Source organism: Crocodylus siamensis, chromosome 3 (assembly GCF_052110815.1).
Source record: "Crocodylus siamensis isolate JL-2025a chromosome 3, ASM5211081v1, whole genome shotgun sequence".
In the NCBI taxonomy this organism is placed as follows: domain Eukaryota; kingdom Metazoa; phylum Chordata; order Crocodylia; family Crocodylidae; genus Crocodylus; species Crocodylus siamensis.
This window is the reverse complement of record NC_143397.1, coordinates 27,895,846-28,184,203: the sequence shown is the minus strand read 5'-3', so window position 1 is coordinate 28,184,203 and position 288,358 is coordinate 27,895,846. Positions and strand designations below refer to the sequence as shown.

General features: G+C 43.8%; 3 protein-coding genes and 1 pseudogene across 6 annotated transcripts; 1 reads left to right on the top strand and 3 right to left on the bottom strand.

Moving 5' to 3' along the window:
• Positions 1-81,054: 81,054 nt before the first annotated feature.
• On the bottom strand, positions 81,055-96,064 carry FBXO4 (F-box protein 4). Of its 3 annotated transcripts, none has more exons than XM_090038006.1 (7): positions 95,969-96,064; positions 93,972-94,207; positions 91,964-92,184; positions 90,338-90,413; positions 88,815-88,993; positions 86,924-87,099; positions 81,055-83,746 (listed from the first exon to the last, which is right to left on the bottom strand). In XM_090038006.1, exons 2-7 carry the CDS (start codon positions 94,184-94,186, stop codon positions 83,657-83,659), a joined length of 957 nt encoding a protein of 318 aa, XP_089894132.1. In that variant the 5' UTR covers positions 94,187-94,207; positions 95,969-96,064; the 3' UTR covers positions 81,055-83,656. The 3 variants fall into 3 exon arrangements, with proteins under 3 accessions (XP_089894132.1, XP_089894130.1, XP_089894131.1); XM_090038004.1 differs by lacking the exon at positions 95,969-96,064 and adding an exon at positions 95,610-95,943; XM_090038005.1 differs by lacking the exon at positions 95,969-96,064 and adding an exon at positions 94,529-95,578.
• Positions 96,065-96,662: 598 nt separating this feature from the next.
• On the bottom strand, positions 96,663-102,059 carry RIMOC1 (RAB7A interacting MON1-CCZ1 complex subunit 1). 2 transcript variants are annotated; one of them, XM_090038008.1, is made up of 6 exons: positions 101,947-102,059; positions 100,883-100,989; positions 100,299-100,445; positions 99,784-99,915; positions 98,636-98,750; positions 96,663-97,197 (listed from the first exon to the last, which is right to left on the bottom strand). In XM_090038008.1, exons 1-6 carry the CDS (start codon positions 101,984-101,986, stop codon positions 96,911-96,913), a joined length of 828 nt encoding a protein of 275 aa, XP_089894134.1. In that variant the 5' UTR covers positions 101,987-102,059; the 3' UTR covers positions 96,663-96,910. The 2 variants fall into 2 exon arrangements, with proteins under 2 accessions (XP_089894134.1, XP_089894133.1); XM_090038007.1 differs by lacking the exon at positions 101,947-102,059 and adding an exon at positions 101,762-101,927 and having other exon boundaries at positions 96,664-97,197.
• A 55,690-nt stretch (positions 102,060-157,749) lies between these two features.
• LOC149868116 (U2 spliceosomal RNA) lies at positions 157,750-157,867 on the bottom strand (annotated as a pseudogene).
• Positions 157,868-158,269: 402 nt separating this feature from the next.
• Positions 158,270-279,973, top strand: OXCT1 (3-oxoacid CoA-transferase 1). The gene is made up of 17 exons (XM_090038003.1): positions 158,270-158,499; positions 162,148-162,256; positions 164,965-165,055; positions 175,384-175,519; positions 181,132-181,281; positions 185,060-185,166; positions 195,289-195,349; positions 220,462-220,569; positions 226,062-226,176; positions 226,781-226,875; positions 227,801-227,849; positions 233,398-233,470; positions 234,256-234,331; positions 254,266-254,355; positions 266,896-266,976; positions 270,973-271,074; positions 276,413-279,973. The coding sequence occupies exons 1-17, from the start codon at positions 158,416-158,418 to the stop codon at positions 276,458-276,460; spliced, it is 1,575 nt and encodes a 524-aa protein (XP_089894129.1). The 5' UTR covers positions 158,270-158,415; the 3' UTR covers positions 276,461-279,973.
• Positions 279,974-288,358: the final 8,385 nt, after the last annotated feature.

Here is a 288,358-nt window from a genome sequence, read left to right as displayed (position 1 = left end):
TGACCTGATCAGCAAAAAAGTTATCTTTCTATACAAGACTGATACTACATTAAACCCCTTTTTCCCCAAGTTTTGAAATGCTACATGAGCCCCACACACTAAGTTTAGGGGCAGTGGCAGTTTTCAATAGGCTTTCTTGTTTCTGAAAGGGTCGACCTCAACTGATGTGTTAATTTGAGAAAAGCAAAATAACAAAGTTACAGGGCAATATTTTCAAAGCCCCTACATGACACAGGAGCCCAAGTCATATTGCAAGTACTTCTGTTGCTCTTGAAAATTTACCCATAATCCTTAATGGGATTGATTGTAAATCTGTTTGAGCAACAGCAAGACAGGGGTATGAAACTGATACTGCATGATGTTGTATTTCCATGTCTGCAATATCTTTAAGATTTATTTTGAACAGAGAATGTTTTCCAGCCCACAAAAGGACTGCATTTTGCTGTTCTTAAGAGAAATAGAAGTTAAACAAATGTATCTAAGCTGTTATAATCAACATATTAGTACCACAGCTGTCAGGAAAACAATAAAATAAAATAAAACTAGATATTGTAAAATGACTTTGAATCTGCCAATCTCTTCCATGTTGTAGCTTTTTTCCAGGAACAGATGCTATACATCTGAAAGGAACTGCCCATATTTTCTGAAGTCATTAGAGGATCAATCACATAGCAAGTAAAATACAAAATTAATCAGAAAATGTGTTGACATGTGCACCCCTCCTTGCAGAATTCAGTGTAAGAGCACATTAACAGAGCTAAGACCTCAGGTTTGGGTAAAGTTCCATGAACTGCAGTACAAGACTGAGAGTTTACACAATTACTGACCAACTGTGACTCTTAATTTCTAACAGTACAGTCACTGGACACAAAGAACTAGATCAAAGGATTGAAGCATTTAACTGGCACTTTAGGTGCCCATGTCCAAGATTTAAACCCTCAAAACCTCTACTTGCTACCAGCTAGAAGCAACTGCGACCAGAATTAAAGATAATAAAAAGTCCTTTTTTAAATATATAGGAAGTAAGAAGGAGGCACTGGGTAACGTGGGGCCCCTGCAAAATAGGCTTGGCAATCTGGTGATTGTGGCAAATGAAAAAGCTGACCTCTTTAACAAATTCTTTGCCTCCATATTCCTGAACAGGGACTAGGACACCTCCCCCACTAGAATTGCGGACGGACCCAGGGGAGGTACCACCATGTGTAGGGTCAGGGATGACCTACTTAGGGAACTTTTGGAGGGGCTGGACATGTTTAAATCAGTAGTTCCAGATGCTCTTCACCTGAGGGTGCTCAGGAAATTGGCGGAGGTCATAGCAGGGCCCCTGGCAAGGATCTATGAGCACACGTGGGGCACTGGCCAGGTCCCATAGGATTGGAAAAGGGCCAATGTGGTCCCCATTTACAAGAAGGGGAGAAAGGAGGACCCCAGCAATTATAGGCCAGTCAGTCTTACCTTGGTCCTTGGGAAGACCTTTGAGAAAATTATCAAGGAGCATATCTGAAAGGGCCCAGCAGGGGAGGTAATGCTCAGGGACAACTAACATGGGTTCATTGAGGGCATTGCCTGACTATCCCGGTTTCTTTTTATGATCAGGTCACAAAGTCCCTGGATGAGGGTGTCCAGGTAGATGTCGTCTTTCCGGACTTTAAGAAGGCCTTTGACTTGGTTTCTCACCACATTCTCTTTAAAAAATACTGGGTGACTGTGGCATTGATGCCTACATAGTCAAATGGGTGGCAAATTGGCTAGATGGTCACAACGAGAGAGTGGTGGTGGATGGGTTGTTTTTGACCTGGAGGGATGAGGGCATTGGAGTCCCCCAGGGGGCCTGTACTGTTCAAAATCTTTATCAGTGATCTGGATGTGGGTGTGGAATGCACACTGTCCAAATTCACTGACAACACCAAGTTGTGGGGTGAGGTGGGCATGCTGGAGGAGAGGGACAGAATCCAGCTAGATCTAGACAAATTACAGAGGTGGATGGATAATAGGATGGAATTCAACGTGGACAAGTGCAGGGTGCTGCACCTAGGGATAAGGAACCAGCAACACACCTATAGTCTGGAAAGCACCTTTCTTGTCAACACGGTGGTAGAAAAGGATCTTGGATTCATTGCTGACTCCAGGATGAACATGAGTTGCCAATGCGAGGAAGTGGTCAGTAAGGCTAACCGCACCTTGTTGTACATCTACAGATGCATCACAAGCAGGTCCAGGGAGGTGATCCTTCCCCTCTATGTGGCGTTGGTCAGACCACAGTTGGAGTACGGCATCCAGTTCTGGGCACCGCACTTCAGGAGGGATGTGGACAACATGGAGAGGGTCCAGAGGAGGGCCACTCACATGGTCAAGGGGCAGTGGGTCAGGCCCTATGAAAAGAGGCTAAAGGGCCTGAACCTATTTAGCCTCCACAAGAGAAAGCTGAGAGGGGATCTGGTGGCCATTTACAAACTCACCGGGGGGACCAGCGGGAATTGGGCGAGGCTGTGTTGCCCCGGGCACCACCCAGGGTTACTAGGAATAACGGCCACAAATTGTTAGAGAGAAGGTTCAGGCTGGACATCAGAAGATGTTACTTTACAGTCAGAGCTGCCAGGCTCTGGAATGGGTTCCCAAGGGAGGTAGTGCTCTCTCCTACCTTGGGGGCCTTCAAGAGGAGGCTGGACAGGTATTTGGCTGGGGTTATATGACCCTGGCACCCATTCCTGCCCAGGGCAGGGGGTCAGACCTGATGATCTGTTTAGGTCCCTTCTGACCCTAAGTGCTATGATACTATGAACTAAATTATTCAAGTTTGTATTGCAAAACTTGCAGACAATCACACAGTAAGGTGTCAATACCACCTTGGCACTAAAACAGGGCAGGATCTACAAACTAGACATTCCTCTTGTCTCAGTTGCTGAACCCAAATGTATTGGAGTACTAAGAACATACCTATGAGATCAACACTCATGGAACATAACTAGGGCAAGTGATACTCACCTGGAAGGAGAAAAAAAGGGTCAGGCCCCTCGGAGCTCAGAGTGAGTGAGCTCCAGGGCGGCAGCTCTGGAATTCTCTGGTCTTGCTGAAACAGGCAGAGCGGCTCCATGCTGAGAGCAGGGCTGTCAGGGCTAAAGTCTGATGGCCCTGCTCAAAGTGCAGGGCCACCATGTCAGCTTCAGCAAGACCACAGAGCCCAGGGAAGCTGTTTCCCTGCATCTTTTTGGTCTCACTGAATCTGACACCATGGTGGGCTTGGCCTTTGCCCAGCAGGAGCAGCTAGCAGGTCCGTCTCCTAGTCCTGCCCCTGCTCACCAAGCCAGTAGTGGCAAGTAACAGCTGTGCAGGTGAAGGAGAGTCAGAGATGGTTTTTCACTTTAAGGTGTGACTGTTCCACTAAGGAAAACAACACTAAATCAGTTACCATTTGTTCGGCTTATGGCATAAGGTTTAAAAAGGCCCTAACTCTCCTGAGATGTACTCTAGGATCATCGTCTAGTGAACATACTTGCTTAGCACAGGGATGGATTCTGCTTGGAGACAAGAAAAATAAAATAGGCTCAGAGTTGTAATGACTAAATCAATCCCATGTGCTGATCTAGCTTTCTGCAGCACTAGTTTATAACCAGCTGCTTGTGCTAAATTCTTTCAGTTCCCTTGTGACATGACCCCATCATCATTCTGTGCCTCATCTGGCTTGGTCAGGATGATGAGATAAAAGTAAATACAAGACCACTTTAAAAATGACATGAAGAGCAAGTCAGGCTGTTTTTAGGAGACATGCTTCCTCACCACTGACTGTCCTTCAGTCTTAATGAATGCAAACATTTAAAATCAGCCAGCTCTGTCTTCAGCTAACAAAGCCAAAACCTTTTACTGGGTCTTCTGGCATAACCTGGTATTGTTAGTTCTTCTCATTCATGTACGCTTGTGTTTATTGAACCTGGAAATCACTACAACAATAAAAAGCAACTTATTGTAAAGGATATAATACAGATCTGCAAATGAGGGTGTTCCAATTCTGAGCTGACACGTACTTAGAGGAAGACCTAAAATGGTTAAGTTCCAGGAATGCTCTTTCCTGCTTCACAGGGGTATTAATGATAAAAACTTACTGTGTGTCAAGTGCTTTGAGATCTTCAACTGAAAAGTATTCAAGTAATTGAAAGTAGCATTAGAAATTCCACACAAAGGAGACCCTGTGTGTTTGTATCTATAAACTAGATATGGCAGGGAGAAGCAAGGGAACATTTTTAGTTCTGTAGCAAAGGGTCAGATTCTGCTCAGCTGGAAAGAAGCATGAGACCAATGGTTTCATCCCTCACTTACACTAGACATGAAGCCAGGCACAAGCCAGAATAGTATTTGGCCCAGTTGGCTATCTGAAGTCATAAGGCTGTGCTTGATGTCAGGTTCTGCCTTAAGATGGAACATGACTCTACGAAATCTGACTATTTAGGAAAGTCTGAAAAAGACTGCGGCACAACCTCCTGATGCCTTTAGTTCAGTTCAAACCTAGCCCAGTTATGTTATAGCCTGCTTGAATAAGGGGTAATGCCCACTTCAGAAATTGAGAGGACTGGTAAAGGACTTTATTCCAACAATTTGATAAACCTTGTGTGGATTTTTTTTCATAATGACAGCATTGGGGTGTTAACTGCTGGCAGAATACTTAATCTGTGGGTCCTTAGAACCTGAAATGCAGTTACAGGTTTCCCTCAATTCATGCCGTACATACATTCCTGGAAAACAATGAATAACTTGAAGGAAAAAAAATGATGTATTACACTTTACAATGTAAAAATAGGAATACATCCCAAGACCTCAGTGGTGCTGACTCTCAGGCCCATTTCTACGATGTTTTTACAAGACAATTTTGGTACTCGCCAACAGCAGATAGTACACACAAGCATAGGGTGGGGGTGAATGTTACCATACTGGGGACGGCAACTACAGAAACACGTGTCGCAGACAACGAGTGAGGAGCACAGATCCACACAGGAGACTATACTTTGGTACATGTCACTCCTGCAATGCACTAACTGCAGGCTTCCACCACACTGATCGCATAAGAGTAAATTTACCTCACATATAACACATTTTTGGTATTAAAAGGGTCATTGCATAAGAGTGAATTCCCACATACAGAACCTGCATAGAGTGAGGGAAATCTGTATTAGTATATCCACTGAAGGTATATTCATTCAGGTAGCCATGAATCATCTAATGTATGTGGTTAGTGAGGCTGATTTAGCTGGGGTTTGAAAAGAAAATGCAAAATGTTTGAGAAAAGAAAAATTGCATCTGTATATTCATCCTAATTAAGTACCTTAAAGATATTTTGTAAGAGCAAATTTGGTACAGTGCCTAGTTCTAAAATCTTGAATTTGTTGGTGATCAAGAATGCCATTGAGTTAAACTTAAGGGTGTAGGTTGTAGCCATCTTGGTCTAAGGACAGGCAGACAAGGTTCTTTGGGTAAATCCAATATATTTTATTGGACCAACTAAAGGAAAAACTCTTCTTTGCAAGCTTTCAGGTACAAACCATCTTCATCAGGCAAGTTAAACTTACTTATTTGTGGCTGTGCCATATTCTCTAGGATAGAATGTTTTGGCATGAAAGTGGCAGTAGCTTTAACTACTATAGCTGATCAGGATTTCTTTTTTTTTGGTGAAATGATTTTCTTCAGAAAATTCCAATGTATCAGACCTAATATTTTTCATTAAAATGGACCAGATTAAAACAAACTTGTTATGGAAAGGTTTCTCAGATCCAGGATGAAATTTCTGGTTAGAGATAGCAACAATATCATCTCTTTCCCTTTCTGCTAAGAATGGTGTAGTCTTTTAAGCTTTGTTCCTTTGAGTTTTGTGATGGAAGAGCTATCAGCATTTGCAGTCTGGTTGGTTATCATCTGTCATCTTTACTGATGCAGTACTTAGGAATTTGCACTTGAATTCCCATACAAAAGGGGCCCTTAGTGGGGAAGCAGATATTATTGCATCACAGGGAATAAACTGCAGAAAGGAAAATTGAGGCTAGGGATTAGGAGGAACTTTCTGATTATGAGTGGTCAGGCATTGGAAGAGGCTACCTAGAAAAGCTGTGGAATCTCCATGCTTGGAAACTTTCAAAGCAGGTTAGACAGACACTTGGCTGGGGCGGTTTAGTCAGGGATGATCCTGCCTTGAGCAGGGGGCTGGACTAGATGACCTTCACTTTATGAGATCCCTTCCAGCCCTACTTCCCTGTGCTTCCCTGTGCTCCTCTAAACAACATCCTAATTAAAACAGGAAGGGGCTTTGCTTTACTTATTTTTTTAAGGAGCAAGACAAATTATTGGAGAATGTATAACCAGTACACTTCGCTGATTACTGTTTAGTAGGCCTGTGTGTCAGCAGTGATCCAATCCGGCTTCAGATCTGGCCGCTTCAGATGGTTACGATCTGATCTGGAGCTCTGGACCGGGTTTCCGCCTCGATCCGGCTGAAGCGGCTCTGAAGCTTTGGAGCCACCTCGGAGATCCAGCCATAGGGTATAATGGGGAATCAGTGAAATATTTATAACTTTGTTGTGTTTAGTCCAATTTGGATGAAACTTACAGAAATGGTAGTCTCTGCTGAGAGCATGAAATCTGTCAAGTTTCAAGAAGATCGGTGCAGGGGTTTGGGAGAAACTGTACCTCAAATTCGTGAAAGCCAAACTCATGTCACATCTATGTGTTACAACACGGGGGGTGGGGGGGTGGGGCAGTCAAAACCACAGAGCTGGTAGCTCTTACTGAGGCCACAAAGCCTGCCAAGTTTCAAGGAGATCAGAGCAGGGGTTTGGGAGGAACTGCACCTCAAGCAGCAGACAAGCAAACCTCATGACATGGGTGAGACTGCACGTGTTAAGGCGCAGCGGGATGACAGCTGCAGGGATGGTGGCCCCTGCTGAGGCCACGATGCCTGCCAGCTGTGGAGGAGATCAGTGCAGGGAATCTGGGGCCCTGCACCCCTAGCTGCTGAGAGACAAAACTCCCGCCAAGACTGTGTCTGTCTTGGGGCAGTTGATTGTCTGTATTGAGTCTTTCCCCTCCTTAGGCTGGTTTTGTAGGTGCTAATTGTTGCCCCTTAAGTCGCTATGTAGTAGCTAGGTCCTGTGTATTGAGTCCCAGGTCCCTGAGTGAATCACAGTTGATTGATTGGTAACTAGGAACACAGCAGTTTGGCAGCCGGGCCTGCAGCAGTGTCTCCCCTCCCCACCCCAAGCCAGACACAGTCAGTCCCACAGCACCCGTGGCACCAGTTTTGCTTTTCTGCAGCTTGAGGGGCAGTTCCCCCCAAACTTCCATACTGACCTTCTTGAAACTTGGCACGCTTTATGCTCTCTACAGAGTCTACCACCCCTGAAAATTTCATTCAAATCGGACAAAAAACAACAATGTTATAGATATTTTATTGTTTCCCCATTATACCCTATGGCCGGATCTCTGAGGCGGCTCCGAACTGCTTCAGGAAGCTGAACAAGGACGCGCTTCGACCCGGATGTGCTGCTTCGGACCCCGAAGCACCGGAAGCTTCTCTGGATCTGAAGCTCTGTCCAAAGCCTCGCACAGCCCTACTGTTTAGTCCAAACTGAACACAGGAATACACCATTTTGGTTGAGGTTATTGCAAAGCAAATGTTTGTGTTCTTCATCATGCAGTTGCAGTTAGCACTGAAGACATCGTTATGGAACAAAAAACAAATGTATGCAACTGTGATGGAATGGTGAGAATTAACCAACCAAACCCTGGGGGCCTATATACGTTTCTTTTTCAAGACATCTGTTTCTAATCGATTACATGCAGCTGTCTAAAAGATCCTCCTAGCCAAATGAAAGCTGAGGTATGCCTCCAAAGGTCTTGAAGGAAGTTAGGAAGGAAACGGTTTCTGTACAAAGGAGAAAGCTAAAATTAGTTTAAATACTTTTGCAGAGGATTTTTAAATAAAAATCAGGGCTCCTTCAACTGATATATTTGTAGGACATAGTAGTGTTACAGGTTTCTAGTACAGTCCCAAGCTGGTAGACACTGCTAGTATATAGCTCAAGGAGCCCTCAGAGACACACACTTTTCAGCTACAGCAGGTTTTGAATTGCAATGAGAATTTCCCAGCATCAGTAGATGGAAAGAGGGGTTTCCAAAAATAGCATGAATGAGAGACATATTTCCATTTTAACACTACATTTTGGCTTTTCTTTCAGCCAACAGACCAGTTAAACTATTACATGGCAATCAGGCCAATGCAGTAGCAGATCACAGCAGAAGAAACTATGCAATCAGCATGAAATATCTGAAACTGGGTAAAGGGAAAGATACATCTTTGTCTTGGATCAAGCCAGAATTCTTAACACAGTGAATTTAGCTTAGTGAATTTAGCCAGATTACAACACTGTTTCCTAGTGTACAGATTACATAGATTCCAACACAGTCCATATATTTAGTAGCAGCAAGACATAGACAATATCAGATGGTTTTTATATTTTCTGTGGAAACTTCCCACCAGTGGTGCTGCATCAACCAACAATATTGGGCTTCTTTGATATAAATTCTTAGTAGGTGGGAGGATGTTTTACATTCAAATTATCACTCAGTTTCTCTCCTAGTTGTGAATTACCCAATTTGCCTAATAGGGGGAAAGTAAGTTTAAAAAGTATTGCAATGTTTAAAAGCTCAAATAAGAGGAAAGAGAAACTTTTGTATTAAGTTTTTCAGGAATTCAAGCAGGGCAAAAAAGGCACATAAATCTGCTATGTTGGTCCACTTACATTACACCCCAAGGTTATATAGTTGGCCAATGGCAGAGAAATGATTAGATCTCAAGAGTCTGAGGCTCCCATTCCCAAATCCATTTGAATGTGCTTCTCTTTAAAAAAAAGCAGGGGGAACGTGATTAGTATTAAATAAATGGAATGCTAACCTGAACCATTGTCTCAGTCTGAAAACTACACTTATATACAGGCACTGGAAAGTTGTTAGCAGATTTTAGTTGCCCCACTTTTTTTTTAGCACCTCTTCAAAATGCTAGAGTAGAAGCAAATCTCGTAGTATTTCCATCCCATATTCATACAACAAATGACTGTGCCAAACAAAGCCTGTCCTTATGAGACTTTCTTCTGGGTTCCTATATCCAAGAACTTTAGGGAAAATTAAATAAGGGCCTTGTGGTCACTTGCAAGAGCTGCAAGTACTTGGGATGTTGTGGTGTACACAAGTTGATATGTGTGAAGGGTGATATCACATTTTTACTTGCAAATTATTGGGATGTAATGACTTTTTAAAATTAAGACACATTAGGGTGAGGTTACATGTGGTATAAGCAATCACACAATAAGGGTTAATTAAACTTTGTCAGCACATCTCTGACTTGCCACTAAATGGTTGGTGAGCAGGAGCAGGGCAAAGAGCCAGGACACCTGGGGCACTTTAACATGTGCTCTGGGGGCTAGGGGGAAGGGGGTGGTGCTTTAATTAGAGTGACTCTTGGAGCCCCTCAGATTAAAGTTGTAATTGCATTGTAATTGCCATTGCATGGTAATTGCCACACTCCAGCAGACTTGATTCCAGCACATCAGAACAGCCTCCCTACTCATGCATAGCCCCTCAGCTATATCCCTACTTGGGCGGGCGGGGGGTGGGGTAAGACTGGGATGCTGGATGACTGCAAACTGTTCATTTTATCTCTGTGGAACAGACTAAACTTATACAAAATAGGTAGTACAACATACAGTTAAACCTTGCCTGAAGTAGCATAACTTTGAGATACTCAGAGGTTACTTACCATGAGTTAACAAGCCTTCCTGTGTGGATGCTCACATTTGAAGTGCCCTTAGTATGGTCTATGTGTAATGTGTAAATTCACCCTTAAGGAGATAATCCTTGCCTGAAAGGAAACAACTTTGCAACACTAACAGGGCACTTAACACATATTAAGCTGCTTGAACATGTGGCTGCTTGTGTTTTAACTTAATTTATTGTTAGGTTGAACATGTAACACAACCCTAAGAAAGAAAACTAAACTTTCTAAGGATACCACACTGCAGGCATGTCTACATGTGATGCCTAAATGCAAATTAGCCTAAAATAATGCGCATTAAAGGTGTATATCTACACGTGCACATTGTTCATGTGCGTTAAACATGGCAAATTTAAGCTATTCACACCTAAATTTACTACCTGAAAATGCAAGTATCAAATTTAGACACAAATAGTTAAAGCACAGTAACACATGTGTAGATGTGTGTGTAGACTGATTTGGGACTAACTTTAATCCCAAGTCAGTCCACATGCAACATTAATACACTTTAACACCTGCACGTGTAGATGCCTGCCTAAACCCACTAAATACAAATTAAGCTAATAGGCATTAAATTTAGGTGCACTTAAATGCACATGTAGACAGGTCTCACATGTCTCACATGCTTCTTTGGACATACTATGATGTTTTACTAAAAAGAAACATGAAAAGTGGGTTGAGAGTAAATTTGGAACCATTTGGATAAATGTATATTTTATTAAATCAGTGATAATGATAAATTCACCTTTTTCTTATGGGGTTATGGGAGTTTATGGAGGTTTTTCTCTGTATGAAAACAAAAGAAAAATCCTTACAGTGTGCATCTCTGGTTAAAACGTCCAGTTACTGCAATGTTCTTTTTGTTCTTCATACAAGTGCTTTAAAAAACAAAAAAAACCAAACCCTTCAGTAGAGCTAAGATTTTAATGATCTCTATTTAAAAAACACTGAGATAATTACAGTCATTTAAGGCTAATGCACAGACTTGTCTTATTTTCCATGCTAAATTTATCATACCATGTGAGCTGATACTTCAAACCTTTTCTTTAAGATACTTTCATAGATTTCATAGACATTAGGGCTGGAGGGAACATCGCAAGATCATCGGTTCCAGCCCCCTGCCCAAGTGGCAGGAAGTCTGCTGGGGTCAAATGATCCTAGCAAGATAAGCATCCAAGTGCATTTTAAAGATGTCCAGAGTGGGTGCTTGCACCACTTCTGGGGGGAGTCTAGTTCAGACTCTTGGGACTCAGATGGTAAAGAAGTTTTTTCTTATGTCTAGCTTAAAACAGTCTTCCCAGAGTTTGTGACTGTTAGACCTTGTCTTCCCTTGGGGTGCCCTGGTTCTCCCAGTTCTTGGTGCACACCCCTAATATACTTATAGGCTGCCACCAAGTCTCGTCTGAGCCTTAACTTTTCCAGGCTGAAGAGTCCTATGCTTCTCAGCCTTTCCTCATAAGACTTATTCTCTTATCCTCTGATCATGGACACGGCTCTTCTCTGAATTCTCTCAAGCTTCTCCACATCCTTCTTAAAGTGTGGAGCCTAGAACTGGATGCAGCACTCCAGCTGCAGCCTCACCAAGGCTGCATACAGCAGGAGGATGACTTCCTGGGTCTTGCTTGAGATGCATTGATAGATACAAACCAAGGTTTTGTTTGCTTTGCTGGCTGTGGCATCGCACTGGTGGCTCATGTTCATCCTGTGGTCATTCATGACCCCCCAAGTCCCCTTTCAGTCATGGTGCTAGTGAGTGTAGAACTCCCGAGCCTATAAGTATGATGTGGATTCCCTGCCCTCCCCCTGCACATCACTGCGATGGAACATCTTGCATTTCTCAGTGTTGAACACCATCAGGTTATGAGCCACCCACCTTGCAAGCCTGTTCAGGTTGGCCTGAGTCACCAGCCTATTCTCTAGTGTGACTACACTTTCCCGTAGTTTGGTGTCATCAGTGAATTTAGCCAGTCCACTTCTGATATCTGAATCCAGATCATTTATAAATATGTTAAAAAGCACTGGTCCACATATGGAGCCCTGGGCGATGCCACTGGTCACCATGTTGACACAGTTCCATCAACTATTACTCTTCGGTTCTGACCATGGAGCCAGTTCCACAGCCATCAGTCTGTGAGGTTGTCAAGGCTGCAATTCCCCAGTTTAACCATGAGGACTTCATGGGAGACCAAGCCAAAGGCTTTTTTGAAGTCCAAGTAGATGATATCAACCTTTTCTTCTTTGTCCAACTGATGCGCCATCTGGTCATAGAAGGAAATGTAGTTGGTCAGGCAAGACCTACCCGCACTGAAGTCATGTTAGTTATTGTTCAGAATGTTGCATTCCATTAGCTTGTTGTTAACAGTTTCTTTGATGATTTTTTACAATATCTTCCCAGGGATTGAGGTCAAAATGATTGGCCTCTAGTTTCTTGGATCTTTCTTCCGCCCTTTCTTGAAGATGGGCAACACATTGGTCCTCTTCCCATCCTCAGAAACCTCACCCAAGCACCACAATTTCTCAGATATCCTTGCCACACTTCAAGAGGGATATCGACAGCATGGAGAGGGTTCAGAGGAGGGCCACTCGTATGATCAGGGGACAACAGGGCAGGCCCTATGAGGAGAGGCTACAGGACCTGAACCTGTTCAGCCTCCAAAAGAGAAGGCTGAGGGGGGATCTTGTGGCCTGTTATAAACTAGTCAGGGGGGATCAGCAGGCATTGGGGGAGTCACTGTTCCCCCAAGCACCGCCAGGAGTGACCAGGAATAACGGTCACAAGCTGGAAGAGGGTAGGTTTAGGTTAGATATCAGGAGGCGCTACTTCACTGTCAGGGCGGCTAGGGTCTGGAACCAGCTTCCAAGAGACATGGTGCTGGCTCCTACCTTGGGGGTGTTTAAGAGGAGGTTAGATGCACATCTTACCGGGGTCGTTTGACCCCAGTTTTCTTTCCTGCCATGGCAGGGGGTCGGACTAGATGATCTGCTCAGGTTCCTTCTGACCCTAGAAACTATGAAACTATGGAGCCGGGAGGCAGCCATGGCCAGTGAAGTATCTGGGACTGGCATGGCCAGGGCTGGTAGGCAGCTGGGGCCAGGGCGGGGGCTGGGGCTGGGGCTGGGGCCAGGGCTGGGGGTGGTGCAGTGCCAGGCAATGCCATTCCTCCCCTTAGCCCTTTCCCCTCCCCCTCATACTTTCCCATGGGGAGGGGTGTGCACATGCATGTGCACATGTACAATTAACCCCCATCATCCCATTTATTTTTTTCCCATCTATGCCCCTGTGTCTGGCCGCTCACTGCTGCTGGCTTCATGTCCAGCTGTTCACCACCCTCCACCCCCATGCCACTACCACTGCTGCCTGCTTCTTCAGGGCAGGGACCCCCAAAACTATTTCTTGCAGGAGGTCCCCAAAAATGGTGGGCCAGCCCTGCAACTCATGATCACTGTCTCCCAGCTTCCCTTCAATTCTCAGGTCGCTTACTAGATCTTTCCCTTTGGTCAGTACCAGATCCAGGAGTGCCTTACCTCTTGTTGGCCCATAGACTTCTTGAGACAAGTAGAGTTCATCAGTGCAGGTGAGAAAGCTACATGACCAATCAGATTTGGCAGAGTGCTCTTCCCATGAGATGTCAGGGTAGTTGACAACCATGCACTGAGAGTATGCAGCCTATGCCAGTTCCCTAGCAAATGCATGGTCAAGATATTCCTCTTGGTTAGGTCTGTAGTAGAGTCCTACCAATATATCCTCTTCACTATGTACCCCTGATAATCTGACCTGGAGGGTCTCGAGTCGCTCTTTTTGGGTGCCAAACTTCATTTGTAGGGGACTCTACTTCTCCTTCCCATAAAGAGCTACACCTCTATCCTTTCTAGCAGCATGATCCCTCCTGTACAAGGTATAGCCATCTATGCTTGTGGTCCAGTTATAGGTGGAGCCACACCAGGTCTCCATTATTCCTATCAGATCATATTGATTTTTATTGAACAGGAGGGTCAGTTCTTTCTGTTTATTCCCCAGGCTCCTGGCATTTGTGTACAGGTAAGTAAGCCTGCCATTAGAGGTCCTAGGCTTCCCAGCACTCCTAGAAGAGTCCCCATCCCTGAGCTGAGGTAGGAATAAGTTCTGTTGGTAATTCTCTTGTGTCCCCTGTCCTGTATGACTTACTAATTCTGCAGTTGTTGCTTGGTGGGCTTGCACTGGTAGTTGTCTGCCCATCCCCTGGTGAGCTTAAAATAAAGCCCTGTTGAGTAGGTCATCCATTCTGGCCGAGAAGAGCTTCTTCCCCTTTGGAGTGAGGTGGAAGCCATCCCTACCCAACAAACCTATGCCTCCACCCCTGAAGTGCAAGCTATGGTCAAAGAAGCCAAAGCCATCATGATGGCATGAGTGCCATAGTCTTCTCCTGACTTCATTGATTCATCTCTCCCTCCTGTGCCCATGATCTGTAACTGGGAGGATTGAGGAAAAAACTACCTGCACCCCTGATACCTTGAGCCTCGTCCCCAGAGCCCTATAGTCACTCATAGCCCAGCTGGGATTGCTCTGAGCTGTGTCATTTGTGACCACATGGATGAGGACTATGGGATAGTGATCAGAGGGCCGGACAAGTTTGGGGATTTTCTCAGCTACATCCCAGCTCCAGGACCCTAGGAAGCAGCAGACTTCATGGGACAAGGGGTCAGGGAGTAGAGATCACTCCTTCTGTCCCCCTCAAGGAGTTAATCCATGACAATCACTCTGTGTTTCTTCCTTGGGGTGCTTGCAAGTTGCCTTTCTCTAGTGAAGGAGCAGTTGGTACTAATGGTGATGCGAGGGGATCTGTTGTGTAGTTCCAGGGGGTGGTGACCCTGGTGCAGGGTGCCTTGGGGACAGAGATGACCTTTGTCCAAGTAACCCCTGGCTGGACTTCATGGGGACTCCTCCTACATGCCCTCATCCTGCTAGCCTTCCTTGCTTCTCCCTCCTCATTCTTCAGGCAAAGAGCCTGGTGGTAGGCATTAATCACATCTAAGTAGGCATCCCTGATGGCACGCAGCCTCTGCACCGTGGCTTGGAGCTCCTCTATATGGCATTCTCAGGACTCTAATGTGGAGCAAACCCCACAAGGGGAGGTGCCCTTGCTCCTGGTTCCAGATGCCTGCATATGTGCCAGGTAGCTCCCACAGCCAAGAGCCAGGGGCTCCATCTGGGTGAAGCCTGGAACCATGGGCTCCATCTGAGTAGAGGCCTCAGTGGTACCAGAGGGGGAGTCTTCAGATGGGGAGGAGGGGATGTTCAGGATGCAGCGTGTCACCACCATTGCACAGGTATCAGCCTGGGCTACTACTGTGCCACCCCATCTCTTCAGACTCATTGCCTAGAGCCTCATGCCCCTCCTGCTCATCTTCCTTCATGAACTCCCAGACTAACATGCATACCAGGCCCAGAGCATGCCTGTTTGCATATTGTTTTTGTGGAGCTCCCTAAAGTAGTGGTCTCCAAAGTGGGGTGTGCGCACCCCAGGGGGAGTGCAAGACAATCCATTGGGGTACAGGAAGAAAATATTAGAACTTCTATTTATATTTTTTTTTATCTAAAAAAATAAGAAAGAAATTAAGCTTTACTAATAACTAATATTTAATATACGGATTGACACTGCCACCCTCACTCGGTCTGTATGTCAGACGGTCACGTGTCATGTGCAGTATGCAAGGTATCCTGAGGGAAGAGTGGGAGTTCCACAATGCAGAGGGGTTGACAGTGGCACCCTCAATAAATATACATATATTGGGGGTGCGTGCTCAAAAATTTTTTAGTGATAGGGGTGCGCAATCAAAAAAGTTTGGAGACCACTGCCCTAGAGGATGGACTAAGTAGGATTTATGTGGGGTGTGACCTTCCTCAGATCCACTCAGCAGTCCCACTGCTAGTGCCCACCCACTGTGGGCTCCACTTGCCTCCCCAGTCGTGTTGGGGTCAGTTCTGGGGTCTGCCAAAGATTTGGGGCCTGAGCTCACAGAGGCATGATGGGCTTACACCTGTGTGTCTTGCTCTGGAGCTAGGTCCCAACAGAGGCTTTTTTCCTGTTGGTGTGGCCTTTAAAAAAAATTGAACTTCATAGAAAATTAATATTTGTGAATGAGATCATTTCTCCACTTTGGTTATCACCATCTCTGTGTCACTTTCTCTTGAGGACCCTTCCTGACCTGATTCACTAAGCCAACAGTATCTCCTTGTTTTAAATTCCTCCTGAAGACCCATTTCTTCTGTATCCACTGCAAACTAGAAATGTACCAATATATTGGTCATTGTACCAGCACTGGTAAAAGAAAAATTGACAATATCAGCAACTGGCTTTTTTTGGTCGGTGTAGCTGATAATGTCACTGGTAAATACTGCATGCATGTGTGCAGCCGTAACATGCGTACAGCCAGGAGTGCAGTCCAGCAGCTTGGAGAGCAGCATCTGACCAGTACCTCTGTGGGGAGGACAAAACAGGGAGGAGGGCAGATCAAGGGCCTCACAATGAGTGAGGAAGTGGGGCTGGAGCTGGGGCAGGGTCAGACACTGCCGAGACAGGGAGGGGCATGGGGCAGAATTTTAAGCAGCTCATGTGGGGAGAGTGGGGAGAATGTGGGAGATGGCTCCTGCCACTGCATGCCCCCCACATGGGGGCATGTGGCCATCCAGATTTGTGCATGGGGTGAGGGTAGGCCACCTGCTACATACTGGGACATTGGGCTATGCTGGCCTTCTTCTGGCAGGGTGGCTGGGCCAGGGCTGTACTCAGGGTGGGCAGCAGCAGTGCTGGGAGCAGGGCTATGAAAAATTTTGGGGTGGCTGTAGCCTACCCTGTAGCCCCCCTCCCAGCACCACAGCTGCCTGCCCCACCTCCGCCCATCCTGAGCTCAGCCCTGGCTCAGCCCCCCTGCCAGGAAGAGGCTGGCACAGGTCCCAGCCCAAGCCCACAGCAGGCAGCTTGCCCTCACCACATGTACAAATCTGGGGGGCACACCCTGCATGCCTCCCGTAAGGTGTGCACGCAGAGGTGGGAGTTGAACCCCTCCCTGTCACCCGCCACCCTCTGGATGAGCTGCCCACAGCTCTACCCCATGCCCTGCCCTGCCCCCACTGGGCAGTACCTGCCCCAGCCCTACTTCCTCACTCACAGTGGGGGCCCCGATATGCCTCTCATTCCCCTCCTCTCCCTCATGCCCCTTCCTTCCCACAGGCTTACTGGCCAGATGCTGCTCTCCAAGCTGCTGGGCTCTGTATCAGTAATCAGAATGATTTCAGCTAATATGGCTGGTATTGGCCAAAACATTTTTTATCGGTGCACCCCTACCAGAAACATCTAACAAGCTAATTAATCTACTTATTTTTCTCTTCGTTTTATGAATCAATTGATGTAAAAACAAAAAAAAAAACCCTCCCAAAACAGTACAAGTCTTGTGAACATCTACTTGAAATATATACTTAAATGATACTATGAGATCATGGAAACACTAAGTAAATAACCCAGTGTGCCCCTACTGAGTCAACAAGAGGCTTCAATACAGTTCTTGTGCAGATTAAATATCCTTAAATTGGTCAAGAGAATTATCACACCATGGTTTTGGCCCATTACCTTTACCTTTGAAAGTATTTCCAGTGACAAGTCTCCTACCTACTTACATGATAGGCTGGCACTATAGTTTTGTCACTCATCATTCATTCATTGGTAACATATTTCATGTAGTGGATGACTAGCACAGAAATAAGGAGAGTAATTCTTGCCACAAATTGGCAGCTCGCAGAACATGAACCTGCTCAGGTTGCATTGCCTTTGCAAGAATGATAAGTCAGCTATAAAGACATTCCAGTCTCCAAAGGGTGTAGAGATTAAGTGAAGTGATGTCATAGGACAAAGTAAAGCTTCCTTCAACTGAGGATAGGTCTCATATTTCAGTATTTGGGTTTGTCCCCTAGAACAGACTGTTCTCTCCTTAAAATGAGGACTTAGCAATGGCACTGTTTTTGTAATTAGAATATTTGAGTTGCATATACTAATTAGTTACTCATGTAGGTGCTGTAGTGGCTGCTGTCTTAAATAAAAGAGATGTGAATAGCACCAGTCATCAGTATGGTTTCCAGTCTTTTGAAACAATATTTGCAGTACCTTCTGACTTTATCTGTGCAGAACATGCCCTCCCCTTGACCTATGTCCAAACCTGTTTGTTGTTTCATTTCTGAGTGTCTCTCACACTCCAATCGTTATGTGTTCCTGCTGTTGCTAACATCATTAAGAAAACTAACTGTTTTCTATTGAAAACCACCCTTCCTGTCCCTGCAGGCTTTTTCCTTAGTAAAGAGACAAAGCTAAATGAGGTTTTCTTGTAAACTAATTCTAATAATAAATGCATGAACTGGGAGCAAGAAAGAAATGAGATGAGACACTGTAGTTTTTCCTGTTTTCAGGACCTTCCTTGCAAAACAACATGTTCTCTGTAGGCTCTTCATAATGTTATGAGTAGGTGAAAGGCTAATATGCTTTGGATTTTAATAGCAAGAAGTATTTGACAAAGCCAAATGCAGAAGCTATTTCTCTTCAGTTGAGATTCTGTAGGTCACAACCACAGTGTGATTTTCTTCATTGGATTATACTGAAATGGTAAATATAAGGGAGGAAATTGCACTAATGCACTTGAAAAGTAGATTCACAATTGTTCTTGTGACTCAGATCAAATATGATAAGACATTCAATTCCTGTTCATATCCTCCTCAACTTTCCCAGCACCACTATGCAACTGGTTATAGAAAAATAAGTGAAGCATAAGAGTGGATACATTATACTAGTGGTTGTCAACCAGGGGTAAGTGCACACCTAGGGGTACTTAAAATGGTCATAGTGGGTATGCAAACCTAATGTGGCCGATAAATGCCATATGCGTGCGCACAGCTGCAGTGCAGCACGCCGGCAGCCAGGACAGCAGCTGGGTCTGGCTGGTAAGTATGTTGTGAGGGAAGCAGCCGGGGGGAGGGGGCGGATCGAAGCCCCAGTAGTGGGGGAAAGAGTGGGGCTGGAACAGGGACAGGGGCTGCTCAGCCGGGGTGGGATGTTGGACCAAGCTGTGTGGAGGGCAGCTACTGCTGCTGTACGCACCCTGAGAAATCTATACCTATTTATGTGAATACTATTGTTAAAATGAGATCAGAGAAAAGTAAGTAAATAAAAGACCTCTTACAATAACATAACAGTTGTAAAACAGTAGCAGTGGTACCCAAACTGCTGACTGCTTCTAGCTGGAAATAGAAACAAGTGGCAATTTTTTTTTATTTCAGACCAATTTATTGTGGGGAATAAGAAACTGTAACTTAAATATTCTTGGAATCACGTTCTTACACGGAGGAAACTTTAATACAAAAAAATTAATGAAAATCAGTAGAATCTGGGCACCAATGTGTTCACCCTTAGCTGTATTCTTTCCGTTCTTGAGAGCCAGCACAAGCCTCTTTAAACCTAAAACAGGGCTGGCCAACTTCTAAGACCCCAAGGGCCATGCCATCAGTGGCCACATGATGCATGAGCTGGATCAATCGAGCCATAGGCTACCCAGCAGCTCTGTGTGCCCATGCAGACACTGCCTTCTTCAGCGCTGCACTGGGTGCCCCACCCATGCTACCCCCGCAAAACGTGTGGGCATTTAAACTTGATCTCCCCCGACCCCAACAGGCCATCATAGGCACCACAACACCACCACTTGTGCCCAGGCTGCCCCCCTCCATCAAATGGACATAATCCCCCATATAGAGCCCCATTCCCCTCCACCATGCATAGCCCCATAAGCACCCTCAGCTCCCTGCACTGCTTGCTGCACTGCCCCACACCCTGGGCAGAGGCAGGAAGCAGCACCTGGAGGAGGGGGTGGGAACCCAGAGATTCTGCCTGATGATGCAGCCAGAGCAACTGAGGTAGTAGTGGCTAAGTAGGAACCTGGGGGCTTCAGTTTAACTCCTCATAGGCCACATGTGGACCACAGACCACCAGTTGGATAGCCCTAACCTAGAGAATTGCCTTGGTTTCAAATATTTAATGTGGGGTAAGGAGTAGCTTATTATTAAAGGACAATCTGATCTCCCTAAATTGGGAGAAGAGAGGAGGACTTGTTGAATGAGATGCAGAAGGCAAAATCGGAGTACAGGAGAATAAGCCACTGAACCATCGTGCTGCCTAGCTCTCAAGAAGCTCATCAGGAAAGTCACCAGATTTTAGGGAGGACGGGATGCTGAGCTGCTTTTAGCATTCTCATAACTTCTTATAGAGCAGGGAGAGAGAAAACAAAGTCCTGCAGTTCATGAATTAAAACTACTTGAATGAAAACAAACAAAAAAAAAAAGAAGTGATTTCACAGAACTTCAAACATCAATCCTCCCTCTAAAATACTAATAGCAAGTTAGGGTATAGTATGGTTGCATGTGAACAGGCTGTTTTCATTAGATAGCAATACTAGCTAATATTAATAGGTATTTTTAATGGAAAGTACAAAAGGTTTGTGACAATATGCACATAAACCAAAAAAAGGAAGTGAGTAAATCTCTCTCAAATACTGACTCTCATTTCCCACTTCCAATATTGAACATAGTTATCTTCACTGTACCCCTGTAAAGTACAGAATTGCTATTACCCCCATTTAATGGATGGAGAACAGAAAGTTGAAGCCCAGATCAAAGTGCTTAGGTGCCTAATTCGTTTGTAGTTGGGTACCTCAGCCTAAGTGACTGACCTGAAGTCACAGATAAAGTTTGTATTGGAGCAGAACTTTAATACAGGTCTCCCTAGGCTAGTATGCTAAGACTGTTACCTCCTAATCATGAGATCGTGAACTACAATAAGTCTAGAGATCGGAGTCTGCCAAATTTTGGGACTACCGTTAAGTATACTTGTGACTTTTCAAGACTTTATTAACAGCACTCCTCCATAATACTCTACATGCCTCTGACTGCTAGTGAGAAGCAAATCATAACAGTTTAATTAGGATAATCAACGCCAGTTATGTAGAAGACTAGTTAAGCTGTTTAATCCATATTCCCTGCTTCCGCAGGATTACTCTCTACTGTACTTTTCTAGTGGTCTTCTGTTGGGCTGATTTTGATGTAGTAAATCATATGGTGTCCCTTGTCTGTTTATATTCCTATTGGCTAACAGATCAAGAGAAGCTTCAGCTAGGAAAACTGTGCATAGGTTTGGCTGTTGATTCATTTGGCTGCACAACTGAGCTGGAAATCTCACACCTACAGCCTTTGCTGCAGTATGTTGATGCTTGCACTCTGCATAAAAGGTAGAAGTACAGTAATTTTAAACAATGAAAAGAAAACCAAGGTAACCAGACTCTTCAAACTCCACTAAAGGCACATTCTAATGTGAATAAAGGTCCAAAGGCTTTTTCCATCACTTCTACCATTTTCCCTAGGCAGCATGTATATTTAAATAGGTTTTAGGTCAAGATGCATCTACTGCAAAGGGTGTCTTATGTCACAAGTAGCTTACATAATTTTCTAAGAGGAGGCCCTGGGGAGGTTAGGAGGTTCAAGCCAGATGGGTTTCTACTCTACCTTTTAACCTAGTGTTCAATTGACCAACGTATGGTGGAACAGCGAACGGAATGGGAAATACCAATGTCATTCTTTTCCCCTTACCTTTGCGGTCTCTTTCAGAGAAGTTGATGTAATTTGGCACTAGTAATTGCTCAGAGAACAAAAGGATTCTGAGGATGTCTAGATCTTACACATAGCAAAGGAGGAATGAACATTTTCTTATAGGCCTAATATAGTTACATAGAGCTACCCACATATTTGAATCTACCCAGGCATTTGCTAGATATGAATCCAATCATAAGTACCATTTAAATAAGTCTGTTGTGTAAGTTTTCTTCTCTCTCCAGAATCATCTTATTTCTGTTGGTGAACAAGCCAGCCAACTTGCTGAACAAACAAACCACTTCATATTATTTTTTCTGGTTGAATTAAATGTGTTTACTTGCATGAGGCTGAATATAAGCATTAAAGCTAAATGGATTCAAATTTGAGAACATCTTGTTCCCTTTGACTCACTGTAAGATTGCTGCAGAACTTTAAACAGTAAACAATAGTGTAGATCAGTAAATCATTTGCACAATTAAGGTAACTTTTGTCAAGTTGATTTTATCTGCAATATACCAGAATTCTTAAGGAATTAGACAGGATTTTCCTTTTTCACTTGCAAGTGAAGAGTTATGAAGGGAAAGGCATTTTTAGAGCAGTGGAACAAATGTAACTCAGGGACTCTTGATTCCCAATATCATCTCAAACCCGGCTCCTTCCAGTCACTTTGACCTTTCTGCCTTAAGTTCTCCCTCTGCAAAATGAAGATAATACTATACAAGTGAAGACTGATTAAAGCAATGCTTGTAAATTCCTAATAACTCATCCCAAAACAATTGGATTTAGCCTGTCTTAGACATACTGCCACCTCATAAAACACCTCATAAAAATTGCTGAACTATAATCAAATGCAGTGATTCTTAACCAGGGTGTTACTGCCACAAGATCCTTTTAAGGGTGCTGTGGGATGCTGCTAAATATTAGCACATGATTCTCACAAGATAAACCCAGCAATTTCAAATAAGATTACAGTGTCAAAAACATTCTGACCTCCTGTGGTTTTTCTAAGCTCTTTAGAACAGTAGAGTTGTCCTATTATTTTTCCATATTTAAAAATGAGTGAAAGTGAAAAGATGGATTTTTGAGGGGTGCTTTGAGTCTAAAAAGGTTGAGAACCACTGGTTTGATTATTACTATTTGTATGATAGTTGGATTTAGGGGCCTTGGCAAAGAGCCTGGCATCATTTATAGGCACTGTACTGATGGAAAGTCACACAGTCCCAGGCTCAAACTGCTGACAACTTGAACAGGCAGAGAATAGAAAGGAAAACAGAGGCACAAGGAAATAAGCTAGTTTTCTTCTAGAGTCACATATCGGGTAGTGACAAAAGCTGGGAGCAGAACCCAGTTCTTCTGACTCTTACTCCCATTAACCACAGTACATCTCATCTGAAATGCAGCACATGGTCCTTATAGGTGTGACTGCACTTTGCGTCTGCATATACACTATTGCTATATTAGTAACTTCAGTGTACAGGAGATCCCAGGCTCCTAAGCATTTGTACAATACTAGCCACACACATGAACTGTGCATGTCCCCCTTTCTATTTGTGATTGTATAATATCTATGTGACAAGTCCAACAAGAATTAACTTAGTAAAGTAATTCCAGACAAGCATTGATGTATTTTTGTTTAGACAAAGGAAATGTGATTTAACTGTCCTCTAATGCAGTTTAGAGGAGGTACAGCACCATATGAAATGCCAGCTCTCCCTGAATAACCAGTAGGTAGGGACCTATTCAAATCATGATTCTGTAGATTTTGCAGAAATCACGAAATTGAGCAACCTCTGTGAAATCCATGAAAAAAACCCTTACTAAACATAAAGTACCCTAAAAATAAAGTGCCTCAGAAGACAGAGAAGAGAGGAGGAACATGGAGATTCTGGCTGCAACTATTATAGGGAAGTAGTAGCTGGTACAAGTCCAGGGGCTGCAATGTAACTCCCATAGGTGGCATGCAGCCTGCAGGCTGGCATTTAGACAGCCCTGACATAGAAGAACAAGACCTTTCAAAAGAGAAAAGGATCATTATTACCTGTGGAATGCAGAAACGTTAGCAGGGAAAGTAAATAGACTGCAATGAGTCATAAAGCTATTGTATGTGTTTAGTTCATGATTTTTAGTGTTCAGTAAGGTTATGAATTTTTGTTTGTATGTTCATCTTTTGAAGGCATTTAGTAGATTTCCCCTGAATACAAACATTGTGAGGTTGAAAAGGAAGTGGTTGTTCTGGGAAAGGTGTTTTCCTACTGGTGATTTTGTGTCTCTGTCTTTTATCTTTTTCCTATGATCGTTTATTCTAAACTATGCTTTGTGCCCAAAAGTTTATCCAACATCTCTTCCGATTCTAGTAAAAGATCTCTCAGAAAAACCCTGACCAACTGTACAGTACTTGGACCATCATGGCTGACACAACACTGTATCAGCTTTATGTTGCTTTATACAGGACTTCAGCTTCAGAAATAAGGGGTAGAATACAAGAAGGATTTCTGCAAGGATTATCACTAACAATATGTGAGAAAAGTCCACCAATTCATCTTAAAAAAGTATGCCAACTGAAGCCTGTACACCCCTTGTCTCACTGATGAGTGAAATTCAGCTCAGAAATTCAAGCAGAGAGAGATGCCTGAAACTGTGAATAAAAAAATAATGATTAAGACTAGAAGTAACATCCTTATGTCAGCAACCTACCCAAACATCCTCATGGATTCCCATTTTGCTCCTACTTTGCTCAACTACCATACCCTAGTGTTTACCAGGTAACTCCTGTTCTGTCATGGACTACCTATTTATTCCCTGCTTGCTTCTCACATCCTATTCTTGCTCAAGTCCTCATCACCTACTAATTACACATGCACAGTTCAACTACACTTGCTTTCCCATTTAGCTTATTTTTATTCAGAATGCCAAGTGGGAAATTCATGAGTCTGTGCAGGACTGAGGTTTCTTTTTCAAAGCTGTCCTAGATTATTAGCACCAAATAACTTGCCAAAATGTGTAAGAGGTTAGTTTTCGACAAATACCATTTCCAAACAGTCCATCACAATCCAGAGTATATTTAGTAGTCATTTCCAAACTCAAAAGACATCCCTAATGGTCTGTCTTAAACTATTATCAGTTTCTACAGTTTCTTTGTTTCTCAAACAGTCTTACTTTTATTGACTGGCACTTATGTCTGCCTTACAAGAGTTCTTTCGAGAACATTTCCAGTCTTCACTGCTTACTCACTTTTCCTACATGTATCATAAAACTAGTATAACGTCATTTTGTGTTGGGGTCATTGTTTTAAACTTTAATCATACAGTAGTAAAGTTATGGATAGCAATGCAGCCAACAATACAATAGACAGTGCTGAGCATATCTCTAAATCACTTTGCTTAAGACCAATAAATCTAAGGAATAAATATTGCATACATTTGACTTAACACATCCAAAAATTATGAGTATATGGCAGAGCTCTTAATCACATACAAAGTGAGTGTATGGTCTTTCTTATGACACTGAACTTGGTCTCAGGAGCTCTGACTTCAGTTTCTACAATGTTGCAAACTTCCTAAATGACAGTGGGTAAATCACTGAATTTCTGGGTCTGTGACATTATGAAGCATTTTAAGACTATTCATACATTTTGTTTATTTTATTAGCAAAATAAAGAGTAAGGAGGATGAGAACTTTGTATAAATCAAGAACATGTAGAGCCTGTAGATACACACTTTTGGTCACTTTTTTTGTCTGTTTTGCCCCTTTAGCTTATAAATTCTTAGGGTCAGGGGCTGCCTAATATCTTGTACAAACAAGCTCTGATCTCATTTTGGGTCTCTGTGCTATTGAATTAGCCATACATGACAAGTGAAGTGACCGGAACCATGTGATGCTACACTTCGTTCTACTGCATTCATATGAATGTACTCCTTGAATTATTCCATGAAATCACTGGAAATGTTAAACAAGGTGAAGGTTAAATTTAGGCTTTTTGTAACACTGAGCGCATCTACATGTGCACTTTAATGTGCAGTAGTCTATTCTACTGTGCATTAAAGTGGCGTGTAAAAAAACATGCTAATACACTAACATGCACTAGTGCACTAGTGCACTAATGTGCAGTAGACTAGGTTATTGTGCATTAAGTGTCACTAAAAAAGCATGCACTTACGCTACTGTGCATTAGTACATCTTAAGGTGCATTAAATTCAGTACCTCATGTTGGAGATACTAAATTGCACACTAGTAAAAGTGCATTAATGCACCCACTGGGAGAGGGTGGTCTGGGAATGGTACCTGCACCTGACACCTTATGGCGTTAGGGGACTAAAATCTTCTCAGTAGGTACAGAGCTAGATCAGGTAGGATGATCTTAAAACGGTGACACGAGGGATAGGTGTTAAGATGCATATAAGATAACATTAATCTCAGTGTGGCCCAAAAACATTGCAGTAATATGGCAAAGAACATAAAGAGAAGAGACTAGTCAGTTGCTTGCACGCCAATCTTAAGCGTCTAAGAGCAATAGGAAGTGGAAGTTCTCATGGGTGAGAAGAAATGGGATATAATCAGCATTACAGAACCTGGTAAGGTGAGTTGGACTGACCAGCATTTTAAAATTCCCAATCATAAACATTTAAGAAACAGGAGGAGTGGGGCAAGCGAGAGGCAACACTGTGCATTTTAAATATGATTCTGAGTTGTTATCTCAGAACTTCAGGATCTTGAATGGACTTGGAATCCTCACAAGAAAGGATACTGGTTGGGGTCGTTCACAGAACAACAAATCAGACCAAAAGCCATGATGAGTTGTTCCTTAACCATTTGTTTGTAAGATGTGGAAAGAAACACCAGTGTCTGCCTTCCAAGGCAAGTAGCGGGAGCAAAAACCCTGAATTGCTTTAACATTGAACTCAATACATGTTTAGAAGGGATGGCATGATAGGAAAGGAAGTTCTTGGCTCCAATTTATAAAATTAACAGGTGCCAAAGACTCTTAAAAGAGGCGAGAGCTCAACCCTGCTGTTGTCCATTTTTAATAAAGGTTGGAATACCAGAAGTTAAGTACTGAAAGCTAGAAGTGTGAAGGTGTTGTGCAGGACAAGCAGGATGACATGGGTAACCTCTGGTCAGCTGGCTTGATAGCAACCCCATGAAAAATCTTGAAAAAGCTGATATTATATTCTATTAATAAATTACAGGATTGACTGACTATTGCCAGCCAATATGGCCTTATGATATATAGGTCTAATAAAAACATCTTTTTAGACCTATATTACAGAACAGTCTTTATTCCAAAACACAGCAGTCGGATCTCCTCCAGAATAGCCTCTAATCTATTCAGCCAATGTGGACAACGTCTGTTGGCAGGAATTTAACCTTGAGTTCCCACATCCTGTACGAGTCCTCAAGCCACCAAACCAATTTTGTATATAGAGGTAGTAGTATCACTGACTCCATGGTGATGATCTGAAAGGAACAACTCCAGCCTGTGAATCTGAATCTGGGACAGGCAGCCCTCTGCAGCCGAGAGTTAGTGCCTGCATGCCCAAGAGATGTAGAAATTCATATGGCCAGCTTAGGCAGCTCCCTGTTCAGAACTGTAGTAATTGTAAATCCCACTCCATTTTTCCACATGCACCTTGTCAGGAGCCTAGATGCTTAACTCAAAGGAGTTAATTTCACGGCACTAGCCAAGGATCTAAAACACCTCTTGTGGATTTAGCTCTAAATTGCTGTTTGTGAGGGTGAGATTACATGTTAGAGTTAGCAGGTGCTAATTGTAAAGAATGTTAGCCTGTTTTAAGGTTTATAAGTATTAGTGATCAGTCACACATTAAAGGTGACTCTAACATGCACTGCTCAGCCCTGCTGCTAGATGGCTGATGAGCATGACTGCGGCTAGAGGCTGACAGGATTGCCCAGGGCCTGTCCTATTGGTCAGCTCTCCAGCTGCGGTATAGGCTGGGGAGGAGGGGTGCAAGGGCCCCTTCTCCTCCAATTGGCCCCTCCACTCCCAGATCATTGCCATACTGCCCAATCAGCCCATTAGGGGCAGTGGCTGTGGTGGTAGCAGCAGGGGGTTACCTTCCCTCCCTACTGCAGCCCACACCACCCCCACACACCCAAATCCAACCATGCTCTGCAAGTGTCTTGCAGCTTCTTGCCTTCTCCACCTCCACTTCAGCCTCAGGGCCAACAGGGGCTGGATTTGGATGTGTAAAGGCAGTGCAGTCTGCAAGGAGCCTGAGAGCAGACAGATAGGGGAATCCCCCACTCCAGCACTCTTGGGCTGATGAAGGATGCAGGGTGGAAGTGGTGATTGGGGCAGCAGAGCAGCAATATGGATGGCAGGGGTAGGGAATTGGGGTGGCAGGGTGTGACAGGGGGATGCCTCAGGACCAGGTCTCATGTCAGTCTGCCCACCTTCCTAAGGCAGTCTGCCCCCTCTCTCCTGCCATGACTGGATGTCCTAATTGATGATATAAGCGTGAGGCTGTCCATTCACTGCCCTGATGCTAGAGGGTGCTATCCACAACTCTGAACCTCCCCTACACTGTGGCTCTTTGCCTCGCAGATGGCGTCCAGACTGGTATTGCTCCCTGGTCTGAGGCTGGGGCAAACTCAGACCTTCGATGGTCTCTTTCATACACACTCACATGCTGCCCGCCTCTCATAGAGGCCTCTAACATAACACCCATTACTGGACCACTCTCAATTGCCCTTGCTTCCCTTGAGTGACCCCTTTGGGCCTTCGGGTTTGACTACTCTCTCTCTCATACTACCAGGCAGCAACTTCAGTTCCCGCAAGTTCACCTACTCTGCATGGCATCACCTTGTGCTGACACTGGGCTGCTTCTGTCCTAAGCCCCTCACTGGGCAACTGGTTTCATACACACATGTGGGGTTGGCCCAGGTACCACCCTTCAAGCCACCCATGCACCCCTACTCAGTACACCCCTGGTGCAGCCCTTCAAGCTGCCCTTCAGGTGCCCCAGTTGCACCATACTGTGCACAGGCCCTCAAACTACGTAAGAGAAGCTACCCCCTCTGGGATCTCCAGGATCTCACACCTCTGCTGAACTCAGGTGCCTCCTAATGGGTGTGCCTGGCCCCACTGCTCCACTACTTTCTACACTACCCACCAGATGGTGGGGGCCAGGGTTAAGGCACCCCTACCTGCCTTTCACTGGGGGATTACCTGTACTGGTATTTCTTGGGGGCTGTACCACCACAGACAAATGTTACCTCCTCAGCTGCCAGAAGCAGACTGCTGCTCCAGCCTGTGTGTCTGGGCCGTAAAATGGCCACCTACTGGCTGCTTGCTCCCAGCCCTTAAAGTGGCAGGCACTAAAGGGAATGGAACTCCCACCAACTCTCCCCTCTCCTCCTGTCTCCCTCTCTCTTTCCCCCTTCACTCCTGCTCCCCCTTTACCCCTAGCCCCTCCCTCATCACTCACCTACTGACCACAGCTGTCAGTCCAGAGCCACAGAATCCTGGATGATAGTGAGAACACCTGGGAGCCATGCCCTTGGGATACTTGAGGACCACAGATTGATGGTTTTATTTCAGATGAACACCCGGAAGTTAGCTTAACTCAAGCTAGGTAGCACAATTCAAAGATAATCCTCACCCAAAGTAGCATAACTTTAAGATGCCTAGAGAGCATTTAACACTTGTTAATGAGTCTTAATGTGTGATCATTCAAGTTTCAAGTGTTCTTAACATGATCTATTTGTACTGTGTAATCTCAACCTGAGAGTGGGAGATTTATGGACTTGCCTTTTTTCTCCGTTTTTCCAGATTGATTAGAGACCTTAATGAAAATGCCTATTCTTTAAATGCTAAGTTAGAGGTCTTGTAGAGAACTCTGCTAGACCTCTCAATCACATGATATTAATGGATTCAATTTGAATATAGAAAAACTTTGCAACTTTTTATGTGAACATATTTGGAAATCATAAGACTGTAAAATTCTGCCTTCACTGAAGTCAGTAGCAAAATTCCCATTACTTTCCAAGGAATTAGAATTTTCTTCCAAATTAAAAACAGCTACCTGATAACAGGTGCAGATGTCTACAAACAGCAAAAATTTTGCAAATAGCATCTGTCAACATTTGATGTACAAAAATAAGTCCTCCTTAGCTAGTTATGAATGAAGTTCCAGTCTGAACCAAAAGAGATTTGATGCTGCTGCAGTTCTACAGTCTATCTAGATGTTTAAATTACTGATTATGAAAGATAAAGGACATTATACAGTAAGGATTACAAGCTGAAAGCTTTAATAAACTTGATTATGGTGGGAAAGTCCTACAGTTAGTGAATATGGTTGGACTCAGAAATGGGAGAAAATGTTTTAAAAGCTTCTTACCTGCCTTTTGCTTCTCTACACAAGAATAACTTAAGCAGATTTAATAGAAAAAAGCCAAGGAAAATAATGTCATATAAGCCTCTGTAGGCTGCATTATCATAATAAAACAAGCCAATAATTGTGTCCAGGAAGTTTATCTAACATATAGGATGCTAGTTATGAATGCCATTAGCATAAGGAGGAAAATATCTCTTCTCATTTCCTTTATTATTCAGTATGGTTATACACAGCTTATAAACACTTAGTCTATATGTTGCCTATTAAAAACATATGTCAAACAGTAATTACAGCATTTATTACCTAGCCAAATGTATGGCCATAGTCACTCCTGAAATAACTATGAATGAACAAAAACCAAAATGTTTTTATCAGCTAAATATGAGCAGACAGGTTGGTTTGTACAACAAACATTTGAACTTGCCAGCTGAGCAAAATTGGCCTCCATAGCAAAAATACTTCAGGGTCAAGGGGTACTCAGCATCAGTATTCAATATGGGTATCAGAAAAAAACCTTACTATTTGCTGGTGCTAAGAAAGTAAAAAAAACACTAAACTATTTTGTTCCACATTAAGCACCTCAGAAGAAATGGTATACTTCATAGCAGTTCATCACATTCTAATTCTGGATATTACTTTCTCAGATATTTTTACCATATAACTTTGTTACTTATAAATTCCTGCAATAGCAATGATTATAATAAAATACTAATCTCCTACTGATATTATGTCATGGTCAGAGGTCTAATAAGCAAAAGGTAGCATTGTTTTTACTGTGTCAAGACACTTTGTGACGGGAACCATAAATCTCCCAAATACAGCCTTTCCTACTATCCTCACAGCTCAAATGTTAGTCCAGATTCTTGTCATCAGATGTTTCAGTTACTGCAACAGCATTTTCCCCTGACCTCAGTAAATGGATTCCTGCCCTGCTGATATCCATACAGATATCCATATAGAATGCTGCTACAAAAACCTTTCCTAGCCTGTCCTTGTGACCACATCTCTCTACATGTCTGCACAGGCTCCCCTCTCCTCTATTATATCAAATATAAGCTACTCGTCTTCACTTCGAAGGACCTTCAAGAGCCGATCCACAATCTACCACCATCTTTTATGCTTATCTTGCTGGGATCCTATGACCCCAGCCGACTTCCTGCCCTTTGGGCAGGGGGCTGGACTCGATGATCTCCCGAGGTCCCTTCCAGCCCTAATGTCTATGAAATCTATGAAATTTATTTCCTACCAAACGGTTAACTCTTACCTTTGTCTGCATCTGTCACTCAAGTTTTCTAACAATCACCTTTCTCCTTTTTTGCATGCTACCCTCACCCTTGACACTGAGGGGACTGAACTAATTACTGTAATTCAAAATAAAGCCTCTATAACAGTGGTATAAAGGAGAAGTATTTTATGTGCTTAATACCATTGTAAATAAAGTCAATTAAAGAATCTATACAAAAACAGATGAATACAGGAGAAGTGTGGATAGATACAATCATACATTTTTAGAGAAGAATATTTTTGACAGCTAATAGATTTCTATAGAAGGCACTGAAAAATTAAAACTACTAGGACTCTTCTGAATAAATTAAACACATGAAAAAGGTGCAGTAAAAGAATAATAAAGGGGAAACATTAATATATGTCTGTGTGTGTGTGTGTGTGTGTGTGTGTGTGTTTGTGTGTGTGTAAGCATGCATTATATAATTATGTAGTATACGCAAATACATGTATATATGTATTAACAGATATCTATCTATCTATATATCTAAATCTAGATATATACCTAGATCTATGTATACCTAAATATATATTGATGAGGACTGGAAAAGTACTGAAAGAAGTGTATGTGTCAGGACAGGATAGTAGGTGTGGGTGAAGGCTGAGCGAAAACAACACAGCGGCCTTCAGGATAAGCTTATCAGGAGACAGCTTGACAAAAGCAGCCTGGTTCAGCAAGACACCAGGATGAGTTGCTGTCAGACTACCAAGAGTATGTTATGGGGCGGGCTGATCTGTATATGATTTATTAGTATATAAAGAAGTCTGTGCTTTGCTTTTGCTGCTCTCCCATGGCCATGCAAAATAAAGCGCTTCTGTTAGCCAAATAGTGATCCTGTCTAAATTTCCACATCTCTCTCTCTCTCTCTATATATATATATATAAAATCATGGGTATTTATGCAGTTAATACACTTCTAAATAAAAGAGAGGTAAACTACACACTTGGAGATAGTTAATAACAGATGAGTACTACTGCCCTTTAGTAATTTTTGAGAGAAGGAATTCCCATTTGTAACACTACATTACATTGGCTTAGCCAATCAAGGTTTTTGCTTATTCACACACTACCCTGAACTAGTCAGGAGAAATGTCAGGAACTGGATGGTGCCTATTGTGCATAGGCCCATTTTAAAATAGGATTGTGTTTGTTGAATCAGATTGATGTGGCCTACCACTGATTGAGTTGTTAGAAACATTCTAACCAACAGCCATGTGGCAGGTTTATGTGACACTGGGGGTGTGTCTACATGAGACACTTTACTGCACAACAGTCTAGTTTACTGCACAGTAAGTGTGCACATTTACACATGTGCATACTTACTGCACAGTAAATGATGCTACTCACAAGTGCATTTGGTACCTGCAAATGCAAATAGCAAACTTACTCATGCGTAGCTACTGCTCAGTAATGCATGTGTAGATGCCAACCAGGAGCAAGTCTACCCCCAGGCAGCCCTGCCATTAGGGGGCTGGTCCAAGGATAGCCCCAGGGCTGTGGGCTGGGAGCCTCTCCTGCCCCAGGGCTTGGCTACCTCTACGGCAGCCCCAGCCTGAGGCCCTTAAAAGCCTGCAGGCATTTTGAGCCCTGGGGCACATGCAAAGAGCCTGAGGCCACTCCAGGCCTGTGTCCCCCTGGGCAGGCTGCAGGTCAGCTGTACCAGCCTGCTTGCATTCTGATGCTGCTGCCTGGCACTGCAGTGCCACAGGGTTGCCAGTCCCATGCTGCTCAGGATAGCAGGGTGCTGCAGGCTCCTGCCAGGCCTGCCAGCACCCAGGCCTAGCTGCAGGCAGCTCTTGGGTGCCAGGGCCAGATCCAGCTGTCTGAAGACCACCCCAGCAGCCGGCCTGGAGCCTGCAGGTCCTGTGGGCATTGCCTCACCATGCGGCTGCCAGTCCTGCACCATGTCCCTGTGCTGGACATTGAAGGCAGCTGCCCAGGCCTGGCAGCAGAGGGACAGATGCCTGGAGACCTGGAGAGCCAGCATGGGAGCCCCTATGGTCTTTTCCTTGCCCACACCCATGCCTGCCACCCTTCGCCCCATCTGGTCCATGAAGAAGACTGGCAACCTTGTGGCACTGTGGTGTGAGGCAGAGGTGCTGTACCAGTTTGAGCAGGGTGGGCACTCCAATACCCATGTTTATAAGGGGCTGTCAGGCTGGATGTGGGAGTGCAGGCACAACTGGTCAGCGCAGCAGTGCTGCCTAAAAGTCAAGGCCTTGCAAGCACAGTGAGTCAGCATCACTAACCACAATTGCCAGTTGGAGAGTGTCTGTAAGTCCATGCCCTTTATGCACCCATAAGTCCATGACCTATATGACACTGATCCTCATGCCCCAGGACCCAGGCCACAGCCGTGCTGTATATAGCAGCACAAGCTACCTGCCTGAGCTCCCACCCTGGCCTGGCACCCACAATGATGAGTCACTTAGGGAGGGCCCCTTGGGCCTACAGCAGCCTATCCCACCAAGCTCCCCAGCCACAGGCTCCACCACTAGCTCAGGGAGACCAAGCCAGTAACTGCTGCAACAGATCCACAGCCCCAGCCATGAGGTGTGGCCAGTCATGTCACCACCAACTATCAGCAGTGCCCACTCATGCCAGGGGATGGCTCTGAGCTGGGCACCCTCAAGCTGCACCCCACCATCCCAGGACACTGCCTAGAGCCTCATGCCATTGCCAAAGGCCGGGACTGAGTGGAGCCACCAGCCATGCCAGCCCTAGCCATGTGATAAGCCTTGCACTGGGCAGAGGGCCCTCCTTGGCCTGGCTCCTGACCCCAGCCCCAGCCCATGCCCCTGCCCCCCCTCCCTACTCGGCCTGGCGACACTCCCCTGGCCCAGGTTCCACCCCCATAGGAAAGAATGGGAAACACTGTCACCAGAACAGCTAATAGACTCAGTGCCAAGGACTTACCTGGGATGTGGCCCTTGTGCCATTATGATAGTATTTATTTTTGTGATCACATGACATCCATAGGAACTTGGCCTGATTTAGTGCACAGAATGGAACCGAGACTGACCTAGGGGTGAATCAGGGGCACAGAGGAAAGAAGACTGTTGACTACAGCACCTCTGCTTCAGCTGTGGCAGAAATTCAAAGCTATGAAGCAAATGAGGCAAGAGATTACAGGCAAAGAAACAAAGGTCTCCTGGTTAAAATAGTCAAAAGCTGTTCTAGAGAATGAGCAGTCAGAGTGGCAGAAGTGATATCTTTTATTAGACCAAACAGCCAGTTGCAAAAATAATTTTCTTCAGTTGTGAGCTTTTGGGCACTCACACCCTTCCTCAGGCACAGATGAATGCAAAGTTTGTAAAGTTTCTCCCAGGTAGAAATGAAATTTTACAAGAGAGCTGGAGTGTGATATAAGTTATCCTTGCTGGAAAAGTTCATTTTATGCATAGAAGTTCATTCATTCTAGAAAATAGAATTCTGTTCCTGCCACTGCCACAGGTACTTTGTGTTGCTAGTGGAGTCCTTTAAAAGAACGCTTTCACAAGTAGTCACTAAGCATGCTTCCAGTCAAAGCCTTAAGACCTGATATGCAGTACTGCGCATTCACAGCTGCAACTGAATCAGTGGAAGTTTAAGTCTAAACATGAGAGTTCTACGTCTTCTGTAAATCAAACTGGACACCCACGTGTAATAAATGCTCTTGACCTTCATCTGCCTAAGCTTCTGGCCCCTCTCAGTAAAGTTGGGGTTATACTGGCCCCTTATCTCACAGAGGCTTTGTGAAAATAAATGTTAAGGCTTGTGGAACACACACACTATTAGTGATAAGCAACACAGAAAAGCCCATGGGGAAATTAACAATTCTGTCTTCAGAGCAGGGTCTGAATATCATGCAGTTAATAGAGCTGGAGGGCAGACATTGAACTAATTCAGTTCAATTCAATTTATTATTAAGGATTCTGGCTAAATGCCATGCTCCCAAAGACAACATAACACCCATACACACATAATATAAATACGTATGAACAAGGTAACTGAACCACAAATATTATACTAAAAATAGAGCTCACCAACATAAAAACATTATTAATATATAGTAGTAAATCAAGACATGAATCTATAATATTGTTGTACATAGACCTGGAATTGAAACAATAAAATCAAGTCTAATGTTAAAATGTATCACTCATATCAGTAATAAAGGATGTTTAACTCTAATCGCTTTGAAGAGAAGTGCTCTGAGCCTTGTAAGCAAACACTGCGAGAGGGTTTACTACATTTGGATCTGTTTGCTGTAAAAGCCAGATTCATTTCTCTCTGTTTGAGAAATGTATCAATTTCTTCAAGTACAGTAATAAATAGATTATCCTGGATAACTGAGTCTTCATTCACTTACAAATGCTCAGTACCTACATTCCCACTTTAATGGCTGTAACTACTTTCAGGAACTACAGAATTCACAGGCTAAAACAGGCTGATCAAATCATAAATGTCTCTGCCAACTGTGTTGATTTCATTGGGAAAGTCCCACATTGTACCTGGTAGGGCTCAAGTTCCTTTGCCATAAACACAAAATAATATAGCAGTAGCATTGCCTTTGGGTTCTAAAGATTTATTTCTTGAGCTGTCTCTGGTAGTGCCAGAACCACCTTCTTCTCTTGGGCTCTACCCTAGCTTTCACAGACAGATAGGCAGCCAACAGGATTAAGGTTACAATTTCCCAAGAGCTTAAGAGATAGATATGTCCAAATCCTTTTAACTCCAGACTAAAAGGTTCAGCTCAGTCCCATGAGAAATATTTGAAAAAAGCACTGACTGGGTTAAATAGAATGGAAAGAAAACTGGAGGGTGGGAAAACCAACTGGAAAGGGAGAGAGAGCATTCCATAAACCGTCCATGAAAAGCCTCCAGGGAATGACTAAACTCCATGAAGGAGAGAACAATTTGATACACAAAAAAGGAAGAATGGCTATTTATGTCACAGTAGCAGTGGTTCTTTAGGTTGCTATGAGTGTGCGTATGGTTCTGGTGCACATGATTATGAATCTTCTGAACACTGTGTACTGGGCTGCACCTGTGCTGTGAATATCTTAACAATCAATACACTCCATCTGAAGGCATACCAGGGAGAGTTCCCCAGTCATACATCCATTCTCTTGATAATAAGACCTCTCTTTAAAAGGAAGGCGGGAGTGCAGACAATGGAATCCAAACTGACATCATCATCACCATCGCCGTAATCATACTTACAATTAAGAGCTGTAGTTACTCATTCTTCTTTCAGTCTGTGTCTCTGTGGCTGCTACTGTAAGTGGTTGATAAGCAACATCCCATTTGCCATGCCAGAACTCCTCAGTCTCCCTGCAAATAAACAAACAGAAATTAGTGACAGTGTCCCAAAGCCATATAAGTCAGGGGGTTCCCCCCATGTAGCCATCTGGCAAAGGTCAGGTGTGGGATGTTTCTGAAGCCGGCAAGAGATGCAGTTTGCACCCTGGTATGGTGACCCTTAACATTAGAAAGAGGAGGTACATCAGCTGTTTGGTAGCAAGTTGGCAGGCAGTACATTATTTATTTTGATATCTTCTGGGACGAGAGAACTTAGCCATTTGAAACACTAGATGGGCAACAAAGAAACAGGACAATCTAGAAGACTGTCAAAGCGTGTCAAGGTAAAACATAAACCCTTGAAATGTCTTAAATAAGGAGTTCTTTTTTCCCAGTACAGAGTAAGTGTTAGGAAAGAAAACAATTAAATTGGTAACAAGAACCATGAAAATTTACTTGATTGAACTAGTTGAAAACTGTTTTGCAACTGGCTTGAAAGAGTCCCTAGGAGGTTTGCAAGAATTTTACTGAGGCCACTTGCAGGAAAGGGGTTTTCTTACTAGTAAGTAAGTACCTAATAATATGTTTAGTGACTTGGATAATTTAGGGATAGGAAAAAAACTGAGCAAGTGGGTGAAATGTAGAAAACACTTTAAGATGTATTTTGATGGAACTGAATTAAAATCTGCAGTATCAAATACAGGTTATAGCTGAGAATCCTTAGGAGATTTCATTTATTTTTAAATGGTGTTGAACCCAAACTGAGATATTTTTTCTATTGAATGGATTAGGTCCTCTTCAAGGTGTATGTATAATTCTTCTAGGAACAGTCACCAGTGATGCTCAACCATCCAGCATACAGGCTATCAGATGCATTGATTTCAGTTCTGATGTTGCCTCAGACACTGGTTTTGTGATTTTATGTCCAGAGGGTCTGGAAGTGGAATGGGAGCCTCCATAGCCATCTGGAGAAGGTGTGTCAGGTGGCTGTCAGAACTGTGGCTTTGTCTCACATGATCTTGCATGCCACCTTATGACTTAGTGGGGAAGCATCTACAAGACTTTGTTTCCACTGTCATGAAGGAAACTTTAGGGAAGAAAAGCCTGGACATTTGGTGACAAGTACATCTGTTTTGGGGTTTTACCACTGCTAAATTATTGAAACACTCTAGTAACTGTATGAAGTTAGTTATCTACTTGCAAGGTTGTTTTCTTTGAATGGCCTGAATTTAATTTACATGAAATAGAAGTCAACAAGGGTCAGAGAAGACAGCTCTAACACTGAAAATGAAGAAAATACTAAGGCCCCTGCCAGACATTCAGATAAAGACAAGAAGGATCTGATGCATGATCCCTGGCAGGAGGCATGATTGTGGGATCCAGAATCAGACCCAATCACACCTTATTGCCAGTGCAGGGGAAGCCCAGGATCACTGATCCCTCTGCAACAGCAAGTAGTAAACTCCTACAGATGGGAGGCTGCACTTACAGGGCTCACAGTTGTGGGGGCACCACACGAGCTACAGACTCCCAGCTGTAGGAAAGCATGGGACACTCCCATGGCTACAAGCCCTGGGGTCCCAGCCACAGGGGAGTATCCAACCACACATTCAATTAACAGTGCGATAGGAACCAGCCACAAAGTTATTACACATTCTCTGTGGAATAATGTAGCTTATTCTTCATTTTATCATGCCATTCTTTTATTGAACATGTGGCTGGGTCACAATTTAAGACGCGACTAGCTGGTTAATTATATCTTAAGTTGTCAGGTTCAGACAAGCTATAGGCAACCAGGCCTGTGGCTAGGCCCCTAGGAGTAGTTAGGGAGACAGCAAGATGGAAGTGCAGATTGTCAGAGCATCCGGCCAGGGTCTAGGTCTGAGGGGCCAAAAACACAAGGACTAAGTTGCAGGATGACCAAGAAGCATAATCTGAGAAGCAAGCTGAAATCAGAAACCAGGGGTAAGAATCAGTGCCTAGTTCCAGGATAGATCTGAGGTTAGAGTCTGGAAAAGTCAAAGCTGAGTCAAGAGCCAGGAGAATCGGAAGGAGCAGTGACCTGCTTGCCAAAACAGATACGTCTGCAGCCTGCCGCCTGAGCCTTCACATGCACCTAAAAGGAGTAAGTGGAGCTTTCAGCAGCCAGTTCAGCTGCTCGCCTCCGCAGAAGACTAGGACAATCTCATTATCCAGGGATCAGGGTAGATGTGATGCCTCAAGTGCTCAGCCCACTTGGGCATATTTTATCAGAGGCCCTGACATAAGTGTAACGTGTGTTAGGGGCCTAAGGGTAACAGGTGCTAGTTCTCTCAAGCTCCTACAGTCAGTGAGCATAAAGCTAAGGTCTGCTTGCAACCACTGGTTTTAGAGATGTGGCAGGAACCATGACTACATGCACAGTTGAGAGAGGCTCAGTGAAATTTACTTCTGAAAAAATTCTCATCTCATCTGCAGACACATGCACACCTAGAATATGATCCACATCGACATATGCTTAATGAAAAACTGCTTCTATCTGCTCTAATGTTTACAGGAATCTACATACCTTTCCTTAGGTCTAATTAGGCATGGTCATGTTAAAATGAATTTTGCATTAGTGGCTCTACTATTCAAAAGCCCGGAAGAAAATAAACTGAATTTGTTTTGAGACACACTTCAACATTTTTTCTTGATATGTGCAGTGAAATCATCCTTTAAGAACAGAGACAGAAAGAAAGCTCATGTTCAAGGTGTATCAAGCAAAAAAGGCCAAATAATTTGCTTACTCCAAATATAAATATAAGCTCTGCTTGCCCAAAAGGTTGGCTGTTCCAGAAAATCTTTACAGATAAACCAGAAACTTCCACATAGAGGGAATTCATAGTCTATTTAAAACAAAAAAATTAAAAAATGACTGTTTAGGAAAGTTTTAGATTTAAAAAAAAAACAAGATCAGGAATTATGAAAATATCAAATGGTGGGGCAAATTAAATGAGAAAAATCAAAACCATAGTCTGGAATTAATATTAAGAAAATGTCCTAAGAAATCCTTTCACTAAATACAAAAAATAACTTTGTGTACAGCTACAAAAACTGTCACCTCAGAGTTCAGCATCTGACTTAACTTTGACAGCATCTCTATTAGGGTCATGATATAAACTGCCTACCTAGAGACCTCATTCTGGTTTTACATTCTAACTCCCAAAAGGGTGTGTGACAGGGCCCTGCCCGACCTGCTGAGGGCTGGCACAAGCTCAGGGGAAAAGAAAAGCATGAAGCCCTGCTTGAGGGGACACATGCCCAGCTGGTCTGGGTCAGCCTGGGCCCAGGTGGCCGGGCTGCAGTCCAACTGGCCAGTGCCATGCTGACCAGGAGTAGTGCGCTGGTTGACCAGAGCAGCGCAGGTCAGGTGGGGAAGGGAGCGGGCAGTGCAGTGAAGTTGGGCAGGACAGCAAACGCAAGAGCTGTACAAAGACAGCTGGCTGACACTGTGTAACCAGCAGGGAAAACTACAGGTCAGGAGCACCCAGAGAGCAGCGAGCCAGAGTGTGGGATCTGTGTCGAGCAACCTCAGGCCAGCCTGAAGAGCACAGCACCCTGCAAGGGACACAAGTAAGGGGAGCTTGCAAACAGTGTAGCCTGCCAACAGATGCAGAGAGCCTGGACAAGGGCAGTTAGAAGTGGTGCCCCAAGGCACCTGGGGGCCCTGCTCCAGTAGGGAGGCCTAAATCAGCACTTTACCCAGCCAACTGGCCAGAGCAATTTAAGTTTGGTTACCTGTTTCTGCTGTAATCCTCTGAAGCAAAGGCACAGGCACCATCCTGAGCAGGTTTCAGCCACACATAGCACCTACAAGAAAAACCAAGTGGAGACTAGACTTACCATTGAGGACCAACAGCAACACCTGATTGGAAAGGAGTGAGATGTAGCAGAGGAGGAGTGTCACATAAGACCAATGCAGACTCAACTGTCCTAAGATCACCAAGTGACCACAGGTACCACCTGCCCATAAATAACCATTCATCTTATGTCATGGCAGGTGCTTCATGGGAGGAAGGTGCATCATGATCAAGTGAACAGGGCACATACACCGCCCATTGGTGGCTTCTCTGGGCATGTACCTGCCACAGGGTATTTCTTGGGAAATACTCAAAATGAACAGGTAAATATAGTAAAATAAACCCCTGATGTGGCTTTATGTCAGGTTATCAACAAGCACATTAATATATACAGGTACAACCCATTTACCACATGAAATGAATAACTACTTGTATTCTGCACATGAAAAGAGTGGTAGTTTTCTCTAAAATACTTGAGAGACTGCATGAATATACAATTCTTGTGAAATGAAGCAAAAATGGAATAGCACTTAACTTCAGGGGACAGCTTGTGCCATTCATACTACAGGTAAGAACTATACCTGCACCTTTATGGCTCAACATCTGAGAACACCAAATAAATCATTGCAATTCAGAAGCTTGTGTCTATCGAATGTGGTAAATTACATCAGATTGCAATGTTTAAGGTGAAGGAAGGCTTGGGACTCACTTTACAAGGTGCTGAACCAGCTTGTAGGGCCAATCTAGCACTTCAGAACATGCTTAAGTTTTAAGCAAGTAAGTTATCCCACTGAAGGCAAGGTGCTCATGTACTTAAGCGTAAGCAGCGACTGAGCTATTAAGCTAAAGTGATCAGCATCCGGCAGAACTGAACCCCATCAAGGGTGTAAGTAGTGCAAGCCACATGAAGGGAGGAGGAAATAAGGAAGTATGCTCCAGTTTTTCATAAATACCGCACCCAAAAATATTAAGGGCCCGATTCAGCCTGAGGTATAACAAGCAATTTCTGTGCCCTAGGTGGCAGGGGTGGCTGTAGTGGCTGTTGCTGTTCTTGCATCTGGACTGGTGCCCTAATAGCCCACCCTTAGTTATGCTACTACTGTTCACGTGCAGAGAAATGTCCCCACTGAGTTCTCTGGTGGTTATATCAGAGTCTATGGATAGATATGGATCAGAGTCCAGAAGAGGAGGGCCATGCAGTATGTGGCACTGCAAACACGTCTGCAGCACCACATACCAGACATTTAGATGCTCTACATGCTACAAGGGCGTGCTGCCCATGTGCACGCTGCTCCACTTTTTTTTTCCCCGTGGCTTTTTTTGACCCCTGGATATCCAGCAGAATCACCACAGAATCACCGCTGCTGCAGCCCCAGAGGCCCTTACAACCCCAGGTAAGGCTGCTGGGGCCAGCCTCCCTACCCCACCTAGGGTAACTTGCTGCATGCCAAAGCGTGTGTGGCACAAGTGTTCCCCAGGGACAGGTAGTGGTGCAAGTCGCACTGATGTTACTTGTCCCCGGGGAACCAAACGTCCACACTCATCTGGATGCACCCTGTGGGCACGTCCAGACATGGATGCGTGATCCTGTTGTGGCATCTCAAAGCAATTTGAGATGCCACAAGAAACATGCTGGGAACGAAAAAATGTGCCCCATGCTGCCTACTTGCAGTGCGGACTCTAAATCTGATACCAGGAAATCCCAATATAAACCCCCCCCCCCCACTGAAAATAAGCAGGCTGCAGCAGTGACCCAGACCCAGGTGCTGTCCCCAGTAAGTAGGGACAGGGAGGTGGGGGGTAGGGCTGTGAGGGAGGGATTGTGTGTGGGGGGGCACTGTGTGGGTGGGGGGACCATATGGGGGAGGGGGTGACTGCTTGGGAGGGGTGGGTCCCCTGCCTGCCCCCCTGCATGGCACAGAGCCCCCCTACAGCAGCAGCCATCAGGCACTCAGGGCCTGCTGCTGGCAAAGACCCCCCCATGGCACAGCATGGCCCTGGCTGCCTGAAACACGGTGCCACCTGTGCCACTTGGTGCTGGCCCAGCCTGATGCACAGCCCCTGTGGGTGGTGCCAGGCCCCCAGGTAACAGCCTGAGCAACCCGGAGCTGCCCTAAGATACATGGTCCTGGACTGGACCAGGCCTGTGACATGCAGTACAGGCAGTGCTGGGTGCCAGGTGGCCGGAGCCATGCCATGCCATGGGGAGAGGGACCTGAATGTCCCACGGCTGGTGTTGCTGTGCGGGGAGGAAGAGCGGGCTGGGCATCCTGCAAGGGACCCACACCCCCAGAGCAGCCCACCCCTACACAACCTCCCCACACCCACAGTCCCCCCAACCCACAGCTCCTCCACCTCCACATCCCTACGTACCAGGGATGGCGCCCGGATCCTGGTCACACCACAGCCTTGCTGCATTTCTGTTTACCCCAGTGTCACGGAGTGACGCAGGTGCCCCGTGACTGTGAGGGTGATTGGCAGAGCTGCCAATCACCCAGGCAGCTCAGGTGCCGGTTGCCAGGGTGACCAGCTGGGTCATGTGGCCAGAAGGGGGCAGGGCCCGGCCTTTATAAACAGCTTAGGCCAGAGCCTGCCTCACAGTTCCCTTCTGGCTGCCGCAGGAGCAGCCCGAGGCAAGTGTGGCAGCCTTACCAGATTAACCGGCTGCGATGATGCAGGGAACAAGATCACCTTCAAAGGCAAGTAGATTCGGAGGACCGGGTGAGGCCCCAGAGGGGGCGAGGCGCAAGGTGCGCGGTATTGGGCCCCAGAGGGGGCGAGGCGCAAGGTGCGCGGTATTGGGCCCCAGAGGGGGCGAGGCCCCAGAGGCGATAGTGCCGGCCCAATGGCGCCGAGACTAGGGCGGCGGTAAGGCTGGCCCAAGGGCGCCGAGAGTTGGGTGGCGGTGGCGCTATAGGCCCCGTGGGGCGCCAGGTGGCCGAGAGGCACCCGCAGTGATAGCGCCGGCCCAATGGCGCCGAGACGAGGGCGGCGGTAAGGCCGGCCCAATGGCGCCGAGAGTTGGGCGGCGGTGGCGCTATAGACCCTGTGGGGCGCCAGGTGGCCGAGAGGCACCCGACGGGCGAGGGACAAGACAAACGTCCCCCGGAACAGCTGCGAGGCTTGGGGCGTGCTAAAAGGGAGGTCTGGAGGCACGCGTAGCCCTTAAGGCAGGGCACAGATAGACACCCCATTGGGGAGCAGAGACAGGAACAACGATACCGTCCACCAGGGAAACAGGCAGCCTCCATACTATATATATTAGACATCAAAGTCGTGGCAGGCGAGATTCTGACGGTGCTACGTTCACCCTAACGTGACGGTGAGTGGCGCTAGGGAGTTTCACGGCCACCCTTAGCGCCCCTCCCTCACACCCAGCATGCTGAGACAGCATGCTGGGGGAAGCAGGAACACCATAGAGACGCTTTGGAGCATCTCTCTGGAGGACCCCACCTCCAGTTGCTTCAGGGCATGTTCCTGGACCATGCCTGATCCTGATTTTTCTCTGCAGGATTTTTTTTATTTTATACCTGATCATTTTTTGTCTGCATAATGCCTCTCACAGTGTCTTAAAGTAGTTTGAGACACCGCAACAGGCACGTGTGCACTCATCTGGATGCACCCTCTGAGGGCACGTAGACCTGAGCTGCTTGCCAGGGCAGTCTTTTATACTGCTAGGGCCAGCATAGGTGCTGGCTGAAGATCCAGGAGTAGCTGGGAAGGGTCAGTTTGCCCCAAGTAGCACAATTTGCCCAACACCAAAGTGCATGTTCAGATATGTGTGCTGAGGCACAAATCTCCGGCACAAATTTGTGCTGCTGTAAGTGCACATGCCTGCATGTGTAGATGCACCCCATGGATTCAAGAGAGTCTTAAACACTGTAGATGGAATTTTGAAACTTTTAAATTTGCTCCCTCCTCGCCAAGCAAAATGACCTGACTTAGGGGAAAGGGGGGGGGGAGGGAACACCTCATAAAATGGCTACTTTAATAATAATCAAAAAAAGGTTTATTAAAAAAACCCCAAACCTCCAAAGAGACTTAAAATGAGAGTGGAGAGTTTATTTTATCCCATTTAAAGTAGGAGAGCTGATCTATAAATTAATCAAGGGATTTACAGCAGAAACTACAGCAGCTATCCCTTCAACATGCCAGCAGGAAACCCTCTTTTCATGTAATCAATGGGCCAACTTGCTCACTGTTCTATAAACGCCATTTGTTTTCAAAAAATCATCACAGAGATGGAGCATGGAAGAAAAAAGAGCAAGAGGAAAGTTGATTCTCAAAGCAGAACTTACTTTTCACTGCTTTAGTTTACAGAAATCTGAGAGAGGAGGGTGAGAGGGGGAAAGCTTGAGTCCAGCTACAGCATTTTTGAGAGGTTCTTATCTGATGACTGAGCTCAACAATTACTGAGAAAATAACAGGTTCTGAAACTGAGTAGAATGGCAGCATTTTCCATCCTGCTTAGAGATGGATAAAGTTTTCACCTTCAGGATAAGAACCAAACCTGGGCAACTCGAGATCCCAATTGAAGTAACAAAAGGAATTATGAAAAAAGGAGAAACTTCATGTATATTTTTAACTCTTTCCGCACTTTGGAATCTTGGGTTGGCCAAGCTTTGGTCTTATTTTGAAAGCCCCGTCTCCCCTGTTGATGTCACTAATGTCCCTCTGTTCTGCAGTGACTAGAACTGCAGGTTCTCATAAGGTGCATCTGCACATGTACTTTACTGCAGAGGAGATTAATTAGCTGTGCATTAAAGTGTCACTGTCTACACGTGTACCAGTATTTGGGTGCAGAAAATTAATTAACTGTGCCATAAGATAGTACTGTCAGGGACAGTACTATCGTATGGCAGAGTAACTGTGGAAACACATGTGTAGACAGTGACAGGGGCTGGCTGGGGCATGAGGATGCTAAAATGCAGGGGCTGCCTGCTGCCTAGCCACACTACAACAAACTGCTCAGAGCCCAACTCACTTTCAGGAGATCATTAGCCTGGAAGTCTGTGGGTATGTCTTTACATTCACTGCTGTGACTGTAAAGAAGTGTGGATAGATCAAAAATTAACATTAAACTAGCTAGATTCGGTACTGGAAGATGCACGGGCATGTCAATATGGAAATGGGTCTGAGCCAATTTACCCAAATTAGGGTAGGCAGCACAAAAAAGTTATTGTGAAGCTAAGGTGTGAACTTACTGGGCATCAACTATCCACAGATACTGCCCATGCACACACTTTTACCTTGCAGCAAAAACAAGGAGCTGGACTGACAATGAAAGTATGGTAAACAATCTAACACTTAGCATGAGTTAAGATCATACAAACAGACAGATAACATGGAGTGCCTGACAAATCCACCCCGGCTTATTTCACCATAACTAGTTTGTGTATTTATAGCCTTCATATAAAGCTAGCTCAAGTAGGCTTATACGATATTGAAGTCACTGATGTGACTCCAGGGATGTCATACCTTCTATCCTTGCCAGGAAAGATTTCTTGTTTTTGTATACTGGAATTGCAAAACTGGATTAGATCAAGTCTAGCATCCTGTCTCCATTAGCAGCAAGCACCAGATGCTTCAGAGAAATATATAAGAACCCAGCAGTAGGCAATTGAAGCCTTCTGTATAAGCCTTATCCTTCTCTCTAACAGTTTGTCTTAAACCCTAAAGCCTGGGATTTAATATCCCTTCTAAGATGGTTGTTTTCAATTCTAACAGCTTTAGATAAGCTAACTACCCATTTAAATAGCAAATTCTTTTTTTGCATCTTATTGCGCGTGTCTACATGTGTGCCCCAGTGTGCAGTTGGTACAGCGCAGTCATTTGGTATTTGCTAGTACTGCACACTCCTGGCAGTGCACGGGTCATTTCCGACCCTACTGTGCAGTAGCTTAGTGCCTGCCAACTCTGTCATTGTAGCAACAAGCTACATCACTATAGCTCTTCGCCATGCCAGCATAGCGTCTTGTGTAGATGCGCCCACTATGTTTGTGAATTTAATGAGGTCCTGTGGCAATGAGTTCCACAGTTCCACATGGTAACATTTCAATATATTTTTTAAACATTGAAAAATACACCATCTACAGAAAAGAACATACAAAACTTCCCCAGGACATTTTGGACAAATTAAGTCCTATAGAAATTTTAATGCATCAGCAATATCCCAGAGTACTGCACTCTGGCATGTAAACCAAGAAGTAACCAGAGGTTTTGGCAAAAAATATGAAGAATAAAACTTGTTTTATGTTTATTTACATGCAAAATAAATCCAACAGCCCAATCTAAGAGCAGTCACTGCATATTTCTGTATGTGACAGAATTTTCCATTTTCCATGCAGGGTTGCCAATACATCATGAAAAACTTTTCATAAACCTCCAACAGATTCCCTCTCCATTATGAAACTTCATTTTTTATCAGAACTATTTACTTCCCATTTTCAAGACTAAACTGAAATTGTAGTATTTGTTCCACATGAAACATTTGAGAGAAGTGAAAAGATATATCCAAGTTATATAAAGTGCTTCAATTTTGTTATTATGTTGTTGATAAAATGAATACCTTATTAGATGCCATTTTCAAAATCACCATTAATTACATATTTCCAATAACCTGCTGTTAGCTTTCCTCCTCTGACTCTTTTTAAACAATGGGAAAATATGCCTGAATGAATTTCTTTGTACAAAAATATCTTATCTGACAGAAAAATCAGATTAATAGGACCTTGCAAAGAATAAATTCTGCACTTTCCTATGCTTATTTCCCCCTCTTTTTTGTTTGACTTCATCATTGCTGCTATTTATTCAGCAGTACTTACTGTACCAATTGTGGAATATAATAAAATGTACCTATGAAACAGGAGTTGCTCTTTAGACATCTCTTCATGAAAACAAAAGTAGTGGAGGGAGGGGAGATGGTCACAACCACTGATTTAATATGTGAGACAGCTGTAAAATACGTCTGGCCACTTCCTACACTTTGTTAAGCTAGTGTAACCAGAAAATGACTAATAAAGTCAAACTGACCTCAAGAGCAGAATCAGGCCCTTCCTCCCCACAGATCAGTCTATTCTCATATAAAAAAATCCTATTAAGTGCACATTTTTGGGGGGCAAATTCTGTCTGAACCCAAATTCGTTATGAAGCCAAGGGGTACAGGAACCATAGCTGCTTCACCTGCATCTGCAAGATCCAGTCATTCTATATCAGTCCCACAATGCTTTTCTTTCAGCATGGCATTCTGTCTACTGATAACCTTACTCCAAATACTGCCAATGTAATTTATACCAATTTTGTATGCCAGTGTAAATTACACCAAGATCAAGAATGGACAGATGTGCATCTGGCCCAGAGTAGCTCATGCATAGACAGCTATTATAGTACCTTTCTACTAGGTAGCTGAGGAGCAGGTCTGCCTTTAGCAAATGGATACCCCGAAATAAAAATGGACATGTCCTCTAAACTGGTATAATTTGCACCAGTAGGGTGCCTGCACACATCATGGGTTTAATTCTTATTAAATTAAATAGGTTTATAAAATTTAAAATAGTTTTAGAGTGTTGCATCAGTGTTTGCATGTATAGGCTTTAGAACAAATTAAGCATGGCCAGGGCATGAGTGGTGGGGTGTCTGTCTGCAGGTGTCTGTAAAGGAGAATGAACACTGATGCATGTTGGGCTGGATGGACCACTGCATCTGCCGTGCTATACCTGGTGTTTGGGGAAACACATTACACCTATTTATTGAAACAGGGCAGCTGCAATTCGGAGTGGCATCTAGTGGACAAAAGGGCTCATTACATGTCTTTGAGTCCCTTTGCGTTTGCACATAAGGGCACGATGCTTTAATTCATGGCGAGCAAAAATAAACTACATCCGAGGAGTTTTACTTTAATGCACCAGAAAGACTTTTAAAGCATCCAGTGGAAACAGCCATGCCGTTGGAGAGCTAAAAAGGGCAAAAAATGTGGCGTACAAAAGCCCACAGAGTTTTACCCTTAATTCTCCACTAATTGAGGTTTAGGAGTTTGTGTCACTTGTCCATTATTTTTCCATCATGTTGATGCTGATAATCAGTGTAAACATGGAGTTTATCTATGCTCTTAGTATCAGATGGACCTTTTTTGTCAGGAACAATTTGCCAAAGAAACCCATGGTCTAAGGCAACAGTTCCCAACCTTGGGTTGCAATCCAAATGAGAGTTCAAGGGGCAATGCCAACAGCACTGCACACAAAGGACAAGCTGCACCGTGTGCCAGGAGCTCCCCTGCCCCCGGGCCACTGCCACCACACTCCGCTTCCAGCAGCAGGTCACGGCAAAAACAGTTTGGGAACCACTGGTCTAAGGAATCTTTCAGAAGACACCAGAATTTTCTGTGTACAAGCTAGTAGATTTTAGATTACTTCTACCTTCAAAGGATGGGATGAGCTGGGAATGCAGAGAAAATAAAGTATGGTGGCAACATGGGTTTCATCCTTTTGAAGTTCATTATAATAGTTCCAGTGGTTTTGAACCTTTTTAGACTCAAATCACCCATTGTTAGATTCTGGGAACTCCTCAGAAAATGCTAGTTCATTGTTTTCATTCATGTTTTGGCTACAGTAATTTTTCTGTTGCAAAGACCTGAGAAAAATTACAAGTCTGAATGTTTCTGACACTCTGGATTCCTCTGAAATTTCTGGGTTTCTCTCATGAAACATGTGTACAGGTTTGCATACCTAATATTATTGTGTAGCAGTCTGGGGCACCTTTAAAAGGATCTCATGGCAACTTGGTTGAGAATCTCTGGCATATTCAATAAAATCTAACTGGAACAGACAGCTCATTTGCAAGGAAGTATGCTTGCAAAGTCTACTTGAAACAGAAAAGAAGTTTCTCACATTCTTATAGCAGTTTTGGACTAGGTCATACTGTAACAAGTATACCCAGATCCAAGGAGATCTGACCTTAGGGAAGATGTCATAAACTTGTAAAACTTGTATTTTGGTGCCCTGCCTCCTCCCCTGGCATTCTCCCCTCCCCCCCACCCCCTGCACAGCACTCCCCTCTCCCCAAGTCAGCAGTGCTGCTGCAGAGGCAGGCAGGCGGGCAGGGGCTGAGAGCACAGTCTGGTGGGGAGTCAGAGCAGCACAGTGTGCCAGGCAGGTGGCTAGGCAGGCACTGCTGTTGCCATCCACACTGCCCACTCTTGCTCTTTTTGATCAGCTACTGGAGGATAAGACAAGTTGGGCTAGGCACCACCCCTCCTGCCTGGGGTGGGGATAGCACTGCTGTGAGCTCAGGATGTGTGTGTGTGTGTGTGTGTGCGTGCGTGCATGCGCACACACATATGTGTGTGAGATGCCCCCTGACCACAGCACTCTGGGCAGTCATCCAAGTCACTGACCCCTAAAGCCAGCTCTGAGGAGAAGACTCCTCTTTGGTCACACACATGCAGAGAGGTAGTTAGCCATGTTAGTCTGAAGTCTGAAAGAAGCCAGGGCTGGCACCTTAGAGACTAAAATTCAGAGAGATGTGAGCTTTTGTAGGCAACACCTTCCTTTGTCAGCTGCTATGAAACTGACTGTTAGATTAAATCATAATTTTCCCATGGTGACAATTGAGGTTCTTGTGTGACACCACCAATTACATTATAGATATCCTATTACTTTGGCAATAGGCGTGGACATAAAGGGGTCCTGGAAAAAAAAGTCATTTTAAATACCCTGAAAAACCTGCTAGCTGGTTTTGGTTATGGAAGTTTTTACAGGGGTGCATCATGATAATAAAAGAACACATAGCTGGTATGAATAAATCTATACACGAGGCAAATGCTGAGTGCAAACTGCATATCCCCTCCTTTCTTCTGCTATTGAATTCTGGGGGGACAGGGAGGGAGGGAGAGGAAAGGCAAACAGTAGCAACATTCATCCCTTGGGCTCCAGAGCTGTGCAAAAGCAGGGTTTCTGACCAGCCCTTGTCCCAATCACCTGGTAAGCTCAAAGCTCACTGCTTATGGGGAGCTCTGGCTAGTGCCTGCACTGACCAATCTGTCAGCTCAGAGCTCACTGCACCTGCACAGCACAGCTAAAGTTGGGGGGCCACACTCCATTCCTGGATCCGCTACTGTTTATACTCTATAAGCATCATGGTGAGGATAGTTTCCTGGGATGTAACCCAGGCTGAAATATTCTCCCTGTCTGATTCAGAGCTGGAATTTGAACACAGATCTCCAAACAAAAAAAGCTCCAGTTAGGCTCCGGAGCGGTGAGAGATGTGCGGGTGAAAGCCTGCCAAACCCCTGCTCCCCCAAAGCCCCCCAGAGACCCCCCAGCAGCCACGGAGCCCCCTGCCAACCCCCAGCACTGCCGGAGGCAAGTGTGGCCTGTGGTGGGAGTGGGTTATCCCTTCACTGACTGGGAGGAGGTGGCTGAGTGGAGCCCGGCTGGGTCAAGCCACGTCCAGGCCCCTACTTGGCCCAGCCCCCCAGGGAGACAGAGAGGTAGGAGAAGGTACTCACCAGTCCACCTCCAGTAGGGCAGGGCCCCCCCTTCCCCCGAGAGCAGCGTTCCTTGATGGCAGGCCCACTGCGCATGTGTGCACTTTAAAAGGGCCTGCCAACAGCAAAAAAAGGCCTCAGTTAGGCTCCGGAGCAGCAAGAGATGTGCAGGTGAAAGGCTGCCATGCCCCCACTCCCCTGAAGCCCCCCAGAGACCGCCCAGCAGCCGTGGAGCCCCCTGCTGACCCCCCAGCACAGCTGGAGGCAAGCGGGGCCCGTGGTGGGAGGGGGTCAACTCCTCACTGAGTGGGAGGAGGTGGCTGAGTGGGAGCCAGGCGAGGTCTCACCTCAACCAGGCCCCTACTTCACCCAGCCCCCCAGGGAGCCACACGAACAGGCTGTGCAGACAGGCGCGCTTGTCTGCCAGTGTGTGAGTTCGCACAGGAGGGTGTGCGGGAGGCCCTGAGACCCTGCCTGCAAACCCCGCAGGGTAGACAGTCCCAGAGGCATGACTCAGGTTCTGCGGCCCCCCATTCTGGCACCTCAGAGACCACCACCCAGGCGGAGCCCATGGTTCCGGGCTCCACGCAGATGGAGCCCCTGGCTCTTGGCTGCAGGGGCTGCCTGTCCCTTTTTCAGGCTCTGGGGCCCGGAAGCATGGCCACCTCCCCGTGTGGGGCCTGCTCCCTTTTGGGGTCTCTGGCGCACCAGCTGGAGGAGCTCCAGGCCACAGTCCAGAGATTGCATGCAATCAGGGACTGTGAGCAGGAGATGGACTCCTACTGCCAGGCCCTTCTCCCCCAGGAACCAAAGAGTAGACCACGGTCTCCCACCAGGACAAAGAAGGACTCCGGGGCCTCCCACTCTGTTCAGTCAGGGGCATGGACCAAGGTGGTCAAGGGCCCTAAGGCCCGCCGCACCAAGGCCCCTGCCCTGCCGGAGTTTAGCAACAGGTACACACCTCTTGCTGCTCCAGCAGTGCCTGCTGAGTTCCCAGCTCCCGCAGGCAACATAGGTTCAACTCCAGCTACTGCTCCTGCTCACCCCAAGACAAAATGTAAGGTGCTTGTTGTGGGAGACTCCATCCTGAGGAGAACTGAGGGGACAATCTGCCGCTCTGACCCCTTAGCCTGGGAAGTCTGCTGCTTCCTGGGGGCCCGCATCTGGGACATTGCAGAGAGGATCCCTAAGTTCCTCCAACCCACAGACCACTATCCCATACTCCTTATTCATGTGGGCACCAATGTCATGGCTTGGAGCACTCCCAGCCGGGTCATGAGGTCCTACAGGGTTCTGGGAGCAGGGCTAAAGGGCCTGGGGGAACAGGTGGTGTTCTCGTCGATCCTCCCAGTCTTCGGCTATGGGCTGAGGAGGGAAAGGAGGATCCAGGCTTTGGCTTCCATGACCACAGCCTGCTCTTTGGCAAGAGAGGCAGCGAGCTGCTGGGAAGAGATGGCTTCCACCTCTCTCCCCTGGGGAGGAGCTCTTCTCAGCCAGACTGGCTGACCTGCTCCACCGAGCTTTAAATTAAGCCTGCTGGGGGACGGGGGGACTACCGCCACTGCTGGCCCACAGAGCAACCCTTGCAAAGCCAGCAGGCCAAGGCACTTAAGGGAGCCCACCCCTGCCCCAACCCTGGTACAATCTGTGGGCAAGGCAAGAGCCCCCAAGGGGACACTTGCCTGCCTGTACACAAATGCCAGGAGCTTGGGGAATAAGCAGACGGAGCTCGTCCTCCTGCTCAATGCAAATAATTATGACGTCATAGGGATAATGGAGACCTGGTGGGACTCCATCCATGACTGGACCTCGGGTATAGATGGCTATACCCTGTACAGGAGGGATTGTGTAGATAAAAGGGGCGGGGGTATAGCTCTCTATGTGAAGGAAAGCGACGCGTCCCTGCAAACTGATGTTGCCGACCAGGGTGGATGACTGGAGACCCTCTGAGTTAAAATCCGTGGGGAACATGGCACAGGGAACACAACGGTGGGAGTCTACTACAGACCTCCCACCCAAAATCAAGAGCTTCACAAGGTGCTTGCCTGGGAACTGGCTGAGGCAAAATATTCCAAGACCATGGTTGTCATGGGTGACTTCAATGGTCAATGTCCCAGGGGACATCTTGTGGGAGGATCACTCAGCAAAATCCAAGGAGTCGCAAAACTTCCTCTCGTGCGTGGATGACCTCTACCTGACTCAAGAAGTCTATGGGCTAATGAGAGGCAAAGCGCTGCTCAACCTGGTACTGGCTACTGGGGATGACCTAATCAATGACCTAGTGGTGGATGGGAAGCTGGGTGACAGTGACACGAGCTGATCACCTTCACCATCCGCCGTAAAGCTGGCAAGTCAGTCAGCAACATGGAAGTCCTTGACTTCAGGAAAGCTGACTTTGACAAGCTCAGGAGGCTGGTCAGTCAGGCCCTAAGGGACCATGACCCCTGGGAGAGGGGAGTCCAGGAAGAGTGGTTGCTCCTCAAGGGAGCGATCCTCAATGCACAAGCTAAGTCTATTCCATCTCGGAGGAAAGGCAGCAAGGGGGCACAGCAGCCCCCCTGGCTCTCCAGAGACCTAGCAGACATCTTGAGGCTAAAAAGAAAGGCCTACAAAGGATGGAGGATGGGATTCACCTCCAAGGAGGTTTATTCTGCATTGATCTGGTCCTGCAGGGAGCAAACCAGGAAAGTCAAAGCTTTTCAACTGAACTCCAACTAGCTTCGAGCATCAAGGACAATAAAAAGTCCTCATCAATAAAAAGTTGAACATCTTCATTAATGATGTGGACATTGGAGTCAGGAGCGGACTGGCCAAGTTCGCCAATGACACCAAACTTTGGAGCAAAGCATCCACACCAGAAGACAGGTGGGTGATCCAGGATGACCTGGACAGGCTCAGCAAATGGGCGGACAAGAACCTGATGGTGTTTAACACCGAAAAATGCAAGGTTCTCCATGTTGGGAGGAAAAACCTGCAGCATCTTTATAGGTTTGGCAGTGCTGTGCTGGCTAGCACTATGGAAGAAAGAGACTTGGGGATCATCGTTGACCACAAGATGAACACGAGCCTGCAATGCGATGCTGTGGCTACTAAAGCAACCAAAATGCTGGCGTGCATCCATAGATGCTTCTCGAGCAAATCCCGGGACGTCATTCTCCCCTTGTAGTCAGCCTTGGTGAAGCAGCAGCTAGAGCACTGCATCCAGTTTTGGGCTCCACAATTCAAAAAGGATGTGGAGAAGCTTGAGAGAGTCCAGAGAAGAGCCACACACATGATCAGAGGTCAGGAAAGCAGACCTTACGATGACAGGCTGAGAGCCATGACACTCTTTAGCCTGGAAAAGTGCAGGCTCAGGGGTGATCTGATGGCCACCTATAAGTTTATCAGGGGTGACCACCAGGATCTGGGGGAACATCTGTTCACCAGAGCGCCCCATGGGATGACGAGGTCGAACGGTCACAAACTCCTGCAAGACCGTTTCAGGCTGGACATAAGGAAGAATTTCTTTACTGTCCGATCCTTCAAGGTCTGGAACAGCCTGCTATCCGAGGTGGTTCAAGCACCTACATTGAACACTTCCAAGAGCAAATCGGATGCTTATCTTGCTGGGATCCTATGACCCCAGATGACTTCCTGCCCTTTGGGCAGGGGGCTGGACTTGATGATCTTCCAAGGTCCCTTCCAGCCCTAATATCTATGAAATCTATAAACGTGTTAGGTGAGCCTCTTACTGCTAGGTGTTCTGGAACACATCCATCTCAATCAGTTCTGTTAAAGCTGTTCCATTAGACTGCTCTATTAATGGGCGACTGGTGCCTCCAGAGTCAGGGGGAGCACTTGCCTCCCCAGAGGACAGTCAGCAACTTTGGTGGGGGTGTTCCCCCAGGGCCAATCTCGCCAACCTGCAAGTAGCAGCAGCACACTATTGGCACTTCCAGGTAAGCACGATTGGCTGCAGGGGGACAACTTCTCCTGGCGCTCCCACCCCCTGCTTTGCACTCTCAGGGGGGTCACCAGCATTCTTGCCTTCCCCCGCTGCCTGGGAACACTGGATGTCAGGGGGTGCACCAGTGTTCTCAGGGGGTGCACATGCACCCCTGTGCACCCTCTATGCATTGCCACTGCTTTATAACCTCACATTTAGGGTACTTTCTGAGGAGGGGAAACCTCAGTTTAAATTCCTGTTCTGAATTGGGCAAAAAGGAATTTGAACCTGGGTCTCACTCCATTGCAAATGAGCATGCTAATCACTGAACTAAATAGTACAAGAGGCAGCTCCACACTGCTTGCACCTCCTTCTGCTTATCTAAGTTTTCCCATGATTCTAACCTGAAAGACATGAATTGTTTTGTGTGTTGAAAATAGAGAAAAGCACTGGTTTGTCATTTCTGAATGTTTATTCTTCCTTTTCCTTTGGCCAAAGCTATCTACTGAATCGACATCACCAAAGCTGCTTTTTTGGTAAATAAAGTATTCACTGAAAAAAAGATAGTTCTGCCCTAGTAGCAAGCCTGCCCAAAACAGATTCGCATTAACATAAACCAACATCTTAATGTTTGCTATTATCAGTCAAGAATATCATAAAATCTACCTGACATCATTTTCAGCCCACATTGGCTTATGTGCCTTTTTTGCTGCATGAAGCATGGAATAAGCTATCTTAGGCTAGAAACTGACATTGCATTTGTTCTGGGACCAGTTGTGTCTGTATTTGTCCCAAAACTAAGAAGTCCTAGGACTGGGGAGTACACATATGACCCTTTCAATCAGAGTTTAGTGAAAGGAATGAACTTCCACTTTTCTCTCACTGCGACAGTCCTGAGACAACCATTCAGGTTCACTTCATGATGCCCTGAGACAAAGTGTTAGCACTTCTTATCCCATAAATCTTTTTTAGGGTTTGCCCCAGAACAACAGACATGAATGGCTAAATGATCACACTTTGTCCCAGGAGAAAATGGTTTCTCCTGAGATAAATGCAATATCTGTCTGTAGCCCTATGTGTATGTCACCACCATTACTGTAGTATCTGACTGCTTTGCAAAGTTTAACTCACCTATCATCACAACAGTACTGGAGAAGTAAAAGCTCTTATCCTTGTTTTACAGAGAGAATCAAGGCATAGAGAAACCAGGTTACATTTCCAAAGTTAAGCACATAGTTAAACAGAAAACTGAACCCTATAAGGATGGGTTTAGCTCCTCAATGGCAGTTTAAAATTATCAGCAGAAATGGTGCATCTAAATGTCAGCTATCATTAAGTTGTGCTTTGTGCATTATAATGACTCAAAACACTTGGAGACAATACTTGAAGCAAAAATATAAAGCAAAATGGTGAATTCATTTTCAGTTGGAAAAGTCAAAAAATAACAAAACTGGGTTTTTTAAAGTTGCAGTAAAAGCATAAATCGAGATGCCATGAACTGCATTTGAGATGTTCACATTATTCAGAGAATTGAACAGGACACCTGGTGCTCAGATTAGTAAAAAATGTGTGGCCAATCTTTGTCAGTTTAGAGATAGGGGGATTGGTTATATCTGAATAGTGCATTATGAGTCCAAATCTCTGCTGTCATCAAAGGTTTTTTTTTCCCCTTCAGTAGCACAGTCCTAAGTTGCTTCCATACCCATTTTTTCACCACCCTAATTAAACAGAAAGCTTAGTTCATATGATCCTCTATTTCACTCTCTCAAATGACAGGCCAAAATCAAACGAATACAGGGCAAGAGGCATAAAAAGAATTATTAAATAAATACCTGAGATCTTAAATAAATACCTGAGATCTACTTTGTTTTCTCTTGAGAAACAATTACATTAGAAGTTCCTGGAAAGTAAAGGAATGAATCAGTATTTTCATATTAAGGAGAGAAAGAGGCATACACTTAAGACAAACACTGAAGAGAGTCCAAAGAAATTGATGTCATTCCTACTTCTCAAGCAAATAGCCATGACTACCTCACTGACTACTGTCAAAAAATCAGCAGGAGTTAGTGGTATTCTGAGCGTAAGCAACACTTTTATAGATACAGTACTGTGTTGAAAAAATGAACAACATCTATTCTAAGAAGTGCTATTAGCAATTTAATTCTAATAGCCCTCTTTGCCTATGACATAGGAAAATGGAAGTATGATCCTCACTTGACTAGCCTTAAAAGCTAATACACTGTTTCCTAATCAGCCTCAAAAATCCAAATTCAGAAGGAGAAAAGGGTTACTGATTTCCTTTCAGTTTATCCATATCTCTCATACAGGGGCATGAAAACTGACTGAAGGCTTAGTGTTTATTGGTATCAAGACCCCTAACACCACTCTGACAATGCAGGGGGGTGTAAATGTAATTAAGTTCACTTTGAGATCCTTTCACTGCCAGGGTGGCATAACGGATCCTTACTGGCCCTGCTGCATAGGCCCATTTGAAATCTGTTCTTCCACCCCTGAGCTTTGGTACCCCATTGCAGGTTGGTGTGAAACATCCTAAAAGTTGCAGTCACATCTATATAACTGAAAGAGAAATGGCCTATTTAAAGGAAAAAGGATCCCTCACATGTAGCAATGCAGTGGCAGAGCAGCAAGGATGTCTTTGGCTCCACTGGTGTAAGCTTCAGTCTAGGCCTGGACTTGTGCTGAAGTCTGTCCCCAGTCAGTTCACTTGCAAAAATGTACTTGCTCATTTGGAATGGGGTGTCAGAGGTAGCCAGATATCATGCTACCTGATCCCTCCCTAGTATCCAATGGGAGCTGGCATACCATGATAGCCTGATGAACCTTCAGGCTCAGGTAAACCATGCCAGATGATATCATATATGATGCTTTCATATGCAGCCCCCAGCTTCTCTTTACACAAATCCTTTTGGGATCAATTATTTTCACCTTTCATATTAAAAGAGAACTATACCATTGTCCTGGGGCATATGGCAGTCTAATAGTGCTCCTAGAGCACTAGTCAGGGAACCACCACACTTCATGAAATGACATCAATTGTAATTGTGTCCAGTGTGTCAAAAAATTAAAATAAAACTAGATGGAGACTGTTGGAGTTATGCAGTTCTTAGAGTAGAACCCCATCATCCGTGCTATCAAACTGTTATTCTCAATTGAAAAAGCCATTATCTGGTCTGTTTCTCCAAATAATATATTTGTGTTACATTTTTATCCGCAGTTTGTGTTTCAGGTTTTTAGTAGATCCTATAATGCATGGTACATAGAAGCTATTTGGTGTGATGATCTCATATGTCTTGAAGCTAAAGCCCACCAGTTCAGTTCTTTATCAGAAAAGGCCCATAGAACTATATGGAAGTGATTATCTGCTAGTTTCCAGACTGTGGATTGAAACAGTATTTGAATTGTTCAAAGTACTATTAAGCTTGTCTGGTACTGTTGTACTTTAGGAGACCTGTGTGTGGATTTAAAAGCATTATTTGCTAGCCAAGTGGTCCATTACTGTGCTGGCATTCAATTATAGTCTGCTCGCTGTTGCTGTTTTATTATATAATGTGTCTACTGGCATGCTGGTTGTACTGCACTCAAGCAGAACATACAACAGGTACAGCAGTACTTAGACATAGGTGTGAGCTATCCCTTCAGCACCAGCACATTTACATCTATGATATAGCAGCCCCTTCCTATAGAGAGTTGGGCACATTAGCAAAGTACAGAAAAAGAAAATTTACATGTATAATAAAGTGGAATGAGCCCAATTTTATATGAAACAGGGTGTGTCTACATGAGACATTTACTGCAGAGCTGCCTAATTAGCTATGCAGTAAAGTCTCTGCATCTACATGTGCAGCCCTATTCGGCCATAGTAAACTAATAAATGCCACTGTAGGTTAGTACTTGCAAATACAAATGATATCCTGTGGCAATGTTATTTACTGTGTGGCAACACATATGTAGATGCTGATGGAGCTGCCTGGGGCACGAGGGTGCTAGTGTGGAAGCTGCCTGCCAGCTAGCCCTGAACTGAAGCATCTTTGTGCCCCAGCCAGCTGCTCCACAGCACATTGAGCCAGGTCAGAGCATCCCTGAGCTGGCCTACTGATCCCCTGGGTCACCTGCCAGCTGGGGATGCTCTGACCCAGCTCAGCATACTGTGGTCCCAGGCACATATGTAAACATGGCCTACAAAATCCATTTCTTGAAAAAAATGGGTCTTGTTACCTCCCCAAAGATGCATGATTCTAAAAGGTACCCATAAGGAACAGTAGTCAACAAGACCTTTACGTTTAGTTAGTGATAAATATGCCTTAATTTCAGACAAATTATCAATAAAGCAGCAAGAGAATGGCACAAAACTGTTCCCCCCCCAAATATCAATAGGAAAAGAAACCCAAGACAAGGAAAAGACCACCTCAGCTGGAATGTTCCTTGAGACAGACCTTGGAGAACTGAGAAGCTTAACTTTCCTACCTTCTATTTCCCATCTTCTTTGTCTTAATTCCTCCCTTCTTTAAATAGTTTCACCTGGTGTATTGACCCTCATATCTGAATATACAAACAAGAATAAAAATGATCATGTGTGGTATTTTTGTTATTTTTATATTGTGCTTTAAATGTCATGATGAACCCATCTCTACAAGTCTGTTTGTAGAGCACAGTCTTGTATTGCACAAAATAAGTGCAGCTAGTGTGAGTACTCCCTCCACTGATCCAAACTACTACACTGAACTAGTTACACACTGTGGTCATGATTTTCCAAGGATCAAGTGGACTTAGTAGGGGAGTGCTGATGGTGCTGCCATTGAGGGAAGCTGTATGAGAGGGTGCAAACATTTACTCTACCAGTAGTAAATACAAAATAATTATCCTATAGTGAGGAAAGGCCTGTTGTACACCCAATTCTGCCATTAGCAGCACTACAGCTGCATCTGTGTGGAAAGATCTAATGCTTTCAGTACAGTGGCACCCTCTGATGCTTCAGTTGTGTCAGCTTCAGCCCTCTAATTTTCCTTTCAGTGCAATATGAAAACCTCAGCAGTTTGTAGTGGGGTTCCAGGGCTGGTGATTTAATATTTTTGGTAATTATTGTGTTGCTAATAGCCCCAACTAAAGTGCTGGCCTGCTTTTGCAATGCATTCTGAACTACAAATGAAGTCCCCGCACCAACTTCTTAGCATTCTCTTTGCAACGTGGCTCTGTATCACAGCAGGACCTCTTGGCTAGCAGTTTTTTTGGTAGCTCTCAGCTACAGGTTCAACTAGCTGATCCCCCTAAGGTAAGTGGGGCAGAGGGACCGACGCAGCTGAGCCGGATCTGGAGGGGAAGCCCCCTGGATCCCTCTTAGCTGAGCCGGTAGGGAGCCGCGCTCCCAAGCCGCACGAACAGAGCATGCAAACAGGTGTGGTCTGTAAGAGCATGCTGGCGTTTGCACTGGAGGGGGAGCAGGAGGGACCCAGAGGCTGACTCATGTTAGTGCGGGCCAGAGGACCCGATCTCAGCTAGAAACTCAGCAACTCCTATGATGGTGTCGACACGGAGTGCTGCCAGGGCCCCTGCCGGGGGGGGCACGGCCTTCCTGGGGCTTGTCTGAGGCCTCCACCCAGATGGAGCCCATGGGGGGGGGCTGGCATCCCCCAACCCCCTGGCCTGCGGGAACTGCCCAGCAAGGCCTGGGGGGGGCAGGGACTGGAGACCCCCACACCTGTCCTGCAGGCGACCCGCCTTAGGGTCCTGGAGGCACGGGTGAGGGAGCTCCAGGAGGAGGTTAGCAGGCTGAGGGGAATCAGGGAGGCAGAGGAGGAAATTGACACATATTTTCTTTCCCTGCAGGGTTGTATGACCAAGGAGGATGCACCTCAAGATAAGCCCTCCACTGCTAAGTGGCAGACGGTCACCTCCCATGCCAGGGCTGCTCGAGACACGGCAGCACCAGTTCCTCCAGTCTGGCTGGAGAACAGGTACAAAGCCCTGGCAGCCCTGGAGGAGGAGGAAGGAGAGGATGAAACCGGGGAGGAGGTAACTCCACGCCCACCGCGTCCCGTGCAAACTGAAGGAGGCAAGAAGGCCAGGAGGAAGAAGCGTTGTGTGATCGTCATTGGTGACTCCATCCTGAGAGGTACGGAGGGCCCAATCTGTCACCGGGACCCCTCGGCACGTGAGGTCTACTGCCTACCTGGAGCGAGGATTCAGGACATGAAAGGGATGCTCCAGACTGTAATCCAGCCCACCGATTATTACCCCATGGTCCTAGTCCATGTGGGCACTAACGATGTGGCCAGGAGGAGCCTTGATCACCTGATGGAGGATTACCACGCTCTGGGGTGCGTGCTGAAGGAGATGGGCGCACAAGTGGTTTTCTCTTCTATCCTGCCAGTGAGTGGACCAGGTAGATGGCATGAAACGTGCATTGCGGAGACCAACTGGTGGCTACAGGAATGGTGCTTCGAGGAGAGCTTTGGCTTCCTCAGCCACGACCGGCACATCACGACAAGAGACATGCTGGGATGGGATGGGCTCCACTTTTCCCCTAAAGATAAGCATGTGTTCTCTTCTAGGTTGGCGGACCTCCTCCGGTGGGCTTTAAACTAGGCTCGTCGAGGGAAGGGGAAGATGAGGGCGGAGGAAACATCAGACTGCCAGACCAAACAGCACCCACAACTACAGCCCAGCCCAGCCCTGCCCATCGAGCAAAGCAAATAAACAGGTAAGAGATAGGGGCCAGGGTAACGCTGGGACTAGGGGGTCACTACACACACCCACAGGAGGCCTCAAATGCCTGTACACGAATGCTCGTAGTATGGGCAACAAGCAGGAGGAACTCACCCTCCTGCTAGCTGACACCAGCCCGGACATAGTGGGGATTATGGAAACATGGTGGGACGCAATGTATGATTGGGCGGTGAATGTCAAGGGCTATAGGCTGTACAGGAGGGACAGGATAGGAAAGAGAGGTGGGGGCACGGCGTTCTATATTAAGGAGGAATACACATCCTCGTTAATTAGCAAGGAGTCAGGGGAGAGGCACTCTGAAGTGCTTTGGGTTAGAGTACAAGGCAGTCGAGGGGAAAGAGACTTAATGGTGGGGGTCTACTACAGACCTCCCAACCAGGGAGAAGAGCTTGACCAGGAATTCTTGGGTCAGCTCACAGAGGTAGTGAAGGCTAAAGATGTGGTAGTCATGGGGGGCCTGAACTTCCCGGACATCTGCTGGGAGGAGCAGTCAGCCAGGTCTGAACGCTCACGTAGGTTCTTGGCCAGAGTGCAGGACCTCCATCTAACCCAGGAGGTGCACAGCCCCACCAGGGAAGATGCCTTGTTGGACCTAGTGCTGGCCACGGGTGATGACCTGGTGAGGGGGCTGCAGGTGCTCGACCACCTGGGGAACAGCAATCATGGCCTGCTGGAATTCATAATCCAGCGCAAGGTGGCAAAGGCATGTAGTAAGGCAGCGGCCCTAGATTTTAGGAGGGCAGACTTCAACGAGCTAAGGAGGATAGTTGGAGAAGCGCTGAGGTCCCGGAGGGGAGGGGAGCCAGGTGTCCAAGGAGAGTGGTCGCTCCTTAAGGAGACAATCCTCCAAGCCTAAAGGAAGGTAATCCCAATGAGGATCAAAGGGAGCAGGAGAGCACACAAGTCTCCATGGCTCACCAAAAGCATCTGGGAATGTCTCCTTGCTAAAAAGGAGGCTTACACCCAATGGAAAGAAGGGGTCATCACCAGGGAAGACTATTCTGTAGTTGCTCGGGGATGTAGTGGGGTAGGTAGGAAGGCCAAGGCAGAGATGGAACTGGGACTACCTTCCCAGATTAAGGACAACAAGAAGTCCTTTTTTTCTCTCTCAACACTATAAAGAAGAAATTATACAGGCAACATTTTGGTGAAGATTCCTGTTGAAAAACAGAGAACTGTAGCCAAAAAAATAAAAAGAAACAGAAATGTAATGCTCGCCTTAGTTCTTTGTTTCCTTATATAAAGGCATGTTTTAAATTGTCTTCATTAGCAGGTTTGTTACCGGGTGGGGGGTATAAATGCTGACTATAGCCTCTGATTCTGAATTTACTTTTTTCTACTGTAGATTGTTTAACACTTGTCTTTTCTGATTACCTTTGAAAACATCCTGCTTTCCTTAAGATCATCTTTAGACGCTACACAAAACGTTACCTCTTTCATTTCTACCTTGGATAAATTTTACAATCTTTGCATTCTCCTTTGCCTGAGGAAGTGTGTGAGAGCCTGAAATTTTGCAAATTTTTTTTGTGACTATCTAGTTTGTCTAATAAAAGAAATTGCCTCTACTACATTTGCTGAATGAGTCCTTCAGATCACCCCACACACAACCACAGGCAACAATGTCTGAAACATCAAGCATACCTTACAATGTGCCAAGGGTAAAAATGAGAAATAGGGGTTCTCCTGATTCCCTGCCACAACTGCAACAGGGAAATAGTTGGTTAATATATGTTCTAAAGATCCTAAGAAAAGGACCCACATATGACAGAGGAAGGCAAAAACCTGCACAGTCCATACCAACCTGACCTAGGCATGACAGAGACTTATTTGCAGTCTCTTCATTTTTAGTTTTAGCTTTGCTACTGAAAAACACAGGCTTAGCATGTAGAAGGCTTAACGTATCCAAAGTGCTTCCCAGGAGGGCACAAAATCAGAAACAGCAGAACTGAAATCTGAACGCATCTCTAGCACTGAAACACTGATGTGCACGAGGATGCTTTATACATATGGACAGAGAGGACAGAGATGGAATGAAGGAAAAGGCAGTAAAAATTGAACTCTGTCTAGATGCTCAGGTCCAGAGAGAAGGAAAAGAGAAAAACAACAGCCAGATTAGCAGGACTGAATGGCAGAGGAAATAGTGGCATTTTCCATAGCAACAGAGAAAGGGAGAATAGGAAAGGATGAAAATGATCCATTTTGGCACCATAAATTTAGTTGATCGTGATATATCAGATACCTCTACTCCACCAAAGATGCCAACCTCTACTGCCCATTTACTAAATTTTAAAGAAACAGCTTTTGCTTATTCCCTGCTACCTTCATGCATTGGGAAAATACCCCTTAGACTATTCCAGTGCCATCTCATTGTCATCTTTAAATTTCTCCTTACAGCTCACCTTTGTGTGTGAAACCTACCCAAATGTGACAACCAGCAGACAACTACTGGGCTGAAGACCACCATGTTTCAGGCTGACCAATGTTGTCTCTTTGTACCCCCTGCGCCATCTTTGTGTCTCCACCTATTGTCTTCTGTTTCATACTTAGATTGTAAACTCCTTGGAGCAGGCACCATCTTTGTCTACTGTGTTTGAACAGCACCTAGAAAGTGAGGTCCCCATTTATGACTTGGTCTCCCAGAGGCTGTAACAGTACACAGTAAGTATCAGACCCAGGGATCTGAGTCATCTGTACACAGATGATAACTGAAGCCACATAAGTTGCTGAGATCAGCTGCAGAATAGTAAAGGGCAAGAAGATGGAAGGTGCCCAAGACAAAACCTCATGAGACGCTTGTTGAAAAATGGACTGGGGAGGAGAACATTTAAAGAAACAGAAATGGAAAAGAGAGTCATGTAAGTCAAGTGATGACAAGATCCCTGAAAGAAAAGGGGAATCAAAAGTACATGGTGAATATGAGACCCTGCTAGACTAGAGTGGGTGGGAGAGGAAAGCAAACAAAGAATCTGAGTGTCAGTGACAAGAGAGCATCAAGAGAATGCAAGGACAGTCCCATTGAATGTCTTCCACCATCTTTTTTGAAAAGTCAGCAGTTTTTCTGCGTGAAGAGACAGGAGGGCACAAAATCAGAAACAGCAGAACTGAAATCTGAACACATCTCTAGCACTGAAACACTGATGGCATAGAGCAAAGATGTGTCAGTAACCCACTGAATGTCAGTGACCTGTAGGACAAATGACCATTGGCATTTTGTTCTGTAAGGAAGGAAAATCTGTCATTAGCCAGGATTCAGCAGACAACGACCCCTGCTCTATATACATGGGAACTGGCAAGCTTAAAACTAGATAAATTGCAGCCTTCCATTTGGCAGCAAAAGCTAATGGGAATTATGTCTGTGCAGTAAACAAGCTTGGACTTCAAAGTCAGCCCTATTAGAAATCAGACTGAAAATACTGCAAGTCAATGAGAAGAAAATTCTGAAACTTTTGGTTGATAATTTATAACTACATTCATTAGCATTTCTGGAGGAAAACCAAGACCCCAGTCTTACAAAAGAGCATGGCCTTAACCTTCTAGCACCAGAGCAATGCCCTTGATTTTGATTAGATTTTTTTGTAAGGATGCTGGTATTTGCCATTAAAGGGCCCATATTCCAACCAAGAACTCAGCAGGCTAAACAAGTGACAGCACTGAACTGGCCACTGTAATGGAGAAAATGTTCTCTGGAGTCTTCTCCTTTTCAAAAGATCTTGTCTATACAGAACACTGTTACTGCGTTCCACCCAGCAGGCAAGCTCATAACCCTCTGGAGGTGAAGTCACTATGACCTTCTCTGGGTCTGATATCCAAGACAGGATATTATGGGGCATCCAGACAAAAGCAGAATATTATGTTGTTAGGCATCCAATAATTTTTCTTTCCAAAGATAAAATGAAGAGAATTAAACATAGTAAAAACATGCAAGTAGCACTACTATTATAGGTTCAGTTATAAGTTGCCCACACAAATAAGCGATGTAGGCTTTTTTTTCTTAAATAAATATATCAAATCTCAGAGGATCTTGAGACTAGAGTTTGGCCTCAGCTTTTGCCACCACTAGAGACAATGGGAATCTATGCTGACAGTACATTTTGGATTATGCCCTTAGTTACTACAGCATGTCACAATGATGAGTAAGAAAAGAAAAGCTTCAAATACATTTCATTTCTAGCTCACGTAGACTACTGATGTGCCATATTTACTCAAATCCAAGACACAGGTTTTTTCCTCTTTTAACACTGGTGGGGGGGGGAAAGCCCCACATCTTGAATTTGAGGCAGGGGCATGGGGGGCAGACAGCTGCTGCAGCTCTGTCTCCAGCCCCAACCCAGGGTCAGGCTGAAGCTGTGATTCTACCTGCCCCCCCCCACCCCTCCCCATGGCCTCTGCCCTCCCACCTGCCCGTCCCCCCCACACTGTTTTTGCTTGCTCCGCTCTAGCAGGCTCTGGCCCAGTTCCAGCCTGGGGCATAGAGCATGGCCCCAGCCTAGCCTGGTAGTAGCAGCAGCAGCTCTGGCTGGGCCCCAGGGCAGTGGGGTAGGCAGGGGAACAAAGGCTGCCCCCCTCACCTCTTCCTCAGACTTCACCCCCCACTGCATGCCCCCCTTCCAGTGCTTTCTCTGCTGGAGCAGTGGGAGGGACAAATTTAAGATGACCCTCCCATAATTCAATTCTATATATAGAAACATCACAAATGTATAAACTTTCCATGTGTTGAATCTAATTGTTTGGGGGTCATCTTAAATTCAAGGTCATTTTGGATTTGATTAAATATGGTACATATAGGTTTGAAGGGTACAATATGTCTCAGGGGCCTTAACAAGCAGCCCAGCCAGTACTAATTGCCTAGCAGAGCCTAAGGCATATTTGGCCTAACTCAGCTGTTTTCAGCATTTTTAGGCTTGAGGCACCCCTGGTAGACTTGAGGCACCCCTTGGAAAATGCTAGCTTGTAGCTTTCACTTTTTTTTTTTTGACTACAGAAAAATAATAGAGTAGTGTTTCTGGTGCAGAGGACTCAGAAAGCCCAAAACTATGGATTTCTATTTGAAATCTGTGGTTTTATCTTGTGAATGATGTTTGCATGCCTAAGAGTACTAACTTTGTGTAGCACCCTGAGGCAACCATGAAAGGACCTCAAGTCACCCCAGGGTGCTGTGGCACACTAGTTGAGAATCACTGCTCTGACTGGCAGCCTCACCCCAGCTGATGAACCGGGTGACTACCGCTAAGGCCTCCCAATTGTTTGTTGGGGAATGCAACCTTCCCTTTCAAGTCTACCTGTAGCAGCAGACTTGAGGCCAGCCAGCAGCAAACCTGAGGCCTGCCTGAAGGTCTGCTGTGGTAAGCCTCTTGGGATCTTGCACTCTGGTTTTCTGGTTTCTGACCCTATTGGCTCTGCTTCTGGACTCTAGCTTTGAGAACTTAGCATGGCTTTGGTCACTTGTTTTCTGACTCCAGAATCTCAACTCAGCCTGTGACTTGGACCCTGCCTCTGGATTTCCCCCTTTGAATTTGGTAATTGGGTCCGACTCCAGAACCCGGACTTGGACTCTGCCTGTGACTTGTACACCACTATTCTCTCCTGGCCTCTCTGTTTCTCACCCATGGCCTAAACAATAAGCCAAACTGCCTACTACCTAGTCCTTACAATACTGATTTATCTTTTCCTTTACAGTTTGTTTAGAGATGGAATTATTCTAAAACAGCTATTCAGCCATACCTATGTGTTTATGTCCCTATTCCAGAAGAAGACTACGTGATTATGGTTTGGCTTAATCCATTTTGCAAGGGGATTAAATGGGACAAGGATGAGGCAGTGTCCACACATGAACAGAAATATTCATTACAATCTACTTCACACCATACCTTAATCCAAATAAATGTATGTGTGTCAAGAAGCCTCTGGAAGATTTCATAGGGTTGGGAGTTGTTCATTCTTGGTGGAGGAGATCTGATTATGGAACAAGCTTCCAGAGGAGAGTGAGCAAATATAGAGCATGAGTGTCTCTACGAAATGTTGCAAATGTTTCTTTCTACCACAGTGAGAATGATGCTTACATCATCAAGACCCAATCACCTATATCCAAAAAAAAGTTTTTAAAAAAATGATAACTGGAGCACAAGCAAATTAAGCTGTCAAAGCTGTACATTCTTCTCAAGTCACAAATCACGCTGTAAGCAAACAAAGGAAGGAATTACATGAAGTTCACAATGGACTTTGCCATCACTATTCACACCTGCAATGTGATGCTGCAGCTAGTAAAGTGACCAAAACGCTGGCTTGTATCCATAGATGCTTCTCAAGCAAATCCCGGGACGTCATTCTCCCCTTGTACTCAGCCTTGGTGAGGCCACAGCTGGAGTACTGCGTCCAGTTTTGGGCTCCACAATTCAAAAAGGATGTGGAGAAGCTTGAGAGAGTCCAGAGGAGAGCCACGCGCATGATCAGAGGTCAGGAAAACAGACCTTACGATGACAGGCTGAGAGCCATGGGGCTCTTTAGCTTGGAAAAGCGCAGGCTCAGGGGTGATCTGATGGCCACCTGTAAGTTTATCAGGGGTGACCACCAGGATCTGGGGGAACGTTTGTTCACCAGAGCGCCCCAAGGGGTGATGAGGTTGAATGGTCATAAACTCCTGTGAGACCATTTCAGGCTGGACCATTTCAGGCTGACAAGGAAGAATTTCTTTACTGTCCGAGCCCCCAAGGTCTGGAACAGTCTGCCAGCGGAGGTGGTTCAAGCACCTACACTGAACACCTTCAAGAGTAAATTGGATGCTTATCTTGCTGGGATCCTATGACCCCAGCTGACTTCCTGCCCTTTGGGCGGGGGGCTGGACTCGATGATCTCCCGAGGTCCCTTCCAGCCCTAATGTCTATGAAATCTATGAAATTTGTGAGGGAAAGTGCTCAAACACTGTGATGACAGAGGGCTTTATAAAACCCTCACAGAGAGAAGCAGGCATTGGAAAATATCTATATCACATTGTGAATGATGGACATTTTCCAGTGACTGGTCATTTAACTTGATTGTCAGTGTACAGGAGTTCAGCGCTTTCTGAAAAATCAGGTTCTTTAGGCACCTCAAACTGGGCACAAAGAACTGAGGAATGAAAATAATTTTTTAATATTTTGGCCCTGTAGATGCTTTAGTTTTTTACTTTTGAATTCACTTTGAAATCATTAATGATTTACAAACTTCTGCAATAACTTTCCCATATCTGGGCAAGATCTGCTTAGTTGCCTGTTTTTGCACCTTCACTTCCCACCACAGAAAAAAGAGACTTTTGAGGCTCTGAGCTTATTTGGATTCTCAAAGCATATGACTTGATACTGCAACAGGTCGACTGAATGTTCTGATATATGCAGAGATCCTGAGACACAGGACCCAAGGTATTTGCTGTTCTGGCCTCATCCTCCTTATATTGAAAAGGAATCCTTTTCCCCCAAAACTGATTTAACACCGGTTAAATCAAAAGTGGTACTAAAGACAAAACCAACATTGCCTATCAAGTCCTCAAGAGCTTTTCTGATGAAGCAGGAGGGACTTACTTAGATGCCTACTCCTGTTACACCTGGTACTCCATCCAGACCTGCACATCTCAATCTTGTCATCATAGGTCAGTGTTAAAAGGAACACAAATCCTACAATGTTAAAAGGAAAAAGAGGATTCACAATTCCACACAGGAAGAAAAACATATCAAATTCGTAGTTACTTTATCCCATAGCTTGTAACACAGCATCTACATGGGGCACTATCTGAAAAACTCAGTCAAGCTGATTTAACAAAGTAAAAGAACTTGCCAAATTATCTGAGGGTACCAGTTGCACATTTATTGTCAAGCATGTGTAACAATGATGCCATCTGGTGGCTGGCCAAGAAAGTCGCACAAATCATTTCTTCAAATAACATTTAAGATTGCAGAATTCCAGGCTTTATATTTCAGTTCTAAGTCTTTTGGTATAATGTCCACACCCACTCCAGTGAAAGGAAAGTATGCAACAACTGATAAACTATATAACCACTGTCATGCCAATATCTTCCTTAATCAGAAGCATTTTTGTTTGTTTTGTAATGCTTTGTTACGATTTACTGGAAACCTTTTATCAAATAATTTTCTTTTTGCCAGTTGCAAGGACTTAGCATTATAAATATTAATGTACTTACCTTTTATTGTTTACCAAAGGAGGGACTTGGTAAGTCATATATCTGATTTATACAGACCATTAGATACCTCTCTGGCAAGAGACTATGTCCTAGGGAACCAGGACGGGACTTACCCACGGCGGCGGTGGAGCCTGAGTGGAACATCTGCCGCTTGTTTACACCGACGCGACCAGAAGTCAGCGTCGGTGCCAGCAAACGGATGCCGGCGATAAAAGTGGCCGTGGAGAAAAGACAGCCAGGGGGAAGGAGCTGGGGGCCTCGCACCAGCCGAGGCAGAAGACCTCAGAGGGGAATGGGCCACGGACCCCTCAGTAGGAGGGTCAGGAAGCCCCCGAGCAGGACGAGCCGCCAACCGCTCAGCTCGAGGAGCAGAGAACTCCAGAGACAAGCAAACAGCTAACTCCCCAGAGGGAAGGACAGGGAACCTCAGCGGGGAGCCGCAGCTTACCCAGACGGAGGGGAGGATACCAGCTATGGCCAGCTGCAGGATGATGAGTGAGGAGCGGCAGACGAGTTTCAAGGACGAGGAATCCAGCAGTGGGTAATTTTGGGACTGCGAACCCGAGACACGTGGGACTTGCAGGTCCAGGGTTGGGGCGCGAGTGTGGGAACGCGATGCCTCCAGAGAGGGTCGGGACCCGGAAGAGCGCTGAGGAGGCGCAGTCAGGCGGAGGTCGCTGCCAGCCAGCTGTGGCCATAGACAAAGATAGGGGTTGCCCAGAGGGGACCTAGGAAGGTCCGGGTAAGAGGCCCAGCCAGTAGGGCTGTGGAGGCCTAGCTTTCAGTTCTTTTCAGGTTTGTTTTCCCATTAAAGGGATACCCCAGCTGAGGGGTATAGCTAGGGAGTTCGAGTCGGGGACCCCATAGTGAAACCTTGCCTTGGCCGTGACCCAGTCCCAGGTCAACCAGGATACGAGGAACCCGAAGACAAGGGTCGGTCAGACCGGTGAGGCAGTCGGCCCGTCTGTAGGGAGCCAGGTCCCACATTAGAGGGGAGCACCAGAGGAGGCGTAAGGCCGGGGTGCAGGGGTGGTGGAGCCCCGCAACGTGACCGCCTGGGCTGCGGAGTGCCCAGGAACCGTCCTAACTGAACCTAAACAACAAGTCGTGGCGGGTGAGAACTAGGGCGGGGAATGGACGTTATAACACCACTCCAAACCGGTAGCATTCCAGGGTGATCAGCGATGGTCCTCCTTCCACAGGTGACTACCCATGGGAAGGACGCCCCCCCCAGTCTGGCGGTCACAGACTGTATGACCAAATTCCAGTTCCCTCACATGTACTCATTCCATTATGTCAAAGTGAACCAGAGCAGATAAAAAGGTAGATTAAAAAAAAAAACTAAAAAAAATAAAATATTTAAAGTAAATGTAGCTCTATATAATTGTGTATAAAATTAAAGTTATTTAAAATTAAATTTCATAGATTTCAGAGAGAAGTAAGGCTGGAAGGGATCTCTCAAAATGTCTAGTCCAACTGGCTTTGGTTCAAATGGATTAAAATTGATTTAATAAGAACAGCATATCATAATTATTAAAATTTTGTAAAAAAAATAATAAAACAAAATTAATTTGATGAAATGATGAAGGGAATAAGGAAGCAAAACTGAAACTTCTACAGTGTTCACTTGATGAATCTGTAGCTAAACACTTCTGTACTTAAGGAATAAAGGGGGAATGTTGAAATCATATTATTACTCTGGAAATGGGTTTGCTTCAACTTAACTGAAGAGAAATTGACCATCAAAACTAATTCTCCCTCACTACATATGTTAGAATTCAGCAGCTGACTATTTGAAATCTCCACCAATTTATCCTGATGAGAGGCTGATCCAGGATTGACAGGCTCCGTTGCAACTTGGGCATGTGTTTCCATGCAGAGTGGCTGGCTCTCAATTCTTAATTCAGTCTGCAACATGCTGTTCCTGCTACTCCCACTTTTCTATCTCCTGTTGTCATTGTAAGGTTTCAGAATACTGAGATCCTTGCAGCAGACCCTTCCTTCATTTGGGACAGTCCTGGATGATAGCATCCCACACGTTGATGCTGAATTTTTTGAAGCTGGTCTTGAGGATGCTGATGTTGGTGCAGCTATTTTCCCACTGAATTCAAAGGATCTTCCACAGGCAGTGTTGATGGTGCTTCTCCAACGATTTGAGGCATCCCCTGTATGCTGTCAATGTCTCAGCTCCATACAGTAAGCTGAGAAACACAACTGCTTGGTAAACCATGAGCTTGGTTTCACATCTGATATTGCAATCTTGGAGCACCCATTATCTCAGGCATCTGAAGGCTGCACTTGCACATTTGAGGTGATGTATGTTTTCTTCATCAATGTCAGCCTTCTGGGAAAGATGGCTTCCAAGGTACAGGAAATACCGCAATGCTTCCCAGCACTTCCACGGCTGGTGGATAATGGAATGACCTTCAGGGAAGGTTAGCTGCAAAATAAGCAGGGGTAACTGTAGTGAACAAACTGTCATGGATCAAGCAGCAGCAGCACCACCACCAGCATGTGGTGAGGACAGCAGATGACTTTCCTTTCTGAAAGGCCACATATATCCCTCGATAATGCTGTAATATGGTGAGTACAGGTTGCCATTATAATAAGCCTGTCCAGCCCCAGCAATGGGTCTACAAGTCCTCAATGACGAAGCAGGCAGAAGACATTAGAAACTCAACAGCTGTGAAGGCAGACAAAGGGTGCAGCAGAACGAGATCTCCAATTGTCTTGGACTCCTTGCCATTGGATCAAGGTCCTATGCTGTCAAGAACTGTGTGGAAGCTAATGTGCAGCAGCTTCTCCGTGATAAATGAAATCACATACAGGTGTCTTCTATGAGAACAGCTTTTCCAACACATTTTTCAAGTCCTTTGGTGACTAGCTAGTGATGACAGGAGACGGACTATGAGGCCTGGACTGAACTGTCATGAACTGTCCTAGTCATGAACTGGCATGAAGGTGGCAATTACAAAAAGGTCACCTAGGATTTGGACAAGACAGGAGTGTGACTTGGCAATGGCAACTGAAACTGAGCAGCCTCTTCACACGGGGAGGGTGCTAGAAATTTGCCCTAAGCATAGTTTGTCTACCTTTTTCCTGACTGCATAACCACATCCAGTGGGATCACCTTTAATGTGGCTGAAATTAGGGGTGCACTAATAAAAATTTTTTGCTGATACCACTGGCCAATTTTTAACCAATGATATCAGCCAATGCTGATCCTGTTACTCAAATTGCCAATTGATCAAGTCACAAGTGAGACTCTATAAAGGGGGATAAGGCAAAGTGCCGCATTTATTGATTACCTGAGTTAGACTTAGAGGTTCAGACACACCATTCATACAAACACACACAAATCATCACAAACATCATTACACACAGGCATACACATACACAAAATAACCATTCCATCCACACATAATAGTTACCAGCAATAGTTGTTCAATATCAGCCCAGGATGGCCAACCTGGGCTTATTGAGTAGATGATGATGATTTGAAGATAGCAGATTTGAAGATAACAGCTGGACTAGGGTGAACAGATGCATCGGGGCTCCGATGAAACAGCAGTAGAGAAAAAGACTCACCCAACTTGGCATTTTGAAAGTGTTCTTTTATAGGGATTGGCATCCTTTGTTTCAGTGCTTTTGGGGTTTTTCCCCAGCTTCTGTTTTTGTGGTTGTTCTTCTTTGGTCTTCAGCTTATCTTAGCCTTGGAGTGTTCTTGCTGCCCATCTGGCAGGATGGGTGTGTAGCAGAAAGCCCCCTTTTCCTCTTTCCTGCATTTGCTTTCCCCTCTTTGGATATGTTTCTCCTCTTATACTGTTTCTTCCTTCCTCTTCCTTTCACTATAAGATAAGAAATTGTGTTTTAAAGTTTGTATGTGTGTATTTTGTATCTCCCCTTGTATTTTGGCATTTTTATCTATTTGTGTGCCATGGCATTACTTTTGTAGCTTATATTTTATACTCTTCACCTTTTAACTAAATGTGTTTTAGTTTTAGAAATAAGTTATACGCTGTACCAATGTTAACAAGGGTGGGAATCAAACCACCACTTCCCTGTATCAGGCGGGCTCCTAAAAGAGGGAGTGAATCAGTGATTGAATGCATAACACAGTAGCATGCTTCAGTAACAAGCGGCAATTAACACCTGCAGAAACCACAGATCAACCAAGGGAAGAAATCAATAGGAGACAATGTAGCAACCAGGAATTCTCTAAACTTCACTAGAAGCCCTAGTCTGAGTTAATCATTGCCAGGGACCAACTTTTGGGGCTGAATATCTCCAGATCGACCGCTCCCAGAGCCCTATTCATGACAGCAGTAAATTAATCAAAATTCATCAGTGGACTCCCAAACCTGCACATACATGCGGATGACCCCTGGGGCAGACAGATGCCATCCAGGAGCCACTGAGGGGGAAGTCCCATGAGGGTCAATGACCCCTGGATTGGGCAAACCTGAAAACTGGGGAGTCACCAAAATCTGCCAAGGACAGATAAAAAGCAGTGAAAAGTGACCCTCAGTGGCGTACTCTTGATCTCCAACTTGACCAGCACCCAACCTGTCCAGCCAGAAGGACCAGCTGGTGACCCCCTTCTAGAGGATAACACCACGCTGGAAGAAGCCTTGACTGGCCATCGACAGCAGACCCCAGCGCTTGTGGGATAGGTACTCTGGTGTTCTCCTCCAAACTTTCGTAGCTCGCTACTGTGTGTTTGGGGGGGACCAGCCCCAAGGTTTATGATTTGACTTCATTACAGTGTTTCAATCCACCTAATAAACCAGAATTTCAAGGATCCTGAGTGGGACATTTGTAACCAACAACTGCATTCCTTCTCCTCATTATCTTCTTTGTGCCCTAGGCCTAAAAGGGATTCTTCAGCCATTCATTAATTAGTTTACGGACTGGTAACTTACATTTGGCACCTTGTTGCTTACATAAACAGTTAAATCTTCTTCTCCCACCTCTATGCCATTCTCTCACCATTCACCCTTTTACACACACTCATACATAAAAGCTATGCAGAGTTCCTTTACTTATGTCAAGCAGGAGAACACAAAATGGAGTTTTCAAGTTGCTTACAGGACAAGACTAACGTGGCTATATTTCATTATTATTACACTCTATGTTAACATCAGCTACATTAGTTCAGTTCATACTACAATCCAACTGCCAATATGGAGCCCAGCAGCTTGGAGAGCAGCATCTGGCTGGTAAATCTGTAGGGGGAAGGAGCATGGGGGAGAGAAGGAACAAGGCAGGGCAGATGCAGGCCCCCCACAGCAAGGGAGGAAGTGGGACAAGTGGCTTATCCAGGAGATGGGGGTGGGGGGAAGCTCCTGCCATTGTGTGAATCCCTAAGGGAGACATGGGAGGGCATGTGCCCCTGGATCTGTGTGCGGGGTGAGAACAGGCTGCCTGCTGCAGGCTCAAGGTCAGAGGCTGTGCCGGCCTCTTCCTGGCAGGGGCCTGGGCTGGGGCTGCGCTCAGGGCAGGCAGGGGTGGCACTATGAGGGGAGCTACAAAGTAGGCTACAGCCACTCCCCTCTTCCAGTGCCTTTGCCCACCCCATGCACAGCCCCGAGCAAGCCCCCTTGCTGGGAAGAGGCCAGTGCAGTCCTTGACTCCAAGCCCACAGCAGGCAACCCACTGTCTCCCCACACACAAATAAGGGGGGCACATACCCCCCATGCCTCCCCCTATGGAGCACACACCAGCCAGGACCTGCCCACCCTCCCCATCCCCTAGATGAGCTGCTTGTGGCTCTAACCCACACCCTTCTTGCCCTGGCTGGGCAGGGGCTGCCCCTGCCCCAGCCCCATTCCCTCCCTCACCATGGGGTCCTTGATCTGCCCCCTCCCGCCTCCTTCCCCTTCATAGACTTACCAGCCACATGCTGGTCTCCAAGCTTTCAGGCTGCATTCCTGACTTTGTATGCTGTGGCTGTGTGCATGCACACGACATTTATCGCTGACATTATTGGCTACACCTGCCAAAAAAGCTGATTGCCAATGTCAATTTTCCTTTTATCAGTACCAGTATAATATGGATTAATATATCAGGGCACTCTAGTCAAAATCAACAAAAACACACAATCAGTTTTGGGATGTGGAACATCAGGACACTTATGAATAATTTTAATTGTGAACACTGTGAGTGCCACATTGTAATCGTGGCTTGAGAACGCACATGATACAATATTGATATCACTGCACTGAGCAAGATCCGGTGAATCGGTATTAGGGTGAAGAGAAATGTAGATGAGATGCTGCATCAACCTGAACACATTGCCTATTTTGTTGCTGGTGACATTTTAAGGATACTCTAAGAAGCACTGCAGAATGAAGTACCCACCCCACAACACTGCAATGAAGAAGTTAATGGATATGCTAAGGTCTTCTCTATACAGTACTCTCAACCCAAAATGCCAGAGTAGATACCTAATTGCTGTGTTGCAAGATTCAGCTATAAGACGGGTATCTAAATAATCACCCAGTCATCCCACGCATAATACTTTACAGAGCAGAAGGTGCCATTCAAGTAGTACACGTGCTGCCAGTATTTTGAAAAACATTTCAGGCCACTAAATTGAAGGAAGTAAGAGGATTAGCACCTGGAATGATAAGAGCTTGTTAAGTCCTAAAGCAGCTTTTGATGGCAGCTGTTTTTCTGCACATGAACAATTATTAGGACTAGTTCATCCAAGTTAAGAAAACAAAACAAAAAAAACAAATACCTGGTGGTTGGAAACACAGAAAGGATGATTTTCTTCTTCAATTTGTGGATAAAAATGAGATGAGAAAGGATGAGATCTGGTAGAACCTTGGAAAACACTGTGATCAGAAACAAATAATTTTTTAACTGTAGTTAATATTCCTTTTTTTAATACATCTGTTGGTTTTACATGCAAAATCTGTTTCATAATTTTTCCCCAAGCACTCAGTACAATAAAAGTACTTTTATTTAACTAATAAAACCAGTTTTAAAATGCTAGTTTTGTGCATTTAAATCAACTTCCAACTTCCATCCAAATGTAGCTTGACACAACTCACAAGTAGAAATTATTTTTCTAGTAAATAGAAATGTTTGATTTTACTATTTTTTAACATATTAAAGTAGTACATTTTAAGAATGACTAGATGCTTGCTCAACAAATAATTGCATTATTAAAACTGCGGGTATACAGAAAAATTGGGTAGACAAAAGAATTTCTCTAATGTTTTTGGCTACGGAAAAACATAAGTGAAAGTGAAGAGCTGGCATGTTCCAAGAGGGTGACTTAAGTCTGAACAAGTCGAGAACCACTGACCTAGCATATCGGGGTCCTGGTCCATGACTAAGGTTTCTAGGTGCTATGTGTGAGGGACTGAAGGGTATTCACCTAGGGTGCTCCCCCAGGCAGGAGCATGGACCCCACCAGAATAGGACCTCCACACTGCAGCAGGAGCTCCTGGTTTGCCCCAGCCCAGTTTTATCACCTCTGCGGGTGAGGCGGATGGGTGCAAATCCACGGCCAGGTCAATATCCGGGGGCTGTGGGCAGAGCCAAGGAGGAGAAGGTGAGTACGGTTAATCACAAACAAGATAGAGGCTGCGAGTGCTCAGCACAAGACTGATGCCCCGGGAGCAGGGTAAGCACCCTATTGAGCCTCAAAGGTGCAGAGAAACCCTTGCTAAAAGGGTGACAGAGAAGAGAAAGAGAAGAAAAAGAAAGTAAAAGGGGAGAGAAAAGTGACAGAGGTAAAGGGGCGGATGCTCCTGAGCCTCTGGTCCATTTTTCTTTTTGGGAACACTGATTAATCGCTGCGGGCCGCCAATTGAGACAGGCACGGCTGTGATAAGAAGAAGAAACAGAAGGAGAGGGAGAGAGTTGTTGGGGTTTTTTTTACAAAAAGGAAACAAAACCCCACTTCTCCAGGGGCACCGCAGCCCAGGGGCCAACAGAGAAGAAAGCCATGGCCGGCTAGAGAAGGAAAGCAGGAGAAACTCACTGTTTTTTTCCTTTTGTTTATGCTGGCTCGTTAACAGCTGTGCACTGCCAAATAAGCTGGGCACAGCCGCAATCAGCCTGGAGAAGAAAAAAGGGAACTCCTCATCTGCCGGCAGGCATGGGGAAATGGACGCCGGGGGGAAGCATCAAATAAATCCAAGGGACGTCCGGGAATCAACCCCTGGGGAATAAATCTGATGGACATTATAATAATAAAATTAAAAAAAAGAGGAAAGAATCTCTTCTGACTGGTCATTTAGCTGTCCCCTCTGTTCGTGGCCTTGGGGCAGGAACCAGCGGTCAGTTGTGGTGATGGCAGAGTAGTCACCACACCTCCCTTTCATTAACATCTCCAAAAAAGAAAATTTTTTTAAACATCGAAGTCATGGCAGGTGGGAAGAGAGAGTAAGAGCCCCACCTAGACTGACTGAGGGTTGCAGCACCCCGGAGAAGGCCGGTAAAGGTCAACCGGATGTAAGGCATGTGCCCGTATCCAGTGACTACCTGACACTATGACAATAACAATCCTTTTTAAGCTTTCCACATAATCATACCACCTTTTAGGACACTGTGGCAGGGCACTGTAGGTGCTTGCCTCTTTAAGGGCCTGAGCCAAGCTGCCAGCACGTGCCAGATTGCAGCAGCCATTTTAGATCCCTGGCTGCCTTTATAACCAGCTCAGTTCCCTGCTGGAAGGGGAGGCAGCAATATTGCCTGGCTGCAAGGCTGCTGGTATCATCCTGGAGGTAAGGGAGGAGTTGTAGGGGATGGTCAGGATGCTTCTGGTCCTGGGCATGACCTAAAACTGCACCCTGCTGGGACTAGGTGGCCTGGCGGGGCTCTCAGTGGTGTGGATGCCCCCGGGAAATGTCAGGCCAGTGATCACCCCGGTGAAAGGCGAGTAGGGGTGCCTTAACCCCAGTCCTTACCTTCAGGTGTTTTGAGAATAAGATCAGTAGCCAAGCACAATGACCTACTACTCCAGGGGGAGAGTGAGTTCCTGTGAGACCCTGGAGCACCAGTCATAGTGTGTGTGAAGGATAACTTCAAGGGAGGAGTAGAGGCCAGGTAAGCTTCTGGAAGCACCTGAGCCAGTTGGAGAGTGACTCCGCAGGGCCAGGCATGCTCCCAGGAGCACCTGAGCTGGGAATGGGAAAGACCAGGGGCCCACTGCCAGGGACACCCATGATGGGTGCAGAAGCTTAGGATCCCGACTGGGCCTGAGACGGGGCCAGGTCTTATGGAAGCCAAAGGTCCCCATAGTTGGGGGCCACAGCTAATGGATGAAGGCGAGGGTTCAGCTAACTGTCTGAGGTGCCATCTGCGAGACTTGGGCCACAGTGTGGGGGTGGTACGGCACCGCGGATACCCCCTAATATTGGGGTGCAACAATGGGCAGCTTCCTGCCTTAGTTAACAATTCTTATTAATTACCAACAAGGCGTGGTGGGCGAGACAGGCGGGCGGCGTCCCCAGAGGCAGGTGGAGAGCTAGCTGTGGCTAGCGAGGGTTGCCCACCTTGCCACAGACACCCATATGTACACCTTTGAAGTGTTCTGCTTTTATATATTTACAAAAGAATTACCCAATTGACAGTCCACAGATAAATCACTTCCCTCAATAAACCCAGCACAGAGCAGTTTTCCAAACTTCTTGGTTCTCCCTGGCAACCCTCCCTCCCTTTTTTCTCTCATGCTCCTAGTCTCATTACAGCAAGTGTTCAAGTAAACAGTTAGATAAGAATATTCTTTCAGAACGTATTTAGACTGGTCCAATCTCCAAGTTCTGTAAAGCTTGTAAACACTCCTCCAGGGCTTGATATAATAGCAACTAATGAAAAATGATAGACTGAAACTGTGGCGAGGAAGAGGGGGATATTTCTTCTCCACTGACTGAGGAATCTAACTTATTTCTGTGTACTACAACAGCTAGTAATTTAACCAGTTTTCCCATCTTTCAGATAAGATTTGAGAAAATGAAGCGTCAGCGTGTGCTTCAGAAGAGGGCTCTAAACAGTCATAAAGCAATTTAATTTACTGACCAACCTAAAATCCAGTCCAGACTACACAGTAGTTACTAGAGGACATAAGTAAGTAAGCATAGGATGAATGGTATTTAACTCTAATACAAGAATAGCACTGATCTTTCTATATACTTCTTTCAAAATATAGGCTTACTAAAGTTGTATGTATAATTGTGCATACTTTAAACCAGGGGTCAGCAACCCCCGGCACATTGACCATGGCATGCGAGGCCATTTTGCTCAGCACACCATTGCCAGCTCTGGCTCTGGGTAGCTGCTGCCAGTGACAGAGCCTGGGCTGCTCCCAGCAGGGCTTGCAGCATCTCGGCAGCCTGTTGAGAGCAGCCCTGGGCTTCAGCAGCTATCCAGAGCGGGGGTAGCTGCTGGCAGCCACAGAGCCTGGGCTGGGGGCCAGGGCTTTGGGTGGGGTGCACAGGGCAGCAGGGCTGGGGGGCAGGGGCTTTGGATGGGGGGCAAGGGACACAAACAGGGCATCCCACCATGTACCCCTTGCCTTCATTTTGTTTTTCTGGCATGCCAGCACCTTCCAAAGTAGGCATTGGGGTTCCTATCCCTGCTTTAAGCTCACAAGAAGGATATTTTTGTAGACTTTTTTTGTAGAAATCAAGATCAAAAGGGATAGAAAGACTCACTTATAGAATACAGGAAGAAAATCGGGTGTACTATATTTTCTCTCATAAAACACACACATTTTCCCCCAAAATCAGCTGGGTGACATGGGTGTGTACTTTGTGACAAGTACAGATCCAGAGATTTGGCAGTGGGGGAGTGGTAACAGTGTTAATTGCCATGGCTCCTACCACTCCCCTGCACCAAAAAAATCTCCAGCTCTTGAAGGGCCCTGCTGGTCAGCATGTGGGGTTGGTCAGTCCACAACTGAACCTGGTGTGAGGCCTCAGCCCTGACACACAGCCCCAAGTCCTGGCATGCTGGAGCAGACCACCGCACAGGGTCAGTCCACAGCAGTACCTAGTGTGTGGCCCCAGAGACTTCAGATTGCAGGTATTTAGCTGTATTCCAAGGCAGTATCTTTTTCCTTTGGGCCTTCCACAAGTAGAATGTGTGCTATATTCAGATGTATGCTATATGTGAGAAAATATGATAATTGTTCATCTTTTGTTTCAATGCAAACCTAAATTTGCACTAATGAACAGAACAGCACTATTTTGTCTTCAAAGATCAGCTTGTTTTCAAAGCATTGCCATTACTTGCAATCATAAGCAGTTACTGAAGCCTAAATATATCAGTAATAGTTTATATGCATTAAGTGTTTTTTATGCATTTTGTGCTCCAACATCTCGAAGATGGAAGCTGTTACTATGATACACCCTTAACTAAGAAAAAATATGCTGGAAAATATAAAGAACACTTTTCCAAGCTGTCTATCACTTTCTACTGCTCATAATACCTTCTGAAAAGCAAAAATAAACCTCTGCAGCATTTTTTTAAACCTATGCAAATAAGAGAAAGATCTAGAGATGTTGCCACCTTTAAAAATAATTTATTATCAATACATTTTGAGGGGGAAAAACATGAAAAATGCCTTTACAATAATTATTGCATAAACAGAACTTTAAAATCAGATGTAAAACTTGCCAATGAAGACACACAGGGGAAAAACCAGTCAGAAATGCCGTATCTTAGAACAAGCACAAGTTCCAGGGAAAGAGGTTGTGATTTAGGATCTCCAACAGCCTTAGAGGAGAATGAATCCTCCTGCCCAAACCACATTGTTGTAGTAGTGCAGAAGGATTAGAGAGTGATGTACATCCCCTCCACAGGACAGAATAAATCACTGCAGAATTATTATTGCTATTTACAACTGGCAGGAATTCAGTCTCATTACAAATTATACTTATTTGTATGTACTTTATCCTGAATAGCAACAGAATATTGTACCGGATACATTCCTATAAAGTATCTTATAGAAGAACCATATATACACAAAACAGCTCTTTCCCTTTGTTTCTCTCACCTATTCACCTCCATAGTGAGGCAAGTTTGCTCCAAATGGTCGATGCTTTGTTGCACTTCCTTGTCGCACTTCACAGCACCACTGAGGACAAGTGCTGGAGTGCTCAGTGCTGGAGTCTCCTAGGTATTAAAATTGCATTTCTTCAGATTGGCCTTCAAGGTCTCTTTGAATCTCTTTTGCCCACCTCTATAGTCATGACTATTAGCAAGTTGAGTATAGGACCTGTTCTCGGACTTGGTTGACAGGTATCTTTATGATCTGTCCTGTCCAACAGAGCTGGTACCATAAAACACGGCTTCAATGCTGGTGGTGCTTGCTTGGAACACTGGCATTCATTTGATATCCATTCCATCCTTCCAACTGATATGGAGGATTTTCTGAAGGCATTGCTGATGGTAATGTTCCAAGGCTTTCAGGTGTACCAATATGTTGTCCAGGTTTCACACCATACAACAGGGAAGGGATGACGAGAGCCTGGTGGTCAAGAAGTTTGCTTTGGGTCATGATGATGCCATCCAGTGATACAAAAAATAAGGGCTTCATCCCCTAGAGAAGGTATTTCAGAGATACTGCCCACGGGCCATATCTAGCTCTTGTCATTTGGTCTCAGTCTAAGCCCACACACTGTATGCACTATGCACCAAACCATCCCTGCACACTGGACAGAGATAGATCAGGCGAGCACACTGTACACAATGAGTGGGGGCAGTCTGGCACATGCACTGTACATAGGACCCATGCTGGAACAAACCTACATACTGGATTTACCATGCAGGTCCATGGGGCAGTTCCACCTGGCAGTAGCGGATGAACAACAACTTGGAGATTGATCTGTATGTTTTTTTGCATTTATCTAGGCTGTTGTTGCCACAAAGAACTGTCCCATGTCAGGAAGAACTTGGGTGGCCAGACTGGGAAGTGTTGTAGCACAAGCAGTCAGCTGCTTCCCAATCAGGCTCTACACTCAACCCGAGATGAGCATGGGACTTCACCTAGTGGCAGCAGCAGCACCTGAGCTGAGAAGCACTGAGATAAGCTGAATCAGTACAGCAGTGCTTCTCAAGTGGGATTCTGACAAATTCAGAAAAGTTATGGAGGGTACCTTGAATAAAAAGGTTGAGAAGCACAGGTCTAGACACTGCTCCTCCAAAGACTCCTTGTATTTATGGTATGTGGCACACTTCTGTTAACCATTTAAGGCATACACTATTGAAGAGTCAGGTGTCTGATTTCTGCTATCTCCAGTAAATACACTTAATTAATCTGATTACACTGACAAGGAGAGGGCTGTGCTGGAACCAAGCTAACAGTGGCTGAAATATCTACAAAATGGTTTAAACCAGAGGTGCTCAACCCCTGGCCTGCGGGCCAGATCCAACCCCTCGGGCTGTGCCGTCCAGCCTGCAGGACTCCCCGTTGATCCTGTGAGGAGCCCTGCAAGTTGTGGTCTTACACACTAGATCAGGCATGCAGGGCAGCAAAGGGTCCAATCCTGGCACATGGTGGGGTGGGCAGGGGCAGCATGATACCCTCCGAGCCCAATCCTGGCTGGGCAGAGGCAGCACGGAGCCTGGCTAGATAGGGATGGCATACAGCCCTGTACCGCCTCTACCTGGCCATAATCAGGCCCCAGGGCCCTGCACTATCCCCACCCAGCTAGGATCAAACTTTGGCCGAGTGAAGGCAGCTCGGAGCCCCAGAGCCTGATCCTGGCACATAGAGCCTGATCTGGCCTTCAGATCAGCCTTGCAGCATTCATCTGACCTGCAGGACCAAAACTGCAAGTACCACTGGTTTAAATTATAAAAGGTGCTGGGAAAGGAAGGCACTATAAAGAGTGCAATTTAAAACCAAATCCAATCTAACCCAACCCAAACCCAAGATATATATTTTTTAATCGAATACTGGCATTCAGCCATGCTTGCTTATGGTTGCAATTATCCAAATCTGTGTTACAAGAATGCTAACGTTTAAAATATATGCAAAAATGCAGGGCCTGCCTTTTAATTTTCTGATCAGATAGTGCAATGTCAGGGTGAGATTCTTCCTCCATGTGCTTTGCAAATACAAGTAAAACTTTCTAGTTTATACAGTATGGCAAAATAAGTTTGATCACTGTGCATTTTTATGTTCAACCTCTTCAAGTAACCACTCAACTCCATTTAGCAGTCCAGTTAAATTAGCAGCTACAGTATCCTGCACCTGTAGAAACAAGAAAGGCCAAAGTGTTAAAATGATATCAATACTGCACGTTACACAATATTAACACTGCAAGTTGGTTCTTAAAGTCAATAATACTCATGTCAATTCTGCTTGTTTTCACAGAACCAGAGAAAATTAGGGTTGAAAGTACCAAGAGCTCATCTAATGCAACCCCTTGCTCAAAGCAGGACCATCCACAGCCAGATCACTCCAGCCAGCGTTTTGTCTAGCTGAGTCTTAAAAACCTCCTAGGATGAAGATTCCATCACCTCTCTAAGTAACCCATTCCAGTACTTCACCACCCTCCTAGTGAGAGAGCTTTTCCTAATATCAAACCTAAACTTCTCTTGCTGCAACTTGACACCATTGCTCCTTGTTCTGTCACCTTCACCACTAGCTCCATCCTCTTCGGAACCACCCCGTGGATAGTTAAAGACTGCTGTCAAATCCCCCTTTAGTCTTCTATTCTGCAGACTAAACAAGCCCAATTCCCTCCACCTCTCCTCCTAAGTCATGTGCCCCAGCCCCCTAACGATTTTTGTTGCCTTCTTCTGGATTCTCTCCAATTTGTCCACATCCTTTCTGTAGTGGTGGACCCAAAACTGGACACAGTACTCCAGCTGTGCAGAATAGAAGGGAATAATTACTTCCCTTGGTCTGTTGCAATGCTGCTACTAATCCAGCCCAGTATGCTTTTTGCCTTCTTGGCAACAAAGCCACAATGTTGAATTTTATTCAGCTTTCTGTCCACTGTAACCCCCAGGTCCTTTTCTGTAGAGCTGCTACTTAGCCAGTTAGTCCCAAACCTGGGACTCTTCTGTCCTAAGCCCATGACTTTGTACTTGTCCTTGTTGAACCTCATGAGATTTCTTTTGGTCCAATCCTGCAATTTGTCTAGGTCACTCTGAATCCTATCCCTATCCCCTAGCATATCTACCCCCCAGCTTGGTGTCATCCGCGAACTTACTTAGGGTGCACTCCATCCCATCTTCTAAATCACTAATGAAGACATTGAACAAAACCATCCCCAGGACTAACCCCTGGGTATCAAGTGATACTGGCTGCCAACTAGATCTTGAGCCATTGATCACTACCCGTTGAGTCCAACAATCCAGCCACCTTTCTATCCATTCATCCAGCCCATACTTCCTTAGCTTGCTTGCAAGAATGCTGTGGAAGACGGTATGAAAGCCTTGCTAAAGTCAAGGTATCATATCCACTGCTTTCCCTGCATCCACAGAGCTAGTCATCTCATCACAGAAGACAAGCAGGTTGGTCAGGCATGATTTGCCCTTGGTGAATCCATGCTGATTGTTCCTGATCACTTTCTTCTCCAAGTGCTTAGAAATGGATTCCTTGAGGATCTGCTCCATGATTTTTCTGGGGACTGAGGTGAGGCTGACTAGTCTGTAGTGTCCTAGATCCTCCTTCTTCCCTTCCTTAAAGATGGGCACTATATTTGTCCTTTACCAATCGTCTGGGACCTCCGCCAATCGCCACGAGTTTTTAAAGCTACGTAATGGGCAGCAGTTCTGCAATCATGTTGGCCAACTCCTGCAGCACCCTTGGATGCACTGCATCTGGTCCCATGTACATGTCCAGCTCTTCTAAATTGTCCCTAACCTGTTCTTTCATCATGGACGGCTGCTCACCTTTTCCCCAAACTGTGCTGCCCAGTGCAGTAGTCTGGGAGCTGACCTTGTCTGTGAAGATCAAGGTAAAAAAGCCATGGAGTACTTCAGCCTTTTCCTTCTCATCTGTCACTAGGTTGCCTCCCCCATTCAGTATGGGATGCATACTTTCCCTTATCTTCCTCTTGTTCCTAATATACTTGTAGAAACCCTGCTTGTTACCCCTCACATCCCTTACTAGCTGCAACTCCAGTTGTGCTTTGGTCTTCCTGAGTCCATCCCCTGCATGCCCGAGCAATATTCTTATACCCCTCTCTAGTTATCTGTTCAAGCTTCCACTTCTTGTAAGCTTCCTTTTTGCATTTAATATGACTGAAGAGTTCTCTGCTAAGCCAAGCTGGTCGCCTGATACATTTGCTATTTTTCCTATACATTGGGATGGTTTGTTTCTGCATGCTAAGTAAGGGTTTTTTTTAAATACAAATCAGCTCTCCTGGATTCCTTTCCCCCTCAGACTGACCTCTCAGAGGATCCTGCTGCTTACATTGTAACACAGTTAGGTATTTATATATCTGGTAAGCAAATAAACTGCTTCAATTCATAGCATCGTTCAGCTCCAGCGTTTACTTTGTAAACTAACTGTGCTCTGCAGTTATCAAAGGGTTACTATGGGAGGCCTTAAAATTGATAGTTCTTTTCAGAATTGCTATCTCCCTTCATTTTCAAGACTTCTAATAAGCTGTGAGACTGACTAGCTCCCATCATTTTCAAAGAATCTGACAACAACCCTGAACCTTCATAACTGCTATGAGAATCTTTGGAAGTTTCAGGGATGCTAGTGCTACACACGGCACTGTGGACTTAATGATCATTACTTACATTAAGTTTGCATACGGGAGTATTCCAGGTAAGTGCATAGCCTTTTTTCAGTCCTGAGGCTGAATGCTTAATTGGAATATGGCATACTCACAAAACACTACTCTCCCCAAAACCTTACCACACTTGCACGTTTTGTGCAAGTCAAAGTGTTAAATAAGTTCAGGACCTCAAGTGCTGAATAAAGGCTGTGCACTGAAAAAGAGTAGAAGCAGCACAAGATACAGACAGGTACATGTAAGCCGACCAACTAATAAAATCCTGCAAATTACAAGAAAAAGAGGCTTGTGGTTAAGCTCCTGGGCTGGGATTAAGGAGATCTGGTCTGAAATCATTGGAAGTTTTGCTGCTGACTATAAAGACACGATTTTACCCCACATTCCATTCTGGCTCTGCCATAATCTTCATGTATGTCTTTAGGCAATTCACTTCATTTTTCTGTGCTTCAGTTTCTCATCTAAATAACTGGGAGCACAGAAGCATTGAGATACTAAATTCATGTTGTTTGTTCAGATTTATAATATATTCCTATTGTTTGTTCAGATATTAGAGTGTCAACAGCTATACTGGTAATTAAACAGTAGGAAAAAAGCATTTTGTGTCTCTTACTCAAAGAAAAAAAGTTATAAAGACGACTAACAAGAATAACAGAGATTAAAAATAGAAATACCATCCATGGCTGCCTTAGCTGGTTTAGTTGCAGCTGGTGTGCCATGTAAACGCATGGAATTCTTTTAACGTCCTCATAAGAGGTACAGGATAAAAACAGCACAGGTCTGTTTGGGGGCCCAAGAGCTGGATCAATCATTGCCAAAATATGGGCAAGTTCATCCTGACGATCGTGTACTAAGAAAAAGATTACAATGTGAATATTAAACTGTATGCAAAACCCACTTGTACAGTAAAGCTCAATTACAGGTTTATCTTTATTTTTAGAAAGATACCCATCATTGTAGTTTTATGCATACCTCCCAAGAGATAACCCAAGTCACAACAGCCCGTTTTAGAAATCTCTCTCATTTCCCACTGACGCAGTTTAGACAGCATGTTACTGTCCTCCACCACCTTCCTGTTCTCTTTCTATTCCCTCCTCTAGACAGTTCAGCACAGCTGAAGGATCAAACAAAATGTAAGTGCTCCAGTATTAAAAGACTAGCCAATTGCCTGTCAAGAAAGATGGGGTGTGGGAGGAGTGGATGCCACCCCCAGGTCTGGGCCCGCTCGCCCCTTCCCTCCTGCTGCTTGGGGTCTAGGCCCGCTCCCCTCTTCCCTGCCGCAGGAGTGGACAGAGAGGAGTGGGCCCGGGCCCCATGCGGAGGAGAACCGGGCCTTAGGGTGGGGAGAAGCTGGGCCGCCGAGGTTGAGAGGTGGGGAGCAGCAGGGCCGGGCCAACCCGACAGTGACACAGGAATGGGAAGAGTGGGCTTGGGGCCAACGCAAGGGGAGGACGGAGTGTGGGAGAAGTGGGCCCAGGCCCGAGAAGGAGAGGAGGCTTGCTCCCACCTCTCTGAGCTGCGTCGGCCCAGGCCCGCTGCTCCCTGCCCCACCGCAGCGGAAGGCCAGTTTCTCTCCCAACTCGGGCTCATTCCTTCTCCCACAGCCACTGCATCGGTCCTGCAGATGGCGACAATGGATGGGGGGAGCGAGGCCAGCTCCAGCGGCCTTGGCTCTCCCCTCCAGTCCGCTGTCACCAGCTGCAGGAAGCAGGGCAGGTTCTGTCCGCTCCGCTGCTGCTGCCTCCAGGGAGCAGGGCTCCCACCTCCATCCCGTGTCCCTGCTATCATGGCGGTATTCTGCTGCGCCACCACCTCCTGTCTGAATGCTTCTTTGCACTCTGATTGGCTGTTTGTCAGCCAATCAGAATGCGAATAAAGCATTATGGACATACAGGCAGATAGATTAAGGCTTTTATAATATTAGAATATTCAGGACACATGACTTCATTATAATTGTATGTCTTCTAAAAAGGAAATTAGCTGCTAGGAACAAACTGAAAGGTTCATATTAGAGAAACTCGTTAGATTAGACATCCCAAATCAAATGCACTGAATATCAACCTCCCTTTGATGAACTGGTAAATCAGAAATACAGAACTACTTAAGATTAGATCAGAGAATTAAATTGTATTCTTCTGTTGGGTAAGCAAACAGAAAAAAAAACCTCAGAATACTTCACCAAAACAAGATGCCAGCATACTGCCAGACAGTGAAAAATTAGATATTTAATAATTTCTTCTAATGTACATATTGAAACACAATTTTATCAAACATTACATAATGAACAGTGCCCTTAAAACAATGCTAGTTGGTCTAATGAAAGATATCACTCTAAGAAAATCCTTGCCTCTTACACAATTTCTAGGGGATCATGGCTGCAACCTCACTCTTATACTCCCTTAAAACAATCCATTAACAAACTCAATTCTTCAGACCATTAGTATAATCTGGTGCACTCCAAGTGAACAAAATTTCCAGAATCTAACTGTTCCGGTATAAATTCTCTTATACTAGTGGCATCTTAAACATTCACAAGAAAGTCGTGACAGTTAAATTTTTCCTTACTTTTATTAGCTTCTGCATTAGCAACGTAGATGAATCCATCAACTACTTCACACACCTTTTTAACTTGGGCAATTACATTATAATGAACTGCCTGATGATTCCCCTCAATGCTGCTCTCTTGGTAGAACATCTTATTGACTGTAACCGTTTGTTCTCTTCTTGCTCTTTTTCTTTCCACGCTGAAAGACAGAAAAACATCTAAACAAAGTGCCCAGTTTGCTTTGGAAGATCATTAGGAAGGCTGAAGCTTAGAGCATATAAAACACAATGAAGGGAGAGGGCAATAGCTAAAATATGCAGAGCAATTTCATCCTTAAAATTTGATTGCCAATTTTGCAAAACACATCCCTAGATGGGTTTGGAAAGAGTTTCAAAAAGGTGCTCACATTTAGCCTCACACATGACTCTGTTTACACTGGATTTATAACCCTTATAACCTATACTGCCAGACAATGAAAAATTGTCCAGGATGGACCCAAACCCTCAGACCCACCACAACTTCTCCATTCAATTAGAAGTGAATTTTATTGATACACAGTGATAGCAGATAAGAATAAAGCAGGCAAGGCAAACACAAATAACCCCCTGCTTTTGATTCTATATCCACCAGTCCTAGAGCTGTCACAGAGGGAAGGTAAATCTGGCAAGTATGTGAGCTTCACTCTGAGGTTCTCTCTTAAATGTCAGATGTCAGCAGCCTGGAGGTCCAGGGCTGAGGCCCCCCCAGCCAGTGGGGTGGGTGAGACAGGCTGTTTGTGTGCCCTTGGTCCTTGGTGGCCTTGGGTTCCCCTCTCAGGAACCCTCTGCTGTTCTGAAATCCCTCATTTTGTTTTCTCTCTCCTCTGATGACTCTTCATCTCTGAGCATCATGGATTGGTCTCCCTGTGTTCACCATACTGTCCACTTTCTGTCCTGCCAGCATATTCCTTTGTTTCACAAACCCATCATATGCACACAAATCTTAATTTAGTCATTTACTGGTCTTCTTTCACCAAAGCTGGGAATCCCAAGGACTCTACAGTTGGCACTGTGACCTAATGCCACCTTATCTCTTGTTATGGAACAGCGTGGTATGTCTTCAATTTTCAAGCCTATGTGTTTGCTGGCTTCAGACACAGTGGGCCTTGAAGGTAACTGTCACAAACAGGCTTTTGGAAATCAATTAACCCTTGCCATTGCTGTGGATCATTGTTCTAATGCAACATCTATTTTACCTACAAGCCAATTCCCAAAAGCAAACCTCTAAATATCATTTTCTAGCCATCAACTCATGAAGGCTCATAGTGACTGACACTTCTTTGGGCTAGGTTTAGAAAACAAGGCCTGACATTTTATACACACAGTTTTCAGGTAAGATGAATTTGATTGTGCAAATGCAGTTGATGTACTTTACCAAAGATGTTTCCATTACAAAAAGAATCTGGAATTTGGACATCCAAGCAACATCAATTGCTAAGATAAAGAGAAAAACCAGAAATACCTGAGAAAATTCAATGCTATTTTTTGTAAAGAACAAACCTTACCTGGTAGTTGAATACAATGTCAGAATGTTGAATTTCTGATTGTTATTAAAATAAAAACTGATTCCTGATCCAATCCCTAAGAGGGCAAAGATGAACATAAGGAATCAAAATATTCAGCTACAGACAGCAAAAGCCAAGGCTGAAAATTCTATCAGAGTTATAAATACATCTAAACATGTATGTATGTGTATTACAAGAAAATACATTTGCTACTTCAGAATAGAATTTTAAATATACACTAAGCTGATCATACAGAGTTGCTGATGTGAATTTAATTCAGTATTGAGGAAAGAGACTTAGTGACACTATCACCAATTTCTAATACACGAGGTAAATTGTCATTTGACTGCTTTATGGCAGTAGCACCACAAACTCCCCATCATGGTCAGGATCTGTTGCCTATTCTAAAAACATGCATGCCAAAAGGTCTCTGAAAAGCCTCTGTTTAAGGCAAGATGCAATCATCAAGACACAAGAAAGAGAGGAGGAGAACAGTACTATAAAAACATATTTGCATGCGTTATTTAAAAGTTTAGCTTAAACCCCAATTCAGTTAAGATTAAATAAATAACACTGGTTTCCAATCAAGTTATACTGTATTCTGATTTGGAATAAAGATAAATGAAAGATGTTTAAAGCAACTGCTTGTGAATTTTTGTCCTGTTTATTAATCATTGAATCGCTCTTCAGGCATTGCTCTTTTAAGGCTAATCTCATATCTCCTGTGTTTTGTGTAGCACAGTACAGCAGATAATCGGGTCCTTCATCCATGTAATTTTTTTTTTTTTGCACTCCTGCATTTTTGGTTTAAAAGCCATGTAGTCGATCACCTAACTATTCTCCAGACTGATCCATAATCTGGCATACTTGGGCATGTGTAGACAAAACGGGGGTCCTAAATTGAAGTGGTGGGTTTTTAAAAACACCACTTCAATTTAGGGCTGATTAAACCCCTGTGTCGTGCACATACTGACTTGCCTGCCTCTCTGGCGGCAGTCAGGGGAGGGCGAGCTTCCAGCAGGCAGAGTGGTCCCTGGGCTGCAGGGCAGGTGGTTTGTGCTTCCCTTTGTGGCAGCGGCAAGCCCCCCTGCCCTAGTGGCACCCGCCTGCAGGCACCCACCTCGGGCGGTCCCAGGGGGCACCACAGCAGGAAGCACCAGGTCCCCATGCAGCTCAGGCTGGTAGGCTCCAGTGCTGGGGGAGGAATCAGGCTCACTACTTTTTTTTTCTGTCCCCGCAGAGCCCTTGAGCTGCACAGAGCCCCCTGCTTCATTCCGCAGCTATAGGGCAACAAAATAAAATACCTCAGAGGAGTTTTAGTTTGCTGCGCCCCAAGTCATTTAAGGCACATTACGATGCTGAATTTCCTACAACAGCTGAAATCAATGCACAATATGCTGCCAAGGCATGCAAACACCAACACCATTAAAGCACTACAAAAATATTTAGCTCGCTGGCTTCAAAGTGCTGTGTGCACATGCCACTCATTTAATTCCTCCAAGAAGTCAATGAGAGAAAGCAATTCTGGTTTAACACAAATGCATTTAATTTTAAGGAGGACTATAAAACAGACCCCAAACACATCTTTACTTTTGTAGGAAAGGTTTTGAAGAAAAACAGCATTACCGTGAATTTGTCTCAGCGGCAAATCTGCTATTAGCAATGTCTCTGGGCAAGTCATCATCTTTACCACTAAGGATTCATCCAACTCCTCTAAACCTGGTCCAAACATGGCAAAGCGAGGCTCTGCCTGTGTGACGAGTGACTGCAAAAAGGAAGTCACAGCTCTATACCTGGGGCGGTTTGATTTCAGACTTCTCCTCTTCTGCTGACAGCTCTTTCTGTATCTGTGTAAAATAGATAGAACTAGAAATTAAACACAAAATACAGAAGAGATAGTAATCAAACGGTGACATCTGCTGGTTAACTCAAGCACAAGCCAGTACTGTCTGAGAGCAGTTAAAAAGCCACTGGTTACCTAGCAAGAGAATAAGAAGCCTCATTCAAGTAAGAAATGTTGGTGTTTAAGGATCTGGATAGTGATTCAGGAGAACTGGGAATGTAAGGCCCTGGAGGGGTAGAGTGGAGAGGGTGCAGAGCAGTAGGATAAAGGGAATCAATAGATCCAGATTTGAGAAGAGATGGAATATAAAGGCAGAAGGGAAAAAGGGCTGGGCCCAGGAGCTGGCTGACAGTTAAGGAGAAGAAAGGCTTTTTGCATGTTAGATCACAATCCCCATCAGAACTTAAAACCAAATCTTGCATTTTTCATTCTCCATATTCCTGTGTTTTTATTACATAGCTGCAAAACCCACAGACAAACCATACATCTCACTCCCGTCTAGTCTTTGATCCATCTGTTGAATTAACACTTGCTACTGCCACTAGTTAGTTTACTGGTCTATGCTAAAGATCCGGACCTGGATGATGCCATGTTTGGAATTAACACATACCTATGTGGTGGAATTTTTTTTCAACTTTTTTTTTTTATATTAACAGTTAGAAAAATACATCTAAAAGAAAAGGTTAAAACAATAAGGTTGCAACCAAGTTATATATCAGAATTAAGGTTAAGTAAACTGAGTGCCTTTGCATATTCATTATGATACTAACTGCATAAAAAACATGATACTTTTCTGTATAACACCTGCCTCATTTAGCCCATAGGATGGACCTGTTCTGGAGATCAACCAATGCTGTAAAGGAGCCTGGAGCTCATCAGGCAACAAACTTCATTTGCTGCAGAAATTGGAAGTACTGTATAGTAAATCAGAGGATTGCAGGAACTGATTAATTATCTTGTGGCAAAGGCAGCTACCATGACACCCTGGAGAACTGGATTCTATCCTTGCCTCTGCCACAGGTCTTCCACATGCTACACAAATCACTTGCACTTCATTTTTTATTACTAACTCCAAAACAAGGATATTGTCACACAGAAGAGGTATTGTGAAGATTAATTTATGTTTGTGAAGAATCTAGAGTCTGTGGGAAAAGCTCCACAAAAACAGCCAGGAGAAATAACTAATTTGTTACTCAACTCAGAGCCTGGATGCAGTAAGTTAGAAAAGGACATTGAATAAATAAAATTAAACAACATTTTAAAAGTAAAGCAAAGCCTAATGCCCCATTTTTGAGTACCTGACTTTATAATATTAATAACCTTTTCAAGTAGTTTTTGGCTATGTATGGACAGAAAGCCATACAATTTATTGTACTTGGGTTAAGTATGATAAATTGCATAAAAACTAAAGTTACATTTACCCTATGTTAAGGATCCCATAGTACTTTTGATAAAAGTAGTGGTTCGCGCCAGTCTTTTCCTCCCTCAACTTTTACTGGGTAGCACTGTTAAGGTGACACCATTTGTGTTGTATTTTATATGCAAGATTCACAAGCTTCTTTGAGACATTTTATAATGAACAGGGATGTAAAATATACATGCTTAGATACACTAGCTTAGAATGTGGACACTAACTTTCAAAAACAAAAATTAGATTTGATCCATAAAACCATTTCAAGATTCAAGCAATGTATTCTTGGGACTTAGCAGAGTTTTATTTGCCTGGTTATAAAATCGGAGTAATTTAGTTTTACGGTATTAAGACACATTCATTGAAACTATGACACTTACATTGCCATGTAGTCATAGAGTGTATTATCATTTATCTCAGAAAAGGCTCTATTAAAGATTTCCACATCTGGGAGTGACTTCCAGTCAACAGACGACCAAGATGGGAGATCCCTCAAGAGAAAATACCTCCATAGCAATGGATCTTGTACAGCTAGCCTCCAATATTGGTTTGTACTTCCCAAGTGGCACAGGTCTTGGGGTGAGAGAAAGGACATAATGTATAACTGTACATCAATCTGAAACAATAAAGAAAAATCATTTTTAATCTTCTAAGCCACAGCTGGTAAAAATATGAGATACAAAGAGTGAAAAAAAGCAAATACATTGATATAACACAACAGTTTAAACAGAAAAGAAATAAATTCATTGATTTTAAAGCCAAAGGGACTCTTTGATTGCTTAGTGTGACCATCTACACAACACAGGCCATATTATTACACTCATGGATCCCTCAGGAGCAGGCACTTATAGCTGAACGAACATTGGTTTCAGCAAGACATCCAGCTGTGACTTGAGGAATCCAAATGATCCTTTATACTCATGTTAAAGACATTCACCTGATTTCTAGACTGAAGTCTGTTGGCTTCAGCCATTGAACAGGTTATACCTCCAATCCCTAGATTATAGGTTCTCAGAAGCAGGGGGGGCAAGAGAAGGCTGGAAGCGCAGCTATGGGGCAAAGGGGTCGTAGTCCAAACATTCCCCCTTTCCACTCATGCTATTTCTGGCACAGGCAACAGCAAAGCAGCAGGTGAACTAATCTGTTAACTTTGCTCTGGGGGCCCCCCACGCTTTCCTTCCTGGGCTCCCTGGTGCAGTGCCAGTGAGGGTGTCCCTGCAGCGTGCTTGACCAGCGGACCCCAAAGAGCTAGGCTAGTGGTTCTCAACCTTGTTAGACTCAAGGCACCCCTCAGAAAATTCCACCTCCTAGTTTCCACTTGGTTTTTGACGGGGGGAAATTAATAGAGCCCTTCTGCTGCAAAGGACTCAGAAAGACCCCTCAGTTGGAAGGATTTCATGGACTCCTAGAACAGCCACCCTGGAAGGGGCCTTGAGGTCATCCGGTGCAGCACGCCTCAGCCTTTGTTGTACCAGGACAGGGCCGGTCCCCGACCAGCGTCCCTCAGTCCTGCCCCTGCCCCCGTGTGTGGGGAAGGGGGGGCCCAAGCAGCTCCCAGCAGGCTGCAACTCCGCCAGCCTGCAAGGGGAAATCCAGTGTTTTCCTCCTTTAAAGGAGCATCCAATTCTCAAGTTTGTCCATGATTTTTTCATATATTCTCGCAACCCGCTTTTGGGTCATTGAGAAACGCTGACTCGTGCAAGCCCTGCCTGAGGCAGGATCACCCCTATCCGGAGTGTCCCATCCCGCTGACCACCGCCAACCCCGATACAACAGAGACCAGGCGCCCTCAGGAACCAGGGCAGACAACGCCCCGCTTCTAGGAAAGCCTGTCAAGACGGCCGGCCCGGGAGACCCCCACAGGCCCGGCTACAGAGGAAGGCGGCTGCCCGGGCCGCTCCCATCTGACCGTGCGGTGAAACTCCTCCCTAACCCCAAATCGGGCGATGGCTCTGCTTGCAATCTGTGGGGCGGCACCCGCTAGAGAAGGGCCCGCCCCGGCGCGGCACCGCACCCACCGGCAGGCTCTGCAGGGCGCTGGCCGGGGCGGGGGCCGGGGTCGGGGTCGGGGTCGCCGCCTGCCCTGCGCCGCGCTGCCGCGGGCCGCGCCGCCACCTCTCCCGCAGGAGGCGCAGGCTGCCGCGCAGCGCCCACTCCAGGCGGCCGCAGTCCCCGGGGCCGCCCGCCGCCATCGCGCCGGCGCCAAGCGCTGCCGGGTCACGGCCTGCCCGCCCGCAGCTCGAGCCCGAGGCCGAGCACCGGCCCGAGGCCGCTCTGCCGCCTGTCGGGGCGGGGACACGGCCGGGGCACCCCGGAAACCCGCCCTGTGCCCGCCCCTGTGTCGGGAGAGCCGGTGCAAACTCCCAGCCCTCCGCACCGGTTCATCATCAGGCTTTGGGCGGTCCTGTCTCCCGGAACGGGTCCGAGCCCAGGGGTGCTCGGCCGGGAGAAGCGATGTTTCGCAGACCAGCCTTTCTCGACAAGGCCAGAAACTCCCGCCCCCGCCTGAACCTCAGACCCCCACAGGCGAGGACGAGCCTCGAAAATGGGCCCACCGCCGGCACCAGCTCCCCTGCTCGTGCCGCCAGCAGCCGGCTCGGGACTGAGGCTGGGCGCAGGGTCGGGCTGGGTGCGCTGTGCAGGACCCGCTCGGGGCTGCAGGGAGCAGTCAGGACACCCGTGTGCAGAGCCACAGCCAGCAGGACCAGCAGAGCTGCGACTGGGAGCCTAGCCGGACACTTGCGAAGCATTTTGTGGGACCAGAGCCTGGTTTGAACTGTCCCCCTCCCCAGCTGGAGGAGGGTTTGGGGCTTTTGAAGTACATGGATGGTGGTGCTGATATTCCCTTCCTATTATCTGGTGCCTGGTCTCAGAGAGTTTAATCGGTGTCATCACTTATTACCTAGACTCTCAGTGCATGTACCTTAGTGTTAGTGTTACTTATTAGTGCCTGGCTCTTTCCCCTTAGCCCACTGGCTTGTGACCCTAACCCTCAGCATCCCCTGCATAATGTAGGAACTTCATGTTTCAGCTCCCTGTGCTGACAAAGTTTATTACTTGATAGACTGTTTTAGGACCCCAAAGCACACTTTAATAATAGTTCTCCTCAGCCAACTTCAAGGCTACAACTGAATGAGGTTCCAGTAGTTATATTTTTAAAAAGGCATTCAAAAGTGTCATTGTTTCAACAACACAGCAGCATAATGAAAGATGTCAGAATACAGTTTTGGTAGTGTTCTTCGGACAACAGTGATCATCTCTTCCTATTTCAGTTCTTCACATTGTGACTTTTTTATTAGGGATAGATGATACGAATTAGTTACTTCGGCAAAGTCTTGAAGTAGTCCAAGATTTGTTTCGCAGTAGCTGTGTTCCATTTTTGTCCTTTTAAAGGGCCCTCACATACAGCAACATATGTCATCAGGATTTTTTCTCCTTGCTCTCGGAAATCCAGCACTGCGCTGTGGGAGCAGTAAAGTGATTCGCTATTAGATTCCAAATTTGTTTTGTGGCTTTCTTGCTTCCCTTCTTCACAATACTTCAGGCCCCAATAACACATTTCTCCACTGTACATCATGGCTAGCAAATGGGTATCACTAAATATACCTGCAAAAAGAATTGACATTTTGAACAACATGCTGTTAATTACTAGCAAAATTAGTACGTTTCAACAGGCCATAAGAATTTTCCCCAAAACATAATATCATTTTTTCTACATAACCCTCTGTAAAATGAAGAGGGAATGGTGAAGTAATCTGCCCTACCTAGATCATTCGTTAGGCCCACATTACCCATTTTTAGGTAAGGGTGCCATGGGACAAAAAGGTTGGGAAACCCTACATTAGGATATTGAGAGCGCTGAGGATACCGCTCCAATGAGAATCCTAGTTCATTTACTCTATCCACTCTCATTTCCAGTAAGTTAGAGGGTTTAATACCAAGCTTGCCACATACTGATATTATTTCAGAAAGGTTTGCTTACCTATTTTATAACTCATTGTAGTAAATTCAGAAAAAGTCACTTCAAAGGAAAACAATTTTGCATGTCCACAGCTCCCAGTTCAACTTTGTATTTAGCATTTGGACATAGGGCCCTATAGTTAGTATTCCTCAGCCTTTAGCACTTTAACAAAAACATGTTCACTAAATCAAGATAATATTTAAAATGAGAGATACACTCTATTAAGCTCAACCTCTTACATTTTAAAAAGAAATTGTTCTTGTGACAGGACTAAACTAAAAAGCCTGGATGACAGTCCTATTCTTCTCAACTCCACAACATACTTTCTATAACAATTTGCATGATTCATTGAACCAACCCATACAATCAGTTTCATCTCCAAGGTGAGCACACTCTCAAAAGGATCAGAGGAATAATGGTAATTGCCCACTATTTTTAACTTTAAATTAAAAAACAACACAAGGACAGAGGGATTATGAGGCTAAACTCAGCATTAAGAAGCTTTGAGCTCTCTAGATATGTGTACAATGCTTTCCAAGTTACACATCCACTGAATAGATACAGCACACACTGTAACAATAAAATTCTCCCAGCTCTGTCCAATCTGGAAGCAGCATTTCTAGCAGCATGCAAGTGGTAAATTCCCTACATCTATTTGATCCTAGACCTTTCCACTGAGATTCCTTAGCACCAATTGTAATCATGCTTGTACACTAAACATGATTACTGACAGATTTAAAAAATGCACATACGGTTATCAAGCAGTCTTCAGATGTGAATGCACCTAGACACTACTGGTCTGGATCAGAACTGAACCACTATGTTCAATGTGAAAGACTGTGTCTTTCAGCTATCGATTTTCCCAAGCTGAATTTATAGTTATGCTAGTTATCTTTTCTTCTCTCCCTTCCGCAGTTCAGAAGACACAAAAGGAACAATTTGTTGTACCTCACTGCCCTTGGGTGTTTCTGTTATTTTTTGTTCTTAAAAGGGGAGGCTATTTGCAACCAAGTAAAATTCTCCCTGCTTTAAAAAAGTATAGTAAAAGAGCTTATAGAAGGAACAAGGAAAAAAGGTATTTACCACCACTCAAAAGTCTTGCTGTGTCTGCATCATCAAATGAGACTTCTTCATTTAGCTGAATAGGGCATCTAAATCTAAGCATCTTTAGCAAATAATGGATTCCATCATTAAGACACTAAAATATGATACACAAAGAAAAATTAAAAGAAAGCATTCATTGCAAGTTAGATGAACTGTAATTCAATTGATTTTGGACAGAATTATTTTCTATTAAACATTTTGTATTAAATAGGAGGCATGTTTCCAAGGCAGAAGTCATATATTTTTTTAGAAGTTTATTAATCAGCATTCATAAATCCATGTAATTGATTCCCCCCCTTCTCCAGTACTCAGACACTTTACAATTATATTGCTTTATTTGTGACTTTAGAATGCTCAATTTTGCTAGTTTAAATTGCTATTTTTGAGAGATTATATCTTCAAGTTTTGCATGTGCTCAATTTAATATACAGGTTTATAACAAGAGGTATTTTCAGGTAGCCTTTTTATATAACTGCTGAAGAAAATTAAATATTCAACAAATAAATTGCACTGAGGCCCAGAGCTCAATTTTTCAGAAAGTGCTCCGGTGACTAAAATATTATTTCTGAATGTGATTTAATATACTGCCTGTAACGGAATCTTGGTGGGATTTAACAGTCTACAAGCTAATGTACATAGGTTGGCTGCATCAGTACAAACTACAGTGTAAATTAAGCTGCTATAGCTATGCTAGTGTAACTTGTCAGATACACACTTATTCCAATAAAATAATTTCTTTAATCAGTGTAGCTGACTACACATTGGAACAACAAACAGAAGTCTGCACTCTTGTTCCAGACTGAAGGTGACCAGGAAGGGCTTATTACCAGAAGAACTGCATTTGTTTAGCTGTGTGTATATATAAACCTGTTTTGGTTTATACTCGTCTCTCTCTCTCTCTCTCTCTCTCTCTCTATATACGCACAGAGAGAGGGGGAGAGAGAGAGAGAGAGAGAGCACAAAACAGGAAATCTTACACTAGTTTTAAAAAAAAAAATCTTTGCAGATATTGTGATTTTGTCAAGAGCTGGGATCTAACTCAAAATGAAGAGCTTGTCTGAAGATCATTGGACCAGTGACTCTGTTATGATTCCAAGAAGTTGGAAGTGGAACAGAAAAGGCTTTACCTTTTTAAACCATTCACCGTTTTCTGTTAGCCATTCTCCCCTTTCTTTCACAGCGTGACAGTACATGTAGAGTAGGGCTCCTTTTCTCCAGTATAAACATTCTAACAACTCTGTGCCAAGAACTTTCAGGGGCTGAAATAAAACCAAACGTTGCTAAGCCAAATGTAAACTTTTCAAGTCTTACAAGGAAAAATATAGAAAGACTTTGTTTTAGCCTCATGACAAAAACAAATGAACAAGTAAACAACTATACTGATGTTTACTGTTTGTATTTACATAGCTAAAAAAGCTGTCTGTGAATTCTGACTGGCCTAAATGGGAAAAGAACTGTAGGAAGCACCATTCACTTCCACAGAGCTGTTTCTAACAATGGGTTGTGGACCACTCTCTCATACACACATATACAAATCAAAACTTTCTTAAACTTTCAGACTTTGAGGTTTAACCATCAAACATTTTAAAAGTATGCTCTTTTTTTTTAGTTAGTGAATATACTTTCACAATTCAGTACTCACCTCCTGGTGCATACTGCTTTCCTTAATCACAATTTCTGGTTCTAAAAGAAGGCAGATTAGTTCTTTAACTTTCTGTAAAGAAGACTTTTCTGGAAAATCTTCATCCACAAGCTTGTTCTCTTCAAAATATGTGATGTCCAACACAGCCTAAAAAAGAAAACATACAAAATGCTATCAATAAGAATATTCAAATAGGTCATTACTCTTCATAAACAGTAAAATATGAGCCTGGATCAAATGTAGTGATTTTTAAAGTTAATTCTTTGTAGCAATATTTAGATTAGAAAAATCATACAGACTTGAAATATGTAAAACGTAATAGTTTAAATCAATATACACACTGTATCTGCGTGGCTATAGATAATGCTGGGGGTCAAGGGAGTTAAGTTCCATCTGTTGTGGCTGGTCTCCAACCCAGACCACAATACAGACCGGTGCTTTCTGAAAGTGCTCCAGACCACTGCACTATAACTGGAGGCATCTAAGTAATAGGAACATGAAAGAACCCCTTTCTGTCACAGCTCCTTTAATGAACTTAAAAATTGGGGATTCCTTAGAGCAACTCTCTTATTTAAATACAGTACCTGAGTATACAGCTGCAAGAGATATGAAGGATTGACATTTTCTTTATCTTCTCTGCAGAGGTCTTTCAATTTCTCCACTGTCATGGAGCCATTTACTAAGAAACTATCTGTAGAGGGGGGAGAAGAGAGAGAGGTTGGCCAGAGAAAGCCAGTTCTTAACCTTGAACTGCAGGTCCCACAAATGATCTGGTTTGTAACTGAGGAGCCTTTAGGGTGAATGTTGGTACTCGCAGAGTTTGGCTGTGGTGCACACTGCACGATCAGATGCCTACATGAATGCTGCATGCCCCATGCCCCCAGAGGCTGGCAGTGGTGGCAGTGTTGGCGCAGCAGTGGCAGTGAGCTCCCACAAGTAGCTGCAGCGGTGTTGGCAGGGGCAGGCTGAGCAAGGAGCTCCTGCAGGCAGCCACGGCAGTGAGGAAGAGGGGGGTGAGTACCAACCAGCCGTCAGCAATTACCCCCAGATGCCACTGGTGGTGTTGGTGGAGGCGAGCAGCAAATGCCAGCAGGGTCAATGGTGCTTTCTGTAAGGGGTGCACGGCCAAGCTTAGGGGGTGCATATGCACCCACCTGCACCCCCCTACAAGTTGTCAATGGTGCCTGAGGGCAAAGAGCCGATACTCCTGTGGCTCATGGGCTGGATGTGAGGGGACACAAGTCTGCAGGCCAAATTAGACCCACGGGCCAGTTCCTCAGGGACACAGCGCACAGGCAGGCTCCTATCAGCAGGATCCAGCACGTGGGGATGGTCCGCAGGATAGGCCCAAGCCCCCTGCCAGGGCGCGGGCAGGGGGGTTGTGCGGGCTGGATGCGGCCCGCGGGCCGTAGCTGCTCCGACCGCGCCCCCCGGACCCGGCACCAGGCTCCGCCCTCTCTCACCGCCGCTGCTCGCCGCGCTCAGGCCGAGCAGCCGCCGCCCAAGCGCCGCCAGCCGCGGGCGCAATGCTAGCCCTGCCGGGCCGGCCATGGGCAACCACCACAACCCCACGTGACGGCCCCGCCGCGCAAATCATGTGACTCCAATGCTCTCCAGTCACGTGACTGCTGTGCCGAGCCCCTCTTACACCGCGCAGGGAAGTGGGAAGACACTCCGACGCTGCGCATGCGCCTTGAGGCGGCGTGTCTCAGCACCGGCTGGCCACGTTGGCAAGCGCCAGGGCAATGTTGCGGGGCATGGCCACAGAGGGGCGGGGCCTCTCAGACTGTCTCCATTGGTGCTGTGCGGAGGCGGGTCCCCCCTCGGCGGCTCCCATTGGTGCTGGGTCAGGACAGCATGCTGAACGCTGAGAGGGAGGCGCGGGCTACTCCGAGGTGCTGCCAACTCTCGTGATTTTTGGCTTTGTTCTCAAAGTCTGCGCATCGGGAATATGAAAAACCTAGCTCTTTCATATAAATGCACACATGCGCGCGCGCGCACACACACATATATATAAAACTTTGTCACATTCCCAAAGTACAGACTTTAACAACAACTCCAAAAACTGTGAGCGTTGGCAATACTGACACTGGCACCTCACAGCCCAGCCCAGAGCTAAATGGCATCCTATCCGCTGCCCTTGTGACATGTCGTGTAAGAAGTAGTAGTAGAAGGGCGGGGGGAATCAGCATCCCAGAAGCAGCTGTTTTAGAAATACCAAAATCACCCTGACATCGTGACCCTGAGTCAAACCTGAGACTGGGGAAGCTTGTCTTGAATGCACCGTCGCCCCTTCCCCCGTCTCAGGTGTAACCGGCTGAGTCGGTGCAGAGAGCTCTTGATCTTTTCCTCGGTTGTTTATGCCCAAGATTGCTTTCTAAGCTCGGGTTATGCCTGTTTGACTTCCTTGCTGCTCCGCTTTATCTTCTCTGCAGAGAAGTGAAAAGCATTAAGTCTTAACAGTAACTTTAACCTTTCAAAGTACATGGCAACAGTAAGCAGTTACAGCCCACAGCCATGCCTGTCAGGTTTGTCTGACACAGGAAACTGTATTCCTGCCTTGCTGACAAGCCTGTCTTCTGGGAACCTTGGCAACCCCTCAGGGGCTGCTGCCTGCTTTTTGTGGCTTTTCTGAAACCTTGACTTTCACTATATTTAATGAAACACAATCAAGTGCTTCTAATTCTTTAAAAATAAATTAATCTTGAAAAGCCTCTCCAGAGACACAAAAACAACACTGGCTTTAATGGAACTGATCTAATGAGCACTTAATTGGAAAGAAGATTTAAAACAGTGATCCAAGGGGTTTCTGATTTAATTGTTTTTGCAGCGTCTTTTCATGCTGAACAATATTTTATCCATCCTCATCTCTTGGAAACCTGTGTGGATGAGTCGAAAACTGATGAGTAGATTGCAAAATAAATATAAAGAAAGTGACATCTTATTAACTGGAGAGGGAAGCCATTGTAATCAAACCACTGAAAGCTCTTTTATTTTGTCTGATTTTGCTCAAATCTATTTAGTTCAGATCATCTACAAATGTTTGGAAGAAGATATGCTAATTAAAGATCCATCAACTCTAACTATTCTTTCCAGACCTCGACAAAGTCACAATTGAAATATTTGTGTCCTATATTTGACACTTGAACCTCAATAAAACTAGAGAAAAATCAGACTGTTTCATGGCATTTGAGGATTTTTTGAGGCCAAAAAAACCACAATTCAAGTCTTTTTTTTACAAATTGTACATAAGCAAAAAGCAGCACTTAACCATTTTTTTCCTTTATGCAGAGCCCCTTCAAATTGTTTTCATAAGACAGGCCATTATTAAATAACAATTGTCTTATGTGAAGGTGTTACTGTTTGTATGAGTTTGCTGACAGTTACCTATCTAGTTCTTCCTGTTTACAGAACTAAAAGATAAATGAGGCAAGAAGCTAGAGTTGCTGTACATTTCTTTTTTAAGACAGGCTGTTTTTCTGAGTAGGTAAAAGAAAACAGGGGAAGAGAACTTGTCATAGTTCATAAATAGCTGTGGCTGAACACAGAGCCAAAAATGTGGTGTTGCTATAATTATATGTGCTGGTCTTACAAGCAGTATTTTTCCTAGTCTATTAGCTGAAAAACAATGCCATGAAATCATGCTTAAAGTACTAGGCTTTTAGACACCAGTTTTGAAGGGAAAAAGAGGTCAGTGTAAGTGGGTTAAGGAAGATGAATGAATGAGAAATACCCATGTTCAGAAGAGTGTACCTTTCTGCTTGTTTTTTACTTATACAAAAACAAGTAAAGAAGACATACAGCACATTTTGTATGGTTGTTTGTTTGTTGTATTTTAGGGGTTTTAATTCTTTTGTATGTGGAACAGGAAAAGGGAAGGCAAAAAAATATTTGGAAATCATTAATTTCACAATTGTAGTAATTCTGAATCATTTTAAGCTTCCTTGTGTGTCAACATATGCAACTAACATTCACTCTGAGAACTGAGTATGGTAGTAATGGAATTATAGTAGTTTCATGAGAAATTAGTATGATGTGTTTTAGCCCCCTGCTATACATTACATAATGTACTGGTTAATTGGACGATAAAATGTAGACTGGCCACATGTGGAAAGTAAGACCCGCTACAAGTGCAAGTAATTATCTCATAATTAACTGCCTAATTGTGCAATAAATTTAGACCAGCCATATATGCAAAGTAATTATCACATGATAAAAATGACTATCCAACTATAAAAAGAGCCAACCAGTTATAAAATTAGTGCTTGAAAATGTTTAACTCCCCCATTATCTGGTTGCAGTCCAGGTTTAATTTGAACAGGTGGCAGGACCCACAGTGTAGAAAAGAACTTTTGTCAGGTCCAAGCAGAGTGAAAATCATGTTATGCATTTATATCTTTTTCTTTTAAAAGTAAACGGAAGAGGGAAACTTAGTCTCTTCAGCAAATCACTGTTTTAGCTAAGAAATCAAAAAGTAGAACTAAAGGAGACAAGGTACTACAATTCATCAGTTTCATAGAAAAATAAGGCTGGAATGGGATCGAGGATATTAGCTAGGTCAGCCTTCTGCACAGCTTAGGAACATTTCTATATAAACTATAAATCACAGACAAAAGTATGCCTAACCAACTCTTAAAAAACTCTAATGATGGAGGTTCTGGAACAAACTCCCCCCAGAGGTGGTGCAAGTACCTACTCTGGATTCTTTCCAAAAAAACCATGTGGATATATTTCTTGCTGGGGTCACTTGATCCCAGCTGACTTCCCACCTATGGCAGGGTGTGGGGGCTGGACCCAATGATCTCGCAGTCCTTTCCAGCCCCTGATGTCTATGAAATCTATGAAAAATTCTGCAACCCTTGTAGCTCATTTGTTCCAGTATTTAACCATCCTTATAGTTAGAAATTTATTTTTCATTTCCTAGCAAAATATCCCTTGTTGTAATCTAAACCTATTGTTTCTTGCCCTGTCCCCTATAGACAATACATCTTTTTCAGGTATTAACTGGACCTTCAAAAAACAGTGGAGCCTCCTGCTGAATCAGTGGAGAGACGAGGTTGTAGGCAGCCTAGAACAGATCAACACAAGATAGACCGGGATGGAGCAGACCAGAATATACTAACTAAAGAAAAAAGACTTCAGGTAGGCTCTGGAGCGGTGAGAGACGCGCGGGTGAAGCCCGCTGCGCCCCCACTCACCCGAAGCCCCCCAGACACCCCCTCAGCAGCCGCCGAGCCCCCTGCCGACCCCCAGCACAGCCGGAGGTAAGCGGGCTCGTGGGGTTAACTCCTCGCTTGCTCGGAGGAGGCCGCTGCCTGGTGCCGGGCCGGGTCAAGCCCCCGCCCAGGCCCCTACTTGGCGCAGCCCCCCACGGAGCCCCGCGAACAGGCTGCGTAAACAGGTGCTTGAGTTAGCGCAGAGTTCGCGCAGGGGAGGGCACGAGACCCTGCCTGCGACCCCCCCCAGCCATAGCCAGCCCCAGCCGTAGCCAGCCTACCAGAGGCATGACACGGATGGGCACGCGCCGCACCCCGAGGGTCCCCTCGGGCTCTGCGGCCCCTCCACTGGGCACCTCAGAGACGGCCACCCAGACGGAGCCCATGGTTCCGGGCTCCACGCAGACGGAGCCCCCGGCTCTTGGCTGCGGGGGCTGCCTGTCCCTTTTTCAGGCTCTGGGGCCCGGGAGCATGGCCCCCTCCCCTTGCGGGGTCTGCTCCCTACTGGGGTCTCTGGCGCGCCAGCTGGAGGAGCTCCAGGCCACAGTCCAGAGACTGCGTGCCATCAGGGACTGCGAGCAGGAGATAGACTCCTACTGCCAGACCCTTCTCCCCCGGGAGCCGCAGGGGAGAGCTCCATCTCCCTCGGCGACGAAGGAGGACTCTGGGACCTCCCGCTCTGCCCAGTCAGGGGCATGGACCAAGGTGCTCAAGGGCCCCAAGGCCCGCTGCACCAAGGCCCCTGCCCCGCCGGAGCTTAGCAACAGGTTCGCACCTCTTGCAGCCCCAGCAGAGCCCACACAGTTGCCAGCTCCCGCAGGCAACCCAGGCTCAACCGCAGCTACCGGCCCCGCTCTCCCCAAGACAAAGCGTAAGGTGTTTGTTGTGGGAGACTCCATCCTGCGGGACACTGAGGGGGCAATCTGCCGCCCCGACCCCTTAGCCCGGGAAGTCTGCTGCTTCCCAGGGGCCCGCATCCGAGACATTGCGGAGAGGATCCCGCAGCTCCTCCGGCCTACAGACCACTACCCCATGCTCCTTATCCATGTGGGCACCAGTGACACGGCTCGGAGCACCCCCAGCCAGGTCATGAGGCGCTACAGGGAGTTGGGAGCGGGGCTTAGGGGTCTGGGAGCTCAGCTGGTGTTTTCGTCGATCCTCCCAGTCTCGGGCTATGGGCTGAGGAGGGAGAGGAGGATCCATGCGGTGAACCAAAGACTATGGCGCTGGTGTTATCGGGAAGGCTTTGGCTTCCATGACCACAGCCCGCTCTTTGGAGAGAGAGGCAGCGAGCTGCTGGGAAGAGATGGCCTCCACCTCTCTCCCCTGGGGAGGAGGCTCTTCTCAGCCAGGCTGGCTGACCTGCTCCACCGGGCTTTAAACTAAGCCCGCTGGGGGATGGGGGGACTACTGCCCCTGCTGGCCCGCTGAACGGCCCTTGCAAAGCCAGCGGACCAAGGCACTTCAAGGGGCACTTAAGGGAACCCGCCCCTGCCCCAGCCCTGGCACAATCTGTGGGCAAGGCAAGAGCCCCCAAGGGCACACTTGCCTGCCTGTACACTAATGCCAGGAGCCTGGGCAACAAGCAGGACGAGCTCGTCCTCCTGCTCAGTACAAAGAAATATGATGTCATTGGGATAACGGAGACCTGGTGGGACTCCACCCATGACTGGACCATGGGTATAGAGGGCTATACCCTGTACAGGAGGGATCGTGTTGACAAAAGGGGCGGGGGTGTAGCTCTCTATGTCAAGGAAAGCTACATGTCCCTGCAAGCTGATGTTGGCGACCGGCATGGACAGCTAGAGACCCTCTGGGTAAAAATTCGTGGGGAATTCGGCACAGGGGACACAATGGTGGGAGTCTACTACAGACCTCCCACTCAAAGTCCCGAGCTTGACCAGGAGTTCGCCCGGGAACTGACTGAGGCCGCTTGCTCCAGGACCTTGGTTGTCATGGGTGACTTCAATTACCCGGACATCTCGTGGGAAGATCACTCAGCTAAATCTGAGCGGGCGCAAAGCTTTCTCTCGTGCGTGGATGACCTCTACCTGACTCAAGAAGTCTATGGGCCAACGAGAGGCAAAGCGCTGCTTGACCTGGTACTGGCTACGGGGGACGACCTAATCGGCGCCCTAGTGATTGATGGGAAGTTGGGTGACAGCGACCACGAGCTGATCACCTTCACCATCCGCCGTAAAGCTGGCAAGTCAGTCAGCAACACAGAAGTCCTTGACTTCAGAAACGCCAACTTTGACAAGCTCAAGCGGCTAGTCAGTCAGGCCCTCAGGGACCATGACCACAGGGAGTTGGGAGTTCAAGAAGAGTGGTTGCTTCTCAAGGAAGCAATCCTCAGTTCACAAGCTAAATCTATTCCAACACGGAGGAAAGGCAGCAAGAAGGCACAGCAGCCCCCCTGGCTCTCCAGAGACCTAGTGGACCTACTGTGGCTAAAAAGGAAAGCCTACAAAGGATGGAGGACGGGATTCACCTCCAAGGAGGATTACTCCGCGCTGGTCCGGTCCTGCAGGGAGCAAACCAGGAAAGCCAAGGCTGCAACTGAACTCCAACTAGCTTCAGGCATCAAGGACAACAAAAAGTCCTTTTTCAGATATGTGGGGAGCCGGAGGAAAAGCAAGGGCAATGTTGGACCCCTGCTAAACCAGATGGGGCAACTGACAACTGACGCCCAGGAAAAAGCCAACCTATTAAATAGGTACTTTGCGTCAGTCTTTCATCAGTCACACGGGATGCCTATGCCTGCTATGGGACAGGGAAATCTGGGTGAGGGGGATCCCCTACCCTCCATCAATGCTGACCTCGTGAAGGAACACCTTGAGAAGCTGGATACCTTCAAGTCAGCTGTACCTGACAACCTGCACCCCAGGGTACTCAAGGAGCTGGCGAGCGTCATAGCCCAGCCCCTGGCACGGATCTTTGAAAACTCCTGGCACTCTGGTGTAGTGCCCGAAGACTGGAAGAAGGCCAATGTGGTGCCGATCTTCAAGAAAGGGAGGAGAGTGGATCCGGCTAACTACAGGCCTATTAGCCTGACTTCTATCCTGGGGAAGATCTTAGAAAAGTTTATTAAGGAGGCCATCCTTGAGGGACTGGCCCAGGCTAACATCCTAAGGGATAGCCAGCACGGCTTTGTTGCGGGTAGGTCTTGTTTGACCAATCTCATTTCCTTCTATGACCAGGTGACCTATCACCTGGACAAGGGAGAAGAGATTGATGTCATATATCTTGACTTCAAAAAAGCTTTTGATCTGGTATCCTATGATCACCTCTTGGCCAAACTGCCCAGTTGTGGCTTTAGCTCCACCACGATCCACTGGCTGGGAAATTTGCTTCGTGGTCGGACCCAGAGGGTTGTGATTGATGGCAGTCACTCATCATGGTGCCCTGTGACCAGTGGGGTCCCTCAAGGCTCTGTCCTGGGACCCATACTGTTCAACATCTTCATTAACGATGTGGACATTGGAGTTAGGAGTGGACTGGCCAAGTTCGCCGATGACACCAAACTTTGGGGCAAAGCATCCACGCCAGAAGATAGGTGGGTGATCCAGGCTGACCTGGACAAGCTCAGCAAATGGGCAGACGAGAACCTCATGGTGTTTAACACCGAAAAATGCAAGGTTCTCCACCTTGGGAGGAAAAACCTGCAGCATCCTTATTGGCTCGGCAGTGCTACGTTGGTTAGCACTACAGAAGAAAAAGACTTGGGGGTCATCATTGACCACAAGATGAACATGAGCCTGCAATGCGATGCTGCGGCTAGTAAAGCGACCAAAATGCTGGCGTGCATCCATAGATGCTTCTCGAGCAAATCCCGGGACATCATTCTCCCCTTGTACTCGGCCTTAGTGAGGCCGCAGCTGGAGTACTGCATCCAGTTTTGGGCTCCACAATTCAAAAAGGATGTGGAGAAGCTTGAGAGAGTCCAGAGAAGAGCCACGCTCATGATCAGAGGTCAGGAAAACAGATCTTACGATGACAGGCTGAGAGCCATGGGACTCTTTAGCCTGGAAAAGCGCAGGCTCAGGGGTGATCTGATGGCCACCTATAAGTTTATCAGGGGTGACCACCAGGATCTGGGGGAACATCTGTTCACCAGAGCGCCCCATGGGATGACGAGGTCGAACGGTCACAAACTCCTGCAAGACCGTTTCAGGCTGGACATAAGGAAGAATTTCTTTACTGTCCGAGCCCCCAAGGTCTGGAACAGTCTGCCAGAGGAGGTGGTTCAAGCGCCTACATTGAACACCTTCAAGAGTAAATTGGATGCTTATCTTGCTGGGATCCTATGACCCCAGCTGACTTCCTGCCCTTTGGCAGGGGGCTGGACTCGATGATCTCCCGAGGTCCCTTCCAGCCCTAATGTCTATGAAATCTATGAAATCTATTAGAGTGGTAGGAAAATGCTTGTTGAAATCAAAAGGAGTTACATCCACATACCATATTTTGGTGCATATAATCGGGTGACTACTTTTTCCTAAATGGAAAGGCAGGACACATGCCCACCTTCCCTGCCCCTCCCCACCACCATGGCATGGCCAGAGAAGCACCCCCAACCCCTGCCCCACTCCCTCCCTCACCATGGGGGCCTCAATCTTCAGCGGTTCAGAGCTGGAATGCCAGAAGTGCTGGGTTGGACTGGCTGCATGGAGTCCAGCTGCATACCAGCTCCACATGCCAACCCGATCTGGTGCATGCTTGGCAAAGTGAGCTCCCCTAGAGTCTGAAAATTTGTTGGCAGGAGGAGGGAGCAAGCACAGTGTTAATTGCTATGGCTCCCAGAGCTGTGACAATTAATTCTGCCACTGCTCTGCCTCCCTTCACAGCAAATTTCTAGACCTATGGGGATCCCTTTTCTTTGCATATAATGTTCACCCCAGTTTTCCCCAGCTGATTTTGGAGAAAAAGGTGCTGGTTATATAGGTGAGGAAAAGAAGATAGTTCAAATTTGGCTAGTATATTTAAATTCCTGCTTAAAGACCTGATTGCCCCATGTTTATACATTTTTCTCTTAAACTATCTTTAAAATTCTTCTTTGTATTTTGAAGCTAGCACTTTCTCCATACAAAATATATTTGAAGCCTGAAAAGGCTTCATTTTGCTCCTTAAGTCTGAGAAATTTGGCTCTTGCTTACCATTGATTTGCCACACTCATACTTACTACCCTTATTTATTAGGATTTAAGAGGCAGGATCTAAACTAATCAGGTGTTTTGAACACTGTTTTGTGTGGTCATGTCTACACTGTTACCACACCAAGCTGGGAATGCTGCCAAGGAGCATGCCCTACCCCCTTTCTTCCTCTCCACATGTGCCAAAGCCAGGAGCCTGAGGCTCTCTGTACTGACTTCTAGAGAGGCATCCTCAAGTGCACAGTGTTTTTCTGGGTGGATGCCTCCTAAACAAGAAGCAGTATAGCCTATCTGAAGCACTGTGTAGATGCAGCTAATTAGCATGGTTGGACCTTGTGACAGGAGTATCACTATCGGAGCCTTTCTAGGAGTGACTCTGTCCTCCTGTTATGGACTAACCACCTGCTTACTCGTCTGCAATGCCTTGATCTTAACTGATTTATGTAATTAGCGGGAGGCTGCCCATTTTATGTGCCCTGGTGCCAGGGAGCAGTACCTGCAGCTCCTTTTCCTCCCCTACACCACACCCCAAGCCTCGCATATGGTACTGACATGGTTTGACCTGGGCCCTGTTATGCCTTGGCCCTCTCCTTTACCTCCTTGAGGTTACTCACAGCCCCCCTTTTTGCTCTGGGGCTTCCCACTGCCCCCCTTTGCCCTGGGGCTAGGGTCAATGCACTCCACATGCTGTGCCTTCTCCGGCGCCAGGGTCCCCATGCTACCGTGGAGCTCCTGTGAGGCCTCCTTCAACCCCTAATAGCTTCACCCGGTCCTCTGGTGAAAACAGTAAACACAAGAACACAAAGCCCCTAGGCTACAACATAAAAGCTAGGCCGTCCAGTCAAACAACATTCAATCCCTACCAGAGAGAGCACTCCAACCCCAGCAGCGACCAGGGGATGCTCCCACCATCAGAGTTCTTCCCTCCATCTGGACTAGCCAGGCTCTTCTTCCCTCGGTCACTAGAGGGGAACTGCCCTCCTGGCCTCTTGCCTGGGCTTAAGAAGGGCTAAGCCCTGCCCCTTCCTGTTGGTTGGTTTCACTGGTTGCTCTAGCAACCAGCACCTGTGCTGCCCTGGTGACTGGCAGCTGAGCCTCCCCCTTCTTGTCACTAGGGGTCTCTCCTGAGCCGTTTCTGTTTTCAGGCACAGGGCACCTAAGTGCTCTGCGACAGACCTTAATGCCAGTTAGCCTGTCCTTACACCAATTACCTCATCTGCACAGAGTTTTCTAAACTGCTTTTGATGTAGTGGGGAATCCAGACAGCAGTGCAGCATGCTTCAGGGGCCTGATCAATTTACTGTGTCCACTGCCTGAAGGCTGCACATGCTCAAGGCTGCTCTAAACTGGCTATTCTGCCTAAATTCGAGTTTTGGCATATGCTGAGTGAGAGCAGTTGCACCCAGAAGGCTTCTGGGCAACAGTCCCTGCTCAGCCTGGAGTCAGTGTGAACAACCACTGCCAGTCACATTATACTGCCAGAAAAGCCATGACTGACCAAAGGCAGTCTCTCTCTTTTTCCTTCTGCACTTGTCCTGCTTCTTATTTTGTGCCCTTTATTGGCATTGCCGAGTCTGTGACCAAACATAGCAATTATCTAGAACAAATGAAAACGCCCAACGCTAAAATGTTCCAATCATAAAAAAACAAAGCTCCTATTTGTGCTTAATTCTGAAGTCACTGAACTTAATAAAAAGCAAGAAGAGCTACACTAGACTGCATTCCATTTAGTAAAATCAAAATTTCTAGCTTTCAGTGGGGTTTGTACTTCTAGAGTTTCCATGGCTCTGATTGAGTGCTTAGAGTATAATCTACTTATTGCTTTGCCTTCTTTGAATTGAGAAGTTCTTCTCATCTGGAAGAGAACTACTTCACTTTTCTTACAAACAAGAATACAGCGTATAATCATTTCAACTACCATATTTACTTGAATAGAAGACAACCCTAATTACAAAACCCCAAATTAGAATGTATATATGGAAAAATTATACATGTGTTTAATTTTTTAAGTATAGAATCTAATTATTGGAGGTTTGCCTTGGATTTGTCCCCCTCCCAATGGTATAGCTGGGAAAATAAATCTGGGGAGTCAGATAGCGTTTTGTTCTCTGTTCTCCCCCTCCCCCCCACAACTTTTTCACTTGGCAGCCCCTTCCTCCTCTTCTTACTATCAGACCCGGTTTCCTTGAGCGCACAGAAATGAGAAACACATTTGAAAACAATAACCTTGAAATTAAACACAGCTGTAACAATTTGCACATAGTACCCATAAACTTAAATCATCCAGAATTGATATATGTTATGGTTTTTGCAAACTACTGCAGGTTTTAGCATAGGTATTCCATAAACACACTTTCAAGCAGCACTTTGGCACCTATGCATGATGTTAGTCCAAAACCAAAGGCTCATGATTTACCACATAGTTCATTGGGCTGGGCCCCACCAGAATCAACAGCATTTCAAGCCACAGTGACCCACAGCTCAGCACTGCTCAGAATGTGTGTGTACACTGGTTTCCATTACTAAACAGATGCTGCTTTTGGCAGCAGTTTAATGTTAGACGGTGTATTTAGTGAGATTTTCTGTATGCGATTATAAGATGAGTGGTTTTTTCCCCCATGCCAAATGGGGGGAAGGGGAAATCCCATCTTGTATTCAAGTAATTAAAGTAATTTTGCCAAAGTGAAACACTACAGTTACCTTTATTCTCCTAAATCATCCATGTGAATTAGACTGAAATGCAGTATTACACTCTATCGTATTAACTCCCTGCAATTGCAAACAAAATATATCAGGAATTATGTCCAAAATATAACTTGCCAATATTAACCCTATTTCATTGCTTCTAAGTATGGTTCAGAATTATGAAATGGAGAAAAGATATGGGATTGGGGACTAATTTTCACTCCAGTTATGTGTCTGTTGGATTTCAGCAAAGATAATCAGTGTGTGTGCGCAAAACTGACACTTGTTTTATGAACAGTAAAATGCTATGGGGAAAAAAGCAAAAACTTTAATAAAAGAAGCCTTATTCTAGATCAGGGGTGTCCAACCTTTTTGAATGTGGGGCCGGATCACGAACTTTTTATCACCCAGTGGGCCGGCGAGCCATATTCAAAGACCTCACAGGAAGTGGTTTCACATCAGGAAGTGATGTCACATGACCTTTGACACCAATGAAGTTGCAGGAAGTGACAATGAAATGGGTCTGGAAATGTGCCTAGGGAAGTTGTGGTTTTCAGAAAGTATGTATGTTTGGTATGGCTTAGGAACAGGACATCATTTTTCTGTGCAGGTGGTTGGAATAGATGAAGGCTGCCTAGCTGACTACCTGCAGGCTACATGTGGCCCACAAAGGGCCAGGATGTTGTCCACAGTCTGCATGGGGTGCAATATATAGGGCATGGGCCTGGGCAGCCACCTCTCCCACAGCTGTGCAAGGGGGAAAGGCCTGTGGCGGGGAGGGGGGGAGGAGTTGTCCATGTCCTGCTAATGTAGCCTGCTTGAGAATGGGGGTCCGCATGCTGTTGGAGCAGCCCGTGCAGTGAGGGGATCCTAGGGGCCCACCCCCACAGCGTGCAGCCTGTGCAACACATGCTGGTGTCACCTAGGGCCCACAGCATCACCAGATCTGAACAGAAGGAGGCTCAAAAAGTAGATTCTGAATGTGGACAAATCCAATACTGCTAGGGACTCTGTAACCTAAGTTTAACTGTTTAAAGTCTATCTATTATGCTGCAGCCAAGCAATGTAAAGGGCACAAGGCAGGGACAACATGTATCAGGATAATCCAAATGGGTGACCAGTTTTACTTCAGAATTTTAAAGATGCTGGAAGTGATGTAGGAGCTCTACAAAGAACCGTTACAATATTTGACTCGTGGGTGAAGGCTGTTGTTGCAAGTTGAATAAATGGAGTTTGGAGATACTTACCCAGAGGTGGTATACTATGGCATTTTCAACTGGGCTGCCAAAATTAAAAAAGAAAAGAAAAGAAAAACATAGGTTTGGATGAAACTAAAACATTGGGGGTGGGGGGTAGATGAAATAGGAAAAAAGTTATTCTGCCTCAACTCAAAATGCCATGTTCAAAAATATTATTCAAAAATATATTCCTTGACCTTTTCCACCCTTTTTAGTTTTCAAACTGATATCTGTTTTGTAATGAAAACATTAAAGATTTTGTTGTCACAATGAAATGTTTTGACATTTCATCAATCTTCATTGCAATGGATACATTTGGGGGATAGAAGTACAAATGTATATCAACATTTTTGTATTCAAGCTGTTGCATGCATGAAAACTATGGGACCTTCACATGTATAAACATTTGCCTGTGGTTAAAGTGTTTCAAAAACAATTGTTACAACTGAGCCAAATTTGATTTAATCTAACAATGATTATTAGACTTCTTAGGTTATTAGACTTCTTAATAGGTTTAACAAGCAGATTTGCACTCTTGTAAACTTTAACTTTTGACGGCGTTAGAATTGTTAAATGCAACTTAAGCTTTTCTTGAGTTAGCAGAATCCACAAATTATTGGTATGAACAAGAAGATGTAGAAGATTGTACTATTCATCTTTTTCTTTATTCTAGAATGTTGGAAAAATTGATATTGTGTCATGTTATACATAATCAACATCACAATTTTAGTACCAAATTCAGCTGTCACGTATGTTGGTGCAAGTCCAGGGTAACTAATGGAACTTGTGATGATAAAAACTGGGTATTTGTGCTCAGGATAAATAAAATACTTTTATGTTGTGAGACACACAACATATTTCAGGATTGTGTTATAAAAAATAAATAATATGAATGTGTCTGTATTGTCCTTAAGATATGCATCTTTATGCATTTAAATGGATAGGATTTGGATAGGATGAAGTTTGAACAATTACTGGTAAATCCTAATAAAATAGCAGCATTTAATCATTGTTAATACAGGAAAAATGAGTAGAATATAGGGGTCTCTGTCTCAAATACTTCTTTATGCCTTCAAAACTATGCAAAATGGCCTTCAAAGGAGCAGTTCCGCCCCTCAGTCCTAGGCCTCAGAATTGTTAATGTTCTCTCTGTTAATTGCAATGTGTCAAATCTTATATAAAAATAATCTGAAGGAGAAGAAAAATTAATCTGTGAAAACATGCTGCAATATCTTTGGTTTCCTGCCTGCCTTGCGTCCTTGTATTCTTTGGTGCAAGTAAGCTTATGGCAAGAGTCAATTTTGAGGCTTAATTCACAGTAGTTAATAGTAAAGGTCCTGCAATATGCATTTAAATTTCATGTTAGTCCCATGAGCTGTGAGAGCAAATCGTTCGCGACCATCCATCCTGGAGGTTGTCATACATACACCATAATGGTGGCATCGATGTGCGAGGCACCAAGATGGTGAGCCCTGCCCTCCTTCCCGCAACCATCACAAGAGGGTGAAACAAATGCTGCCACACCACTACTTTCGTTATCGGAACACCATCAACATAGATGAGGTTGGCCGGTCTGCAACACCAAATAAGGCCCGAACACAAAACCCTGAAAGGTGATAGGTGAAAACAGCCAGTTCACCATTGAACGCATCACCCGAGTGATATAAGGGAGCGCACAGCTGCACCCAAGCGAGGTCATTCATCACCCACTTTGATTATCACAAGGGACGCTAGCCTGATCACCTAGTTTCTGCCTCCCATTCATGATTAGCAACCGCCGAACGCCGCCTCATCGCCGACCCCAACACAATTAGCAGTCTCCTTCTTTGCATCTCGTTTCTCTCCTCAATGCTCGCTGTGAGTAAATAAATCTCTACCTTCAACTACTCTCCATCTCTGTGACTATCGTCTCACCACCTCCTTTCGGGCGATGCAAGCTGGACTCGCGTTAACCGTCCCATAGAGCGCTAAATGATCCTTCTAACCCCGCCGTTCCATTCCCTTGCACTGCAATCAGACAGCAGCATGACAGAGGTCCCAAATCCAGAACGGTGCATCAGCCTTTGAATAGCAATGCACGGCAGAAGCAATGAAGAAATGCACGGCCAGGAAAACAAAAATCTCTTGTATTCAGTCCTCATTGTTCTCCTGCCCCGATGCAGTAGATTGTTCAAAGCAAAGATCAGACTTATAAGACACCTACATACTCACATAACCTAGCCTCCACCCTGCTTCATTCTCTTCCTTTCCCTTTTTTCTCCTTTTCGCCTTCCCTTTTTCTTTCCCACTTCTTTTCTCTCTTCTTCCCTCCCCTCCCCACACTGGATGTGGTCATCTTCCACCGTGAAGCATGAAAGTATATATAAGTATAAAGTAAGTATATGCATCTTCCTTATCATAGTCTGTAACCTCCTGTGTCTCTGTACTGGATGCCTTGCATCCAACTTCCACTCAAGCCTAGCCGTGACTTCTTCGCGATGAATGGGCCAGTCACCAGGCGACTTTAGGGTGATGCACCGGGCGCCTCACCTGCCACGTCTTTGATGATCAGGTTATTTAAATTGGGAGGATGATGTTTTGGTCCCGCTTCCCCTAGTGCTTCCCCCACCCCGGGTCACTTCCTTCACTGCTCTGTCTTGGGGGCCTTCCCTACACCCCGCCTACCGTCAACCATGATGGAATCATTCGTCATCGAGGATGGTTTTCTGCGTTCTCTCCATGCTTGATTCCACCGGGTCTGGTGACTATAGTGACGCCGCCCTTCTTCGTGGGCGTCTCTGGTGGCCCTTTCTTTGCCTATAAAGCATCCATGCTTGGCACCACCCTGCTTTCTGGTGCCTTGCCCCTCTTCTGGGGTTGTAGGCGGTTGTCTGTCAGCTGAGGCTGATCTGCCATGCCGCTGGGCCCCACCAGGCTCCAGCCTTCGTTGGAGGTCTCAGCTGTCCACAGTGGCTTCATGGACAATGCCTCCAATTGAGGCTGGTTGTATAGTCCTGGGGCGACCCCTTCCTGGGGTGCCCACCAGGGCTTCCCTTGAGAAACTTTCATGGGCTCTTGCCCTCCCTGCTACGCTGGTGGCTTCACTTCCAGTCCCTCTGGTTGTTGTTCCACCGGACTTTTTAGCCTGGCTCTAGGCACCTGGCCAGCCAAATCAGTCCTGGCATGCCTGTATAAAGTGCGTCCAAACCGATCCAGGAGCCGTTCCCAGCTCCCTCGAGCTTGTCTACTTTTTTTCTCTTTGAAGTGTAGCTGCAGTGGCTCCACCCACTGCAGTTTCACTTTTGCCAGTTCTGCTCCTCCATGCAGCATCCCGCCGCCTCCTGGCTTCACAAGGCAAGTCTTTTTCACATCGTCCATTATCAAAAATCTTTCAGTATAGTTCTATGCCACCAAGGGAGCTATGTGATAACTCTTCATATAAGTAATCTGCATATTACATTAGTAAAAACATTAAGTTACTAAGGAAAATGCACAGAGGTGAAGACAGTTAATTATCATCTGGAACACTTTTAAGGAAATGAGCAACATTTTATAATGAATGCCTGTATGTTGAGAGAGTTAATTTCTGTCAAGCTAATACAAAACAGCTAAGGAATCTCACTAATGTCACTGACTGTAACAGGAGACCTCTTCCTCTGTTACTAGGAAGGGGGAACATAGGTAAGGCAGCTTGTAGAAAGCCTAAATGCAAGGGGCACCTGTTGAAGTTGTGCTGCAGGATGCAGACTGCAATCCACACAATACAAGGCTGCTGATTAGGGAGACAGCAGCACCTGAACCCTGTTGGTAGCAGGCTGGGTCTTGAAGTGGGGCGCCCAGAACTGGACACAGTACTCCAACTGCAGTCTGACTAGTGTCGCATAGAGGGGGAGCATCATGTCCTTGTACCTGCTTGAGATGCATCTGTGGATGCATGACAAGGTGACAGGAAGGGGTGGGGTTTAGGTGCATGTAAGCCAAGCCTCTAGGCTTAGGCAGGAAAATTAGTCTTATCCATTGTAGGGGAAGAAGCTCTGAACACAGTTGGGTGCTGGAACACAGGTTGCAGGTCAACTGGAATATCTGGGGTGCTGGGAGAACAACCCAGCTCCCTAGGGTAGTAGTATGGTAGTAGGTAGAGACCCAAGGGGGAGTTTATATTTGAGCTGGCACCATTTGGTTAGCATTTTGTGTTCAAGCTTCACCAGAGGACTGCATTGTGACTACAGGCAGAGCTGACCCTAGGGGTGTGTGGGATCCAGGGCATTTCAGCCTGTGTGGAGCCTGTGGGGGGTGGTGAGTGGCCCTGAGCACAAAGCCAGCAGCACGCAGCGGCTGCATGGAGTGGTGGCACCCTCGGTACTTGCCAATGGCGAGGTTTACAGGACAGCACTGTTGGTGGGGCCCCCCAGAGTGTGGGGCCTGGGGTGGTCACCCCAATTTTGCCCCACTCTCCCTAAAGGATGGCTCTGACTAGTGGTGAGGTTTGGAGGCCACATAATGGGCACCAGGGAGTGCTATTCAGGTTGAGACTTCTTCTGGGCAGGAATGCGAAGGGCTGAGACTCAGGAGCCAAGATCTGGGGCAGTAGACCTGGACTGAGAGACTCAGCCAGAAAAAAAGGATTAAAGCTGGGGAAGCTAAAATATAGACAAGGGTTCTGCGGCTTAAGGAGGCTAAGTGTTGGTTTAGGGTCTCCTTCCAATTTGGGACCAAGTAATACCTGTGAGGTAAGGGGGTGGTTAAAAGCTACAATTATACTCCTAGGGACCAGTAGGCATGTTTAGGGTCTGCAAAACCATGTTTTAGTTTTGATAGGCAAAGAAACCCTGGGAGACTGCCTTAAAGGGTGAGCACCCCTGGAGAAGCATAGCAAGCCAGAAGTGAGTTTAGGGGAACGATGCCCCAAGGGTAGGGCCCAGAGGGCAAGCACCAAAGCAACAATTCCCGGCTTCTAGAAGCTGCCTTTCCAGTATGTTGTTGATAACATCAAATGCATTGCAGGTGAGAGAGAGAAGGTGAGACCAGGGAGTATGGCAAACAGGTCTGACCACCATGGGGTGGCAGATGCTGGGGTGGATCTCTGAGTTTTGTTACTGGTAGTGGGAAGTCTCAAGTTTGGAACATCCCTGTCCTGCAGCCATACCTGTTTCCCATCTGTCTCAAACCTACAGTAGGATATTGCTGCTTCAGCATATGACTCTGTAGTGTATTCAGATTGGAAAATATTAAGAACTAAATTCTTAGAACTCTTGAATATAATATTAGGGGATATGCATGCTTTCAAAAACAATTTTACTGTAGTTCAATTGGTAAGTGAGGTACTTATCCAAGCACTCACCCTGGAACAGTGCATGAGTGCTGACTATTAAATGACTTCCTAAGTCATGTCTTGTTGTTGATGTTGTCTAACTATGCACAAGTTTTTTCAAGGACATCTTCCTCCAAAAAGTACACGTAGGCTGTGCCCTACAAATAATAAAGTAGGGCTTTCTTCAGGATATATGCACCACGTGTGGGACAGAATGATATTTAACTTTCATTTAAATTAGGCTTGAATCCTTGGGTTGGGGTCATTGAAACCACAGGCAGAGCAGAGATCCAAGTCCCCGTGTGTTTGTTTTTAAATTGCATTATAGTTATATATTTCATGCAAACCTTCAATTTTGCTTCTGGCAATAAGTTTCTCTATCATTACAACTTTACAGTATTAACCTTTTTGAAATGCAGTAATTATAACCTATTAGCTGGCCTTGTCCTACTTACAATGTATCCTTTTATCACCATACACTGTTTCTTTGCTCCAGCTGAAATTCTGCTTACCAGATGTCATCAAAGTTAGTATAAGTTACCTTAGAGGGGAGAGGAATGGATGAGCAAATACTCCTAGCTCCTGGTTATGCTACAGCTAGCAGCAAGTAGGGAGCAGCAAGATGATACCAAAAAAACCCTTGCAATCAGTCTTAATCTTAAAAATTGATTTTGAATCCCTATGGCAACACTTCTGAGATTTGAAGCTATTTTAATTGGTGTTTGGGACATGCTGAAAACCATGTTGGTATCTAGGTATGAATTTCAACCTCCTCCCCACAAAAAAGCTTTTTAAGCTTCTGAATGCAAAATTAGATTCAGTATCATTTTGAAAGGGAACATGCTAGTGCTCCCCAAAATGAAAAAGAAAAGATTTCACCAGGTACACTGCAATGTAGCACCATCTCTGTTGAAAATGAAAGTTTTAGAGAAAATAACCACACCTTGCAAATTTGCTGCACTCTGCACTGTGGGGCATTACAACTTTCAGAATCTCAGAGTAACAGAAAATAAGGCTTGAAGGAACCTTGAGAGGTCATTTAGCCCATCCCCCCACACCAAAGCAGAAACAACTGTAGCTAACTTGCTCCTGATGCACTTATTTAACGTGTTCTTAAAGTTACAATAAAGATTATACAACTTTCCCAGTTAATCGATTCCAGCGCTTAAATATTTCTCCAGTTAGGAAGTTCTCTCTGGGAGCATCTGCACATTCATTAATGCACCATAATTATGATGCATTAAGTTTAGTACCTGTAATGACAGGTGCTAACTTAATGCGCTGTAATCGGTGCTACTGCGTATTAGCACAGATGAACAGTTCTTTAGTGATGCTACTGCACATTACACTTAATCTGTTGTGCATTAGCATAGGCTTTGCCTGCCATGCTAACGTGCAATAGAATTAGTCTTCTGCATATTAAGGGTCTTGTGTAGAGATGCCCTCTGAGTACTTAAATCTTCCGTGTTGCAATTTCAGCCCGTTGTTTCTTGTAAGTGACTCTAGTTCCAGCTTCACCTTTCAGTATCAGTATTAAATCATTTCTATAGATATATTTATTACTTCATCAGCTACTTGACGCTTATTTTTTCCTTTTTTTTAACTCAGCCAGACAGTTACATGTATCAGTGTTCAAAATGTAGGTCCATGGAGAATGTCTGGCAGTGCTTGAAAATTCTCCTTAGATTTCCTTAAAGTGCTTACGAGTATAAGTCGATATAGAACATCTGAAAAATATGTACAGCTCAGCAGTGTTTGCTGACAGCTAGCCAAAGAATGATGTGGCAAATCAATCTAAAGAGATTAGCACAGAGAAGCCTTCTTTTTTAACTTAGAAAGAAAAGCCCACTAAACCAAGTTTAAAAAGAAAATCAAGCATATAACTGTGTCTTGATTAAATACTCTTATAAATGCTAACAAACATAAGACTTGTTGAAGAACACTGTCTGCAATCACTTTGGATATCTGGCAAAAGTATATAGACGGTTGTTTCTGTTTTTCAATTTAATGCTTCACAGCAATAAGTGCATAGAAACAGCACCTGTCTTTTATACAGAAAAATAATATTTTGGGCAAAATTAAGTACAGTAAACTGTACTTAACTGCATGCTGACCTTCCTATATACATGTTGTAATTTCAGACACACACATGTTAAGTATGTGTACAAAACAAGTGTACACACATTTTTTAGTTATGAAAACTTGATCTAACCTAGTTCAGTCATAGACACCATCAGTATAATTGTGTAATTGTCAGTGGCTCTTGAAAAAGCAATGGCAACAAATATGGAAACATTTTATTTTAAAAGGAATTGTGTACATCAAAACCTGATTTGGTTGTTCTGTATTGTAGATATGAATTAATAAGATTGCATAAGAAATACACTTCCACTTTATTAGTGGGTCAAAAATATGTGTTTTTGATATAATAGATATATTCCATGATTATCCTTTCATTCAGATTAGTGTCAAGTCTTACTTGGATGTATGACTTCTGAGTATTCTCTTTTGAACATTTCTAAGTTGTAAATAAGACTCAGTAGTGATTCTATAGAATAATTAATGTCACAACATAATTTTCAACCTAAAGGACCCTAATAAAACCTTGTGTTTTGCAAACCAAGCTTTCAGTGACACTGAGATAAGGAATGGTCAGTAAGGAAAGACTTAAGGTTGCTAACCTGGATATTTCTGTAGTGGATAACTTGCGAGATGAATAAATTTCTGCAAATGTTTGTCCGTGATCACCAGGGATCCTGGGTTTTCTGTTCCCCTGGAACAGAGTAAAGAGCAGATTTTACCTTTTATGAGAGGCAATCCTGGATTTCTCATTTTTACTGGACAAACCCATGGATTTTGCAGTTTTGCAATGAGCTCCCTGCAGGCTGGTGAAGTTCCAGCCTGCAGGGAGCTGGGAGGGAGCGGGAGGAAGGTGGTAAAATAGGGGGCAACATGTGCATGTACATGCATGTGGCCCTAGGCAACCTAAAGAGCAGCTCCTGGAGGTGGCGGGGGTGGGGAAGCAGGAGGAGGATTGAGGTCCTGGGAGGGAGGGAACTGGGTGTGGCTGGGGCTGCAAAGCATGGTTGCAAGGCCCTAGCAGGGTGGGATGGAGCCATGGGTGGCTTGTCTGGGTGGGGCTGGCTCCCCACAGTAGCATGTACTCCTGAGTGGGGCTGGAGGGACCCACACCCCCCAGATCTGTGTGCGGGGTGGCTGTGGGCTTGGGCTCCCACCCTCTGCAGCCCACTGGGCACAACTTGGTGCAGCAAAGAACAGTAGAGCCATGCAGAGAAGCTGCCTGCCACTGCAAGCTCTGCACTGCCCTGGTGACATTCCTCCTGCATGCACAGCTGCAGTGAGGGCAGCAGTGCAGGGGTACACACCTCAAAGCAGGAATATGCAGGGGATGCAGTACCAGGGCAGCACAGAGCTTGCACTGGCAGGCAGCTTCTCTGCATGGCCCTGCTGTTCCTTGCTGTGCTGGGTTGCATCTGGGGCTGTGGAGGCCACGGGGGAGGGCAGCAGGGTAGGAGCCTGATCCTCATGCACAGATCTGGGGGGTATAGGCACCTCTGCCCGCATCTGAAGTTTGTTGCCCAGCATTGAACCAGCCCCAACCTGAGCCCACAGCAGAGGGGAGTGAGGGCAGGGTGCTGTGGACCCAGGTCTGTAGTCATGGCAGCTGGAGGCTCCCCTCTGGTAGGGCTGGGGGAGCAGGGGCTGTGGGTGGGGGGCAAGAGGCACCAGCAACGCTGTGAGGATTGGGGGTTGGGGGAAGGGGAGAGGCATGACCAGGGCAAGGGGGCTGTGGAATGCCTTTAATTTAAATTACAGATTTGGGGATTTTATCAGAGAATTTACTGTTGTTTTTTTTATCAGGGAAAACCAGGATCCCTGGTGACAACTTATCATTCAGGTGAGCTGTTAAGTATTGGCTGTGATTAGAAGTTTTGTGAATTTCTGGACAGCAATTATCACAATCAGCTTTGTGATAATTGCTGTCCAGCAGCATCTCAAATTACTGTTAGAATTCGCATTTATCAGGAGAATCCAAGTTCCCCCCTGCATCTCCAAGTATTGTCAAGGGATAAGGAGAATGGTAAAACTGGACTGTCACATTGTGAGCTAGATCTAAAGACTTGCAAAGTTGCTTGTTCTGAGCCATGTACAGCAACGGCATCCAAATTGAGCCCAGTGATTTTTCAGCCATAAGGCCTGATCCAAAATCAGCTGATTTCAATGGAAAGACTTCCATTGAGTCCAGTGGACTTCTGTCAGGCCCAAGACTAAGGAAGTTCAAGTGACTACCCTCTATGCCAAAGGCAGTAAAAGATGGATTGGTAGGGAGCTGCACAAAGAAGACGTGCTCTTGGAGATCAAAGTCCTCTCTTGTAGGATTTTTCATAGAACCTAAACGTCTCGGGGGATTTTGAAGTCTTGGTGCCAGCCCTGTGACCTGAATGTTAAAGGGGTTAGGCTGAAGTAGTTCATATCAACTAAGTGCTAAGAGGCCATTCATAAGGGGAGGGTTCTTTTTTTTTTTTTTTTGGCACCACTTATGTAGGTCAATGATCTGTACATTTTTTACTTTGTTCTCTGGCATGTGCCCAAAATGTGGTCAAGACAGACAGTTGCAGTCTTCTCAGTGTCTCAGACTTATAGTTTCATAGTTAGTAGGGTCGGAAGAGACCTGAGCAGATCATCAAGTCTGACCCCCTGCCATGGCAGGAAAGAGTACTGAGGTCAAATGACCCCAGCAAGGTGGTCATCCAGCCTCCTCTTAAAGACCCCCAGGGTAGGAGCCAGCACCACTTCTCTTGGAAGTTGGTTCCAGATCCTAGCCGCCCTGACCGTGAAGTAGCGCCTCCTGATATCTAGCCTAAATCTACCCTCTGCCAGCTTGTGACTGTTATTCCTAGTTACTCCTGGTAGTGCTTGGGGGAACAGGGACTCCCCCCAATGCCTGCTGATCCCCCCTGACTAGTTTGTAACAGGCCACTAGATCTCCCCTCAGCCTTCTCTTGTGGAGGCTGAATAGGTTCAGGTCCCGAAGCCTCTCCTCGTAGGGCCTGCCCTGCTGCCCACTGATCATGTGAGTGGCCCTCCTCTGGACCCTCTCCATGCTGTCCACATCCCTCCTGAAGTGCAGCGCCCAGAACTGGTCGCAGTACTCCAGCTGTGGCCTGACTAGTGCTGTATAGAGGGGGAGGATCACCTCCTTGGATCTGCTTGAGAAGCATCTGTGGATGCATGACAAGGTGTGATTGGCCTTCCTGACTGCATCCCCACACTGGGGGCCCACGTTCATCTTGGCATCAATGATAACTCCAAGATCCTTTTCTGCTTCTGCAGTGACGAGAAGGGAGTTCCCCAGCCTGTAGGTATGGTGCTGGTTCTTCCTCCCCAGATGGAAGACCTTGCACTTGTCAGTGCTGAATCCCATCCTATTCTCATCCGCCCACCCTGTAACCTGTCTAGGTCTGATTGTAGCCTATTCCTTCCTTCTAGCATGCCCACATCCCACCCCCCGCATCTTAGTGTCAGCAGCAAATTTGAACAGGGTGCTTTTTACCCTCTCATCGAAGTCACTGATTAAGATGTTGAACAGTGCAGGCCTGAGGACCGAGCCCTGTGGAACCCCCCCTGCCCACATCCCTCCAGGTCAAAAATGACCCATCCACCATGACTCTCTGAGTGCAGCCCTCCAGCCAGTTGGCGATCCATTTGAGTGTGTAGGTGTCGACACCACAGTCCCCCAGTTTTTTTAATGAGAACGGGGTGAGAGACAGTGTCCAAGGCCTTCCAAAAGTCCAGAAAGACTATGTCCACTGCTACCCCTGCATCTAAGGATTTGGTGACGTGGTCATAGAAGGCCACCAGGTTGGTCTGACAAGACCTGCCACTAATGAACCCGTGTTGGTTGCCCCTAAGCATAATCTCCCCTGCTGGCCCCTCATGGACATGTGCCAGAATAATTCTCTCAAAAAGCTTACCCAGGATTGAGGTAAGACTAACTGGCCTATAGTTTCCCGGGTCCTCCTTCCTCCCCTTTTTGAAGATGGGAACCACATTGGCCCTCTTCCAGTCCTCTGGCACTGCACCAGAGCACCACAAGTGCTCATAAAGCTGTGCCAGGGGTCCCGCAATGACCTCAGCTAATTCTCTCAGTACTCTAGGGAGGAGATCGTCTGGACCAGCTGATTTGAATACATCCAGTCCCTCCAGAAGTTCCCTAACTAGCTCCTCACTAACCCTTGGCCCAAGTGCGCCTCCCCTGGGTCTAAGGGGGACCCAGAGGCGGGGTGGCTGTTCTGGTCACTGCTCAGGAAAATGGAGGTAAAGAAGTCGTTAAATAGGTTAGCTTTGTTGTCTGGTGTGACGACCAAATTTCCTAGAGTGTCTTGCAGGGGCCCCAAGTTACCCAAAACCTTCTTTTTGCCCCCTATGTATTTAAAAAAGAACTTCCTGTTGTCCTTGATCCAGGAAGCTAGTCCCAGTTCCTTCTCCGCCTTGGCCTTCCTGACTGCCCCTCTGCATCCCCTAGCAACTGCAGTATAATCCTCCCTGGTGATGGCCTCTCCCTTCCATTGGGTATACGCCTCCCTTTTAGCTAGGAGACATTCCCAGATGCTTTTGGTGAGCCATGGGGGCTTTTGCGCCCTCCTGCCCCCTTTGATCTGTGTTGGGATTACTTCCCTCTGGGCTTGAAGGATCATCTCCTTAAGGAGTGACCACTCTTCTTGGACACCTGGCTTCCCTCCCCTCCGGGACCTCAGTGCTTCCCTGATTATTCTCCTTAGCTTATTGAAGTCTGCCCTCCTGAAATCTAGGGCTGCTCCCTTGCTACCTTGCACTGGATGGTGAATTCCAGCAGCCAATGATCACTGTTGCCCAGGTGGTCGAGCACCCGCAGCCCCCTCGCCAGGTCATCACCGGTGGCTAGCACCAGGTCCAACAAGGCATCTCCCTTGGTGGGGCTGTGCACCTCCTGGGTTAAATGGAGGTCCTGAATTCTGGCTAGGAGCCTACGTGAGTGGTCAGACCTGGCTGACTGCTCTTCCCAGCAGATGTCTTGAAAGTTCAGGTCACCCATGATGACCACATCCTTTGACCTAACTACCTCCATGAGCTGACTTAAGAATTCCTGATCTAGCTCTTCCCCTTGGTTGGGTGGTCTGTAGTAGACCCGTTAAGTCTCTTTCCCTTCGACTGCCTTGTATTCTAACCCAGAGCACTTCCACGTGCCCCTCCTCTGACTCTGTGCTACTTGATAAGGATGTGTATTCCTCCTTAATGTAGAGCACCACACCCCCGCCTTTCCTCCCTGTCCTGTCCCTTTTGTACAGCCTACAGCCCTTGATATTCACCACCCAGTCATGCGTTGGGTCCCACCACATTTCAGTGAGCCCCACTATGTCTGGGTTAGTGTCTGCTAGCAGGAGGTAAGTTCCTCTTGCTTGTTTCCCATACTACAAGCATTTGTGTAGAGGCATTTGAGGCCTCCTGTGGATGTGCGCACTGGCCCCCTACTCTCAGAATTTCCCTGGCCCCTGTTGCTTACCTGTGTATATGTTCCACTTGTTAGTCTAGGCTGGGCTGTACTTGTGGGTGTTGCTTGGTTTGGCAGTCCAAGGCTACCTTTGCCTTTATCTTCCCCTTCCCCCAACAAGCCTAGTTTAAAGCCCACCAGAGGAGATCCGCCAACCTAGAAGAAAACACACGCTTACCTTTAGAGGAAAGGTGAAGCCCATCTGAGCATTTCTCTTGTCGTGATGTGTGGGGCGTTGTCAAGGAAGCCCAAGCTCGCCTCAAGACACCATTCCAGAAGCCGCTAGTTGGTCTCTGCGATGCACATCTCATGCTGTCTTCCACGTCCGCTCACTGGTAGGACAGAAGAGAAAACCACCTGTGCACCTACCTCCTTCAGCACGCCCCCAGAGCGTGGTTGTCCGCCATCGGATGATCAGGGTTTCTCCTGGCCGCATTATTAGTTCCCACATGGATTAGGACCATCAGTGGGCTGGATCATGGCCTGGATCTTCCCCTTCACGTCCTGAATCTTTGTTCTGGGTAGGCAGTAGACCTCACATGTCAAGGGGTCCTGGCGACAAATGCGGCCCTCTGTACCTCTCAGGATGGAGTCACCTATGACGATCATGCAATGCTTTTTCCTCCGGGACTGCTTAGCTCCTTCGGCCTGCTTGGAGTGTGGAGAGTGTGGAGTTGCCTCCTTTCCGGTTGCCTCCTCTCCTTCCTTTTCCTCCAGAGTTGCCAGAGTTGCCAGGGCCTCGTACCTGTTCTCCAGCCAGACTGGTGGAAGTGGTACTCATTTGACTGTGTCAGTTACAGCTGACTTTTTGAAGCACTGTTGGATTCTATATCCCGTAGCTAGGGCAATCAGGATCCCCCATGAGAATTCCAGTGCTGCTGTGGTACATGGCAACTCAAGCACTGAGCGGTTTCCTGTGACTACAGGCACACTGGACGGTGACATCTTGGCCCCATATCTGTCCTGATCATGGACCATATATTCAGACAAATGGGTGGTTCAGTCTCGTTCCAAACAGACTTCTTTCCCCATGTTCTACAAAGTCAGTGCTTGCCAGTGGTGCTGTTCTATTTGAATCTGATCATAGCTTTACACAGATAATACTTAAATGATTTGATGAAATCAGTGCACAACGTAGCCCCTGAAAGCAAACCTGGCCAAAATGAAAGTCATAGCCTTGGGCAAGCAGGAACAATCAGTTTTGAAGGAAAGATGTTACAATCTGTTATGAAGTTTCTAAGACAGTCAACGCTGAAACTGATGTTCAGCATTGAAAAACCTTGGTTTTCTATTGTCATAGCTCCATGAAAAAAATTGAACGAGTAAAGATATTTCTTACGCAACTAAATTAAGACTTTCCAGCACCTCCAGCTAGGCTATTTTCTATCGGTCCCAAACCCAGCTTTTCTCAGCCAAAATCTGGCTATCATCTTTGCTTTTAGCTATACTTAACTTCACTCTATTGTATGGTGCTGAGTCATGAGTCTTGTATCACCACCATGTATACTTCCTTGAGCACTTTAATCAGCCCTGCTTGAGCTGATTTAAAAGCAACCTGCCTACCAATGCTGCTGAACTCTTGGAATGACAAGGGGTCAGTGAGCTCTATGGGGCAAATTCTTTCCTTATTTACACAGTTGCAGCTCAGCTGAAGTCAATGTGATGTCTGTTGATTAGGTGCAATGGAAAAGAACAGGAAGTTACCAACGTCTTACAAATATTTGTCTGTCTACCAGAAAAATAAATTGTAAATGTGCAAATCTGCCCATAAGCTGTTACTTGATGCAAAATGACTATCGTGTTTGTCCAAACACTCATGATACTGTCCCTCTGTAAGGTAAAGGGCTTGGTGTATACAGAGCAGTAAGAATGCATGCCAAAAACTCAAACTTGAAGTGTATAATAAGCCCCAGTTTTGTACCTTTCCTGCCAAGGCATGTTTGAGTACCCCTGCCTAGCTATTTAAAGCAACATTATGAGTCTAGAAAGGCCTGTTCCAATAGCTCTGTGAGGCATGATCGGACTTGCTGCATGTTCATTAGGTTTTTCTGTTTGAAATAGTGTTTGAAATTTGGCTTCTCCCAAGTTTCTCCTAATGCATCTGTTAACATTCTCCTGCAACAATCAATAAAATACTGTTCATACACTCTGTGTTTGACAAAGCAAAAATCAGGCTCTCCTGTTTTATGCTATTCCATGGCATTTGGCCGGAATTAGGGTGTGAGGGAGAGTGTTTTTTCCTCTCAGAGTAAAGAGAAGTCTCTCTAAGTTTTAATGACACAATGCTGTAGCATTGCAGCAGCTGGTGTGTGTGTGAAAGTCTGAGTGTGCCTTTTGTTTCCTTAAGGGAACATTTCTTCTGCATGGGAATTGTAAACCTTGCTTAGCTTTGTTCCAAGAATAAGGGAGGTGGTCAGAAAGTCTGTTAGAGGTGCCTAATTTCCATCTACACAGGGGAGGAGGCTCTTCTCAGCCAGACTGGCTGACCTGCTCCACTGGGCTTTAAACTAAGCCCGCTGGGGGATGGGGGGGACTACCGCCACTGCTGGCCCACTGAGCAACCCTTGCAAAGCCAGCAGGCCAAGGCACTTAAGGGAGCCCACCCCTGCCCCAGCCCTGGTACAATCTGTAGGCAAGGCCAGAGCCCCCAAGGGGACACTTGCCTGCCTGTACACAAATGCCAGGAGCCTGGGGAATAAGCAGGAGGAACTCATCCTCCTGCATAATACAAATAATTATGACGTCATAGGGATAACAGAGACCTGGTGGGACTCCATCCATGACTGGACCTCGGGTATAGATGGCTATACCCTGTACAGGAGGGATCGTGTAGATAAAAGGGGCAGGGGTATAGCTCTCTATGTGAAGGAAAGCAACGCGTCCCTGCAAGCTGATGTTGCCGACCAGGGTGGATGACTGGAGACCCTCTGGGTTAAAATCCGTGGGGAACATGGCATAGGGAACACAACGGTGGGAGTCTACTACTGACCTCCTACCCAAAGTCAAGAGCTTCACAAGGAGTTTGCCCGGGAACTGGCTGAGGCAAAATGCTCTAGGACCATGGTTGTCATGGGTGACTTCAATTACCTGGACATCTCATGGGAGGATCACTCAGCAAAATCTGAGCAGTCGCAAAGCTTCTTATTATGCGTGGATGACCTCTACCTGACTCAAGAAGTCTACGGGCCAAGGAGAGGTAAGTGCTGCTCGAGCTGGTACTGACTACTGGGGATGACCTAATCGGCGACCTAGTGATCGAGGGGAAGCTGGGTGACAGCGACCACGAGCTAATCACCTTCACCATCTGCCGTAAAGCTGGCAAGTCAGTCAGCAACACAGAAGTCCTTGACTTCAGGAAAGCTGACTTTGACAAGCTAGGGAAGCTTGTCAGTGAGGCCCTAAGGGACCACAACCCCAGGGGGAAGGGAGTCCAGGAAGAGTGGTTGTTTCTCAAGGGAGTGATCCTCAATGCACAAGCTAATTCTATTCCATCTCGGAGGAAAGGCAGCAAGAGGGCACAGCAGCTCCCCTGGCTCTCCAGGGACCTAGGAGACATCCTGAGGCTAAAAAGAAAGGCCTACAAAGGATGGAGGATGGGATACACCTCCAAGGAGGAATATTCTGCACTGCTCTGGTCCTGCAGGGAGCAAACCAGGAAAGCCAAGGCTGCAACTGAACTCCAACTAGCTTTGAGCATCAAGGACAATAAAAGGTCCTTTTTCAGATATGTGGGGAGCTGGAGGAAAAGCAAGGGCAACGTTGGACCCCTGCTGAACGAGATGGGGCAACTGACGCCCAGGAAAAAGCCAACCTATTAAAGGGGTACTTTGCCTCGGTCTTTCATCAGTCCCATTGGACGCCTATGCCTGCTACTGGACAGTGGGGTCCGGGTAAGGGAGATCCCCTGCCCTCCATTAATGCTGACCTTGTGAAGGAACACCTTGAGAGGCCGGCTACCTTCAAGTCAGCTGGTCCTGACAATCTACACCCCAGGGTACTCAAGGAGCTGGCGAGCATCATAGCCCAGCCTCTGACATGGATCTTTGAAAACTCCTGGTACTCTGGTGAAGTGCCTGAAGATTGGAAGAAGGCCAATGTGGTGCCCATCTTCAAGAAAGGGAGGAAAGTGGATCCAGCTAACTATAGGCCCATCAGCCTGACTTCTGTCCCAGGAAAGGTCTCAGAAAAGTTTATTAAAGAGGCCATCCTTAATGGACCGGCTGGTGCCAACATCCGAAGGGATAGCCAGCATGGGTTTGTTGCGGGTAGGTCTTGCTTGACCAATCTCATTTCCTTCTAAGACTAGGTGACCTACCACCTGGACAAGGGGGGAGAGATTGATGTCATATATCTTGACTTCAAAAAAGCCTTCGATCTGGTATCCCATGATCACCTCTTGGTGAAACTGGCCAATTGTGGCCTTGGGTCCATCACGATTCGCTGGCTGGGAAATTGGCTCCATGGTCAGACCCAGAGGGTAGTAATTGATGGAAGGCTCTGTCCTTGGACCCATATTGTTCAACATCTTCATTAATGATGTGGACACTGGAGTTAGAAGTGGACTGGCCAAGTTCACTGATGACACCAAACTTTGGGGCAAAGCATCCATACCTGAAGACAGGATGGCGATCAAGGCTGACCTGGACAGGCTCAGCAAATGGGCAGACGAGAACCTGATGGTGTTTAACATTGAAAAATGCAAGGTTCTCCACCTTGGGAGGAAAAACTTGCAGCACCCTTATAGGCTTAGCAGTGCTACATTGGCCAGCACTATGGAAGAAAGAGACTTGGGGGTCAGGATTGACCACAAGATGAAGCCTGCAATGTGATGCTGCGGCTAGTAAAGCAACCAAAATGCTGGCTTGCATTCATAGGTGCTTCTTGAGCAAATCCCAGGACGTCATTCTCCCCTTGTACTCGGCCTGAGTGAGGCTGCAACTGGAGTACTGCGTCCTTTTTTGGGTTCGGCAATTCAAAAAGTATGTGGAGAAGCTTGACAGTCCAGAGAAGAGCCACACGCATGATCAGAGGTCAGGAAAACAGACCTTATGACAACAGGCGGCGATCCATGGGGCTCTTTAGCCTGCAAAAGCGCAGGCTCTGGGGTGATCTGATGGCCACCTATAAGTTTATCAGGGTGACCACCAGGATCTGGGGAAACATTTGTTCACCAGAGCGCCCCAAAGGATGACAAGGTCAAACGGCCATAAACTCCTGCAAGACCGTTTCAGGCTGGACATAAGGAAGAATTTCTTTACTGTCCGATCCTTCAAGGTCTGGAACAGCCTGCTATCCGAGGTGGTTCAAGCACCTACATTGAACACTTCCAAGAGCAAATCGGATGCTTATCTTGCTGGGATCCTATGACCCTAGCTGACCTCCTGCCCTTCGGGTGGAGGGGCTGGACTTGATGATCTTCCAAGGTCCCTTCCAGCCCTAAGGTCTATGAAATCTATGATACTACATTCAACCAAGTTTATCGTAAACCAGTTGAAGCCATTTTGAACTGGTTTACATGCATTGAGTTTCTGTTCCATTACACTAAGTACAGACAGTCAAAAAGCCCAAGGCTGAATCGATTCAGTTGTTGCAGGTTATTTTAAACTGCACAGATATGATGGCCAGAACCAGAGAAATTAATAAGCAATAAATGTGTGCTTCATGGAACTGACTGGGCCTCATAGGCAAAGCTGTATCTGCAAGATTAGCTGACCTAATGGTTTTTTACCCAGGGTTCAGCCTTGACGATAAAAACTGGATCCAACCACCTGGCACACCTAACACATTGCAGGAAAGCACATCCCAAGAAAGCATATTCAAAGAAACCTAAAAGGGGTCGGGCTTAGGCGGAGCAATGTCAATTTCAAACCTAAAAGGTGCTGCATTGTAATTTGCTTATTGGATAAACCCAAGTCTGGGTAGTAACCTTTTATGGTAATTTTTAACACCTTTCAATCCCAGACGGTAACAGCTATAGGGCAAGATTGAGTGGCTCTGAAGCCAACAGATTAGCATAAGGCTAGTTATAAAAAGCACGTGCATCAGGTGACTAGCAGGAAGGAGGGAACAGGACAGTAATTACTTTTTCAAGCCTGGACCCGGACTCCTGATGTGAGTTAGGAGCAGATCCTGATCAAGGGAGCTTCCCCAGTAATCCCTCTAACAGCATTGATCGGGGATGCCTGACTTCACTGGAATCACCTGATGCGCACTTGGCATTGAGGGATTATTGATAAATTGCTAGCCCATGTCTGTTTATCTGTTGTTTTAAACAGCCCAGGGGCTGATACCCTCGCAGTGCCCAGCTAGCCTGTGATAGATTGATCTATTTATCTGTTGTTATTATTTACTGTTAGCTCTTTAATACTGCATTATCTGCTTATTGCATTTATCTTTCTGTTAACTGTTTTGTGCGTGTAAGCTATAATAAATTTGCCATTGCTTCACTCCCAACTCTGCCTCCTCATAGGCAAAGCTGCTCCACTCCCAACTCTGCAGAATTGCAGCACCCAGTCAGCCTGCAACTGAATTAATACGCTCACAGTGCCCAGCTGGCCTGTGACACACAGATTAAATTGAAACAGAAGTGAACAGACATTTACCTTTGATTTAGTGGATTAGGCCAGAAGCCAGGGCTATTAGAGCACAGCTATCCGCCACATAGTCAGTATGAGCCGTTTGTTCACTTCCTCTTCCTGCGGCCCCTGAGGTCTCTGGGATTTGCAGCCCAGAATTACAGCATCAGGACTCTGCAGGATTGCTCATCACTTCTTCCTGCTTCTAGCTGCCTCTTGGATTTGTAGTCCACACTTGCAGCCAGTCATAAGTTTGAGCAGGGGAAGGGGTGTTTAACCTCCCTCCCTGGCCCCAGACCTCGGCCGGGGTTTTCCGGGGGGGGGGGCAGACCCCTTGTAGACTGGGCTGCATCCCCTGCCAGGCTTGCCCCCACCCCTTGTCATTCAGCCCCATGAACACTGCATACTCTTTGAGGCTGGGGGCATGCAGCAAGCTTCCGCAGGTACTGGTGGTGCTGTTGATGGCAGGAGCATGGCAGTGGCAAGCAGTGAGCTCCCACACGTGGCCATGGTGCTGTTGGCAGCAGGTGGGATGGGGGGGCAAGCACCAACCACTGGTTGGTGACCACTCGCAGTCACCATCAGCAGCGGCCAGTGGTGATCAGGGCGGGGGGGGGGAGCGAGTGGCAAGAGATGGCAGCACCTTTTTGCAGGGGTGCACCACCAAGCTCAGGGAGTGCACATGTACCCATGTGCACCCCCTATTCATTGCCAATGGCCAGCCCTCACTGCTCCAGCTAGGGAGCAGAGGGACAGGGCTAGCCCTGCTCTCTGGAGCAGACAGCACAACCCAGCCCAGGGCTGAAAAGCATGCCTGCTGCTGAGATGGTGGCGGGGCTGTGATTGAACACGAACCAGGAAGGGGTCTGAGACAGAAGTTTCATAAATCAGTTTGACCCAAATCAGTTAAGTCTGATACTACGTTCAACCAGGCTTATCTTAAACCAGTTTCAGCTATTTTGAAACTGGTTTATGTGCACTGAGCTTCTGTTCTGTTACAGGTTTAAACCAGTTTCTGGTCTACGTGAAACTTCTGTCCCTAGCCTAGAAGTTTGTATGTGGGATCTGCAACACTTGGCAAAATGGTTCCTTGTGTTCCAATTAAAACCAAACTTTCCGCATGCAGTAACATACTGATTGATATTTTGTTTTGTTATGTCTTTGCATTTAAACCTGTATCTTTCAAGAGTCCTATTCTCTTTTGGCATGTAATAATCCTTAAATTTGGATAGCGTTTTACTTAATTTCATAATTTGAACATTTGCAAAGGTTGAGGTGTTGTAAAGAGCCAGGGCTTCCTCCCCAACAATGTGCAGGAAGATAGAGGATTTTACTTAGTCATTTTTCTCTTCTGCCCTTGTGACTGTTAGGCATCAGTCAAACTTTGTCCAAATGTCTTCCACTTCTGTGCCATATTGCTTGCTTTCAGGTTCCAGCTTCTTTAGGTTGGATCTCAAAAGTCTTTCAAGGTTGGTCTCATTTCCACTTCTGATGCCATATAATGACCGTTTGGTTCAATAAGTACAGACATGCAATGACTAAGGAGAACTAAAAGACAAACTTTATTTGCAGAGCAGTTGGCAACTTCTTCTGACCTTTGGTCTCTAACTAACAGCTACCAGTACCTGACCATCTCCCAATACTCTAACTTTTCTAAATTAAGGAGTGTCTCTACTTCATCACTTTTATCACTGCACCTTCCAGCCCTACTTCTTATAAACTAGATTCTTCTTCTATTATCTGGACTATCTTTTATAACTCATATGTCTGTCAGTGGGTTAGCTGCTTTGTCTATCCCTTTTGATCTCTTCAATCCATCTTTGCCTCTCTCAGCAGTGCCCCCTTCTTTCCTCTCCCTTCGCTTTCTATTTAAATGACTTTATTCCTTTCTACTTCATACCCCTGTTCTCTGAAAGTTTATTCATAGCATCTGACAAGGAAGCTGTAGCATGCAAAAGCTCATGCATCTCTGAATTAGTTTTTAAGGTGCCATCCTGCATTACCTTCTGCAGTGGTCATAGGATATATTTGACAGTGTTGAGGGTACTATTAGCAACTCTCAAACTGACTAGTTTCTATTGTTTTCAAAACTTCTAATAGTCAATTTAATGGTAAATGTTAGACGCCTTGAAAATGACAGGAGCAGGTCAGTTTCAGGGGTGCTGTTAGATACCTGTTGTGACACCGTCCAGCTCCCATCATTCTGATAGCAGCACTTTGGCAGCTGCTTCCCTTTTGCTGTTTCTGAATTTAGCCAGTAACAAAGTAGACCAGTGCTGGAACAGAACCACTGAGCACTTGAGGCAGCAGCAATGCACAGCAGCAGTGGTGACTTTCTGCTGCCAGTGCTGCAGGTGTGGCTGCAACAGCAATTGGGCAGCAGCTCTCCCCTTTTCCTTCCCTCACATAAATCAGCACCCAGGGCTACTGTCCCAGTTGCCCTGTCTTAGTTATACTACTGGTAAACTAGTTAGTAAGTAGAGAGTGGGTCTGAAAGATGGTAAGCCATTTTAAAGTGGAATAAATTATATAGACATTTTATATTGGTTTTATCGTTATGCAGAAAACTTTTATTTTTCTTGCTTTATAGGAGACAAACCAGTTAAAAGAAAGTAGAATTTGCCAAATACATCTGTGGTGTATTTCCAGTGACAGTGATAGATATGCAGAGTTGAATTTCCTCAGTCTGGAGTTTTCAATTATTGTTTTTTAAAAATGATGTTTATTGAAATGTCCATTATGAAAATATCGCTCTTTATTTATGATATTTATTTATGATGAACTGAGTAAAGTCCATCTGTTTGTAACAAGTAAAGAAAGTCTATGTCTAGGTTTATCTTTGGTCTATTATGTTCTCTTGATTCCTTTGATTAAATGATATTTTGTACTTACTAGCTGTACTCCAATGACACTGTATGGGTGAATATGGCTGTCTTAAGTTTCTGTTTAAAAGGATCATTACCTTAACTAGTGAAGATAAAAGGTCCTAAAATTAAAGAACGGGTGCTTAAGTTCCTGAGCAAGTTCAGGAACAGAGAAATTTTTTTACAACAAAAATAAACCAATAAAAATGATGTACCTTGCTTCACTGATTATATTCATACTAAAAGCCAAGTAGCAATTCTAAGTGGTTTGGTGTGTGTCCAGCTCTCAGCTGTTTCTAGTGTTATTTATTGGGATCACTAAGATCTGAACTGCATGAGAAGGCAGATTCTAGTAGTCAATGAACATTCAGTACAAAATCACATGAGCTATACTTGTGTATCTCTATCTTTTGTCTGAGTGAATTACTAATGGTTGGGGTTTCAGACTTCACAGGTATCAGTCAAAACTGTAATGCCAGTTCTTCATAGGATTTGCACTGGGATATATGATGCTGCACTTAGGCCCAGTTTCTCACTTATGTCTCTCCTTCAGCATGTGAAAGGGAGACATGGTAGTAGCATGATTTTGAGGCTGGCTCTAACAGCTCCAGTTTAGAGGCATGCCTCTAAGCTGTGAATTCTGACCACTTCCCTCTGAACCCTCTCTATTCCTAACATGCCTGTTTATTTGGAAAGTTCCCAGTGTGCAGAACACATGGGCTGGTCATTGCATCTTCATACCACTAAAATAACTCAAAGAGGAAAGCAGCAGCCAGACATTTCCTTTTGAATGTGACTGCTCTAATTCATAGTTTTTTCCCCATAAAATCTGAAATTCAGACTACGTAAAACATCCTGCATCTTTTCCCCTCCATTCTCATTTTCCAGGTTAAATACTTTATCAAATGTGTAAGAATGTATATATAAATGTGTATATCTAGTTGTTTCCAAGTCAAACATAAAAGCTGCTTAACTGATTCAGTAATAAACTTCTATGAACCTGAGAAGTTAAACCAATATTTTATTAGTGCATAGGACCTACCAAAACACTGGATTTGCACAAAAAGCTAAGAATAATATGGAGGCTAGAGGTTACTGCTTGTTTCTCATAGTCTAGTGCTTATTTTTTATATTCTCATTCAAATGTGTTGGCTTTATGCTGTGTTACCTGTCAGCTCCATGTTCTTGGGGAACCCTGACACAGAACACAGACTGTCTGACTCACAAAGAATCGCACCCCCACCCCCCATACAGAAGCTGATTCAGATACAGTGACAGACATACCTAAAACCCTCCAGATAAGGGTGACAAAAGTGAAACAACTGCCTTAGGTCTTATTTGCATCTGAGATGGGAACAGATGACCATTCATTTACATGAGAGATGGAGAACGGAAAGCCTGAAGCAGAGACTGCAGTGAATTCTGGGATCAGCAAAGCAGGGGAGCACTGCATGATGGGGAAGCTGTGCTCCAAATGCTAATCAACCCTCACACCCAGCTCAGCACTTATCAGACCAGTTCTAATCTGGCTTTACAAAGGACTTTTCCTCCCCCCCTCCCCCCAACACCTCTAAGCAAAGGTAAGTTTACTAGGCATCTTGGGCCATACGTTCCCTGGTCCCACTATGGGAGGCCTCTGTAAACTTAATTGGCTAAAACTCGGTTGCCGGGTTAGGGAATGCTGAGGCAATAGACCGAGTCAGAGGGGGTATGGGCAACATTTGAACAATGATACAGGGTTCATCACAGCGTCCAGCCCGTTGGAGCCCTGTCCACAAGTGTTGTCATACTTTTCCCGAGATGACTGGTGGAAGTCCTCTCCACAACAGGTTATGAATACTCCAATAAGTGCCTTAAGTCTGTTAAAAGACTATAGTAAGATCTGGAAAAGTCATGCTAAGCTGAGGCTTGTTTACAGCAAGTAAAAATCCAAAACCCTGATGCTGCAATCTATTGTTTCTGAAGACACCAGGAGATATCCCATCAAGTATACCTGCTATCCATAGGAATGTCAAGCTGGCTCCCAAGTAGGTCTTTTCTGAGTATCAATCAAGTTCCTGAGATGTTCCAATCAGATAACCCCTTGTCAATAAAAAAGACAATTTGATTTACACTATTGAGAATGCTTGAAAGAAGCTGAACTGGGGGTATAAAAATCTGTAAAAGAAGCAGCAGTGTGTGCTGACACCACTCACTTTCTTCTGGAGAGGCTGCAGGAGGAAGATCATCTCCCTTCAAGGATCGTGCTGAGAACTTTGACCTGTCAGCTCTGCAACCCGAGTGCCTTGGACTGGTGAGATCCCAGCTCTCTCTCTCTTTTCTCTTTTCTCTCTCTCTCTAAGCATAAATTTGTGAACTTGAACTGTATTAGTTAAGCTTGAGCTAAGTTTCCCCAAATACTTAGTGAAACCAGGGTATACCGTGACTGTTTGTGTTTGTTTTTCCTTTGCATGTCTATTACTACCAGTGTCAATATATATTTCATCTACTTAGCAATAAATAACTTTTATAGTCAAACTGGTGGTAATTGGGTATATTTTGCCTTCTTTACTTCTCTTTTCCCCACTTGCTCTGCAGCAACGCCCCTCTTACCCTAAGCTAAAGATCCCTGTAAAGCCCAGAAATACTGTGGGGTCTGCTCATCAAGAGGCTAAAAGATTGGGACATGCTGAGTCTGAAACACATGAGGGGATCAGCTTGTACAGGCTGATTGACCCAGTTTGGCTCAGACGTGCCCTAATGAACTGAACGCTGGCCCATGAGGGTGTCATTTGGACACCCAGCCAGATTCAGAGGTATTCTGTTTAACTGCATGGTTGTGTCTGACTGTAGTTTATTGTTGCTCTGATGAACTGATTCTTGGCATATGAGGATCTCAGCCTGTCCATGCTGATCAACCCGGCCAGGTCAGGCATGTCACGTTAATCTGTGTGTGTTTGTGTGTATGACTGATCTGGGGACTGGAGGAATCCAGTCCCACTGAACTGAGTCCTGCAAGATAGTTCCATTGCAGAAGGGAGAGATACAGCTCCGTATAGAAACACAAGTAACACAAGCAGCACATTGATAGAATTACCAAGACCCTAGCCCTAATAAATGAGCATACCCCAAAGTAGCGGGCAAATCTGGTAACAGCTGATCCTGTACTTCTAGCCTTAAGGGCTAAGTACAGACAGTCAAAAAGCCCAAGGCTGAATTGACTTAATCTTCATAGGTTAGTCTAAACTGATAAGCAAGTGAGCAGACATTCATTTTTGATTCCAGAAATACAGCCACATGCCTGTAGTAGCCCAAGCTGGGAGCACTAAAGCATGCCTCACTGCTCAGCTAGAGCAGACGGCTAAGGCCAAGACTAGCCTGCCCACCCTACAAGGGGGCAGTTATGGGAGAGGTGCACAGCACCCTGGGATGCAGAAAGACTATGAGTTAACTTGATTCTGGAAGAGATCTGGGACAGAACTTCAGTAAACTGATTTAACCTAAATCAGTCAAGTCTGATCCACCCAGGTTTATCTTAAGCCAATTTTGGCCATTTTGAAGATGGCTTATGTGCACTGAACTTCTGTTGTATTACAGATTTGAACCAGCTTCCAATCACTTACGCAGGTTTGGGTGTTACTTTTGTCCCTAGCCAAGGTGACTAGGCTGCTAAACAAAACAGATGTCATTTGTATTTGCTAACATTATTTTCAGCTTGTTTCTCCAGCCTAATAAGACTGCACACACATCACTTTTACAGGGCAAACCATACTCTAGGGTTTGCCTTAACACCTCCATGATGAGCCCAGAATTATCAGAGAAGCACATTCTGTCCCATTATTCCCATTCAACTTGCATCAAATCCCAAAGTGATTCAGTTACACTGAGCATAGGCCTATAGGCAGAGCCAGATGCACTTGTATACTTTCACCACGCCTCATTGATTCCTGTACCACCCAAAGCTTAAAACCAACTGTCTGGCAGTGGCAACAGCATTTTTATTCAGTCAGTGCTGAGGCAGTCAGTTGACTTAATGGTTCATTATAATCTACTTGATCCCTTCTAAATTCTTCATTGAACAGGTATTAAATGGTTGTGATGTTCTGCCAATCAAGCTATCCTTTGTTCTGTAATTCTCCTGTTAGTTAGCTATTCCCAGTAATGCAGCTTGTATTTCAAAGCCCTGCAGACTGTTTTTAAACTTATCCAAATAAAGTTATATTTGTTTTTGCTTCAATTGTAAACTGATTAATATAACCCTGGGCCCCTGGAGTATGAGTAGTATTTCTATTTTACTTATAATTGTAGAAAAAATGTAGGGTTTTTTATACTTAATGATGGACTTCACCATCAGCACCCTTTTCAAAATTGTAGATCTGCCTATGCCTATAATCATGCTTTAGACAGCACTGAGGAACCAAGCTGTGTGCATGCACTCTCTAGGTAAGGCTGTCTCATTGCATGGATTTGGTGCATATGAACCAGGAACCATTGAGCTTTTTATGGTGGTTTTGGACTCTGCACGATAGTGTAGACAAGACTATCAAGACACCATTCACTATGCTGCCTGGGGCAGGGGTTGGACCTGATGATCCATATAGGTCCCTTCTGACCTTACATACTATGAAACTATCCTTATCCACCCAGCGAGGGAAGTTCTAGAAGCACTGACCAGATCTTCAGATATCCACCACCTTCTTTCTTAAAAAGAATACTCCCACCTTGCTTACTCACTAAGTTCTTTTTTTCTGGGAGCTTGTAGCAGTGGCTAAACTACTTAAAACCAGCTTTTGCAAAGCAAGGATTTCTCCCCCAACCACACAAATCAGAGAAAGGGATAAAGGAAAAAAATAAAAGCACTTATTACCCCCCCCAAACTTGGATACAGTAGGACCAAGATCCTTTACAAAGTGAGATTCTTCATCCCTGCTGCAAGAATGCAGGTTTATAAAGTATGTGAGAGTGTATACAGCACTACAATAAAAAGCTGTGCCAGTCTCTTGTGGTTCTCCATCTAGTTACTATGATTTTCATTTCACAAGAGGCTGTTTCACCAAGCACCTGCTTGGGATCACTGATGACCTCCAGAGCTGATTGGAAAAGCAGCACTCTGAAGTGAAAGGTGCAGCAACCAGCTGAGTCACCCAGGTTTAATTTGGCAACCTGTTACAAATTTAGCAGTATGAAAAACCCACTTTCTATTGTATTCCCATGTAGGCTTTGGTGAGTTCCATTTTGCTTAATTACCTCCATCAGTAGGTTGGAAGAAGCAGATTTACTGCTGTAGTATACACTTCCTGTTAGAGACTCCTTTAACACTGTTGATCCCACTCACTCTTTCCAGATGCAGAGTCCTTTAATAGTAATCAGTTGAAGGTTGGGTTTAATTTTCCATAGAGAGGGTGAGTACAGTCAGAGATGACCAGAGTACGGTGCAGGGCCCAGGGCAAATCAGCCTGTGTGGGGCCCCACTCCCGAATGCAAAGAAGCTGGAGGTGGATTTGGTGGTGGGGTGCCAAGCAGCGAAATGTGAAGCCAGTGGCAGGATGGAGTTGCCACAGCTGCTCTGCCCTGCTCCACAGGGCTTGGGGCGGTTGCCCTGATTCACCCCTCTCCTCTAGGGATGGCCCTGAGTACAGTTACCCTGAAATAGCTGGTACACTAAAAAATCCTGCTTTTGTTTACCTTATTGTAACTTGTTTATATTTTTAGTTTTCTTAGGGCAAGACAAAATGTTGTATTTCTCTAGGATAAAGTAGCTTTTTCCCTCAGATTTTTTCCCTTCACCTGCAACATAAAGCAATGTGGAAAATGACAGTCTGTTTGTGTAACTAGCCCCCTTCCACTCTGTGATAGAAGGATTTGGGTGACTGCACTTTGACATACTGTTCTCTGCCAGTTTTCCTTTAATAGCATAACTAAGCCAGCTTTGTGTCATGCCATATAAACGCTTCAGTTAAGGTTTGATTGCACCAAGCATTGAATGTAATAATTAACCCATAGTGACTCTAAAACTGTAAGTTTATCCTCATTAACTTTAGTTAGTGACTTCTATTTGGCATGGGAGGTTCAAGATTCAGCTACTATTCACTCTGTGTTGTTAAAAGTAAACACAGTTTAAGTTCTTTGCTATTAATGTCAAAGTAACTGGTTATAACTTCTGAAAAGGAAAGTACAGTATATATTCCAGAGAATGACTTAGGATACATTCTAGCAGGGCTTTGATTTTGCCAGGGGATCTTTCCACACTGGCTGGCTTGCACCAGAATTCACTGTATAAAGAGCTTTGCAAAACTCTCCCCTGAGGCAATTAAGTTGTATTTATATTACACCAGTGGGAAACTGATGCACAGCATGTTGAGTAACTTGTTCAGGGCCACAAAGCAAGGCACCTAGCAAACTGCAGTTAAACTGGGACTTCTATTTGGCTTTTTTGTGCATAATTCACTAGACCAATAATGTATGTTATGCTAAGCAATTTACAGATTCCAGCATGCCCCACATGCCTATGTAGTGCTAGGAAAACCTTGATGATTAGTATATATGGTAGTCTGCGAGACATTTTGAGGGCTGAAAATGATGTATTCCAAGAAGTTTAGGAACCTCTGTGCTAGACCAGGGTACACCTCTGCAGTACTCCACAATGCTATGCCTGCTCTAAGTTCTGGTGCTTAGGATGAAGAAGGAAACACAAAGGAAACTGAAAAAAAAGGATATTAAACTGAGAAAAGAGGTTATTGACAAAGAGGACCCATTAATATAGATCCTTATATTAAATCCTACTGTGAGATCACTTGCTAGGGTAGGTTACAGTAGCAGATTCAGAGATGTATTTGGATTTACACACAAAGAGGATAATAGCCTCAATCTGTATTTGGTGTTCTGAGAGAAAATGGTGATCAAGGACAGGAGAAAGTAGTGAAAGAGTAAAATTGCTATAGATTAACTTCTGATGTATGTTTGTTGGGTGGGCAAGTAGAATTGAGAGGCTATTTATTTATATAGCACCAAAGGTATGTATAAACCTGCATGCCCCACTGGCTGGCAAGACCATTTATTATGGCAGGTAATAAGGGCCTTCTGTTTAAAGTTTGACTTTTCTAAGTCTGTAAAATCCTTGGGCGTGTTTGGATAGGTGCAATCTTTTCTGTACTCATGGGTGATCTAGATTGTGTTAGCATTTCAGCATTTGAGTAAGATATTGTTGAGAAGATCCAACTGTCTGAGAATATTTTATAAACCTATCGGATTGTTAACCTGCTGTTGTGCATAACCAGGGCTCAAACTACAGTTCTAACCATCTCCTAATCAATATTTTGATATCTATCTTGAAAAGTACAAGATAGCTACTGCCTTTTGAGAAGCAATGTTTAAGAAGTTATTTAAAGGAAGTTACCTCACTAGAATGGCATGTACAAAAACTCACCAGTCAAAGAGACTGAAAGGTGTATGTACAGTGTCATTGGCGATGTGTACAGGGTGCACATGGGTATATAGTTTCATAGTTCTTAGGGTCGGAAGGGACCTGAGCAGATCATCTAGTCCGACTCCCTGCCATGGCAGGAAAGAGTACTGGGGTCAAACGACCCCGGCAAGGTGTTCATCTAGCCTCCTCTTAAAAACCCCCAGGGTAGGAGCCTGCACCACTTCTCTTAGAAGCTGGTTCCAGACCCTAGCTGCCCTGACTGTGAAGTAGCGCCTCCTGATATCTAGCCTAAACCTACCCTCTGCCAGCTTGTGACCATTATTCCTGGTCACTCCTGGCGGTGCTCGGGGGAACAGTGACTCCCCCAATGCCTGCTGATCCCCCCGACTAGTTTATAACAGGCCACAAGATCCCCCCTCAGCCTTCTCTTTTGGAGGCTGAACAGGTTCAAGTCCCGTAGCCTCTCCTCATAGGGCCTGCCCTGTTGTCCCCTGATCATGTGAGTGGCCCTCCTCTGGGCCCTCTCCATGTTGTCCACATCCCTCTTGAAGTGTGGCGCCCAGAACTGGACGCAATACTCCATCTGTGGCCTGACCAGTGCCGCATAGAGGGGGAGGATCACCTCTTTGGACCTGCTCGAGATGCATCTGTGGATGCATGCCAAGGTACAGTTGGCCTTCCTAACTGCCTCTCCACACTGTCGGCCCATGTTCATCTTGGAGTCAATGATGAGCCCCAGATCCTTTTCCGCCTCCGTGCTGACAAGAGGGGAGTTGCCCAACCTGTAGGTATGGTGCCGGTTGTTCCTCCCGAGGTGCATCACCTTGCACTTGTCTGTGCTGAAACCCATCCTATTCCTGTCCGCCCACCCTTGTAACCTGTCTAGGTCTGATTGTAGCCTGTTGCATCCTTCCAGTGTGCCCACGTCCCCCCACATCTTAGTGTCAGCAGCAAATTTGAACAGAGTGCTTTTTACCCCCTTGTCCAAATCGCTGATGAAGATGTTGAACAGTGCGGGCCCGAGGACCGAGCCCTGCAGAACCCCACTGCCCAGGTCCTTCCAGGTTGAGAAGGACCCATCCACTACCACCCTCTGGGTGCGGCCCTCTAGCCAGTTGGCGACCCATTTGACTGTGTGGGTGTCAACACCACAGTCCCCCAGTTTTTTAATGAGAACGGGGTGAGAGACAGTGTCAAAAGCCTTCCGGAAGTCCAGGAAGATTATATCCACTGCTACCCCTGCATCTAATGATTTGGTGATCTGATCGTATAAGGCCACCAGGTTGGTCTGACAGGAGCTGCCATGATGAACCCGTGTTGGTTGCCCCGGAGCATGCAGTCCCCTGCTGGCCCCTCCTGGATGTGTGCCAGCATAATTTTCTTGAACAGCTTGCCTAGGATCAAGGTAAGACTAACTGGCCTATAGTTTCCCGGGTCCTCCTTCCTGCCTTTTTTAAAGATGGGGACCACGTTGGCCCTCTCCCAGTCCTCCGGTACCTCACCAGAGCACCACGAGTGCTCGTAAAGCTGTGCCAGGGGACTTGCAATGACCTCATCCAGTTACTTTAGAACTCTTATGTGTAATAAGAATATGTGTACCCCCTGAGATTGGCGGTGCACTCCCTGTGATTGGGCACTGCTGGCAGCTTCAGATGTTAAAACTGTCAGTGTTGGCCACATGCCACCCCCCAACTCCCTCTCCAGCTACACCACTGGCAGCGTCTGTGAGCAGTTGCCAGTTGCTGCTGGCCATCACCAACACTGCTGGCAGTGTCTGTGGGTGGTTGCCACCCCACTGCCAATGCTGTGGCCGCCTGTGGGAGCTCACCGCCGCCACACCCCCACTGCCTATGAGTGGTTACCATACCCACCCGTCCCCATTCTCCAGGAGCACACGTTCATATACAGAGTTATCTGACAGCCTGTTGTCAAACTGACAGGCTCAAGGGACCACTTCCCATATAGGGTACACACAGAAGTGCAGCTCCCAGCTCTAACTCAGAAGAATTTCTGCAAAGAGTTCTGAGTTGCGTTACCGCAGACCAAACAGAAGTTCACTGCTGGTTCCAGAGAGGAGAATGGGCTGGGAGGTTCCCACAGCAATGGCCAGAGCTCCTTTGCCAGTGCTCACTCTCTTCAGAATGGGAAGGGGAAAAGGCAGTGGAGGGAGCTTGTTTTTGGGGGTTTCCGAGTTGGTGCTGAAAGGTGGGGTGGGTGAACTGGAGCCCACCTCCTACCTCCAACCTCTAGGTGGGGCTGAAAAAAACCCAGACTGAACTCCCTCCGCTTCCTTCTTCCCCACCACTTCTGAAAACAGACAGGCTGGGAGGTCCCCAGGCATAAGTTACAGAAGATGCTACATTTTGAAACATCCCTCATTGCATGAGGGATCAGATTTTCACCCAGTCAACCATTTGTGAAGCTTTCTGCAGCCGTGCACTTGTGTTTGGTCACAGCTATAAACTGCTTTCTGGGGCCAGATTGGGCAAAAATCATAACTTCTGTCTGCACCCATAGTGGAGATATGACCTCTCAAGCTATCACCATAGTTTTCATCCAACCCTTGGCATTTTGCTACTATTTGCCTTTGTTAAGGCACAAGATTTTTAAATTTGGAAAATGGGCCATGCTAATTTAGAAGGTCTTATAGGCTCCTTGTAGACATTAAAAAACAACAACTGAGTTTGCTTTAAACTCAGTGGGTTCCTGGGCCAAGCTCAGCACATGCCCAGAAGAGGCATCATGATGGGCTCAGCTTGCACAACATCTGTATGGAGTGGGCAATGGGGGTGTGTTCAGCACTTTTATCTAATAACTAGCTGAATTAGCTTTAGATAAAAGGGCCCAAAAGCCCTGCTGAAGTGTCCAACAGGCTGCTGAGCCAGGTTGAAGTAATGCACTGCTTTTTCCAGGAAAGTGTGGTGGGGTTTTTTATTTATTGGGGGGTTTTTTTGGCGGGGGGGGGAAGGGGTTAAGGTGTGCAAGCAGTCATAATAGTGATTTACTGAAAGATGTTGAATTACATAGGCTCTCTGCAGACACATGAGAAGGATAGCTGGTGGTGTTGTTACTTTCCCATCTGCTGGATTATTATAGAATAACTCTAGAACAAATTAATCAATTAGCATTAGTTAAGAAGAAGGAAGTTGAAAGCTGGGATAATAGACAATGAAACTGACATAGTGTTGTTGTTGTAGCTGTGGTTGTCTAGGGAATATGCAAAAAGAAAGACTTGTAAAGGAGGTAGTGCTGTTTATTGAATACTTTTATAGTTGCAAGAGACATTAAACACCAATTTTAAAAATTACTTTCCTTTAATTTCATGATATTAATTAATTCAATAATTAAAATGGGCATTAAAGTTGAGGACCAAAGAACTTGAGAGGTATGTAGTTACAGAACAAGTAAAGAAGAGGTTCTTGGACACTTAAACCTGTAGTTAAAGCTCATTATGTAACAACAGGATCATTCAACAGGGAAGAGAGCTGTTATCACCTGTTAAGCAAAGACAGGTCAGCAGGGGTAGTGGGTAAATAATGAGCCATAAAACCATTGCCTACCTTAAGGCTATGGTTTCTGGTATTCTACAAAGGTAGAATTTTTTTTGTTTCCAAGCCTGTCTTCTGAAGATATTTTGTAGGTTTTACTTGAGGATGAAGACTGGAAGGTTAGAGATGGCATGGTTCTTGTGTGAAAAGTACTCCCACAGGTCATTGGGTATTTTTGTTCCTTATAATTTTTTATGAGAGTTTCCTCTGGAGAACAGCAGTTGTTTAATTTAATTCATACTGTTTCTGTGAGGTCATTTTATTTAGTTGATGTCATGTTTTGTGATCGGTCTGTATAGGATCCATGAATTTCAGTTGGTTTTGTTGGTTGTGTTGATCATGGATGTTTTGGCAGGTGTTACAGGTGTTACAACACTTGTTGTTGATGCAGGGTCTTCTTCTGCTTGGCATTTGTTGATCTGCAAAGTGTCTTTCAGATAATGAGTATTTTTTTTTCTTCTGTATAACTGCCGCACGGCACTCTCACATTTATGTAACCTTGAAGTCTTAACTTGTAAGCTAAATGAGCGCTTTGTATTTTTCTCTGTTGGCATTAAGCTACACATGCGCATTTTGTAGATTTTATTTCTTATCTAGAAGTGTTATTTTTGCAGAAATGAAACTTATGTAAAAAGTCTGCCTAGCAATTACTATGTAAAAGAAACTATCCTATCCCTGTATGCTCAGCTTATATCATAGTTAGTGTCACAGAGGCAGTCCAACCAACATCTATAAAGAGGCAAAGAAACAGAAAACAGCAGAGACGATGACTGGAAAACTCTATAGGCCCGATCACCCTGTAGACCGGTTCTCAGCCTCTCCGTCTGGGCGTACCCCAGCGAAGACAAAGGCCTCGAAAATCCGACAACTAACAACGATTCACCGTGTTACAGTTTTGTACTGTATATCCCACTCATGAGCTGTTGACCGGTTCTGGGGCTACGGAGCCGGCAGCCGCACCTAGCTTTGGACTAGCTCCACTGTTGAAACGCAAGGGCTGGCTCTGGAACCCCGTGAACCAACAGACCCCCTTTGTATCCAGCATACTGTAACTGAAGAAACATCGGAGACTCCACTCCTCGACTGCCTCTCATCGTAGCTTAGACAGCATATCTACGCTCGCTATACTTGTATTTACTGCAGCTTTGTTCCAACCGGCCTCCCCTCTTATTCGTAAGAGGGTGAGGCCAGGTGAGTGAATAAAATCTTTTTGTTTTATCCTATATCTACTCTGTAATAACTTCTATTACTAACATCCCATCTAAATGAGCCGTTAACCAGTTCTGGGACTACGGAGCCGGCAGCCGCACCTAGCTTCGGACTAATTCCACTGTTGGAGAGCAAGGGCTGGCTCTGAAACCTCGTGAACCAATGAACACCCTATAAATTAAGAAACTTTAACAACTTACTCTAAGTTGTCTACTTGTGCCAACTCGGCGAACCTCGAGGGCAGCTATAAAGCTATCTCCAATCCCGCCCCACAAGCCACGCGCTCGCACAGCTCCGCAAAGCCCACAGCTCCCCTAAGCGGTGCCAGAACCGCTAGCCCGGCATTCTGCCACAGGATCCATGAATTTCAGTTGGTTTTGTTGGTTGTGTTGATCATGGATGTTTTGGCAGGTGTTACAGGTGTTACAACACTTGTTGTTGATGCAGGGTCTTCTTCTGCTTGGCATTTGTTGATCTGCGAAGTGTCTTTCAGATAGTGAGTTTACCTGGGCTGGGTGGAAAACTTTTAACATCTTCAGGTATATGTTGTAATTGTTTAATGATCTTGTTTATAGGTTTTGAATAGAACTGCGTATTTATAGTTGAGGGTTGCAGCAAGAGGAGGGTAAATCTGGTGAGGGTGAGTCAGGATGGTGGTAGGGCAGGGTAAGGGGAGGATTGGCATAGAAGAGGAAGGGTGAGATACTAAGAGAGATATTGCTGATTGGCAGAGTGGCAGGCTTGTAGGGTTGGGAGCTGTCAGCCCCATATTCTGTCTTGGGTGTGTGTAGGAATGTGGAGGCCCCCAGTCTCCAGTGGGATCTGATCCCTCTCCCTGCCCCCATGAGTGCACTAGGCATTGGGGGGGGGGTCCCCTTTGCTGCTGTAATGCATCAGAGTCCATCCCCCTGGTCTCCTTCATGTGAACTGGGAGGCAGTCTGGAAGGGAGTTGAATTGGAAGCGCTATGCCTATGGCTGTGGAGGCCTGGACACAGTGTGGGCAAAAGACTTGGCTGATGGGGGTGGCGCAGATGGCCATAGGGCAGAGTTCAGGGTACCTTTTGGCCTACATAAATAAGTCTTTAAATAAAGCATTCTAACTAGGGGCTGAAAAATGCAGAGCATTTCTGCAAGACGTTTTTAACTCTTAACTCCTATGGACTGTAGTGGGAGTTGAGGGCATGCACCAACTGATGTATGGGCTCAGTTATGCCCTACAAGCCATTACCAATGTAAAGATCCAGCTGATCATGTGCCAAACTGTAGAATGTACTGCTTAGAGGGGGTATTGGGGTGGAGGAAAACGCTAAAATACCCCAAGAAGGGCACAGTATGCCCAGGAGCTTGTCTAGCATCTCTCCCAACTATAGAGTTCATCAAAAAATATAACTGCCTCCAGCCCCTCCCAAAATACTCAAACAAACCTTTCCTCTCATACATTTCCTGTACCCTCACATCTGCAGCATTGATCCAACCCTGTTAAAATGACTCCATCACTAGCATTTTTTCTAAAATGACCTTTCCCTTGTGTGCTTTTTTTAAAGATATCTCTCAAAGTGAGAGCTTGACACGTGGGCAAACATTTTTAGTTGAACAAGGTGGGTTACAATGTCAAGAATAGCAAAATCAATTATCTAACTTATGTAGGGTGAACCATTAAGTTGATGGTATGCCAAAGTTTTACCTTATTCTTATGTTCATGCTGGGTGATTTGCTCCTGTTCTTTAATGAACGTTGTTTTATGAATTAGATCAAAGTCTCAAAACATTTGAAAATAAATGGAAAGAGCAAGAAAATCTCATTGAAGTCAATGGGTAAACCAGAGACATTGGAGCAGACCTTTGTGCCAGATCCAGTAAGCACTTTGATGCCCAGATATAGTTTTTGTGGTGACTCTGAGAACTTACCGTCTGCTGCAGTCATGACAACAGCTTACTCTGACAAAGTTGGGATGTCAGTATAGCAAAACTATCCTGCTAGAGTTGTTCCAGGATAACAGTACTCAACAACATAGCTGAAGGAACAGACCTAGAATATGTCCAAGCCTAAAGGCATGTGGCTCTTGCATAACCCTAGAGGATTAATGTGACCCGAGAAAGTAGTGTCATGAGTGATCATTCTAGGAAAAATATAATCTCATTTCTCATTTAAAATTTATCATGGCTCAGGTAAGTTATAATTACTGTAAAAGTTTATTATGATTAATATTCCCAGCATAGCTCCTGACTGCAGTTAGGCCTTTTATTCCAGTCTTCACTCGGTCTCTTGTCTTCTGGAATTTCACACAATCCAACTTGTAGTTGGCTAACATTGTATTTTCTGTAACCTAGTTGTGTTCCCCTCCTCACCCCCATCCCTCTTATGCTAGTCCCTCGCTCAGGCGATCTGTATTTCCTTACTGGCTTTATCTTTTTGGATTCATAATTCTAAACATGTACTAATAAAATTCAGTTTATTCTCCCTAAGGAAGCAAACTGCTGACTTTGAGTTGGCTTAATTTCAGCTTTCTGAATGTGTTTGGACTTCACATAGGGCCTTTCCTTGCCATTGCTGACTGCACTAGAGGAGGTCAGCACTCACTTTGAGAAGCTAAACTTTCCTTAACTCATGATATTAAAAGTCTCAGCTTTCAAGACTATCTCTGACAGCTATGGGGTGTGCACAGCCAATATTGATATTAAACATTTTCCTTGATGTTTGGTGAATAATGACCATGAATATATTATACCTTCTGAAACAAAGCAAAAAAAATGGTGAGAACATTTCAGAAAAGATAAAATGAAGCTCTGAAGGCAAACCACAAATTGAGAAACTGGGAGTAAAAGTCATGTAGTGATAGACCATAAGGACTGTTGAAGCAGAAATGACTTTCAACATTTCTTTCTGGCCCTTTTGCCTTCTAGTGTGCTATAGCTGCTGATCTTCTAGAGTGGGGGCATCTCTGGGCTGTATTTCTTAAGACATGCAGCTGTTTTGGTACAATCAGTTCTTATAATTTCTTGTCTGCAACTTGTTACACTTGGTAACCCTTGTTCTGTTTAAATTTGCATTTCTTTCTCTTGTCACAGCTACATTTGTATGTGTATTTTTGTATCATGTCCTTGGCTGCCTACAGAAGTTTCAAAGCTTTTTTAGTGCTAATTTAAAAGATTGTAATGCAAAGTGTCCTAGATTTTGAATAGTTAATGTTTACACCTTCAGCATTCTGTGCACAGAACATGTGGTCTCTGCCAGGCACTTAGACTCTATGTTTGGGTAGGAAAACTTCACCCTGAAGAAGAGTGCCTGTTCAGATCATCACATGATGCAGTTGTTCTGCTACTGTGTTTCTGTCACAGCAAGAACGAAAATACAAAGCATGCTCTATCATTTCCATTTTCTAAAAATAACATTGTTCCTGCTCCAAGTGATGCCTGAAAAAGAAAGAAGGATTCAGTTCAGTCCTTCCCCCTGCCCCGAACCCCCCAAACACCAACAAGGTGTTGATGTCTGTTATATAAATACACAAAATGCTATCAATTCATGTATACAAGAAGGACAAACACTTGTAGAATCTGAACTAGGTCTAGGGGACATGCTTGTGGTAAGACAGACAACTCATAAACATCAAGGTCACACACACACAGTCCTCCTAACATCTTGTAACCTTTTGGACAGGAATGCTAGTGAGTTGATGCTTGTAGCAGGCACCCCAATCCCCTGCTACTTAGAAAGTGGGAAGCCAGAATCAAAGAGCCGTAAGTAGGGCCAGTTGCAGAGTAACATGCAGCCAGGGGAAACCACAAGGAGTTAAAGTGCAGCAGGAGAGAGAGCAGTGGCTGCCAACACATGAGGACAGATGGAGTACTGGACTAATTAAAAAACCCTGGCCAAGGAGAAGCCCATGTGATCAAACATGGTAAAGACCAGCCTGCTGAAAGCCTGGACCCTCAACCAGAGAGTTCAGTCTGGCCCTGACTGCTGCTGAGAACAGAATGCTTGTTGGCCTGGGCTATACCAGGGGAAACCTAGGCAATATAGGGACCTGGGGAAGCTGCAAGAACCAGCAGCTGCAGGACAGATGTTTGCTGGGACCCTGGGAGAGCCAGGACAGGCTTTGAGTGACTTCTAGCTGGCAGAACACTGGAGGACTGTGTGTGTCTGATGAGAATGGTATGGAGGCCATAGGTGAGGGTGCCTGAAAAGTACCCTGGAAGTAGGAGAAGCTAAAGCCTAAATAAGGAGTCCTTCTTGGTTCTGGGACCCAGTGTGCTGCATGCAGTTAAAACCAAACAGTTTACAGGCTGGAGGTAACAGTTCTGCAGAGTCAGGGACTCAGGGGGGCTCAGCCTAGTAAAGGGTGAGGGGCTGTCAAAAAAACAGAAGTAGTCTTGCCTGGGTCAGGGACCCCAGGGATCTAGTGCAGCATATGAAATGGGGCTAGGGGCCCAGAGAACAAGATAGGGAGGAGGTCCAGGGTAGTGGATCTGGGCTGAAGGGTGCAGCCAGAGAAAAAGGACTAAAGCAGGGAAAACTGAAGCCCGGACAAAGGTGTGGGGGCTAAAGGGTCCTCTCTAAATTTATATGGAGTCACACCTGTAAGGCCTGGGTGTGGCTATAGGCCACAAGATAGAGGCTATGATTTCAGTCTCATGTCCAGAGGTGTCAACCCCAGGCTGTGAGCAGTGGGGCTGGAACCCTGAATCATGTGGGCCAAGTTGAGCCCAAAGAAGAAGAGTACTTCTGAGAGCAGCCTCCCCACTTCATTGTACCATCAAGCCATGGCACAAGTGAGGTATCAGGGGAGACCCTGTGAAGCCCAAGTGGGCAAGCAGGGCAGGGTTAAGGCAGCAACAGGCTGGGGAGAGGGGGGTTTCATGGCTGCCCCTGGGGCCCATCCTGTTAGGTTGTTTTGTAAGTAATAAACCAGACTGACCCTTGTGGTCTGTTCTTTGTGTAACACTGACATCTCCAAGGATGAACTAGCACAAGCACCACTGTCAGCAGCGCAGACAAAACCTCAACAGTATGCTTTATTATACACAAAGAACTACATTGACCAAGAGAGAACACAGAGGAACAACCCTAGTGATCCCGATGTGAGTGAGTACATGGAGGAACAAAACTAAGTTGCTATACATAGTATGTTTCTTTGAATCTGTATTATTTCTGCCCTTTAAGATACCACTTAGAGCAGGAATAAGGTTATTTAAAAACTAAAAATGGTAAAAGGACTGCATCACAGGACCATTTGAATAAGCATTATTTTGTGCTAGTGACTTTTCTTACCTAAGCCTGTGGCAGAATCCACATGGTAAGTGCATAAAATACTGACCTTCTGACTCTTAACTATTCAAAATCCTGGGTACTTTGCACTAGTTTTGAAATTAGAACTGAAATGGACTTTGAAATGTTCTACACATGATGTAAATGCACATACATTAGTAATGGAGATGAGAAATAAGTATAAAATGAAACATAGCAAGTATTCTTGTTCTCAGTTTCAGATAAGAAATATAGCAGGACAAATGAGTTTAAGAGGGGTCTGCCTCTAGAATTTCAGCAACAGTGGCACACTGCATTGAAAAAAGCCAGACAGAAATGTTGAAAGTCAGTTCTGCTTTTACATTCCTTAGGAACGACAGCCTGTATTTCCAGTTGTCATTTTGTGGTTTGCCCTCAGCACTTTGTTGTGTGAATCAATCCCTTCCCAAAATGTTCTTTCACTTTTTGTTTTCTGACGTCGTTTCTGAAGGGGTAAAATATTCCCTGAACATCAAGAGAGGTATTTGATAGTAGCAGTGGTATGCCACAGGCGTTTAATTTAATAGTAGCAACCTATGGAAGGCTGCATGTCATATGGCTGTGACAGATGGTCTTGGAATCTGAGACTTACTGACATGAGTTAAGGAAAGTGGAACAGCAATGGTGGGGAACAGCACTATGGAGCCCAAGCACCATGAAGGCTATGGTTCAACTTGGGCCACAGTCAGCTGCTTTGTTGCCTCCAAGAGGAAGGATGGCCCAGTTGTGCTGAGCTAGCCTGTATTTTTAGGAGACAGTGGCCTTGTCTGCACGTTCCTGGTTCTGCAGTAGGCCCAGCTGCCATCCCCAAACTGCCAGTGTGCATGCCCTTCTGGGGACTCAGCCTGTCTCCAGAGCAGCAGTCCTCCTGGCAGAGCCCATGGCAGCCTGAGAAGGCAGCAGCTACTGGAAAGACTCCTCAAACTAGTGCTAGGCCCTAGAACTAGGGGTCATAAAATGAAATGAGTAGGTAGTAAGTTTAAAATGAACAAAAGGAAGTTCTTTTCACATAAATTTTTATTTTAATTATTTAGCATATGCAGTTGGTGAGGTCATCACCAGTGTGAAGAGCTTGAAGGCTAGCAGGTAACATAGTAAACGGACATGAGTCAACAATGTAGGCCATGGGCTGAACTTGTCATTGCGGAGGCCTCATTATAGTTTCATAGTTTCATAGTAGCTAGAGTCGGAAGGGACCTAGGTAGATCATCTAGTCCGACCCCCTGCCTTGGCAGGAAAGAGCACCGGGGTCAGATGACCCCGGCAAGGTGCTCATCTAACTTCCTTTTAAAAATCCCCAGGCTAGGAGCCTGCACCACTTCCCCTGGAAGCTGGTTCCAGGCCCTAGCCGCCCTGACTGTGAAGTAGCGCCTCCTAATATCTAATCTAAACTTACCCTCCGCCAGCTTGTGACCGTTATTCCTGGTCACTTCTGGCAGCGCACGGGGGAACAGGGACTCCCCCAATACCTGCTGATCCCCCCTGACCAGTTTGTAGCAGGCCACAAGGTCCCCCCTTAACCTTCTCTTGTGGAGGCTAAACAGGTTCAGGTCCCGTAGCCTCTCCTCATAAGGCCTGCCCTGCTGACCCTTGATCATACGAGTGGCCCTCCTCTGAACTCTTTCCATATTGTCCACGTCCCTCTTGAAGTGCGGCGCCCAGAACTGGATGCAATACTCCAGCTGTGGCCTGACCAGCGCCGCATAGAGGGGGAGGATCACCTCCCTGGACCTGCTCGAGATGCATCTGTGGATGCATGACAGGGTACGGTTGGCCTTCCTGACTGCCTCCCCACACTGCCGGCCCATGTTCATCGTGGAGTCAATGACGACTCCAAGATCCTTTTCCGTCTCCGTGCTGGCAAGAGGGGAGTTCCCCAACCTGTAAGTGTGGTGCCGGTTCTTCCTCCCCATGTGCAACACCTTGCACTTATCAGTGTTAAACCCCATCCTATTCTCATCCGCCCACCGTTGCAACCTGTCAAGGTCAGCTTGTAGCCTATTGCACCCTTCTAGTGCACCCACATCCCCCCACATCTTAGTGTCATCAGCAAACTTGAACAGGGTGCTTTCTACCCCCTCATCCAAGTCACTGATGAAGATGTTGAACAGTGCGGGCCCGAGGACCGAGCCCTGCGGAACCCCACTGCCCACATCCTTCCAGGTCGAGAAGAACCCATCCACTACCACCCTCTGGGTGCGGCCCTCCAACCAGCTGGCGACCCATTTGACCGTGTGGGCATCGACACCACAGTCTCCCAGCTTTTTGATGAGGACAGGGTGAGAGACAGTGTCGAAAGCCTTCCGGAAGTCCAGAAAGACTACATCCACAGCAACCCCTGCGTCTAATGATTTGGTGACCTGATCGTAAAAGGCCACCAGGTTGGTCTGACAAGACCTGCCACTGATGAACCCATGTTGGTTGCCCCTGAGCATGCATTCCCCCGCAAGGCCCTCCTGGATGTGTGCCAGGATAATTTTTTCAAAGAGCTTACCCGGGATTGAGGTAAGACTAACTGGCCAGTAATTTCCCTGTGAAACTATGAAACTACTATGAAACTATGAAATGTAGGCCATGGGCTGAACTTGTCATTGCGGAGGCCTCATTGGTATAGGTTTGAGGCATAGCGACCCTGTCCAGTTTGAAAATGGTTGAAAAGTGCCCAATAATGACATGGCCAGTTAAATCCTGGTTGACTGACTGGAGGGTCAGAGATGTGGTGATTGATTTGGTGCTTGTGCCAACCATTTGGTGTGCAATTAAATCATGGTACTTATTGCCACCAGCTGCTGTGGCCACTGACAGGTTTGCCAGTTTCAAAAAGGGATTAGACAAATTCTTGGAAGAAAAGTGCACTGGTAGTTGTTGAGTGAAGGGCACAGTCTCCGAATCTGAACTTCCTAGATCTTAAATGCTGGAGGCTGTAAGTGGAAGAGGGACAGGGGAAAAACGCTGGCCATACCTAGGCAGGCAAGGTTCTTTGAGTAGATGTGATATCTTTTATTAGGCCAACTCAGTAGTGGAAAAAAGTTCTTAGCAAGCTTTTGGGCACAATCACTCTTCTTCCAGCACAGGAAGTTTCTGCTGTCATATCCAGTTCATTCTCCCTTTCTGCATCTGCTCAGTGCCACAAGGCAAGATGGGGGCACTATGGTGTGACCCAGTAAATGGCAGTTGTCCTGCAGACACCGCTCTTTCAAAAGGCAGCGTTAGCAGAGGCTGTGTCGGGGAGCCGTAGCGCAGCTCTGCTGGCAGCAAGCAGGGAGCTTTACCAGTAGATACTCCTGCTGCCAGATGGCGTGCATCACTTTGTGCCTCACTTCCAGGGGTGGATGGGGGGTGCACACCCCTGCAGCTGCACCCCGCTGTGCTTCCTCCGGTGTAATCAGCACTATGGAACCCAACCACCATAAACTTTTGTGTTTTTTTTTCCTGTTTTTTTTGCACCGGTCCTGGAAGCACTGTAATACCAGGTCAATGCATGGAGTGGATGGAGCAAGCTCCGGTTCCACCACCCAACACCAACAAGAATCTGCTCAATATAGTATGGCTATCACTAGGGACAAAATTGCAAGTTTGCACAACTGTTCAACTTGAGCTACATTGTCAGCTACTTTGCTGCCTTCATGAGGAAGGCTGGCCCAGTGGTCTAGCCTGCATTTTTAGGAGATGGCGGCCTTGTCCGCGCTTCCCTGGTTCTGCAGTAGGCCCAGCTGCCGCTGTGCTTCCTGCTCCACCCAAAGTCTAAAACCAAGCGGTGGCAGCAGCATTTCTAGTCAGGCAGCAGTGCAGGAGTCGGCCCATCCCGATCCACCCAAGCCCTTCTGAGCAATCCCAGCCCAGGCAAAGCCCCTCTCTCCTTTGCAAGGACCTTGATGCTCCACGACTCCAGGCAGCCTGTGGCTGGGCGGCTCCTGCCAAGGCCGGTATCTCCCTGCCGACCCCAGCAAAGCGTCAGGGTCGTGACCGCGGGCCCCCGCCTGCCTCGGGGAGCTCGGCGGGGCCGGCGCAGCCAAGCCCCTGCCCCGCCTCCCGCATGTGACTGCGGCGCCCGCGGCTCCGGCTGCTGCTCCCCGGCCTCGCCCGCGCTGCACGGCCCGACATGGCGGCGGCCCGGCTCCTCGCGCGCCCCCGCAGCCTCCGCGCGCTGCTCCCGGCCCCGGCCCCGGCCCCGGCCCAGGCCCAGGTAAGGGCGGCCGCAGCCCGCGCCCTGCAGGCGCCAGCTCGGCTGCAGGCGGGCCCGGGAGGAAGCGCTCTGTCCCTGCTGGAGACGGGCCCGGCGGCCGCCGCTCGTCGGGAGCAGCCTCCGGGCATCCCCGGGCGTGAAGGGCAGAGGCCGGGGAGCCTGGCGCCCGCCCCATGGCGCCGGGGCCGCACGGGCTGACCTTGCTCTCCCTCCTGCGCACGCCTTTCTCTGCCCGTGTAGCCGCGTCCTGCGCCTGCGAGAGCCCGGCTGTAGGTTTCGGGTCGGCACAGCCGTGGGACTTTCACAGGAGGGGCAGGAAGGCACGGGAAGGGCCCGAGGCATCAGATCCTGGAGGAGCGGGGCTGAAGGGCGTGACGCAGGGTCGTCCCTCTCCAAACCCTCCCATCTCGTCCATCACCTAAACTCCTGCGTGAGACTGGGATTGGTGGGATGTAGTTGGCGATGGCCCTGCTTTGAGCACGGGGTTGGACTAGATGGGACCTCCTGAGGTCCCTTCCCGCCTTCGCTTTCTGTCATTGTGTGACGGCCCACAGTCATTCAGTGTTGCTGCTTGTCCTCGCAGGCAACCATGTTCTAAAAGCTCAATCCAGCTCTATTTTGAAACAAGCTTGGGTTGTGTGATCCCATTCCTCCGACAGCCGGCTGTTCCACAGCCTCACTGCTCTGAGCAAGCCATCTTTGATTATTTTTCTTTTTCAGTCTCCATTCATTCATTCTCTGTTTATATGTGCTTGTTCTTGAGCCAGCCAGCTGCTTCTCCCTCTTTTGATGGTTGTCCCCTAATGGCTGTAGAGAGAACAGCCAAATCCCCTCCCCAACTACACTCAGCTCTTCTGAACGATAGCCTCTCTGCGCTGCACATGGTGGCAGTATCCCTGCTCTGCACCTGTTCCGGTTTGAATTTCTTTCTTTGGATCCCAGCTGACCAGAAGTGTAGGCAGTATTGGACACCAGTAGCTGCTGCTTATTATAATCAGTTATTTAAGGACATAGTGATACAATGGAAATTATCAGTGATAGGCTCACAGTTCCAATGGAAGCAAAGGGCATTTAACAATGGGAATCTCAGTTTGTTTCATCTTGGTATGGTTCTGTAAGATAAGGATATGTACAGCTAAGGGAAATGATATGGATGATTACTTGAGTGAAACAAGAACCGTATTTTAGCCATGTGTGGAGCTGCAACATACAATTTTATTACTGGACACTTAAGAATTATACACATAAGTTAAAAGATCTGTATTTGCAGTCTGTTATTGGCGGGAATAAATATTAGTTTCAAAGCATGGCACCTCTGCACTGACACCATTTGTGTCAAAGCAACGCCACACACTAAGCTCTGTACAGAAGAACATCATTATTAGTCTGTCTCTAAGAGATCCTTTAGTGGTTGCTTAACAAAGGTTTTACCTTATGGTAAGCTATTATTGTTACCATTGCATATACATTTTAGCCAAATATGTTGTTGCCTGTAGACTTTTGTTGGGCATAAGTTCATAAAAAAGTCAAGATGTGTGATGACTTGTACATAATACTGCCAGCCATTGTAGTACCATTGTGCTCTAAATAAGTAACTGTAATGCAACATGACCTAACTGTATTTTTTTTTAGTCCAATGCTGTCTGGAGTTCAACAATTTAGTCAGTGTGCACAGAAAAAAATCTATGTTCTAATCCAGCGGAAGGGAGCTTCTGCACTCCCCTTGAGGTAGCATGACACATCCATCCTATCAGGATGCTTTCCCTGATATTTCATGTAAATACTACTGTTTTTATTTTCTGAAGTCTTAGAAGTAGGCCAAATACCACGATAGTGATTATAATTCAAATTGAACACAACTCATTAGGGAAGAAGTAAATCACTATCTTAAAATGTATATAAATAAGATTTTTCTCTTCCAAAATTCCCTTCCACAACAGTAACTCCACTTGTGGAAATACCTTTACCAATATTTTATTTGCCATGTATCCTGTAGCTCAGACTGTGTCAGTATGACAGGCTGGCTTAAATGTTGATTGCAGCTGGTGTCCTCGTACTCTATTTACATGCATGTTGGACACCTGCATAACTTGCTCAAATCAAAACAGGGTACTGGTCCCAGTTGTTTGGTTGTTGCTTACCTTGTACCAAATATCAGTTATCTGCCTGTAGTTTAACCCACTTAAGTGCTTAGGGAATTCTAATAATACTGTCTTCTATGGAGGTAGTTGTACGTCCATTAATTGACTAGAAGCCGTCTGTGTCAAGGTTGCTCAAGTAGCTTTGAACTGTGTGTTCCTGTTAGTTTTAGGATTGTGGATCAGGCACTGGGACAAACAAGAGGAGGAGCCTTAATGAGGCACTAAAAGCTTAGTTCAGGTTGTTCCTGTAGTTAATGAGCTTTGTTTACATTGCATTGCACTGAGATTAGGTGAATCCATACTTTGAGTAAGTGTATAGGCTCTTTGGCACCTGAGTCTGGGCACATAAATAGACTCCATTGCAGTACTACAGCCATTCAGTTATGTATATTTCCAGTTTTACATATCCAGTTTGCTTCATATAGAGGGGAAACACATTTAGAATATGTACAGCAAATCTCTTCATGCACATAACTTTCTGATGGAGAGGATTGTTTTGCCCTGTGTGAATCTCTGGCTAGTCTGCTCCCACCATAGTGGCTCTGAATCTTCCTTGGCCTCAGCTACAGGTATTCTGACTAGGTTAGTTTTAAGCTTAAAAAAATTCTGGCTACTTGAATAACCTTCAAGGCTACATGCAAGAAGTCCTTGGGTTGCTCTTGCTTATACCAAGGACCAGGCCAGTACTTTGTTAGTTCCAGAATCAGGTAGGATGCTGGTTCCCTGGAGTTGCTGGAGTCTCACCTAGATTCCCCTCCAAAAATAAAAAGACTTAGGGATAAAACTTATCCCATCTAGTGTGCCAAGATGGTTCATATACAGCAGTTTTGAGCACTTGCACAAAGTTTCAGATTCTGTTTTGCCCTCTGACGATATAGAATTGCCCTGTGGCATAGCTGGTGGCAGCGGTGCCAGTAGTGGTGAAAGAGGAAGGCACTTTCACGTTGTAGCTCAATAGTTTTGCTGCAGTTGGGACTTATCAAAGAGAGACCCAGATTCAAGGCCTTCCTTCACCCAGAGGGCTTTGAATAATGCCAGACTTCTGCCTTGGTGCTGGAAAGCAGGAGTTGCAAATTTAAAATCCCTCTAGTAGTCTATTAGGCTAAAACAGGGGAGGACCCTTCTCCCCTTCTGACCTACAGCAACCTCATGGGGTTTTGTTCTGGGTCTCCAGGGCCTTATGTGTGTACCTGAATGGAGGGGTGTGTTATTGCATACCTTCCTGGCCAGAGTTCAGTTCCACTGAGCATGTTCAGTGGGTATATACACCTGCTTTCCCAGAGTTGTACCAAAAACTGTAGTTACATGCCTGCATGTGCATCGCTGATATGAGTACATGGAACAGGATTTAGCCCTTAATCTGCACTTGGAGTAGTACAGTTAGTACTGGTAGTAGTCTAGTCGTATCCATTATCCCCCACTACACATTTTATAGGATGCTCTGTATAAGAGGAGCAATTCAAAATAGTCACGTGCTTCATGCTGGCTTCCTGTACTGGTTTTACAGAGCTGCAGCTGCTATTTTTCTACCAGCAATCAGCTGAACACCAAGTTCTATACTGATCCGGTAGAAGCAGTAAAAGACATACCTGATGGGGCCACACTACTTGTTGGTGGTAAGTATTAATCGCAAATAATTAATTTTATATTCCCTCATGGATGAAATTGCTTATCCTGTCAGTACTCTCAATTATTTTAATTGACTAATTTGAAAGATCCAATTTCTAATAGAGTACCTTTTTTTTAAGCATTGTACCTGACTTAATATGACCTTAAACAGATCATAAGACTCTCTGTGCCTGTTACCTAATGTGAACAATGTGGTACAGGTGTCAACTGATACCTGGATTTTTATCTTCAAACTTAAATTTTATTTACTTTCTGTGGGGCTTGGATGTTTTTCAAAACTTGAGTCTAAATGTTTATTTCTTTTTACCTTTGAAAGTCCACACTGTTATGAATATGGATACTGTTACTTATTAAGACTGATCTAGGTTTTATTAATGCTACAGTTTCTGTTTACTACCAGATTGGTGATGCTTTGTATCTTTGTATCATATTACAAGTGTACACGTTTATATGTACTTAGAGGCCAAAAATGCATACGTAATCTTGACAAAGTTTGTAAGTAGAAGACTGGGTAAAATTGTTTTTTAAGGAGTGCATGTAATAACTTCAGAAAAATAGATCCCATGAATTCATAACAGCTAAGTCAAAGGGGAATGCACATTTTATAAAAGGATTTATACTGTGCATAATGCCATAGTTCAGTGATTATGCCTAAGAAGATAATTTGTGGCTTTCAGAGTTTACAATCTCCAGTAAAGATAGAATGGGTAGTTGGCATTGTAGCTGGAAAGTTTCATGGAGGGGAGGAATGGCTTTTCACAAGGTGTTTGGGGTTTTTTGGGGGTGGAGGGGGGGTAAAAGGGTTTCTGACCAGAGTACAGAAATAATAGGCACCAAGATGAGAAACATGATGATCATCTGAAGTAACTGGGATCAGAATTTGCATCTTTGTAACAGACATCAGTCTGACACACAAAGAGTTTCCAGGAATGAAACCTGACTGGATTGGAAGTGTGTGTTTATGGGGGAAGGGAGAGGGGCAGGGCAGGGGAAGGAGGAAGAACTGTCTCTTGTTTGAAACTAACACAAAGTGTGACTGATGTTGCAGAAGAGGGGAAGCCACAGCAGAGATCAGGGAAGAGGCATTCTCATGGGCAGGGGAGTTGCATAGTTGAAGTCTTAGGACTGGATTCAATATAAAAAACTCAGACACTACAACATATGACTTTCTGGACCCACTCAGAGGAATCCAGAGCCCTTACACTGTGTGTGTGAGAATTGTGTAAATTAGCTGACAGGGAGCTACCACAGCTATGCTGCTTCTAGTCCTGAGCTAGCTCACTTGGAGTTAGCTTTGGATCTAGTGTGTGGTGTGGATGCACTCTCAGATCAGGATCCAAAACTGCCAGGACTGGCAGCAGGAAGCTGCTTATAACTAACAAGTAGGGAATCTCTCAGGACAGGAGTGAGTCCAAAACCTACACTCTCTGCATGGCATAGCCACCTAATTTAGAGGTGCAGCCAGGTACCATCTTCCACTCCAAGTCAAGACCTCAGGATCCTCCCTTGAAGGTAGCCACTAATAACTAATGTTATAACAACTAATATAATATCTAGATAAAGATAGATATCTATTATTGATATTTATAGATATATCTGTATGAGTAGGACTTGCTGTTTTCTTTTCAAGTGGTGGTGGGGATACTGCCTAAGCTTTATGCATTGGCTTGGTGGTTACACCACTCACCTAGGAAGATTCAATTCTCTCCTTACCTTTAGAAGTTTCAAACCAACATCTCCCACCCATATGCAGGGAGCCCTAAGACCCAGACTCTACACTTTTTGTTGAAGTTGGGCCACTGAGCAACACAGAATTCAAGGGATTTGGAGCTAGAAGAGGAAGCAAGAAGGAGCTGTATTGTATCTTAATGGGTAGAATCTCCTGGAAGGGGAGGGACCTGGAGTCTGGTTCCTGTTTTTGTCTTTCTCCTTTCCCTTTGCCTCCCAGCAAATCTTGAATTATGTGCTGCTACTTCAACAGGAAAGGTAGAGATGGTTCTATTTGACTTACATTGCCTGGTGGCTAGGATGCTTTCCAAGTAGCTTGGAAATGTGGGTTTAAACTCTCCAAGCCTCAGGCTTGGGGAGTTTCATAGGCTTTTCACTTCTTTGTATGGCAAATCTGTTATACCAGGTGAGAACCAGAACCCAGCCTCCTTGCCCAAAGCAAGCATTTTTGTAAGGAATTCCCTGTGTCTGCTCAGTATGGTGTGAGCTTGCCTACCAGACTGGCGCTCTTACGGGGCTTTGGCAGAAGAAAGCCTAGTTTTTGGATCTTTCTTGATCCGTGGGTATGTGCTGAGCTGCTCACGCTGGGAAAGTTCTGGGCATGCACCCAAGCAGCACGCTCAGCAGCTACAGTGATTTCAAGTCAAACAGGGAGGTGCCTTTGTAGTATATGTATAGCCTGCATTAGGCAGCCGACTGGAGGGCATGGGGTTTGGTTTATGCAGAATTGAGGTGCCCGAGTCCCTTATTGGAAAGAGCCTTTAACTTCTGTTCTGAATGACGTTTTCTGTAAGAATTAAACAGCTTGTTCACCTGGAAGCAGTTTTAGTCCCTTCAGGTCAGTCTGTGATGATTTTTTTGTGGTTTTCCCCCTCCAGCCTATATACTGCATATATTCACGTCTTAGGATGAATCTAATTGGGCCAGAATGGTTGTCACATCCCTTGTTTACTTGTATGTTGCCTAGGTTTTGGGCTGTGTGGAATTCCAGAGAACCTTATTGGGGGCTTATTGAAGACTGGAGTCAAAGGACTAACTGCAGTCAGTAATAATGCAGGGTAAGTGTTCATGTGTTCTTATACTATTAATTATAATTGTAAATCTGTTTATATGAATTATAGTTCTGTAGAATTATAAATGAGCTGTGATTAGTCTTATATTGGAAATAATGTTAATTTTATTTTGAAGGGATCACTTGTGAGTTCCTCAGGCTCACTCTTGTTTGAAACTGACACAAATCCCCCAAAGGTTACACAAGGTTCATGCACTTCAGGCTGGGTAAGGTCTTGTTTTACTGTGGACAATCCCCATGTCTTTTCCTTCAGCTATATTTGGTATTGCTATTTTGGAGCAATTTTGGAAGAACTTCCTAGCTTCACCACAGAACTGTTGTTACTACTGAAAATGTTTTTATACTATTGGATTTCCTTTTTTGTAAAGCAGTTAGCAGGGAATGTTTTAAACCTCAATCTGACACTTTTTTATTTTATTTACCTTGCTTATTTGAAAAGAAACTATCCATGATGATGATAAAACATTCCAAAGCACTTAACTTGCTTTACAAAGAAAAATGCTTATATACCCATGGAAGTGTAGCCACTTTTTGAATGGGACATAATAGTTGTTCAGTAGTATCCAGCAGCAGTGTTAGTTTGGTAAATAAAACTGCTGGGAAATATAATGTTAATTATATTTGAATATGGCTAAGCCATTGGCCTAAGACACAGTTGCAATGATGACATGACTCCTATCAAATGGTGCCTCCAGCAACATTGTATTCTTTCTGTAACAACATTGTTTTGTTACTGACTGGGACAGAATGTCCAATCCGTGATGCATCATTATATAGTGGGGGTTAGCAGACTATGGTGTGCAGACTAGATCTGGCCCACAAAGAGATCTGATCCAGCGTGGGAGCTCAGGACACAGAGCTGCACCATGCCACTCGTCCCCTCTGTTGTGCTCTCCTCCACTGTAGAGCGCAAACTCTGGCCTGTGCTGGGCAGCAGCATCCTTCTGCCCTGTTATATGTAGCATATGTATACCATATGTGTTCCTGGGAGTTTTGCTATCACTTGCCAATTTGTTTGAACCTTTCTTTTCCTGAAAATTCAAGATTACAGTCTAAAATGATACTGGTAATTATTGTTATGTAGATTTTTGTATATCTCCTCCCATCCTCTTTTGGAGGTATGGCTTCTAATGCAACCAGAGGTGGTTAATGAGAGTTAAGGGCAAAGATCATTCTAATTCTTTTCTGCAGGTGTGACATTTGTAGAAGGTGTTTCATGAATTGCTGCTCAGACTTTGAGGGTTTGTTATATGGACCTGATGATTTTGCGAGGTCCCTTGCAGCCCTAATGTCTGTGAAATCTGTATGCAGAATGAGGTAGTTAGCTGTGTTAGTCTGAAGCTGGGCAGATGGCAGAGTATAGTTGCACCTTTATAAACTAACTATTTTGGAGATGCATGAGTTTTCATAGGGTACCCCCTACTTTGCAGAGAACACAGGTAATGAATAAAATAAGATGCAGCTTTACCTTGCCTTTCACCTAATTTCAGACTAGTACAGCTAACTACCTCTCAATTTCTGCTCTCTACAATTCTTTTCATACTGTCTGACAAAGGCCTAATGCCTGGGCAGTCATTTAAAATTATTCTAATAAGATGGTGGTTGTGTGTTATTTGCTGTTTTTTGTAAGTATCTGAGTTGAACTACATAGTGATGTTGGATGTTTCCTTGATGTCCTGGGTTTTTGGTTGTAGCCATGTTGGGCTAAGGACATAGGTAGGCAAGGTTCTTTGGGTAGATATGATATCTTTTATTAGACCAACTGATAAGTTGATGGCCTGAAACACCAAATTCCAACATTTGCTCTAACTTTCTAAGTGCTGATTAAACATTGACACAGCTGCTCTCTTTAGGGACTCCTCTGTTGACAGTATGACTGAATGATAAGATAATGCTGATTTGTTCATGATTAAGGCACAATGCCTGTCTTCACCACTGCCAATTTGAGTGCAATTGACAAAAGTTTGACACTGCATAGATCTCTGTCAACAATTTGTCAGTCAGAAATATCATACTCTAATGTTTAGAAACCAGGTTTTCTCTTTTATTTTTTTGTGGTGATATCTTTTATTGGACCGACTGTGTAGTTGGTAGAGAGATATTCCACAAAGTGCCCTTCAGGTCTGGGGAAGGAGCAAGTGCAACCTAAGTAAATATCAGACAGCTCATGTTAATTCCATATGTGAAGGAAAACAAGCATTTAAAGAAGAGCTGTGAACTAGGAACAGAGAAGTAGCTTCAAAGTAAGGTAAGAACTGACTTGAGATAAACTAATTATGTAAAAGTATAAGACCACTCAGAAGGGAAAATATCTTTGTTGGCTGTGAAGCACTGAGAGGTTGAAGGAGAAGCTAGTTAGATTATGACTGAGTCATGAAACAACCATCTCTGTTTAGCCTATGGTGTTTAGTGTCCAATAGAGTTATGATTTTCACTTAGGCCATTTGTACTCTCATATCTAGGTAATACTGGAATGCTGTAGTTCCAGTTTAAGCAGGTAGTATGAAAATTCAGAATGCTTTTAGGTGCTACTACAATTAGGTTAATTGGACAAAGGCCATAGCCCTCCTGTTTCATCCACCATGAAGATCTGGGTTTCTGGTATGAGCCTTCTTGACTAACCTCAGGAGAGGGTATCTAATCAAATATCTTGCGTCTTTCTCTCTTCCTCCTGTTTAATTCCTTCTCAGGTATTTTCCTCTGTGTTCTCAGGCTTCTCTGTGCTGTCCTATCAGCCTCCTTCTGTCTGTCCTACGTCCTTTGTAATATACCACTGGACTGGCTTTATACACACTTACATGGCACATTGCCATTTGTAAAGTAGGGCTGGGTGAAACAGCACTGTTTTGTTTCGACTTCTGCTTTGAAGGGACAGTGCTTCATTTAGCTGTTTCAAAGCACTGTTATGTTTCGTTTTGTTAAAACTGTTTCGCTGTTTCAGCGCATTTCGAATTTTGCCCACAAGCTGTAATAGGGAATCATGAGTACTCCAGCTGCGGCCTCACCAAGGCCAAGTACAACAGGCGAATGACGTCCTGGGATTTGCTCAAGAAGCATTTCTGGATGCAAGCCAGCATTTTGCTAGCTTTACTAGCCGCAGCATCACGTTGAAGGCTTATGTTCATCCTGTGGTCAATCATGACCGCCCAAGTCCTTTTCATCCATAGTGCTAGCCAGCATAGCACTACCGAGCCTATAAGGATTCTGTAGGTTTTTCCTCCCAAGGTGGAGAACCTTGCATTTTTCAGTATTAAACACCGTCAGGTTCTCGTCCGCCTATTTCCTGAGCCTGTTCATCTTTGTATACTCAGTGCAGAACATGACACAGAGACTTAACCCTGGATAGTTAGAGCAGCTTGCTGATTAGGGCACTCGCTTGGGATGTGGAAGACCTAGGTTCATGATTCTGTTCCAGATCAGATAGTTGGGAATGTGGTAAACTCGGGCTCAGATGAATGTCCTAACTAGAAAGATATGCTGTCTATGTGAAGGTGAGATGTTGCCCTTAATTCTGTTTTTTTAAAAAACTCGTTTGGTCCTAATATGGACTGGGAATAATATGGAAATCTTAAAAATAGTTTCAGGACAGAGAAAATATTTTCTGAGCAATTCTGTCCCTCACTGTCTCTTGGTGTGTGTTCGTATGGTGTAATGTAGAGATGCCCAAGTTAGCTTTCCAGAAGTGTAGCATAACTGCATTAGTGTGACACTGGACCTAAACCGATTAGTTCTGCTTCTCTTTTAGAGCTTGTTTGCTTGAGTATCTCCATGCAGGACTGCACTGCACTTTACAGCCTACCCTTAACTTCAGGGATAGAGTTAGGATCTAAATCAGCATATTACATTGACATTCCTCCATGGATATAGTTTTCTTGCACTTGACTGATTTGTCACTTGACTAATTTCTAGAGTACCTTACACATGTTCTCTTCCTGGCACTTCACTTAGGGACCTTTCTCCTCTCTGGGATCTTTGTGCATTTCTAGCAGTCTTAATGAGAACCCATGTGAGCTCTTGCCTACTTTTCCTTCTTGTTCAAACACCACTCCTGGTGGAAACTGCATCCATCATAAGAACTAGAAATTACAGGTGCTTATGATAACACCTTCATATGTGAGTCGCTTGTCAAGGTATGGTCATCCTTAGGCTCTATCTCACATTTTTGCCTGAGGTAGTGAAAAGCAGTTAAACTTATGTCTCTGTGGACAGCTTAAAAGGTTAAGCTGCTTAAACCCAGACCCCCTTAAAGTATGTCTAGTTGCAGTAAATTGTTAGAAGCTAGTTGGCGTAGATCGACATTTACTCCACTAGGCCTGAGGCAGCACCTGGAACTTCCTTAAGAGGTATATCTATCTGAGATGTATTAAAGCTCTAACTTGGGTTTTTAAGCCCCACCTTGGAAAGCACTGTTCCCCAGTATTGAAATCGAATGCTTCTTTGGGAAAAGTTGTGCTGCAGTCTTCATGTAGGCATGCACATTCATCTGGTTATTGTTTGTAACTCTCCAGGAAAGGAATTTACATGAACACTTGCAGAAACATAATTAACCAATTGTTCTAGTTCTTTAAGATGTGCCATCCATATATAGTCCACCCTTGATACTCCTGCACTCTGTAGGCTCAAGTCTGGAATATTTTAGCTTAAAGCATCTGGTGAAGTCTAGTGTCCCTTTACAAAGGCATAAAGGGTAAAGTGGGCTGGTTCTTTGCTACCAGGCTCCATATTGGCAAAAGACCTCCATACCTGGGAGGAAGAAGGTTTGTTTGTGGAATATGGACAGATATTGCATCTTGAAGAGTCACACTTATGGGGCCTCACAATATAGTAAATAGAAGGACTCCCATGTTGGTGCAAGTGGACTGAACCCATCATGTTTTTCCAGTCCTTGTAGAAAAGACTACATTAGGCAGCTTTGCTGGGGGAGTCCTTTGAGTAGGGGGTTGGGAGTAGCTTAGATAGATGTAAGCATGGGCAGATGTAGGAATTTGAAGGGGAAGGGATGCAAAAGATGCCACTGGTGCCACAGGAGAGGTCCCCTCTCCCCTGCCTTCTAGGTGTTTGTGTTCCCTGCCTGCTCCCTGTGTGCCTCCCCCCCACAGTCTAAAAGCAGGTATTGGAGGAGGAGGATTGACACTGCCATCCTCCTCTGCCTGGCACTTCACATAGCTGTTCCCCGTGGCTGGAGCACCCAGGCCAGTGGGGGAACCATGATGGAGAGGGAAGAAGCAGAGACTCAACCCTGGCACTGCCCCAGCATCCTATACAGCCACCCCCCATAGTTGTCAGGTAGAGCAGGACAGGAGCAGTCCTGGGGTTTCCTTTGCCCTTGGGTCAGCTAGAGACAGCAGCACGTGGGTCCTCCTTCATCCTGCTTTGTCCTCCTCGTGTTCCATTCCTTCCTGGGGCTGGACACCTCAGGGGACTCAGTCATGGGGAAGTGGAGCTACTGGCATGTGACCTTCACTGTGAAAGTGGGGTGAAACTGCCTCTGCACCCCTCCTAGATATGCGCCTGTGTAAAGTTCCTCTGCTTTACAAACCCTCTCCAAAGCACATGAGGAAACTTTGTCTGTCCTATCCTCTATCTTCAGATGCTGAAATGATCCGTGCTATTACCCTGTGACAGGAGGAGCTCTGCTTTCAAGGAACTGATTCAACTGATAAATTGTGTTTTGGTGGAACATGTTAAGATGAAATTTTCTACCCATAAGAAGGTACAGAAGTATAATATAGGGAAGTGAAAAGTTATAATAATGAATGAATAGTAACAAAATAGTATAATAAAATCCTAAAAACGTTTTCCATCCAAAAATCTGTGTCCCTATGTTTTAGGATAGGTGCTTCAATTAGCGAGCACCCCAGAGCATGTAAATGCCTACTTTGATCAAATAAAAAGTAACCTTGTCATATCAATGTATAAGAACCATAAGGTGAGGTGCTGCTGGTCACTGTGGTTGCTGAGAGACATAGGGAAAAAGTGTGCTTTACTGGAAACAGCTGTGCATTACTTCAACCCAGTTCTGCAGCATCTGTATAGATCAGGCACTTCACTGGGGCTTTTTGGTGCTTTTAGCTAAAGCTGATTGAACTGGCTATTATCAAAGTGCCAAAAAAGCCCCCTGAAGCACCTGATCTATACAGATGTTGGGAAAACTGGGTGCAACTAGTGCACTGCCTCTTTTGGGCATGTGCTGTGCTCAGTGTGGGAGCGTACTGAACTTTAAAGTAATTTGCCATTTTCCCGTCATCCCCCCCGCTGGCCCCCCACCCCACATCTGCAAGAAATCTGTGTGCTGGGGAAGCAGGGCAGTCCTAGAATGCAAATGCTTCCAGTCGCCTTGGAGCTTCTCTCTCTTTCCCTATCCCCTCTCTCTTTTCTCCCCCTCTCTCTCTTTCTTCCCCCTCCTCGTTTGTACTCTTGCTCTCATTTTGGACATAAACAGATAGAGCTCCCTCAGAAATAATTAAACAGCTGATATGATAATGAGGCCAACAAAGAGGCATTTTGTGGGGCCTTCATGGCCCCAAGATTTTTTTGTCTTCTGTAGAAAAATGTGCATACTGGTATTCTGCAGCTAGGTACATAAAATCATGCTGCAGGAGAGTGCGGTTCACTAGGTGCCTCTGAGGCAGCCAGACAAGGGATAACAGCTTTTGGGGATATTAGGCGAAAAGCTTACTGATCATTACAAATCTGCTGTTGACTTGCATTTGCACTTGTAATGGCTACGCACAATCACAGATATGTATCTTTATGCACTGGGCTCCTCTTTGTACTCTCTGCTATTCCTCTTGTTATTATCTTAATGGCCAATGTGTACAACAGAGTTGATTATAGTCCACTGAAAGGACAGCTTGCCCCTCTGTCCCTGTTCTTGGACCAAAGAACCTCGGTCAGGTGCATCGCAGAAGTGCTTTCACTGTCCCTGATGATACTACTTGTTTTCCTTGGACTTGTTCTGTTTGTTCCTCATCTGTCTTGGGTGAGGAATTAATGTTGCATTATCTCATAAGTCAGGTCTATAGTGTTTGAGCTTGCATGATTGTCATGCTCAGTGGGGGTTTAAATCTTTTATTTTTTTTTGGCCTGAATTCTTTTAATTCTATAGCAGTGGAATCCTCGCCTCAGAGAATTGCAAATATGGGAAGTCTCCAGATAGCACATGTCATGTTCCAGTATCAAATCTTTGACAATTTTGCAATCATAAAGTAGTGTATCAAGATGAAATTTCTGTAGGGACAGGAAAGGTTTTTTGTAGGCTTTGTGAAATGTCAGTAGATGTTTAATTTCAGAGGTGTTTTGGCCCATTTTGGTGCCCAAAACACCAAATCTGAAACACAATGGAAGGCTCCAAAAAACGTCTCCAAAACCATTGACAACATGTAGGGGGTGCGCACATGCACCTCCTGAGATTGGTGGTGTACCCCCTGCAAAAAGGTGCGGCTGACATGGCATCTGTGGGCAGTCCCTAATTGCCGCTGGCTGCTGCTGATGTTGCCTGTGGCATCTGTGGGTGGTCACCAACCACCAGTCAGTGCTCACCACCCCCCGCCCCCAACAGCACTGCTGCCACCTGCGGGAGCTTGCTGTGGCCCCCCCAGCCTCTGGGGATACACAGTGTTCATGTCCGAAGAAAAACTAAACCATCCAAAATGTTTGGGAGGTGCCCCCCGGGAGTTGTCCAGCACAGCCCTGCAGCCCACCTTTTAAAGTGCCGGGAGGCTGGGGCTGGGCAGGGGTGGGTCCAGGTAAGGCAGCCATGGGGGCTTCACTCACGGCTCCCTTGCCCAGCGAGAGGCAGGCACAGCTTTGTTTTGTTTGTTGTTTGTTTTTTAAAAAAAAGCTTAGGAGGTGGCTCAAAATATAACCATGATCTGCCAAGAGAGAACCAGGTATCATAGCAGCTCTGCAGGATGCAATAGCGACCATTAGGGAAGTGATTCTCAATCTTTTCAGATTCAAGGCACCCTTTGATAGACTTAGGGCACCCCTTGGAAAATGCCAGCTTTTAATTTTCACTTTTTTGACTACAGACAAATAATACAGCAATTCTTCTATCACAAAGAAAATAGAAAGACCACAACGGGCCAGAATGCGTTGAACGGTGTGGATTCTTATTTGTAGTCTTCTGAGTTAATCTTGCTAATCATGTTTGCACACCTAACAGTGCCAGCTTTGCATGGTACTCTGAGACACCCTTGATAGGATCTCAGAGCACCCAGGATGTTGTGCACCCTGGTTGAGAACCACTGCTTTAGAGTATTAGAAATAATAGTAGTAGCATTAATGTGATACTGTGGAAACATTAGCATGCATTATTTTAAACTAATATAATCCCATCAGCTGGGAGAGTGACTCAGAGAAGAAAAATCTTAATAGCACCTGTAGTGTCTTTCCTCGAAGTCTTGTTTTTAACAAGGAAGTCAATGTTTACTATAACAAGAAAATTAAAATAGAAAAAACTCTGTCCTAATTGGCTGTCAGTCTGGTTTTCTGACTAGTGTGTGGGGATTTGCTTCTTCGTTTTCCAAGCTTCCTCTCTTCTTATCCTTTCCTTGGGCATCTGTGTAAGGGGAGATGTGATATGCTTTTAAGTTAGCTGTTTGTTCTCCAGAAGCAGGTTAGGACTTGCTGTGGCTGTTTATTGGTAGAAGCAGCACCTTTTAAAGATAAAACTGAACTGAACTGGCACTTGTAACTTTCATATTCAAAATACCTTTTTAAAAGAAAAGCTTTAGCATGTTCTCCCCTTGAGAAAATTGAGGCCTAAGGGTAGGTACATTTTAATGTGGCTGTGACATTTGCTTCTTTTCTCACTTTTGTATGGCATCAGATAATCAACTTCAATATCTATGAGTCGCTGTCTGGTGTTATTGCTCAATGTGCAAATTCCATCTGCCCCATCTGGGCATTTGTAAAGATTGCAGCTTTGAATTAAGTGCAGTGTTGTTTGTTGGACACTACGTTCACACAGGGGAATGCCCAAGATGTTCATCTTGTGAAGTGTTGTTTTGAATTGTCCGTATCCACATCTCAGTCTTCTGTTGAGCTTGATCCATGCTCCTCTGTCAAAGGCATGCCCAACAGGGGACTTGTTTGGTGTTGGTATAAAATGCTCTAGGAATAGCTCTGACCTTTCCCAGTGGTTGGCCCACTCAGTTACTGCCCATAGGTTGAGTTCAGCATCCCCAATCTCTTCTAGGAGCTTGTGGGCTTCATCTACAAATAGTTTACAACTTTTAAGCCTCCATCTATCCAGGTCTTTAGTTAACAGTTGATGGAGTAGGTGTTTTTTGTCACTTATTATCTCTCTTACCAGTAATGATGTTAGGATCTATCTTCTTATATCATTTAGTCTAATGCCTGAGGGTACAGGGAGGGCATCTATGTGTAAGTTGTGCACACTGTTAAGTACAGTGTGAGGTTTTAAGTTTGACAGCTTCTGGATCATACATGAGCACAATATTCTGCTGGGGCTTATTGGATTTTTTCTCCAATTTACTTCCTCTAAAAACCAGGACTTGCTCTTTACATCTATTTATGTATCTGTAAAATGAAGAGAATAAATTTGCTATCCAGGTAATTTTAGGTGGCAATCAGTTAATTTATGTTTTAAGTTTTAGTTGATTAATTTATCTAATTAGTGTTGACACTAATATTAACTAAAATATGACGGACTAAACATAGATGATGGTTTTATGTCTTGGTTATAATCTAAGACTCCTATAACCTCTCAGTAATCCAGAGGTAATAAAGACCCTTTTCCTTTCTGAATAGTTTTTTTCTTTTACATACCTATGTTATCTATTCCACTGCTCTTCCCTTGCTGGGAAGCTACTTTTGATAGCATCTCTGGTCTCCTAATTTACAGAGAGAAGTAGTTAGCTGTGTTAGTTTGAAGTCAAGTAGAAGGCAGGATGGATTTGCATGTTTTAGACTAACCAAACTTACAAATCTACCCTACCTCTTAATTTACAGTCCTCCTCACCAACTTCAAGTGTCTGTTTTACATGTGGAGTTGTACAGAAGCCGCTGTTTTATCTTGTATTTAGTTTAGATTATTTCCACTTCTTTCCCAGATCTAACAAAGAGTACATTGTTCCCAAAAATTTGTCTAATATCTTTTCCAACTGGTCCAGTAAAAGATGTCACCAAAAAAATCTTGCTGCTCTCCTATTTCTTGGACCATTACAGCTAGAACAATAGTCCAGTTCAGTTTAACAGTTCTGTTAATTCACTAATGTTTATAAAGTGTTTTCAAGATACAAAGCATTTTGCTATTATAAACCCTTGTATTATTCTTTTTCTATATAGTGTTGACAATTTTGGACTTGGTCTTTTACTTCAAAGTAAGCAGATAAAACGCATGGTATCTTCATATGTTGGAGAGAACGCAGAGTTTGAACGGCAGTATTTATCTGGAGAACTGGAAGTTGAGCTTACACCTCAGGTAGGAGGCTTTCTTTAAAGGATCAGTCAATTCTTTAAAGCTGTAATGATAGATGATACTAATCTTATTTTCTGAAGATATCTTTTCTATTTTAATGTTGTTATGCAGTAGTTCTGTTTCTCTTATAGGTGGGGCTGTGTTGTAAACACACCTAGCAGTTTCTCAACATTTTGGAGTGGACTGCTATTGATTTGAGAAAATGGATTGCTCATTATGAAGTGTTGTGATTTTTGGTGATAAATTGCTTTGCTAAAAAAAAAATGACATGTTTGCTGTTTGTTATTGTTAACATCCACAGTATGCTAGAAAAACAGGGAAGGCACAGATTTTTTCCCCACATGGTTCGTGCTCATAGAAAGTTCAGAGGCAGAGAGTTCAGTACTCTGGAGATGAAGAGTCAGCTTTGGGAAGGAAGCCAGGAAGTTACTGAACTGGGAAGTCAGGATTTTGGAGTGAAAGTGAGCAGAGTGGAGCAGTAATAGAAGATAACCCAGTCTGTGGAGATGAGGGAGGAGATAACTGGGAAGAGGAAGAGAGGGTGAGAAATGAATCCTAGGCACTGGTGGACTGTGGTCAGGTGGGGAGTAATGGTTCGAGGACAATGGTGAAAAGATAAAGTGGGGCAGACAACAAGGCACAGATGCACCTTATAAACTAACTTGGTGCTTTTAACCATTTTGGGCCCGTGGGCCAGAACAGTAGTGTGGGGCCAGTCCATGGGCCAGATCCACACGTGGGGTTAGTGCACAGGCCTGGTCCAGTGCATGGTTGATTCACAACGTAGGTCTGTAGGTCTGATCCAGTGTGGGGGCAGAGTTAGTTCATGGGTGTGACCAAGTGCATTGGACATGGACATGGAGTGGCTAGTGCACAGGACCATGTCATCCCAGCCCATGGGGCTCCTCATGGGCCTAGAAATTTGATGGCAGGGGAGCAGTCAGTGTCAATTGCCATGGGGCTCTGCTGTGGCAATGAATGCTGTCATAGCTCCGTGGGCTGGCTCCAGCACACTTGCTGTAGGTGAGTATTTAATTGTTTACCTGTCCTTTGGGCGGGGGGCTGGACTCGATGATCTCCCGAGGTCCCTTCCAGCCCTGATGTCTGTCTATGAAATTTGGGAGACTGTGTGGTCATGTGAAGTAACAAGATGAGTGAGAGACTGAAGGAAGCAGCATTGGGTATTTGACCGGTCAAATAAAGTTTGGTCAATTGACCGGATAAATATTCGTAAAAAATAGTAAAAAATTGCCAGTAGGTCCAAACAATACACAGAAAATCACAATTTTTCCATTAATATGTCAAGAACAACAAAAAAATCATGTTTCTGACGAGAATTATGAAAATAATTAGCATTTTTACCAAAAAATCTACAATCGGTCATGGGTCAAAAATATGCAGTCAATTGACTAGTCAATTGACAATATGTATCCAGTCAACTGACCAACTTGCCAGCCCTAGAAAAAAGTAGGCCTTAAATTAGAGAAGGTATCTTGTAAAAGTGTGTTTATATAACGGCATGCAATTACTGGTAGTTTTAAATGCAATTGGTGAAACAGTCTCTGGCTGTAGTCTGTGCCACAGGAAAAGGTTTGTATTTTTGCAGCTTTGTGTGTGAGAGTAGAAGTAAATACATAATGTCTGCCACCTTGTGGAAAAGATTTAGAATTGGACTTTTGTGTGAAATGTAGAAAGACAATAACCAATTATTATTTTAGTAGTACTTTTATGTTAAATCTGAACGTGCATATATTTACTTGTTTTATCATGTATTACTTATACACTAGCCTTTCAGCCTAACATAGCTAAGGCTCAGGAATGTTGGGTACAAGGCTACAGTAGAGTGCCATCATTGATCATACATCTGTTTAGATCTGACTGTAAAACTAGCTGCATAAAGCTAGTTTTACAGTCTTCAATATAGATAGATGTATTAAATGATTCTAAATGTGGAGCCAGTTACTAAAACATAAGCTCTGAAATCTCAAAAGACTAGACATACTCCCAGAATTGAGGACATTGTTAATTAAGCCAGGAAGAAGACCTGAAATCCTGTGCTGTGGAAATCTGACCCTTGCCATGTGTATACTACAGGGGTGGGCAAAATACAGCCTGTGGGCTGCATCCGGCCTGCCAAGCACTTCCCTCCGGCCCACAGAGCCCCTTCAAAACCCAGGTAATGGCAACCGCCCCTCTAAAAGCCTCCAGCGGCATCAGCTGCCGGCTGCAGCACCTCAGGCTGTTTCCTTGGGTTCTGGTTGCAAGGCAACCAACCCCGACCTCGGCCTGCCCCAGCTGGCCTCGCCTCGCCCCTGGCTCAGGCCATGTTTGCAGCTTGAGAGGGGCAGAGGAGTTGGGCCAGAACCTGTGGCGCCGGTGAGGGGAAACCGTGTCTGGGCCAGCTTCTGCCTCCTGTGCGGGACTGGAAAGGGCCCTGCCCTGCAGGTAAGCCTAGGAAAGTGGCTTCTGGGCAAGCTTTCCCTGTGCTGTGCTGCTCGGGCTGGGCTGGCACTGGGAAGGGGAAGCAGCAGCTGGGCCGCAGCTCCGGCCCAGTCAGCACCAGGGAGGAGAGGTAGCAGTGGAGCCATGTGCTGCTTGGGACAGGATGGGCCCAGCCGGAGCAGCAGGGGCTCAGCTGCATTTTCCCCCTTCTCCGCTGGTCAGTCCCGAGTGGCACACGGCTCTGCCGCTGCTTCTGCTGGCCAGAGCTCCTAGCATTCGGACTAAAATTCACTCATGAACTCTTCCACCAAATTGTTCTAAGTTCATTTCAGAAGCTTGGCTGTTAAAAGTCATTGCTTTGCAAAAGGACTCTCATTCACATTAGTTCACTGTGGAATGCATCTCAGATATATGATATCTTGGTGGATGATGCCATTTTATTTTTCACCCAGAAGCAGCTGCGGAGCTGTGTGCCACTCGGCACTGACCGGTGCAGGCAGGGGGCAGTGCAGCTGAGCCCTTGCTGCCCCAGCCGGGCTCGTCCCATCCCAAGCGGCACACGGCTCTGCCACTGCTTCTGCTGGCTGGTGCAGATCTGGCTGGGTCTGTCCCATCCAGAGTAGCATGTGGCTGAAGCCAACTTTCCAGGTGCTGCTGGGGACGGGGTGAGCCCGACTGGATCGGCACTGGCCAGCAGAAGTGGTGGTGGTCCTTTTGGGACCAGCTGGCACAGGTAGAGGGAAAGTTCTGGGGGAGGTCTGATGCCCCTGAAACCCCACTGCTGGGGCAGGATGTTAGAGGGGTCACAACCCCTTGCTACCTGGTAAGTTGTGCAAGGGGAGGGACTTCCAGTGGTAGGGGTCAGGGGGTGGGGCTTCTGGTGGCAAAGGTCAGGGGTGGGGGTGGGGCTTCCAGGCCCAAGATGGCAATCAGGGGGTGGAGCAGTTGAAGGGGTGGGGCTGCTCATGTGGCCCTCGACAGCTCACCAAAACCCATCAAGCGGCCCTCTGCCCCAAATAAATGCCTGGCCCTGTTATACTATGTAATCATTCTTGGCTCTAGGCTAGATGCTCCTTATCAGAATCCCAGACACAAATGAAGAAGCATCCAGCACCCTTTTCTACCATGGGCTGCTCCGTATTCTTCCACCACAAACATTTTCTATCCTCCATCCCACACTATGCCCCTTACTCCCTCCAACCTCACAATCCACTTTTCCTCTCCCCACTTCATAATCAGTAACCCCACCTTGAAAAAATAATTTCACAGATGTTTTTGTGTGAATTAAGATCTATGACAATTCTGGGCCTACGAAATGTAAATATTCAACAGTAAAATTCATTAACACCTGGAGCAACTTGCTAGATGTAGTTGATCTTCAATAACTTTAGATGGGCTATCCATATTTACATCAAGATTACATATCTTTCAAAAAGATGTAACATTTAATCAATCAGAAGTCATGGGTTTTGTACAGGAATTAGTGGGTAGGGTGGGATTTGATAAGTTGTATTACGCACAATATTAGACTGCATAATGATGATGACAATAAGGCAGGACAGAATGCAGGTGAGGTGGTGCATTCTGCATATTAAATTTAAGAGATCATACAGTAATCTTCTGTTTATTCAAGCCGACAACTTGGTGTTCCTCCTTTGCTGTTTCCTGTTCAAACTAAAAAGCATTGCTTCTCAGCTGGAGAATGGTCTTGAAAAGAGAAGACTGAAGGGGGTTTAATAAAACCTTCAACTACCTGAAGGGTGGCTAGAAAGAGGATGGAGCTAGACCAGGGGTGGGCAATTATTTTGGGTGGAGGGCCACTTACTAAGTTTTGGCAAGCCGTCGAGGGCTGCATGACAGGCAGCCCAGGGCAGATTAATATTAATTTTCCAAAATCATTAGGGACCCCACGGACTGGATAGAACGGCTTGGTGGGCTGCATCTGGCCTGCGGGCTGCATTTTGCCCACCCCTAAGCTAGACTGTTCTCAATGTCTCAGATGACAGAACAAGGAGAAATGGTCTCAAGTTGCAGCAAGGGAAGTTGAAAAAACTTTCACATGAGAAGGGTAGTAAAATACTGGAACAGGTTACTCAGAGAGGTTGTGGAATCTGCATCCTTGGAGGTTTTTAAGACCTGGGTAAACAAGGCCTTGGCTGGGATGATCTAGTTGAGGATAGTCTTGCCTTGAGCAGGGGGTTGGACTAGATGACCTCCTGAGGTCCCTTCCAGCCCTCATTTTCTATGATTCTAACTCTGAATGTTAGCAGCTATCCATAGACCAATGGTTCTCAACTGGGATGCTACAGTGCTGGCACCACTGGCATGAGCAGAAACTGCCCTATGTGCTTTGGTTTGATATATTTATTATATAATCAAAAACAATTCATAGTAGAATTATACTGCTTATATTATAATTTGTTTATATTAATATTTTAAAATGAGGTGCTGCTAAATTCTGAAAATTTTTGGGGGGGTGCCTTGAGTCTGAAAAGGTTGAGAACGACTACTCTAGAGCAGTGGGGCCCACCTTTTTGGCAGGCCTGCCAGAAATTAGCCTAGCACCCTCCCTGAGTGCTATATGGATCCTTTCCCCTCCACCCAATTTGCTTTCTGTTTTCTGCCTTATCTGTCACTGCTGCATCTGCATTTCCTCCCTGACTTCCTGTGTGCCACACACACAGGCTGCGTGTGCCACTTGCGGCATGTGTGCTACAGACTGGCCATCCCTGTTCTAGAGTATCAGAGTTTGAGGACTAGAGAGGAAGCAAATTTATAGGTTGATATAAAGGACTATTTTTAGGCAGTTAAGTGGAGAATGAGGAAGATGATACAGAATGGATGACTGTGACTGATTATCCAGGTAACAAGTAGCTAAGCAAGGGGCAAATAAGATATAACAAAGAGCTAGAGCCTGACACTGAGCAGGGAGTTTGACTACAATATGCTATTGAAAAACTGGCTGGTTTTATTGCCAAATGCTATACACATCAGCAGAAGAGAATAAAAAAAGGAGAAAATTGACTGAATGACTTTCAGTCATGTTAGTTAGTGAAAAAAGATAAGAAAAGCCCCAAGTTGCAAGACCAAAGAAAGTGTGCACAAACTGCATAACATACTTGCTGTTTTGCGGAAATCAAATTGAAGTCTGTTATCTGCTTGTTCTCCTCTAGGGCACCCTGGCAGAGCGAATCCGTGCAGGAGGGGCAGGAATTCCAGCGTTTTACACAAGTACGGGGTATGGGACACTGGTGCAAGAAGGAGGAGCACCTATCAAATACAACACAGATGGCACTGTTGCCATTGCCAGTCATCCAAGAGAGGTAAGAAGCTATTCCACTGTAACAAAACCTTCATGCTAAGAGTCTGAACTCCTTCCAGGTTCACAGCAAAAACAGAAATATCAGCTCCCCCAAGCCATTCTTAACTTCACTGTGTCTAGCCTGATAACTAGATGAAATCAGAAAAGGCAGCACACTTGTTAAATAAAAGTGAGCTTGATTTTCATGTGTATATCATGGTCAGATATTGCCGATAGGGGTTTATAGTGGGAAATATGGTTTGTTATTATAAGCCGTCAAAATCATGAAGAAATGAAATGCATAATGCTTCAAATTGAGAAACGGGACCTATGTATGGAAATCGGAGAAAATCTGAAGAAAAGGAAGCATCCACAAACAGTAAGTGGCTAATGTTACTGATACTGGATGCTCATTTGGTTACAGCAGAGATTGTACTTTGCCCAAATAAAGGTTATGCAACCTCATTAGAGCTAAGGCAATGCTATTTTTGAAGTATTCGCTGCTTTTATGTAGCTCTTTTTAAAAGGATGTCTTAATTGTGCAGGCTAGTGTCCTCTTCTCTCTTTTGCATGTAATTTTTCGTGCAACCAGTAATTTACTTTTTGTTTCTACATAGAACTTATCACTATGATATTTTAAGATCTAATTTAGTGTCCCTCTTCAATGTATTAAGTGGCCTACTTCCTCTTTACCGTTTCTCTTCTCCCTTGAAAGAAGCCTTTCTTACAGTCCTTAACCTTTTTGGCTACCATTAGCAACCTATTCTGTTTTTTTTTTTCACCTCCTTCAGCAAGTTATTGAATGTTTTTACTTGGTTGTCTTGTTTCATGACTGGTACCTGATTCATTTAATTAAGCTCAGATCTTTAAGCAGCTCCTCACTGAGCCCCATAAGTGAGCTTTTTGCTCTTTCTTCCCTCCATTCCTTTTCAGAGCTTGCTTTTTATTATCAGAATTTTGGATACTTCAGCTTTCTTCCACATTATGCGTCTTGTTTCTACACCTGAATTTATGTTCCGTCTGTCAGCTGATGTCTGGTCACCACAGTGCTTGTTTTTAGTTGCATCCTTTCTCTGATTTCTCAAGATGTGATATGCAGCATTAAAGAATTGATTTACTTAGATAAGAAGTTAAAAGGGAGATTATTGTGTGGCTAGATCTTAAAGTGTAATTGACGTGGTATCAATCTTTTTCAGATATTTTTTTCCCCATTCAGATACTAATGTGAATACTCAAGAACTCTATAGAAGCAAGACCTGGAACATAATGAATGTATTATATAAGAATGGATGGACCTGGGTCTTGTCATCTAAAGAGGAAGGGAAAAGGTTTCCTTTTTCTACCTCTAGCTGTGCATCTGTGCCTAATGGATGACAAGGTCGGATGATATAAACTCCCGCAAGACCGTTTCGGGCTGGACATAAGGAAGAACTTCTTTACAGTTCTTCCCCAAGGTCTGGAATAGCCTGCCATCGGAGGTGGTTCAAGCACCTACTTTGAATGCCTTCAAGAGAAATTTGGATGTTCGTCTTGCTGGGATCCTGTGACCCTAGCTGGCTTCTTGCCCCTGAGGCAGTGGGCTGGACTCGATCTTCTGAGGTCCCTTCCAGCCCCAATGTCTATGAAATCTATGAAGCGTTGCCTACCCCTGGTTTAAACAAACAGTTTCTAGGGATAGCGATTCCACAATTTCTCCAGGTAGCCTGTTCCAATGACTGATCACTTTCATAGTCAGAAAGGTTCTTCCTAATCTCCAGCCTAAATTTTCTCTGCTGCAGTTTGAGGTTAGTTTTTTGTCCTGTTCCCACAGCCACAAAAAAGGTTATTTCTATCCTTTTTTTTTTTTTTTAAATGCAAAACAAAATGATAATATGTATATAAAGCTATGCACATCTCTATCACAAACAATATATATGTCTCCTTTATAATCACCTTTCAGGTACTTGACAGCTATAATCAAATTCTCCTTTAGTCTTTTCTTCTCCAAACTAATATTCCTATCTCTTTCAATCTTTCCTCATAAATCATTTGTCTGAGGCCTAATCATTTTTGTTTCTGTCCACTGGTTTTTTTCAATCTGTCTGCATCTTTCTTGAATTGTGGTTCCCAAAAGTGAACACAGTACTTCAAGTGTGGTCTCGTCAGTGGAAGAATCATTTCCCTTTCCCTTAACTCCTGTTAATGCACACTAGTATGCTGTTAGCATTTTTTTGGTTTTTTGCAATGAGAACTCACTGTTGGCTCATTTAGTTTTCTGGTTCTCTAACTTCTGGCTCCTTTTCTGCCTAGCCCATCACTCCCCAGTTTGTATTTTTGCATGTGGTTATTCTGTTCCAAATGCAGAGCTTTGCACTCATCATGAAAGGCATGCCTAAAAAAAGAATTGCAGGTAGTAATTTGAATAGCAGCCTGTGGGTTGGGAGCCCTAGTATGAGTATCATTGCTTGATGTAGACAGTTGATTAGCATCTCTCTGTCACAAGTTAGGGAACCACTCTTTGACTTAGTTTTGAGTGTTAGGCAGCTCAAGCTCCTCTCCTTTGTCCAGAATTATGCCATCTTCTGTGGCTCACTCATTACAAGTAGTAAGATTCCAATCCAGGATCACTTCAGCCTCCGTACCCTTTATTTAAACTGTTAGGAACCCAAAGTTTTTCTTCGTTATGGAGGGGTATGCTTACATATTATTAAAGACGGTACAAATGCAGGCTTGCTGAGTTGTCTCAACTGTTTTGAATATAATGGCAGTGCTTGAGAAACGGTTCAAAACTTTTATCTTTGCATTTTCTTCATGTGTACACAGCAACACAGTTCAGCCTGGGTAACTTTTGAAATAATCCAAACTTCTAAGGATTTAGCAAGGTCCAGCACCTTTTGTTTCTGGGCCTCAGCAATTGACAAATTCAAACAGAAATACTCTGATGCATAAATGCCTAGCCTCTGGTGATTTAATATGATTTCCAGTGAGACTCATTTCTTCTAGCTTCCTAATCTCTTTCCAAGAGTTTTGCCTTGAGCATCATTAAACAATTCTGAACAGAAAACAGATGTGTTTTATTAAATCTAGAGATAAATTTACCAGAGCTGGACTTTGGTTTCTACCTTTAATGCACCCACAGTGTTCTGCTTTGCTTCAGCTGATTCCATTGTTTGCAGCTTTGCCATAATTCTGAAGAGCTGGGGCCTTGATAAATACATCTGCGGAAAGTTTCTGCCTACAAATGTATCTCATTTGATGGATCTTTTAAAGTAATTGATTCTTGTTTGTTTCTCAGTTAAAAACACAGCTCTGTGAGAAACAGGAAATACAGGTTCTGAGGACAGCAGCTGAAAGTAGCCCTGTCTAAAAGTGTCTGCATGATGGTGGGGTGTCAATAGGTGCCTAAAAGGATACATAGACCTTGTGTGGGGCCTCAGTGGGTGAATTTTACCTAGTGTGCATATGCAGTTGGTCCATATTATTTCAGCAGTAGAGGAGTCTCACTTTGTGTTTGCAGTGCAGTGCTGAATGAACAATACATCCTGAGTTCCAGTAGGTGGTGCAGCCGGATCAAGTCCTTGATTCTGGTTTTATTTGTCTAACCAAGGAAGATATAAACAACTATAAAATTCAATTGCTGCCTCCTTATGCTTCTCTGCTATTATCCACTTGAATTCCAGTCTTTCAGCCAAAAACTCACATAGAAACAAAAGAAAATTTAAATTGAATTGCCTGAAAAATAAATCAGATACAGTAAGCAGTATCTAATTAGTCTGTCTGATTAAACCCGCATCTTAATAGTGAATTATTTTTCCCTACAGGTGAGAGAATTTGATGGCCGTCATTATATTATGGAGAAGTCAATTACAGGTGATTTTGCACTTGTAAAGGCATGGAAGGCTGATCGTGCAGGAAACATCATCTTCAGGTACGGCTTGCTTATTATCACAGTAACCAAGGAGTCAGCAGAAAAGCTTCTCTTGTGGTTCGAATCATGAAAGGAAAATGGAATCCTATCTCTTGTTTGATAGCAAAAGAATATTTTACTGGCTTCACTTTTAACTTTGGTTTCTTGCCCTACTGCCAAATTACAATGCTATAAGGTGGCAGGCTATATTGCTTATATTAATGACCCTGGAGAATACAAATGCAGGTGTGAAATAAAAATTGGGGTTAAAAAGGAGGCAGAATAGACGAAAGCCATTAGTGGTTACAGAGAAATATAACAGCATTCTGGGCACACTGCTGTCTGGGGTTAAGGTCTGATTTCTATTTTTCTGAAGGATAGCATGTTGGGGACATTCACATATGTGGAAATAATAGCCAGCTGCTATTAACCTGTAATCCAAATAGTTAAATAGAAGCTTCGTTCTGCCCCACACTGAAGACAGTAGTTCAACTTCTGTTGACTTCAGTGGTTTTAGACCAAGCATTTACATTAAGGGAAAACCATCCTTTAATGAAAAGTTTACAAGTTGGTACAGTGATGAAACTGGCCTGGGTCCCCTTATAAACCTCTAGAACACAGCTTTAGTCACAATCTGAGACCAATGCAAAACCTAGCAGGTGCATTGTGTTCTTGCTCTGGTTTCCCCCAGAGATTTAGTGGAGAGGTTCACTTTAACAGCAGTTTTTTGTTTGTTTTGCTGCTGGCAGAAGAAAAGGTAAGCAGTGTGGCAGCTACCAGTAATTTCTTATAAGAAAGTATCAAACTAAGTGATTCACCTTTTTAAGTATTGAAGGAACCAGGAATTCAGAAAGGGGTATTGCTCTCCGTAGAGGTTTGTCATAACTTTCTTGAGAGAGAAAAGGAAAAAAAAGAATCGCGTTGTCTGATTGCTGGTATTCAACCTTTCAGTGAAGATGTCACTATTTCTGTTTGAAAATGGAATCTTACATGTTCTCTTACAAAGAAACACTGGCTTCGTTATTTGGCTGTTCATTTGCCCCTCTTCAGACCCTGGGACGTAGAAACTGTCGTTCTGGTTCGCCCACCTGTTTTTGTCCCTGCTCTCCCTGACATTTCCATCTCTGTTCTGATCCATATGTGCTTCCTTATACTCATCTTTTTCCTGACATTTTCTCCCTTTCTACAGTCATATACCTGCTGTATTCTCCTTTTCTTTTTCCACATTCTCCCATTGTCTCCTTGCTGATAACTCGATTTTTGCAGGCGTGGCCAACCTGTGACATGTATGCCAGGGCAGCACAAACAACCTCTCTGTGTGTGGCATGTAGTAGATTGAGGAAGGGGGAGGCAGCGCAATGGAAGACAGGACAGGAAGCAGAAAGAGCAGCAGACTAGGCAGGAAGCACAGGGCCAGGAGCAGAAAGGAGAGAAGCAAATTTGGGTAGGGAGCACACAGGGCAGAGAGTAGAGAGCAGAGTAACAGATCAGGGAGGAGAAGGACACTCAGGGAGGTTCTGGGGCTAATTTGTGGTGCACTGGCCAAAAAGGTTGGACCCCGCTGTTCTGTTGCATCACCCTCTGTCTGTCTTCTTCCCTCTCACTTTCACTCAGCTTCCTTCTTCTACCCCCATGTTCCTGAGGTCTCATGAATACTAGGAATGCTTCAAATAGAGTAGAAGTCACTTAAGCATCCAGTTAGTGAATTTACCAAATGAAGTAACTTAATTCAGAGTTAATGGTGATCTCTCCTTTATGGAAGACATGCTCACCAATGCCTAAGGGCATACGGCAATTGTACCATAGTTAGGCCGTTTAATAATTATGTATAGCCCATTGGAAAAGTAGAGAGGAGAAATCATGATAGACTTTAAGACAGTGGAACCTGCCAGCTGGACAGTCCTACTAGATAACCTACTGCTTATCATTTTGCAGTATTCTGATGTGACCAACTGAGCTGAAGTCTTCCTGGTGCTGCCCATGACTGGAACTATGGGAGTTGTTTTCTTGTCATGTTTTACCATGTTTTGGTCGGGGACGGCATATGTAGTATATATCCTAAGTCTTTGCCACCTTCTGGCAGTAGCTCAAATGAAGCAATCTGACAAGACCCTTAGTCCCTTTCCTACTAAAGGATCAGGTGAAAACCTTTACATTTTCACTTCAATAAAAGGACTTAAGGTATATGTCTTAAATTTTTAAGAACAGAAGGAACCAATGTGGTCTTCTAGCCTCAGCTATACACAGGCCATCATATTTCACTGATAGATTCTAACACTAGCTGAGAAGCATGTGATTGAACTGCAACAGGTCTTTCCGAAGCACAGAATTTATTGGATAAAGCTTATTTCTGTGCCCTGCCAAATTTGTGTTTGATATGCACCTCCATAGCTGCATTATCTCCAAATAAATTTATACTGACCCCTAGACAAACTTAGCCTAACAAGAGGGCTGTTCTAATAGCTGTCACTTTCAAGGAAAGTGCACTTAACCAAGGAAATGTAACCAAAATATTTCTGATACCTTTAAAGAGAACCAAAAACCCATCCCTTAGTTACAGGGAGATTTAAATTACTTTTCCTGAGCCAGCTACGATAAGTGCCTGCATAAGATGATTTCACCTTGGAACTAGGCTCCACTGTTTGGGTGGGCAACTTCAATGGAATTCAACAGGAACTCTACTGGTTGTAAGTAGGGCTGTGTGAAATTTTGCCACCGGTTTTGTTTTGACACTGTTTTGACTTGTTTCAAGGTCAAAACAGCAAAATTGAAATGAAACAGGTGGTCGAAACAGCCTTGAAACAAAATGAGGCAAGTCAAACATTTTGCCGTTTTGACACTGTTTCAACGTTTTGCCCATAGGCTATTATGGGGAAGGTCAATATAGCCTATAACTTTGTCATTTCTGGCCAGATTTGGATGAAAGTTGCAGGAATGATAGCCCCATCCAAGGGCATAAAGCTTGACAAGTTTCAAGAAGATAAATGCAGGAGATTTGGAGAAACTGCACCCCAAGGTCTTGAGAGCCAAACTGGTGTCAAGTGTATGTGTTAAGTCACATCATGGTCAAAACTACAGGAATGCTAGCGCCTACTGAGGCCACAAAGCCTGCCATGTTTCAAGGAGATGGGTGCAGGGGGTTTGGAAAAACTGCATCCCAAAATCCTGAAAACAAAACTCATGTCACATGTATGTGTTAAGCCACAGCAGGGTCAAAGCTTCAGGCATGCTAGGTCCTGCTGAGGCCATGAAGCCTGCCAAGTTTCAAAGAGATAAGTACAGGGGTTTTGGGGGAAACTGCACCTCAAGCTGCGGACAATAAAAACTTGTGACATGGGTGACACTGTGTGTTAAGGCGCAGCAGGGTGAAAACTGCAGGGATGCTAGCCCCTGCTGTGGCCACGAAGCCTGCCAGCTGTCCAGGAGATAGGTGCAGGTGGGGTTCTGGGGCCCTGCTCCTCTAGCTGCTGACAGGCAAAACTCATGACATGGGTGCTTGTGCAACTGCTGCCTCTCATCAGGCAGTAGGACTGAAGATCCCCCATCACTTGTCACCAAGACCTGAGGGTAATAATTGACCACAGTATGAAAGTGAGCCGGCAGTGCGATGCTGTAGCCAGCAGGGCCAGCAATACACTGGCATGCATCAATTGATGCATCTCCAGCAAAACCATTGCAAAGAAGTGATTCTCCTGGTGGAAGAAATCAAACTTCATGTTGTGGTTGAATCAGAACTGACAGAGCCAGCTTTTCTTTATTTAGGGCTATACTGTGATCACAGGGAGAATTCCATGCAGCAAGGGGAATCACCCACTTGTCTGTTTCAAAGGATTTCTCAGACTCTCTAAGGTTACAAGTGTATTTATACTTAAGACAGAGAAAGAGATAAAAAATACACCTTGAGAAACAAAACAATATTAAATTACACAGAAATTTAGGAAGTTTACTTAAACAAACTATCTATGCGCAGGGCAAGATATCAAGATAACCTAAGGATAACCCAAGGCATGCAGGATTCCTTATCTCAGAACATTTAACTGAATTAAGCAGTATCAGCACTTCTGGTCTTTGTCTGTTTTTCTAGTCAGGTAAGCCAATTACTTCTACATCCTGCTCTACTTGGCTCTTCTCAGCACTGGTGAGATCACAGGTGGAGCCCTGCACCTGGTTCTGGGCTCCACACCTTAACAAGGATGTGGTAAAGCTTGAGAGAGTCCAGAGAAGGGCCACTCATATGATCAGAGACTTGCACAGCAAGCCATATGAGGAAAGACTGAGGGACCTGGGACTCTTCAGCCTGAAAAAGAGAAGGCCGAGGGGGGAGTTGGTAGCAGTTTACCACTACATCAGAAGCATACATCTAGGGCTCGGTGAACAATTGTTCACCAGGACACCCTCGGGGAAAACTTAGGAGTAATGGTCACAAACTCCTGGAAGATTGTTTCAGGCTCAACATTAGGAAAAACTACTTCATAAGTAGGGTGTCCAGACTGTGACCATTACTCACCAGGAGCTACCATCCCTGCAGTTTTGACCCCCCTGTGACTTAACACATACACATGACATAAGTTTTGCTTTCAAGAATTTGGAGTGCAGTTCCCCCGAACCCCTGCACCAATCTTCTTGAAACTTGGCAGGCTTCATGGCTTCAGCAGGGGCTAGCAAGCCTGCAGTTTTGACCCCACTGCGTCCTAGCATTTACACGTTACACAAGTTTTGCTTTCAGGAATTTGGGGTGCAGTTTTTCCAACCCCCCTGCACCTATCACCTTGAAACATGGCAGGCTTCATGGCCTCAGGAGGAGCTACCACATATGCAGTTTTGTCCCCACTGTGGCTTAACACATACATGTGACATGAGTATTGCTCTCAAGATTTTTGGGGTGCAGTTTCTCTGAACTCCCTGCACCTCTCTTCTTGAAGCTTTGCATGCATTATACCCTCAGAAGTGGCTATAATTTCTGCATGTTTCGTCCAAATCTGGCTCAAAATGACAAAGTTATAGCCTGTTTCGACCTTCCCCCTTATATCCTATGAACAAAACAGGCTTTAGCAGCCATTTTGACTTGAAACAAAAGTCGAAACAAAACACTGGTCTGTCGAAACATTGAAACTCTGGTCAAAACAAAATGCTTCTGTTTTGCACAGCCCTAGTTGTAAGTTCATTAGTAGGTCTAGATTAGATGGAGTATCCACCATCTCTTTAGCCAGTACCACTCAGTACTGGTGCCCTTCTGGACTCTACTTGTAGTAATTCTGCAAGCATAGTTGTGATGTCTTTGCATCAGCACCAATGCCTTTCGCCATAGGACTGGAAGGGACCTTCTGGTGTTATGAAGTCATGCCCCCTGCTATTGCAGGCCCCTCTTATATAAGCCTGTCTGTAAACCAGTCAAAATCAGCAGTAGGTTTGTCACTTGTGAATTTTAGCCCATTGTGTGGTGTATTCCTGAACGTGAATGTCAGTGTGTACATACTGGATGTAGCTTGGCTGGCACTACTCTAGTCTGCAAGTGTCTTGTTTCAGCCACCTTCAAAGTGAATATTGTTGGAATGGCTTGAGTTCAGTTTGGGTTCCTAAATGAATAGATTTAGTGTTGATTTAAGATGGCAGGAGTTGCCTACCGATTACTCATTACCTAGACTGCCTCGTCAGTGATGCACTACTTCGGACAATTTACGGTATATTTATACATACTAGATATTATGAGCTATAAATTAAGGAAAAGGAAGGAAGATGCTTTCAGTACTAATATCCTTCAAAAAGTGGAGCTTCGGAAAGTGGAGCTTTTTTCTCAGCATAAGGATGTTGGAAGTTCAGCAATTAAGGTACACTTGTACTCTAGCCATAGGATTAAATGCAGAGTATTGTAGAGAGACCCTGGGTAGTTTGGGTAGCATTCTAGTCACGGTAACACTGAGCTCAGTATAGGTTATTATATCTTGTGAAGTGGCAAGGAAAGTAAACCTGCGCTGAAATCTGTGCTGCTACAGCTATATTGCTAGCAGCATCCGAGGTAATGAGAAAATCATGGCGCCATGCTGCAAGCCATATTTATGACTGCAGTATAAACATAACCATAACAGCAGCCTCTGAAGAATGCTGCTTTTAGGTCCTTCACCTTCAGAAAATGCTTATGCTCATAACTAAAGAGCTCAGAGGAGCAGCAAGGGTCCCACTAAAGAGATGCATGTGAACTTCAATTGCAAAAAGTGTTCGTGGAGAAAGCATGTTGATGTTACCATTTATTTATTTTTAAAAGCACACTTGTACTCAAGCATGCTTGTAAGTGTCAGTTACAGGGCATGCATATTCAGTTGCAATAAATGCACGTACAAGTGATATACCAGCTGGGGATATGAAGGTAATATAATCAAGACCTTAATGAACACACAACTATTTGATAGTTTTTTAACATGATGACTAGGTCGAACGGTCACAAACTCCTGCAAGACCGTTTTAGGCTGGACATAAGGAAGAATTTCTTTACTGTCCGAGGAGCCCCCAAGGTCTGGAACAGTCTGCCAGCGGAGGTGGTTCAAGCACCTACATTGAACACCTTCAAGAGTAAATTGGATGCTTATCTTGCTGGGATCCTATGACCCCAGCTGACTTCCAGCCCTGATGTCTATGAAATCTATGAAACATACCATCTAATAACTTGAGTATTTATTCCCCAAAGGTAGTTTGTTTTTAGAGCTTTTTAGATGAAATGTTTTAATTGGATTGCTTTTTATTATCTATGGTAAAGCTCAAAAATTAAGTGTGCATTTAGCACGAAAATGGTTCCCCTGTCTCACTTGATTTTTTTAATTCTGGCTAGTTTTAGGAGTATATTTTCCTCTCACCATGATTAGTAATTTATATTCTTGTAGTCATGTACTGAGAAAGGAATATGTACTTAAATCCTTTTGTGTGAGCTCTCTCTCTCTTCTTATATTTTTTAAAAACAAACAAACAAAAACAGTCCCATGGGAGACTAAAAGAACAATGTGTTATTTCCTCCTTTAGACTCCCCTGGAGATCTTATATTTTCTGCTAACTATGAATAAAACAGTTTCCAGCCCTCCACATAAGTTTTCAGATGTTTTTATCCCATTGTTTTCCTGCATTAGAAATTAGCATGAAAGTGCTTGGCACTTGCCAAAACATGGAAAACCAGGAGGTGGCAGTGTTGGCCCAAAGCGCCTCATGGTGAAAAAGCTAGTGATGTGCATTGGACAACGCTTGTGAGAGGATAAGAAGATATAAGCTGGGAAGTAAGGATACCCAGAAACTAACTCAATTTTGTAAAAACAAAGCAAACAACAAAAGAAAAAAACCTGTAAGTCTTTAATTTCTTTGCTGTGCCACAGAATGTATTCTGTTCATAGACTTCCAGAAAGCCTTGTGGGCCCTCTTAGTTGAATTAGGAATTTCCAACAAACTAACTGAACTCAATAAAGTTTGTATGCATGAATCAAGAAACAAATCAGAAACGGTGAAAGATAATCAGACTTCTTCTCAGTTAGAACTGGATTTGGACAGGGAGTTGGTCTGTCTCTGCTGCTATTCAGTCTGGCACTGGAAAAAGTAATCAGGAGCATATATGAGGGGAGGAATTCCCTGAACAGAGAACATAAAGTCCTTACATATGCTGATGATAGACCTCTCATAAGTAAAAATATGAATGATGTAGGAGCTCGGTATACCCAACTAACAAATGTAGCAAAGAGAATTGGACTACAAGTGAACATGGATAAAACAGTGTCTGCTGGTAAATAGGACAGCAGTAAACTAGGGACCTCATGTAAAAATAAATTACATGCATTTTAAACAAGTGACCCACTTCAAATGTTTAGGTTCTATCATAGCACAGGATGGTAAAATAAATTAAAGGAAGAATAGAAGCAGGAAGTAGAGCCTATTTTGCACTGCACAAGCTCCTGTCAAGCTTAATCCAAGGAAAGTTTAAATTTCAAGTCCATAGTCAATCCATGTATAAACTATGGCAGTCAGACCTGGGTTCTCTCAAAAGTAAGCAAAATAATACTAGACTGTTTTGAAAGGAAGATTTTACAGAAAATCTTCTGTGCATAGTATGATCACATACCAAAAAAATGGCATACAAGCCCCAATAATGAGTTATGTCAGTTGTGCAGACACTGAACCCTGATGCAGAAAATTAGAGCATGACTATAGTGGCTGGGCTATGTCAAAAGACTTGAAGCCCTCTAGACACCAAAGAAAGGGCTCCTTGGGGCGCTGGAAGGGAGACAGCTGCCTGGACAGCCAAGATGAAGATGGCTAGATGATGTAATGTCAGACCTACAGAAATTAAATGCGGACGACTGGAGGATGCAGACATGCAACAGATAGGAATGGATGAAGTGGAGGCAGCCAAGGACTTCTAGGGCCTTTAGTACTATGTTGCTCTGCCTGACTTTAGAGATGGGACTTGAACCTCAGGACCCCCACACTTTAGGCAAGTGGTCTAATTGCAAGGCAGTCTAAGCAGGGATCCTGGTTTTCTCTGATTTTAAAAAAATCCCCAATTTTTGGTTAAAAAAGTAACCTCAGTTCCATTAATATATATTTTAGTGGTGTTTCATTTAAAGCACTGAAAAATGTGGAATTGGAGTTACTTTTTTAACCAAAAATTGGGGATTTTTTTTAAATTGGAGAAAACCAGGATCCCTGCTAATTGGTCTCTTTTCATGGGATCTGAGGAAAATGTACATGAGATGCCTTCCAGGAAAAGGGCTAGAAAGGACCTCATGAGGTCATTTAGCCCAGATCCCTGTTGAAGGCACGATTGTCCCATTATAAAGACTTTACCTGGGGAGAAGGAATGGTTTATAAACCAGTCCAGCCAAGTGTCCATCTAATTCGCTCTTGAAAATTTCCAGGGATGCAGAGTCCATAACTTCTCTAGGTAGCCTGTTCCAATGCTTGACAAACCTCATAGTCAGTAAGTTCCTCCTAATTTCTAATCTAAATTTCCTTTGCTGAAACTTGAGACCATTGCTTCTTGTCCTGTCCCCTATGGCCATGGAAAATACTCTATCTCTGTCTTCTCTATAATTTGCCTTTTAGGCATTTGAAGATGGTTATCAAATAAATCATGTTTCCCAGACCTCTAATAAAGTCCGTCATTTTTCACTGGACTCTTTCCAGCTCTCTGTGGGAGCTGTTCTACTTTTATATGAATAATTAATAATCATTGGGCAAGAGGCACAGTCTCTCTCTCTCTCTTGGCCCCCCCTTCCCCCTGATTTTAACTTAATTTCTGTTGGACTCTTCTTGATGAAATTTTCATCAGAACTGATGTTTATGCAGAATGTTTTGCTTTTAACAAAAACAAAGAGTTGAAGAAATGTTGACCAGCTCTAATAGAAAGTAGCACTTACTTATCATATTATGAACCTACAATTCTGTAAAGAAATTGTTTTTTTTAAACGTAGTGTAAGGACTGAAATTGGTTACATGACGTTTTGTTTCCTTTAAGTTCTGGATTCAGAGCTTGACTTGTGTCAGAAATGAATGTATTATTGGTTCATTCTTACTCCTTAGGGGGCGTTTTTCCATATGACAAGTTAGTACATAAGAACATTTGGAGCACATAGCACCCTTTTGTATAGAGCCTGCCAGAACTGCCGTAGAAGAGATGTTGTTAGTAAAGAAGAATGCATTTATGCTAGCATTCACCATTTGTTCCCATAAATGTTGCATGCCACATTAAAGGTATGTATGAGATATAGTTTACAGAGTTCATGGCGAATCTCTGCCCAGTAGTGAATGTACATTTGGAATAATGCAGCATGCATTGACGTAATAGGAAAGAATGAGTGCTGTTGCTGCTGCTACTGGCTTTGAATAGTTTAATACATGAATTTAGCACTAAATATTTGATTGCAAAAGCTAGCACATCTTTCTAAAAAGCATGTGAAGCTGTAATTGGTGTCCCATAATATTCCATAATACTGTTCATTCTCTCTCTCTCTCTCTCGGCCATTTTATCCATATAAGGGTCTGACAAAAAATACTATACCATTTATTTTACAGCCAAATGTAAGCATAGGTTAATCTGGAATGCCATATACTCGTATTTCTACTTCTACTGGCAATTTAATGTTTAGATTTTTCCTTCTTTTCCAATGACAGGAAGACTGCAAGAAACTTCAATCAACCAATGTGCAAAGCTGCCAGAAAAACTGTGGTAGAGGTAAGAAAGAAAGAAAATGGTGCAACTGTTGCTTGTCCTTAAGTAAAGTCCTTTACAATGTTAAATAATTTCAAAGTTAAATTAATACTTCATGAAACAATGAGCCAAGAAAGGATTTGTTGTCACATTGTAACTACTGTACTGCTGTGTAAACTTTAGAATGTGCCTTATTGATTTCTGTATTCTCTGTGGGACACACTTTTTAGTAGCTGTATAATGTACATGTCTCACTGCAGGTCAGGATCCAAAGTTAAAGCATCCAAACTTGAATGAGAGATAGGAAAGCAGTGGCAGTGTAGCCATGATGTTGGACCCTGATATTGATCCTAGCACAATCTGCAAGGTCTTCCACTGGTGGCAAAAGGAAATCCTAATGAACAGAGGGTAATGCAGGATCTCAGTCTACCTAGTAAACACCTGCAGTCGCCAGAAAAACCTGGGCAGTGGTGATAGGATGTGCCCCTACAGCAAGCCCTTTGTCATCCACATTACTGAACCATATAAACTGCAACAAGTTGTGTTCGCTCCCCGTCTTTCAACAACAGTTTAATTGTGGATGCCATAGGGCAGACCCTTTATGTTTTAAGATTTCATTCTTTTTATGAAATAAAATGCACAATACTTGTTGGTATTATATATAATGGTAGTATAGTATCATATAATAGAGCTATAAAACACATTTGACAAAATGCATTTACAGATTTCTTTTGTGATAGAGGAGTCTTCCTGTTTAGGTTGCTAATTTTCAAATTTAATTAACTTGCTATTAGATCCCCATTGCTGATATGGAATAGAGAGGTCCAGATATTTCTTATTAAAAAGATTAATGTAATGTATACTCCACAACATACCATAAACCAGTGAGTAAAGTTTAATTAGAGAATAATAGCACGTGCTCTTTTAAATCACATTGCCTTAGAAGAATGTGAGTGAAAAAGAGAAGAGTTTACATTTGCAGTTACCAGTATTCTAGGTTGAACCACATAAATGAACAGGTTGCTGCTCAACACAGCAATGTCGAGAAGATGGTCAAACTTCTCTTTTACTCCTTTGAAGACTTCCTCTGTTTAATTAAAGTTCTCTAAGTTTTGAAAGTAATAGGGAAACTGTTCTTGAGCACTCTTGGCGGGTTTAAAGTTGAATCTTGACTTCACTTCCTTTGCAAGCATTTTATGCTGGCAAACTTTATATGAATCATAAAATCCAATCCAATTCCCTACATCAGATAGATGCTTTTTTTTCTCCAAAAATCTCCAGTGAAAGAGATTCTACAGCTTCCCCAAGCAGCTTGTTTTAATGTTCAACTGTTCTGACAATAAGGACATTAAAAAAAAAAATCTAAATATGCTTTGCTGCCACTGAACCTCTTGCTTCATGTCCTGCCCTCTCTAGCAAGGGAGAACAATTGTTATGGCAGACTTTCAGATATTTGAAAAATGCTATTATGTCTCTCTTTTAATCTTTTTTCCAAAGTAGATATATCTAATTGTCTTAATAGCTTATCATACAGCTTGCATTCCAGCTGCTTTGTCCTCCTTGCTATTCGCCTGTAGATTGTCTCTTATTTCTCTACATCCTCCCTAAAATGCAAAGCCCAGAACGAGATTCAGTACTCCATCTTGGGCCAAGTCAAGTGATATGATCACCTCCTGTATCTTATATACAGGGCTTCTGCTAATGCAGCTTAAAATTTCATTTCCATTTTTTTGTAACTGTGTCACAATTATACTGCCAAGTCAGGTTAGTCTTCCCTGACTCCCCCACAGTTTTTTCAATTGATGTTTCTTCCCTAAATATAGAACTTTACATTTGTCTTTGCTGAATTTCCTTTTGTCTCTAGCCCAGGTCTCTAATTTATCAAGGTCCTTTTGAATTTCACTCCTATCCTCCAAAGTGTTTACAGCCCCTGCCAGTTTGTCACTTGCAAACTTGGTAAGAATGCCCTCTCTCCCTGCTTCCAGGTCATTACTGTATTTATCCAAATCCAGGATGACTTCAAATTTAAGATGACCCCTGCAATAATTAGATTGTATGCATAGAAAATTATACATTTGCTGTAATTTTCCTTGTGTATAATCTAATTAGTAAAAGTTCCTTTTAAATTTGTCTCCCCCCTCTTCTGTCCCCAACAGCTGTAGCAGGGAAAGGGGCCAAACCCCTGCCTTTTTCTTCCTGCCCTTTGCCCTCCCTGCCTGCCCGCTTCCCCCTCCCTCCAATTTTGTCTTGGGTTCCAGTAAATACGGTAATTTAGAATGTTCAGTAGCGTTGGATGCAAGACGGACCCCTGCGGAACCCCACTTGAAACCTCCTATGTCTCTGATGTCCAAAATGTTTTGTCCACTGCTGCCACCTTGTCCACCAAACTGGTTACCTGTCGAAGAAGGAAATTGAGTTTGGCATGATTTCTTTCTAACAAGGCCTTGCTGACTGCTAATGGTCACCCTTTCTTCCTCCAGGTATTTACAACTTGATTGTTTTCTCATTTGTACTAGTAGCTTCCCAGATATTGAAATGAAGCTTGACTGGTCAGTAATTCCTAGTGCTTTGAGCACTGGTCTTCTCTTCTAGGTCTGTTTATGCACTTTACGTTAAACGGGTTTTGGAAACAATACAGCAACAGTCCTGGTAGCAATGATGAGAACCCAGGTCTTCTCCCTCCCAACTGAGTGCTCTCTCTAAACACTAGATAACTAGTCAGTCTCTCTCTTGCCCTCTCTTTCTGGCTCATTAAATTCATTTCCACACAGTGACACAGCTTCATCAGGGGTCAAGAGCACCCTAGTCCATAGCCAAGTGGTTATGGGACTTGCCTGTGATGTGGGAGATGTGGGCTCGAATCCCTCAGGGAGATGATGAAGTTGAAATGTGTTCTCTGCTTCTTGGGTGAGTGCTTCAACCACTAGGCTGTTCTGTACAAGGTGACCATCTCCTGTGTGTTTGGAAAGAAGGCACCAACTGCAGCTGAATTCTGTGAGGACCCAGTTCTGTTAATGCGTATTAGGTGAGCACCAAGAATGCTTCCCAAATCAAGCTCCTAAGGGCAAGCCATGGGCAGAGATGAGACATTTTATCTCTGTATTGATAAGAGCCTTAATCATGGTTCTTAGGCTTAACTGTCAGCTAGGTACTGGGCTACTCAGCCTTGTCAAGACAGGCATATGCAGAGAGGTACTATTCCCTTTTGCACAAACTTTTAAAGCCAAATGGGGAGATGCCTGTGGAGTTCAGTCCCCAGTGTTGGGCATCAAATTATGTTGTAGGCAGGAAGGGGAGTTGGATCACCAAGTCACATTTTAGGCCCCCATATCCTTTTTCTCCCTTAAATATCCAGATGTATACTGCCAGAAGCTACATGTGTGACCCAGAGTGATGCTGGTAACTGTGACAGAAATATGTTGCACGGCTCTATGTATTTTTGGATTCTTTTGGGATTTTTTTGTTAATATGAGCTGTGTAAATCGGTATAGGTTTATATAGATCATGCTGTGTGATACAGTGAGCATTTTATTTTTTTCCTTTCACTCTTTATTTTTATATACCTTCCTTTTATCCAGTTGGGGAAAAAAATCTCTTTAACAAAGTGCAATTCGCATCCATTGAATTTAAAATTGTACTAGGATAATAGTATAACCTCCATTATATGACAGGCCACTGAATTTCACTGTATTACCTATTTATTGAGACCAAATATCCCATGTTTAATTAAAATGTAGGTCAGAATTTTGACTGTTCCTTCATGGTATTTGATCGTGGTTCTCAGTAATGGATCTATGACAGATCCCTTTGAGGTTAAGATGGGAGTTAAGGATGGCTCCAGCATTCTTCTTGGTATTCCTTACCATGAAGCTACATCTGACCACCAATAAGTTTCCAGTCAGAGTGGAGCTAAACTACCAAATTAATGGTAAGCTGTTAAATTTTAGCTGACTACGAACCAGAACCAAAACGACCCCAACCTCAGTCATCAAGCTCCAGTACACTGATGATGCTATAGTGTGTGCTTACTTAGAAGCAGACTTTCAAGCAGTTGTCAATGTCTTTAGCAAGGCATACAAGGAAATGGGACTGATGCTTAACATTCAGAGGACTACGGTCCTCCATTAACAAGTTCTCAATGAGCAGTCCCTGGCTCCAGTAGTTTAGATTCATGGTGAGACTCTGGCATACGTTGAGTATTTCCTGTTCTTCGGGAGCCATCTCTTGCAAAACACTGACATTGCCTCAACTATGTAAGTGCAGCCTTTGGACACCTGAGGAGATGTTGATGATTGCAGCATCAGAGCTGAGACCAAGCTCATGGTTTATCAAGCAGTTGTGATTCCCACCTTACTGTATTTAGCTGAGCTATGGACAACATAGAGGAGACACCTCAAGTTGTTAGACATAAGTACCATCAGTGCTGCCTGTGGAAGATCTTTTGAATGCAGCAGGAAGACAGATGCACCAATATTAGTGTCCTCTTGCAAGCAAACATGATGAGCATTGGGGCAATGGTCATTCAACATCAACTTTGCTGAGCTGGCCACATCATCGAAATGTCCAACTCCAGAATCCTGAAACAAGTTTTATTCTCCCAGCTCAGCCAAGATGTATGCTTAAGAGGAGGGTAGAGAAAGTGCTTCAAGGACATCCTCAAAGCCAACTTAAAAGGCATCGTCGACATCAACTTGTGGGGCACTATTGCCCAGGACCACCCCAAATGGAGGGAGAGTCTGCTGCAAGGATCATAGCACTTTGAAACGTTACAATGACAATAGGTGATAGAAAAGCAGGAGCAGCAGAAACACCATGTTGCTGATCGAATCAAGAATCCAGAGCCACCCAACCCACACGGAGACACATGCCTGAGTTGTAGCAGACCCTGTCGATCCCAGTTCGGCCTCATCAGCGATCTTCAGACCCACATATAAGACAATTGTGGAAGATTGTCATCTGTGACTGTGAGGAATTGCCAAAGATAAAGAAGAATTTTGGCTATAGAATGTATTCCAGGGGGGGCATCCACTCTTGATATGTGAGAGGGAAATCCAGTGCTTCCCTTGGTAGCATGTTCTAGTTGTTAATCATCTTCACTTTGTGCATCTGTTTCCAATTTGAATTTGTTTGGCTTCAAGTTCCAGTCACAGGCTCTTGTTAAATACTTCTCTGCTAGGTTAACCAGCCCTTTTGTAACTGGTATTTTCTCCTTGTGTAGCTACTTCTTCACCATAATCGAACCACTTCTCAGTCTTCTTGTGGGTATGGTAAACAGCTGTTTGTGTCTCTACAAAAAGAATTTTCTCCTGTACTTGAATCATATTCTCAGTTTTTTCAGTATCCTTTTTTAACTATGGACACCATAATGGTAGATTAAATTCTAGTGTTGGCTTGACTAATGCCATAGACAGCAGTACATCCCCTCTTCTTGTATTCCATAGGTATTTTTTCAGTCCAAGGCCTGCATTGGTTCTTTTTTGCTACAAATTCAGACTGTGAGCTCATATTGAAACACTTTTTAGAAGCACAGCTTCAAAGATTCAGTACCCATTCTGTAGGTCTCCCCTTCATTCCTTATATCTGAATATTACAGCTTTGCAATTAGACTCTATTAAAATTCATTTTGTTAGAGTGGGCCCATGTTAGCAAGAAATGCAGATTGTTGTTTACAACTGCTGACTCCTATCAACATAATATTATATTTACTTTCTGATCACTGATGAAAATGTAGACTAGAGTTGGTCCCTGTGTGACTGGGTTTATGTATTTTTGTGCTTTGAGGGAATAATAAATATTAAGAGACTACTAGAAAAAATGTTCTCTGGATATGTCTTCTCTACCCCTAAGTTGGAAGTGAGAATCAGTTGTACATTAAAACCTTTCTTTGAAAGATTTCCAGATGAATTTTGAAGACTTGAAAAAGTTTGCATGTCTGTTTGTGAGTAGAATTTATGCCTTAATATGTTAGTCCTGATCCTGTTCAGTTGAAGAGAGTGGGACTTTCTCAAGTAGAGTAGGAGTGGGTCCTTAAGAAAAATTAGCAATAGTCAAGGGAAAATAAAACACTGCTAGCTCTGAACTGCTGCTGAGCTGCAAAGAATGGAACTGTTTAGTCTCAGCAAGGAGGCTAGGTAAAGAAGAAGTTAAGACTTAGTTGGGTTACTTAGGGGCTTTATCTATCCCTAAAGCTAAAATGTTATAGATGTTTAAGTTAATTCCGTCCCTTTTTAAGTTTTCTGTGCTACATTTTAATCTACAACAATATTACATTCAGTATTTATTACATCTTCATCATCTTATCTTCCTATATAAATACTTACTCTTAGGAACTTGCTTTCGTGTTTAGCCCTCTGTAAATGTGGACCTATTCTCCACCCGTGTGTACCTATGTGATTAACTCTAAGCTGAGGTTGCTAGATTACCCTCACCAAACTTGAATCCTTCTGCAAATACCATTTAGCCAGATCCCTTTTTGCCTCCATGGTATGGATGCTCAATGTGGGAATTTCAGGGACAGAGGATTAGTTGATCTATAAAGGGGACTGGAAGTCCCTAATTATATGCAGGGCTAGTGAAGGAGGGGACAGCCAAGAATGAGGGAGAATGGAGTGTGGAGGGGGTCACGAGGCATATGTGGCCCTACGTAGACATTACCACCTCAAGCACTTGCCATAGAGCTGTGGCCTTGACTAAGCATGTGCATCACTAAGCATGCAGCACTTCCATGGGATGCCCCAGCACTTCAGTGCTGATACCCTAAGCTCCCATGTATCCTTCCCAAGCCCCTACATGCTCCAGTAACTCCTACCATATTCACTTGAATACAAGATGAGGCGTTTTATTCCATTCAACATGGAGGGAAGGGAGAAGGGGAAGCCCTTTGTCTTGGATTCAAGTATAAGGCAAGGGGAGAGCTGCCCTCTCCATCGACCTCCCAGCCACCTCTTCCCCCTTCACCTGACTACACTACTTACTGTCAGCCAAGACTCTGACCCAGGGCACAGAGCATAAGGTAGCTGTAGTCAAGGTAGCTGTAGTCCCAGTCCTGTCCTGTGCCCTGTGCCCCTGGCCAGAATGGGGCTGGAGCTGTGATTGACTGTAAGCAGTGGTGGGGGTAGGCAAAGGCAGCAGGTGTAGACAGGTGTGTTTGTGTGGGGGCCTGGGGGTCAGGCTGCTTACCCTGTGCTGCCTGCTCTCCTGCCATTGCTTTCCCCAGTGTAGCAGTGGAGGAAATGAATTAAAATCCAATAATAAGATTCTGTAGTTGGGAAATTATAACAAATTTATAAATACTCCATATATAGAATCTATGTATTGTGGGGTCATCTTAAATTTAAAATTATCTTGGATTTGGATAAATACAGTACTTCTCTTTATCTCTTCTATCATGTTCACACACATCCCACTCCTGGCCCTCTTGGCATATAACTAGCCAAATGACATGCCTGCTTTGCAAGTCAAGAAGGCAAACTGACTCCACTGAAAAACAGAAATTGCTGATGAGTCTGAGTAATTCCATTACTTCAATTTTTATATGTAGGAAATAGCTCTTTATGTTTTTTACTTAAAATGTCACAAAAAGTTTCCCATGTCAAAGTTGGTAAGTAGATTATATATCTTTTAAAAGTCTGCAGAAAATCCAGTTGTCTAGCAAAGAATGATTTTGGTTTGGAAATTAGATTTACTTTTAAAAGTGTGCAACTGGGATTTTAGTCCTGCTTCTAGTGCTGAATTCAGTACAAGCTTAAATCCAGTATTGCTATTGATACTTCTTATTAGACTGGGGGGTGGGGAGTAGGGTATGTGTATGTACGAGAGAGAGAGACTGATCATAGTCTAGGAAGCTTAAATAAATGATGGTGTTACAGACCAGTTTTTTGGATCAAGCTGTTATAACTAGACTGAAGATTTAGCTTCTGTATACTTTTAAGGCAGCTAGGCCTTTTAGGATCCAAGTACTCTCTGGTACTTGGGCTGTAGAAACTGTTCTCCTGAAACTACTATGTTTAGTATGTTTGCTGTTGTTAATCAGTTCTGTCATCAAAATCATATGATATTTGTTATCTATTGATACAGAAACAGGTGAACCTTCATAATCTCACAGGAGTTTCCCTAGGGTTTTTCACATGAGTTGGTAAGGCATTAATCAAAGTGCTTACATCCTTCCTATGTAATAGTCATACAGCTGTCCATTAGTTGAACATAATACATGTATATAACTATACCACATTCACATGTATCATATTAAGACAAAGAAAATTGGTCTTAGACCTGAGGGTTTATTTGAGTTAGGAGTCAACATTGCATTTTATAGCAAAGTGGGTTGGTGGTGGTGGTGAGGAGGCTAATGGTGACACCACTGCTAAATAACAGTAACATGTAGTAATGCTTAAATATTTAAGGCAGAAGCCTTAAAGCTTTCAAATGTACAATATGATGGCTTTTCTCATCAGTTATCCTTATAAATACTGGGAGATGCTTAACTAGTATAAATCAATGGCTCTGTGCCAGCTTACACCAGTGGATGAGCTGGCCCACTATCTTAAAATCCGAGTCGTCTTTTGTTGCCTTGAATGTGCATGCATTTTGTTTTGCAAAGATTTTCTTCTTTTCCTTTGGGGGCTGTGGCAGCTGTAATGTTTTCCGTACTTTTGTAATTCTGGGAGGTGCCCAAATATTGATTTAAGAGTCTTATTTAAGCTCTTTCCTGTGAAAATTTTGCCTATTATTATTTTAACCCTAAGGGAAATTGTATTTTACAGATTACAATTTTAATTGGCAGTGCCAGTAAAATTTACCAGGAATGAGTTAACACTGTTTGGCATATATATATTCACAGAAATATCAAAAATCTCTCTTCTACTTAGATAGTGTAGGTCCTTCAGGGCAGATTATCTGTTACTATTTTTATATCTTCCTGAGCACAGTGGGGGCCCCATGTGTGACTGAGGTCTTTGGGTACTTTAAGTACATTGTATAAATATTTAATAATAGAAATAGCCAATATGTTTATACACTAGCTGTTTCCATGTCTAGTATCAACCTACTAAATTCTTTTTGTTCTTTTTCTGGTAGGATTGCTAAATATAGCTCCCTGTGTAAACAGCATTTCCATCTCAAATAATATCATGGTAGAGGGGGAAAAAAAGCAAGCATTCTTCCTCATAAAATACATTAAATAAAAATCATTAAACCCTACATTGTATTACTGGTTGCTTAGCAACAATACTCCAGCAATGTCAGCGAGCTCCATTATCTCAGGTACAATGGACCACATTGCACTGAGGGGCAGAAACAGACCAGTCAGTCATTTGTATCTCATTAACCATGCCAAACCATAGTATTGTTTTTAACCGAGAATACTAGGAGATAAATTGTTCTAGTGCTCAGTCCTGCAGAAGTTTATATCCCTAACTTCACTCATCTGAGTAGTTCTGCTCCAACAGCAATTTCAGTATTTTATCTAATGACTTTTGATTGCAACATGCTTAAGCAGTCCTTGGAGCATGAATTAGAAACCTGGTCTCCATCTCCTCAAGTGAGTACCCTAATCACTAGGCTACAGTCATGCTTCTTTTGCCTCATTCTCTCTAGCCCCATGGATCATACATTCTTTGCTGCACAGTGGCATACTTTATAAGCAAAGGTACAGAATGAGCTCAACCCATCATTATCAGCAGTCCCTTGATATAAGGATGGAAATCTTCCATTAAATAGGGAAGACATCAGGACTCTGGAAATGACAGAGGAGGCCTATGTGAAATCCACATGGTTGACTGTGATTCCCCTCCCTTTGTGGGGTGAGCAGAATAGATCTTAAATAGGCCTGCTCAGTCACAATTGCAGTTGCCAAATTGCAAACCTGTCTCAGTTCCAAGTACAAAATAACCATCATATAATCATCACTTCCAGGCATGTCTCTGACTTGGGGCTTCAGGTAATCAGTAGCACCTGCTCTCATTTCCACTTACCCATTGCCATCAGGCTCACAATTGAAGGAAGCTTCCTGTGCATGTCTTTTTAACATGGGGATGCCCTTGTGCATTAGCAACCATATAGTACTTTGTAGGAAGGAAACCTTAATCCAATGGCAAAATAAACCTAGATGATGGCAGGTTTATATTCCACTTTACCCTTCATCTGCCCTTGTAGCCATTGTGAAGTATTTTTCTTCATCTGCTTGTTCTGCTTTTGAGGAATTTTATTTTTATTTTTGGATTAGTTGGTTAGTATAGAATCTTGTATTTGACATCGCGTCCATGGGTGACCCTATCAGGAATACAAAACTATATGTGGCATTGCTTTTGAGGTCATTGGTAGCACACAGGCCTCTTCACCACTTCGAGGTTGTGATCGCTGGGAGGGCTCAACCCGGAAAAAACTGAGTTTAGGGCACTATACTGGGGTGCGGGGAGGGAGCAAAAGAAAAAAGCCTAATCTTTAAGCACCAGGGGAACTTACTGGGAAAAGGAAGATGTGTCAATAGACTCCACATACTTGAGGGCATGGCTGGGTGTTTTGCTGATCATGCTTTTGGGGCTAATTTCTGCTTAAATCCCTCTTTGGGTAACTGAAGTCCTGGATCTCGTCCTCAGTAAAGAAGGTGATAAAATCCTGATTTCCCACACCCTGGGGAAAGACTAACCACCAAGTTATGGTGTAAAATAGGACACAACCACTGTCATCAAGTCCTGTGCTTTTGCATGAAAATGGCTGCTCCCCTTCATGACCAGTTCAATCCTGTAGGCCTGTGCTAGGCATTGTTCAGAGCAAATCTACTAGATGAGTCCCCTTGGGGGACTCTGATGAGGAGTACCTACTGCAAAGATCCCATTTAAGCATAGACTTTAAATAATCTTAGGTAGCTTAGGTACTAAGCTGCCCCAATGGAACTGGCAAAATATAGGTGTTGGTGGACTACAGGTGCTTGATGGCTTAACTGGGTGTTTTGATTACCACACTTTTAGGCTAATTTCTGCTTAAATGATTCTTTGGGAAACTTAAAGTCCTTTAATGGACCTGGTCCTAGGGAACCAGGAGATTAAAAATGTTTAGTTACATAATCATAATTGTTTTTCAAAGGTGCAGTGTTTACTATTCTTCCATTTTGCAGTGAGAAGAACGGGAAAATGGTAAGTTTTTTTTCATAATAAACTAGTCTTTGAGACTATGATGGGTAAGTCTCCCTACAAAGGTCACCCAGATTTAGGACTTCATACTGAAATATTGAGCATTTTGATAAGAAGTAGGTAAAATTCCTAGTGAATGCAGTCCTGGCTAGCTGCCTCTCAGTCAGACTCATTTATGTGTGATGTATGACAATGTTGTTCAGAGCTTCCCCCCTCTCCCATCCTCAGTGGTTGTGTTTCCCCGCCCCCCGTTCAGATTCATTCTGAATTAAGTTTTGTGCGATTTCTCAGAATTAAGCTGCAGAAGCTTAATACGGGGTTGCACATGCAGATGGAGTGAATGCAGTCTTCCAAGGATGAAAATCCCTGTGGTCCAGTTATTTTAACTTCTTAAGAACTGATGTTGCTTTGAAAAAGAAGGCACTTGGTCAGAAAAAATCATGGTTAAACAATTGGCTGAGATGATTTCACACTTCAAAATATGTGGTGCCTATGAAGGGCAATCCATATTTGTTCTTAAACCTAATTTCAGTTTTCCTATACTAATTGTCTCAGACGTAGCACCTCAGGGATTTTTTGTAAACACAATAGATTTGATATGATATGATATGACACCTTAAATGTCCTGGTAGTGTGCATGAGTCAAAAGACATGATTTTTTTTAAACGTAAAAACAGTCCTGACACTTTAAAAGTGGGAAGGATATTAAGGCCTTTTCTGTATAGCATTTCATTATGTGCATTCACATGTAAAAATGACTTCATGACAGTTGTCGCCTTTACTCTTGTTTGTAAGGCACAGTAAGCTGTGGTCTGTCAGGCTTTCCCTTATGAAGTGCATTTTATGGAAGTCCAGCACTATGTCTTACAAAGAAAAATACTACAAGAAGAAATATCCCATATGCTTTCCAGGGTCATCCCAGGAATGAATTTTTAACCTATTTGATTCAAATCAATTTGGAAGTATTAAAGTTATGGATAGAGGGGAAAATATATATTGTAAGTTTTGTGTTTCCAGATGTAGTTTTCCAACATAACACCGAAGAAGTGATATTCAAAATGGTATACTGTTAGGCCATAGCTTGAATTACTACCTCTGGGCAGGAAACAACCCAGAATAGTTTCACATGGTGAGAGTACTGAGGGTTGAAAAGCATCAGCTGGGTAACTGTTTTATATGACATTACATCATACCACTTCATAGTATAGAAGCAGTTTTTAATGCATATGAGCATAAAACCAAGTAATGTTCTAGGATGGCAAGAAGCCCTGTAAGCCTCTGAATTTTGATCCTGTCATCTTGTTAATTTTTAGCATATGTAAAATACGTACAAATTATTCTCTCTTTTAACCATGGATACATTGAGAATTCCAAAGGATGCAGAAAAGCGCATCAGGTACTTGGGTTTCTGAGGAGGTCTTAACCTCACACTAAGATAATTGAATGTTTTTTCCCACAATGCCTTCAAAACTGATGGCATGAAAAGGGCAGTTGTATATTCAAGAGGCTGAAAATGTGGTCGTTTTTATTCTGTTTGACTTTTCTTAAGGCCTAGCTCTTGAAAACTGATGGCAGACAGCCTAATGACCAGTAGTTTGGCCTGCCACTTTTTTGCGTCTGTTAGGTCCTTCACTCTTCCAGCTGCTTTGTTCTGTCATTCTTATTCACTGAGATGCGTTAATGAGCAACCCATCAGCTGAAGAACACATGGCATGTTTAATTCATTCTGCAGTTTACTGGAACAAGACTGCCTGGACCATTGCTGTCCCCTAGTGGCCTACAGACTAGGTATGGCCCAACTGGGATTAACATGTAGTCCCAGGCTCCTGCCTAGTCACCAGCTGCTTCTATTGCTCCAGCAGCTGTGATGGTGGCTGGAGTCTGGGCCAGGGCAATGTGGCTTTGGGAGGCAGCAAGGGAGACTTGGGTAGGGAGAAATCGCCCTTGTGGTGGTGGCAGCAAGGGGGCTCATGCAGTGAAGGGAAGAGGAAGGGAGCTTGCACTGCTTGTGCATTAGTGGTGGGGGTTGGTTGTGCAATGGGTGGCAGTATGAAGACCTTGTGTGGCAGCCAAAGGTGTGGGGAGCAATCAGTTGCCTAGTGGAGGGGGGCAGAGTTTACACGGAGCTTGTGCAACACCTATGGCATGTAGCCCACATGGTGTGCAGCTGTGGGCCCATGACCTGTGCAGCCCCTGCCTACTCTGGAATTGGACAGCCCTGATCTAGCAAAAAGGCTCTCAAGTGGAGACCTCAAGAAGTCCCTTGATATACTACAGGACATTTAATAACTAGTTACAGAGGGGTGAGGTGTTTTGAAGGGTGTTATACAGTGGCTAGCTAAATACTGGGTCTTTAAAAAAAAATCTAGAACTTAAAATAGTCTAAGCAAAGAGAAAAGTTAAAGGGATTCTGACCAGAGAGATTTCTCAATTAGTATCTTGAGTGTAAGCTGGCTTGGGGAGGTGGAGGTGGTCTTTTGTGCAATGACTTAACATTCCATCTTAGCTTTCACTTTTTTCTATCCAGATGGAGTACTTCCTAGTGACTTTCATCTTCCTCATTTTAATATCCATAATACATTAATTAATGGAACTAATCTTCCTAGGTACAGGTTAGTCTCAACTCTTCTTACCTGCATTCATGCTAAGAGAGATGAATTTAATACATACCCAGTGTTACCACAAGATTATGAAAGGAAATAGTAAATGAACTGTAAAATCTAGAAGCTCTGTTTTTAGCCTCTCCCCCTCTTTCCTACTTTTTCCTTCTTCCAAGCTCCTCAGGGGGAAAAAATGAATCCAGACAGGTAAGATGTATACATTTATGTATCTGTTTGCAAGAGGTGAGGATTTTTATGCGTGATTATCTTTTATTGAACTAGCTGTATGCTTGGGATAGACTTTGACAATCTTTTAAATGCAGTCCATTCTTCAGGTCTATATCACTGATTTTTTTAAAAGAAGGAAGCAAGATGATTTTCTTGAATTATAATGTAGTGCCTTACTATAATGTAGTAGTCAATAAATAAAAACTAGTGAGCTAATGAAATGGATGTATCCTTTAAACTCTGCCATCCTATTAAGTTGGATAATGGACATTTTTGGAGAAGGGGTGTGACAAATGCACACACATGTAAAACACCATGTGCATTCATAAGCATTTCTGCTGGGGCCCCCACAGATGTACATTGTGAGCACTGCAGGCTCTCCACTCTTCAGGGCGTCAGCACTTGAATGTCTGTATACGCAACTCTGTGTACACTTCTCTACCAGGAGAACAAACCTGAGAGAGTTCTCCCAGATTATATGAACATGTGTATGCAGTCACACAGTCACCGGGAAAACAGATGCACAATTACTCCTTACTTTCTGAGGGATAACTTTATCCTGGAGTGGAGTGACTTACACCAGTCTGAGGCTGTCACATGCACTCCACTTTTACTAGAAAGGAAAGACAAATTATTTCATAGGAAACTTGTTGAGTGTCCTCACCTGGTCAGTAGCTGGATGGATTCCTTGTGGCTGAAGAATTTCAAAGCAGTGACGCATTCTAAACACGTGACTTCCATTGGAATGAATGGGAAATACCAGGAAATCTTGCAGCTGTCTTTAGAAAACTCAAACTTTTTCTTTTGGTGGTTTTAAAAGGTTTAACATTTTCTTTAAAGAAATGCTTACATTCTTTCTTCTTCACTTCTAAATCCCATTTCTTTCTAATGTATGGGCTGTGCAAAGCTGAGAAGCTTATTTCAGTCATTTTTCTTATATATGACTTCATTTAAGACATATGCTTCTTGTTGAGGCACATGCTCATCCTTCCCAGTCTTTATGAGAATGTATGTGCCTCTGGAAACACTTTAATTATTACTGCCTTGATTGTTTTTTTTTTTTAACAGTCAAATTGGATCAAAATCTTTCGATATAGTATCAGAAGAAAATAAATGATAGGAGTAGAAAGTAGAACAAGGGTAGTACCTTCTGCCTGACTTCAGACGAACACAGTAAACCACCTCTGTTCATGGAAAACAATGAGGGAATAACTTGTTTTTATAAAAATAGATCTTAATTTGCAAGTTAAAAGCTATTTCTCCAGTTGGATCAACTTTAATGAAAGCCATATTAATAAGGGGTAGAAGAATTTGCTATGTGTGGCTGTGCTTGGATGATTTATTCAGCAGATGTGTAACAGTACATTGGAGGCAACTTGTAAAGAGCCAACCGATAATGAATAGAGAAATGGTGGATGCCTTGTTTTCCCTGACTGATTCCCTACATTGTGTTTGTCTAGAGTTATTTTGAAAACAATTACCTGATGCAATCCCAAAAGTCCTTTTCCAAATGTATCCCATCCAGAAATCAGAAATGAATTGGCAATAACATACCTTCTACACTGTGTGAACTGTAGCGTTTGCATTCAAGATGGGGATTGAAATAATGAAAACACATTGGCTTCTTTCTAATTAAGAAGAAATGGTTTGTCATGTTCCAATTTCCATTGGCACTTTTAAATCCAACTGAATTTCTCCAAACAAAATATTGAAATGACACTTTTCACAGTGTGTGACTGGGGGATTACTGGATTATTAACTATACTATGGTTTATGAACTATGATATGCTACATGATTTTGTAAAAATCTGTTTATTAACTAGTAAGACCCAATTCTGCAATAGAAAAATAGTTAAAAAAACAAGGCAAAGGAGATAATGCCAGCAAGAAGAAAATGTATCTTTTATATGATACATAGCCAAATAGATAAAGAATGCAGTTCTGCATGGGAATTCCATCTGCTTAATGCAGTGATTCCCAAAGGGTATGGCATGGCATGGCATGGCATGGCATGCCAGCATGTTGCAAGAGTGACGGAAGTGTGCTGCAAGATCTGCTTGTGTGAGAAGGTAAATGGCATCAGCTAGAACAGTGATTCTCAGGTTTTTTATTCTCAAAGCCCCCTTCCATATCTTTCTTGAATTTAAATCTATCTGTCTATAAATACTTTTCAGGTGTAAGAGTCAAGCGTGCTACCAGTTTTAATCCGGGAAGAAAGTGTGCCCCAAATATCAAAAGTCTGTGAAACACTGGCTTAATGGAATGATTTCTCTGACACTTCTGATTTCTTGCTGCTCCTAATGTACAGCAACACTTGTAAATGTTGGAAAAAACATAGTACAAACTTTTTATACATACAGGGTAAAATTACACATAAGATTTTATTGGTGCAACTGGTAATGGCACCTGTATTTAAGGCAACCAACAGTCTCTATTACAAACTGACCTCTCAGTTTATTAGCACTTTGCTAAACAGCAACCATGCAACCAAACAGGTCCATGCTAGGTATCAGCCTCAGGCTGGATTTTTTTTGCTTTTGCAAAACAGCTTAGCAAAATTGGGTCAGCAACTGCTAAGAAATTTAAGGGAAAATGCATTATTTCGTTCATTTTCAATTCTGATAACTATTTCTTTGAGAACCTCTGGTGTCTCCAAAGTTTGGAACATAACCTTGAAATTAAGCAGTGAGGTTATAGCAGTGCTGCCTACCTTGACCAAGTGTTAAGTCTCTCCATAGAAAATAACAGCATACTGCACCCTTGCCTCACAGCTCTTATTTTATAAACATCTTAAGATTTTTCTTTAGACTGTTAGTACTACTTCCTGTCTCCTCTTGAAGCAAGAGGAAGACATTTTTAATGAGACTGTCTTGTTAGATACTAAAATTCTATTTTAATTTGTAGCTATTCTGGAGATCTACCCAAGTATGACATCTTATGCTACTTACTCTGGGTAGTTTTGTACTTTTTTATGTGCACTGAAAGATTCCAGGGTAGTAAAGAAGAACAATTTAAAGTAAATTTAATAAAGACACCATTTAAAAACAACATTAACAATGCATTATTAACTTTTTCTGTTAAGCTTAAAAAAATCCCTGCTTTTCCTCCCCCTCCCTCCCCCCCAGTTGTACACATCATGAAGCCACAGTTAGGTTTCAAGGATACAGTAAAGTGGAAATACACAGCTAAGACTTTGGGTTTTGGGGGGGTTTCTTTTTGAGGTGGGGGTGTTTTTTAAATAAAATACAGTGACATGAACAGCTGTGACTTTTTATCCTCTTCAAAAGCAGCCAAGACATAGGTGCCACACACTGCAGAATCATGTCTCCTTCAGGGAAGCTAATTCTGTTGCACTGCTAAAGCACTTCTGAGGTCTCCTGTTCCCTCAGTTGGAAGCCTATTGCATTCACTGGGGCTGATCCTGTTCTGCTTTGCATAGTTGTCCCATTCCACCTAGGAGGACGCATGAATGCTTGTCTCATTCTGTCTGTGGGCATTCTTGTAATCTAATGTGCTTTCTTTGGTGAAGATTCAGTCTGATTGGACTTAGACTTTTTTTGGATCCAGCTCATTCAGAAGCGGTGTCCACCATCATGTCTAACTGTCCAGTCAGGAGTATTAATTTTAGTACAGAGTAAATAGGCTGTAGTGATTCCTTGTAACTCAGTAGCCTAGAGGTAGGCACTTGCCTAGGAAATAAGAGACCTACATTCAGTGCTCTAACCCAGTGATTTTCAGCCAGATGCCTTGAAATCCTTATAAGGGTGCCATGCCTTGCCACACAGTGTTAGCACGATTAGGTGTGAAAACCAAATTCACACGGTAAACCCACAGGTTTCAAATAGGAATCCATAGTGTTAAAAACATTCTGATCTGTTGTTGTCTTTCTAAGTTCTTTGCAAGAGACGAATTGTTCTGTTTTTTGGGGGTATTTTTTTTCTGAGGGGTGCCTTGGATCTAATGAGGCGTGCCTTGAGTCTAACATGATTTAGAGTTACTATACTAGCCACCAGCCTCTAGCCCAGGCAGCGCTGAGAAGATTTGCCATACCTCACCAGAATCCAGGGTGGAAAGGAATGCAAGAGTCAGAGTCTCAGAAGGGGAAATGTGGATTCTGCTCCTTGCTCCTAATGACAGTCATTCCTCTAATTGCAAAAAGGGCCTGGAAGCAGGAGCCAAGAACTTGCCTTCCCAGGTAGTGCCCTCCTTACTGGGCTAGAGTCACATGAGCTTCCTAGACTGTTCATGCATTTTTACATTTGACAAGCATTGGTTAATAACAGTAATACCCGGCAGCAGGAACAGAACATCAGGCCTCCTCTGGGAGAAGGAAGATAGAGAAAATAGGAAGAAAGGTGTTAGAGAGAGTAAATAAAATGTATCTTGCTGCAGACATTCTTCTTGTCTACAGGCTAATTAGTACAAGTAACTTGATTTCAGGATTTGGGGTGTGGAAGCAATGATAGGTATAATATAGTGAAAAAATAATTCCATATGAACTAGGGAAAAGAATGGTGCTCCTTCTAGGGCTTTTAAAATATTTCAATTTCAGATATTTTTGTGAATTATCTTTTCTTATCTGGAAAGTTTGGGGTCATGCTCCTTATTTGGCACTACTGTGCCCCTCCTATAGTGAAGTATACAGTAAAGGGCTTGTGCAACCTTATGCAGTCGTCGTCATCGTCATCATCATCATGTTTCTCAGAATTGTTCCACCTACAGTTGCAGTGCTGGGATGCAAAAAAAGGCAGTTAAAATGTTGGTAGCTGACAGCAACCTGAGTGTCATCTAGGCTTCCGCTGAGCAGAGTTTGATGGGAAGTTGAAAAACTGCCAGGTAGCTTGCATGTGTACTGCTTGGGTGATATCTCTGACCTCCTGACTTCTACTATATAAACATACTGGTTATGTGAATACAAATACTGAGCTAGGTATGCATGTAGACCAGGGGTAGGCAGTTATTTTTGCTGTGGGGCTGCTAGTGCTTACCTAGTTTTGGCAAGCTGTAGAGGACCATATGTGTTTCCCTGCCACTTGATGGTTGCCTTTCTCCCTGGTCACCATCTTGGGACCAGAATCACTTCTCCTTGCCCCCAGAAGTACACCTTTCAGCAAGGGGGTTTGCCATCCTGAAACCAGATAAATACCAAATTATGTTCTAGAAATCAAATATCTACTACAATATTTATTAATTTGATCTCAGAAAATATTTTTGTCCTGATTTACATGTTTGTGTAGTGCACATAGAGGTGATTATATAATAGCTTAAAATGAAGAATTACTCTTGTATATTGTGGAGGGTATGGGTGGATGTGTACAGGTTTGTGGGAGGCTATGGGTGTGTGGGGGAGGGTGTGGGGGGATTTGAGGGGTAGATAGGTGGGATGTGTATGGAGTTGGGGGATGTGTGTGTATATGTAGTGTGTGTGTGTCTGTGAATGTGGGTGGGTGGGTATGGAGTTTGTGGGGGCTGTGAGTGTGTGGGGTGGAGGGTGGCTGTGGCTGAGGGGGTGTGCGTGTATGTCAGTGTGAGATGGGGGTATGGGTACATATGTATGGTGAGATGTGCATGTGGGACTTGCCCTATGAACCCGCACACATACACTCCTGCATTGCCCACAGCCCCTGCCTCTTCTCCATTCCTCTCCCCTTTCCCCTCCATTTGCCTCTCTGGCATCATGCAGTTCCCAGCTGCATGGCCCAAGACCACAGGATGCAGCAAGATCTGGCTCCTGTTGAGTCCTGCAGTCTTGGCGATGCATTTGGGAACCACATGGTACCAGAGTTGCTGGTGGGGGCGGCTAGGGAGAAGAAGCAGCTGGGACGGGGAAACGGTGGTAGCAGTGGCAGGTGGCAGTGAGCAGGTGGCCAGGTATGAGTGCAGTGACAGCTAAACAGGAGCTCAAGGCCTGTGCCGGTGTCCCAGGACCAGGGTTGAGGGGGGCTCAGAGCAGGGCAGCAGGAGCATAGGCTGGCAGGGGATCTATGGAGCTGGGCCGGTTCCCCCCTCTCCTTGCTGAAGCAGCCCAGGCCCCATGCTTTGCCACCCTGCCCTGGTCCCCTGCTGGCCCAGGCCCTGTGGCACCAGCATGGCCCCTGCACTCCCACCCAATTGTTGCTGCACTCACAATCACCCACTCACCCCCACACCTGCCACTGCCTTTTCCCCACTTTCCTGCCCACTGCTGCTACTTCTCTCTACCCCCCCTGCCTGCCCTCCTGCCCACCACTCCAGCACCACATGGTTCCTGGCTGCATCACCAGACTGCAGAATGCAACAGGAGCCAGCCTGGCCTGACCCAGGCCCAAGGACTTGGGACAATCACTGGCAGGCCTCTCCTCTCCCCTGTATTCTGAGTTGTACTCCTGGATAGAGGGAGGCAGGGAGGAGTCCCAGGGTTACCAGACAAGAAGCCTCTGCTAGACAGGTGAGGTGCCGGAGGACTGGAAGAGGGCCAATGTGGTCCCTATCTTCAAAAAGGGAAAAAAAGAGGACCCGGGAAATTACAGGCCAGTTAGTCTTACCTCAATCCCGGGTAAGCTTTTGAAAAAATTCTCCTGGCACACATCCAGGAGGGCCTTGCGGGGGAATGCATGCTCAGGGGCAATCAACATGGGTTCATCAGTGGCAGGTCTTGTCAGACCAACCTGGTGGCCTTTTACGATCAGGTCACCAAATCATTAGACGCAGGGGTTGCTGTGGATGTAGTCTTTCTGGACTTCCGGAAGGCTTTCGACACTGTCTCTCACCCTGTCCTCATCAAAAAGCTGGGAGACTGTGGTGTCGATGCCCACACAGTCAAATGGGTCGCCAACTGGTTGGAGGGCCGCACCCAGAGGGTGGTAGTGGATGGGTTCTTCTCGACCTGGAAGGACGTGGGCAGTGGGGTTCCGCAGGGCTCGGTCCTCAGGCCCGCACTGTTCAACATCTTCATCAGTGACTTGGATGAGGGGGTAGAAAGCACCCTGTTCAAGTTTGCTGATGACACTAAGATGTGGGGGGATGTGGGTGCACTAGAAGGGTGCAATAGGCTACAAGCTGACCTTGACAGGTTGCAACGGTGGGCGGATGAGAATAGGATGGGGTTTAACACTGATAAGTGCAAGGTGTTGCACATGGGGAGGAAGAACCGGCACCACACTTACAGGTTGGGGAACTCCCCTCTTGCCAGCACGGAGACGGAAAAGGATCTTGGAGTCGTCATTGACTCCACGATGAACATGGGCCGGCAGTGTGGGGAGGCAGTCAAGGCCAACCGTACCCTGTCATGCATCCACAGATGCATCTCGAGCAGGTCCAGGGAGGTGATCCTCCCCCTCTATGCGGCACTGGTCAGGCCGCAGCTGGAGTACTGCGTCCAGTTCTGGGCGCCACACTTCAAGAGGGACGTGGACGATATGGAGAGGGTCCAGAGGAGGGCCACTCGTATGATCAGGGGTCAGCAGGGCAGGCCTTATGAGGAGAGGCTACGGGACCTGAACCTGTTTAGCCTCCACAAGAGAAGGTTAAGGGGGGACCTTGTGGCCTGCTACAAACTGGTCAGGGGGGATCAGCAGGTATTGGGGGAGTCCCTGTTCCCCCGTGTGCTGCCAGGAATGACCAGGAATAACGATCACAAGTTGGCGGAGGGTAGGTTTAGATTAGATATTAGGAGGCGCTACTTCACAGTCAGGGCGGCTAGGGCCTGGAACCGGCTTCCAGGGGAAGTGGTGCAGGCTCCTAGCCTGGGGATTTTTAAAAGGAAGTTAGATGAGCACCTTGCCGGGGTCATCTGACCCGGGTGCTCTTTCCTGCCAAGGCAGGGGGTCGGACTTGATGATCTACCTAGGTCCCTTCCGACTCTAGCTACTATGAAACTAGGTGCATCCAGCGGGGGGTGGGGTAGGGCCGGGCTGGCTTTGCGGCTGCTGGGTCCTGCTGCCTTTGGTGCCTTGTGATCTTTGATAGGCAGACAGCCTCAGATAATAATTAATTTTCTAAATTTTTTAAGGGCCCCACAGGCCTGATAGAATTGCCTGACAGGCTGTATTTTGCCTGCCCCTGATGTAGAAATTAAAAATATAAAAGTCTGAAACCACAAACTTAGCCACTTTTTACATCAGATCCCGTTGGGGGCTTTTTTTCCTTTTTTTTGGTTGACCACTTATTTTGTAATAGGAAAATACGACCATTTGTGCAATACTATTCACCTTTCAGTGAAAGCAGTGTGTGTTCTCCTGTGATCTCCTTGGTGTCTCAGGATGTAAGGATTCTCAGAGTATAGTCCATGAGCTGTGCTCTTGCATGCTTTTGTTCTTCTCCTAAATATATATTCTTGTTGCCAAACACCACCATATACCATACTCAGTAGCTGCCACATAGATAAGCTTGCAGTAGATATTTTTGGACAAATCCATTTCCCTTTCCTCATTTATGCAGGTTAGGTGCCAGCATTTAATGAATAAGAAACTCAGAGCTGCGAACGTTTCTCAAAACACTTCTCTGTAGGCTACAAACACTTGGAGAGAGAATCTCCAAATTCACAGCTCTAAAAATAAAAACATGGCAAAGCTATGGAAACATCCAGGGGTTTTGCAGCATAATGCCCAGTTTTAGATAAAATCTTTAGATTCCTTTCGTGCAGAACCAGAATACAACTAGAACTCTGTTCTTCCAGCTCCAAAACACAAGCCTCTTCTACGTAAGGTCTTTGACACCTGGCAGTCTGGGGAAATAGGACTACTGTATGTGAGGCAAGCCTTGGAGAGCAACATTTTACCCTTAGCCAAAGCCAGGACATTAATTACACAAAGCCGCTACATTCATTACACGTTACAGAAAACCCATACTTTAATATGCATTAACATCCAAAACAGCCATCATTTTATTGCTGGCACCCTCATCTCTCCTTCCCTGTAAATATTTATCTTCGTGAGTCAGTTTTCGTCTTAACTTAGATCCCCCTTCCTGCTAAGTGTCTTCGTCAGGTTGTGAATGCACTTATGTTCCAGTGATTTGGAGGATCTCATTACCCTTTGGCTGTAAAGAACCCCACAGATGTTACTGTGAGCCTGCGTAGGTAAATCAGCAGGAATAGAGCACTTGCTTTTACATTTTCTGGAGTAAAAATTTTTATGGCCACGGACTCATGCAGAAAATAAACTATAATATAATTTTAATGATTATTTTGCTCAAAACCCACCATGCTAACTGCTGCTCCAGAAGAAACATTAGGTTAAAAATAAAGTAAAATGCAGAAGATTGATATCACTATGCAAATTACTTTATTTTAAATCTTCTAAGAGGGGTATATGTGAGTCAAATTCATAATTGCTTTGAAATCAACTGAGTTGTACCAACAACAAACTTGTTTCAATAATCCTAAATTTTTTTAGTAAAAGTGATTAAAAGTAGCACCTTTATGAGAGAGTTCAAACCAGGAGCAATTATTATTCCCTGGCTAAATTTTTCACTTGGTAAGTACTGCTATACATGCTAATTAGAAAAGTGGGATTCAGGAATTCTAGAAGGTAGCAGATGTTCTGTTTTATATATAGTTTTATTTAAATGTCCATGCAATTCTTTTCTGCTTCTCCACATTTTTGGCCTTGCTCCAGCATTTTTAGTGACTGCTGTTCTGACACAGTCTTTTACTTTGTCCTTCAGGATTTTTCCACTGCATCCTATTTTTGATTGCAGAGGTATTCTGCCTTTTCGTGATATTAAAAAAACCAAACAAACAAATCAAGAAAAAAAACAACCAAATGATCGATCAAACAAATATCACAGTAACCAGTTAATTAGTAAGACAGTATATGGATGCATTTGCACCATTTTTCATCAAATAAAGCATCATTTTTAGCTAAATTACATGTTCCACCCTACATTATAGAACCTTTGTCTTTCTCTTTTTTGCTCCTTCTAAATGTGTAGCATTGGTTTTGCACTCTTTTGTCACTATTAGTGCAAAAGCTTTCTTATTTACAGTTATTCTTGTACAAAGCATCCTTCTGTTGTTTTTTCCTCAGTTCTTTAACTGTTTTAGAGGTCGTCTGAGAATGTCCTCTTTATAATCACAAACCTTTCAATTTCTCTTTTGGTTTTGCTTTTATTTATTGTCAGGTTGTTTAATTATTGTCATGCTATAGAGGACATTAAGGTAAATGTTGTATGACAGATGCCATTTGCCATTTATTATTCATGAGATTTTACAATGGCAGTAGAAACAGCACATAAGTTTGTTTCCGTCTGAGAATTATGCGTGATGACCTGAGTTTAGACTACTTTAATATTGTTTAATTTGCGATGACAGTGCTCTCAGATTACTGTATTAGTCACATGTTTAGGTTAAATGGCATAACTCCATCAGTGTGTCTTACTCCATAGCTCTTTCTCGTTTACAGCTTGTGCTTGTTTAGCTATATTTATGCTGTGATTAATGCTGATTTGCTAACCTGTGCTTTAAACTAGCTCTGATATGGTTTCATTTCCTTTTGAGTATGAATTAAAAAACATTGTTTTAGGTACATTGCATTGTTTGACATAATAGTGTTTGCCTACATACAAGTACTGAAAGCATCATGCACATATTGTGACTAATTGCAAACATTAACTGTAAGGAAAATCAGTGTCTAGGCTTTGTGTAGCTGCACTGAGCATTTGCTCGCCTAACAAATCCCATAAAATATAGTGTATGCAAAGAGAGGTAATTTTTGTGCATATTTATTTTACCAACTGATCTAATAGGTCTTAAAATTGTATTTCCTTGAACTGTAGTGAAGATTTAAACTGATCTCAAAGTTGCCTCTATATGTCTAAAGCAGCTGCATACTGATTTTTGCCACCAAAAATTATACTTCCTTTCATTTGGATGCTTATTACATAGTATGCACAAAACCATTGTTAGTCTACGGGTTACATTTATTTGATATGGCTGTGTGAATTGGATAATTAGAAATATAACTCATTGTAATATATGTGGAAATGACTTTTGCCTGGAAAAATCCTGGTGCCTGCCCTATGCACCAGGGAAATTTAGCCGCCATTTTTTGGGCTATTTTTATTATTTTGGCACTCTGCCTTTTCTTGGGAGATTCAGTCTGCTGTATGCAAAGTATCTGGAATTTTCACTGCTGATCTGTCATAAGTCTCTTTCAGTGGCTTATCAGGCTATATTTGGTTTTCCTTTTTTTCTTTGCAGGTGGAAGAAATTGTTGATATAGGATCATTTGCCCCAGAAGACATTCATATCCCCAAGATCTATGTTGACCGCCTCATAAAGGGAGATGGATTTGAAAAGAGAATTGAAGTAAGTAATTCAACTTCTTGGTCACAGTATGTGTGAACTTTGCCTGTCTTTTATACATCATAAAATCTCTTCTTAGCCATTCAATTATATCCATGATAAAATGCTATGAAACTGATTCAATGCCAAGTTCCACTAAGGACAGAAGAGATAGGAAGAAAGGAGGACAAACTGTGGATTCCTGATCTCAGGTTTAAGAAGCTCTAGTTCCAGTTCCAAGGCAAACATCTATGGTCCTTGAAGGACTCGCACCAGGTGAAAGTATTGGAGCTCTGCCCTGAACCTTTTGTATTATTTCTTGCCTTGCCTCAGTGTAACCTCTCCATGGGCAATGGGGGGAATAGTTGGAACAGTAGTTACTGTACCAGCTTTATACCAGGTGAGAGCTTCTCTAACAGTACATATCTTAAAAGTTCCCCAGTTGAGGGCAGAGAGATAAAATTTGTCCCTGTATTCATAGAGACCCTTGTTGTAAAGTCAGGTACCATATTTTACAGCGTATAAGTCAGGTTTTGAAGCCCAATTTTGGTGTCTTAAAAATCAAACCTGAGTTATACACCGTGCCACTTCAAAAATGTCTGCCTCTGTCTGCTGCTAGTAGCATTACCAAATGTCAAGTCTGGCACCTCCCACAGGGGGCAGCACTGGGCTTGGCACTCTGCAGCACTGCTTGTAATGGACAGGATCAGGACCAGTGCTCAGCTGGTGCAGCCCCATCCCCTGTGAGCCCGGCGCCACTGGCAGTGGATGGGGGGATGAGGCCGTGCCAGCTGAAAGCCGAGCCCAGTCCTGTCCCCTGCAAGCTTGCCAGTGCTGCTTACCACAAGCAAGTTCTGGCTCAGTGCTCAGCTGGTGTGACCCCATCCCATGCCATACACCATGAAATACGGTACTTTTATTTATGGACATTCCCCTGTAGAGCAGGTGCTGTCAGTATCTATTAAAGCAGGGGTTTTCAGCCTTTTTTAAAGGAGTGTACCACTTCTGGGTATACTTCTGGTGGAGCATGGGGGTGGCAGCAGCTGGATGGGGAGGGTGGCGGGGTTGGGCCAGACAGATGTGGAGCATGGGGGAGCTTGCATGTGGCAGCGTCAGGTAGTGGATGGCGGCTGCTCCCCCCCCCCCCGTTCCTGCTGCTGGGAGGGTGTTGAGTGGCAGTACTCAGTCCCCGGCTGCCTGCGCACACCCTTTAGCCTCTTTACATGTACCTCCACTTCACAACCTCTGTATTAAAGAAATAACAATATTAATATTACAACTTTTAACTTAAGTAAGTTGATAACACTTTAAATTATTATCTCAAGAAAACAGCTGTATCATCACTCTATTAATAGTGTACCTGGAAGGAATTGTCTCCTGGCTTCCTGTGTTTGTGTATGTGATTTGATAACTCTCTTGAAATATAGGTGGAAATTCCAGTTTGGGCCTTGCTACACATTGTAATTTGAGCTGCTTAATGTTAGTGCTAGCTTGAGTTTGGAGCAGTTGCACCTTAAAGCCAAAAACTTTCTTTGACTGGCTTGGTGCCAGAACCATCCCCTGGGAAGTATAGTTTTGAGGGTGGAACATTTGTCCACACAAAACAGGAATTGGGGGAAGGGACACTGCATTCTGGGATTCTGGAGCAGCTTATCTGTGGTGAATGACCTCACATTAATGGAACATGAGCTGGGTAATATGCATCAGAGAGGAACTTGCCTCATAGTGGTGTAATTTAAAGTTGCCTAAGGTATGCTTAAACTAGTTTCAGATGTTAATATGTGGACAATCCAGGGGTTAAGAGTTCCTAAGACCACCTAGATTTAATGTGCAACAAGGCCCTTTCTTTCATTTTGCTCAGATATACCCAAAATACTTCTGTGGAGCCAGGAATACCCACGGAAATGAAGTATAACCAAAACAGTATGTTGGTGATGTGGAGAATAGGGAGAAGGAAAAAGTTTTTAAAGACAAAAAAGGGAAGAAGTTGATGTAAACAGTAGTCTTCCTAACAGTGTTCTATGGCAAATTAAACTTTGTCATCATCACAGTGCCAAAGTCCCAGAAAAGCATAAGAACTTTTTTTACGTTCTCATTGTGCGCCTTAAGCAAGTGAAAGCTCACCTTATCCTCCCCACTTTCCTCTCCCCCACCTCCCATCAACAAGTTCACCATGCAGAAACTTACTGCATTATGGGGGGCACCTGACTGGATTGAAATATGATAAATTTATTTTTATTCTTTAGGCAATCTGGGTTGGATATCAGTTAATACTCCTTTCCCTCCTTTTACATCATGGGCTATTACATCCAGTTAGAATCCAGTTTGTTTGGTTAAAGGCCTTCATTTTGGTTTCACTAAATATCATTGTCATGTTCGTTTGGTGTCTGAGAGAGGCTTCTCCACAAATGCTATTTGGGTTTCTTTTCTGATTGGATGGGGGGGGGAGTCCAATCTGGGATCAACAAGGGGTTTTATGTCATACCACTGCACATTTTCTGTACCGTTTTTTATGACCGAGTTGGAATATGGATGAATTTGGTCCAGTGAGTTTTGTAACCTCAAATTATACATTTAATTGAATAGAAATATAACAGTAACATTGACAATTTATTTACTCTTACGCGGAGACTATAAAGCTAGTACCTAGGTGCTGTGTATTACATTTTGAATGTAAATTGGATCAGGCATATTGCGGTTTCCAGTGGACTGTTTGAAGAGGTTTTCCATATATACAAACTTTAGTTAGTGTCAGCAAAAAAGGTATGTTCTTGTCTGTATTTTAGAGAAGTGGCAATGCATAGAAGGTGTTGGTTGGAAGAGGGGAGGAGAAGAAGAAATACAAAGCAACTTGCTGTACTTTCTATTATTGTCATCATTTGCTCCTGCCTAGTTCACTGATCTGGTCCCTCTAGTAAGAGTGTTGTAGAAATTTAGACAGGATCACTGTTTGGCTAACAGAAGCGCTTTATTTTACATGGCCACGGGAGATCAGCAAGAGGTGGCTGATGTTGAACGAGAGCAAAACACAGGCTGCTTTATACACTGATAAATCGCATACAGGTCGACACCCCCCCCCCCCCCCACCCCCACACCAGGCTCTTGGCAGTCTGACAGCAACTCGTCTCAGTGTCTGGCTGAGCTAAGCGAGTTTTTTCATGCGGTCTACTGATAAGCTTATCCAAAGGCCGTGGTGTTATTCTCGCTCGGCCATCTCCCTCATCCTGACTCAACGCAGTAAAACACTCCTTTCAGTACTTTTCCATTCCTCAACAAGAGTGCCCTTTTTTTACTTTTACAAGATCATTTTTTCACCAAGAAAGAATTCTCTGTAAATGTTCTCACATGCTGTTGTTGTGCTGTTATGGTCCATGTCTACTCAGTGCTTGCCTGTTCCTAAAGTGGAAGTTCCTAAGATGGCTACATTTGTGATGCATTGGCAGTGCCATGCTAGCAACTATACTTTTTCCAGTTTGGAAAATAGCATGTGTGAAGCTAGTGTGGTGTGATATATATTGGCCATATAGACATATTTTTGAACCCTAAATTAAATGCATTGGTTGGAAGTTTCTGGCTTCTAAGAGGGACCCTTTTTCAGGCTGAGTAAAGAAATGTAATACATCAAATGTGCAAAAGAACATTTACTAACCTTTTGGAACTGGATTTCAAGATGGGCTCTCTTACTTTTGGTATGCATGGTCTCATTTACAAGAAATTAAGTTCTTATGGCCAGCAATCTCTTTGGGGCCATATCCATGCCAAATTACAAGGTGATTCCACAAAACCAAAATATCCAGCTATGGAGTACAGAGATCTCTTGGTAGTTGAACATCAGTAGCACTAAGTAAGTCTTCAGTCATTGAAATCATTACCACATACAGCGCACAATTGGGGGATAAGAACCATCTATTACTCCCACCCTGGTAAAAAGAGTATGGGAGGTGTTGCCAGAGACCCCCAAGGATTGAGACAACTCCTTGTCCGATCTGGTATCAAGTGAACTTTATTAGTAACTCCTAGGCTTATTACAAGATAATTATCCTTACAATATGACCTGGCAAGCCGTTCCTTAAACGTTACAACAGCGACCTTCAGTGGTACCGGCCTCAGATCCTCTGCTGGGTGTGTGGGATGTTAGTTTCTGGATTCCTTGTTACTCAAAGCAAGAATTCCAAGGCAGCTCCTGTCTCCCCAGGGTGGCAACACAAACACACACACTGTCTCTTCGTTTGTCCACTACTTTTGTAATTTTCTCATCTCAAACTGTCCAGTCCTCAAGTTTCTTACCTCATCTTTTTAGATAAAGTACTCCAATCCTATTTCATTTTGGTTTTCTTTCCTTCTAGGGAAACTACTGTACCTGGTTAGCCCACTGTACCAATCACAGCATTCATTTTTCCTGATGCCTTATAAGGCTCTCTGTACAATTTAATTGCTTAGTTCTGGGAAGGCCTAAAGTTATGCTAAGAGCCTGAGCATAACTCAATTTGCTCGTTACAGGAGGCTTAACAAAAATGTTGAGTCTTATCTCTGGAAGTAACTGTGTCATCTTATTGAGACGCAGTCAAGGCTCATTTCCTGCTGATCCAACTTTTCCTCCACACTAGAGTTCAAGGATGGACTTTAGAGAGACCACTCTGAGTAGGAGACCTCCTGGGTCTTGAAGGAATGGACTCCTAGCATCCTCTGCAATCTCTACCTAACCAGTATGTTTTTATTCTGGTCCTACTAGGCATCCTAAGGTTTGCAATCTGTGGCCCATTCAGTTGGACCAGGATTTCATCATCATGTGTGCCCTAAACACATTCTTTTGCCCAGACCTGTCTTGGAGATGTGCTGGCAGTTTCAAAGCCGTGTGTGTGTGTGTGTGTCCTAGAAATCACCTGATTTACACACATGCATCCCAGCACACACACATTCTGAGACAAGTTTAAGCAAAAAAATAGTTTAGAGATGCACAAAACTGTGAAAACCTAGATCTGGGTCTACAAACCTTCAGTTTGTATGTGAAGTCACTTGGCAATTCTGTCCAATCCATGGAAGTCCAGAGTAACAAGTGAATGAACATAGAGAAGTTGTTCCTTAGAACAATATTTTTTTAAATTTATTTTCCAAAATTAAACACTTAGATCTACTGGTATATTTATGCACCTAAGTGAAAATGAAGCTATAGTTGCTGAGCTCCAATGGAAGTTAAGCTGATACATCTGTCCACAGAAAACCAGGATTATTATGATGTTGGAATTCAGCACTGGTATTCTGAGCCTGATGCATTCTCTCGCATAGCCTCCTTCATATATCCTTTTAGAATTAATAAAGTAGAGAGAGACTCACTATAAGAGTTCATATTGGATTAGGTGGGAACTGGACTGATGGAAGAAAATGTCATTTTGTGCAAGAGGTGTGGTTGATCCCTTTATTCTTGGGTCAGATCTGTCATTGAAGTCACAAGCCAGAGTTTTATGACAAAGTGTCTTGATACCATAGCTTTCTAATGATAATTTCTTATTTTGTAGAGATTATCAACTCGAAAGCCTGAAGATACAAAGAGCAAACAAAAGAAGGGAGGAGATAACGTAAGAGAGAGGATCATCAGGCGAGCTGCCTTAGAGTTTGAGGATGGCATGTATGGTATCCTTCAACTATGTTTTAGGTTAAAGAACTAACATTTTCTATGATGAAATGACAGTTGCATCTGTTACTCTTAGCAAAAATTAATTGCCACCTCCATTATTTGTCCTCTGCAACACCTGTGGTTCTGTCACTTTAATTAACAGCCTGTTGAAATAGACATAGTATTAAGTTCTGTGTTACCTGGTGCCTTTTCCCTCCTTTACCTAGCATAATAATGAGAAGTCAAATAATTAATCAGTGTTTCTCAGAAAAGTTAAGATCCATATGTTTGAAATGGAACTTGCTTGAGTGAGTGATGATTAACTGTTATGCTTAAATGGGTTTATTATTGGCTTTATTTTTCTCTAAGATGGTTACACATATTACAAATTGGACTTAAAAGTTGACTGAATGACTTCATAATTTGAACCACCATCAAGTGTTGTATGGTACCTGACTGAAGGCAGTTAGGCAGTCCAAATTATAAAATCATTTAGTCAACTTTTGAAGCATGTGTTTGAAAAACAAAACAGTTTGCAGAGGGAAACACAAATGTAATTTTGTTAATGTATCTCTCTACGGTAATTCTGTTTCTCCTTGTACCTTAACCAACTCGCTTCAGCTAATCTGGGCATAGGAATTCCTTTGTTGGCCAGCAACTTCATCAGTCCAGATATAACTGTTCACCTGCAGAGTGAAAATGGAGTCCTGGGTTTGGTAAGAATGTAGAAAAGTACCGGTGATGATTTACTGCAATGCTTAAAAGGGTTTATTATTGGCTTTATTTTCTCTAAACTGGTTACACGTATTACAAATTGAACTCAACGGGTTTCCATATTGCATGGTGCCAGCATTGTGCTTCAGAAAACTACGCATTTACATAAGAATTATGTAAGTTGTCCCATTGAGGTTGCAAGGTCCACTTCTGTGCTTAAAATTAAACATATACTTAAATGAAGGTCTGTGGTACATCAGGCCTAAATGCTTAGTAGTTTTTTGCATAAAGATCTATAAATAGATTTTAAGTGGCGGGTATTATAAATTTTAAATAAAATTTAAATTCCAATTTTCAAACTATAATGCTATATTAAACCAGGTCTAGATATAGCTTTAAAAATTTAGGTTCAAGGAAAATGATGTATGATCCTTTATTCATCATGAAAGCCTTTACTCACATGTCTACTATATAGTCTTATTACACTGACCACTGTAAATTTCAGTGTGCATATGCAATAAGTGGTCGACAAGGAAGAGAAAAATTGAAATGACTGATATGACTGAAACTCCTGCTACACATTGCATGTATTATGGAATTAACTGGTTAACCATGCACTAAATTTAGACTGCCCCCCCATGCAAAGTAATTATCACATAATAACTGGTAAATTGCACAATAAATGTAGACCAGTCATAGGTACAAAGTAATTATCATACCATAAAAATGACATCCATCTTTAAAAAGAGCCAGCTATAAACTTAGTGCTTGAAAGTGTGTAACAACTCTATAGCTGATTTCTGTCCAGCTTTAATTTGAATGTATTGCAGGGCCCTAATAAGTCACAACACTAGAATTGATAAAGAATAAAGGGCTTAGCCTCAGAGGCAGTTTTATGTATTACTGATATTTGTGTTTTATTCCTAGGGTCCTTATCCTTTAGAACATGAGGTAGATCCTGACCTGATTAATGCAGGTAAAATCGTGTTAACTAACTAAATTTTCAGAAGATGCTTATAAATGATTGACTTAAAATATCTCAGTGTCTAAGCACAGAGTATGTTACTTGTAAATCAAATGCCATTTGCTTTGTTTAGTACCAATATATATTTTAGTGACTACTGCTGTATTAGCAAGAGAAACTGGGTGTTTGTGCTGTTTAGCAGCTGGTTCTGGCAACTGAAGGAACCATGAGCCTTGCAGAAGCTAAGGGTCTTCTGAGCTATCTCAAAAGCCAGCAGATAATACAGGCATTAGTCTTGCATTGAGATTAACTAGCACAGACCCTGCAGCATACTGGCAGTATGTCAACAGGTTTCCACTAGCACATCCCAATACTGCACTTGCACTACCACCTAATATTTTGGATTTTTTTTTCATAGCAATAGAGATATCTTCTATGGTGAATCATGCTAGCTAGTACAGGTAAATACTGAATAATAGCCAAATTAGATAAAGCAGTGATGACCAAACAACTCTCTAATTTAATAGTACACTCCAGTGACTTCTCATTGACTTGTGAGAATATTTGTTACCTGGATTAATTAATTGCTTTTGTTTATCATTATGTATGGGCTATCATTTTTCCCCTACCAGTCTTGAACAATGACATCTTTGCAATAAACTTCACAGGATATTTGAACACTAAGGTTTCACCAATAGGCTATCGCTAAAATGCATCATGTGCAGTGTTGGAGTAAAAGGCCAGATTCACAAAGCATTTATGGTTGCTTACAGATGTGGGGGAAAAAAAAACCTAATAGTGCTTTACTTTCAGTGCCTGCCAAGCACAGTGCACGCCCAGAAGAGGAATCATGTCAGTTTGACCTGGCTTGCCCAGTATCTGTATAGTTCACGTGCTTCAGCGGGGCTTTTGGGCATTTTTATGTACTAGTTGATTGAATGGGCTGATTTAAAAAGCCCCACTGAAGCACGCAAGCTATAGAGATGCTGTGGTGCTGGGTAGTACTGACACAATTCCTCTTCTGGTAAAGTGCTGGGGTTTTTTGTTTGTTTTCTGGGAGTGTGGGGGGGGAGGGTTCCACATCTGTCAGCCTGCGTGCCTAAATTTCTGTCACTGTACAAACCCAGAGGTGCTACTGTCTTAGTGGATCTGTCTATGTCAGTGTCTGTCTTCCACCTGCTATTGAATATTGTGGGATTCAAAAACTAGACTTCCATGCCTCATTCTTGGGAGCTGCCTTCAGACAACGCCTAATGCATGCAGACACCAGTGAACATAGCACAAAGCAAAAGTCATTACTACTTTCTTTCAAAAACTTACTAACACTTTTGGTGGTGCTGATGGTACTTACCTACCTGCCTACATTATTATGTGCAGTAGAACCTGGATCACTCATATCCAGGTGGTCTACAACCTGTTTAATTTGCAGTGCATTGCTAAGAGATCTGTTTAGTTGTTTGCTGTAGCTTTTACTTCAAAGAGGCTGCAACTACACATGCACTTAACTGCGAGTAGACTAATTAGCTGAGGAGTAAAATGTTATCATCTATACATGCGATGCTGTAAGGCTGCAGTAAACTGATTAATGCTGCCATAAGATAATACTGTCTGGGGCAGTGCTATCTTACAGCGAAGTAATTATCTGTAATTAAACGTGTGTAGATGCTGACCATAATCATAAATTGCACCCAGTCAGCTGAGCCTGCAGTGGGCCAGATCCTGCCTGCCACGTAGCAACATGGCTTCATACTTTGAGCACCCTCATGCTGTCACAGGTGCACAGGTAGACTCTCATCCTGAGAGTGGTTTTTGCTGTGTCTCATGCTTCAGAGTTTATTGCTTCAAATTAATTTTACATGTAGATGCACCTTGTTTGTTGCTTCTTTGTGCTCAAGACAATGCTTTCCATTAATTTATGCTTGTTTGGTTTTATAAGTGCAGGAGTAAAAATAGTTCATCAAAACAACAATAATACATATTGATTAGGTTGGAAAAAAAATCCTAAATTGATAATGATCATCTGGTATTTGAAGTGTTCGTTGATAACCAACATGCGACTGTAATGCCTGGATGTAAAAAGAAAGATAAGACCTTGACAAGATATAAAAGGTTTAAGCATTTATGCGGGTATCAATAGTATCCAGACTTACATTAAATAGTAACAAAAATTTTGCAAGATGTATTAAATGTCACACTACCAACTAGATATCAGAATGTGATTCACAGGGATTAACAAAGTAACTCAGATTTAACTATTATGGGATTCCTTCACCTTTGTTTGAAGAAGCATTGTGATTCCAGTCACTGTCAGATAAAAGATTTAGGATTAGATGGTTTTCAGATATGATCTAGTAGGGCAGTTCTGTCCATTTCAATGCATTTCTTTCCCCTCTTTTCCAAGACGGTTTTATTTAGTTATAAGGTGAATGCTGCAGAGACATTTTAAATCAGCATGAAATACATCATAAAATAAATCTGTGACTGAGGCTCAACTCCAGTAAGGGACTTGGATGCTTAAAAATTAGGCATAGTGGCACCTTACAGTTAGGCACCTGGAACCTTAAATAGAATCCAGAATCCTGTATGTGGGGAATGTAATCACTTGGAGAGAAGGGAGCACAAATGGGATGCTGACTCTGAAGCCTAGTAGTTATTCACCTGGGAAGGAGGAGTCCTAGATTATGATCCATACTCCAAGAGACTGTTCCAGCAACTGCAGGAGTTGTATCCCAGGGGTCTCCCTTCTCATCTGTGTGCCTTGACCATTAAGACAGTCATTCTCCCTTTTGCTTTTTGCTGTGTCCCAATAAATCTTGAATTCCTTGCTGAATACCTTTAACAGGAGGGGTGGCGTGTGTCCTCAATGAGGATAGCCTATAGCCTGATAGAAGATGGTAAATGTGGGTGTTGGACCCCATTAGTGTAATGAGGACCTTGAACCCAGGTCTCTCATATCCTGAGGGAGTTCTCTAATCACCTGAGGCTCTTCTATGAAATGTGGGCATTGCTACCAACCCTCTTTACCTCCAACCACATTTTAAAAGAGAGTAGCCATAATTGCATACTGTGGTGGGCCTCCTCAAGCAGTGCATGTTAGGCATGCTCTGAGGAAAAAAAACAACCAGATCAGGGTACTCAATGGGTTTAGATGTTCCTCTGCTTAATCAGGCTTAGAAAGGAAATGTGTGATGAACTGCTCAGGCTGGGATAGTGCTGGACACATGCAGAAGCAGAACACTAGGTACCTAGGGGCCATTATTGTCAGTGAGGGACGTGTCTCATGGATGTAGACATCTTCTAGGATGACCGTTCTGAATTTAGGTGCTTCAGTTCTGCCTAATTCTTGTTTTTGGCACCTTACTCCTTTGTTGGATCTAGCCCTAAATTATTCTGGGTAAATTGTTCAAAAGTAGCAAAGTACCACTGACTAGAAAGCGTCCAAAGTACTTTCAAATTTAAGATATAGGTGTTTCAACATTTCATTTAAATGATATAGAGTTATAAACTCTGAATGTCAAAAATACAGAGTTTAAACTGACTCCAGCTCAAGTCATTGAGAAAACTCTTATTGACTTGCACAGAATCAAGCCCAGAATTTTTTTTAACATTGATTTTGTCTAAATTTTGCAATATGGGTATCAGAGTTAGGGTCCATTCCTCTGATTTCTTAAATACCAAATATTTCTCTCTTATATAAACTTACTACACCCTTATGTACATTAAGCCTTGATTTTACATGTTTTTTTTCTAACCACAAACTGTTCACTTTCCAAAATTCTTACGTCATATAAAGTCTTTTTATTGTCTATGTTGCTGTTTACAGGGTGGTGTCTCTCTCAGTGCTTCTGTGTGTGTCTGACAAGGGAAGACAGTTCAGACTGTACTTCAAGTGCCTGATTTGGACCACTGATTTTAGCTTTACTTTTCTATTTGGTTTGCACAAAGTCTAATATTATTTGCGAAATGTTACAGTGAAATAAACTCAAATAATGGAAACAGCACAACATCTCTCCTTTGCCTTAAGTCTTCCTTCTCTTTCCATCCTTCCTTTCTTTTCCTCTGGCTTTTGCTTTCCTTCTATAGCATGGTTTGTTTCTCGTTGGCTGTCATCTTTCTCTGTCTTCTCTTTCAATTTATTTTTTCTGAATTATTTCAATCTTCGTTCCCTTCAGTTGTTGGTAAACCCCAACATATTCTTCCCCATGGCTTCCCTAGGCTTTTCAACACTTAATCTCAGCTTTTTCCTTTCCCATAGACCTATCTGATATCTCCCGCTTAGCTTCTCTCACCTAACTCCATCATTCTACCCATAATAATAGCCTTTTGTTTCAGGCATGCCACCAGGCACTGCCTCAGCAAAGCAAAAATATCTGCAGTGTTCTGCCTGGATAGAGGTTGTGCTAGGAGTGAGGAAGGCAGTTTTGGGATAGGCCTAGAGTTAGATCCTTCATCCCTTCCATCTAATATTCAATATTCCTTCCCCCCTTCCATCTTGAGTGCTGTATAAGGCTTTGTGTGCTCTGACCGAAGATGACTTCCCGAGGTCCCTTCCATCCTTAATTTTCTATGATCCTATGATAATATAGCTCAGGCATCTTGGAGGGAATGGAGAGGACCAGTTCTGTCACCCATTAAAAAGGTAGTGTTAGAGTGATGTAGCTGAAAAGGCAAGGATTTTTTAGGGTGAACTTGGGAACAAAAATTCATGAACTGGCTGGACACTAAAAACTAAGGACTTAACACTGATAACGGTGTCACAGCACATTATTACCTACCTGATTTCTGAATTATTTCCACACATGGAAGGTGAGAATGATTCTCTTGCCTTTTTGATAGGCCCTGATCTTTCATTAATTAGCTTCTTTTCTCTACTAATTGTTTTTCTGTTACCTCTGGCGATTTGTCTCATATCCCTGCCCACTCCTACAACTATTTCTTACTATGCTGTGCTGGCTTTTACTGCTCAGACCTGATGAAAAATGTCTTGCATTTGAAAGCTTCTCTAACACTATTCTGAACTAAGCTATTTGTCCAATAAAAGATATTGTACTAAGAAATCCTTACCTCAGCCATTAAGAAGTAATTTTCCATGCATGATTTCGCTACTCAAGATCATCTTTATTTTTAATCTCTTCTGTTTTATCAGACATTTTTCTTTTTCTGTCAGGCAAATCATCCCTCAGTTTGTCTACAAAAGTCTAGTGAGGTTTATAATAAGCTTAACATCAAACCTCAGGGACGATATCTGTAGGTGGCACCCTTCTATGATTTGCATAGTACTGCCTATTCCAGTTTATACAGTGGCATCTGCTGCTTCTTATGCTACCTAATAATTCATCCTGCTTGGTTTTGTGTATAGCTGTCAATCTAATTCTGTCTCACAGCTAGTTTTACAGTGTAACCTCCCTCTCCCCCCCCAAATTCCAAAAAGTATAGCGCTAATAAAATATTGCCAGAATCTGAAGGAGTTTGACGTAGTCTAGACCCTTTCCTATTGGGTAAATCACGCGGTGATACTTCTGTAAATGTAATAACTTAATTTTCCTCTTCCCCCCTACAGGTAAAGAGACTGTGACTGTTCTTCCAGGTGCCTCCTATTTCTCTAGTGATGAATCATTTGCAATGATTAGAGGGTATGTAACCACCAAAGCATTAATCTGTTAGACTGTTGAACAGAATAAGCTGAGTCACTAACTAAACTCATTAGTATTACTTTGAGATATGATTAGCAGTTAACAGTACGGAAAACTATCATGGATTTGCTCAGTAATAATTTACAGAAGGATTAGGTATGGGTACTGGAAATTGAAATATTCAATTTACTGTAACTAATAGATGCCCTAATGCTGTTTGCGTCTAACGTTACCTAGCTGTATATAACACATTTGTAACTATGTGTGCTTTTAGCAACTACTTTTTTGCCATTTTCCAAGCATCTAATATGAACCCACATACTCTGTACTCTTTACTTAGCTTGTAGTCCTCATTCTACCTCCCTGATGGAAATGCAGCATCTGCACCTGTTTTTGTTTGTTTTTTCGGGGAAGAGGTTTGGTACGAACAAACACTAAACCATAATGGCTCTGAAAAGATAATCAGTGCATGCAAATAAGTGAAGGAGTGCACTTAAAAATATGAGTTCAGAGCTGATTTACCCTGCATGCAATTAACCAAAGCCAGACCAAAATAACGTTTCCAAGGCTCAGTAGACAGACAAAGAAGCCTGTATTGATGCTTTGTCTTAAGAAAACAATAAGTACATATAGAACAGGCAGAGCCTCCATTGCCTCTGCTCTCCATCACCGTTTAAAACATGTTGGATCTATATATTGTGAAAAATCTATATGTGAAAAAAGTCTTGTGGATTTGTGGGCTATTTGATGGTGTATTCTAATTACGGACTTTATTCTTTCACCAGAGGCCATATTGATTTGACAATGCTTGGAGCAATGCAAGTTTCCAAGTATGGTGATCTAGCCAACTGGATGATTCCTGTAAGTAGATATTTGAACCCCTGAAAGAAAGGGCTTGTATTCAGAACAAGATAAATGTATTTTTCAATTTTTTTTTATAGTACTGTGTTTCTGAACATTTTATAGAATCAGTGCAGTTTCTAAATAGATAGTGGAGAGAGGGACAGGTGAAGAGGCAAGTGATAAAAGATTCTTGAAAAACAACAATTAGCAGTGCCTCTGCCTCACCTTTTTTTTAATGTTTGTTAAAACTGAAGATTTAGGGAGCGGTGGAAACTTTTGATAGGCGACTCATTGCACCAACCACACCATTTCTGTTTTAAAAAAATCTAGATTTCCTAGTGATGCCAAGGGCTAGATCTTATTCCATCCTGTTTGAGTCCCTGAAAACCAGGTAAGGTGAAAGATGAATAGGTTATTCTCTTGCCCACAGCTTTTGTGATTTAACCTTAAGACTAAGATAACGGAGTGTTGCAAAAAGAGGTGTGCTAACATTTTGCAGGGACTTGGCAAGAATAGAGCAGCATGATATGCTGGCACCATAGCTCATTTAGATGCCCTGTGGGTTGGAATTGGATCTATCCTTGTGTGTTGTGCTGCGTGCACTATTTTTTAAAATCAGAAGCAAGAAATAAAACACAAGAAAATTCTTTAGGTAGACACTCTAATCTAAACCAGACACATTAAGACAAAATGCATGTGGTTTAAAGGCAAGGCTGTTTTTCTTCGCTATTGCCAAGTATTTAAAAAAAATTATGAGTGAGACCTCCCAAAAGTGTCCCAAAACAATGAGCTTTTTGAAATAATAAATATTAGTCTTTTATATTTCCTTCTGGGATTTGAGGTTTTCAAGCTTTTTCTCTTCTACCCCAAAGGGCAGACTTATTCTGGTGACAGCTGGGATTCAATCACCTGACTGCAGGAGCTGGTGCTTGGAAAGAGCATCAACAGTTGTTCAATTAGTAATAAAATCTAGAGACTTGGCAACATTTATTCCTTCCTCTGTTTTTTTCCAATGAGAAGAGCTGCTTTTGATGAGTCTTTACCACTTGCCTCATCTCTCAGAACCTCCATTAGACATTTAAAACCCCTAGACGTATGAAAAGCTTACAGCAAAACCAAGTGGTACCACAAACTTTGCATGTTTTGAACACAAAACTGTAAGTCACAGTCAAGGTCATCTTGGGGGTTAATGGGGCTTAGTGATTCTTTTGATGAACATGGATGTCTTGGCATTTGTAACAGTTAGACCCGGTTTAGAAATTGGGTACATACTTTTTCATGAGCTCTCAGTGTAGCACCAATACTGCAAAGGAGGAAAGGATGTCTAAAGAAAGATGATAGTACAGGCTGAAGCTGAAGAATATGAGCCTACAGCAGTCAGCCAAAAAACATACTTTTCTGGTAAGCATCCAAGATGTTGCAGATTTAGAACTTAAGAAAGTAAGGAGGGGAAAGGAGTCTGAGGGTCTTAAAAAAGTTTGTCACCATACATGAAGGTTGCCAGTTTTGGTTGAACATAGATATTACAAAACACTGCATTTCAGTTAGATGGTTTAATACTTCTCTGATAAAACCCCTCGAATAGGCACAATGCCAGTTTTGATTTCCTATACAGTGAGTTAGTCACAAACATTTATTCTTGAATTTCATGTTGGTTGGTAAGAAGCACAGCTTTTTGCAGCTAAAATGCTTCTTCACAGAAGAAAAACTTGAATTTTTGCCTATTTCCAAGGGTACCAGACTGATAATTAGAAAGGCTTCTAAGACAAGTTGCTTTATTGTTATAAAAAGCAAAATTAGAATATATACTCCACTTTTATAACTTAGGATGTTTCACTGTGGTTGGGAGGGTTTATTTATTTATTTATTTTTCATGGCTTCATACTTGAACCTAATATGGGGGAGACACTATTGGCACGTCCTCTTGAGTGGAAATGTGCATTTCCCTGGGAACAAATTGTCCCTGGGCATGTCCCTGCACGCTTGCTTTGGTGTATGGCAAGTTGCCCTGGGTGGAGTAGGGGAGGCTGGGCCAGCACTTGGGCTGGCCCCAACAGCCTTACCTGCAGTCCTGGGGGCTTTCTGGGCCAACAGCAGCGGTGATCTGGGTGCATGGCTCTGGCTGGCCAGGCTTCAGTTTTTAGTGGTGCACACTTCAGCCACATGTGTCACTCCACTTTTTCTGCCCTGGCAGATGGATTTGTGAGCATTACATGTGTTTTCAGGCTAATCCCTGTCATGCATAAACTGTAATGTTTATTTCAGATTACCTTTGTCTTTCTTAAGACCCCAAATAGCCCTAGAATCTTTAAGAAATTTCTCCTAAGCCAAGTTTGGAACAAGTTGTATTTTTATTTGCCTCAGATATGAAAAACCAGTCAGCAGCAGCAACAGTTCTGTTTCTGTTTTAACAGCAACAGTAATATTAATTCCTTGTGGAAAGGAGAATAAAGCTATGAGTAATGGAAAAAAAATCAAATTATATTTTTAGCCCAGTATGGTTCTTAATTTGAACTAAGATGAAGTTAATAATTAGTTACCAAATATCTTTATATAAAAAAGGATCAAAGAGTTGAGGGGCTAAAACCAAGGTTGGTAAAATATTTGAGCTTGGGTGATATATTTGCTATACTTATGTCTTAAAGAGTTCACATTCCCTTTTTAAACCTAAGCCTGTTACCAGATGCGTGGTGTGGGTAAACGCTTATGACTGTACTCCTATAGATGGATTGAGTAGGATATCTTTTCATTTATATAAGTTTCCAAACCATTTTAATTTTTACTTAGCATTGACAAAGCACTGTTCTGTCAGAAGACATAATTTTCTCTGATTTGCAGCTGTTGGGACTCTTCATTACATAATGCAAAATGAGATAGGTGTTGAGGAGCTAGATGCTGAGCAGGGCAAGTGGTGGGGCATGAGTTGGGGAGCAAAATGGTGGGAATCATGCCTCTTGCTCCCCTGCTACTACTGCTGCTTTCATCACTGCAATAGTGGGGGCCATGAATTTAAGATGACTCTCTAATAATTGTATTCTATGCATGGAGGGTTATAGGAAATGAATAGTTTTCATATGTATAGAATCTAATTACTGGGGGCGGGGGGTCATCTTAAATTTGAGGTGACCTTGGATTTGGGGAAATATGGTATTCCTTGTTTTGTGAGAGGTCAGCTGAAGGTTTCAAAACTTTAAAAAAAATCTGAGTTTAAAGAACAAAAGGTCTAATTGGGTTTGAACAGCATTTATATTTGAAGTATAGTAGATGGAAATGATAGCAACATGAACTAGAGTTAGAGATCATGGCTCAGAGTAACCATACTGAAGCCTGCAAGAGTTCCAGAAATTGTGGAGATACATTGCATCTTTACACATGCAGTGACGGTGGGGAGTGCCAAGAACTGTTCTAATTCAGGCACCTGCAGTGCATTCCTTGTGCATTCAGCATCCTATGCTTCAAAATGGTGATGGGGGTCCTTTAGCTTAAAGCTCATTTGACACCATTTTGAAATGCGGGGACACTGAACACATGAGGCATGGAGGCTGCTGGAGCATGCCAATTAGTACATTCCAGCAGACTTGATTAATTGTCTTCTCCAATGTGCTGTAATTGCAGCATGTTGGAGCAGCATCCCTACACATCTACAGGCACCCATTAGGACTTATGGGCGAGGGATACATCAGTCTGCAGTAATAAATCATAGTTATGGTTGGAGCAAGTTTTTATAGCTGCATGGTCCCTCATTATTGGCATATGTATCACAATAAGACCAGGAATTAACATCTTGTCAGTGTGCAAAGCCCTGTCAAGCAGTTCTGAATGGTGTCAGTTATATTTCAGTTTCATCCCTCAAGAAAATGGCTACTTGGTTTTGCTTTAACTTTTCTAGGTTCTTTGATTTGTCACTTGTCCTAGTTTTGTGATGGTACCAGGAGACCATGAGATTGAGGATTTTGAAAAGAGGGCTGCAACCCTATTCAGCTGCCACCCTATTCACCCTTTGTTGAGAAAGGTGGGGGGAAGCAGCTTGCCAAAAAGGGGTTCAAGTTTTTTCCATGGGACCAGGCAGAGCCCCTTGGAAACCAGGGTCAGGGACCAGAGAATGTCCATGTCTGTACCACAGCAGCTGAAGTGTTGGGGAGCCCAAGCCATGGCGGGTAACACCATTGCCATTCAGCATAATACTCCATCCAGGGTATACTGTGCTTCTGCCCTGATCTGCTGCTGCTGCTGCTGCTGCTGCTGCTGCAATAGGTCTGGTGGGTACCATGTGGGAAGGAACTTTGGGGCGGGGGGGGGGCACACTAGTTCCTACACAGCTGCTCCTCCCCCCGCAATGAACAGCACTGTCCCTTCTGCAGCACAAATTGAGAACAGGTGCAATCACTAGTTAATTTCTTTACTTCCAGATCATATATGAAATTGTTATATAGTATCAGGCTTAGTACTATGTAGAACCCCACTGGAAATGCTTCCATTTGGTAATGATTTCTCATTGTTTATTTCATTTTGAAATCTCTTTCAGACAGCTCTTACCTGGCATTCTGTAGGGTAATTTTTAATCGGAATGCCATGTGTTCCAAGTCAAATACCTACGCAGCAACATTTAATAACCAACACTGATGAACGTATCAAAAGAAATACACTAGCAAATGTTACCACAGGGGCCAGACTGAATGGGGTTAGCCAAACTGTAGGCATTTAAATGTTTCTAGGTCTTATTCTAACTTTTGCTGTAGATAAAATGATAAATCATCCTTATTAGGCAGTTTCACTGAGTGTTATATATCATTTTCATCACAAGACTTGTGATGAAAATATATAGAAATATATATAGATCCATTTTTATTGGGAGAAGCTATCAGTCACAGGACCATTTTACTATATTATTTTTCATTTAGCTTTATATTTCCATTTAGTGTAATATTTTCATATGCTATGAGCCCTTAGTTTCTCTGTTTGATGGTAATGCCATCGTTTACTTCATAGGCAGGTACTAATCTGAAACCTTCAAGTTTTGAATAAGTACCATTGTGAAACTATTTTTTCTGTCCCTTAACAGCTTGATAACATTCAAATACTGATGCTCAAGTTGTGTGTTTGCTTGCATAATTATAAAAATAATTGCATAAAAATAAAGGAAATCAAGTGGAAAGGAACATTAAAATAATTGTAGCCCTTTTTCACTAATTTTTAATAGAAGTGGGAATCCCAGGAGAATTTTGAGGTAAGAAGAGCAGCAAGACATCGTAAACACATTATAAAACAGACCTTGAGATATTTGTCTGCTCAGATGTTTCTTCTTAAGTGATTTCAAAGGTTTATTTGGGGAGGTCTGTGCCTTGGGCAGCAGCAGCCCATGGCATAGTGGCTAGACCACTGTCACCACTGTCTGCAGTTGCTATATTTGTGCCATTTGGACACCTGGGGCTTGTGCCCTGCTTGCCCCCCTTAGTTAGATTGAGTACTTATTGATAGTCTTATTTCATAAAGCATGAAAGTTTATATTCTTGTTACTTTTTCATGTCTAGGGGTATCATCTTCACTGTCCTGTATCCAAAAAGAATTTTCATGCTAGCAGGGCAATTTAGTTTGCCAAGTAAACTAATGACAATTTTCTGGTATGTAATGAAAATACAAAAGGAAACTGCAGCCCAGACCCTAGTTTCAGAAGCTCTACAAAACCTTTGGTGAACCTGGGTCACAGGTGGCTCCCCCAGTGCCTGTCAGATCACAGCTGAAGCCTCCTGGTTGCCAGGGGACCTCAGCGCACCACTTCACAGACAAGCTTTTCGGCGGCTGCTTTTCATTAAAACTTCTTGATTCCTTTATAGTTAGGTCTATGGCTCCATTTGCCACTGAAACACAAGGCTCATTTTTCCCCTTTTAAAACAGAGCTAGAAGTCCTTCTGCTGTTGCTGACATTTTATGTAGTGACCTAAACATTAGAACAATTACTCAGGGTGCAGGAAAGAAATTCATTTCCTTCCCCTGCTAAGGGGATTCAAACCTACATGTCCCAGTAGAATGCCCTACCCCCAGGCTTTTGGCTGCACTGGGTGTGATTATCTCCATCCCTTCTGATGAAGCTATGCCCCTGTGCAACAAAGAATTCAGAATTCATTGATCCAGAAAGAGGACACATGAGGAGGGGAGGAGATTTGGGCTCTGGTCCCAGCTCCCAGGACTGTGAATCATGAAACAGTCACTGGATAAAATACACGAACAATCCTGGGATCTTGGATCAGATTAGTAATAAAGCATAATTTTAAAGAGTTAGGTAAGTAACTACTAATGGAACAGTTTACCTCACACGATGCATTGTCTGGGCTCAGAAAGAAATGACATTTGTCATGTTATTGGCCCCTTGAAAGCTCTTTAAAGCTATGCCCAAACAGAAGAGCACAGCTCGGAACCCTCTGTTTGTGGGGCAAATTAACCCTCATTGTACGAGGGTTCAAATGAAGATGCTGCTCAGTGGAACAACTTCATTAATTTCCATCTGCTCTGACTGCAATAGCAGCCTGGCCCCAGCTGCTGTCTCTGGATAGAAGGGGGCAAAGGCAGGGGAGGGAGGTCCCTTCTGGGGTTTTCTTAGTTCCACTGGAATGGGGTGCGAGTGGGTGGATTGGAGACCCTGACCTTGTGGGGGGGGAGGGCTCCAATCTACCTGCCCCCCCACCTGCTCCCGTTCCAGTGGGGCTGAGAACCCCAGAATGACTTACCTCCCCTGCCTTCTCCTCCCTCCCATCCAGAGACTGCAACAGAGCTGCGAAAGTCAGGGCAAAACCAGGGAAAGAGACGGGGGAAGAAGAGGAGCAGAGAAAGATGCAGCCTGTCTCCCTGGATCAGCTCCAAATTGGAGCCAATCCTCCACCGTCCTGATCTAACAGCTAACGTCTGTTGGATCAGGAGGATCAGTCTAACTCATTACTATTTATATGAATCGGAGTCTGCAGCAATGCATACATGTTCCAACTTATTTGACCCTTACACTGTCAGTCATGGCTGAATTCGCAAATCCACCTTAGAGGAAGTTTCTCAGCTGTGTTATCAATTCCCTGAGCTGTGGAAATTTTCGTGAGGTAGGACTTGCTTCATTAAATCTTGTTCTTTTAGACAATGGAAATATACAGAGGTTTCAATTTTAAAAGTTGACATTTGTCAGCAGTAATATCCATGCATTATTTGAGGTACTGCAGTTTTCAGTGTGGCAATTCTCAGTGTGGTAGCTGTTGATAAATTGTGACTTTTTTTTTAAATTGAAGACCACTGTGTAATCTTTAAAGATGATTATAGACTCCTTTCTGCAGTTCATTTAATTCTCTACATTTCTAAACATCTCTACAAAGCATGGTAAAATTTTAAGTGAGCTACATTACCTTTCTGCAAAAGAAGTAGCAAGGAGTTTGATACTCTTTGACTAATGATGCTTTTGCATTTCTGAAACAGCCCCAAGCCATTAGATATCATGCTTTAAGAACAGAAGGGGGGGGCGGTGGAGATTATAAGTGATGGATAAGCCCTTTCAGGGGTTCATTAATATTAATACCATAAATAGTGTTGCCACTGATAGGATGTAACAGCAAATGAACCATTGAACTGATGACTGAAATTCCCTGCAGCCGAAGATTGATGACTCTGAAAGAGTAATTGTAATGAAACTTTTGTGGCTTATATGTCAATAGATAAAAACTTCCAGCAGGTCAGATTTGGAGTATTATCATGCAGCATAGCTAGTATGAAAGTAATATGCTGTCTGACATGGGTTGATCCTGATATAGTAATGCCCATTTGGAAGTTCCACAAAGTAAAGAAACAGTATGAAAGAGCAAATTAACATGCATCATTTTGCACCCTTGTTCAGAGGCCTGACTGGTAAGGTTTGTGCCCTAGGTAGCTGCTGGGGGGAGTGGGGGAAATGTTGGTGCAGGCTGCAGCCAGTATGTTAATGCAGCACCCTCTGGGTGCACAAACCCTCTTGTGGCCCCTTCCTGCAGCTGCCCCAGTAATGACCAAGGCAGATGCAGCAGTCTGGGAGTTGTATAACCCCCCTGACTGCTGGCCTTGCCGACACCTTCCCCCACAGCAATGCCATCTCCTGAGCCATGTAAGGCTGACAGGGAGATCAATGCTATGAACCCCTTAGTTGTCCCTCTAGCAGGGTCAGCCCAACCCCTGAGTGATGCCAGTCTGTCACCAGTGGCAAGGAACAACCACTGATTTTGCAGCACAGTAGGATGGCATCCCCTTTAAGTCCACTCTGGCACCTCCTTTATGTCCGTGCCTGGGGCTTGTCTCCCAGTTGCTCACTGCTAGTTAAGCTATTGCCCTTGTTTTACACTCCCAGACTAGTATTTTAAGCGTACACACAAAGCACTAAGCATGATGTGGCTAAAAGGCCTTTTTGTAGAACTGTACGAGTTCTGTAAATAAAACTCTACGTGTTCAAATTTTCCAGGATGGCATACACAGCTCTATTTCCCCATTGACACTGTTAAACTATGAAAACTCATGACTAAGAACACTAACTCTGTCTCTGAATATTCTTCTGCTGTAATTTAAAATTTGTACTGTGGGACTTAGTGCAAGACTTCAGTCAGGAAGAGAAGTATCATGTGAGGATTGCATAAAAACAAGTTCACACACACAAGCAGAAGGAAGAGCTGTTCATTTTTGTGAGTAACAATGACAGTTTTCAATTGTGCTTAAGGCACCTTTTGCCTCACAAGACCCAACAGTGTTTTTAACAAAGTGACAGCAATTATGAGTTGTTTTATGTGGAGTAGAGAAAGGGAGGTGATAACGGGAGTCATTGTTTCTCTGTGCCAAGCCCCCACAACATCAGGGCAGGATGCAAATGTAGTGTTCTCTGCATAGTTGTAGGCAGGAGGAGGCCTGACTAATATGTCTGGAGATGCACCATAGCATGAAGGTGACTCGGCCATTCTAGGAACTCATGTCTCTTTCTTACGTACCCCCTTCAGCCACAGGAGAGGTCAGTCGGTTGCTTTCTTTATTGGAACAGGATGGATTATTGCAGAGGATCCTTAGTCAATGATCTTTGCCCTGAGACCAACAGGGGAAATTATGCCCTGCTGATCTTACAGTGGCCTTTAATACAGTTGACCATGAGGTGCTGATAAACCATTTACGAGACATGGCAGGTATTTGAGGGACAGGTCTAAACTGGTTCCACTCTTTCCTAGTGGGGAAGTCCCAGAGAGCAAATGGTGGGTGAATTCTTGCCATCCCCTCAGGATCCATCTTGTTTCCTCTCCTGTTCAACATGTATATGAGACTGCTGGGTGAGATTTACAGCGCTTTGGAGTGAAATGACATCAGTATGCTGATAATACCCAGTTCTCTCTCTCTTATCTGATCCTGGCCTCAGAGTCCAGGTCCTTTACTAGTGCCTGGCTGCAGTTGGGGACTAAATGCAGGTGAACCAAATGAAACTGAGCCTGGAAAAAACAGGAGTGATGTGGGTGGACAAGCCACATAACTCTTAATTATTGATGGGCTACAGCCTACTCTTTTACACTTAGGTTTGCAGCTTTGGGATGCTCCTGCATCCTCTGCTCTACCTAGATCTTCAAATGGTAGCAGTGTCTAGGACCACCTTTCATCAACTCCATCTGGTGAGAGGGCTGTGCTTTTCTTGCAGATTCTGATCTGTCCACCACATCCATGCCTCTGTAACTTCCAGACATGACTGCTGCAGAGCTCTGTGCAGGGGGCTGCCCTTGGAAACTCTTCAGAGGCTGCAGCTGGCTTAGAACATGGCAGCCTGCTTTCTGATGAGAGCATGTCACCAGGAGTGCCTTATTCCAGTCCTCAAGCATCAGCACTGGCTCCCAGTAGCTTTTTGGACACAATTCAAAATGTTAGTTTTGACTTATAAAGGCCTACATGGCCTGGGCCCTACATACCTAAGGGATTGCCTTCTCCCCTATGCTTCATTGTGATCACTAAGATCAGCCAAGGCCAACCTCCTGCATGTACCTTCAGTCCGCCAAGTCCACTTGGTGAGCATACATGCGAAGTCATTCTCAGCTGTTGCTTCTCAGCTCTGAAACACCCTCCCTCGTGAGGCCTACCAGACCCCAAGCCTGGATGACTTTTTGAAGTGCTACAAGACCATTCTGTTCTGGCAGGCATTTGGCAGTCAAAACTAGTCTGAGATGTTGTTTAGTAGGTCTCTGCTTTATTTTGCTTTATTTTATTTTATTTATTCTAGTTGCTCCTTTAAGTTGCTCCATTACTCTTGCTATACTCTTGCTGCCCTGAGCCTTTGTTGGGAAGGGCACCATGTGAATAGCATAGATAAATAAATATCTTGGTACCCCAGTTTTTAGACTTGAGACATCTTAAGGAAGCTGGATTTTTCAGATAGCTGTGTGTGTGTTTTGGAAACTAAGTCTGTCGGATCTGTTGGGAACTTAAAATGAGTCATTCCTGAAAAACGGTTTTTGAATTTTAGAAGTACCAGATTAAAGCCTTTCTCTTTATGTATAAAAGTCTCTGGTCTACTGGAACAGTCTCTGGAGTAATCAGATTTAGACACCAATGATGACATTCATCTAATGAAACCAAAGCAGAAATACTGAGGCCTACCATAGACTCTTAACTTTGCAGGGACCATTAAGACCAATTCAGTTGAATAATGATTCATTTTAATTTGTTATCTGTAGAGGTCAGTATAGGCTAAGATATTAGGGATATAATGCTATATGTTAAGTGGTATTTCTTCACTCGATTTAAAATGTAGTTGTGTATGTATGAGCGTCCCTTTCTGTGAGACCCATTGCTGTGCAAAATGGGTAGCTCACTTAGTCGAGGATTTTGACAGAAGTTTTCTGGAGCCAAACCAGATTCCAAACAACAGAGGTCAGTTAGCTATTTGATTTTAGTTGCATTAGAAAAAGTAACTAACTGTTTTTTGTGGGGCCTGATCTAAAGCCAACTGAAGTGAATGGAGCAAGTCCTATTTACTTTAATGGCCTTGGAAGCACACTTTTTGTGAGGTGTTCCTGTGGAGTGAACAGTGTGAAAGAATAGAAGGAATCCTTTCTTTGGATTGCACAGCCCCAAATCTACAAGAACTAATGTATGTGTTTATCTTTAAGCACTCATATGAGACCGCAGATATCTTTATGGAAGCAAGAGCATAGAAAATACATTTTGAAGCAGAACCTGACTTCAGTTTGAATCTTGGTCAGTGTCCAGTCATATTGTTAGAAGAATAAATCAAAATACACTTATTAAAACGTCAAAATACAGTCAATTAATTTTAGAAATGATAGAAACTCTTGTTTTACCAATTCAAAGTATATGCATTTGAAACTCAGATTTTCCTAAAAGTTCATTTAAGACCCAGAGTAATACTCCATCGTTTCTGCCAGTCACTGTTTCATTCCATCAAATGGCAGTACATATGCCATAAATATAAATTCATTATATCAAAAAAAAAATTAAAAAAATCTTGGCATGATGGTGGTTTTCACCTGAAAAATGAGTTCACTAAATGATTGTAGCTGACAGTATAAAAAAATCTTTTCTAACAGGCCTTAAATAACTTATCTTTCCCCATTTTACTGATGATGTAAATATTTTATGGAGCTGTAGTTGGATGTATAGCTGTCACACATTCTGACTCAGAGTGAATCTCCTAACAGATAGGAAAGATGTGACTGAAAAATGTGAGAATAATAGACAGCCTCTTAAATTTACTGTGCTTCCTTGTGGATTATGGATTTCTGTTCTTTTTTTGCATTTTGTCTGAAAACTTAAGCAATCAAGTACTGCCAAGAATTGAGCTGAAATGTAATATAAAAATGGAGAGGTGTGTCTTTGTAGTTGGAAAGAGTCTGACACTAAAATGTTTCAATGGTAATTTTTTTCTGACTTATCTTTATCATTTTAGATTGTGTGCCAAATTTACCCCGATATAATTCTAGTGATGTGAGTAGAATTGCAGGAGGAATTATGCTGTTAAAATATCTATAGAAATGGTCCACAATGGTGACACCCATTTAATTGTAGAATAGTTGTCCAAATGAAGTGGCAAAAGTTACAACACTTGGGAAATCTTAAATCAGACATTGTATTAAAATGTGCGTTGTTAGGGTCATTCTTTTGCCAGCAGGGGGTGGAGTTGACAGCGGATTGGATAAGCCTCGCAAAGTTTTATTTTCTAGTTTCTGTGAATAGCTCATACTTTTTATTTTATTTTATTTTCTAAATAAAGAAACTGTTAGATGTTTCATGAGAAAAATATTTCTTCTTTTATCATTGTTACTGGCAATGGACATAACTGCTCAGTGTTGCAAAATAAGCAGTTCCATGCTATGTAAATAGAACACATTCTGGGTAATTATGTTTAGCAAATTTGTTTGCCTTGGTGCTGACGGGAAGAGGTAATGATAATTCCCTCTGCTTTTTGACTATGGAGCAAAAAAAAATTTAGAAGTAGGTCTGTTAACTTGAGATTGGGACCAGGTAAGATTGCAGAGTTCACAGATTTCCTTCCTCAGATCCAAGTTCCACAGTTTCCAAAGGGAGGCATTATTTTGATTATGGGAGACAGCATTCATTTCTTTGTAGACATTTGCCTTCTGAGTGAAGCATGCAGTGCTTCCACCTGTCTCACTTCCAGCATGCACCAAGGCTAGAAACCCTGCAGAGTCCTTAAAGCACATAATTACTGCTGCAGAGTGGGTCCTGTGGGGTCAGAGGAAGAATGGAGCATATGTTTTGGCGTTACCTTTCCTTTCAATTTGTTTGAGGTTTTTTATCCTATTTCATTTTATTTGCTCCTCCCCACACCTCCTAGCAGAGGAGCACAGTGCTCATACTGTGGATGGTTATGTATACTCTAGACTTTATCAAGGGAAACAAGAGCTGTGAGTCAGACTTCCTTATGAGAGGCCTTTTCAGACTAAAGATATTCACTACCTATTTCAGAAGCAAGAACATACATCAAAAAGTCCTTGATCTTTCCTTTGGCATAGCAATAGCAATCATGTGTGGCTCCCTAATCACTGGGTGAAAATAAAGTTGTGTATGCATTAGGGCTGTGTGAAGCTTCGGTCGCTGATTCAATTAGGCAGAGATTTGGCCCGATTTCAGTGGCCAGATCTCTGAATCCAAAGACCCTTTAATCTCTCCAAATTGAATTGGAACCCTCTGAATCAATTTGGAGAGATTCAGAAAGATTCAACGATTCAGATATAGATACAGCTTTAAATGTTTTTTCTACATACCTCAGGGTACCAGGCAGCTCATGAAAGCTGTGATGCTGGGGCAGATGGAGCATCCCATAGGAGCGCGGGGGGCTCCCCAGTGCCTGGTACCTCGAGGTATACAGAAAAAACATTTAAAGCTGTGTCTGTGGGCAAATCACTGATTCTCCAAATCAGCATCAAATCTTCAGATTCGGATTCGGCCAAATGGAATTGGGGACAGTGATATGAATCAACAAATTGAATCACTGTCCCCGATTTGGACCGAATTTGAATCAGAATCAAATACGGCCCTTTCAGCACACCCGTAGTATGCATGTACACGCTTTGGTGGTGCCATCAAGAGCTACATCATTGTATGTAGCTCTTGAGATGAACTTTTCCAGGGCGTTCAGTTCAGTTTCACTTGGCAGTTTTCAGTGCCAACAGTCGCTTTGAATTACTTTTGTAGGAATATAACCTAATACAAATTGTCTGTTTTCCATAGGCATATTTCATATTTAAATTAATCTTCTTATTAGAAAATATTAGAACCTATTTGGTGTATTTATTCTTTTAACTAAATAATATTTTAAATATTGATAAAATTGTCCAGTATACTACATGTTAGGTAAAAGGAATTGAAAGCTTTTTTTTAGGTACTACTCCAGTTCTCAGGTTGTCCAACTGAAAGGTGCTTTAGAAAAATTAGCACATTGTCTGATAGTTGTTTTATTGTGGAAGTTCAATGGAAAGAAGTGGTCAGCACTCTAAAAAAGCAGACCACATGTTAGAGAATTAATTTTACATCTACAAGGTTGCTTTGGATATCCCTTTTAAAAATCTTCACGCTGTTTGTGCAGGTATCATGAGTACACAATCTGCATTCACGTAATATTAACTGTTTTATTATATTAGTTTTTCTTTTACCCACTTCACTGTCACAAAACATACCACTGATAATTTACTTGTATTCCTTGGCAACATTCTTCAGTCAGTTCCTCTGAGTAAAATCTAACCTATCTGTCAGAGATGGCAATCTAGTTAGAATAATTCTGTAATAGTGTCATTTGATAATGTTAGTAGAAAAAATGACAGCGATTATATTCTAGAACAATTCATCTCCTTCATCCACGCTTGTTCTTCCTTCAGTTGAGGAAATGGAAAACATAAAGTCAGAAGAGCAGTGGTTTTCTTTTAGAAGCAGCTAGTGTTAACCTAGTTTCCCATGGGAGTGATGGAGAGAACTTCAATGTGCAGTTTTATACTTATGATAAATATCTATGAACATATTTAAAGAAAACTCATTACCTTGGGGTTTTTTTGAAATATAGTTGTAGGCTTTCATGGGTGATGTTTATGCTGATATTCTTTGGTAATCATTTTCTTTGTGTAGCATAATTGGATACAGGTCAGAACTTTGCCTTACATGTGCTCTGCATGTTTTCAAACTCTTCACGTGTATGAGTGCAAAGAGTAGCCTTATGGAACAGAGACTCTCGTCAATACTAATGTCACTTGGGGGGCCCATGCACATCCCTGGGGCTCAGGAGAGGAGCAGAGCAGAAAACTCCACTTTCCATTTACACTAGGGCTGTGTAAAGCTTTGGTTGCTGATTCAATATGGCGGAGATTTGGCCCAATTCGGCCGCCAAATCTCTGAATCCAAATCAAATCAAGAGATGCTTTAATCTCTCCAAATTGATTTGGAGGGTTCCGATTTGATTCGGAAAGATTTGATGATTCAGACATAGACACAGCTTTAAATGTTTTTTCTACATACTTCAAGGTACCAGGCAATTTATGAATGTTGAGATTCTGGGGCAGATGGGAGCTTGGGTGGGGGGGTCCCCAGTGCGCTCAGCAGCAGACCTGGAAGTATACCAGAAGCACTTCCGGTCTACTTCCAGGTCCGTGGAGGAGTACACCCCCCCCCCCCCGCTTGGCAACTGCTGCCTCCTGGGTCTGGGGGGGAACCTGGGGTCCCCAAGAAGCCAGTCACCAAGGTGGGCCCGCCGCCCCCACCTGGTATGCTTGGTGGTGAACTTGGAAGTGGACCAAAAGTACTTCCAGTCCACTTCTGTGTTTGCTGCTGAGCACACGGGGGGGAGGAAGAGGGGCATGCTCCTGTGGGATGCTCCACCTGCCACACCACTGCAGCATTCATGAGCCATGCCTGATATCTCAACTTAGAAAAAACATTTAAAGCCATGTCTATGTCCGAATTGCTGATTCTCCAAATAAGCATTGAATCTTCAGATTTGGATTCGGCCAGATCGAATTGGGACAGTGATCCGAATCAATTAATTAAATTGCTGTCCCTGATTTGGGCTGAATCTGAATCCAGTATGGCCCATTTCGCACATCCCTAGTTTGCACTACTAGGCCCATTATTGAGGTGCCTGTGGGCCCTGGGCTTCTCTACCCCTTTTTGCTTTTCATTTCTGCTCTGCTCATTAATAACAACAATGTCACAGTGGAATTAATACTGTTTCCTGTCTGACTGAATTCATCATCATTTTCCTGAAAGATTACATCCCTTTAGTTAATAAATTGGCTGTGAATAGCCGCTGATTCTTGTATCAATTCCCTTACTCCAGTATGGTCTGCAAGGATCACTGAAGTCCTCTGCATGTCCCTGTGAGAGGGGCAGTATAAGCCCTGCCCCATGCGCTCTGATACTCACTGCGAGAGTCCAAATGAGTGGTAGATAGATCAGAGTGGGGCACAGGGTGCCCCATAGGGCAGCTGCCCACCCCCACAACTACAAGGAGGGAAGGGACAGGTGAATTCCCCTTCCTCTCTCTCCTTCTCCCCCCGCATTCCGAGTGACCAAGCGGGCACTGGCAGACGGGATCTCAGGGGTCTGTTGGTGGAGGCCGGATATTTTCTGTTGGATTCATTTTGAGTTCCAGTTAGGCCCAAGCTGGGGCAAGTTTAGATGCCCAGGCTGGCCCAAAGTTGAGGAACTGGCTGTGGGGAAGATTGTGCTGGCCAAGATGGCCTGACCCATTCAGAGGTGAGCAGTCTGGATGAGAAGAGATCATCCAGAGGAAGAGCTGCAGGGTGCAGCATTTGCCCAGGCCATGGATGTGGTAAGGGCGGGGTTAAGGTGAGGTTTGGAGCCCCACAAAGAAAGACCAGGGTCTTTGCTTTGGGGGCCACCTGAAGGGAACTGCCTCCCTAGTAAGGAACATCGAAGATGTGGCAGGCCAGTAGGAGCAGCAGCCACACCATCTAGGTGGCACCAGATCTCACCTGACATCACTTGGGAGCAAGGCATCTGTCAAGACGGGACTGAAGCCCTACAACACCTACAAGTGACAGTCCCTTCCAGCCCTACTTCTCTATCACTCTGACTCAGAGGCCACTTCAGGGTGAAAGATAGGAAAGTGGAACAGTTGTGCACTGTTCCTCTCCTGATTTGGTTCTGAGTTCCCTTCTCAGCTTCGTTCCTTGAATGTGAAGGAAGCATTTGGCTCTTGGAAATTCATTTCCAATTCCAAAATTCTGCAATACCTACAAAGACACAATTTTTCCTTTCTCCATCTCAGGCAATTTGTTCAAGATCTTACCATATAGTTATTTAGCAAGTCAGCTTGAATTGGATTCTATGGATGAGTTAAGCTGGTCTTTCTGGGGTTTTTAATGGCTATATGCATCACCAGGTAGGCACTGTGGAAGAACTGTGGTTTACCTGATAAGGCTTCAAAATAAAAGCATTAATAATAGTTTTTAAGAATGTCTGAAGGAACACACAACCTAGAACATGGGGGGAAGCACGTGGCTCATTGTTATCTGATAAAACAAAGGAAAGGCAGGCAGCGTTCTGACCAACTTGCCATATCCAGAGTGTGCGGGTAACCAAGGTGATAACCTATTTTACATATGTTTATACGGGTAACATACAGCTCTCAGTGAGCATGGATTATAACTACAAATTAAGCTAAACTCAGTTTCCTTTTGTGAAGCTACGTTTTCAATTTCAAAGTTTCCTTTGGTCCTTATAAAGTGTTCCTTACCCTCAGGGTAAGTACAGACAGTACATCATATGAATATTCTGCTCCATATCATCTAGGGCTTTATTAGGAAGCCTCTCTAGTTAACTATATGTCTACAAGTCTCGGCTTGACAAGCTGAGAGAAGTCATCACAGCTCCATGGACTCTTTGCAGTTGCTTTGCTGACTCAAAGGATCAGGGAAGCAAGAGTGTACTTCTTCCTTCTCTCCTTGCTTGTCTTTTCTAAGAATATATTCATATATGAAGTATATACAAACCTGTGGATCCTGGATTTACTAAAGGGTGAGGGGCATACTTCAGACTATGAGGGATTAGGGTGAGATGTAGCTTGAACCCCAGGTGGCAGAGGACAGTGGGGAGCCAGGCAGGAGGACCCCCACATCCACCCTCCAGTGGTATAGCTGCTGCTGTTCCTAGCTGACCTGGTGGGCCTACAGCCATGCCTGCCCTACTCCAGCCAGCAGCTGTGGAAATAGCTGCATGAGGAGCCAGGTTTGGCCAGGAACATTGGTAGTAGCATTGCACAGTTTCCTTCTTCCAACCCCTGCTCCCTGACCACCCCTGCACTGATGCCTTCTACTGGCTGGGAGTAGATGGACCCTGCGTGTTGCTGCTCTTGTCCATAGCTGAGCCTGGCTCCCCTCATAGCTGCTTCATGCAGTGCAGAGTAAAATCAGGGCAGGAGTAGCCCTGGGGCTTCACCCATGCCTGCATCAGTGGTGGTGGTGCACAGGTGCCTCCTTCCAGCACCTGCTCCCAGCCAGCGGGGAACACCTGTGTGGGAGAAGTAGGCCTGGGAGCAGGTGCTAGAAGGAAGAACCTGCAGTCTGCTGCTGCTGTCCCATGCTGAGCCTAGCACTCTGCACAACCTCAGCCCATGGCTGGAGAGAGCAGGAGCATTTCTAGGTCTCCTCCTGCATGCAGATCAGCTAGGAAGTGGAGGCAAAAGCAGGATGCGACTGCACCATCTCACTCCCCTGGATCCATGCCTGTATACATATATTCTCAATGCTGGATCTTCCTGGAAGGTACAAAGCTGCTTTTGAAAAACCTTTCTCCTTTATCAATCAGAGGTGGAATTAAGAGGCTCTTCTTTCTAGTATTTTGAGGTCAGGGACAATTTGAAGCTTTGCTACTAAAATAAACATTTTCCTTTGAAATCTTAGGCTAGCAGCATTAATATACCTTAAAACCTTACATATAAAAGGAAAAAAGTGTGAGTCCTTACCCCTTATGTACATGTCAGGAAATATAATAAACCTCCAGAACTATTTAATCAGTTGTCAACTAAAATACTTCAGTTTTTTAAAGGAGTTAATAACAGCAGTTGATCCTATTAATACAGGTTATTTGATTATAATATTTTAGCTTATTTAATTATAACATTTCAGTTAAGAGGGTTGAATCAAGTTGCAAAAAGAGAACAGTTGTCCCTCCTTCAATTTACCCTGTTGACTGAAAATGAAATACAAATAAACACTAACTTCTCTAAGTGATCCAATATAGTTCCCTCCCAAACCCCAACCAGTTCCTGTTTCAGTACCCAATGCCAAAAACTCTTGAGTAGTTTTTAACAGAATTTTTTGCAACTTTTAACTGTTGTTGCAGACCAGTTTCCAGAAAGAGTAAATGTTTCATTTTAAGACAACTTGCATTCTGTTCAGTGATTTTTCTGGAACATCATGTTTTGGGGAGCGCCTGGTCCTTGATATGATATAGACTGTCATGACCCCATCCAATATGAGTGAGAAACAGTGACAGGAAATTTAGGATCCAACTTTACACTCCTAATGATGTATTAAGACTCTGGTTCTGTTTCAGTCCAAGCAAAGTATATAGCTAATTATGTGAATGGTGATCCTAGAAACAGTGATATGACACTTCAGTAATATGATGATATTTGTATTACATAACACATAATGTCTTCATTAGGTGTGTGATGTTTTTACATACCATTATTCTTTTGAACCTATTTGAAATGCAACTGTACTACTGCATTCACATTTGTATGGGAAAACAAATCCCCTCTGGGGCTGGCCAGGTTCCAGTTTCAGATGGTGCACACTGCTACCATGTCTGTTGTGCTGCTTTTTTCAGCGTGCTTTTTTTTTTTTTCTTCATACTGGGATTTTCTGGTATCTAAATTTGACTAACCGAATTGCATTACATGGGGTGTGTTTTGCGGTGCCGCAAAACACGTGTGTGCACTTGTATGGACACGCCCTAAGGCTCCATTTAAGTAAGGGACTTGAACATTAAACAAGTGTAGTCTCATTTGAGTTCAGTGTTCAACACATCAAATAAGGACATGAAGACTTCTCACAAAATTAAAGTTACTCATGGGATTAAGCTGTGATTCAAGTAAAGGATTTATTTCCATTGTCTTCATCGGAAGTACTCCAAAAGTCACTATGACAGATATGTTATTCATAACTTTCTACTTATACCATATAGATCACAGAATGGGACAGTGAAGTACAATTGACTGCATATTCCCTACAGTGTAACTCTGTCAATCGTAGTTCTAGCTAGTCAAGTTCTTCCCATATAAGAAGGGGGCGGGGTTTCATAGAAAAGCTGGTGATCATGCAGTCCTCCTGAAACAACTCCATTTCTGTGCAGCAAAATATCCAGCTTATTTTCAATTGGTTTGTCTTGTACTAAATATTGCAAGGTTTTTAATTTTTCCTTTTAAAATTCTCTTCTAGGGTAAGATGGTGAAAGGAATGGGTGGCGCCATGGACTTAGTATCGAGTTCACAAACCAAAGTGGTCGTGACCATGGAACACTCGGCCAAGGTGAGGCTGCTCCCTTCCTTCTAGCTGAGAAGAGCTAAACCAACATTTTGCACTGTACCAACAAGATTCATGTCCTGTTACTTGTCTCTCTGTTTTTAGGGGAGATTTTATAGTGTTCCTGTTAGGCACGCTAGAAGCACAGCGTAGGGTGCTAGCACATTCATTTGGCTCCTGTATACAAATCTTTCCCCTTTAAGAAATGAAATATTAATCCAGTGTTTTCAAATTGGACACATCTTTGAATGATTTTATGTAATTCTAATGTAAGTGTAAAATGATGGAACTGTGGCAGATGCTACAGATGGGGCTTGCTCCTCATCTTAAAAGAGACAGAAAAATGTTGTTTTCCACAGAGTGTCACTTCACTGTGGCGAAAAGAAATTTACTGCTGAAGTTGCAGGCCAAATTGATAGTGACAGCTTGATGAAACAGGCCATTTTTGTATGATTTGATACACTATCTGCTTTATATTGCTATATCATAAATAATAAGCTAGAGTCTTCCTTTTCATGAACATTGAAGGCTGAGGCTTTGGAGGGAACAAACCAGAGGTGTACAGGTAGTGTCCCCTATACTTTAGGAAACATTGCAATAGTGACGGCAAACTTTATGCCCATGGAGAGCTGTGTGTGAATGTGTGTGTATATTTTCCAGTACTAAGGTAATAAAAATGACCTTTTAAATTCATAGTTGAACTACATTTTAGAATATAGAAATAACTGAAGTATAATAAACAAAGTAGCAACAGTAGTTTTAATTTGAGTTAACAAGGATCAGGATAATGTCTCTCATAGTCTTTCATCAGGACTGTAGTAAATAAACCCTCTGTTTATTTAAATCCCTCTTGGGGGGAAATGAGCTGGTGTTCTATAAATTCTAAAGCAACTACGGAGTGAAATAAACACTCTCCACATTTAGCTTTGTTTAAGTCATTGGGATTAAAAGGCCACACTTTCTGCTAGTGTAAACTGTTGTGGCTGTCTTGTAATAAACAGCAGAAAATCTGGGCCAAACTCTTCTAGCTGCCTTTTTCTGAAAGCACTTCTAACGTGGAACTCCCACGAGAGCTCCACGCTCCAAGTGTTGGCAGTATATAGCCTTACATTAATGGCATGTATGAAGGAGAAGCATTACACTGAAGTTAATTGACCAAATCCAAAGTTTATTCCCTCATGTTTGTGACATGTTGTTCTTAAAACTAGTCGATTTATATATTTTGCTTGGGCACAATCAAAATAATGGATCTGGGACACTCATCTTATGTTCCTTGTCTTTATTTTCAGACCAGATTCTAAATGTAAAACAGATGTAATACAGAAGAGAGCCCTTGTGTCTCTCTCTCATTTTGGAAGCTTATGTAAAATGTGTGATGAAATTAGTAATATTATACAATAATCCTATATTCATTTGTATGAGTCTTATACCTACTTTTATTGCTATGAATTATTAAAACATCAGTATTCCTATTCTGCTAAAAACTTCCATTGTAATATTACAAATATTATTTTTATTAAAAATATATATTTTGTACAGGCAATACACTGTATACCAACACAGATTTACAATGAAACCACTTGATATCATAGAGAAAGCTGCCACAGTTTATATTCTGTTTGCATGTGTGTAGTTAGACTGGTTCTGCACTTCCGTACTGAGCGTGCTCAGGCAGCTGCAGTCTGATCACATAGGGCACTTCTACACGTGCTCTGGGAGTATGGGGGGGCACTTTAATTAGAGCTGCTCCAAGAGCTAAATTAAAGCACCAGTGTCTTGGATATCAGTGTCCCCATGCTTCAAAATGGTGGTGGGGGTGTTGAACTCAAATTCATTCAACAAGCTTTAGTTCAAGCACCCCTGCCACCATTTTGAAGCATGGGGACATGAATGCATGAGAAGCGGGACGTTACTGGAGTGTGACAATTACCACAATCCATCAGACTCAATTAATCAGAGTGGACTCCCAGCACTTGGGCACCTGTAGGCCTCTCAGCCTACAGGCACCCATAGGCATTAGGGAAGCATAGAATTACCCAGGCATACATGTAATATTGTGGAAGTCCTAAAGTCTTATGAGCAGGAAAAAGCACAAGGAATAGGTCTTTGACACCAGAGGAAGAGAAAGGCACACCCACCCTCTAGCCCGGTAGTCAGGACACTTACCTAGCGAGTTGCTGACCCAGGTTTTTAGGGGTCCCTTTCTCAGAGCAGGGTTAAACCTGCAGAGGTGCATAGCAAGCTCTTTCAGCACCTGGGCAGGGCAGCATTTAGGGAGAATTATACTGACCATTGGAAGAGGCGGGGAGAAGAGTCTTACCTGCCAGGGCTCTCTGCGTTTGTGCAGCAGCTACTACTGCTTTTCCTGCAGCAGCATAGGCTCTGCCTGCTGCCATTGGGGGACAGGCAGCAGTGTGGACTCCCCAGGCCTGCTTCTGCTGACCTGTTCACCTCTCACACTTGAGGACAGGGCTGTACCTCCCATGGCAGAGCCTCCTGAAGCAGGGCATCGTTTCACCCCCTCCTCCTCTGGTTACTCTACTGGGATAGGGCATGGCTTCCAAGCTGTGCCTGGCCTGTTCCCATGGCTTGGTGTGCCTGCCATGGCAAAGACTTCTGAGGGAGGGGGACAACTGGCGCCTCTCTAAGTCAGTGTCCAGGGCTGGTGCCCTGCTTGCCATCCCTTGCCAGTAGTTACGCTACTGTGAAACTGCATCTCCCACATTCAAGTGAAGGGCTTTAACCACTAGGCCAGCAGCTAGACCAGGGCTGTCCAGCTGGTGGCCTCTATGTTGCATGCAGCCCACAAAGAGTTAAATTGTAGCCTCCAGGTTCCTATCCAGCTGCTGCTGTCCCCCTTTTTTCTGGCTGCTGCAGCAGCCTGGGGCTCCAGGCTTGCCCTCTTCCAGTGTCCCAACTTCCAGCTTCCCCTTTCTGCCCCTGCCCCAAGGAGCAGTGCATCACAGCGTGACCTGCAGCCCAGGATGTCTGAGTGGCGTGGTGCATCAGGGGAGCTTGCAGCTGGGGAGCTAAGGGTGAGATGGGGTGCACAGTACAGCCAGGGAGGAAGGATGCCTGGTGCTCTGGTGTGGCAGGGCACAGGATGCAGCATGAAAGCACTGGGCACACCATGCAGCACTGGAGGTGGAACAGGCATATGGTGCAGAAGGGAAGCACCCTACACATGATGCTGTGGCAGGGGCACCTGGGTACACAGTGCAGTGCAGAGGGGAGCATGGAGCCTCTGGGGCTGATGGATCCTACTTGTGTGGCCCGAGCTAGTGTTGTCCAAGGAGTGTGCAGTGACTGAGAATGTGGACAGCCGTGGGCTGGACATTGCCCAGAGCCTTTTCTCAGCCTCCTCTAGAACAGCGCTTCTCAAAGTGGTGGTCCGCGGACCAGTGGTGGTCCGCGAGCCACCGATCGCCGGTCCGCAGCAAGTTGCCAGGGAAGAAAGAAATATATTTTCAGAAGCATAACATTGATATGTCATAGTGCCACAGTTCATACATTCCAACACTCCAGGTGACGTCACGTTGTGCGAGGTGAAGCAAGAGAAAGAAACAGCCGGTTGCGCATTTGTGCAGCGCTGTTCCATGCAGTTGCTGCGAACCAGGCACTGGTCCCTGGCCCACTGGAAAAAAAATTGCTGGTCCACCACATCAGATAGTTTGAGAAGCACTACTCTAGAACCTGCTCCACAGGGCAGCCTTGGGGAATGGCAAGGGAGGTCTGGAGAGGCAGGGTGGCTCAGTGAGATGGCTCCTACTGGGGTAGGAAGTTGTCCCAGCATTCTTACCTTCGCCTTGGAGACAGAAGCTACCGCACTGCTTTTATGTAATGAATATTTAATACAAAATAAGGACAGGCAATTGGGAGCAAGGACCCCTTCCCACCCAGGGCAGCAGCCATCCCACTGACCACTCTTTTTTTCCTCCTCCTGACTTCAGCATTTTACTTCTGGCAGTTATGCACATACCTGGGTGATCCTGCTGTGCCCCAGATGGAAATAGAACTGGAATGCTGCTTAAGTGCCAGGAATTGCACTTATGCAGCTGTATAAGTGCCACTTAGCTGGGTAAGGATGAAATGTGTCCAGCATATATTTTGAAGAGGATTGGGGTCATAAATACCAAGCAACAAAAAGAAATAAGCACTGGGAGTTTGAGAGAGTTATTTATAATACAAAAGAATAATATAGTTTCACAGTGAAGCATAAAATGATAAACAGAAATCTTGTCTTCCTCAGAAAAAGTTTATAATGATGTTTATGCTGGTTCGGTTCAACAGAGCTATACTTACTTTAGTTTCCTTTCATATGTTTTCTTATTAAATATAAGGACTATATGTGATAACTTTTTCCTTGTATGCTTAGTTGATGTCAATAAAATTGCTCATGTGTTCAAATGTAAGTAAATAAGGGAACCAGATCAGATCTAGGTCAGAATATGCAGCAATTGTAGGATCAGGATGTTAACTTTTCATACTGTCCCTGTAATATTTAATTGTGTGCTGCCTTGGAGAGTAAGGTTCCAACTTATGATTGGTGCTTCTTGGACTTATTACTATTATTATCCACTACTAAAAATAAGGTAGAAATGTAAAAATACATGTGCATGGATGCCTACATGCATGTGCACACACATATGCATCCTTATGGATGCATAGTCTACTATGTGTAGTGTGTATAGTATTATGTATATTGTGTGTGTGTAGTATACCATATCCTAAGGGGAGACACGAGCCCAAAGTCCGCTTTCACTTTACATGCCTAAATGGAGAAATGACAGTTACATAGTTTTGTAATCCAGCTGTGGGCATGCAAGCACACACATGGCCACTGAATATACTCAGTAAAGCTTCACTCTGGCTTTGCAGCTGCACAGTAAAATAAGATTGTCCTGTAATTTTAGTTCAGCGGCAAATCCACAACCAGTGGGTGTTACGTGCTAGAGGAAGAGGAGGACCTCACCATGCTTTAGCTCCATAGCTCAGTGTAAACACTGAGGGGGGTTGAACCTACATCTTCTTCCCAGCAATGTGCTCTAATCGGAGGTAGCCAAGAGAAGGAGATTGCAGGGGCAGAAGGAAGGGAACAAGCCATAGAACGTGCAACACAGTAAGATGCTACTGCTCTGGGCCATGGGTCCTAGCCTGGGCCCTTGCTCTCAATGGGGCAGAAACTTTTCTAGTGTTGCTTATCCAATTAATATTAAATGCAAGTTTCAGTGAGTGAGCTTCAAGACAGAGGCTCTAGGTAATGTCCAGACTGTGGCCTGGTAATGAAAGCACTTTGCTGAGATGGAAGTTCAAAGTCCTTTCCAGGTGGCTTTGGGATTTAACCATAAAATCTACATGTATCCAAAGGTTGTATATGGTCTGCTCAGTGGCACACAAAGATATATGTAAAACAGTGATTCTCAACCAGGGTAGCATGGGGAAGGGTGCCTTGAGATCCTTTCAGGGGTGCTGTGAAGTGTCACACTATGTTAGCACTGTTAGGTATGCTCAAAATAAACCCAGAAATTTTAAATAGGAATCCATGGTGTTAGAAACATCCTGACCTGTTGTGTTCTGCCTGAGTTTGTTGCAACAGAAGCATTGCTCTATTATCTTTCTGTAGTCAGAAATTGAATGAAAACCAAGAACCGACATTTTCAAGGAGAGCCGACATTTTCAAAGGAGAGTCTATTTAGGGATACCTTGAATCTAAAAAGGCTAAGAGCCACTGATATAGGAAGTAAAATTAGATGAGATTAAAATATGAACGTGATGGTTGAGAATATTACAATTCTACTTGTAGAATCCAAGTCAATTGAGACTTCCAAAACTTGATTGTTCAGAATGCTGGAAAATGTACTTCAAATAATCCTGAATTATAGGCTATTAGGCAAGATGATCTCATTTAATCTTTTCTCTGATTTGTTTGTTTCTGCAACTAAAGCAAACCTTTGATACATCTCTGAGAGTAGAGCCTGCAGCTTAGTTATGGCTCTCATTACACAAACCAGTTAGGGGCTTACAGCTAGACTGAAACACACTCAGGATATCATGGGGAATTTACAGCTTAGTAAATATAAAAGGTAAGCATACTAAATATTTTGGGTTTTATTTAAAACAAGCAAACAAACCTGGTTTCAGGGATTAATTTTCAGTGCCATGTGTAGTAGGTCAACAAAACTCCCATTAAAAATATAGAAGTTGTACATTTCATACCAAATGAATGGACATTTCATACCAAACAAAGGACAAACTAAGAACCTAGTTAACCAAATAAGTGGTTGTATATGTATGTGTCTGTCTGTATGCGTGTGTCTAGAAGTAGACAATTGAAAGTACAAAGATGTATTACTTAGTGCACAAAACCAGTCTGTATATATGGATAACCATTTCTATTTGCTCCAGAACATTATCCAGACATGGCTTTTTGGTATGAGTGCATGTTGACCATAAATACTTATTCCTAACCTTCAAAAGTTACAAAATTCAGTTATGCCTGAAATTCTGTATACAGCTCTTAACTGCCCACCTTTTGTTTATGTATTTGAAATAGTATTAACACAATCTCTCAGCTGTATGCAATTTATTTGCAAGATGGTTTTAGTCAGCAGGAGTGATGAACTCTGAGGAGAATAAAAGCAGAGATAATTGTGCTGTTACAAATTGTGTGATGCTGTGTACGCATGTATGTATACATAACCAAACCACTGGATATAAGAAATGTCTGATGTACGTTTCTTTATTGTGGAAATTTCTGAATTATTTATCCTGCCTTTTCTTCCTGTGGGAAGGTACTATGAAAGATAAACTTAAAAACATAATTTTCAGTAAATACATGATGTCAAGAGCTGATATTCATTGGCTACATCCATAGATTTTTTTATTTTTTTTTTTGCTTTAAATCAGCTGGGGGGAATGTTAAGATTAATAATCGTAATACAAATTATCATTTTAGTTGAATGCCTATAATTGTCACCTGCTCTTCAAATACTTTACTGATAGTGTATAATAAAATCCTATAGCAGATGTTCAGAACACATAAGGTACTTCACTTATCCACTTTCTTTTCGTGTGATTGAGGCCTACCTACAAACAACTGATTTATTTTTAAATTAAGAATATCTCCTTAGAGAGCCTTCATTGTAAACTCAGTATCTCTATCCTGGATTTCTGTACTGCTTTCTCTTGCTGCTCCAAGAGTAAAGTTGGAAATATACTAATGTAAAATTCAGAAATCAAAACTTGCCATTTGGGGTTTCAGATGCTGTCACATGCACACAGCAACACCACTTCCAAAAGTGAGAACGTTCTATCAGAAAGACTTCTTCTGCCCAAACTGATTTTATGTTCAAGTCTGCTTATTTCTTATACTCCCAAAGAGTTTCTCACACACTGCTGTTTCACCCACATCTAACAAGCACTTCAAACTTCATAGGAACTCTCTTTTATCCTCTTCACTACCCTACCGAGTGAAAGAATTCATGAACGCACTTCAGCCACTCTTAGAAAGAAAATGTTATTACACTGATAAAAAGTTTATGGTTTAGCGACGGCCAACGATGTCCCCTGTTTGTGTGTTGTCCTCAGATTCCAGACTCTTGGATCCAGGCCCATGTCTGCCTTGTTGATTTGTAAATAAATAGATAATTTAAAGATGGCTTTAATATCTGATGATGGATTAACACACCAAGCCAAGGTGTGAAGTATTGAGATGGGCGAAGAAGAGATTGAGGAGAAGAGAGGGAGAAAAATAAATTCTAACAGGAGTAAGAAGAGAATAAGTGATATGAGATCCATCAAGGCTTCAGAGATGCCTGTGGTTACTGGTTGAGTAAGGGAGTAGGGGAATTGATGAAGTAAAAAGCATGGAAAAACCTAGTGGATAAAGGAAACGGACACCAGCCAAGGTTACTGCAGAGTCAGAAATTGTCAAGCATACTTCACAAGGGACAGAGGAATATTGAATTTGGGTATTGTCAGACTACATTAGCAGCAGATTAGTTTTCTACCACAGTTTCTATGCTGTTTGCCTCTATGTGATAAAGCAAGTTTAAATTCTACAGGAAAACTGTCAGATGGGCCTAACTCACTGCTTATTCTGGAGATTTGGGAAACCAGCACTTTTTTATTTTGGAATAGGTCAGGATGATCTAGTTATTTATTTATTACATTAATCTAACCTATATGACCTGTATTTTATACTTCTGTTATTTTAAGGAAGAAGTGGCAGATATTTATTAGCAGAGATTACCCTGAGAGCTCTTAACTTTCTCAAAACCATTGGTATGGGTTGGACAGGTGACCTCTAGCTGAAAAGCTCACACTCCATTCCTTTGTCATAAACAGTTTTGATGCCATGAAATATTAAATACATTTTTGCACAAGAGAAGGTTTTTTAATACAGGCTTGGTTGTGGAGGCTCTGCCCAGTCTTCTTTTATCCAAACAAACCAGCTTAGACTCAGACAGCAACAGATCCTGCAGTTCTGTTTGGGATCTCATGCTGATGCTGCTCTGTAGGCTGTGTGGTTTCTAAAAGCCTCTTCTTGTGATAAGTGGCAATAGGATAATCTTTGGCTCTTCCATTCAAGAAACTGAAATGCGTCAGCAATCAGGGTCACAGAGCTGTCTTCATGTCATCACCTCTACAGGACTGTACAGTTCAATCTTGGCAGAACACCCCAAGGAGATATTACGTGACCTTAAAAGTGTTCCATGATGTGTTGCTGAAAATTTTAAAAATAGCACAAATCAATCTTGGCTGGTATGAGAGCAGAATGCAGGAAGGTCCTTGAGATGGGAATAACTTAAGTCAATCTCTGTCTCAGGTCATTACTTTCATTAAGATGGAGTCATTTTCATCTGAGTAGTTGCCTTGATGCCAGATGTAGATGTTGCTGGCAAAATTAGAAAGAAACAGTAGTTCCCCATAGGAAAAAAGAAATCCTGGAGAACCACATGGATTGTTCAGTTTTTCAGAAACCGGGAACAGAATCTGCTGAAGTTTGGCTGCCCACGCTATATTAAGGAGACCTGACAAAAAAAAAATCATCTGTGATCAGATGATTAATTTAGGCTTGCAACACTTCCAGACCACCTTTGAAAGGAAAATTAGAGATAAAATGAAAAGAATGCAGTAATAGTAGGGATGTTCATTTACTGCTGCAGCTGTTAGATACCTACAAGTAATTAAAGATGCAGTGACCTGTCCATTTCTACATTTTTAGAGCTTTTTCCACCTATGTCCCTCTACTACGTTTTTTAAACGTGTTCTTCTACATAAGTGTCTCCTCAGAAGGAAGCTTTGCATCAAAATTGATTCTAATTATTATATAAAATGCCCCCATCCCGGGTCTCCTAGCTTTGCTAACAAATGGTGTCGCAGAAGGAAGCTTCCTGTTCATTATGTTTGCAGGCTGATGTATGGTTTGTATAAAACACTTTGGGATAGTAAAATTCCATCTAATCCAAAATCTTTGTCTAGATTATGCTGACATAAAGTCTGGGGAAAGGGAGGGAGCTGGATTTGTGTGAAATCTCTATTGTGTGACTTGATTACATGAAAAGTTGCTCTGGGTTCTGTGCCCCCAAACTGGCTAGAATTGACTATTTGAAGAACAGACTCTCTGTAAATCTTGTGCATAAATAAGCATGTCAGAGCCTGCAGTGACCTTCTGTGATGTGGCTGATTCTGGAATAAGACAGGAGTAGGACAGGGGTGGGCAAAATATGGCCTGCAGGCCATATCTGGCTAGTCAATTGATCCTATCTGGCACTGGGAGCCTGAGGAGAGATGGCCGGCCGGGCTCTGTGCTGCTTCAGTCTACCACAGCTAGGGCCATGCAGAATACAGACTCCTCCAGCTCCCTGCATCCACCATCCCTCTTCCCTGCCCAGCTCCCTACCGGTGCTGCAGCTGTGCCTGCATGGGACAGGGAATGTAATGCTCCAAGCAGCTGTCCTGCCTGCCCCCCTTGCACCAGTAGTCCATGCCAACTGTGGCAAGAGGAATAGGGGGATGGGGGAGGGGACAGTGGTGGGGCTTGGCCCCAGAGCAGCTGCTCTCCAACTTTCCTGGTCTGGTACGGCAGCAGCAACAGCTTATCGCGGTGGGCAGGATGGCTACTTGATGTGCTCTGCTTAGCACCCCATCCCATGCAGGCCCTGGCTGGCAGCCACGGTGCTAGGACTGCACTGTGCCAACAGGAAGCCAGGTAGAGGCAGACAGATGGATGAGTCTGTGGAAGAGGACCTGGAGAAGCTAGCTGAGCCAGGGTTGTTGGCATCATTGTTCTTATTTCAAAATGGATCTAACAGACAAACAGTAGTCCCAGAAGCAAGTAAGAATCCCTGCCTCCCCCTCCCATACTCAGCTGTGCATCCCCTTCTCTTCCCCCTCCTGACTGTTGCCCACTGCTGCTGCTCTCTCTGGCTGTCCTGATGGGTGGGAGCTTCAGAGCCACTCCTACCTTCTCCAGCTGGGTTCCATGCAAAGCTGAACTCAGCTAAACAGTGGCAGCAGCAAGCCTGGGAGCAGGCACAGGGGAAAGAAAATCCCCAGCCGCTGCCAGGCTTGGCTAGAGAGAGGGAGGTGCAGATCTGGAACTAACCCCACAAACCCTGTCCCCAGATCAGCTAGAGACAGTGGCAGTAGCAGTGGCAGGCAAGTTTTGGGATGGGAGGTAACTTGCTGTTGAGCATGGAAGGGAAGGGAAGAGGGGAGGGAAGATTTTTACCTGCTTGATGGACTTAATGCTCTGCTGCTATTTCTGTAGTGCAGTCTGTCCCCCTGGTGTGTATGGAGTGTGGGAATGGGGGTGCAGCTACCCCTACAGCACACTCCCCTTTATGAAATCCTGGATCTGCTCATGCTGTTATTGTTAGTATCATCATCATTATTATCAATAACAACAACAGAAACAATAATAATAGTAATAAAAAAGTTTCAAACACCCAGAAATGAGCAGTGAACCTCACAAAGCAAAAAATATAGTTCATGTGTTTCTGTAGAGTGTATAGTCTGAATGGGGATGAAAGCTTCCCTGCAGTTTCACTGAACTCCCCTGTGCATAGCCATTATTTGGCTTTTAACATAACACTAGAAAGCTACATTGGGTCTATAGATACAGCCTGGAGTAGGAGTATAACTACCACTCCTGGAGGCATTACTGTTCAGAGATTTCTCTTTGGGTGTCGACACACAAACACTTTGAGCCCTTTTGAAAGGGCAACATTTAAAAAAGGCAGCAGCTGGTATGTTCTAGTTGTTACAAGTGAACCAGAAGCAAACCTGTTCCAACTTAAACCCTGGATGTAGGAGTGCTCAAATCTAATTGTTCTTAGCTTGCTCACGCCTAACAATTAGAGTGTATCGGTTGCTGCCTTGTTGAAGCAGTTCACCTTTTTCCCTGTCGAATGAGCTTGAGTTAAAGGGCCCCCATCACCGTTTTTCAGGTGGGGACGCTAATACATGAGACGCTGGAGTCTGCTGAAGTGCAGTAATTACTACGCTCCAGCAGACTCAATTAATCGATTCTGTTCTGACATGCTAAAATTACAGCAAATTGGAGCAGCCTTGCTGCACATGTATAGGTGTCCCAAGTGTTTGGTGTCCACACCCTTTGAAGCACAGTTGCCTGCCTCCTTTTGCCTGGCTCCAACTGCTCTACGCAAGCTCAACAGCACTAGTTACTTAAAGCTTCACCTATTCCCTATCTCCATGTGCCAGGGGAAGTAGGGTTACCATATGTCTGGGTTTTCCCAGACACAACCTGTTGTAGGGTCCTTGCTTGTCCATTCAGGTGGTTTTTTAAAATCTCAACAAACGTCCAGGATTTTTCTGTGCTCAGCATCAATTTTTTTCCCAGCACTTTCTGGTTTTCCATAGCAAGGAGCTGCTTGGGAGTGGGGAAAGCAGGGGGAGGGTGACTGGGGGCAGGCATCCTCATGTGTATTTGTGTGCACACGCACGCAGCTGGCATATAGCCAGGCAGGTTGATGTGAGCAGCCCTGGCAGCAGGATGTCAGTAAGTTGGTGGGGATAGGGGTTGGAGGGCCAGGGCTTGGGGACTGTCTGGTGTGTGTGTGTCTGTAGAAGGGATGGGTATGTGAAGGGGGTGGGAGAAGGTGTCTGGATGTTGTGGCTTCAGCGGGGTGGGGGAAGTGGTGGAGGCACCTGCCCCCAAACATGCTCTGGGGGCAGCAGGGAACTCTGTGGCCTGGCCAGTGGCAGCGGGGCTGGTGCCTGTGCTCGCAGGGGCTGGGCAGCCAGGAGGTGCTGAAGGGCAAGGTAGGCAGGAGCAGGCAGGACATAGGGTGGGTATGTGTAGATAAGATTTAATGGTTAATTTCTGCATAGATGTGTAATCCAAGACTCAGTCTAACCCAAAATGTTTGACATTATGTAGGATCTCCAGTTTAGGGGAACAGTACATGCTTCAGGGATTCTGGGTACCTCTTTTTGTGATGTTTTGGGTATCTTATTTTTGTTCTTTTCTGAATTCTGTTTTGTAAACATTAACCCTTGCCTTTATCTTGTTAAATACAGGGCAACGTCCACAAGATTTTGGAAAAATGCAATTTGCCACTTACTGGGAAACAATGTGTGAACCGTATAATTACAGAAAAGGTAAAATGCACTTTTTCCCTTAAAAAGTGTCACAAAATCTTATTTATATATCATCTAGTGAAAACATTCATTGTGTACAGGATTGTTTGGCTGTTAAGAATACGTACCACCTAGAAGAGGATTCCAGGGTTTGGATCTCTTTTCCTGTTAAGAATGTTATCCTTTAGCACCAAGATACTAGACTGTATTTTCAAACATGTTCTGGGTGCGGATGCCTGCATCAAATACACACCCATGTTTAATTACTGATCATGTAAATTAAGTATCAATTTATCCTACATACTTTGCACCACAGTTAAAACTGAAAACCCGGCTTGCTGCATGCAAAGTCTCAGGATAGAGCTAAAAATCACAGTTTGCTTTCTCAATGGATTATTTTGCATTTATCTAAAATTAACAATTTAAATATTCCAGGTCCCCAGTGCATAGGAGTACAACATTAAGCATCCCTTCCCAGTATAACATATACTCTGTGTTTGAAATCATACACTATTTATTCTGATTCACCATCACAACAGGCCCTAATTCTACATCTGTTGCATTGCATTATTCGTGAAGTAAATTTATACTTAGTGTGAGTCAGAGTATTAGGTCTGAGTCCAAAATAATCAGCTTGGATATTCAGTGGACTTTTTCAACAGAGTTAGGCTCATGCTATAGCCATATTTGTATTGCTGTAGATATTTACATTTTTAAGGGCTAAGTCACTCTGGGATGCCTTTTATTATACTAAGTAATGCACTTCAACAAAATTCCTGTTAAATACTGTTTTCCCCTGAATTATATTGCTATTTTTATATTAAATGAATCTTTCTCCACAAGAAAGAGGAAAACAAATGAAAAGGTGAGTCTTACCATTTTTTGTTTTTTTTTTACTACAACATGCCCCCAGATATAGTTCCCACTTTGTTTTTGAAAGGCAGAATGAAGAAAAAATGTATTTTTAACATTATGGCTGCATGGAGCAGGGACAGGGAGTCACCCTCCTTTTCCTGTGTAACTAAAGTCGAATCCCCAGCTGTTCCTGAAGACTGGTTTCCGTGGGTGAATCTGTGATGTTGAAAGAGCTAGGGAGCCTGTGCAGAAGACAGCAAATTTGCCCTAAGGCCATGAACTGATGTTGCCTTTGTGCTGCCATAAAACTTGTTGTGGTGGTGCAAAGTGAAAGTAGATGTTTGTGCCCTTTGTTGAGCCACAAATGCCCAAATCTGTGACTGCTACAAGGGGTAGTGATAATGAGATTTTGTGGTAGACATTTGTTTGCTTAAATTGGGAAAGTGTGGACAGCCTGGAGCTGTCAGCCCTCTCCAGCTTGCCCAAGCAAGTACTCCTAAGGATTTTGAGCCCAACTTGCAGAGGTGTGGCTGGAGTGTTGCCCATCAGGACTTGGGCCTGGTTGCTTCTGTCAGTGACAGGGGCCCGACACTGTGAGACAGTGAGTGGTGCCTGCTTTACAGAGTGAAGTCTGTTTGCTTTGCCAAGAGACATCCTGGCAAGGCAGATCTGCTTCATTTGGCAAGGTCTGTTTATAGCCTACTGTGGGTTAGCTTGATTGGTGGAGGAACAAGACCATTAAAAGGAGAGTTAATTGTTAACACCTCTTGAGTGAAAAACAATCAGCCCTTAGGTCAATGGACTCCCTCAGCTACTTGAATAGCAATACCACAGTTGATGTACTGTGGATCAGGAATTAAACCACAGCGCTTCCAATCCCAGACAAAAAATCAACTTCCTCACTTAATCCCCACATGCTGATTGACAGGGGAGCTGATTTTGGGAGGAAAGATGTGTATTATATGTGACAACATACACTATTTACAGATCTAGAAACAGTTTTCCAAACACTGTTTAGAGCAAAGTAACACTGAACAAGGATTGACACAAAATAAGCGTAACACTGGAAAAATCAAATGTATAACTGTAATAAGACAAGCTAAGAGAGAATTTGAGGAGGAACTTGCTAGAGAGACAAAGGGTAACAGTAACATTTTCTTTAAGGACATTAGAAGCCAAAGACCTGCCAGGAAGTCAGTTGGGCTTTTGGATGATCAGGGTATAAAAAGATGCTAAAGGATGTTGAGGCCATTGCTGAGAAACTAAATGCGGTCTTTGAATCTGTCTTCACTGTGCGATGTTAGGGAAATTCCCACCAGATCCATTCCTTTCTAGGGAAAAGTCAGTGGACCTGACCCAAATTGAGGAAATCACGCCTCACCAACCTACTAGAGTTTTTTGAGGGTGTCAATAAGCAGGTGGATCAGTGCAATCCAACTGACAGTATATTTGGACTTCAAAAAAGGCTTTAACAGAGCCTCCATCAGAGCTTCTTACTAAATTAGGTAGTCATGGGACTACAGGGAAGGTCCACTCGTGGATTAGAGACAGGCAACAAGGATGATTAGTGGTATGGAGGGGCTTCCATATGAGGAGCGACTAAAGAGGGTAGGCCAATTCAGTTTAGAAAAGAGTCACTTCATGGGAGACGTAAGGGTTTACAAAATACGATATGGTGAAAAGAAAGTAAACGCGGATTTATTATTTACTCTGTCACAATACAAGAACTAGGGGTCACAAAATAAAATGAGTAGGTAGTAAGTTTAACAAAAGAAAGTTCTTTTTCATACAATGTTTAATTAAAGCACAGAACCCGTTGCCACCAGATGCTGCAGAAGCCGACAGTTTAGCCAGATTAAAAAAGGGATTGGACAAATTCATGGAGAAAAGGGGCATCAGTAGTTATTGAGCATGGGAGTTAGGGGTAGAGCCTCTGAATCAGAACTTCCTGGACCTTAAATGCTGGAGGTGCAAGTGAGAGGGGATGGGTAGAAAAACCCCCTTGCCATACCCAGTTTACTTTTCCTTTCAGTATCCACTCTCTGCCATAGTGTGACACATAGCAAGATAGACCTGTGGTCTGACCCAATAAATGACAATTCTTATGTACACTCGGAGGAATGTGTAAAAGGAGCAAGAGTTGTCCAGTCCTCCATTTTTGTGCATCTATCATCTGTTTCTCAAAGAAATTACACTAAAGTATATAATGGAGCATCTCTTCAATTTAATTGTAATGTTTAATGATTTCCAAGTAAACATCCCAAACTAGGTGTTTATTATCCACAGTTTCTGTCTTGAGACATAGGAATGCAGGTTCTTGGTAGATCCAGATCTCTGCAGAGATCAGCTGAGCCTTAAGTGTGAGTTTTCAGTCATAAGAGGAACTTGAGACTTCACTTTTATTCCAAGTAAATCTCCACCTGACTTTTTCATCCAGCTTTCTCTAGGAAAATGTCTAGACCTTACACATTGCCCTGGCAACTGGCATATGACCAGAATAACTGTGTCTGTCCCATTAATGTCCACACCATTTAACTGAATTTTGTATCCAATGTGTTGCAAGCTTTGGAAGTGTAAAGCATTAGTTAGTGCTACAGAAGCATCGAAAGGAGCACCCTTCACTCCCTCATTCAATCTTTGCCACTTCATCTCAGGTATTATGTTAAAAAGAGAAGAAAAACCCTCTGTTTTACTGTCAATCCTGAACTCCCCAAATGATCATATTGTACAAAATGGATTGTTACAGTCATCACTAGAGGAGGGTTCAATTAATAAGCATTTTCTACTTCTTCACTGACCTGCTCACCAAAGTAAATAAATGCTATCCCTGGCTGCCTCACCCCCAAACAGCACCTCCCAAAAAGCAGACCCACCCAATAGAAATGGTCAAGTAAATGCATAAGTGTCTTGTACTCTTCAGTCCTTCCCAGTTTGTCTGAGGTAGGGCCTTAATTCCTCCAAAATAAAACACATTACTGATTTTTCCCAAAATCAATTTTTTCTTTTTTTAATATTCTTTCAAGTGCTAATGAATAATGTACTGATATTTGATGGACAGTTGTGGGTTAGAAGGCTGATACATTTTTCATTATGTGAATAGAAATTTCCTCAACATCTGACCTAATATTAAAACATGATTCCTACTTCATTTGATCCTGACAGGCTGTGTTTGATGTGGACAAGAAAAAGGGACTGACCCTGATTGAAATCTGGGAAGGATTGTCCGTGGATGACATCAAGAAAAGCACTGGCTGTGACTTTGCTGTAAGTCATTGTATCACCAAATATAGTCCTTTGTGTTCCAGAAGCCAGCCTTCTTATCATAGCACACAAACCTTTTCTTTGTGATCTAGCAGGTTTAACCTGTTGAAGGGGGGTACTGAAGTCTAGATCACCAGGAAGCATCCAGTGAGAGCAGGGAGGGAATTTGTAAGCTGACTAAGGTAGAAAGAAGAGAGGTGTTAGCCATGGGGCTAGGAAATGACTGGAAACAACTGAGGAAATGGGAGGGGGGTTGAAATGGAATCATAGAGCATTAGGGAAGGATAGTTCAGGGAATAAAACATCTCTGTCTCATCATGGTTTGCTTAAGGATGTGGATGAATAGTTGAGCCTGTTTGGGTAGGGGTAAATGCACATTTGTAGTGACTTCAAAGCAGGGGGAGAGCTACTGCTTGGGGGCTGTGCAGCAGCTATGCATAAGGGTGTAGTGAATACAACTGTAGCAAAACTGCTTTAGCTGTAACCCTACTTCATCCAGCATTAAATGTGTTGCACTTTCGCTCACTTGGGTTAGGAACTGGCCCATTTGTCACCTTTTCCCAGTGCTATCTTTGGTTTGTCTTTTATGTTGCACCATGTAGTGGAAACTTTGACTCAACACTAATCCAGAAAGGCACTACCCTCCCCTGTTTTGGTTCACTCTCAACAGTCTTGCTCCTTCAGTAATACATTCATGAAGCTGACCCAGTAACAAGGCAGGTCCTTTATATGATGCACATGGCAAATGTGCATAACATGATTGTATTCTTCTCTCACACCCATAAGATGCTGTTTGTCCTCATATATTTAAAGACTTCACTCCCCCAAGTGATGAAGCTGCTTGCATTTACTGTGCTTTGGTATGAGAATACAAAATAATTGTACTGGCCCCAGTGCTACACTAGAATGTGCGGTTCTGGGCTCCTTCCCCTTAGGGAGTCTCACTGAAGGGGTGGAGCTGATAAATGTAAGACTTCAGAGCAGGTATTATACATTATTTTTGTTATAAGTTTTCATGAACACTGTTGGCTCTCAGTGAATTATTAACGCTAATTAAATAGTGAGCCTTGCAAGTCCAAGGAATTTCAAGAGCTGCATCTGTAAAATTGCATTTCTGTTAACCAGAGCCAATATTGTGTTTTGCTAATATGGATGCTTTTTAAAAAAAAATGAAAACCATGTCATTTCTGCAAACAGAGTCAGTTACATAGGAGGATTTTTTGTTAATGTTGATTGACCTGCAGTGGGCAGAGTGTAAGAAGGTGATATAAAAACCACTTTGCTGCATAATTTGTTGTTCACAAAGCACATAATTGAAACTATCTTTGAACCTTACTTTTTAAAATTTCCTATGAAACAGTTCTCCACTTTCAGTAATGCTGTGCACAAAGGAAATATCACTGTGTTGGCAGTGACTTCAATTATATTACCCTGGTATAAGGAAAGCAGAATTGTCATGTGGTTTATTGGGCCAGGGAAGGAGTACAGTTTTCACCAGAACTAAAGGAAAATAAGATTATGGAGTGGAACATTTCTAGGGGTGGCTGTTTCTTGCAATGGCCACAGAAAGCATTTAGATAAAATAACTCATATGTTCCATTTATCTGTTTAAACTGAGACTTTAAGGGGTGACTGTACATTTGCACTTAATTTTATATTGATGAAAACTGGGTGCTGCCTCTACCTCTCTCTCAGAGAAATCCCTGTGTCATTAAAATGCTGTCTAATATATATGTGTGTGTGTGTGTAACATAAACATATCTATATATTATTTATATATATTATATAATACATTATGTCATAAAGTGTGTGTATGCATATATATGTATAGATGTGTGTTTTTATTTTTATTTATATATATATAAATAAATAAAAGTGTGTGTGTGTATGCATTTATATATATATAGAGAGAAAGCATTTATATATATTTAGAGAGAGAGAGAGAGAGACAAGTTTTTAATAACACCGTGATTTCTTTGAGAGAGGTTTGATTGTGCATTCTTATTTTCACAGTCTGTTTACTTGCTTGAAAAAACCTTTCCTAGAGGACATTCACTGCAGCCACATGCTAAGGGAAAAGTGACTTAGAGTTGCCAATCTTTATTATATAAAAAAATAATTCACCCTGGATTTCTCTAGGCTGTGAAGACAAAGTATTGGCTTATCTTGTATACTTAAATCAGATCTGCTCCCACCTAGCTTATAGATCAACTTGGCAGGGTAATCTGTTTTGGCTTATACTGGTTTATAGCTTTGATGAGACTGTAAGAGAAAAGAATAAAAAATCATATATTTGTAAATGTATCTCATAAAATAGGCAAGGCAAGTCTATCTGCATAAGTTTCAGCTTCCCTCTTCTCCTGTGAAAGTTAAATTCAACAGTAGAGATACAAAGAGACAACAAAAGTTAGTATCAAGCTAAAAAATAGTGCAGTTAAAAATGAACTTAATATTTTATGGTTGAATATCAATCGCTCAGCTTTCCGGTTAAAAAGAAATTGAACTGTCCAAGTTCAAGCCACCAAGGGAAAAAAAACAAAACAAAAGTTTGGACACTCATCAAATTGTATAAGGTTTTGATTCAAAGAAATGTTACCTAAATTTAAAAAATGATAGAGTCTATTTTAAATGTGAAATCTGTGTTTTGTCCTTGTCACCTGCTTCCAGCTGTGAAACTCACTTTGCTAAAGGCAGTTTTGTACAAAGACTGAGTCTAAAAATGGTCTTTAGTAATGGCCTCTATCTGAAAGTAAAAATAGTTTCCAGGTAGCAAGGTAGAGCAACCTTTCATTCGTGTAATGAATGGGCACCCAACCATGCAGAGGTAATTTTAAGGGGGTTGGCTGGTATTTTCTTATTCTTTTTGTTAGTTTAACATTTTATTTTATATTATTTGTATTGTTTAATATTTTATAAAATGATATTTTATTTAATATTATTACTTAACATTTTAATTTTTATTTCATCTTTAAAAAATAATTCAGCATACTTCTAGAGTATATGCATCCTTTTTCTCCCTCATCAAAATGGCAGTGTAAATAGTGGAAAGAGATTAGCTATAGCTACCTACCCCTTCATTTGTTGGTAGGGCTATTGGGGGTTTACATCAGCACTTACTAGCTTTACAACTGGGTTTTCAAAATTTGTCATCTTCAGAAACAGAAATGCTGTACAGGGTAGAGGGAGTACAAATAGAAGGAGGTATTTAATTTCAAGTGATTCTTCCTTAGCACAATGTTTATGTTAATATTTTACTAATGCAGCTGTAAGAAATAGAGTTCATTCTCCTGCAGAGGTGATTTTTTTTTTAATATGGCTGCTTATACCTGGGATGTTTTTCACATAGGAGAAAATGTCACTGTTCAGTTAGTGCTTTCCTGCAGCATGTTCCAAGCAGCAGCATTTTTAACATTATTTTATCAATCTACAAAGGGCCCTTAAGCCCAGACACTACAAAAATGTTATATTGACTGTGCCTTGAGGTCCTGCAGTGCCACTTCTTCTGCACTGAGGAATTGTAGGTAATTAAATCCTGTTACAACCTTGGAAGTAGGAAGGGCAGTTTTTGACTATAGATATAGGGATCTTAACCAAAATGCTCTGTGGTTTTTGACGTGCATGTAAAGCAGACATCTGAAGGACAGATCAAGAACTTGCTCTCACTCACATACATACTTATGTATTTATGTGACTGAAACCACTGGGATTTAAGCCAGTGATCCCAGAAACTCCGTGCATTTCAAACTTGATTACTCCCTGATTTCCAGCCACAAGCCATCCTCACCAGCTGCTTTAATCATCTTTCAGTTTTATTCATTCATAGCAAGCAGTGAAATATAGGCCTCATTAAATGTGGTATGGAGAACCTGCAGTCCTCACTGTCCTTGGTAGGAGCCACAGGGCCTCAACACCTCTTGGGAATTAGCCCCTTCATGGGAATGAATGGTGGTGGACACAGGGGTTAGATGTAATTTCACATGTTCCCATGTTAATTTTCATGGAGTACACTCATTCAAATGGAAAATGCAAAACTGGATTGATATTGAAAACCATGATAGCAGTTGCACAACCTCCACTCATAGGAAATGAATTTTGGCATTGTTAGAAGTGCAGGTCTACATGCTGCTTCATCCTTAGCAGAGTTTCTCCCTGTTCCACTATTTTTGTTGATTTCAGTAGAGCTGTGCATGCATAACGTGCTTCTCAGAGGTCTGAAAAATCAAGATACAGTGCCTCTTTCTTTCCCCCAAGACTTTTCCTTAACATTCTTCACAAATATACATTCTGTGGACCCAGCTTTACTTAGCAGTAGCTCCCACATAGAACTGGATGTAAATGATGATTTATTGTAGATTGAGGAAAAATAGTTCAAGAAATCCAGCAGAGTGTGAAGTGCAGCTCTGCAGGCAACAGGTTGTTAATGACTGCCAACCCTTTATAGCTATACTTTTATAATTGTGTTAGCAGGTTCCATATAACATAAAACAGGTAGGAGGAAGAGGCAGAAAAAATGCAATGTGTGAGGTTGCACTGAAATATGTTAATCATCTACGCCCAAAATACTGAAGGATTTGCCTCTTAAACGAGATGAGCAATTAACAATTACATCTAGATCATCCTTGCTGTTTGTGCTAGGCTTCTGCCTGTTATCAGGCTGGCAACAGGAATGGTCTTGGCTTATAGGCCCTGCTGTGGAGATCCCAAGCATTGATTTTCTTCAACCCAGCTTTGGAATCCTTCTGTCTGGGCCCATTGTGACAGGAGGCCTACTCTTTGTCAAGTGTTTGACAAGGAGCAGGTGGAGGAGCTGGGCTCTTCTAGAGTAACGGTGCTTAATTATGCTAAGAATTCCTTTATAGTCTTGTGTTCATGCTGGAAGTCACATCACTAACCACAACCAGAAGTTCTTTGAGTCAAATATTGTCTCTCTTAGAGATGAATAGATCAAAAATGTTTACGATTTCCCCCATGTCCCTCTTCTTAGCCTGCATCAGAGTAATTGCATGTGTGAACCAAGTGTGTGCAAGGTATAAATCAGGTGCTGGGTGTTTAGTGGCACTCACTATACAGAGTGGGAGTCTATGTGCAGTCTATGTGCTGTTCTGCTAGCTCCATGACCACTGCATCCTGTTAGCCTTTGGGTATTTTGTAAATTGCTTCACCTTCTCCCCCACCCAGCTTTGTTCGTGTATTAAGAACAACTCACTGATGGGGTACCTGAGACTGCAGTATTGTGTGCTACACTAGATATTGCTGAAATCGGGGCTGGGGGGAGGGGTAGCCCATTTGCACTACTGTATGTAGCCTTTTCTTAATCTTCCCTCTCTCTCCTTTTAACTAGGTTTCATCAGATCTCATACCAATGAAACAGATTTCAACTGAACCATAGCCTGGGCTTGACTTTCCAGAGACCCTGTTTCCAAATGGGAGTTTGATGAAAGGAAATCAACGTCTGTTTTGCAATTATAGGGTTTTTTTTTAAAAGGGCTTTGTAAGTAGTTTCTATGTAGTCACACTCCAGCCATGAATAGCTGTGTAAATGGCATTTTTACGTACATAACATTACTAATTTTGTTTAAAAGGGTAAATTGAATGCCTAAATATTTAATCATGTTATATAACAACATTGTACAATTTGATTGTTAATAAGCATTAGCTCAAAATGCCTTGTAGAAGTGATCATACTGCCAGATGTTACAATGTAAAACAAGTATGGCACTACCTGTGTGCACTGATGATCATGCAAACTTGTAACTGCCTGCACTGAAGTCACATAAGCAAATCAATCATTTGGAGTGGAAATATTGCAATTATCATGGTGATTCTGACTCATGGTGAGGGATTTGTTGGCTTCACTGGGGAATGATTGTTGTGTTTATAGTGAACTGCAAAGGTACATCTGGCATAGGGACTTCTATTTCCATTTGTGGAAAATTTGGGGCCTTTTAAATATAAATCAGTGGCAAACTCCCACTGAGAATAGTGGGAGCAATTAGGCCTTCAGTTCTGAATGTCCTGTGGTGTTTATGTACCATTACTAACAAGGCTAGCGTCCACCTTCCAGAGTATGACCCTGCTGTATGCAGTTGGTGAAACTCATAAATGTACAATCCAGAAAGAGGCTAATTTGAATGGAAAATAAGTCTCCTTCTTTAGACAAGTGATAACCCTAAAGTTTCCTTACAGAAACCACTCAGTCTATCCCAGTAACACTTCTCATCCAAGCTGTCATTAGAAAGGAGCTGAATGATGCTGCAGTAGGACATAGGCTTATGCCTATGAGGTCACAGAAAGAAGGATGGGTGGGGAGGAAGGGCAAAAGCCAAGTTTTGACACGAAGTGTTTAGGAAAGTGTCAGGGATATGGGTCCTTTCCCTAAACTGTTCAAGTTTCCTGTAAGGAAAGAGTTAAAACAATAAGTTCTTGGCCCTTGCTGAATCAGGGAGCAGAAAAGTACTTGGGACCCAAACTGCTAATAACTAAAATGAACATGCAACAGCTACAGGACAATCAAAATAACCTTGCACCTTCCTGTTTGACAAGGTTCTTCTTTTTCCATTAAATTTACAGAGAACTGCAATTTTGTTACTAAGCAGTATAACTATGATAGCATGGGATGCGATTTACAAGTTGTTAGAGTCATTAAATAAGCCCCCAGTTAACTGCAAATTTACATTAACCAAAGCATAGTGTTATCCCCAGATGCAATGGTTTTTTCATCTATTCATTTGAGTATGCTGGAAGCTCCCAAATCCTTGGATCCAGTGAGTTCCTATCATGGTCATAATTGAAATAATGGTACAATCTCTGGTCAGTTTTCCCAGTATAAAGGTGCTATACAAGAGAATAGCTTATCCTTCTTCCCATAAAGGAATATAAGCACCATTATCCAGGTATAACTGCACCTATGCTAAAGGAGTTGCCCCACATTACCTATACTAGGACACAGCTTTCATGTAGCAAGAAGTCCTAAAGGTTGTCATTTGTGGAAGAAAAATACTCTGCAACTGGTATGTCAAGGTAAACGCAAAACTAATTTTGTCTGGTATTTAATTTTATTTGTGAGGCACTGGACAGAGCACTTCAGGATAACTACAAGTAAGAATCCTGCTGTGTGTTTTCCAAACAGCTCTAGTTTTTATCTGGTTTCTAAATTTGGGTTGGTCTTCTGTGTTAACAGCTCTCAAACAAGGTTTTGATTAATAGCATGACCATTTAATACTGATGCAAAGGAAAAACTAAGAATTGGACTGACAATATTACTCCCAGCTAGAATTCTGTGGGATTGTTCAGCATGGGTCCTGTTATAGCGGAGACTTGCGTGCAGTAGGTTGGCATAAAACAGTTCTGAGCTAAGATTTTAAGACAGATTTAATCCACAAAGACCCTGCACTAACAGTATCCACTGTTGAGAGAGTAGACTCAGTGAAGTAAAAAGGGTGGCTATCATTATCTCCATAGCAGAAGATTGGTTAAGAGAGACTTTTCAGGAATGGACAGGGTCATAAGTGGGTTCCCGCTAGTCATTATTCACATATTTACTAGAGGACTCTCATAGCAGATGCTGTTTTTCAAGGGGGAATATATAAAATGTTATGCAAGGGGGTGGGGGTTGGGGGGAACTTTGGACCCAGATTGTCTAGGAAGAAGACTATTTATTTAAATAATGAATGGAATCTTGAAGAAAATCTAGAAAATTAAATGCTGGGCTATTGTAATTTACCCCATTACGGTAAGGTCAGTGCCAGTCTGTTTGATGCAGGGTGCGTAAAATGTTCCATATAAACACCACTGTATGGCTTGCCACAGTAAGTTCCAGACAGCAGTAGCAAGTGCATATTATTTCACTCCCTAAACTCCTGACCAGAATTATGCCTCCTTGAGAGATGATCCCAGGCCATAATTAATTTAATTATCATTAAAAATGGTGTTATAAAGAGAAACTATATAACAGAAACTTGGAGTTCAGTATATCAGGTTCCCAAGCAAAGGACTTGGAGGGGATCAATAGCTCCTGAATTCTAATCTTAGTTTTCCCAGTTCTCCACTTGTTGCCTTGGGAAAAGGCACTCTCTGCCTCAGTTTTCCTAGCTGTGGAAGGAGATATTTCACCTATACTGTGTACAGCAAATTGCATTTGGGACACATCTGCACTTGCTCAAGACTATGAAGGGGTCTCTAGCACTGGAGTGCCCATGCTGAACACAATGGCCCTGAGTTGCCTTATGTTTTTATCATTGTTATTCAAGAGCGTTGAAGCCAATGGAGTTTTATTGGTGAATGGGGAGGAAAGTGGAACCAGGTTTCTCAGTGTGGTGCAGATATCTGGCTGCTTTACTATCAATTTGCCTTGGTAACATCATATCACAGTACAGTATTGGTATTCTTAGCAAAATATCAAGTGACCCAGGGAGCTAACCATATTAATGTTTTTTTGGCAAGACTTGTATTATCATGATGAATACAAATGTATAAACTGGATTTTACTAGCAAGCAAAGCCGTTCGTATTAGATGTGCCTCTGGCAATATACAAATGAGATGGTAGCAGTGATCAAAGCTTTCACAGGGATGAGAGACTGGCTCTCCTTTCTCTCCTCCCTGGCAATAACGTCTGAAAATGCAAGTAAGGTCTAAAGGTATATCACTGAGATCATTATCTGCCTGGCCTCACTTCACAAGACAGAACTTGTGCCCTTGAATTGAAGAAAGTAGCATTTTTGCTTTTTTTCCATCTTAACTTATTTCTCTTTATTTTGTTTGATACCAAACATGATCAAGTGTCCCTGAAAAAGTAGAAAGAGAAAAGGTAATATAAATGGCTATCGTACTGTAAACTATGTGTCAAAGTCCTTTTTATGTACTTGCAAAACAATCAGTAACAAATAAAGATGTACAAGAATAGGTTATGTGTATTGTTATTTTTTTGTGTTGAGAAACATTCCCAAAAGTTCCTATTAGGCATCTGTAGTAATCCAGAGACTCTGGTCTGGTATAATGCATGTGGAATAAGAATGTCAGAGTATTCAGACCAGGACAGTAGCTGTTGGTGGAGGGGTTTCATAAAGAGGAGGAATGAAAATCAGAGGAGCAGTAACTGAGTCTAACCTAATCATCTGAGTGATCTCAAAGGGGTTTGCTTCCTTTCATGCCCAGGTTTGGTCAACATGAACTGCAAGATGTACAATCCTCCACAACAAATTCACTGCCTTAGTGATTTGTGATTCTGTATAGTCAAATGTAAGCATATCGAAAAAATGATGAGAAGGAAGGGGAGATGACAGACCCCATCCACATGACAATATAGCAACAGTCTTTTTCCCTCTTACGTATTATACAAATAACAAGATTCAGGTTTTATAAATCTAGCAAGCCAAGGACTGAAGAACTGGTATCACTGTACTTCTGCTGCCTAAAAATGGTGTTTTATGACATTACTCCTGCCAGATGAAGATGAATTCTAAAGGCTACCCAGTGAATGATAAATGGACTGATGGAAATGCTATTTATGTGCAGTAGACCCATCCTTTTAAACATTTTTTTCCTGAACATTCCTTCTGTTTCCAGTATCAAAACAAAAAAGCTGGCTAAAAAGTGTGAGGCAAACACTCAGGTATAAGAGTTCTCAATCACTTCTTTGCACAGCAAGACCCCCACATTTCCTCCTCCTAAGAATTAAGCTAAAATGCATGTCAGGAATTGACTAAGGAGCAAAAGTCTTGGGCTACATTTATCCAGTTTTTAGAGTGAGCCTCAGAGCACTGGTGAGAAATAATTCTGCTCCACACTGTCTCTGCAAACAAAGGAGTATAGACAGCTCAGAAGCAAGCCTGTACAGGTTGCAGTAGCCCTGGGTGTAGTGATACAAGTTATAATTTAGAGACACTTTCTAATTTAGAAGATTTGGGAATTGGGAGATGGTTCCTCAGCTAGATAGTAGGTGTTAGTTGGGAGACCAAGCTTCTGAAGAGGTTGCCTAGAGCTCCACAATAAAATTCATTGTTTAGTTTGGGAGGGCTGAACCCCTAGCCTGTGGGCTAAATCTGGCCCACAGAGCCATATCATTCAGTCCATAGGGCTCTCCATGGCCCAAAAATTTGGTAGGGAAGCTATAGCAGCATTAATTGCTGTTCCCCAGCTGCCAAATTTTGAGACCCATGGGCAGATATTGTAGCCCTAGACACTAGATCAGGTGTGTAGGGCCTTCTCTGGTTGGTGCAGAGGGGATCTGGGTGCATGGGGCCCTATACAGGCAGTATAAAGCAGGATCCAGTTGCATGGGATACAATTTAGGTGGCACAAGGAGGAATTCAGGTGCATGGAGCCCAACCCCATGCAGAATTGGGCCTATGGACCATCCATTCACCTTGTTCATGGTGCTGAAAGGTTGAGCACCATTGTTTTAGTTAATCTAATTCACATACGTCTACACTTATTGAACCTGGTGATCACTACAAGAAGGAACTTGAAAGAATTTAATATCCAAACTGAAGAAGTTGGAACCTAAGAACAAGTGGGGCAGTGCAACCAAGAGGAAGGACAAGGGCTACTGTAAGTGATCTTCCTCCACTTGTAGTCTAAGGATAGTTGGTTATGGAAGTGTCGCAAACTCTGCCTGCCTTTCTACTGTCAGGCAATATAGCAGAGAATTGGAGGGCATTCAGGCAAAGGTTTGAGTGGTACTTAACAGCCGCAGGGGCAGAAGAAAAGACTGAAAAATGTAAATCATCCAGTTTCTTGCATACTGGGGTTTAGTTGTTTGTTTGGGGGTTTTTTTGGGGGGGGGGTGGAGGAGGGGAGACCCCTTCCTGTTTATAACATCTTTACCTTTGCTGAAGGCTGAAATATGTAGTTGTCTTGGGTAGATTCTTATTTGAAATCTCTGGATTTATTTTGTGAATCGTGTGGAGGTGTTTATATACCTAACAATGCCAATACTGAGTGGCATCCCATAGCACCCTGGCTGAGAATCACTGTTGTAGACACATGACATTGGAGTCCTACCTATCTTACAAAATATTATGTATTGAATGTACAGTAATGCATACGTATTATGCACTTCTGCCAGCTGCTTTGCTTGTGAGACATTCAGTTAAGCAACAATGACAAGATCTCAGTGAGCACGAAATGCCTCCAGTGTTTCATCCTGATTGGCAAATGCTGAGAGCTGCAAAGGAGAAGGTGCCTGCACCAACCAGGAAGTCCAGACCAGGGTTTTCCTTCCCATGGGGTGGTAACATGGTTACCTTGGTCTGTATTGAAGTGTTTAATGTGGCCACATCATCATCCTGGGACTCCTACAACGACCAGTTCATCCCCCTGGAAAACGGTGAGATTATTGAGGCTAATAAAAAATGTGTAGTGTCATCAGCTCACAGGTTTGTGACATGGTTTCTTCACTCATATCTCTGGCCAAATCCTGTGGCAAGTCCTATGATGAAATCCTCACACTACTGAAAAATCACTTTGCACTGACTCTATCTGAAATGTTGGTCCCATTTCAACCAAAGCTAGTTCACCTACCAAAGTAACAGGTCACAGGATATGTAGCTGACTTGAGTTTTTTGTCTGAGAACTGTACTTTTGGTACTAGTCTTCACTCTCTGTTGACACCTTTCTAGGCTATCACCTTGCCAAGCTTTTCTATATTCTTGGACACATCTGACAGAATGTGCTAATTGCCCAGACTTCAAGGTTGTTTTCATATTATCCAAATCTTCCTGGAGCATATGGACAGTGAATGGCAATATCAGTCTTTAATCAATCACCAGCCTAACAACACAGGTGTAGCCCACCTCTCACTGTGCAAGAGTTGGGAACAACATCCTATTACCTGCAGATGGACCCAGTTTGTTCCTGGGAGTTGCTCTCACCGAATTGCTTTTATTGGTTGAGCAACATCTGACTTGACTTTACACCTTGCTTATACTCAGATGATTTAGAGAGTCCCATTCTCCCTTTGATCTCATGCTTTGTACTTCCCTCATGGTTTTTTTTTGGTTTTTTTGGGCAACTAAGCAGTTTACTTTAGTTTTCTACCTGGAGTTGTCCTACCCAAAGGGCCATAACTCTTGTGTGAGGCTCAAGATGACACTTTATAAGGCAGATTCCTCACATAGCAAAACTTGACATTTGCCATTGTTCAAGAAGCACTAGCTCACCATGCTCCTCCACTTAATGGGAACCAAGTGTCACCTGTGAAAATGAGACTGAGACTTACCAAGTACAATCCCAAAGGACTTCTCCAAATAATTCTCCACCAGCTCACAAGAAAATAAATTCTTCATCCCTGGGAAACTGCTATAGCTGCAGTGGAAGCCACAGATGTGACACGTGCCAATTCCATAAAGCCAAGTGCTATCCCTGCAAGCACAAGGGTAACATTAATTGTACACATCATGAAAAGTTAAGCCATCTGAAAAGAAGTACCAGCAGGAGGGTGCGCCATGTGTTACAAATACTGTGACTGGCCTGAATAGGACTTATGCCTATAGACCACTCACTTATGTCCATGCTAGCATATCTGTCAACAGTGTAGAAACACACCTCCTACTGAAGAAAGTAGGTTTAGGATTAAAGCTTGCCTTAGTCTTAAAAGCAACATGTGAATTGCTCTGGCCTCAAAATTGTCCTCCTGTTGGTCCAAGCAAACCAGGACTTGCCTGACTACAATAAACAAATAGTTGGCTCAAAAGGAGACTGTTGCATCAACATCCATTTTGAAAAGTATCCAGGGTTTCTTTGCCTTGTAATTGCAAAAGGACAGTGAACAAGCTTGCTAGGTGGAAAATGCTTTGCGGCACCAGGCATTAAGTTAACTGGAATGCACAGTATTGCAACAGATACTTCAATAGATGTGATGTCTTAAAGGAATTCAACAAAGTTTTTGGAGAAGGGTGTGGTGTTTACAAGGGCTCACCCATTTCATTTATGTTGGATCCATCTCTGGCATCAATTTGAATGAAGCTTGTTTTTGCTCTCTATCCAAAAACTGGTGCAGAGAGCAATCATCTTGTAAAACAAGGTGTCTTTGAAGCTGCCAGGTCAGTGTCATACATGGCCAAGACTCCAGATGACAAGACACTTCACAGAAATGACCAAATGCAAGGTCAAGTTCCAAGTGATATGTCATCTACAAATTTAAAAGACATCGTATTGCCAGCAGGGCCAGTTCTTATGAGTCCATCCATCAGCTGTTCTAGACCTGTCCAATTCTTCAGTTGCCAAAGTGACTCGAGGAGAGCTTGAAACAGCTCACTGCCATCTGCCCTGAGATGCCTCCAACCCCTGAATTGGGTTGTATGAGGTGAGTCACTGTCCAGCCCAAATACTTAAAGGACTCTGTTATTGGGGGAGGAGTGTTATGTATGGCTATGTAGATGTGTTATGCACTGTTGCTAGGAGCTGCCATTATTCCATATTGTGTTTATCTCTTGTTGCTGCCTGCTGTTTTGTTTGACGTGCGCTTTGTTAAGCTCTTTGTTTGTATAATAAATAAGACTGTCCTTTTGCTCCATGTCTGATATCAGTGGGACAATATGCAAAACAGAATAAATTTCATTGCAGGGGAAAGAAGTTATGTAGGTTGAAACCATGCTGCGTCTTTCTGAAACTGTTCCCAGCACTGTTGTGATCTCTGGCACATTTTGTATAGCCCTGAGGAGCTGCCTAACTTAGAGCAGCTAGACCACAGCACCTCCCAGAAACCCCACAGCACTAGGAGCTACAACTCTGCTCCTTCTTGCCTCCTATACATCCATCCTAGCCCAAGGCTTTACCTGTAACATGCTCCTTGTGGCATTTGAGGGATCCTACTGAGCTGTTACAGTACTCAGATGCAATGTCCAGACCTGAGGCAATTCTTAACAGCCTATTAACTGCCCGATTAGGTGCAGCATCACGCTGGGGCAAAGGATCCCTCCCTAAGTACGGGTGAAATGTGGAGGCTCTAGAACCGTATACATCTGCCGCTGTTTTTGCTCCATAGAAACTTGCCATCTTTGATTTCTCCATGTGATCTGTTAATGTAATAAGATTGTAAAAAAGCAAGTTGTTGGTATCTGTACTCAGCTGTGTAAAGTAGCCCAATTCTTCTAAAGAGTATCCAGCCTAACCCACTGTGCTTACAGAACATGGGTACACACAGTTTTGAGTATTACGGTTTGCACATGATAGAATATTACCTGTGTGTACAAGACACAGTATTAGGTGCACAAAACCCAAACTCCAGGTTTGTAAAGCTGTGACCTGAACACATTAGAAGAGTAGTTAATAGATGTGAAGCAAAGCTTTATATGTGCATAGCGGCATATGTTCAAATGAAGATCTTATTCTGAAATAGATGGTTCCATGTCTTTCACTCCTGAAGATAGGAGATGAGGTGTAGAGCAGGGAATGGAGATGCTGCCACTGACCGTAGCAAATCAATTTACACCCTGTCTCTTACATGCAAGTGAAGAGTTGTAAAAATGGAGGCTTAGAAAATACGGCCCTTTGGGTAGGACAACTCCAGGTAGAAAACTAAAGTAAACTGCTTAGCTGAAAAAAATAAAAAAAAATAAAAAAAGAACCATGAGGGAAGTACAAAGCATGAGATCAAAGGGAGAATGGGACTCTTTAAATCGTCTGAGTATAAGCAAGGTGAAAAGTCAAGTCAGATGTTGCTCAACCAATAAAAGCAATTCAGTGAGAGCAACTCCCAGGAACAAACTGGGTCCATCTGCAGGTAATAGGATGTTGTTCCCAACTCTTGCACAGTGAGAGGTGGGCTACACCTGTGTTGTTAGGCTGGTGATTAATTAAAGACTGATATTGCCATTCACTGTCCATATGCTCCAGGAAGATTTGGATAATATGAAAACAACCTTGAAGTCTGGGCAATTAGCACATTCTGTCAGATGTGTCCGAGAATATATAAAAGCTTGGCAAGGCAACAGCCTAGAAAAGTGTCTTGTTCAATAAAGATCTCTAAAAAAATAAATTTTCAATAAAAATGAAGCAAACCAGCTAGTCTGTTTTTCTGCCCAATCCCTAGAACAACATCCAACAAACATTGTCCCCCATCTTTTCTAGTGGCCATCTGGTAAACATCATTTCTGCTTCTTTAATGCTCACCTCTCTAATTTCTGAGGAACAACTCTCTCTTTTTCCACAAGGCACCAATACCTCACACCTACTTCTCCCTCCAGCAGTCTCCCGCCTCCCTGGCCTCATCCTCGGAGGAATGAGGAGGTGTGTGTGCGCAGGTATGCGACTACCCAGGTGTGTGAAGGAAGGAAATAAAAACAGTCTGTTCTAAGGAGAGAGGATTGCAAGGGGTGGCAGAAGAGGCAGCCACTGCAAGAAGAGACCTCTTCAGGGGCACGCATTCTTCTCTACACATCTGGACCTTGGCCATTAAGTCCTGTATGTAGCCCTGTATTATACCCATACATATATCCATACGTAGAAATAGCAGCACAGAACTTCTAACCGGATCTCATTAACAGGGCCTCAGCAAACTTCCTTTAACGTGCTTCAAAGTCCAGTTTCTCCTGGCATAGCCATGTGCCTCCCACCAGGCAAGGTGGGTGCCTATCTTTTTGTCCTGATTTGTTTTGCATTCATTTTCAAGTTAAAAGTTAGTTGTTTTGAAAATGTTTGAAAATATTATCCCAGTGTATGGTGGCATCATCATGAAGGGAAAGCCTGGTGCCTGCTAGTCCAAACATCTCGTGTTCATGTGCTAGAGTGTGAATGGAAATTTTTCTGCGTCTGTGTAGGGAAGGCTATCAGGCTAGTCCGGGGAGGGCAAAATACAGCCCATGGGCTAGGTATGGCCCACCAACTGACTATCCAGCCCATGGATGGGCTGCTGCCAACTCTTGGGATCTGGCCTATGGGCAGCTGGCGGCTCTGGCCACCATGTCGTGCCAGGTGGGCAGGCGGGATTGCTTCTGTCCAACACTGATGCAGACCCTGATCCCCACCTGGAACCTGCTGGACACATCCACAGCTGATGCCCTCCATTGTGCTGGGCAGGTGGTGGCATAAACTGGAGACTGGGCCAGCAGGTTCTGGCTGGGCCAAAATATTTGCCCACAGCTGGACTAGACCATTGTCTCCCATCACTGCTGGATGCTTGTCATGAAATCAGCCAGAGATCTTACATTTTAATTGCTAGAGAAAGTGGCACAGAGAAAGCCCTGCTCCTTTTAAAAATTGCTTCAGAGGAGCTCCTTGTGCATGGAAAGCTGCATGAGATCTTCCACAACTCGGCTGCAATTGAAGAAAGTCCCCTCGACCCTGTATGGTAGAATCTTTGCTCAGGCTTTGGTCTTGCAAAGAAAAAACTTCTAATGATATTCCTAATGTTCCAGTGCTGCCGCTTTTTTATTTTTTGTAAAGTGATATTCAGTGATTTCTCTGCTTCAATATCGATTAATTCTGACATTTTTAGATCCTTGTAATCTTCAAGCAGTCCACAGCCTGGAACTAAAAGCCAGCCCCATAAATCCACTAGCAATAAAGCTGAAAGATGGTGAAATTAGTCTGCAACAACATATCCCAGTTCTCATTAAGGGGCCATTCAACATTTTTAGGACACATTAACTGCCGTAGCGAGGGAAAAAGGTTGCAGATTCATTTAAAACAAAGCACAGATTTGTGAAATCCAATTTATAATTTACAAAGCACTTCCTCAGAAGTAATGATTATGCACACCCAGGTCAGCAGTTCAGAAGGAAATGTCACAGACTCATTTGAGTGGATAGTTGTAAAACTAATCCAACTGGAGAAATCTTTACATGTTGAAAAGGATGAAATTCTGGCAATAATCTATAATGGCTTCAGCTGAACAGTGCTGGGTAGAAGTCTGGAGAATCATCAGTGTGCTTCTTTCAAACTGAGGAGGGAGGCAACTGATAATTTTCTGAATCATCAGCATTGTAAATCTCCAGCTAATAAGTTATTTGATCCTTTCCAAAATGATCAATTTGAGAACATGTCAACCAGCACCCAGAGATCTTGTTACTATGGGGATTTTAATTGCTGAGCAGCTCATTTTAAACTGTGCTTAAGATGGATAGAATAATTTAGTGATCTGAAAACAGCTAATGCAGGGGCAGGCAAAATGCGGCCCGTGGGTCAGATGTGGCCCGCTAGGCCATTCTATCCAGCCTCTGAGGCCCCATAAGAATTTAGAAAATTAATATTTATCTACCCCTGGCTGCCTGTCATGCAGCCCTCGATGGTTTGCCAAAACTCAGTAAGCGGCCCTCCACCTGAAGTAATTGCCTGCCTCTGAGCTAA

What these genes read in the sequence shown, in the direction of transcription:
- FBXO4 (XM_090038004.1), bottom strand. Translation starts at nt 95,783, where the DNA reads ATGGCGGCGGGCGGCCCCGGGGACTGCGGCCGCCTGGAGTGGGCGCTG. An exon ending in GCCGCTGAGACAAATTCACG is followed by an intron (nt 90,414 to 91,963) that starts GTAATGCTGTTT and finishes TTGCCCTCTTAG; the next exon opens with GGATTGGATCAGGAATCAGT. An exon ending in ACATTGTATTCAACTACCAG is followed by an intron (nt 88,994 to 90,337) that starts GTAAGGTTTGTT and finishes TCTGTCTTTCAG; the next exon opens with CGTGGAAAGAAAAAGAGCAA.
- RIMOC1 (XM_090038007.1), bottom strand. Translation starts at nt 101,849, where the DNA reads ATGGCCGGCCCGGCAGGGCTAGCATTGCGCCCGCGGCTGGCGGCGCTT. An exon ending in TCTTGCAGCTGTATACTCAG is followed by an intron (nt 100,446 to 100,882) that starts GTACTGTATTTA and finishes TTTCTTTTTTAG; the next exon opens with GCTGTGTTGGACATCACATA. An exon ending in ACGGTGAATGGTTTAAAAAG is followed by an intron (nt 98,751 to 99,783) that starts GTAAAGCCTTTT and finishes ATCATATTTTAG; the next exon opens with TGTCTTAATGATGGAATCCA.
- OXCT1 (XM_090038003.1), top strand. Translation starts at nt 158,416, where the DNA reads ATGGCGGCGGCCCGGCTCCTCGCGCGCCCCCGCAGCCTCCGCGCGCTG. An exon ending in GGCCACACTACTTGTTGGTG is followed by an intron (nt 162,257 to 164,964) that starts GTAAGTATTAAT and finishes TATGTTGCCTAG; the next exon opens with GTTTTGGGCTGTGTGGAATT. An exon ending in TAGCCAACTGGATGATTCCT is followed by an intron (nt 234,332 to 254,265) that starts GTAAGTAGATAT and finishes ATTCTCTTCTAG; the next exon opens with GGTAAGATGGTGAAAGGAAT.